Raw genomic sequence first — 288,358 nt, forward strand, 5'->3', positions numbered from 1 at the left:
AAAAGCTCATAGACAGGGACAACAGTGTGGGGATTGCAGGGAGGTGGAGAAGGGTATAGGGGGGATAAATGGAAGGAGACCTGACTTGGGGTGTTGAACATGCAACACAGTGTACAGATGATGTGTTGTGGAATTGTGCTGAATACACCTGAAACCTGTGTGATTTTGTTAACCAGGGTCACCACAATACATTCAATAAATAGGAAAAATAAAACCAAACCAAACCTAATACTATTCCAATGGACTGAAGCTTCTTAACATCCCGATGGCATTTGTCATTTTATAAGGACTTATCTTCAAGTGAGACTACTGCGTGGCCTCCCCCATTTCTCTACAAGTGATGAACATCCTTAATTTCATCCACGCCATATACTTGCTGCTCATGCTTAATACCAGCAAGGTTTTTTTTTTATAGGCATATTTAGAGCTAACAGAAATCACCATGCTTTTAAAAGGTGTACTTTCAGAAGCCCAGAATATAAACACCAGGTCGTCTTTCTTAGACTCTTTTGTTTTGTATATTGCACTTTACAAAGCAAATCGGCAGTCATTCAGAAGCAGTAACTTCCCAAGAAACATGTAAGGATCCTCTACAGTGTCACCCACCAAGATCTACTTGGCTTCCTCTACAATTATTTGTCTTTTGTCACTTTGGTCACCACTTAAACAAAAGAGAACTGCTTTCTTCTTTTTTCTTCTTTCTGCTTCTCCTTCTCTTTCTTCTTCTTCTTATCTCCTCTTACTTAGAAGGATTTCCTTACTTTCATTTCCGTACTTTCAAGGGGGACCTTGAGAAAGAAGATGTCTACAGAGAAGGACTCTCAGAGGCTTAATTGGGCTCAAATTTAAAAAACAGAGCCTACAGCCATTTATTTCTCCTTTGGGGCCTCCCACACAAACCTGCACTTCTGGGACAATCCTGCACTAAGGTGCCTGCCTCCTGCACTGAACTGCCTGTCTGCACTGTGTTCCTGTCATCTGAGCCAGCCTTTATAAAGGAGTTCCTGGAATGGTATTTCAACCAATAGGACTCCGGCTTTCCCTGTCCAACTGGAGCTGCTGACTATATCCCCGTGTGCAGCCTCATCAATCACTGAGAGAGGCTCCATTCTGACTAATCAGAACATTGTTTTTGGGGCCAAACTGAGGATTTGGAGTCCTCATTTATGTGAGAACAAATCAATCAGGAACCAGGTTCTACGTAAGTCAGCTCCCCTGTGGCACTTTCTCTATCCAAGAAAGGCTAGAGACAGTGCTCCCTCACCCCGCAGGCCAGCACAATGCAGAGCACTGCAGACCAGAGCAGAGTGGAGCTGTCTAGCAGAAAAGGGGTCTGGTCCCAGGGCCACCTTGCAGCAGCATTGTTCCACAGGCCGTGCTGCTTCATAATTGAGCTGTAACACTAGTGAGCAGTTTCACAGCTGTGCTGTATCACAACTGAGCTGTTTGCATCAGTGAAGTTTCCTTCTTCACCACATCCCAAATTGGGAATTCCTGTTGGTGTTGAACCGACACCAAAGACCATCAGTTGACAATACTATTAAAAACTTTGGTGACTCCATAATCCATAGTGCACTGCCTATGGTTGTAGTGGCAGCTCAGGCTCTGGCTCTGTGGCACTGGGATGGGCTGAAACCTTGTCTCTCTTGTTCACGTCTGAATCTACAGAGCTTAGAGAAGTTTTTGGAAAATAGTAAGTGCTCAGTAAATATTTGTAGAATGAATGAATGAAGACTAGATTAGAATGGGAGTTCCTCTAAATGTAGTAAGCTCCTGCTTTAAGAAACTATAATATAAATTTAGAATTCCCAGGAACCTGGGAAGTTATTATACATGAGGAAACTGGTGTAGGACTCATAAGCCACACGGGTCCCTTCTCACGTCAATTATTGGCCAGGATCTCTACATGAGGCATGAGTTCTACGCCAGTGCTGCCTCTACTGTGTGCACTATTTGGCGGCTGAGCACGTGTGCAGGATGCTATAGATACGAGTGGTCAGTGTCCTGATGTTTGTATAGGATCTACTACTGCCCTTCCCCCCCCGGAAGTGTATGAACCTCGAAAACAGATTTTTCAATACTTTCAGACCCCATACAGCTTATTAAATCCAGTAATTGAAAGCAGCGAGGTCATAAGCCGAGGCAGCCTTAGCTATTCATTACCTGGCACTCTAGGGAATGGGCCAGGATAAACGTCCAGGCTCTTCCCTGGCAACCATCTTCCTCTACCAGCTCCCAACAAAAACATTTAATCCCTTTCTTCCACTGCCCTTAGTTCTACTTGGCCGGACTTGCAGAGGCCAGAGGCTGTAGAACAACGTGACCCTAGTCACCAACAGCGCGCAGGTACCCAAACACTCCCTCCCCAGCCGACTGACGTGCTGAGTGCGGAGGCAGGCGCGTCCCCGAGTAGCGTTCTCACACCTTCCGCTCCCCGCGCAGCGCGCGACTCAGCGGGGCGGCGCGCGCCTCTGCCGTGGCTGGTTTGAGGGAGCGCGCACGCTCCGCCTCTCCCCGCCCCTGGTGCGCGCCCCGCCCCCTCGAACTGCGATACGCCGAGGGCTCAACATCCGAGGACTTCGGCCTAGAGTAACCCCGCTGGCGTGACCTTTCCCCTTCATTCCCCACCTCCAGCGCCCCGCCCCGTAAGCCCGCTGTGGTTGGGCGAGCGCGGTCGTCCCTCCTACCCACCTCCCTCCCCAACTTGGGCTCAGCCCGTCGGGTCCCCTCCTCACGGCTCCTCGTCATGGCGGCTCTCAGCAAGTCCATCCCTCATAACTGCTACGAGATCGGCCACACTTGGCACCCTTCCTGCGGGGTTTCCTTCGTGCAGATCACTGGGGGCGCCCTGGAGGAGTCCCTGAAGATTTATATCCCCCTGTACTTGGTGAGACCCGTCAGCCCCTCACCCGGGGCGAGTTCAGTGTGGAGGATTGGCGGGGGTGCAGTCCTCCTCCTAGAGGCCCGGGGGGCTCGACCTGTGTCTGTATCTCATTTGGAGGCGTCAGATTGTTTTTGTTTTTGTTTTTTTTTTTCGGTGCGGAGGGCGGTGGGATGGGGGAGGTTGCAAGGGGTGGATATCCCAAAACCTGCCCTGGACAGGATAAGGGGGAGGGGAATTAGAGGTTGAGCTGTCATCTAAATGCCTATAGTTGGGAAGAGGATGGGCTCCCAACACTGGGATTAAGTTTAGAACGCTTAAAATTGTGTCTACAGGGACCTGCGTTATTTTTGCTCTCTTCTGCCTGGAAATGGAGAGATCAGCGAAATGGCCCGCAATCTTCATATAAATCCCTCTGTACCTCCACCCCCATTTTTTTGAAGGGCAGATTTGACAGCAAGTCCTGGTGACCCCAGATCTTGTTTCATTTTGGAATGACGGGATTGTGGCTTGAAGATTTTGCAGGGGTTTTTTGCAAGTTCAGAGTAGACACCTGGTTGAGATTTTGCGTGGCAATTTAAAGGGTGGTTCCAGTCCTTGAGTAGTGAAGGTGATTAGGAGATCTTACTTTGTGTCATCTAGATCCTTTATTACACAGCTTTTTATGTAGGGTAATCTAAGTTTGGAGTTTTTATTTTATTTTATATTTTTAAAAAAGATTTATTTATTTTTTGAGATAGAAAGGGAGGGAGAAAGAGTGAAAGTAACATCGATGTGTGAGAGGAAACATCCATGGGTTGCCCCTCGCGCCCCCCAACTGGGGACCTACCCCCAGCCCAGGCATGTGCCCTGACCAGGAATCCAACCAGCAACCCCTCTGTAGGCGGGCACTCAATCCACTGAGCCACACCAGCCAGGGCTAAGTTTGGAGTTTTTAATAGGGACTATTTGGAAATATGTATATGTGTCACTGAGAACTGGTAGGAAGTTTGTACTTAAATACTCCCACCAGCATCTCCCTCCCACCCCCAATAACCTTGTCCTTGATATTAAAGATTTATTACTTTGGTTATTGAAATTCAGTCTCTTATTTTCTTGCCTGATAGAGTCTGTGTCCTAAGAAGGTAGAGATCATATTTTTTTTGTATGTTTCCTAAAAGTGTCATTCAGTATTCAGTGCATGGTCACTTCTTACTTCTCATTGAGTAATAGTTTGGATTTATACCTTATTATGCCTAGAAGTGTGTCATACCCGCAATTATAGTACTTTAATGGTTTTTATTATAGAGATAACACAGGAGAAGATGGTAACTTTCTCTGAGATTGTAGAAGCCAGTTTTGTTTGATCATATAGAGTGATGCTTTTCAAACTTTAATATCTTAGGAATCCCCTGGGGGATCATGCTAAAATGAGGGTTCTGATTCATTACGTCTGGGTGGGGCCTGAGGTTCTGCATGCCTGACACACTGCTGGGTAATATTGATGCTGCTGGACTAAGAGCCTCACTTTGAATAGTAAGGTTTGAGAGTGGGGGTTGATAATAAACTTATTATTGGAGCTGGAAATTTCTCCCTTGATCTCCAAAGGCAAAGATCCACATTTATCTGCTTTCCCACATGAATTGTGGCCAGTCTATAGCTCAGTACTTTTGTTCTTAATAGAACATCTACAAGTATTTTTTTAGCTCTTGATATGTTCAGTAATACAAAAGGAATTTTTCTGCCCTTACAGGGTTATGATGTAGGTGGGGAGAGAGCTTATGCTATGTAATTTCTTCTTTGAAACTCCATAGTACTTTTATGGTGCCCTATTCATTCATTCAGCAACTGTTAAGTCCCGGACAGTTATCATATCTACAACCTAGCCAATTTATTGATCTCTTCCAGGACAGGGAAGATCAGAGAAGCGACAGGCACATCTGTCCTTCTATTCCAACAGTTGAGGTTGGGGCAGGGGTATCAGGAAAGGTTTGCTTCCCAAACCCACGTCCTAGGTATATGCCCTGACTGGGGATCAAACTCAACATTTTGATGTATGGACGGTGCCCCAACCAACTGAGCAACCCGGCTAGGGCAGAAGTGGGCTTTTAAAAGGGATTAGGGACTTGTGCATTTGAATCTTGGTTTGATCGATTACTAGCTGTTTGACTTTTTGCATGTTACTTTTTCTTTGTACGAATTGAGTGAAATAATGCATTGAAGATGTATCGTATTTTCTAACTCATAATAGGTCTTGAATAATTAGGCATTTTTTGCAGGTGATTATTATACCCATATTTTAGGGCTGTTCTGAGGACATAAATGGGATAATAGTTGGTAGGAATAGCAGCTTTCACATAGTAGGGCCCTAGTAAAGTGTTGCAATTATTAAAATAGTGCATTCATTATAATCAATTGTTTTGTCTCCTGTTAGAATGGTGTTTGTCTTCAGCACTAGCACAGTGCTTCAGTAAGTCCTTAATAAGTGTCTGCATGATTATAGGTATGAATGAATGAACTCATGAATAGCTCAGGAATATGGAGATATTTGGCAGGTCTAAGGTAGCGCCAGAGAGAATGGAAGGACAGTTTTAGAGGAGGCATTTGACAAGAGGCATTTCACAGAAAGGACGAAAATGACTTAGAGACCAACAATATTAGGGTCAGTGCGATGATCTGTTTATGCTTCTAGGATTTCAAGTCATTGATGCTGTTGCCATCATTGATACAAAAGGCGAAGTTTTGAAGAAAAGCTAATTTGGGGGAAAATTTTAATCAAGTGTTTTCTGGACCCTATAAAATGGGCCTTGCATATTTGCTTTTCATTTGAAATATTACTTTATGTTTTGAGCTAAACCAATTGCCTTTGTTTCTTTCACATTTTTTCTCTTGTTCAATACATCTGCTCTCATGCTTCTTTTTCATTTGGGTGTCTACAACTGTTCTTAGTATTCACTTTATAATGCTTAAACCATGTTGAAATGTAGATGCACGAATCCTTTTAATAGTGAATCTTTGTGTTTTCACAATTTGTAAAAGGACATCAATACTCATCATCAAGTCAGTTCATGTATTTTTTAAAAAGAATCCTACATATGTTGTACTATATGCTGACATTTTATGCATGGACCAGAAATGTGTTTCAGGAAGTTTCTTGAATGTTAATTATTGCCACACACTTACAATAAGTGGTACCCCTCACCATACACATACATATGAAAACGTTGTTAAAGTGCTTAAATTCTAGGCTGTCGCTAAAATTCATGAAAGCATGGTGCCCTCGGTAATTTGTGGCACATTTAGAGTACCTAATTGCCCATTTAGGGGGATTCTGTGCTGTTCAAGTTCTTAGGTGTCTTCTCTAAGAAGGAGAACTTGTTCGCTTATCTCAGGTTGTTGTAAGACCTTTCTTAACTTTGCTATTTTTAGATGACTTTCTTCAGGATCACCAGATTAGGGTATTGGCATTTACCTTTAGTTAACTCCAAAGGAGAACCTTTTGCACTTTTGGGAAGGAATGAATTAAAAACCTGCTTTTTTTTATTGACCTTGAAATGTTTGTTTGCACCCTTCTTTAAAGTATGAAAATGTTTACTTGATATTTACTCCCTTTAAACCTTGTAATCTAACAAATTCGTTAGAATATAGAGGGTCAGCTAATCACTTCTAGACTGTGAGTAAGATTTAAACAAGAGCTGGAATTTTTAGGTATAAAAAAACAATTTATGGACAGTTTTTAGTTGCTAAAGGCTTGATGACCATTGTGAAGAAATCAGTTCAGTGATATGAAATGAATTTATTTTTTTAATGTTCTCATACAATTGTATTTTATGGGAAAAATGGTAATTATACAAAATGTCTAGAACTTAACTACACTTACAAGAGGCTGTTCAGATTTCTGCGCTTCAGTATGGCTTAGGTGGCAGGATCCTGGATTATGGAATCGGACTGCCTATGTTAGAATCTAACTTACTGCTCACTAGCTGGGTAACCTCAGACAAATTACCTACAGGTAATTGTTGTAAGCTTCAATTTCGGTGTCTGTAGTATTGGAGGAATGGTAAATTTTCACTCCAGAGGTCCTGGTGAGGATTAAATGAGATGTAATATGTAAAGTGCTTCTGGCTTATAGTATGGACTCAGTTTTTAAGGGTTAGCTGATTTTCTAGAGAAAATGAGACCAGCAATGAGACTTTTAAAAGTTTTTGGTAATAGGCCATTTATTTTTTTGTGAGAGAGAGGAGAGGAGAGGAGAGGAGAGGAGAAGCGAGGGGAGGGGAGGAGTTATTAAGGAATACCAACTGCTGAGAATATCTGTCTGGATTACTTGACCTTTGGAGTTCGTGGAATTTTTGAATATGTGGACTAATCTTCTGGTGATTTTTGCCTGAAGCCTACTTTAGTGGGCAGAGTTGAGGGACTCTTTTTATCTTTCTTTTCAATGGGTAAATGATGATTTTTATACTATTTGTTATTGCTTTTGGAGATGTAACAGTCATTTGGTCTTTTTCTTTTAAATGAGTCATTAAATGATGAATTTTCCTCCTCATTAACATCACCTTCTGAGTTTGTTAAACTTGTTTTCATATGTGACTTCTTGTTGGTTATTATTAACCTGAGGAATGCTCATTTTTGGAGTAGAGGGAAAAACAAAGAAAGAAGCAGTTAGAGAAACAGGAGGAGATTGAGAAGATAGTGTTGCAGAGGTCTTGAGCAGGAAGTGTTGGGAGGCATTATCAGTTTAAGAGGTGGGAAGAGCGTGGACTTGAATCTCCATGCTGCCACCATTAACTTTCTAATCTTGAGCAAGGTTCTCAACATATGGGAACCTCAGTATCCTCATCTGTAACGTGGGGTAAAACACCTATCTCATACCTTTTAAAATGTAGATCAGCTCTTGTTATTCTTCCGCTCAGAACTCTCCGTGTCTTTCCATCTCAGTAAAATGGGAAACTCTTTACCATATTCCTCGGAGCCTTGTGTGATCGGGCTCTTGCTTGTTGGGTTGTATTTCATACCATTTTCACTTTTGCTTATTCACTTCCAATAGATATAATCGCACTATTTATGTATTTTTGTAATCTAAATTTTGTTACTTAAAACAGAGCTCTTGATTTCTGGGAAATATCGTAAGTTGGACAACAAATTGTCAAAGAAACATACATTTCTAAGGAGTGAATGACTAGAGAAAAAAATCTTGCTTTATATTTGTGCATAAACAATATACATATAAGTGATTGCTTTTATTGATTGTGAAAGAAAACCTGGACTGAGGGTCTGGAGCAGAAACTTATGTCCCATAAGTCTGTCTGTGTAAGCTTCACTACTGATAAAATATGATAAGACTTTGATAATTCATTTGTAATTTGTTCATCAAATATTTATTGACTATCTACCAGGCATTTGTGTTCGGTGATAATTGCGACAGGAGAGTTAATTGAAGTGATTGCTTAAAAAAGAACTAAATAAAAAATTTTGGAAAGCCTTCCAAATATGTTGGTACAATTTCTTGCATTACTTATATAGTATAGTGAAAGTAAAATATGTTTACATCCCAAGGGACTATTTCTAGGCACATAGTAATTCATAATATTAGTTGATTCTTTGATAATTGAGTCTTTTAAAAAATTTACTTATTTATTTAATATATATTTTAATTGCATTTATTTGGATGACATTGGATAATTGTCTTAAAATATTTTATCATAACATAGTATTTGTATTAAAGATTTCTTTGAATCTCTGTAGGTCAAACTTTTAAATTGTCTTTTGACTAATTACCAGTTTTAGCTTTCTTTCTACTAATTGGTCTCTTCTAAAAGAGTGTTGTGATTCAAGATATTTTTGTGTATTTTTTCCTTCATGCTTAATATGAGATGAATCTGTTTCATCTTGGGAAACTAGGAATATAGTTAATGAGTATTTATTAATTAACCTTATTGGTTATTCAAATTAGTATTATAAATTGATATTACAAATCATATATGAGGCTCTCATAATTATATTCAAGGAGAATCAATAATTGAAGTGAATGAATACAGATTTTAAGTAATTTTGCTTTCAACAGCATTGAAAAATATTCAGTAAAATGAATTTATGTGTGAAAAAAAGGTATGAAAAGAAGGAAGAATGCTGATGGGCACTTAGGTTGCTTCCAGTACTTGGCTATTGTAAATTGTGCTGCTATGAACATTGGGGTGCATAGGTTCTTTTGGATGGGTGTTTCAGGGTTCTTAGGGTATAATCCCAGCAGCAGAATTGCTGGATCAAAGGGCAGTTCCATTTTTAGTTTTCTGAGGAAATTCCATACTGTTTTCCACAGTGGCATGGATGGAACTGGAGAGCATTATGTTAAGTGAAATAAGCCAGGTGGTGAGGGACAAATACCATATGATCTCACCTTTAACTGGAACATAATCAACAAAAGAAAAAAGCAAACAAAATATAACCAGACACATTGAAATTAAGAACATTGTAACAATAGCCACAGGGGAGTGGGGAGGGGATAGTGGGGAGAGGGGTCTATAGGAGCTACTATAAAGGACACAAGGACAAAATCAAGGGGGAGGGTAGAGATGGGGGAGGGAGGTGGGACTGGTTGGGGTGGGGTGGAGGGAAGGGGAGAAAATGCAGACAATTGTAACTGAATAAAAACAAATAAATAAATTAAAAAAACACAAAGTTTATAAACTTTTTCACGAAAAAAAAAAGAAAAGAAAAGAAGGAAGAATGCTAGATCAAGTGTCGTCAGATTAGAGCAGTTTCCTTTGTAAGAATGCCAAGTTTACAGTGTTTTTCAGCCTATTACCATTTATCTTGAATAGTCTATTGACTCATTACATGTCAGGTTGCTTTGGTTTCTTGATTCCAACTAGATCTTTGGGGTTTGGATTGTGATTAGTCCAGTTTGGGAATTGTTTTGAATGATTCTGTGTCTGTTGGCAGTGACAGAGGGAGCCTTGTTCTGATCATTCTTGATTTCTAAACCTTGAAGTAAGTAGACCTGTATTTCAGAAACTGTCCAGCCCAGAAGATATTAAATTAGTCAGGATCAGGCTGAATTTTGGATTGTGCCCACAGCTCCATTTTGGAGCACATGGAGTGTTACTGTAATTGTTTACTCTGAATCTTCATTGCCTGTCATTCTCTCTTTTCTACCCTCATTTCATTCTCTAAAAATTACAGACTGCCTATAATGTGTCAGAACTACGGGGGCAGAGAATGAGATGTATGTGGATGTTATATAGTTAAGGGGTAAGATAAACTTAAAGGAAATAGATAAAAAATTTCAACTGTGATAAGTGCTATTAAAAAGTACAGGGTGTTATATGAGAGAGTGGTACAAGAGGACGCATCTAGTGGGGTGGGTTTGGGAAGGCTTTCCCAAAGAAGTGACACAGTTAGTATATGAATATATATCAGGTGAATATGTATTAGGACATTAGTTTAGAGAAAGAGGTGATTAGATGATTTCTTAAATCTAATACCTTGGCCAAGAATTTGATTTCTTCCCTTTAGACTTTGGGCTCTGCTTGAACTTGAAGCCAATGGTGGTAATTAAACATCTCAGACCATACAAATACTTTGATTAAGAGATTCTCTGAAATTGAACCTGTATTCTAATACAGTCTGTATTTTCAATGAAGATAGTCAGAAAATTTTGGTAAAAATGTTAGAAAAACTGTTTTAACAACCTCTTTTTGTTTTCAAACTTGAAGGTAAGGTTGTTTTAGACAAAATTGTGAGGTCTGAGTAGATAAGCATCTTTATAAAGTTTTCTTTTTCTCATGGTTAATTTTGTTTTTTAATTATTCTGGTTTAGTTCGATGGTAAGGGTTATCCCCATCAAAAATGTATTTATCAAATAGCTGATGGGCTAATTTTCAGACTTCAGGATGAGTCAGTTTCAGCAAATGTGTGAGTACAAGTGCAGTTTAAACCATTGGAGAACGGCTTATCTTCTGTTAATGGAATTTTATATATGAACAAATGATGAGGCAGTTTGGTATCTTTTAGTCAGCACAGTTCCCTGATTTCTGTGATTTCTTCTCTTGCTCAAATTGTCTCTACTTCTCTGGCTTGAATTCTTAGTTTGCTTGAATTGTTTTGAGGATTCATTTCAGTACACCCAGTGTTGTTATTGGAGAGACTGGAATTTTTATTTGTGTATACCTTCCATCTTTCATATGAATGAAGTTCTTCATTAAGAAGTGTATTAGTATTTTTCTTCATTAACTAAGTTATTTCATATTAGTGCTCATGATGTGTAAGTATGCAGAAGATGGCAGGGTATAAAAATGTTTTGATTTAAGATTGTTGTATTTAATGGTGAGTTATATCAATAAGTTGAAATAACAGTTGCATGTTTTCAAGTCTGTCCCTGTATTTACAAAAATATTAATATTACTTAGTTTAGAACATGGCTATAATATACACAGGGCTCAATCTGAGTCGTTCTTGATCATATTTTGTCTCAATATTGTACATAAAGTATATTTCCAGGTCTATCTTTAAAGCCTATGTCAACTTCCATATAAATTTGAAAGTGGCCCTTTTAGAGAGTAAGACTTGATTCGACGGTCATCACTAAAACTTAATTGTATGATTTTTCTAATAGGGAGGCCTTATCGTAAGTAACTAAGGAAAACTTTTGAAGATTTGCTTGTATTTACTTGTATATATTATTAACACAGTTGCCCTAGGTTTTTTTGGGTTTTTTTTGGTTTTTTGTCTTGTTTTGTTTTTTTAATAAGCTGATTGTATACCTGCTTACCATGAGGCAGCATGGTGGACGTGCATTGGATCTAAGTTATAACATCTGAATTCTTGTTTTGTTCTAAAATTTATACTGTGACCCTCAGTGTTCTCATCTATAAATTGATGCAAATCCTGCTTTAAGTACTTCATTACTGAAGAGGCAATACTTTCTAACTCAGTTTATGAAGCCAACATTACCCTCATACCAAAACCTGGCAAGGACAGGGCACACACACGTATGCAAATCAGTATCTCCGATGAAAATAGATGCAAAAATCCCGAACAAAAATACAGCAAATTGAATACAATCCATTGAAATGATAACACATCACGATCAAGTGGGTTGTATTCCAGGGGTGCAAGGATGGTTCATCATACACAACTCCATCAGTGTGGTACACTGCATTAACAAAATATAGCATAAAAATTATATGATGTATGATCATATTAGTATGTAATAGATGCAGCAAAGCAATTGACAAGTTACAGCATCCTTTTATGATTAAAACACTCAGTAAAATGGGTATAGAAGGAAAGTACCTCAACACAATAAAGGCCAGATATGACAAATGCTCAGCTAATACACTCAAGGGTGAAAACTGAAAGTTTTTCCTCTGAGATCTGAAATAAGACAAGGGTGCCCACTCTCACCACTAGTATTTAACACAGTACTAGAAGTCCTACCCAGAGCAGTCAGGCAAGAGAAAGAAATAAAAGGCATCCAGATTGATAAGGAAGAAAAATCACCACTTTTTCCAGATGACATGATTCTTTATATAGAAAACCCTAAAGACTCCACCAAAAATCCATTAGAAACAGTAAGCAAATACAGTAAGTTTGCAGGATACAAAATCTATGTACAAAAATCTGTTGCATTCCTATATACTAGAAATGAAATTTCAGAAAAAAATGAAAAAAAAAACCCAATTCCATTTGCAATTGCAACAAAAAGAATAAAATACCTAGGAATAAACTTAACAAAGGATGGGAAGAACCTATATACTGAAAACTACAAGAATTATTGAGTGAAATTTAAGAAGACACAAAGAAATCGAAAGACATTCTGTGTTCATGGATTGAAAGAGTCAACATAGTTAAAAATGATTATGTTACCCAAAGCAATATACAGATTTAATGCAATCCCTATCAAAATCTCAATGATATTTTTCAAAGAAATAGAACAAAAAAAAATCATCAACTTTGTAGAGAACCACAAAAGACCCCCAAAAGTCAAAGCAATGTTGAGAAAGAAGAACAAAGTCAGAGGTATCAAACTCCCTAACTTCAAGTTATACTACAAAGCTACAATAATCAAAACAGTGTGGTATTGGCAGAAAAACAGACACGTGGCCCAATGGAACAGAATTGAGAGGCCAAAAGTTACCCATGTGTATGGGTAACTACTTTTTGACAAAGGAATCAAGAACATAAAATGAGAAAAGAAATCCTCTTCAATAAACGGTGCTGGGAAAATTGGAAAGCCATATGCAAAAGAAAGCAACTAGACTGCTGTTTGACACCACAAACAAAAATTAACTCAAAATGGATCAAAGACCTAATATATAAGACCTGAAACAAAATAAATAGAAAGAAACATAAGTGCTAAACTTATGGACCTTGTTCTGAGAGGATTTTGTATATTTTGTGTATCCAGTGGCAAGGATAATAAAAGAAAAAAATAAATAAATGGGACTATATCAAACTAAAAAGCTTTTGTGCAGCAAAAGAAACCATCAACAAAACAGAAAGGCAGTCAACCAAATGGGAGAAGATATTCGCAAACAATACTTCTGATAAAGGGCTAATATCTAGAATATATTAAGAACTCATACAACTCAACAATAGAAAAACAAACAATCCAATTAAAAAATGAGCAGAGGACCTGAACAGGCACTTCTCCCAAGAAGACATATGGACAGATATATGAAAAGATGCTCAATATCACTAGCTATAAGGGAAATGCAAATCAAAACCACAATGAGAGACTACCTCACACCTGCCGTTATCAACAAGATGAGAAGTAACAAGACAAGAAATAACAAGTGTTGGAGATGATGTGGAGAAAAAGGAATCCTTATACACTGCTGGTGGAAATGTAAATTGGTACAGCCACCTTGGAAAACAGTATGGAGCTTCCAAAAAACTAAGAACAGGGTTACATATGACCCAGTAATTTCTCTTCTGGATGTCTGCTTGAATAACTTGAAAACAGTTATTTTTAAAGATGTATGTACCCCTATGTCCACTGCACTGTAATTCATGCTGGCTAAGATGTGGAAACAGTTGGATGATTGGATAATGAAGATGGGGTACATATATACAATGGAATACTACTCAGCCATAAGAAAAGATGAAATACTGCCCTTTACAACCTCATGGGTGGATCTTGAGAGTATCATGCTAAATAAGTCAGGCCTGGCTGGTGTGGCTCAGTGGATTGAGCACTGGCCTGTGAACCAAAGGGTCGCCTATTGGATTCCCAGTCAGGGCACAGGCCTGGGTTGTGGGGTCAGGTCCGCAGTGGGGGTGTGCGAGAGGCAACCGCACATTGATGTTTCTCTCCTTCTTCTCCCTCCTTTCCCCTTTCTCTAAAAATAGATAAATAGAATCTTAAAAAAAAATAAGTGAGAGAGAACAGGAAAAGAACCATATGATTTCACTCATATGAGGGACATAAAACAGAAAGCAACAAATGAACAAACAAATTAAAAAAACCTCCTAGACACACAACAGTACGGTGGTCACCAGATGGGAAAAGGGGGGTGGGGAGAGGTTGAAGAGGGTGAAGGGAGCCCAATTGTATGGTGACAGAAGGAGACATGACTTTGGGTGTGAGCACACAATGCAATATACAGATGATGTGTTGCAAAATTGTACACTTGGAACATACAGTGTCACCCCAATAAATTTAATTAAAACAGAACCACTTCATGACTTGCTGTGGAAATGATATGAGATAGTGCATATGTAAAAGATTTGAAAACTGTACACAAATATGTAAATACTAGTCTGTGCTACTTGGTTTCTTGTCCTTTTGTTTTAGATATTTAAATTTGGCTTCTGGAGATCACAGTTTTAACCTTAAAAGTAAAAATATTAGAAGCGATATAAATGCAGTGTATTAATCAGAGTTCTCCAGAGACACACTACCACAAGGAAGGATGTGTGTATGTGTCTGTGCGTCACACACACCGTATGTGTAGATGGCGATGGGACTAGGAGAGGCAAGCTTATCATAAGGAATTGATTGGCTCACGCAGTTATGGAGGGTGAGAAGTCCCAAGGTCTGCAGTTGGCACACTGGAGACCCAGAAGATCTGATGTGCAGTTCCAGTCCTAATCTGAATGCCTAAGAACCAGGAGAGCCAATGGTGTACGTTCTAGTTTGAAAGTCTTTGGGTTTGAGACCCAAGAGAAGCAGATGCTTCATTCTGAGTCTGATGGTGCAAAAAGACCAGTGTCCCAGCTTGAGGGCAGGCAGGGAGGAGGGGTTCTCGTGTACTCAGCAGTTTTGTTCCCATCTTCAATTTGTTGGATGAGGAAGGGCAATCTGCATCACTCAGTCTACTGAACATTTTAATCTTATCCAGAAACGCTCTCACAGACACACCCATAGTAATGTTTGGCCAAATAAATGTCTGGGCACCCTACGGCCCAGTGAAGTTGACATGTAAAATTAACCAATACATACAGTATACGTTTATTTGTGACAACAAAGTAATTCTGCCTTCTTCATTATGCTATTTTTAATTAATTTAAAAATCCTCTTATTTTTTAAAAAGGATTTTGAAATTTATTTGAGAACGAGTAAAGGGAGTCTTCTTGCTATAGATGAGTATCCTACTTTAGTTCTGTTTATTGAAATTGTATTTTATTTTGAATTTGTTGGTGCTATAAAAATACGGTTTAGTTTTGATTCTCACGAGGACCACTTATCTTCTCCGAGTAACGCAGTACAGCTCCTTCCCGACCATGTAACAGATTACAGTGAACACTCCTTGTGTCTGTAGATCCATTATGAGAGAAGGCGGGAAAAGGACATGAAGTATAATTGAATTCTTTATAGTTATTTTAATTGCTATTTATTTTTTCAAACATCTTGTTTTACACAGAATCTCTTGAAAACACTTAAAACAAATTGGCACAACATGAAAGAAACTGAGGACTGAAGTAAACTAACATTTTTAACGTGCCTATTATATGCTAATTACTCTGCTGAATATATTAATCATCTCATTTATTTAAAAAATACTGAGTCTTGGAACAAGAAAGAAAACAGAGGAAAGTTAGCTGCACAGCTGGTTGGGTCCGCTTTCTACTTTTGGGGTCAGTGCTTTTTATTTGCTGATCTAGTGGTGTGAATTCTGCCTTTCATCTTCAGCTGTTGTAGACGGGGCCTGTGAATTCTAGCCCTGGAGTCACATTGGTGCCTTAGTCTCCCTGGACCAGGTTAGCTTTCTGGCATATGTATATACCAAATTTATGAATATTCTTTTAGGGTTTTTTAAATATATACCTCAGGTTGTATTTTCCCTATATTTTTTTTCTTTCAGAACGGGTAGCCTGAATTCCTATAGGGGCTAGTAAATCACACATTTTTCTTTGTAACATGTGCTGTGGATAAGTGATATTCCTCTTCATCTAGAACATGTCAGACTTCAAGTTCAGGTATTTATGGTGGTTAAGAGCATGGACTGTGGAGCCACTTACTTATGTTGAGTCCCTGTTCTGCTACTTACCGGTTGTGTGACTTGAGGCAACATAGTCTCTCTTGCTCATGTTTTCTTATCTCTGAAGTGGGGATGATGATTACCCATCTTGTAGACTGTTATGAATACTAAGTGAATTAACATTGGCATGGTGTTTGGAGCAGTACCTGGGGCATAATGTGTTACAAGTTTTTGTTAGATAAATAAAATAAATATTCTGTTAATAAAATACTAAAAATGTAAATACATTACGTTGTTTTCTTTAAAGCAGTTGTTCTCGAGAAGGGGTGATTTTGCCTTCTAGGAGACATTTGGCAGTACGTGGAGGCACTTTTGGTTTTCACAGCTCAGGGTATACTGCTGGCATTTACAGAGTAGAATTCAGGGCGGCTGCTGGCGAACATCCTGTTCTGCATGGGATAGTCCGTCCTCCACAGCAGCAAATTGTCTGGTCCAAAATGCCAATAGTGTCGAGGTTGAGAGACCCTTCTTTAAAGAGATCATTATTTGTTAGTGATTATGTTAAGATTAATTAAATGAAACAAAATCAATTCTTTCTCATTGCAAACTGTTTTATATTCCAAAGTAACAAGATTTGTCAGGCCTTCTAGATGCAGTTTTCTGGGAGAGTTAACGATCAGGCTCCGGGGCTAACAAGGACTGCTACATTGAAGTTTGGTGCTAGTAAGGCATGGTGGGGCCAGCCCCTTTGAGGGCCGTTAGCTTTGTTCTCCTTCATGGTCATAGACTGCAACCCTAATACTGGTCCACCATCTCTATGGCAGATGTGCCGCGTTAGCCACGTGGGGAAAGACAATGAAATGAGTAAGATAAAGTATATATGGGCCTGACAGGTGTTGATTAGTGATATTTTTGTAAAGAAATTACTAAACTGGGCCTGTTACAGTTATGTGTCACTTTTCAGGCTGTAGCCTTTGGGTTAGTCACGTTGGTCTCCGTATTTGCCCTTCATGAACTGCTTTCAAATGCTGCCTGTGTTTTTTGACTTATACCTGGATGTTCATGAAGATATTGCCTGTATTTTGTTCTAGATACTTTATTGTCTATACTTTTCAAATTTAAATATATGATACATGTCAAATTAATTTTTGTGTATGGTATGAGGCAGGATTAATTTTTGTTCTACACAGATAACCATTCCTCTAGAACCATGTATTTAAAAAGTGATATAATTTTAGAAGAGGGGAAAAAAGAACTTTTTGTGTCATTTTTCCCATTATTGACCTTTTATTTTTAATTTTTAACATGATTTGATCTACATATTTTTCAACAGGATGATTTGATATACACGCGTAGTGAAGTAATTGCTATAGTCAAACCGATTGACCTGTCGTCTCCTCACAGAGTGAGGTTTTCTTTGTGATGAGAGCACCTCTATATTCCTAGCATATTTCCAGTATTCAGTAGTCTTATTAACTGTAGTCATTATGCTGTACATTAGATCTATAGAATTATTTATCCTACGTAACTGGGATTTTGTACCTTTTGACCTGTATCTTCCTGTTTTCCCACTACCCCAGCCATTGGGAACCACCATTCTACTTTGGCTTTGACATTTTTAGATTCCACATTCAAGTGAGATGGTACAGTATTTGTCCTTCCGTGCCTGACTTCTTCGCCTAGCATAAATGTCCTCCAAGTTCATCCATATTGTCACAAATGACAGGATTTCCTTTTTTTTTTTTAATTTTTATTTGTATTCAATTACAGTTGTATGCCTTTTCTCCCCATCCCTCCACCCCACCCCAGCTGAACCCACCTCCCTCCCCCACCTCCATCCTCCCCCTTGATTTTGTCCATGTGTCCTTTATAGTAGTTCCTGCAATCCCTTCTCCTCACTGTCCCCTCCCCACTCCCCTGTGGCTATTGTTACAATGTTCTTAATTTCAATGTCTCTGGTTATATTTTGTTTGCTTTTTTCTTCTGTTGATTATGTTCTAGTTAAAGGTGAGACCATATGGTATTTGTCCCTTACTGCCTGGCTTATTTCACTTAGCATAATGCTCTCCAGTTCCATCCACGCCATTGCAAAGGGTATAAGCTCCTTCTTTCTCTCTGCTGCATAGAATTCCATTGTGTAAATATACCATAGTTTTTGGATCCACTCGTTTGCTGATGGGCACTTAGGTTGCTTCCAGTACTTGGCTATTGTAAATTGTGCTGCTATGAACATTGGGGTGCACAGGTTCTTTTGGATTGGGTTTCAGGGTTCTTAGGGTATAATCCCAGCAGCGGAATTGCTGGGTCAAAGGGCAGTTCCATTTTTAGTTTTCTGAGGAAATTCCATACTGTTTTCCACAGTGGTCTCACCAGTCTGCATTCCCACCAACAGTGCACTAGGATTCCCTTTTCTCCGTATCCTCTCCAACATTTGTTTGTTGATTTGTTTATGTTGGCCACTCTGACTGGTATGAGATGGTACCTCATTGTGGTTTTAATTTGCATCTCCCTGATGGCTAGTGATGCTGAGCATCTTTTCATATGTCTCTGGGCCCTCTGTATGTCTTCCTTGGAGAAGTGTCTGTTTAAGTCCTTTGCCCATTTTTTAATTGGGTTGTTTGTCTTCCTGGAGTGCAGTCATGTGAGTTCTTTATATATTTTGGAGATCAGGCCCTTGTCTGGGGTATCATTGGCAAATATGTTTTCCCATACTCTTGGTTCTCTTTGTATTTTAATGCTGTTTTCTTTAGCCATGCAGAAGCTTTTTATTTTGATGAGGTCCCATTTATTTATTCTTTCCTTTATGTCCCTTGCTTTAGGGGACGTGAGGATTTCCTTTTTTTAAAGGCTGAATAATATTCCATTGTATATATATGCCACATTTTCTTTATCCATTTATCTGTCAATGGATACTTAGTTCGATTCTGTATTTTATCTTATCAAAAAAAAAAACCTTTTAGTTTTATTGACCTTTTGTACTTTTTTGGTCTCTCATTTATTTCTGCTCTGATCTTTATTATTTTCTTCCTTCTGTTCTCTTTTCTTTAAATTTGTTCTTTTTGTAATTTCTTGAGGTGTAAGTTAGGTTATTCGAGATCTTTCTGTTTTCTAAATGTAGACATTTATTGCTATATACTTTCCTCTTAGAACTGCTTTTGTTGCCTTCCAAAGTTTTAATATATTGTTTCCTTTTTCATTTCTCAAGATATTTTTTGCTTTCCTTTTGATTTTTCTTTGCTTTTCCCACAAGTGTGTTAATTTCCACATATTTATGAATTGTCCAATTTTGCTCATTATTGATTTCTAGTTTTATACCTTTGTGGTTGGAAAAGATACTTGATTTCAATCTTCTTAAATTTTTTAAGACTTGTCATGTGGTCTAACCTATAATCTATCCTTGAGAATAGTTCTGTGTGACTTAAATGTGTATTCTGTTGTTGGATGGAATGTTCTGCGTTGTCTGTTAAGTCAATTTAATATACAGTGTGTTCAAGTCCGTATCTTCTTTATTGATTTTCTGTCTGGCAATCTACCCAGTGTGGTATTAATGTCCCCCAGTATAATTGTATTGCTGTCCCTCTTCAATAGGCTTTCCTGTTGCCTGGGGACAGGCCTAGAGCCTTGGCCTACTGGGCTGGCTCTTGTTCTTGGGTCCATGTGGGCAGGCCTGGTAAATGGGACTTCAGTATTTGGCCTGAAGCCTGGGTGTGTGAGGCCAGCCTGGAGCCTGTTTCTTGGGGGCTGGCCTGGTGCTGAGATGGTCCAGTAGCCTGAGTCTACGAGGGTGCTCCTGAATCTTGGGTTCGTGTGGTGCCTGGTTTCACTTGATAGGCTTGGCACTGGGGTTTGTGGTGCGGTTGGGTGCTCACTTTAGTCTTCTTCCTCCATTGCGTGGGTATCTCTTTCCACACTGAGTCGTCTGTGGTTGGGGTTGGGTCATGTGGCAAATGTGAGATTGTCTTTCCTACCTTCTTCAGTGCTTCTTTTCTTCTTTCTGTGCTCAACCCAGGTGCTGTAATCCCTCACCTGAAACCTTAGTTCTTGTGAAAGTAGTTTTGCACATGGATGGTTGTTCAAATTGATATTTCTGTGAGGGGATGAGTGTTGGAAACTGCTGTTCTTCCATCTTGCTAATGTCACTGCTCTGTCATTTAATTCTACCTCTTTATTTAATAAATGAAGAAAATGAAATCTAATGAGCACCTAAACAAGGAGCCTTCATAGGAAATCGTTATACACCTAAGATTAAAAGTTATACCTCCTGATTACTTAGTATTCATGCTGATTATTTTTGCTTCTTATTCTGATTTTTCTATAATAATATTAATGATTAACAATAATAAAATATTAATAATTAATGTGCACATGTGCTCTTATAATTACTACATGGCTAGAACAATTACTGCTTTGCTATTTGGTTAGATCATTGCTTCCTAGCCTTTTTTCACACTGTAACATGCTGTGGTGTACACGGAAGATGATAATAATTGCGTGGCATGCTAGGGAAAACTGAGATATGGCTCTCACCCTGCTCTGTTGTCCCTGGCCTGGCTCCCCACACTGCTGAGGGGATTGGTATTTCAGCCCCCTTGTAAGCCCTGGTTGGAAGCTCAGGGATGGAGAACAGTGATGGTAAGGTCTTAGGATATTTCCCATGTTTCATGTCAGATTTTTTCTGTTTCTCACAGTAGACTGATCAGTTTGGTGTACCAATATTGCAAATATCTACAATTTACCCAGTCTATTGTTAATGGATATGTAGGTGTTTTATAGTACTTGTAATTATAGATAGTGCTGCGGATATAACTTTTGGTGGAAATAAGCACTTTTCTTGAGTATGTTTGTAGAGGTGGATTGCTGGATCATAGATTCAGTATACTCTTAGTTTCATTAGATGATGTCAGTTTCCCAAAGTAACTGTGCAGTTTCACATTCCCTCCAACAATGTGTGAGGTACGAGTTACTTTATTTCAGACAGTACTTTACATTAGCAGTTCTTTTTATTGTAGTGATTCTGGCATGTGTGCAGTGATATTTCATTGTGCAGTTCCCTGATGACTAATGATGCTGAGCACATGTCATATGCCTGTTGGCCATGTGAATGAGTGCTTTTTTTATTGTAAGTTTTATTTTGAAGTAATTGTGATTTCTTATGCAGTTGTCAGATATAATAGAGAAATACTTACAGAATTGGGTTTCTCTCTGTGGTAACATTTTGCAAAAATGATAGTAAGATTTGCCACTGAAATACTGCCATTGATATAGTCAAGATACAGAACTTGTCCATCACTGCAGGGAGTCCTTATGTTGCCTTTTATAGCAACACCCACTGCCCTTCCACTTCCCCACCATGTCTTTTCCTTGGCGACCATTAATTTATTCTTCATTTCTGGAATGTTGTCATTTCAAAATGCTATATAAATGGAATCATTTTGTGATTGTCTGTTTTCATTCAGAATAATACTCTGGAAATTCATCCAGATTGTTTCATGTATCACTAGCTTGTTTCTTTTCATTGTTAAGTGATATTCTCTGGTGTTTTATTTTATTTTTTTAAGATTTTATTTATTTATTTTTAGAAAGAGGAGAAGGGAAGGAGAAAGAGAGGGAGAGAAACATCCGTGTGTGGCTGCCTTTTGCACGCCCCCGACTGGGGACCTGGCCTGCAACCCAGACACGTGCCCTGACTGGAAATTGAACTGGTGACCCTTCGGTCCGCAGGCCAACGCTCTATCCACTGAGCCACACCAGCCAGGGCAGGATACACCACAGCTTTTAAACTGTTCACCTCTTGAGCGACATTTGGGTTGTTTCCGATTTTTGACTATTACAAACAAAGCTGCCATAAACACATTTGTGCATAATTTTTGTGTGAGTGTGCATTTTCATTTCTCTAGGATAAACACCCAGGACTGCGGTTTTTGGGTTATATGATAGTTACTTCTTGAGATTTTTAAGGAAATGTCAAACTGTTTTCCAGAATGGCTGTGCCATTTTCTTCACATCCCCACTGCCCTCTCCACCAGAGGCATGCATTTCTCTGCATCCTTGCCATATTTGGTATTTTCAGTATTTTTAAATTTTAGCTGTTATGATAGTTGTATAGTGATAGCACATTATGGTTTTGATTTGCATTTCCTTAATGGCTGGTGTTCTTATCTTCCATTTGCATATCCTCTTTGGTGAAATGTCTGTATCTTTTGCCATTTTTAATTGTATTGTTTATTTTTTTTTTTTACTGTTGAGGTTTTAGATTTCCTTATATATTCTAGATATTAGTCCTTTCTGGGATATGTAGTTTACAAGTATTTTTCCCCATTCTATAGCGAGTCTTTTAATCTTCTTTTTTCCCTTTTCACAGTTTTTTTTTTTTTTTCATTGTTGTTCAAGTATCTTTTAATATTCTTAACAGGTTTTTCACAGTTAATTTTGAAAGACAAAATGGTACTTAATATTGAAGTATAATTTACAGTTTTTCCTTTTATGAACTGGCTTTTGGTGTGAAGTCTAAGAACTCTTTGCCTGGCCTTAGATTCCTAAGATTTGCTTCAATTTTTTTCTTCTAAATTTCTGTAGTTGTATGTTTTACATTTATGTCTATGATTGATTTTGAATTAATTTTTGTATAAAGCATTAAGACTTAGGTTGAGGTTAATTATTTTCTCTTTTTTTGCCTATAGATGTCCACTTGCTCCAGCACCGTTTGTTGAAAGGCTACCTTTCTCCATGGAATTGCCTTTGCACCTTGTCAGAAATCAGTTGGATGTATTTGTGTGGGTCTACTTCTAGGTTCTCTGTTTTGTTTCATGAATCTATTTGTCTGTCTTTCTGCCAATATCAGAAAGCCTGATTGCTGTAGCTATAAGTCTTGAAATTGGGTAGACAGATTTCTCCGAGTTCATTGGACTTTTCAAAGTTGTTTTAGCTGTTAGAGTTCCTTTGCTTTTCTATGTAAATTTCAGGATAATTTTGTCTATATCTGCAAAAATCTTTCTGAGATTGTGTTAGAATTTTTGTTAAACCTATATATCACTTTGGGAAAAAATGACTTCTTTACCATGTAGTCTTTCAATCCATGAACATTTATTTACATCTTTAATTTCTTTTATCATAATTTTGCAATTTTTAGCATACAGTTCCTTTATAAATGTTGTAGAGCTTTCCTTAAGTATTTGAGTTTTTGAGGAGCTCTAAATGCTAGTATATTTTTAATTTTAGTGTCCATTGCTCTTATATAGTAATGTGAGTAATATTTATATGCTATCTTGTGTCCTTTGGTTTTGCTGTACTATCTTAGGAGTTCTAGGAGGGTTTTTTTTTTATTACTTGGGATTTTCTATGTAGAAAATCATGTTATCTGCAAATGGGGACAGTTTCTTTTCAGGAAGAGAAGGGATTTTCTTTTTCTTTCTGAAACTACTTGACTGTATAATAGAGCACCGGATTCTGCCCATTGTTAAGTCTAAAATGAAGGAAAGATTACATTCCAAAACCTGAAGGTGCTAAGTGAACAACCATTAAAACTGATGAGATGGTTGAAGATCAGTGAGTAATTGAAAATGAAACCAACATTTTGTTCCTAAGTAATTGGGTGGATGTAATGCTATTATTGGAGGTAGGAAACACAGAAATAAAAGCATTTATGGGAAATATAAAGAGTTCTACTTTGGACATGCTGATTTTTTTTGATGTGCATGGTGCATCTTTATTGACATGTCCAATAGACATTTGAAGTGTTGTTTAAGAATTTAGGGAAGAGGTTGGAGTTAAAATGGGAATTCCTGCTTTGAGATAATAGATGATGTTGTGGGAGAGAGCACCTGTAGAATGAGTAGAGATCTGAGGAAGAAATGTTAACAAAGAGGTAGCATTTAGGGATATAACGGGAGAATGAAAAAAGTGCACTGTCAGAGAAACCATAGAAACTTTTGTCTTGTCAATGTTCTACCTATTTGTCAGGATCTACCTTGGAAGGTGAAATCTTCCAGACATCATCATCTGCCCAGTCCCATTTCTTCTCTTTTTAGTCATTCCCTGAATGTTTCTATAGCATTTTCTTCTTCCTATAGTTTAGCTTTTATCACGTTGCCGCAGTAGAGCTTATTGTGTACGATTTTATATTCTTTGAAGGCAAGGGTTAGATCTTATTCATCATTATTTTTCCTGTGTATGGCATAATTCTCTGTTTAATTGAATGCAATTGTAGGTGGCCAGTTTCAGAGGCTTCGAGGGGATAGAGTGAGAAAAGAACTGAGGTCGCCATTAGATTTGTTGGTCACTGACCTTAGGGAAAGTGTTATTTCTAGACTGGTGGAGAGTTAGTGGAGAGTTCTGTAGTCTTCCTTTTCCCCAGTCACTGACTTTTCTCAAGTTGGTGTTGCCTTTTCTATACTCTCTTCCCCCCAGCCCCCAGTTATGCTTTTCTAACTATTATTCCTTTGATGCTTCTGTTTCATCATGATGGGAAAGCATTCTTTTCCGGTGACCTGTGAGAATTCTACTATTCTTCCCTTCTCAATGCAACTGCTGCCTACACTCCCTCTTTGGAGACTTCTAAGGCTCTTTGTATTATGTTGTTAACATTTAATCATTCTTCAAATTCTCTATCCATTTCTTATCATAAATTATGTTTCACAAGATTTTTATTTCCTGTAATATGAAATTGTTTAATAAATACTGAATTTCATATCTTGATTTTTACTAAACAATCTCAGGGCTTTTTGTTTTGTTTTAATCTTGAAACCTTTCTTTGAAATTCAAAGTTCACACACAAAAACACTCTAAACACAATATGTTTTCAATCTAAATTTAAGAGATAAGTTATGGCGACTCAAGGGTTGATGGTCTTTATAAAATACCTCGGTGTTTGGTGTCACAGGGCACCTGCCTGTATTATGTCAGACACCTCTCAGTCCAGGGGTGAGCAAAAGTAGGTGTAGTCACATTGCGACTTTTTTTGTTAATAAAGCTATCATGATAATCATAACCTACATGTCATTTTCCACATGAACAATTGTAAATCTTCTTTTGCCAACCCCAGTATTTGTTTTTCAGGTCTTTTTTATTTTTTTAAAGCATTTATTTATTTATTTTTTAGAGGGAGGGGGAGGGAGGGACAAAGAGGGGTAGAGAAACAATAATGTGCGAGAGACCTTTGGTTCGCAGGCTGGCACTCAATCCACTGAGCCACACCAGCCAGGGCTTTCAGGTCTTTAAAAATTTTTTTTTTGTTATTTATTGATTTGAGAGAGAGAGAGAGAGAAGAAGGTGAGGGTGATGGGGGATAGAGAGAGAGAGAGAGAGAGGCAAACATTGAATTGTTGTTCCTCTTATTTGTGCATTCATTGGTTGATTCTTGTATCAGCCCTGACCAGGGATCAAACCTGCAACCTTGGTCTATTGGGAGGATGCTCTAATCAACTGAGCTACTTGGCTAAAGCTCAGGACATTTTTTTTTTAATGGGCTCTAGTAGGGCAGAAATCCTTAATTCTATTTTTTGCTTTTTGTATTTCTAGCATGGTTTTTGTCATATAGTAGTCATGTTTGAGTAACTGAATGAATTTCTCTGGTTTCTCTCCTTGAATTTCTCTAAAATTTAGGCTGATAAGATCCATAATGTAATTTTGTTTTAGCATTCAATTTCTATTTGGATTACACTTTATTTTTTTCATTTAAAAATATAGTTGATTTTTTTTGTTTAAAAGTGTTATTAAAGGCATTATAAATATTTACCTCAATATTTGGTGGTTACTCATTATGTGACCCGTGTCGTAGTTTCTTGCTGTGTATTTTACCCATTATACTTTAAATAAATTAAAATATCTTCTTTTCTGTTCCAGAAATTATGTTTTTATAGAGGAGCCAGTAAAACACCAATGTTTTTACTTTAATTTAAAAATGTATGCTGTTCTTCACTAGCTTTCATGTAAGGGCTAATTTGAATGGGAACATTTGGTTGGATTAAACAAAAAAGACTTTCTCTTTTCAGATTGCAGCAATTCTCCGGAAACGAAAAATAGACTATTATTTACACAAACTACTCCCTGAGATCCTACAATCTGCTTCATTTCTGACTGCTAATGGGGCCTTGTATATGGCCTTCTTTTGCATTTTAAGGTTGGTACTCATAATCACTACTGGAAGTTAATACAAATTCCTTTGTCGAAACGGAAACAAAGAGATGTTTATGAAAATGTTGTGAGGGTCCCAAGCTCGTATATGTTTTTCTCTCTGTGAAATGACATTTATTTATCCCAGGGAAAGCTTGTAAAAGCAGGAGTTATAGGCCTCTTGGCCTCAAGATGTAATATAAACTTCAAATTATGGTTGTGATTATATAGCAAAAATGCTTTAATCTATCATACATTTTTTGAGGGCTACTATGTTTGCCAAGTCATTGACGAGGATTTCTTAACTTTTCAATTTCATAGATCATGAATTCAAAACAGTTGTCTATGATATAGGTTAAGTTCATATGCAGTGAACAGACTTCAAAAGGACTATAAAATGCTTGTGTCTATATATAAAACAGTAAGTTAACTTCTGGCATATCCTCCTCGTGAAAGTTTTGGTCCAAGTAAGTCTATATATTACTAGTGTAACATGCTTCATATAATATAGATTTAGTTAGCATTTAGGTTTTATTTCCTCCCTTGCTTCTTTCCTTCCTCCCTTCCTTCCTATTGTTGTTCAGTTACAGTTGTCCCAATTTTCCCCCATTGCTCTCCCCTGCCCCCCCCCCCAGTCAATCCCACCCTGTTGTCCATGTCCATGAGTCATTTATATAGAACTCAGGTTTTAGTCCTATGATGCACCTAACATAATTGTTAAATATTTACTTTTTATCTTTTTCCCCACTGATTGTTGAAAATCCAAACTAGTATTTTTTTTAATCTGTCAAATTTAATATACTAACTACATTATCCTCATATCAGTGTTATACAATTAGTGTTGTCTGAAGTTCTGCAGGGATATTTTAACTGCAATTAAAAATATTTCAAATGTCTTTTAGAGATATTTCCCTCGGAACATTAATATTTATGTGTTCATATTATGTAGAAAATAATTGATAAAGTTTATGCTATTGAATAAGTCATGTTTTCAAATTGATCTGAAAATTTGTGTAAGAAATTTTTTATTATGGGGTCTCTGGAAAGTTTCTAACACTTGTTAAAACTCTAAAAATAAAGTTCTAAGATAATTAGATTTTTAAAAAGTGGCAGTAATAATAAACTACTGTTGTAGCATATTTCTTTATATTCTGTGAACCTGTTTGGTTAAGTTGTAGAAACATAAACTACTTAAAGTAAGGCAACATCTCTGTTTCTTGTGTAACTGAGTCATTGAGTTACTTTCCTTTAATTTTTACATTCAGTAACTCATTAAGTTCTTTGTGGATTTTATATTGGAGGGAGAACTACTTCCAGTTTTCTTAGGCAGAAGGATTCTGTTGTCTGTTTCAGAAATACTGATGTTATACCTGCTTAGTAGGTTTCCTAATTCTTTAAAGCTAAGCTTCAATTAAAAAGATCATTTCATCTTTGATTCTTGATCCTTATCTGTATGTATATATATGTATGTTTTCCTATAATGTATCATTTAGCAATTGACCAACTTTGTTCAGACATCTCATAATTATGTGCTTCTCCCTTTCGTAGGAACATATTGTCTTTGAAAGGGGAAAAAAATGTCTTTCTAACATCTCCAGTTTCTTTTCTCTTTAAAAATCCAAGCAGTGAATGGCTTTATATAATGTGTGTGACACTGTAATGTGTGAGATAGAGTCTTACATTCAAGGGACATATTGTAGTAGTGAAAAATTATACAAACGTATAACTAAAAACATGAAATACTTTAGCAGGGGTTGTAAGAAGGAATTATCACGGGTTGTAGAAGCAAAGAGGAAAACACACTTCAGTTAAATATTTATTATGTGTTAAAAGTTATAGTAATTGTAATAACAGTTAACATTTTCTGAGTACTTTTTAACATGCTGTGCCTGGTACTAGGAAATAGCTCATGTAGTCTTTATCACAACTATATGAGACAGGTAATCTAATTATTCCCATTTGATAGAGAAGGGAATTGAGAATACAGAGGGTTTGCGTAGTGAGCAATGTTGGATCCAGGACATGTCTGAACGAGTGACTGAATAAATCAGCAATTTTCAACCATTTCCATCTCATGACATACATAACTAATTGCTAAAATTTGCAGCACACCAAAAAATAAATTACATTTTTTGCTGATCTAACAAAAGAATTGATATAACTTTGGTTCACTCACACCAGATGCCTGTTGTTGTGTTGGCTGTTGTCATTTTTAACTTGACAATCTAAGGGGAAGGAGGTTAGTGCCTCTGACTAAAGAGTCAAGTATTGCATGTTTTAAAAATCCTTGCGGCACATCCGTGTGCCTCTTGCAGCACACCAATTGAAAATTGCTGGCCTAAACCACTGGAGGGAAGGATGACTGTTAGTTTGCAGTTGTGGTAGCCTGAGTGAGAGGTGGTGAGGTTCTTACCTAAGTGTGGGGGCAGTAGGTTGGAGAGGAATTTGGGAGATTAACTGCATGTGGAAAAATTTAAGGGAGAAGGAAAAGCCCCTATCACGTACGGGTGGAGAGGTGGTGTTGATGCCAGTAACCTCGGAAAATAGAGGAGAGAGGATAAGTTCCTGAGGATGGGAGAGAGGTAGGGAGTTTGGTTTTGGACATGTTGAGTCCAACGTGAGAACATGTTGGCCATGTTGAGGTGCTGTGGGACATTTAGTGGAGTGTGCACTACGAAGGGGAACTTCTGTTTGTAATAACTGAAATGACTAAATAGAAATTTCATACAAACATTCCAAATTTGAATTTCAGGAGGATACTTGGAAAATTCTACTCATGGAGTCCTGGCTTTGGTGCCGCTTTGCCAGCTTCTTATGTGGCCATTCTAATAGAAAGAAAAAGCAGGTAAATTTTTACGTATCTACACATTTAATCGAACTGATTAAATGTTCCCAATGAGAACTAGAAAATTTTTTTGTTTGTTGTTTATTATAGTCCAGGTATAATAAATATTTCCACATCTATTTTTTAGTCTTGCGGAGATATATGGAAAATTTAATTTTATACTAATATTATTATTTAGGTTTATTAAGCCTAAAAATGTGAAGATGGACATTATAGAACATTAATATCCATTAATGTTTGTTTACTAAAAATTAGAGAGTTCTTTGGTGTGCCTAACTAACACATGGCATCTACAAATTCTGATTAAAGATCTGCTCCAGAATCACAGTATCATTATCACACCTAATAAAATTAACAGTTTTTTTATTATTTACATTTGTAATTTGCTTCAGGCTCATTGTTAAATCTATTATTTTTAAGGCATCTTCCTATTTAAAAAAGTATTTTTATTTTTATTTAAACTGAAAATGTTCCATGAAAAATAATGAGGTTTCTATAAAATGCTACAAACTGTTATGTAAGTTGTCCTGTCAGGTAAACAGTTGAGTTAAAGCTTTCGTATAAAATAATTTTTACCTTCTCATGAATAATTATTGCTGACAGCTGTTTTGATTCCATCTTTATCCCAGAGAATTAAAATGGGATCATATATAAATCAAGGGGTCATATATTAATCAAGATGGGGTCATCTTTTCTTTCTTTTTTATTAAATCTATTGGGGTGACACTGGTTAACAAAATTATGCAGGTTTCAGGTGCACAGTTCCATAACTCATCATCTGGACATGGTATTGTGTGCTCACCACCCCAAGTCAGGTCTCCTTCCATCACCATTTATTCCCCCTTTACCCTCCTCTGCCTCCCTCCATTTCCCCCTTCCCCGGGCACCCACCAAACTATTGTACATGTCCATGAGTTTTTTGCTTTTTGCCCAGTCTCTTCACACCTGCCCCTACCATGTCAGCTGTCAGCCTGCTGTCTGTCTATGAATCTGTCTCTGTTTTGCTTGTTAGTCCATTTTGTTCTTTAGATTCCACATTATGAGTGAAATCATATGGTGCTTGTCTTTCTCTGACTGGCATGCTTTACTTAGCTTAATGTTCTCCGGGTCTGTCCATGGTTGCAAAGAGTAAGATTTCCTTGTTTATTTATGGCCAAGTAATATTCCATTGTCTAAATGTACCACAGCTTTTTTAGCCACTCATACGCTGGTGGACACTTGGGTTGCTTCCAAGTCTGGGCGACTGTAAACAATGCTGCAGTGAACATAGGGGTGCATATATTCTTTTGAATTAATGCTTTGGGCTTCTTCAGATATATTCCCAGAAGTGGAATCACTAGGTCATAAGGCAATTCCATTTTCAATATTTTTACAGAACTCCATACTGCTTTCCCTCATGGCCGCACCAACCTGAATTCTCACTAACGGGGTTCCCTTTTTACCACATCCTTACCAACACTTGTTTGTTGACTTTCTGATTGCAGCAGTTTTTGCAGGTGTGAGGTGATATCTATCTCATTGTGGTTTTCATTTGCATTTCCCTGATGCTTAGTGATGCCGAACATCTTTTCATATGTCTATAGGCCATCTGTATGCCCTCTTTGAATGTCTATTCAGGTCGTTTGCCCATTTTTTAAAATTGGATTATTCGTTTGTGGGGTTTTTTTTGGTGTTAAGTTCTTTATAAATATTGGATAGTAACCCCTTATCAAATTTTGGATAGTTACCCCTTATCAGATGTATCTTTGGTGAATGTGTTTCCCACTCAGTGGGTATCTTTCCATTTTGTTGAAGGTTTCCTTTGCTGTGCAGAAACATTTTAGTTTGATGTAGTCCCGTTTGTTTTGTTTTTCTTTGGTTTCTCTTGCCTGGGGAGATATGTCAGAAAAAATATTGCTACAAGAAATCTTTGAGACTTTATTGCCTGTTTTCTTCTGGGATTTTTATGCTTTTGAGTCTAACTCCTAAGTCTTTAATCTATTTTGAGTTTATTCTTGTGTATGGTATAAGAAGGTTTAGTGTCATATTTTTGCACATATTTTGCACTTATTTTTCAACATCATTTATTAAATAGACTGTCTTTATCCCATTGAATGTTTTTGCCTCCTTTGTCAAATATTAATTGACTATAAAGATGTGGGTTTATTTCTGGGCTGTCTGTTCTGTTGATCTAAATGTTTATGTTTATGCTCGTGCCATGCTTTTTCAATTACTATGGCCTTTTAGTATATATAGTTTGATATCAGGTGGTGTGATTTCTCCCACCTTGTTCTTTTTCAGGATTGTTATTGCTATTGGTGCTCTTTTGTGGTTCCATATAAATTTTTGGAATATTTGTTCTAGTTCTGTGAAATACGCCATTGTTATCTTGATAGGAATTGTGTTGAATCTATAGATTGCTATGGATAGTGGTTTTCCTATCCATGAATATGGTTTATGCTTCCATTTATTTGTATCTTCATTTTTTCAGTTTTTTATAATTTTCAGAGTGCAGGTCTTTTAGGTCCTTGGTTAAATTTATTCCTATGTATTCTTTTTGAAGCAATTATGTATGGGATTGTTTTCTTAGTTTCTCTTTCTGAGACTTCATTATTGGTGTATAAAAATGCAACTGATATCTGGATATTTATTTTGTTCCTTGCTACTTTACTGAATTCACTTATCACTTCTAGTAGTTTTTTTGTGGAATCTTTAGGGTTCTCTATATACGGTATCATGTCATATGCAATTAATGACGGTTTTAATTCTTCCTTTCCAATTTAAATGCCTTTTATTTCTTCTTCTTATCTGGTTGCTGTGGCTAGGACTTTCACTACTGTTGTGAATAAGAGCGGTGAAAGCGGACATACCTCTCTTGTTCCCTATCTTAAAGCACTTGTAGTTTTTGCCCACTGAGTATGATGTTGGCTGTGGGTTTGTCATGTATGGCCTTTATTACACTGAGGTATGCTTCCTCTCTTTTTACTTTGCTGAGAGTTTTTATCATAAATGGGTGCTGGTTTTATTAAATGCTTTTTCTACATCTATTGAAATTCTCTTGTGGTTTTTATCCTTCATTTTGTATATGTGGTGTGTTACATTTATTGATTTGAAGATATTGTACCAACCTTGCATCCTCAGAATAAATCCTGTTTGGTCATGGCGTATGATCTTTTTAATATATTGCTATATCCAGTTTGCTAATATTTTGTTGAGGATTTTAGCATCTATGTTTATGAGGGATATTGGCCCGTAATTTTCTTTCTTTGTAAGTGTCTTTTATCTGGTTTTATAAAATGAGCTTGGGAGTCTTCCTTTCTCTTGAAATTTTTGGAATAGTTTGAGAAGGATAGGTATTAGTTCTTTCTTAATGTTGGTTAAGATTCACCTGTGAAGCCATCCCATCCAGGACTTTTATATGTGGGGGGTTTTTGATTACTGCTTCTATTTCACTGGTTTGAATCTGTCTATTCAGGTTCTCTGATTCAGTTTTGCAAAACTGTGTGTTTCTAGGAATTTATCCATTTCTTCCAGCTTGTCTAATTTGTCAGTTTGTGATATTTTCTTACCATTCCTCGTATTTCTTTAGTGTCAGCTGTTACTTCTCTTTTGTTTCTGGTATTAATTATTTGGATCCTATTTATTTTTTTCTTGATGAGTCTGGTTAAAGATTTGTCATTCTTGTTTATTTTTTCATATAAAAGCTCTTAGTTTCATTGATCTTTTGTATTTTTGTCAGGCTGTATTTTGTTTATTTCTGCTCTGATCTTTATTATTGTCTTCTACTTTGGGTTTTGGCTATATTGTTATTTTTTATGTTCCTTTAAGTGTATATAGTTTGATTGTTTATTTGAGATTTTTCTTGTTTTTTTGGAGGTAGTCCTATATTGCTATGTACAGTATTTCCCTCTTAGGGCTGCTCTCTCTGTGTCCCATAGATTTTGGGTTGTTGTGTTTTCATTTTCATTGATTCAAAGTATCTTTTAATTTCTTTTTTCATCTCATTGTTAACCCTTTCATTGTGCAGTAACATGTTTTTTAGCCTCCAAAGCCATGTCTTTGGTGTTTTTCAGTGTTCTTGTGATTGATTTCTAGTTTCATGCCATTATGGTCAGAGAAGATACTTGATATGATTTCAGTCTTCTTAAATTTATTGAGTCTTGTTTTGTGCCCTATCATGTCATTTATCCTAGAAAATGTTTTATGTGCACATGAAAAGAACGTATATTCTGCTGCTTTGGGATGAAATGCCCTGAAATACCAATAAAATCCATCTGATACAGCGTGTGATTTAAAACTTCCATTTCCTTGTTGATTTTCTGATTGGAAAATGTAATCATTGATGCCAGTGAGGTGTTAAAATCCCTGACTGTGACTTTATTATTGTCTGTCTCTCACGTTTAGTCCGTGAAGATTTGCTTTACATATTTAGGTGCTCTGATATTGGGTGGACAAATGTTTATAAGGGTTATATCTTTTTGGTGGATTGCTCCCTTTATTATTATGTACTGTCTTTCTTTGTCTCTAATTGTAACCTTTGTTTTAAAGTCTATTTTTTCAGATATAAGTATTGCTACCCCAGGTTTTAAAAAAATTTCCATTTGCGTGAAATATATTTCTCCATCCTTTTACTTTCAGTCTGTGCGTATCTTTTGTTCTGAGGTGGGTCTCTTGTAGACAAGCAAATATATAGGTTTTATTTTCTTATCCATTCAGTTACCCTATGTCTTTTGATTGGAGCATTTAAATGATTTACATTTAAGTATTTCAAAAAGTTGATTTTAAAGTATATTTTATTGATTATGCTATTACAGTTATCCCATTATTTTTCTCACCTTCACCCTGTGCCCCCATCCCACCAGCATTCCCCCCTCTTAGTTCATGTCCATGGGTCATATGTGTCAGTTCTTTGGCTTCTCCATTTCCCACACTATTCTTAACCTCCCCCTGTCTATTTTGTACCTATCACTTATGCTTCATATTCCCTGTACCTTTTCCCCCATTCCCCCCCACCCCCTCCCCAGGGATAACCCTCTATGTGATCTCCATTTCTGTGATTATGTTCCTGTTCTAGTTGTTTGCTTAGCTTGTTTTTTTTTTAGGTTCAGTTGTTGATAATTGTGAATTTGTTGTCATTTTACTGTTCATATTTTGACCATCTTCTTTTTCTTAGATAAGTCCCTTTAACATTTCATATAGTAAGGGCTTAGTGATGATGAACTCCTTTAACTTCACTTATCCGGGAAGCACTTTATCTGCTCTACCATTCTAAATAATACCTTTGCTAGATGGAGTAATTTTGGATGTAGGTCCTTGCCTTTAATGACTCTGAATACTTCTTTCCAGCCCATTCTTGCCTGCAAGGTTTCTTTGGAGAAATCAGCTCATAGTCTTATGGGAACTCCCCTGTAAGTAACTGTCGTAACTCTCCTTTTCTTTTGCTGCTTTTAAGATTCTCTCCTTATCTTTAATTTTGGGTAATGTCATTATGATGTGCCTTGGTGTGTGCTTCCTTTGGTCCAACTTCTTTGGGACTATCTGAGCTTCCTGGACTTTCTGGAAGTCTATTTCCTTGGCCATATTGGCAGAGTTCTCTTACATTATGTTTTCAAATAAGTTTTCCATTTCTTGCTCTTCCTCTTCTCCTTCTGGTACCCCTATGATTCAGATGTTGGAATGTTTAAAGTTGTTCTGGAGGTTCCTAAGCTTCTCCTCATTTTTTTGAATTCTTATTTCTTCATTCTGTTCTGCTTGAGAGTTTATTTGTTCCTTCTTCTCTAAATCGTTAATTTGAGTCCTGGTTTCCTTTCCTTCACTCTTGGTTCCCTGTGTATTTTTCTTTATTTCACTTTGTATAGCCTTCACTTAAAATTTTTTTTTTTTTATTTTGTGACCATACTCAGTTATTTCTGTGAGCATCCTGATTACTGGTGTTTTGAACTGTGCATCTGATAGGTTAGCTATCTCTTCATCATTTAGTTCTATTTTTGGAGTTTTGATCTGCTCTTTCATTTGGGCCATATTTATTTGCCTTGGCGCAGCTGTTACAGTATAAGGGGTGGAGCCTCAGGTATATACCAGGGTGGGGCAACTCACTATTGTTGCGTTGTGATGCTGTATGTAGGGGAGGGGCCAGAGAGGGAACAATCCTGCTTGCTTGGCTCTTGACCAGCTTCCATCCACTTCCTCTGCTATCCACAAGCAAATTGGGTCCTTCTGGTGCTGATTCCTGGGTGGGTGCACTTGTGTACATTCTAGGACCCTGTGGTCTCTCCAAGGAACTCTCCTGTGAGGCTAGGAGTTTCTCCCGCCACCTCAACCCCCACAGGTTTTTTCAGTCAGAGGTTTTGAGGCTTTATTTCTCCCCACTGGAACCCTGGGTTGTGCGGTCTGTCTTGTTCCCCAGTTGTTTCTACCAGTTTATCTGCATGCAAATATGGGACTGCCCACTCTGCCAGCCACCTCCTTGCCCATCCTGTTCCTCCAGCAGCTGCCTTGCCATTTGTCCTCTCTGCCCCAGCTGGTCTTCGCCCCTCCTACTGGTCTTCGCCCCTCCTACTGGTCTGAATGAATGATGTTTTTTTTTTTAACTCCTTGGTTGTTGGACTTCCATATAGTTCAATTTTCTAGTTATGGTTACTTTTTCCTTTTAAATTTGTTGTCCTTCTTTTGGTTGTGGGAGGAGGTAAAGTGTATTTACCTATGCCTCCATCTTGCCCGGAAGTCCTCTATATTTAAATTGATTTTTGATAGTTACATATTTATTGCCATTTTATTCTTTCAACTATGCTCTTCTGTTGTTGTTGTCATCTTCTTCTCCTGCTTCTCCATCTCTTCCTTCTCCTTCTCCTTTTACTTCTCCATTTTCTTCTCCCCCTCCTCGTCCTCTTCCTCCTCTTCTCTTATGGTTTCCCTGTGATGTGGATGTTGGTACCCTTCATGTTTTCCCAAAGGTTCCTTAAACTATGCTGATGTTTTAAAACTCTTCCTTTTTTCTGCTCTGATTGGGTCGGTTTTTTTCTACCTTGTTTTCTAAATTGCTGATTCAGTCTTCTGCTTAATTTAATCTACTGTTTATTCCTTCCAGTGTATCTTCATTTCAGATATTGTATTTTTCATTTCTGATTGGTTTTTATGGCTTCTGTGCCCTCTTTCATGCTGTTTGAACATCCTTCTAACTATTACTTTGATTTCTATATCTGATAAATTGGTTGCTTTATTTCATTTAGCTCTTTTTCTAGAGATTTCTTTTGTTCTTTCATTTGGAGCCTGTTTCTTTGTCTCCCTATTTTGGCTGTCTCTTTGTGTCTATGTATGATACAGATCTGCTATTACTCCCAGTCTTTGTGGGGTGGCCTTATATAGTAGGTGTTCTGTGGGGTCCAGTGGTGCAGTCTCCAGGAATGTCTCTCGTGTGGGTTATTGGGCTCTCCTGTTGTAATTGAACGTGGATTGTTATTGGCCCATTTGTGTGTAGGATTGACCAGTAGGCTGCCTGACAGTGAGGCTCAACCCCGACCATGGCATGCGGCTGCTGTGCAGGTGGTGACCACACGAAGTGGAATTTGCCTCAGCAGGTTTTGGTGCCTGCCGAAGTCTCCCTTTGGATATGCCGCTTGTGAAGCCTTTTTGATCTTTCTTCGATGTAGTCTGAAGCTTGCCACTGGTTGTGTTGTTTCTGGGCCTCTTGGGAGGGATTCTGGTTTGGACCAATGTCAGATGCTACCTGTGACTGGCCCTGGGCGACCTGTTTGGAGCAGTCTCAATGTTTCTTCCTCTGTCATCCCTGGTTATGAGATTTCTCTTCAGCTTGTCTTCAGTCAGTCATTCAGGTCCTGGCAGTAGATGACTGCAGGTCACCTGCTCCTCTGCCGTCTTGGATTCTATTTAGATTTACTTGAATAAATACTTTTTTCATTTTTATATGCAGTTAGGACAATTTCTAAGGTTGTACATGGTTGCTTTTATATAACTTTCACCAATTATAGTTGTTTCCTGTGGATCGAGTTCACAGAGCTCCACATGCTGCCATTCCTAAAACAGGGAGGTTTGGAATTCCAGGGAAAACTCACCGAAGTCCACCCAATACAAAGCGAGAAGACAGTGGGGTGCGGTGGGCCCCTGCTGGTACCTGCATGGGTCCATGTCTGCAGGCAGACCCTGTGTAGACTGCTCTGGAATCGTGCTGCACTGGGCCATGCTGAGACAATCTGAGTCCCGGCAAGGCAGTCCGAGTCTTCGCACCATAATGTTGGTGGCGAGAACAGTAGGAAGGAATTCAGAGTCAAGACTCCAACTCTAAGAGAAAGTTTTTTTAGAAAGTCACAAGGTAGAAGAAGTCAGCAGTAGAAGAACTGGGCTCAGGAAACAAGTTACAGAAGCAAAAGAAGGTACTTGGAGCTCAGAAGAGAGAAGAATGTAGTGAACCTTTTTTAAACAGCTTTGGGTGGAAGCAGGCAAAGAGGAAAAATGGGAATATCTTTATTAGTGTCAACAGTAAAATAAAGGAAAAAAATAAAAATAGAAATGTGAAAGAAAGCTTTCGGGTATTATTTTCTCTGAGTGATTGCACTAGTGTTTTGTTTGTAGACACTAGGCAAAAAGTTTGTAGCTGTCACAGATCATGACCTTTTCCAAATATTAATTGTTGTGGTTTTACTGTTAGAGAGAGAGAGAAAGAGAGGTAGAGAGAGGTTGAGAGAGAGAGAGACAGAGAGAGGGAGGTTGAGAGAGAGAGAGAGACAGAGAGAGAGGTTGGGGGAGAGAGAGAGAGAGAGGTTGAGAGAGAGGTTGAGAGAGGGAGGTTGAGAGAGAGAGAGACAGAGAGAGACAAAGGTTGGGAGAGAGAGAGAGAGAGAGAGAGAGAGAGAGAAAAGGAGAGGCTGAGAGAGAGGCTCAGAGAGGGAGGTTGAAGGAGACAGAGAGAGGTTGGGAGAGAGCAGGAGGACGGTAAATGTGAGAGAGGCGCTGCCTCTCATTTTGGTGAACAGCATGACACTCCAACCAAATGAACCACCTGGCCAGGGCAGTAGTCTCTTTTTGCTTTGAAAAAGTATTTGTTTCTACCACAAGTTTTAAATATTTAATAAATTAAGCATCAATATCTTTTAATAGATTGTAAATAATTTATAAAGGTTGATGTTATTTATATTTTAAAGTTACTGCATCTAGTACCTAAAATGAAGCATATTAGTATTATAGTTTCTACTTAAGGGAAAAGGAGTTTATAATTATGCCTTTAATTCACAAAGAAAATAAATGATATGTTGGTGGAGATAGCCAGTAGACACCTTGAAATATGAATCCAGATTCAGGAGATGCATGGTAGTTATAAAAAGAAAATTTGAAGGTATTTTCTTATGAGTGGTCATGGAAGCTGTGGGAGAAGATCAGCGTGTGAAAGCCCAGAATACGAGGTCTGAGGCTAGAGGTTGGGAAACAACAGCATTTAGGGAGTTAGTGGTCAGTTAAAATGTGTATAGAGTCCATTCTTTAAAAATTAAATATTAGTAATATATTAGAAAAAGTGGAAGAAACAATGTAGAGTTTAGTATTTTTTTTCAATTAGCAAATAGTGATAGTCGTAATTTTTAAATCTCTTAAGATTTACATAATAGTGAAATCTTTACTCTGAAATTATACATTTTGGACTCAATTGTATAATCAGTTTTTCAAAAAACATTTAATGAAGTAAGAACATACAGTGATTATGCATACACATACACACATACATATATATGATACATATATATAGAATGAAGATCTATAATCATAAATATATCTTCATCTCAATGGTTTAACTTTATTTGCTCCATTTTTTTCTCTTTCCAACTGATCCAAGCATTTATCCATCATCCCTTTATCTGTCCATCTGTCCGTCCATCCATCCATCCATCCATCCATCCATCTTTCCCAGTCTCCCTTACTCCCTTTATAGAATTAAACATGCTTTGCCAGCCAGTTCCTGACACCTTGTAAGAGGGCAGTTTGCTTAAATCTTAATCGCATCACTGTGGGGTTCTGCAAAAGCTTTGAAGTTGTTTCCAGGGCTGCTTAAAAAATGTGTGCCACGGTGAACTGAGATCCTAGTAACTAAGCAGGCAGCTTTGATGACATCTAGTTTATCTCTAGGTGGGCTGGTAAGATCTCGTCTTCTCTTTCTTTTTCTAGGAAGTGCTCTGTTTGTGGTGCAGAAAGTTGTTCTAATGGGTTTTGTTGAGTAGAATTGCTATGGAATTTGCTTTGATTTTTAGTATTAGTTTACATAAATTAAAACTGGGGTGTCAAAAAATGGACATGGATTAAAATATCAGAAGCTGCATATTTATTTTAAGAATACATATGGGTTGAATTGTTAAATTGCGCTGTTATAGTTTTGAAATTCCTAAGCCAGTTATGACCAAAATGAATACATTTTGTATTTTATATATAGTACGTGAGTAGATAGGAATATTATATATATATATATATGTGAGTAAAAGAATACCGTGTGTTTTGTCTATAATTCTTGGCATCTCCATGTTCAGTGTCATGTTACCTTCACAGGATGAGAATTAATTTACTTCGCAGCCTTCTGAAAAATTTACTCTGTGTTAAACACTGTATGTAGGAGGTTATGATCATCGACTCTTCCTGTAGACTAGAAGTTTATCTCATTCATTTTTATACATTAAGGAAGTAATTTTATACTCTTATTAAACATTCTGACAGATGGAGATCTATTTTACCTTGAAAGACTTTTGAGATGATCAGATAGCATCTCCTAGTCAATGGTTTCAATGTTTAGGAATTGTCACTACGGGGTTTTTTTTTTTTTTTTGGTTAGGATTTTAGGCACCACCAGAGAATGATGCTATAGTATATAAAACTGTTCTCATTTCCAACTCCAATCAGTGTATTATTAGCTAGTTTAGTTTCATTTTTGCATATGTGAAGCCTTTGTCACATCAGATTAGATATACTAGGGTCATTATATTTTTCTTTAATCTCTAATTTCTACTCATTTTTAGAAGAAATAAATACTTTTATAAGTATATCTAGAATATATATTTATAATTTAGAACTTACACTATTTCTACTGTACTCTCTAGTAACCTTAGTTATGAAATGTGTTACATACATTGTCATTCAAACGTTTGAGAAGGTTAGCTAAAAGAATATATACATTAGAGTTTCCAAAATAAAAAGCATTATTGCTCATCTAATGAGATACCATAATCTCATTAGATGAAATTAATACCTGAACTTTCTGCATAATGTGAGGATTCCTTTTAATCTACTAAGATGTTAAGAAAGTGTAACTATTTTAATATTTTCCCATAGGAATAGTGATACTCTGATTACACAAAGTTTTGATAGCAGTGGCTCTTAATGCTTTTTTAGGTAGTACCCCGTGATGTGCACGCCCACTGAAATATATGCAACTCTAAGAGAGTCACCTCTTTCCCTTATCAAAAAAAAGACAAAAAATTTTATGGTTTAAAGAAATACTTGACTAATTGAGGTTTACCAATCTTTTAATCTAGTTATTCTCAGCAGAATAGGAGTATTTGTGTATCAAAATCTTCTGTGAAATTTAAGTTATTGTCCTTCTTGACCCTATCCCGTCCTCTTTAGGCCTTTGCCACCTTTTGTTCTAACTGGCCCTTCCCCCTTCCCCATCACGCTTGTAGCAGTGTTTTAGTATATAACTCAGTTTCCGGAAAGAAACTACTTACTACAAAGGGAGTGACCGGTTTGTCTTCAGTCTTAGGCTAGATATAGTCGAGTGTTAAATAATAAAATAGTACTTACTTAACTTGTCGGTTTCTTAAGATTCTGAGCATCTCTGGAGAAGTGATGGGACACATTACTGTTCTCTTGCCCTGCCCCTGTCATTGACACTGGAAAGGAGATTGAAGATTGCGCCCCAGGGAAACCTACCAAAAAGAGCCTGGCCACATGATCCAACATGTCATGCCCTTCACAGGACATGTCCTCTCATTCTTCTGATGGCAGGAACTGGGTTAGAATTTAGGTAAATCTGGGAAGGAGATAATTTTCATTATTTGGGAATGATAAATTGAAAATTGTGACCAGAATAGGACATAATCTAGGGACACTATATCCTCTGCTTTTTTCCTCAATAGTAAGAATATGTCAAGGATTTATTCATTCTCAAAGCATAGAAGCCTGTTAGGATACCTTATTAAAAAGTGAACAGATTGCAGAATTTAAAGGTAATTGAGTAAGACTTTCTGTTGTAGAAGCAGTGCATTAGGAAGAACACGAAACTGTGGAGTCAGAGTAACTGACTTTTAATTCCAGTTTGTCTTTGTGCGACTTTTATATATTTTTAAAGATTTATTTATTTATTTATTTATTTTTAGAGAGAGGGGAAGGGAGGGGTAAAGAGAGGGAGAGAAACATAAATGTGTGGTTGCCTCTTGTGTGCCCCCTACTGGGGACCTGGCCTGCAACCCAGGCGTGTGCCCTGACTGGGAATCGAGCCAGTGACCCTTTGGTTTGAAGGCCGGTGCTCAATCCACTGAGCCACACCAGTCAGGGCGACTTTTATATTTTGAAGGAAACCACTTCTCTGATTCTTGGTTTTTAGTAGAGTGAGGATAATAGTATCTGCATTACACTTCATAGGACTATTTGGGTTTTTTTGCTTAAAAATTTTGTTTTCGACTACAGTTTACATTCAGTATTATTTTGCATTAGTTTGAGGTGTACAGCATAGTTGTTAGACAACCATATACTACAGGACTATTGAAAGGGTAACATCTGATTTCAAAATACTGATTATACCTTATAAATTGTTCAACTTCATGCAAATATAAGATAATCTGGTCACATCTTTGCTTGTTAATACATTGGTATCTTTAATTGACCATCCCTCTGTTTAGTGGCTCTCTTTTGTGATTATATTTCTATAATATGTGTCTATAATGTGTTCCTCTTTATAAGCCTGGGTTCTAGGAACACCTTGTTTAGTCATTTCACTCTTTGTTTCGTGCCCATTAGGGGCCAGGTACTGTTGACCATTGTGAAAATGTAGAGGTAAACAAGATAATCTGCCCTTGGTAGTTAAAGATGAACATTTGTATCATCAGAGAGGTGGAAGCTAGTGATTGAAACTGTATCTGCATTGAGTATTAGAGACAGAATTAGATTAGTGGAACACAGGTTTTTAAAGATGGCATTATACAGTGGCTCACTTCATACTGACATGAATTAGCAGGCACCACCACTGAAATTACAGAAATATTTTCATTTTGGTTTTATAATTAAGAATATTATTTTGTTCTTTATATATAATTAGCTTTTAGTAAGAGTCGGTTTCACTTGAGAAGGATTTATCTTTTCTGTATATGTGTTACTCCTGGGTATTGATGTTACCTAATTTTTCTTTCTATAATTTATTTGAAATAAGTATTGTTAGAACATCTTTGACTTAGAATTTGATACATTGAAAGACTGGTAAAGATTAGTAGAAACAATTTCAATTCATATATAGAAATCATAGAAAAGAAAAGCTAACAGGGATCTTACAGATCATCTTATCAGTGATTTTAAAATTCTTTTTAGAAGAACAATGGAATTCTTCTGTTCTGCTGAGGTGCATTAGAGCCTGCTGAAGAGGGCTTTGTGGGGGTGGGGCGGAGGGCATGGTGTGCTCAGTGGGTGTGCCCAGGTTGCCTTCCCCTTTCAACTAGAGTAGATCCAGTATGATGTTTATATTGTATATTGGTGATAAATGAAAGATTTTTAAGATAATTTTTATGTTTAAAAATGTAAGTTAGAAAACTGGTCTCGTTCCCTATTTTAATGACATAGAGTACCAGAGAATTAAAGTTAACTGGAACCCTGATTTCCTAACTTCACTTCACCGTTATTCAGGTAAATCATACTGCCTCTATGTGACTTTGATAATATTAGAAATCTTATTAATCCATTTTAAATAATGAACAGTCCGGACTAGGTGTGACTGGATCTGACATCAAGAATATTTCATTGGCAATGTTGCTATCCATACCTGGAAAATTGGTACTTGTTTTATATACGAACTATTTGTTTTCTTTGAATACTAAAAATGTTTATAATTGAAACTCAAGTAAGTTTTTATCATTTTCAGAATTTATTATTTTTACTTTTCCCTTAAACTGTTTTGTTTCTTCTTAAACTCATAAAACATTAAACACCCCTTTCCTAGAGAATAAGATGTGCTTCATTCATGATCTGTGCAGGATAAGTTAAATAAAGAGGTTAAAGGCATGAAATTGTCCCTATTTTTGAGTTTCGAGCTGAAATCTCATTAAACAGACTTGGTAAATATACAGTTTTCCTGTAAATTGTTTATAGAACTTCTGTGTGTTTTGGCATTACATGGTTCACTTAGGCCTGACCTCTCACTTAACAAGGAAGGTAAAAGCCAAGGTGATTTAGTACGAGCTGTAATCACATCTAAGGAACAATTGTATTGTGTGTGAAACAAATCAAAGACCCGATTTTTTGGAAAAAATTAGTGTTTAGTTAGAATTGTTCTGGCTTTGACTTTGTGGTAAGATGAATTCCTTAGGATCTTTATTAAGTTTAGAATTCTCTGCCATAAATATAGATTAGCAGTTTTCATCTCATGATACACATAAACTAATTACTAAAATTTTGCAGCACACCAGAAAATGTATTATATATTTTGCCAATCTGACAGAAAAAATAGATATAATTTTGATTCATTCACACCAACAGCTGTTGCTGTGTTGCCTGTTGTCATTTTTTATTTGACAATCTAAGGGAAAAGAGACCAGTGCCCCTGACTAAGTAGTCAGGTATTGCATGTTTTAAAAATTCTTGGGGCATACCAGTTGCAAATCTCTGATACATACTAATAGCAAATTGTAATATTCTTCCTAGTAATAACTAATAACAAGGCAATAACAATTTTTAAAATTGAGATATAATTGACCTATAAGATATGATAGTTTAAGGGGTACAACATAATGATTTGATATTACTAAATACTGTGAAATGATTCCCACAAGTCTGGTTAACAATTACTAGGCACTTTGTTGGCCCTGGCTGGTGTGACTCAATGGATTGAGTGCTGGCCTGCAAACCAAAGGGTTGCCAGTTCAATTCCCAGTCAGGGCACATGCCTGGGTTGCAGGCCAGGTCCCCGGTAGGGGTTGCATGAGAGGCAACCACATGGTGATGTTTCCCTCTCTTTCTCCCTCCCTTCTCTTCTCTAAAAATAAATAAAATCTTTAAAAAATAAAAAACAAAAACCAAATTAGTAGGCAATTGTAATTTTAAAGAGTTTAAATTAATGAAAGCTAAGCAAAATGACTTGTAGAATCTATTTAGATTCAACTATTGGGGTACTGAAAACTTAGCTCAGAATAATCTACCCCTTTTTCTCAACTCCTGATCATTATTTTGATAGATTTTTCAAAACTGATAAAGTGATTATTAAGTCAAGTTAATGCTTAATCTCATCTCTTTCTTTTTAAAAATTATTTTCAGGAGAGGGCTGCTCACAATTTATATGGCTAACTTGGTAAGTAATTTTTTTCTTTTTGCTTTTGAGGATTTTCCATGTGCTTTTTAATATTTTCTTTTTTTAAATCAAGTTCCCTTAAAAAAGAGAAAAGAAAGGGCATCTGCTTAAGTTTGAGGATATTTTGTGTTTCCATTTTAAAGGGTAAACTTGGATGTCTGAGAGAGCCTCCATGCCGTCGGCTTTATTCCTCTCATACATGACTGAAGTCCACCTATTTCAGGTGCAAAGTGATCCACAGCCCTGTGCCCTTTGTGACTTTTTTAAAAGCATAGATCTTATTTATTTATTTATCTATTTATTTTTATTGTACTTTCTCCATTGCCATTTATCCCTCTTATGCCCTCTTCCACCTTCCTCCCCTCTCCTACAGTCACCACTCTGTCGTTCCTATCCATGAGTGCTTTTCCTTTTTTGCTCCATCCCTCTATCCCCCCAAAGCTATAGGTCTTCATCTTTGATAGGATCTATGTTTGTGTATCTCTATACATCCTTAAATGGACACATTATGTTTCTGTTGTCATTTCTTATGGGAAAAACGATGTGAGGATGAGCTGTCACGAGGCACATTTTTCTTGTCCATCAGGACAGCAGTGGTTCTGTCATCAAACACTGAGTCTGTGTGAGAAAATAGTTAGCCAGGCTCAAATTTCTAAGTTTACAGAAGTGAAATCAGTGTTAACGAGTCTGATATTCTTTATGGTAAATGTATACTCAAAATTACATAATTTTCATTGTCAAGTTCATATTTGAATACATATTTATATTAATGTGAAATAAGCCAGTTGGTGAAAGATAAATACCATATGACCTCACCTGTAAGAGGAATCTAACAAACAAAATAAACTAATGAGCAAAATAGAATCAGAGTTATGGAACCATGGAACAGTCTGACAGCGAGCAGAGGGGTGTGGGGAGGGGGATAATGGTGGAAGACTTTGAATGAATGGTGGTCATTCATACAAAGAACATGTATGAGTGACCCATGGGCATGGACAACAGTGGGGATTGACTGTGGGAATGGGGGTGGGGTGGGCTGGGCAGAGGAGGACAAAGGGAAAAATTGGGACAACTGTAATAGAATAAAAATAAAAAATTAAAAAATATATTTTAAGGTTCAGAATTAAAAGGCAGCATTGACAAATTTAACTAAAAGATATATAATTATTTATTTAGCTAGTGATAAATCCTTGAATTCTGTAACAAGAGAATATAATTCAGAGTTATATTTACCAACTCAGTTCAGTTACAAACAAAATGTAATTTCTGCTGTGAACTTACCACGTGTCAGTGACTGTGTAATATGCCAGTAGGCAACATCGAGACAGTCTTTGTACTTACGGAGTTTGCTGTCTAATGGAGAAGTCACAATAGAAATAATGTTTGGAATGGATTAAAAGATGAATAATACGGTGCTGTGGGAACCATATCAGCATCAAATTATTCTGGTGCTAGTTTCAGCCCTTATTTTTTTAAAATCTTAAAAATATGCCTGCATACTAGAATGAATTTGAATTTTAATGTTTCTTTTTTCTTTTAACCATGCACATGCTTTTTTATACTACTGCATGGTATATACTTTAATAACCAAATACTGTGTATATTTTACATACTTATCTCTGAAGTCTAAGTAAACTTTCACAAACTTTCTTTGTGTGTTCTGGTTTAGATTGTAAATTCCTGAAGAGAAGGTCTTTGACTTTGATACAATCAATTTGGAGAGTGCCCTTAAAATGTTGTAATATTTTCAGATTGAACTTTTTATTTTGAAATAATCATGGATTAATATGCAGTTGTAAGAAATAATAGAGAAATCTGATGTAGCCTCTACTCAGTTTCTCTCAGTAGTAATGTCTTTCAAAACTGCAGTAGTATCAAAATTAGGATATTTACATTGGTATGTACTGTAGTTAAGGTGGAGAACATTTCCTTCCCCACAAGGATCCCTCATGTTGCCCTTTTGTAACTAATCTCCTTCTCTCTTACTCTTACCACCCCTCCTCCCAGTTAACCTCTGGCCTCTAATCTCTTCTTTATTCCTCTGATTCTGTAATTTCTATAGTCCTTTTAAGAATGGTATGTAAATAGAGCCATACAGTATATACTATTTGTGATTAGCTGTTCACTCAGCATAATTTTCTAGAGATTTATTTAAGTCATTGGCACATGTCTCTAGTTCATTCCTCTTTATTGCTGAATAGTGTTCCATGGTATGGCTATATTAATTTGTTTAACTATTCACCCATTGGGGAACATCTGGCTTGTTTCCGGTTTTTGGCTATTGCATATAAAGCTGCTATAAATATTCACATGCAGCTTTTTGTGTGAATGTTTTTATTTTTCTAGGATAATTGCCCAGGAGTGTGATTGCCAGGTCATATGGTAGTTGCTGTTGGTTTTTAAAGAAATTTTTAAACTGTTTTCCCGAGTGGCTATACTATGTTGTTTTGATAGGGTGTCCAATCTAGAATAAACCTTTGGATACCTAGTTCTTTATAAATGGAAAACTTCTTTGGGGGAGGAGCATTTGTCTGTTGAGTAGATTTTTTACTCTCCGTGCAGATTAATAAAATTCAGCATTAGAATATTAGAAAAGTTTTCCAGAAAATGCAGAATATGAATTGGTCTTTTATCCTTTGTCAGTCAGTCATAAAGGGTCTGTAATTCAAAAATTTAATGAGATCAAAGGCTTTATGCATGGATTTTTGAGTATTTCTAAAGAAAAGTAAATCTGTACATGATATATTCTGGATACTAATGATAATCTAATAAGCTTCATCTTCCCTTTATCTCAATAGAACTTTTTATATATACTGCTACTATTTAACTATTGTTATAGTAACAGGGTGATTGGTTCAGAATAGGTAAGAATTTAAATATTTTCAGAGATACCAAATTTAGCCTTAAGAAATAACTTTGTTTTATAACTTTGTTGTGTTGCTTATTAAATTAAGTTAACATTGTTGGTTTATACCATTAACAACAAAACTCCTAAATGCTGGAGGCTTTTACTTTAAAAAGTTATGTATTGTAACTAGGTATGTGTTTCTGATCTGGAAAGTACAGGAAGGCATAAATAAGAAAGTAAAAGTCTATAATTCTACCATATAGCAATTACTAACATTTTAGTGTTTATATTTTCTTTTCCTCCAGTTTATGTACATAAATACACATAGATGTACATTCACATTTCACATTGTATACCAATTTTTGTGAAATGAGGGCATATTGTATTGTGACATTTTTATTACTGTACCATATAGTTATTAAATTTTTTTATTTTTATTCATTTTTATTTTATTTATTGGGGTGACATTGTTTAGTAAAACCATCTAGGTTTCTTTTTTTTTTTAAGATTTTATTTATTTATTTTTAGAGAGGGGGGAAGGGAAAGATAAAAAGGGAGAGAATCAGTGAGTGGTTGCCTCTCATGTGCCCCCTGCTGGGGACCTGGCCTGCAACCCAGGCATGTGCCCTGACTAGGAATTGAACCAGTGATCCTTTGGTTCACAGTCCGCACTCAGTCCACTGAGGTACACCAGCCAGGGCACCATCTAGGTTTCAAGTGTGCAACTCTGTAACCCATCATCTGCATTGCTTATAATAATCGGTTTTGAAGGGAGCCTTTTCGCTTCTTGATTGTGTCTTCATTATGAGTTGATTTTATACGTCCACACATACACACAGCCCCACTCAAAATGTTGGGAGACAGTGAAATAATAACTGTTTGTTAGTAATAATATAATTTTGTCGGTTTTGGCTGTGGCAGTTATTTATTCTTTAATTACACTGCTGTAATGAATACATGATAGAAGAATACACAGAACTGGCTCCATGTTATCTTTATTGTCGTTGTCTTTATTTTTATTAAATGAACATTTATTTACTGAGTGCAAAGCACTTTGGTAGGTGTTGGGCACAAATATAAGCCATTATTCTGTCCTTAAAATTAATTTTGATGGGAGAACAATATATAACTAGGTCAGGATTTTAAGTGAATAAGTAATTAATAGTCCAAGGTAGTGTATTCATGTCAAATATGTGGTTAGACAACACAGTTGTTAGAATTTTAAAAAAAGGGAGTTAGCTTTTGACTGGGGCAACCAGAGAAGGTTTTATGAATTATGTGGGACTTTAACCTTAAGGAAAGGAAAGGACTTGGAGGAAGCTCCATCTTAGAGATGTATCTTTGGTGACCACCGGACAAAACTCATGCCTTCCCAAGGACTGCCAGGTTGGGCCAAGGTTTAGGAAAAATGACATTAACAACAAAAGGGTAACAAGCATTTATTGAGCATCTACTGTGTTAGGCACCATAGGTGAAACTGGAGTTACCAAAATAATAGTCTCTGCTTCCACGGACCTTAACTTTACTGGGGGAGAGAAATTTGTAAACCAATGGGAGTAAGTCACATCTCTGTTGTTTTTTTTTTAGTATTGATAGTTGTCTCAAAACAGAAAACAGTACAGTGTACTATGTAATGATGAATATAAATTTTGCTAGCTGTGTTTGTGTTGGTGTTATAAGCAGGTAAAGAAGTATATACTCTAAATAAGGGACATCTCTATTAATGATTTGTTATTATAAAAAGATCTTCCCTTGGGCTACCTTATAGATACTCTTACTACTCATGATCATTTGTCAGGAGGCCCTGGTAAGTCTTAGTTATTAGACCAGTAGTTTATAGCCTTAGTGACTAACTAACACTTCTAAAAAATTACAAACTTAAGGCTGTTGAATTCGTACCTATTTGAAAATGTTGTTTCTTGCTATATGTTGGTAAGCATATTTTGGAAGGAAACGAGTACAATTTTTAAACTAGTACAGTGTTTTGGATTTTTAGAATTGATAGAGAATTAGTTGTTAAGGGGAACAATGTATAAAAGTTATATGGAAAAGGTATAAAATAAAGAATTAAATATTTTATCTGGCTTGTGCCCAGGAGATGGCTATAAAATGATGGAAACATTTTCCTGGGGCTAATGTGCCAGAACCAATCACCCACAGGAACACCAGCTGCTGGGACTCAGCTTTGCCACAGCGTGATGTAGAAGAGAACATGTGAAAGTCTGTGTTCACTGACTTCCCTTCATTATGTTAGTTGTGACAGTGACTGAGGATTCCAGTCTCTCAAAACTCATCGTGTGCTGCCTGTACTTGCTTGAAACGTGATGTCTTTAATTATAGTTTATGACGTTTAAAAGTCTTTCTATTTAAGTCCTTTTGAAAACTTCTCTCTGCAATTTCATTGAATGCCACCATGCATTCAACAGTGTATGCATTTTAAAATTGTAAACATGTATATCTAGTAGGTATTTGCTGGGATTTGTTTTTTAATTTTAAACATGCACTGTCTTTGATTAAAACATCTGTATTTGATTTTTCAGACATAAGGTTTGAAAATGTTGATTCAAATGTGTTCTTATAAGGCTACTTCAGTTTAATTAGAGTCAGCAGGCATTTATTAAATCAGTGCTGTGCTGCGAGGCACGTGAGAATACAAAAGAAATACAAAATGGATTGTAAACTAGTTGGAGAAATTTGACAGATGAAATAGAAAGAAATAAAGTGAAACTATTAAATTCAAAAACAGTTACAAACACCGTCTCTCAAAATGCCCCTTTAAGCCTTCCCTGTGCAGCAAATGGTATCAACCAGCCAGGCTCAGGCTAGAAACTTAGGAGCTTTAATTCTTTTCTTCTGCTTACACTCCTAGTCCAATCTATTAGGAAATCTTATTCTACTTCTAAAATATATTCTGGATCTTACAGTGACTGACCACCTCCACAGTTATAACCATAGTCTGAGCCCTAACGTCTCTTGTCTGAGATATCTTTTTTTTTTTTTTTTTTTTTTTTTTTAAATTTATTTATTGTTATTTAATTACAGTTGTATGCCTTTTCCCCCATCCCTTCACCCCACCCCAGGTGAACCCACTTCCCTCCCCCCTCTCCACCCTCCCCCTTGGATTTGTTCATGTGTCCTTTATAGTAGTTCCTGTAATCCCCTCTACCCACTGTCCCCGCCCCCACCCCCCACCCCCGCCCTTGCTATTGTTACATTGTTCTTAACTTCAATGTCTCTGGTTATATTTTGTTTGCTTTTTCCTTCTATTGCTTATGTTCCAGTTAAAGGTGAGATCATATGGTATTTGTCCCTCACTTCCTGGCTTATTTCACTTAGCATAATGCTCTCCAGTTTCATCCATGCTGTTGCAAAGGGTATAAGCTCCTTCTTTCTCTCTGCTGCGTAGAATTCCATTGTGTAAATATACCATAGTTTTTGGATCCACTCGTTTGCTGATGGGCACTTCGGTTGCTTCCAGTATTTGGCTATTGTAAATTGTGCTGCTATGAACATTGGGGTGCACAGATTCTTTTGGATTGGTGTTTCAGTGTTCTTAGGGTATAATCCCAGCAGTGGAATTACTGGGTCAAAGGGCAGTTCCATTTTTAGTTTTCTGAGGAAATTCCATATTGTTTTCCACAGTGGCCTCACCAGTCTGCATTCCCACCAACAGTGCACTAGGGTTCCCTTTTCTCCGCATCCTCTCCAACATTTGTTTGTGGATTTGTTTATGTTGGCCATTCTGACTGGTGTGAGATGATACCTCATTGTGGTTTTAATTTGCATCTCTCTGATGGCTAGTGATGCTGAGCATCTTTTCATATGTCTCTGGGCCTTCTGTATGTCTTCCTTGGAGAAGTGTCTGTTCAAGTCCTTTGCCCATTTTTTAATTGGGTTGTTTGTCTTCCTGGAGTGGAGTCGTGTGAGTTCTTTATATATTTTGGAGATCAGGCCCTTGTCTGAGGTATCATTGGCAAATATGCTTTCCTATATTGTTGGTTCTCTTTGTAATTTGGTGCTGTTTTCTTTAGCCATGCAGAAGCTTTTTATTTTGATGAGGTCCCATTTGTTTATTCTTTCCTTTATGTCCCTTGCTTTAGGGGATGTGTCTGTGAGGATGTTGCTGCGTGGAATGTCTGAGATTTTCCTGCCAATGTTTTCCTCAAGGACTTTTATGGTGTTACGGCTTATATTTAAGTCTTTTATCCATCTTGAGTTTATTTTCGTGTATGGCGTAAGTTGGTGATCGAGTTTCATTTTTTTGCACGTAGCTGTCCAGATCTCCCAACACCATCTGTTGAAGAGACTGTTTTTGCTCCATTTTATGCTCCTGCCTCCTTTGTCAAATATTAATTGATCGTATAGATTTGAGTTTATTTCTGGGCTCTCTATTCTGTTCCATTGGTCTATGAGCCTGTTTTTATGCCAGTACCAGGCTGTTTTGATTACCGTTGCCTTGTAATACAGTTTGATATCAGGTATTGTGATACCTCCTGCTTTGTCCTTCTTTCTCAAAATTGCTGCTGCTATTCGAGGTCGTTTATGGTTCCATATGAATTTCTGCAATGTTTGTTCTATATCTGTGAAATATGTCATGGGTACTCTAATAGGGATTGCATTGAATCTATAAATTGCTTTGGGTAGTATGGCCATTTTGATGATGTTAATTCTTCCAATCCATGAACATGGTACATGCTTCCATTTGTTTGTATCTTCCTTAATTTCTTTCTTCAGTGTTGTGTAGTTTTCTGAGTACAGGTCTTTTACCTCCTTGGTTAGGTTTATTCCTAGGTACTTTATTTTTCTTGTTGCTATATCGAATGGGATTTTTTTCCTGATTTGTGTTTCTGCAGTTTCGTTGTTGGTGTACAGGAATGCCTTTGATTTCTGGGTATTGACTCTGTATCCAGCTATTTTGCCAAATTCATTTATTAGGTCGAGTAGTTTTTGAGTGGAGTCTATAGGGTTTTCCATGTACACTATCATGTCGTCTGCAAACAGTGACAGTTTCATTTCCTCCTTTCCAATTTGGATGCCTTTTATTGCTTTTTCTTGTCTGATTGCTGTGGCTAGGACTTCCAATACTATGTTGAATAGGAGTGGTGAGAGAGGGCATCCTTGTCTTGTTCCTGATCTTAGTGGGAAAGCTCTAAGTTTTTGTCCATTGAATGTGATGCTGGCTGTAGGTCTCTCATATATGGCCTTAATTATGTTGAGGACTGCTCCCTTTATTCCCACTTGGCTGAGTGTTTTTATCAGAAATGGGTGCTGTATCTTATCGAATGCTTTTTCCGCATCTATTGATATGATCATGTGATTTTTGTCTTTGCTGTTGTTGATGTGATGTATTATGTTTATTGATTTGCGAATATTGTACCATCCTTGCATCCCTGGGATGAATCCCACTTGGTCATGGTGGATGATCTTTTTAATATATTGCTGGATGCGGTTTGCTAATATTTTGTTAAGAATTTTAGCGTCTATGTTCATCAGCGATATTGGCCTGAAGTTTTCTTTCTTCGTTGTGTCTTTATCTGGTTTTGGGATTAGGATGATGTTGGCTTCATAAAAAGAGTTTGGGAGTCTTCCATCAGTTTGGATTTTTTCGAATAGTCTGTGAAGGATAGGGGTTAGTTCTTCCTTAAATGCTTTGTAGAAATCTCCTGTGAAACCATCTGGTCCAGGGCTTTTGTGTGATGGGAGTTTCTTGATGACTGCTTCAATTTCCTTTGCTGATATTGGTCTGTTCAGGTTTTCTGCTTCTTCTTCAGTCAGTTTTGGAAGATTATATTTTTCTAGAAATGTGTCCATTTCATCTAGGTTTTCAAATTTCTTAGCATATAGGTCTTCATAGTAATTTCTTACGATCCTTTGTATTTCTGTGGTATCAGTTGTAATCTCTCCTCTTTCATTTCTAATTCTGTTTATTTGGATCCTCTCTCTTTTCTTCTTGATAAGCCTACTTAAAGGCTTGTCGATTTTGTTTATCTTTTCAAAGAACCAGCTTCTGGATTCATTGATCCTTACAATTGTGCTTTTAGTCTCTATGTCATTTAGTTCTGCTCTGATCTTGGTTATTTCCTTCCTTCTGCTTGCTCTGGGCTGTCTTTGTTGTTGTTCCTCCAGTTCTTGTAGGCGTAGGGTTAGGTTGTTTGTGTGAACTGTTTCTAACTTCTTAAGGTAGGCCTGTATTGCTATGAACTTCCCTCTCAGGACTGCCTTAGCTGTGTCCCATAGGTTTTGGGTTGTTGTGAGTTCGTTTTCATTTGTTTCCAGGAAGTTTTTGATTTCTTCCCTAATCTCGTTCTTGACCCATTCATTGTTTAATAGCATGCTATTCAGTCTCCATGATTTTGAGTGTTTTGGGTTTTTACCCTTGGGGTTGGTTTCTAGTTTCAGACCCTTGTGGTCAGAGAAGATGCTTGATATGATTTCAATTTTCTTGAATTTGTTGAGGCTTGTTTTGTGTCCTATCATGTGGTCTATCTTTGAAAAAGATCCATGGACACTTGAAAAGAATGTGTATTTTGCTTCTTTGGGATGAAAAGCTCTGTATATATCAGTTAAGTCCATTTCCTCTAGGGTATTGTTAAGTGACACAATATCTTTGTTAATCTTTTGTTTGGAAGACCTGTCCATTTTTGATAGTGGGGTGTTAAAATCCCCTACTATAATTGTGTTGCTGTCAATATCTTTCTTGAAATCCTCCAAGATTTTCTTTATGTATTTGGGTGCTCCTATGTTGGGTGCATATATATTTATAATGTTTATGTCTTCTTGGTGGATTCTTCCTTTGAGTATTATGAAGTGACCTTCTGGGTCTCTCTTTATGGCCCTTCTTTGGAAGTCTATTTTGTCTGATATGAGTATTGCTACCCCTGCTTTTTTTTCCTGTCCGTTTGCTTGGAAAATTTGTTTCCAGCCCTTCACTTTCAGTCTGTGTAAGTCTTTTGTCCTGAGATGGGTTTCTTGTAGGCAGCATATGTGTGGGTCATGTTTTCTTATCCATTCAGCTGTTCTATGTCTTTTGATTGGAGCATTTAATCCATTTACATTTAAGGTTATTATCGATAGGTAGTTATTCATTGCCATTATTTCCTACCTGTGTTCCTCTGTCTTTCTCTTTTCCTTCCTTTCCTTAAAGCAGTCCCTTTAGCATCTCTTGCAGAGCTGGTTTGGTGGAGCTGTATTCTTTTAGACTTCTTTTGTCTGGGAAGCTCTTTATTTGGTCTTCTATCTTGATTGAGAGCCTTGCTGGGTAAAGTAGTCTTGGTTGGAGGCCTCTGGTTCTCATTACTTGGAATATTTTTTGCCATTCTCTTCTGGCTTGGAGCGTTTCCATTGAGAAGTCAGTTGCTAACCTTATTGGGGCTCCCTTGTATGTTACTTCCTTTTTCTCCCTTGCTGCCTTTAAGATCCTCTCTTTGTCTTGGAAATTTGCCATTTTAATTATGATGTGTCTTGCAGTGGGTCTCTTTGGGTTCCTCTTGTTTGGGACTCTCTGTGATTCCTGGATTTGGGTGACTTTTTCTCTCCTCAGATTAGGGAAATTTTCCATCATTACTTTTTCAAACAGGTTTTCTATCCCTTGCTCTTCTTCTTCTCCTTCTGGTATTCCTATTATACGGATATTGTTACGTTTCATGTTGTCCTGCATTTCCCTTATTGCCTCTTCATTCTTTCTGAGCCTCTTTTCCTTTTCTTGCTCCTTCTGGGTGTTTTTTTCTACTTTATCCTCCAGCTCGCTGATCCGATCCTCTGCTTCATCAAGTCTGCTTTTAATTCCTTCTACTGTGTTCTTCAATTCAGAAATTGTATTCTTCATTTCCTCTTGGCTCTTGTTGATATTTTCTATTTCCTTTTTCATGTTGATATAGTTTGCAGTGAGTTCATTGTAGTTTCCTTGTAGTTTCTGGTAGTTCTCTTTGAGCTCAGAGAGCTCAGTGAGCTTCCTGATGACCATTGCTTTGAACTCAGTATCTGATAGTTGACTTGCCTCTTTTTCGGTTAGCATTCTTTCTGAGACTTCCTCCTTTCCTTTCATTTGGGAATTGTTTCTTTGTCTTCCCATTGTTTGTGAGGCTCTTCTTGTTGGCCTCTGCTTCTTAAATTGCTTTGTTCTGAATCCCTGGGTTTATGATATGAACTTCTATGGTAGAATGCCAATGGGATTCGGTGGTGCTGTCTCCTTACTCTCCTGTGCTCACTGGTCTTGAGCTGACGTTTATGTGTTTAACACGGTCTAACTCTAGTCTTTTCAGCACTCCAGGTTTTGTTGTCGCACCGTCAGATCTTTCAATGTCCTCTATCTTTGGTCTCTAATCTTCGTATATGCTGGAGTACTGTTGGCTGTTCGCTCTGCTCCTCAGATCAGCTAGGTATTTCCCTGGCGCTGAGTGGAAGTGGATTCCGCTCCCACCTATGTTGCCGCCATCTTCCAAAAAGTTGTCTGAGATATCTTAATAACCTAACTGGTTTACCTCTCCCTGTTCTTGTCTTCTCATATTCTCTCTCACATAGCAGTCAGAGTCATCGCGAATACAAGTTAGAGCATGTCTGTCGCTTGGTAGAAGGTGAGATATTTGCTGGCCGAGGAGAATAGGTTCCTTAAAGTTGCCACAGTTCATTTGATCACAAAAGCAGACACAGAGAGGGATTTTTCCAGAAACTACAGCCAAGCTGATGAGCGTAAAAGGGGAATTATTAGAGAATCCCTTTTATTTTCCTTTACTAGATAATTTAATACTATGTTTTAAAGATATTCTCATATTGTTGTATTTACTTTGAACCATGTTTTCAAGACCTGTGCTTCCAGTGCCTCTGATTACTGCATAGTGTGCCCGAATATTCATCCCCTCTCTATGCTTTGTAATAGCTTCATTGAGATGTAAGAAACAAACCACAGAGTTACCCCTCACAGATTACAGTCCAGTGGTCTTAGCATACACGGTTGTGTGCCCACCGCGGCTGTCGAATTTTAGAATATTTCATCGACTACATTGTACTTGTTCATTCCGCCAGCAGTGGATATCCAGATTGCTTCAAACTCTCCATCACAAACACCGTGATGATGAATGCATTATACACAGCCATTCGGGAGTTTTCCTAGGTGTTCACGGACACAGACTAAGACGGTGAATTTTTGATCATGTGCTTTCTGGTTAAAGGACAGAATGGCTTGGAATGTGAGAAAGTATCATTATTCTAGTAGTTCATTTGGAGGTAGATTTATTGTTACTTTAGAAGACAATTTTGTCTTGTGCTTCCCTGGCTTAATATTTCTGTTTGAATACTTTGACTGTTCATCCTAGGGACTTTAAGGTTGGATGTTGAATGAACTTTGAAACTAATGGGGACTCTGATATAAATAACTTGAAGAACCACTACAGGGTCAATAAGACCAAAGGAAAAAAGGGTGTAGTGCTTTTTTGGGCATGGATAATTATTCATTATTATCAATTAGTCTTTATGTATCTTTGCTTTCTGTTTGCCTTGTAAAGGTAATATAAAGTATATATTAAAAATTGAAAGAGACAAATGTAAAAGAAAATGATGGAGACGACTTTTACAAAGGAGTTTAAATAAAAGAGACAAAGGGAAGCAGGATATAAAAAAGGAAATTGCACAATACAAGAATGACCTGTGGTGCTGTGTTCACAGCCTTGTGAAGGGGGGGTCTAGGCTGTGCACTTGGCCATCGCTGGTGGGGGTTGGGTCACAGTTTTTCTTCTGTGGCATTTGGCCAGAGTGTAGTGGGCAATGTGTAAAAGTTTCTGTTTTGATAAGCTGCCTTTTACTGGTCTTTCAGCAAGAGAGAGCAGGTTTTTGTCCATGCTTACTAGCATTTCCAGTCTGTGGGCTGCTTCAGCTCCAAAATCTCTAGATGGTCTGCCTTCTTCTTTCTGCCTTCTAGACTTTTAATGTTTGTTTTTTGTATAATGTCTAGGATTTTTAGTTGTAATTAGTTGGTGGAGTAGGGAAAATCTGTGTACCTCATCTTCCTGGAAGCGGAAGTCCTTCTTCACATAACATTTTTACAAGGTAGTCAGAAATAGTCAATTATACAAGGAAACAAAATCTGGCAAAACAACAAACAACAAAAACAGACCTGCAGAGATTACATATATTGGAATTATCTGAAAATATTATGAAATGAGTGTGTTAATCATGTTTAAAATAAAAGACAACTTCTGATTTAGGCCAAATTGGAGTAACAGGGAATAGATTTACCTTTCTGCCTGAAACAACAAAAAACCAGGCAAAATAAATGAAACAGCAGTTTTCAAGAGATTGTACATTAAGTAACAAAGGCTGATGATCCCTGAAAGATTGGAAAGGAGTGAGATGAGACCTTTCATTTCCTTGGCTTACTATCCACAAAGCATTTCTAGGCCATGGAGCAGGAACGTAGAACAGAGGCAGACCTGGGCTGTATCCTAGAATTAATGAGACATAGCTAGGAGTCCAAGGAGACAAGATGGCTAGAGGTTGCAGGGAGCAGAGGAGAGAGGAAGAAAGCTCCAGAGATGTGCAGGGTGTCCCGACATGTATTCAGCTGAGTTTTCATCAGCGTGCACGAGTGAGGAAACTAGCTGAGGCTGGGAAAAGAACCAGCCAAATGCCTCAGAGGGAAAAAGACCTCTGAACTCATGCAGGGTTAGGGATAGTTGCTGTTTCCATCAGTGAGAGTAGAAAATCGAATAATTCGTGGGGTATTGGGAAGAGAGTACTTAAAAAGATTTTAATTCCGGGTTGAGCAAAACTGCTCTGGCCTCAACTAAAAAACAAAATAAACAACAACAAAAAAAACCAACAACAAAGGAAAACATGAAAGGCTCTATGTGGCTCTACCTGTTTGCAAATAATTGCCTTCCAAAACAAATCTAAAAATTTAGGGCAATACAAAAATATACAGCACTCAACAAGGGAAAATTCACAATGTCTGGCATACAAGAAAAAGTTACCAGTAATGAAGAGAATCAGGAAAATATGACTCATACTGAAAAGAAAAATCAATCATTTCTAACTAACTCAGAATTAATACCTGTGATAGAATTAGTAGACAAGGACATCAAAATAGTAATTATTATTGTGTTTCATATTCTCAAGAAGCTAGGGGAAATAGTGAGTGTGGTAAGCAGAGACATGGAAGATGTAAAAAAGACCACAGTTAAATTTCTAGAGATGAAAGCTTTTATGTCTTAAGTGAAAAATATACAGAAGAGGATTAATGGCATATCAAACCTTGCAGAAAAAAACATTAGTCAACCTGAACCATAGCAATAGAAATTGTCCACAATGAAACACCAAGAGAAATTAAAAAAATATGAACAGAATATTAGTGATCTAATAGGACAACTTGAGTTGCTCAATATGACTCACTTGGAGTCTCTGAAAGAAAGATCAAGGGAGGGTCAGAAAAAGTGTTTGGAGAAATAATGGCTGAAAATGTCCCATATTTGATGAAAACTAAACTCTCATAAGCAAGAAGTGTAATGAACCTCAAGCACAATGAACGGGAAGGAAACTAATCATGTCATAGTCAATTAAACCAGTAACCAAGAGACTACCTTAAAAAGAGGCAGAGAAAAGAGAAACATTTTATACAGAGGAACAAAGATTATGATGACAGGAAATTTCTTTTGGGGAGTAATACAAACTAGAAGACAGTTAAGCAGTACATTTAAAATACTGAAGAAAAAGAATTGTCAACTTAGAATTGTATACCCAGCAAATATCTATAAAAATCAAAGGCAAAACAAAGACTTTTTCATAACTTCCCCACCAAGAATGCTTTACCCAGCCAAGTTGTCCTCCAGATGTGAAGGAGAAAATACAGATTATCCAAAACAAATAAGCCTTGGGAGTTCATCAGTACTGGACCTGCCTTACAAGATGTAGAAGTGAGTTCTTTAAGCTGAAAAGAAAGGACACCAAGTATTAATGTGAAAACATATAAAGTATACAGCACGGTGGTAAAAGTAAGTAGTCGAGTTCAGAATACCATCATATGGTAACACGGTGTTGTGTCAACAACTTTAGTATCAAGGCTAAAGGACAGAGGTACTAAAAATAGCCACAGCTACAAATATTTGTTAGTGGACAGACAATATAAAAAAGATGTAAATTGTGACATCAAACATAACATGTGTGGAAGGGAGAAAAAGGGTAGAGTGTTCGTAAGCAATAGAAGTTAAGTTTTTATCAGTACAAAGTAGACTGTTCCACAAACAAAGTGTTTTATGTAAGTCTCACGGTAAACACAAAGAAAAAACCTAACGTTGATACAGAAAAGATAAAAAGAAGGAAATCAAGGCAAAACAGCTGGGGAAAGTCATTAATTCAAAAACAAAGACAGCAAGAGAGGAAGACAGGAACAAGGAAACTAAAAGACAGCCAGAGAACAATAAGATGGCATTAGTTAAGTCTGTACCTATCAACAGTTACACTAAATGTAGTAAGTTCTCCAAACAAGGGACATCGATGGGCTGAATAGACAAAAAATCAAGACCCAACTATATGCTGCCTACAAGAGACTCACTTAAGCTTTAAAGATATATACAGGGGTAGGCAAAAGTAGGCTTACAGTTGTGAGTATAGGAAACAGAGTTAATAAAGCTATAGTAGTAATGGTAACCTGCGTGTCTTTTTCCATACGAACAACTGTAAACCTTCTTTTGCGTACCCTTGTATTTGCTCAAAGTGAATGGAAGGAAAAAAGATACGCTATACAAATGGTTATCGTAAGAGAGCAGGAGTAGCTTTACTTATATTGGGCAAAGTAGACTTTAGTCAAAAGCTGTTAACAAGAGACAAAGAAGGTCATTTTCTAATGATAAAGGAGCCAATTCATCATGAGATAAAAATAATAATTAATATTAGTGCACCCAGCATTGTCACATATAAATATATTAAGCAAATACTAAAAGACTGAAGGGAGAAATAGACAACAATACAATAATAGTAGGAAAGTTCGGTATTTACTTCAGCAATGGGTAGATAATCTAGACAGTAAATCAATAATGTTGGACTATAGAGAAAGTGGACACACCGCTATAGACAAAATGAGACTTGACAGACATCTTTAGAACATTTCATTCAACAGCAGAAGGATACACTTTCTTCTCAAGCACACATGGAACATTCTCCAAGACAGACCATATGTTAACTCATAAAACAAGTCTTAACAAATTTAAGAAGATTGAAATCACATGAAATACATTTGCTGCCCAGAGTGGTATGAAACTAGTAATCAATAACAGGAGGAAATCTGGAAAATGCACAAATATGTGGAAATTAAATAACACACTCCTGAAAAACCAGTGGGTCAAAGAACATGTCAAAAGGAAATTAAAAAATATCTTAAGATGAACAAAAATAGAAGCACAACATGAGATGCCAAAACATATGAGATGCAGCAAAAGGAGTTCTAAGAGGGAAGTTTATAGCAATAAGCACCTGCATAAAAAAGAAAAAGAAAGATATCAAATAAACAACCCAACTTTACAATGCAAACTAGAAAATGAAAAAATTAAGACCAAAGTTAGAAGAGTGAAGGAAATAACAAAGATAGAGTGGAAATAAATGCAGTAGAGAACAGAAAAAGAATAGAAAATATGAATGAAAGAAGAGTTGGGTTTTGAAAGAAAACAAAATTGACAAACCTTTAGTAGGCTAACTAAGAAGAAATAGAGAAGACTCAAATAAATAAAATCAGTAACAAATTGGATAATATAGAAGAAATGGATAAATTCCTAGAAACATACAACTTACTAATACTAAATCATGGAAATAGAAAACCTGAATGCACCAATAAGTGAGGAGATTGAAGCAATAATCACAAAGCCCAGAAATAGTTGGTGTCACACATTAGTGAATTCTACTAAACATTTAAAGAAGATTTAATGCCCATCTTTCTTAAACTCTTTCAAAATATTTAAGAGGAGAGAACACTCCCAAACTTATTTTACAAGGCCAGCATTACCCTGAGACCAAAGGCAGATAATGACCCTACAAGAAAAGAAAACCACAGGCCAATATCCCTCATGAATACAGATGCAAAACTTTTCAGCAAAATACTAGCAAATTCAGCAGCACAGTAAAAGAATTACACACTATGACCAAGTGGGATGCAGAGATGGTTCAACGTTATGCAAATTAACAAATACGATATACTGCATTAATAGAATGGAAGATAAAAACCTTATGATTATCTCAATAGATATAGAAAAATTACTCGACAAAATTTGACATCTTTTCATGATAAAAACTATTGACATATTGGGCGTTGAAGGAATGTACCTCACCATAATAAAGGGCACATAATGAGAAGCCCCCACAGCTAATATACTCAGTTGTGAAAAGCTGAAAGCTTTTGCTTTGAGATCAGGACAAGACAAAGTTGTTCACTGTCCCCACTACTATTCAGTGTAGTCGTGGTAGTCCTAGCTGCAGTAATTAGGCAAGATGGAAAAATAAGACATCTGTGCCGTAAAGGAGAAGTGGTAACATTGTCCCTATTTGCAGATGATATAATCTTATTTAGAGAAAACTAAAGACTGCATCAAAAAACTGTTAAAACTAACAAATTCAATAAAGTTACAGATACAAAATCAATATACAAAAATCAATGGCATTTCTATAGACTAACAACAAAGTATTTGAAAAAGAAATTAAAAAAACAGTTCTATTTACAGTAGCATCAAAAACAAATTGAAAACTAAGAAATAAATTTAATCAAAGTGGTGAAAGATTTGTACACTGAAAATCTAATACTTTGATGAAAGAAATTGAAGAAGATACAAATAGACGGAAATGTACCTGATATCTATGCATTGGAATAATTAATATTGTTAAAATGTCTGTATTACCCAATACCATTTATAGATTCAGTGCAATCCCTATTAAATTCCAATGGCATTTTTCACAGAAAGAGAGAAGCAACCTTAAAATTAGTATGGAACCACAGAAGACCTCTTATAGCCATGGCAATCCTGAGAAGTAATAACAAGGCCAGAAGCATCACATTTTCTTATTTCAGACTTTATTACAAAGCTCTAGTAATCAAAACAATATAATACTGGCATAAAAATAGAGATAGACCAATGAAACAGAATCAAGAGCCTAGAAGTAAGCCCTCACGTAAACAGTGAACTAATATTCGACACGAAGTCAAGAATGATCGGTGGGGAAAGGATAGTCTCTTCAGTAAACGCTGTTGGGAAAACTGAATAATCACATCCAAAAGAATGACACTAGACTCCTATCTTATACCACTCACAAAAATTAACTCCAAATGAATGAAAGTCTTAAACATAACACCTGAAACTATAAAACTCAAGAAGAAAGCAGGGAAGAGGCTCCTTGACATGGGTCTTGGCAGTGACTTTTGGATGTGACACCCAAAACACAAGCAACAAAACCAAAAATAAACAAGTGGGACTACATTAAACTAAAGTGCTTTCACACAGTCAAAGATAAATAAAATGAAAAGGCAGCGAAGGAGTGGGAGAAAATATTTGCAAACATACATCTGATGATAAGGGGTTTATATCCAAAATGCATAAGGAACTCATACAACTCAATAGCAGGAAAATATTCTGATTGAGAAATAGGCAGATTTTTCCAAGGAAGACATACATGTACATGAAATGACGCTCAACACCTCTAATCATCAGAGAAATGCAAATCAAAACCACAGTTAGATACTACCCCATACCTCTTACAATAGCCATTATGAAAAAATGAGTAAATGTTGATGATGATACATTGAAAAGGGAACAATTTTATACTCTCAGTAAGAGTGAAAATTGGTGCAAGCACTGTGAGAAATGGTATGGATGCTCCTCAAAACATTAAAAACAGAACTACAACATTATTTGGCCATTGCTCTTTTGAGTATATGTATCTGAAGAAAATGATATCATCATCTCAGAGATACCTGCATTCCCATGCTCAGTGTATCCTCATTCACAATAGCCAAGAGCCAAGACATTTAAAGAAGGTATCTGTCTCTTGATGTATGAATGAATAAAGGAAATGGGAGACCCATACACAAACACACATGAATGTTAGTCACCTGTAAAAGTGAAGGAAATTCTGCCATTTGGAACTACTAGGCCAGATATTGAGAACATTATGCTAATTGAAATGAGATAAGGAAAGGTGAATACTGTGTGATCTCACTTAATCTGTAGAGTCTAGAAAACACAGAATTCTAGAACCAGACTAGAATAGTGGTTGCAGTGGACTGTGGTGTGGGGGAAATGGGGACGTGCTGCTGGATATAATGTACAAATACAGTTACAAGATGAGTAAGTTCTGGGGATTTAATGCGTAGTATTGTAACTACAGTGAACGATACTGTACTATATACTTGAAAGTGGAGAAGGTAGTAGATACTAAATATTTTTATCATAAAAAAGGTTATGTTAGGTTATGGAGGTGTTCACTAACCTTACTGTGGTAATCATTTTGCACTGTATACATTCATGAAGTCATCACATTGTATATCTTAAATTTATATAATATATTTAAATAAAACTGGACAAAAAATGAATGCATATGGTGATAACTCCACTGAATACCTAAAATCCTAAATAGCTGAAGTAAATTTTGAGTTGCCAGTTGAACTAGGACTAGAAAGATTCACTTATTTTTTTTACTGTCTCTCTGACTTTGTCTGTTTTTTCCCTCTTTTTTATTTTTTTAATTTTTATCCAGGTGTGGTTATGGGTTGGTAGTTCTTAATATTAAGATCACTGCTATTAGGATGTATAGAATGCCCGAAATTAGTATAACACAAAATATTCACTAATTCTCTCCAACATCTTTCTGCGGTTAACGCTGTCATTGTCCTTGTCAGTGTTAGGTGATGTCTGGTGTCCCGGAAGTTTGACAGTTCAGTGCAAGTTCAATCCAGGTCATTGAAAAATGAAATGGTAGGTCTTCTGAAAGATAGGGCATTTCATGTGGCCTCTAAAAGTTCATATTTATTAACAAATGAAATCACAGAGAAATACGGACTTGGCAGTTCATGGCTGAAGGAACTTTTTGAAATTTAGCTTTATTTTTCAAATTAAGGTCTCAGACCATTTCCTCACTATTTATGCTGTAATGTTAATCCTTGTTTAAATGTTAAACTTCTCTTGGTGGGTTTTTTATTTTGTTTTAATTATTCTTAGATAATGTGGACCTTCTAAAGTCTTTTATAAAAAAATTAAATTAAGGGGAGAAAGTACTTAGATTATGGCTTAGGAGCCCAAGGGTAGAAAAGAAATTCATTATTCCACCAGTCAGCATATTAGATTTAATTCATAGGGCTGAGATTTCTTTTTGAATAGTTTCTTCCAAGTGTTAAAGAGCTGGAGTTTATACTGATGAGATAAAATGAAGTGCATCGTATGGGTGGTGATGCAGAGCTTTCTATGAGCTGCTCAGTGAGAGTTGTGTATGTTGGAATGGACTGCAGTATAGCCCTTAAGCTATTTTTACATGTGTTACAAACCACTGTGAATCAGAAGGGCAGAAGAAACAGTCCTGATGCTGACGGCGGACTGAGGGACAGAACTGTGCAGACCTTGGAAGCAGTTGGGCAGCTTCGTCAGCCTAGAGTGCAGTACTTGTAATGGCATGTCACTTCCACCACAGCGGCTTTGACAAACCAGCTAATCTGCAGACAGCTGGAAAAACAGAGGTCTTTACGACTGCAGAACCACACCCCAATATATTCGCACATAGTCACCTTTATTTGTTATCTTTGAACCCAAACAAAAGTAGCATATACGAAGAATTTTGGAGTAACCTTGAATATGCAGCTCTGTAAGAGAAGCCCTGGTAATTAATTTGTCAAAGATGAGGACTAATTTAGTACTTAATGATATAATTTATATTGTAGTTTAAAAATGTGTTAAAGAAATTTGTTTTATTTAAAAACTTTTAAAAGGCTTTATTTATTTATTTTTAGAGAGAGGGGAAGGGAGGGAGGAGGGTGGGGAGAAACATCGATCAGTTGTCTCGTGCACCCCCAACTAGGAACCTGGCTCCTAACTCAGGCACGTGCCCCCGACCAGGAATCGAACTGGCAACCTTTCCGGTTTGCAGGATGATGCCCAACCTACTGAGCTACCTCAGTCAGGGCTAAAAAAATTTTTGTAAGCCAGATCTTAAGGAACATTTGTATACTATCTATATTTTATTAATCGAGTAGTAATAATGATCAAGACCTATGATCATTAGGTCTTGTTAATACCTTCTTAGTAGTTAAACCTAAATTCTATATCATTTTAATTTATAGTTTTTTTTCTGTATGTTGGAAATGACTTTAGTGACTTTATTTTCAAAGATTTCTGTCTCTGTATTTCAAGTGGAACATTTTTAAAGGTAAAATAAAGTGATTTTTGTTGTGAGAGTAATGGTCTATTTCTGTCCTGCCTCATAACAGCCCCTCTTTATTCCAGTAAACGTTAACAGTCACCTGCACAGCTCTACTCATGCAGCCAAACTGTATTTACATTAACCCGCTGCCTTTGAGGCCTACAAACTGTGTAATTTAGTGGCGTGGCTTTTCTGTTAATTTCTTACGAAGAGCCAATATTAGGTAGATAGTTAAACTTAGAAATATTCACTCTTGATTCAGCTTCTTTGGCTCTTAAGACGGAAGTTTTCTTATAATTTTAAAATTTTTCTTTTGAAAACAAAAGAAAGTTTTATGTATAGCAGTTTGAGTTTAATATCGCAAATGAAGAAAGAGTGGAGTGCTATTGACATTCATTTTGGGGCTAGTCATTTTTGAATCTCAGTCTAAGAAGCTTGTAGCATAATCTTAGAAATTTATTAAACTGATTTATATAGAATTTGGTTTATTTAACACATCAGCAAAATAAATAAAACATCAATATAGATAACTTTTTATTTATTTAAGAATGTAGATGAAAGATAATTTTAGTTTAGCAAGTCTAAAGATTAAAAATAGGTTTGTAAAATCACTTTTCATTTTCTACTCTTGAAGAAAATCAAGTAAGATTATTTCTGTTATTTTATAGTTTTTACCTCCTTCTGGCCATTGATACGTGATAAACATGCATATTAGCAGCTGTTAGTTGCTGTGCTACAACTGCATGTACTGACGTAGTTTACAGTGAAAAATGCCATGTTTTCTCGATCGAGGGCTGACGGAATTCCTCTGGATAATTGTCAGTCTTTATAAACATACTCTTATTGTGCTTAAAGTCAGAAAACAGTGAAATTTGAAAACCTCTGCTTTTCTACCATATGGCTTCAATTTGCATTCTAATCAGAATATGGAAGTCATTACTCTGACATCTGAAACTGAGGTAGCAATAAAAAATTATCACTAACAGGACAGCAGACACAATTTATTTTGTGTTTATTACTGGGTGGCCTTCTTGAAACTTTCCTGAACTTAATTGATTCCAGATATTAAAAAATTGCAATTAAATTATGACATTTATTTTGGATGCATTTAAATTGAATTGTCTTAATAGGATTTGTATAAATTAATGATTAATATCTATTAAGATTTGTAGCACATGTGTACAAACCCACATAAATATGTATGTATATTCATATGGGTATATTTAAATGTATAGATGAAGGACCAAAAAATTGCTTTGAAAATGTTGGACTTAACTGTAGTTAATATCGCTGAAATGGGAATATTGATGAAAAAAGAAGAATTTCAGGTTTTATTCTAAATATTATTTTGAATCTTGTTGTGGGGATATACTCTATAATAAAATAATTTACAACATGAGATGAAATTTTATTTCTAAATTTTATTTGAACTAAAATATATAATTACTTTTTAAAAGCATCATTCAATGAACTATTAAAACAAATTAACCTTCTAATGAAGAAACTAAATGTACATTGTGCTACTATCTAGAATGTTGTCTTAAAATTTCAAGATAATTTTAATTTATGCATTCAGCAAATATATTTTGACTCCTCACATGTTTCATACATTGGGCTAAGTGTTGGGGAAAATGATGAATAAAATATGGTTCTCACCCTTGAGAAACTCAGGGGTTAATGAAGTAGTAAGTGCCAGCAAGTACAGATAACATTACAGTTTGATATGGTAAGTAGTATTTGAGTGATGTACCGGAAGGACAGAACAATTTGCTAGGTAATATAAGGAAGGTGTAATGAGGAGGCTGTATTATTTTGAAGGATGAGTAAGGATTTTCCAGGTAGGTAAGCCAGGCAAAAGGAATTCTCATCAGAGGGAGGGGGCATTGTATGCAAAAAAGCTGGAGTCCTGAGTTGCGCTGGCATATTTAGTCATCCTTTGTTCATTTAATCTTTCTTTATTCCCTTATGTTTATTATGCACCTGTGTACCAGGCACTGTGTTGTGTGCTGTGGATGTCACAGTGAACCTGACAGACATGTGCCATAAAATTCAGTTTAGTGTGGAAGAATAAACAAGTATGTAAATCGTAATGGGTGTTACAAAGGGGAAGCAGAGAGTGTTATAAGGTGTATGTGTAACTACAAATATAGGAGAAACTTCTGGAATATTGAGAAGTGGTAGAAAATGGAACTGGATAGGGGTTGGGGCCTAACTGTGAAGGGCAATACACTGAGCATAGGAGTTTAAATGGTATTTCATTAAAAAATTAACTATGGAACTTGCGTAGCATGATCAGATTTTCCAATTTAGGACAACCATTCCAGAAGTCCTAGGATGGACTAGAGTAGGAATAGATTTGTTAACACAGCCCATTGGGAGGTTTTTAAACTGTGTAGTCAGTAAAAAGTTTTAATTGCTTAGAAGTGACATTTAGCCTTGGAGAGAGATTAGGGAGTATGAAGCTGTGTCTGAAATTTTAAATTATGTTTTCAATTCCATTAGATACTATTTTCGGAGACTTGTACTGGATATTTTCTGTTGTACTTAAGTGATATGCAATAAAGCAAATTAATCCTTCTTCTGTACACAGCTTCTCCATAATGACTAATGTCATCTAACTCACAAAATAAGACATAGCAGACTATTCTTGATTAGCATCTTTGCGTTTTGCTGGTCTTTTGCCAAATTTTGATTTACATCAAAAATTTAAACCATTTTGTCATGATAAAAATCCCTAGTTTTTGTTTGTTTGTTTAGATTTTCAAATTACTGCAAACTGCAGGCATAAGACAACCGAAATAGATTTCCACACAGTTCTGGAGGTAGAAACCTGAAAATCAGGGGTAGGCAGGGCCATGCACCCTCTGAAATCTCTAGAAAAGAGTCCTTCCTTACCTCTTCCAGCTTCAGATGGCTCCTGGTAACCTGGCATTCCTTGGCTTTAAGATGCATCATTCCAATCTCTGCCTTCGTTGTCACGTGTCCTTCTTCCTTGTGTGCTTCTGTATCCAAATCTCCCTTTCCTTTCTCTTGTGGACACTGTCATTGGGCTCAGGGCTCACCCTAATCCGGTATGGCTTCAACTTGCCTTCGACCGCAAAACTTCTTGCTAACAGTGGATAGATTTAGAAGTGCTATAGCTTTTTTTTTTTTTTTTTAAATCATATAGCACACTATACACACACCCACACACACAACCTTGTGGGAGAAAGGGACTCATTGATTATACGTACCACTAAGAACCTGATATTTTTAAAAAGACATGTTTTCCATTTTTGGTGTTAGAAATTGCCAATGAAATAAAGTCCCTAATAGACTATGCGTATTTGGAAGTACTAGAAAGGAAACGTTGCATTTAAAGAAGGCTGGTTTTAATTACTGAGTAGGCGTGTATACTGTATGTGTTTATAAAATTTATGTTAGGATTCTGAATTCTTATTGGCCTAATTTATGATGGAAATAAAAGTCAACAGCAGAGGCAAACTAGTACAGGAAATGGTGAGAAATTGTGGAATTAAGGGGAATGGTTAAGAATTGGAATCTATTAAATTCTTTTTAAGAACACACATATAAATGTAGATTTAAAAAGGCTTAAGTTCATTTGCGATGTATTTATTAACATCCTAAACCTGGTAGAAAGCAATATTCAGGAGTTTTGGATTTTTTCCAATTTCTGTTTACTTTGTTCGAACCATAGCAAGGTAATCTGGTTGCTTTCCACTTAAGACAAAGACGTCAATATTGAGGCACTGTTTTAGGTTGTTAAATACTTTAGTTTGCTGTCTGAGGGTAATGTCTAGCATTGTATTCAATTAGTGTGAACTAACCAGTTGAAGTGCCAGAATTTTAAATGTCTTACTGCAATCAATACAAAATTCTAAAGGCTCCATTCATTCCAAGTTATTTGCTCTGTGGGTGCCAGCCACACAGTCTCCATAGCAGACTTTTCTGGGGAATGATCAAGGCTCATGACCTCCAGGTTTGTGGAACTGGCATTTCAGTACCTGACATGTCACTTTTTGCTCTTATGAGCTTCTCTGTTTTCATTCCTAGTTCCTTCTCCCATTTTAAGTTATGTGTGGAATTGAACTTGTATGATACTCTGATATAGTTAGAAATGAGTGTAACCTGCCAGAGCACACTGGAAAGGGATAACAATAAATAAACAAATATAAATAAAGGTTTATGTGGTTTAGGGTATTGGTCTTCAGTAGAAGAAATTTTCAGTCCATTAAAGATACCAGTGATGTTTCTTCCTACTGGTGTTAGGGCCAGATGTCTGTAAAATGATGAAGCAGGCAGAGTTTTTGTTTGATGTTCTCCAACTTTATTTTCAGTATCTCTGTTCCTTTGTCTGTTTTTCCTCAGGTGCCTATCCTTGTCAGCTAATTTTTCATAAGTTTCCTGTGTCCAGAGATGTTTGCAATTTAATGCAAATGTTTGTTAACGAATGAAAAATCCTTAATGTCCAACAGAATACTATAATGCAAATGCGGTTTTAGGCACAGTGAGAGGAAATGAAGATCTGTTGTGGAGGTGAGAGGGGCTTTCAACATCTTCCTCATCCAAATAGGCAAGCAAGTGCTCTGTCTGATTGTGCTGGATCCAAAGTTTACTGGAACATTATTATGTCCAGTCCCAGTTATTCTCTGAATTTGTTACACAGAGAAGTTGCTATAGATGTAGTTGTGCGGTCTAGTAAAACTCTTGGCTTTTAACCTTTTCTAATTTCCTCTTAAGAATATTAGAGCCTGAAAAGAACCCTATAGCCCCTCTCCACTTTGGCGCACCTTTTATCCTGGTACTAATCGCATGCGTGTCCATGCATGCTAGCATGCGTGATTGCATATGTGTATATGCATGTGCAGATGCTTCCTTCCAACCTTCTACTCCTCTGACTAGGTCTTTGCTCCAGTTGTTTCACCTCTCCGAATACTCCTTTTTCTTAATTCTTGAAAGCTTCTTTTACTTGTAATATGAGAATATTTAGCAGAAAGTGTCTGTGGCTTTCTTGCTATGAAGAGAAGGTTAAGAAAATGCTTTTCTTTTGATTACTGAGTTAGTACCATACCATGTATAGTATTATCATTAGGTAGGCAGTCAAAATATATTTATTGAAGAAATGAATAATTTTTATTAGAAGTTTCTTGGATACTTTCAGGATACTTTATGAACTTTTGTTAATCCTGACAAACATATTACTAGGAAATAATGAGAACTGTTACCAGTTGCTGGTAGGAGTACAAATTAGTACAAAGAATTGGGAAAACACTTTGGTACTTTTTAATAAAATGGAACATACACACATTTTACAACTCATCAACCTATTCTTTAAATATGTATTAGAGAAATTTTTGCTCATGTGTACCAGGAGAAACCAACAAGGATGTTTAGAGCAGCATGTTCGTAATTATAAAACTTCATCTCAAGGATCTGTCAGCATTGAATAGATAAGAAAATTACATATTCTCTTTTTGTAAAGGTTTTATTTATTTATTTTTAGAGAGAGGGGGAGGGAGAAAGAGAGGGAGAGAAACATAGATGTGTGTTTGCCTCTCGTGCACCCCCTACTGGGGACCTGGCTCATAACCCATGCATATATTCTGACTGGGAATTGAACTTGGCAACCTTTTGGGTCTCAGGCCGGCATTCAGTCCACTGAGCCACATTAGTCAGGTAAAATATATATTGGTATACTAGAATACTATATGGCATAGAAGCTTTGGTTGGTTCTAAGAAAGTACAGTTATTTCTTCCAAATGCCTATGCTGTTCCCTCTTTGAAAATTAAACAGCTTTAAGTTTTTTTTCTTAGGGTCATAGCTTAACACTATGAATATCAGGCGCTTTTGAATTTTCTTAGTTTCTCATTTTCTAATTTATAACCTCTGCTTTCCTTTAAAAAACTTATTAGTGCTATGGCTATAGTTGAAAGAAATAGCAAGGTTTGCATGATCAGCAGAGGGTTTTGGTTTTTTTTTTTGTAATGATATGTGTTCCTTACTCTTTTTGTCAAATAATCTAAAACTGTTTATATTCCTTTTTTTGGACAGAATGAGCCCCAAATTAGTAAAATATAAATATTTAGGAAACTATTTTATAATTCTCCATACATCTAGAACCCAGAATATTTAAGGAATGATAAATAATGTGGAATTCTATACCATGATAAAGATTTTATTTTAACAAAATCTGAGCCAGGTTCTTCGCTGGGCTTTTAGATTCATTTGGATGCAAGTAGCTAGATAACCAACGACTAGTGACAAAGTGTCAGTACGTTTACTTTTTAAAGTTAGGTTACAAGGAGTCTTAGGAGTAGCAGTTTTAGGGTTCAGTTAGGTCATCAAAAATCTCAGGCTTTTCACATCCTCCTGCTCTGCCGACTTTGGTTCATTGACCTTTTTGCTTTCATGCTTGTCAGTAAGTGCTGTGGTAATGATGTTAGTGATGGTGGTGAAGGACGTACATTTACTGTCTCTGTTTTTTTCTGGGAGGACCTGGATGATTAGAATTTAGGATGTAACTCCTTGAAAGTAATGTTCTGTCGATATCTTGGAAATCATATTACTGAAATCCTGACATCATAGAAAAGGAATGGCCTCCAGTATTCCCAGTTCCTCCTTCTGTTTTGCCCGTTTTCCTTAGGGTCCTTTTCATGGACTGCAGAGATTAGATTGGACTGTGCTGCTGGGAATTGCAGTCATTATTAGTGTACTCTTGGTGCCCTAGTATGAAATGCACAGCTGTCGCATGTTTTAAATTAGTGGAAGTCATATTGTTCGAGTCATCTGACCTCACCCACTTTTTGTATTTGTTAAAAGAATTTGGTTGATTAATAGGTACTACTTCTAATTTACCGGTATGTGTTTTGTTGGAGTTTTTTTCTTTTATTTTTTACCTTTGTGTATGACCTTCCATTTTCATTTTTTTTTAGGTTGTATGTACAGGGGTGGACAAAAGTAGGTTTACAGTTGTTCATATGGAGAATAATAAATAATAATATAAGAGTAAATGCTGTTTCGTGTACTCATGACTGTAAACCTACTTTTGCCCACCCAGTGTATATACTTTTGAAAAGCAGACTTAGTTCTCAGAGCAGTTGCAGCTTTATAGAAAAATTGAGGCCCTGGCCTGGAGCATCATCCTTTACACCAAGATGCTGTGGCTTGATTCTCTGTCAGGGCTCATCCCTAGGTTTCGGGTTTGGTCCCTGGTCAGGGTGTGTACAGAAGGCAACCAGTCGATGTTTCTGTATCACGTATATGTCTCTCTCTTCCTCTCTCTCTAAAAATCAATAACCACATCCTTGGGTGAGGATTAAAAATATTGAGCAAAAAAATAGATAATTCCCATATTTCTCATTCCCTTTTCTCCTACTATTCACATCTTCCATTAGTGTGGGACGTTTATTACAATAGTTAATGTTACTTGATGAACCTATATCGATACATTATTATTAACAAAAACTCATAGTTTCCATTAGGCTGCACTCTTTGCGCTGTACGGTTGTGTGGATTTTGACAGATGCTTCCTGTCGTGCAGTATCGTACGGAATGGTTTCATTGCACTAAAAATCCCATGTCTAACTATTCCTCAGTCCCTCGAAACCACTGTTCTGTGTTCACTGTCTTATTGTTTGACCTTTCCTAGAATGGAAAAGTTGTTTATTGATATTTGTAGCCGTTATTACAATGTCATCTGGAAAAAAGAGAACATTTTATGTCTTTCTTTGTAATCTGAATGCCTTTATTTCTTTTCCTTGCATTTTTGCATTTGCTTGGACTTTCACTATAATACTGAATATAAGTTGAGCCAACATCTTGCCTTGTTCCTGAATTTAGGGGAATATATTCAGAGTTTTCACCCTTAAATATGTTAACCATAGATGTTTTGTAGATGCCTTTTTTTCCATTGAGGAAGTTCCCCTCTATTCCTAGCTTTTATGAAAGTTTTTATTTTCAGGAATAGATGTTAGGTTATGTCAAATGTTTTTTCCATATTTATAGAAATGATCATGTGGTTTTCTTTTTTAGTTTATTAGGGTGAATTACATTGTTTGAGGTTTGAATTTAAATCAACATTGCATCCTAGAATAAATTCCACTTGATATATTATTTGTTTTATATGTTGTTGCATTTAATCTACTTGGATTTTAAGCACATTTATATCTGTGTTCATGGGGGTTATTGGTCTATGGTTTTCTTGTTATGTTTTCGGCTGGTTTTGCTGTCAGAGTAACACTGCCCTCTTAGACTAGGTCAGGAAACATTCCTTCCTTTTCAGATTTCTGGAAGAGTTTGTGTAGAGTTGGAATTATTTCTTTAAATGTTTGTAAGAATTTATCAGTCAAGCCATCTGGACTGGGGATTTTTAAGTTTTTTTTGTGCGAAGGTGCTTAACTACCATTTCATTTTTGAAGATAGATATGGGGGTACCTGGCTGGGCGGCCCAGTGGGTCAGAGCGTTGTCCCCATGCGCCAGGTTGCAGGTTCATTCCCTGGTCAGGGCACACGCAGGACTCAGGAAGTAAATGCATGAATCAGTGGAACAGCAAATCAATGTTTCTCTCTCGCTTAATAAAAATAATAGATATAGACTTAGATTTAGACTTTATTTGATTTTTAAAATTCAATTTATTGGGTAACATTTGTTAATAACATAAATTTCGGGTGTACAATTTTATATTACGACATCTCTATATTCCACTGTGTGCTCACCACCTGATGTCTTTCTTTTGTATAAGCTTTGATAATTTGTATCTTTCAAATAACTTGGCCATTTCGTTTAAGCTGTGAAATTAATTAGCATAAAATTGTTCATATATTCCCTGATTTTTTTATGTTCTGAAAAAATTTTTAGTGATTATTACCTTATTGGTGATAATGGTGATTTGTACCTTCTCTCTGTTTTTTTCCAGATTATAGTCTGTCTTGAGAAATGTTTTGTATGGATCTGAAAAAAGTGTGTATTCTGCTTTTGTTTAGTGTAGTGCTCTGTAAGCATCAGTTAGGTTAAGTTGGTTGGTAAGTTCTTCCATGCTCGTATCTTTATTTTCTCTCTACTATTTCATCAGTTATTGTAGAGGGGGTATTAAAATCTCTGGCTATAGTTATGAATTTGTCTTATTTGCCCATGTAGTTGTATCAGTTTTTGACTCATGTGTTTTGAATCTCTATTTTTGGATCATAAACATTTAAGTTTATGTCCTCTTGATGAATTGGCCCTTTTATTGTTATGGAATGGCCTTCTTTATTTTTGGTTTCATAATCTCGCATCTGAAAAAATCACTGACAAAAGGAATAGCATTAACATTACTGATTTAGTTAAGCCAATAGCCTTGTAAAAGAAGGTTGATTACCTAAGAAAATGAGCATCGTGTTAGACTAGAGAAAGGAAGTGAAGGAAGGGGCAGGGATGTTGTGTAGTGGTCTAAGAATCATTTCTTACATATACTGATTAAATGAAAGGTAAGATGTATTTTTATTGTGTTTTTTTCTATTTTTATTGAATTTCCTGGGGTGACATTGGTTAATAAAATTATATAGGTTTCAAGTATACAATTCTGTAACACATCATCTGTGTATTGTACTGTGTGTTGACCACCCCAAGTCAAGTCTTCTTTTATCACCATTTATCACTCCTTTACCCTCTTCTACCTCCCTCACCCCTTCCCCGTGGGTAATGACTGTACTGTTGTGTGTGTCTGAGAGTTTTGTTCTTTTTATTTGCTTTATCCCTTCACCTTTTTCACCCAGGCCAAATTTAGGTATAATTCTTTATTTCCCTCATTTGGAATTGAAATTAAGCAGACTCTGAATTACTATATTTGATATTATCCTCATTTAATGGTTGAGAAAATTCATTTGAAAGAGTGACTGAACTCTATTATTTTGTTTTGAAAGAGAATTGAAGCCTAATTCTAAATCTCAACATTTGTGTTTTTGTTTGTTTGTTGTTTTCTTAGTTTATGTTGAGTCTAAGTCCAAAAAGGTCACATTGTGGGGGAAAACCCATGCTTTTAAGTTCAGAGAGGAAAAGTGGAACATAACCCAGTGTGCCGTTTCACCTGGACACATGGGGAGAACATGACAGATGCATGTTCACAAAAGTGCGCTTTTTTAGAGCCAGATGATTGCTGTCAATTTGGAAGCAAACCATCTGCTTATTGTTTAAATTCCTGGATGACTTAACAACCCGCATCTATAAACAGAAGTAACATTCTTCATAACCTTAAAACCATTGCTAAGGTCTGTTGTCTCCGTATGCAATGCATACTTGTTGTGTACTGAATGAAAACAGATTTTGACATTTATGATGTCTAAATAAATCAAGTTGATTTTATTAACGTAAAAGGCTAATGGATTTTACCTTCAGCATTTGAAATTGCTATAATAAGGTTTGGGATATAATTTATTCACACCTTGATAAGCACATACCCCCAAACTCTCAATAAATAAGTGCTTAGTTGACATATTCCAAACAATTACTTATTCATTAGCTCTTAATTCTTGCATTTATTTAGCATTTATTTTTCTCTCAGATGTTAAGTGCTAGGGGTATAAAGTGAGTGAAATATACCTTATAGACTAGTGAGAATTTTAGGTGTGTAAGAAATTACCATAATATTATATTATAACAAGTATAATGCTATAATAAGTATTATATGTGGTTGAGAAACAAAGACAGATTGAGGGATGACAAGTATTTGCTTGGGCAAATGGGTGGATGGAAACACAGGTACAAGAACTGTGTGTAAGAACTGTTGGTCAGTTTTTATTTATACTTATTTTTCTTAATTATCAAGTATATACAAAAGCAGTGGTGCTTAGGTGGTGATATGTGTAGAATTTTGGATGGAATGAAGAATTTTCTTAACTGCAGTTTACTCTTTTTGTTAAACTTTTATTTTTTGTATTTAATAATTTTTATAGTATTTTTTCATTATCATTTATTCCTCTTATAACTCCCTACACCCCCCTACCCATGTCTATGAATCCTTTTTTCTTTTTTGCTCAGTCCCTCCACCATCTCCTACCACCTTAGCTGTCATCCTGCTATCTATGAGTCTGTCTCTCTTTTGCTTGTTAGTTCAATTTGTTCATTAGATAGACTCCACATGAGTGAAATCGTATGGTATTTGTCTTTCTCTGCCTGGCTTATTTCACTTAACATAATGTTCTCCAGGTCCATCCATGCTGTCACAAAGAGTAAACTTTTATTCTTTTTTTTACAGCCTAGTAGTATTCCATTGTGTAAATGTCCCATAGTTGTTTTATCTGCTCATCTACTGATGGACACTTGGGCTGCTTCCATAGCTCAGGAATTCTAAATAATGCTGCAGTGAACATAAGGTGCTTATATTCCTTCTAATTAGCGTTTGGGTTCCTTTGGATATATTCCCAAAAATGGGATCACCGGGTCAAAAGGCAGGTCTATTTTCATTTTTTTGAGGTATCTCCATACTGCTTTCACGGGGGCTGCACCAGTTTGCATTCCCACCAACAGTGCAGAAGGGTTCCCCTTTCTGTACGTTTTATCTAGCACTTGTTTGTTGATTTATTGATAATAGCCATTCTGACAGGTGTGAGATGGTATCTCATTGTGGTTTTAATTTGCATTTCTCTGATGATTAGTAATGTTGAGCATCTTTTTATAGGTAAATAAAAAGCATCTATTGGCTATCCATATGTCCTCTTTGGAGAAGTGCCTGTTCAGGTCCTTTGACCATTTTTTAACTGGGTTGTTTGTTTTTTGATGTTGAGTTTTGTAAGTTCTTTATAAATTTTGGATATTAACCCCTTGTCAGATGTATCAGCAAATATGTTCTCCCATTCTGTGGGTTGTCTTTTTATTTTGTTGATGGTTTCCTTTCCTGTACAAAAACTTTTTAGTTTGATGTAGTCCCATTTGTTTATGAACTATGTCTGAGATTTTGCTCCCTATGTTTTCTTCTATGATATTTATAATTTCAGGTCTAACAATTAAGTCTTTAATCCATTTTGAATTTATTCCTGTTTATGGTGTAAGAAAGTGGTCTAGTTTCATTTTTCTGCTTGTATCTGTCCAATTTTCCCAAAACCATTTATTGAATAAACTATCTTTAGCCCATTGTATGTGCTTGCTTCCTCTGTCAAATATTAGTAGACTATAAAGGTGTGGGTTAATTTCTAGGCTCTCTATTGTGTTCCATTCAGCTAAGTCTGTGTTTTTATGCCCGTACATGCTATTTCAATTACTATGGCCTTATAGTATAGTTTGATATTAGGTAGCGTGATTCCTCCAACTTGGTTCTTCTTTCTCAGGATCACTGTTGCTATGTGGGGCCTTTTGTGGTTCCATATAAATTTTTGAAATACTTGTTCTAGTTCTGTGAGATACATCTTTGGAATCTTGATAGGAATTACATTGTATCTATAAATTGCTTTGGGTAGTATGGACATTTTAATGAGGTTAATTCATCCTATCCATTAACATAGTATGTGCTTAAATTACTTGTATCTTCTTCAGTTTCTTCCTTCAGTGTCTTATAATTTTCTGAGTATAGGTCTTTTACATCCTTGGTTAGGTTTATTCCTAGGTATTTTATTCTTTTGGAAGCATTGTGAATTGGATTGTATTCTTAATTCCCCTTTCTGTTAGTTTGTTATTGGCATATAAAAATGCGATGATTTCTGGGTATTAATATTGTATTCTGCTACTTTGCTTTATTCACTTATCAGTTCTAATATTTTTTTGGTGGAAGAATATTTGAGGTTCTCTATACAGTATCATGTCATTTGCAAATAAAGACAGTTTTACTACTTCCTTTCCAGTTTTGATGCCTTTTATTTCTTCTTCTTGTCATTGATTGCTATGGCTAGGACTTCCAGTACTATGTTGAATAAGAGAGATGAAAGCAGACATCCCTGTCTTGTTTCCGATCTTAAGGGGAATGCTTGTTATTTTTCCCATTGAGTGTGATGCTGGCATTGGGTTTGTCATATATGGCCTTTATTATGTTTAGGTATGCCCCCTCTGTTCCTACTTTGCTGAGAGTTTTTATCATAAATCAATGCTGGATATGACCTAATGCTTTTTCTGCATCTATTGATGTGATTACATATTTGTTATTCTTCATTTTGTTTATGTGGTGAATCACCTTTATTGATTTGTGAATGTTGTATCAACCTTGCATTCCCAGAATAAATCCCACTTGATCACGGTATATGATCTTTTTGATGCATTGCTGTATTTGGTTTGCTAATGTTTTGTTGAGGATTTTAGAGTCTATGTTTATCAGGGATATGGCGTATAATTTTCTTTTTTTTGTAGTGTCGTTTTTTAAAAGATTTTATTTATTTATTTTTAGAGAGCGGGGAAGGGAGGGAGAAAGAGAGGGAGAGAAACATTAGTGTGTGGTTGCCTCTTACATGCCCCCTAGTGGGGACCTGATCTGGCCCACAATCCAGGCATGTACCCTGACTGGGAACTTGAACTGGCAACCCTTTGGTTTGCAGGGTGGTGCTCAATCCACTGAGCCACACCAGCCAGGGCTTTGTAGTGTCTTTATCTGGTTTTGGAAGTAGGATAATTCTGGCCTCATAAAATGAGCTTGGCAGCCTTCCCTGCTCTTGAGTTTTTTGAAAGAGTTCAAGAAGAGATGTTAGTTCATGGAATGTTTGGTAAAATTCACCTGTGAAGCCATCTAGTCCAGGGCTTTTGTTTTTTGGGAGGTTTTTGATTACTACTTCAATTTCACTAGGTGTAGTATGTCTATTCAGAGTCTCTGATTCTTCCTGATGTAGTTTGGAAGATTGTATGTTTCTAGGAATTTATCCATTTCGTCCAGGTTGTTTAGTTTGTTCCATATAGTTGTTAATACTACTTTCTTACAATCCTTTGTATTTCTTTGGTGTCAGTTGTTATTTCTCCTCTTTCATTTCTGATTTTATTTATTTGGGTCCTTTCTCTGTTTGTCTTGATGAGTCTGGTTAAAGGTTTGTCAATCTAGCTTATCTTTCAAAGAACCAACTTTTGGATTCATTGATCTTTTTACCATTTTTTAGAATTCTGTTTCATTTATTTCTGCTGTGATCTTTATTATTTTATTCCTTCTACTCACTTTGGGTTTTGTTGTTGTTCTTTTTCAAGTTTCTTTAACTGTAAAGTTAGATTAATTTTTGAGCTTTTTCTTGTTTTTTTCTTTTTTTGAGGTAGGTTTGTCACGCTGTGAATTTCCCTTTTATGATTACTTTCCCAGTGTCCCACAGATTTTGGATTATGTTCTCATTTTCATTTGTTTCAAGATACCTTTTGATTTCTTCCTGTATCTTGTTGTTGACCCATTCATTATAGAATAACATGTTATTTAGCTTCCATGTCTTTTTGTGTCTTTCATTGTTCTTGTGATTGATTTCTCGTTTCATTGGATTGTGGTCAGAGAATATGCTTGATATGATTTTAATCTTAGTTTTTAATTTTTTTGTTACATATTCATTGGTTGATTCTTTTTTAAAATTATATTTTATTGATTATGTTATTACAGTTGTCCCAATATTTCCCCCTTTCCCTCTTCCACCCAATGCCCCCCACTCCATCAGGCAATCCTCACACCATTGTTCATGTTCATGAGTCATGCATTTAAGTTCTTTGGTACACCATTTCCTATACTGTACCTTTCATCCCTCTGGCTATTCTGTAACTACCTATGTGTATTTCTTAATCCCCTCACCTCTTCATCCTCTCCTGTATACCTCCCACCCAAATGGCAACCATCAAAAGCCTCTTTGTATCCATGAGTCTGTCTCTGTTCTTCTTTGCTTACTCTATGTTTTAGATTCAAATGTTGATAGGTAATATATTTATTGTTGATAGTTTTGATATTTTTCTTAAATAAGTCCCTTTAACATTTCATATAATAATGGTTTGGTGATGATGAACTTTAGTTTTTCCTTGTCTGGGAATCTCTTTATGTGCTCTCTGATTCTAAGTGATATCTCTGCTGGGTAGAGCATCTTGGCTGTAGGAACCTGCTTTTCATGACTTTGAGTGTTTCTTGCCAATCCCTTCTGGCCTATAAAGTTTCTTTTCAGAAATCAGCTAATAGTCTTATGGGAACTCCCTTCTAATTAACTAACTGATTTTCTCCTGCTGCTTTTAAGATTCTCTCTTTGTCTTTAACCTTTGGCATTTTAATTATGATGTGTCTTGGAGTGGGCCTCTTTGCATCCATGTTTTTTGGGACTCTGTGCTTCTTGGACTTGCATGTCTATTTCCTTCACCAAATTAGGGAAGTTTTCTTTCATTATTTTTTCAAATAGATTTCCAATTTCTTGCTCTTTCTCTTTTCCTTGTGGTACCACTATATTACGTGAATGTTGGAATGCTTGAAGTTGTCCCAGAGGCTGCTTACACTGTCCTTGTTTTTTTGTATTCTTTTTTTCTTCTTGTTATTCTGTTTGGTTGTTTTTTTCTTCCTTATGTTCCAAATCATTGATTTGAGTCTCAGCTTTATTCATTCTACTCTTGTTTCCCTGACAATTGTTCTTTATTTCAATTAGCATATCCTTCATTTCTGACTGGATCTTTTTTATGCTGCTGAGGTCCTCACTAAGTTCCTTGAGCTTCCTTATAACTAGTGTTTTGAACTCCATATCTGACATATTGCTCATCTCCATTTTGTTTAGTTCTTGTTCTGGAGTTTTAATCTCTTCTTTCATTTGGGCCATGTTTCTTTGTCTCCTTATTTTGGTAGCCCTGTGTTTGTTTCTATTTATTAGGTAGAGATGCTATGACTCCCTGTCTTGGTAATGTGGCCTAATGTAGTAAATGTCCTGTAAGTTCCAGTGGCATAGCATCCCCTGTCAGCCATACTGGATATCCAAGCTGTGTTGTTTGTGTTGGCGGAGTATACCCTCCTCTTGTAGTTCAGACTTGATTGCTGTTGGTAGGTCAATGGGAAGGATTTACCCAGGTCAGTCAGCTGCAAGGACTGGCTATGACCACTGACCACTAACCTCTTCCCTTTGTGGAGGATCAGCTGTGCAGGGGCCAGGTGGTGGTGCTCTGATGTGGTCTGTAGCTGTCAAGTGAGTGCACAGTCTCTGCAGTTGCTGGATGGTGCAGGCCAAGGTCAGCCTCCACCTGTGTCTTGTCTGGGGCTTCCCTGCCTGGGCTATATAGCAACCAGAGATGGTTATTACTTGTGCTGGGCTTGGAGATTCCAGGCGAATCCAAGCTGTGAATCTAGGCTGACTGCTGCTAGTGCCAGACCTGGGGGCCCTTAGTGAGGTTGGCTCTCTCTTGTTGGAGAGGATTTAGGAAGTTGTGAAGCATGAGCCAAGATCAGCCATTCATATGGAAAAGTCTCTGTTAACAGCTTCGGTGGGTCTGTAAGCTGGGTGGGACTGGCTCTCAGGGTCTCTCCAGGGTGGGGCAGACAGTGTTAGCCAGGTTGATAGAGTTTCAGTATGGCACCTGCCTGCTGGCTCTGTGGCACTGTGGCTCTGTGGGTGGAGGGTGCAGAAAAGGGACAGTGGACTTTCTGTCTGGGAGAAAGCTGTCCCCCAGCTCTCACCTTCGTGCCAGACCTTTCACTTCCTCCCTGTGTGCCACTGATGCCTTTCAAACTGCTATCCCAGTGCTGGAGCTCAGAGGGAGTGAGTCTGAGTATGTGAGTCTATGTGTGGCTTCTTTAAGAGCAAGTGCTTGGGACTCCAGACATTTTTTCAGCCAAATCAATCTTCACTGATTTTTTGAGCCAGAAGTTATGGAGACTGACATTCTTGTCACTGGATCCCTGGGCTGGGGGGCCTGGTGTGGGGCTGGGACTCCTCGCTCCTGAGATATCCCACCTGAGATTTTATCCAGCACATGTGGGTGTGTGACCAGCACAGCACGTTCTGTTTCTCCATCCCTCCTACCAGTCTGGATGGATGTAGTCACTAAATTCCATAATTGTCAGACTTCCATTTGAGTCGACTTATGACAGTTCTGAGTGATTGTTGTTCTATAATTTAGTTGTAATTTTGATGTGGTTGTGTGAAGAGGTGAGCTGTGTTTACCTATGCCACCATCTTGACTAGAAGTCCTGGGGTCCTTTTCTTCAATCTTTATTTTATTGAGTCTTGATTTGTGTCTTAACATATGGTCTATCATAGAAAATGTTCCATGTGCACTTGAAAAGTATGAATATACTGCTGCTTTGGAATAAAATGCTCTGAAGATATTAGTTAAATCCATTTGATATAGTGTATTGTTTAAGGCCTTGTTGATTTTCTGTCTGGAAGATCTATCTATTGAAGTCAAGGCTGTGTTAAAATTCCAGACTACGACTGTATTCTGTCAATCTCTCCCTTTATGTCTATCAAGATTTGCTTTATATATTTAGATGCTCCTACATTGGTTGCGTACATGTTTACTAGGGTTATATCCTCTTGTTGGATTGTTCCCTTTATCGTTATGTAATGTCCTTCTTTGTCTTTTACTGTAGCCTTGGTTTTAAAGTCTATTTTGTTGAATGTAACTATTGCTACCCCATCTTTTTTTCATTTCTGTTTGCATGAAATATCTTTTTTCCATCCTTTTACTTTTAGTCTGAGTGTATCTTCCGATGTGCAGTGGGTCTCTTGGAGGAAGCATATATATGGGTCTTGTTTTCTTATCCATTCAGCTACCCTCTGTCTTTTAGTTGGAGCATTTAAGCCATTTACATTGAAGGTGATTGTTAACAGATACGTATTTAGTACCCTTTTATTGTTAGACTATTTTCATGTTTGGTTTTTTTTCTTTCTCTTTTTCTTCTTCTTAAAGCAAGCCCTTTAACATTTGTTGCAGTACTGATTTGGTGTTAACAACCCCCTTTAGCTTTTTCTTGTCTGGTAAGCTCCTTATTTCTCCTTCAATTTTAAATGATAGCCTTGCTGAGTAAAGTAGCCTTCATTGTAATTCCTTGCTTTTCATCACCTTGAATGTTTCATGCCACTCCCTTCTGTCCTGAAATATTTCTTTTGAGAATCAGATGACAGTCTAATGGGTGCTCCCTGGTATTTAATTACCTACTTTTCTCTTGCAGCTTTTAGGATTCTCTCCTTGTCTTTAAAGCTTGACATTTTAATTATGATGTGCCTTGGTGTAGGCCTCTTTGTGTCCAGCTTGTTTGGGACTCTCTGAGCTTCCTGGACTTGTATGTCTTTTTCCTTCAACATATTAGGGAAGTTTTCAGTCATTATGTCTTCAAATAGTTGCTCATGCTCTTCTCCTTCTCGTATTCCTATGATGTGAATGTTGTTATGCTTCATGTTGTCCAAAATGTTTCTTAAGCTCTCCTCATTTTTTAAAATTCTTTTTTCTTTTTGCTGCCCTGTCTGGGTGTTTTTTTCTACCTTGTCTTCAAAATCACTGATTCGATCCTCTGCTTCATCTATCCTACTGTTTATTCCTTCCAGTGTATTATTTATTTCAGATATTGCATTTTTTAGTTCTGACTGGACCTTTTTAATGGTTTCTGTGCCTTTTTTAATGCTGATGAGTATCCTTATAATCATTACCCTAAACTCTCTGAAAAATTGCTTGCCTCCATTTCATCTAGACCTTCTTTTGGAGAACTCCCTTCTTTTATTTTGGGTCTGTTTCTTTTTCCTCCCATTTTGGGTGCTTCTTCTTATTTGTTTCTATGTCTTAGGTAGATCTGCACAGACTCTAGTGCACACCTAAGTCAAACCCTGCCTGTGACTTGCTCTGGGATACCTCTTTGGAACTATCAGGATTCACAGCATGTGGCTCCCTCTGCTAGGCCTGGGAAAGAACGAGGCTGTGCACCAAAGCCAGCTAGTACCAGCACCAGGCCTGGGGGCAGGTCACCTGAAGCCTCAGAGCTTCCAGCAATCAACCTCTGCCTGCAGGCTTTCTGTGGGCTCAATCAGTGAATGCCTTCCAGCTGTACTCCTCAGCAGCCCGGTTTAAGCACCACAGGGTGGGGCAGAGTAATTCCTGAGGGCAGGGCTATTGCTTCCCCTCAGGCTGATGCCACTTGGAGAGGAGTGCTTGTCTGAGAAACATGGCTTCTGCAATATGCGGGATGACTCAGCATAGGTATCCTGGTGTCCGTTCTTTCAGCTCTGGGGAGTCACCAGCCCCAGGCTCTCTTTAGGCATCTCTAGTCCACTCTGCCCTTCCTTTGCCAGAGTCTTGGGTAAGTGGCTGCAAATAGAATTTTGTGCGTTGGCCCTTCAAGAGGCTCTCTGAGTCTCCAGCTGTCTCTCCCTGGCCCTGCTGCTTTTCACAGCCATGTTATTTCTGTTTCTTTCCTGGTTCTGTGTGTTCTAGGCTGTGAAGCCTTGCTTGGGGTTTAGTCCCCATACTTCTCAGGGGGAACCCCCAGCCACTGAAATACCCCTTCAGGACTTCAGCTGCCACCCATGGGAGCCCAGCCAGCCCTCTTGCACTTCCTCTGCAATCCCTTCCATTCTGGTACATGTTTAGTGATATCTCATTGTGTTTTAATTTGCATTTCCCTAAAGATGAATGATGTTGAACATTTTCATTGACTTTTGTCCATATATATATGAATAGGTGTGTGTATTTATATACAAGGTTTGTCCAGAAAAAGTCCAGCCATTATTAATTATAATGAGAATGGTTTGAGTGACATTGATGTAACCTGGCAGCCAAGGAGAGTGTACTGGAGTATACATGCAAGAACAATGATAACCTCACTGTACTAGTCAGTGGGGGCGGTAGATATCCTTGGGTGAGCACATGTACTGTGTGCATCACATTCAAAATGACTGAACGAGTAGAGCGATGAAACTGCATTGAATTTTGCATTAAGCTTGAACATTCCTCTGTGGAAACTATTCACATGATTCAGAAGGCTACAGCTACGGGCAGCTGATGATTGGCAGCTTCATCATGACAACGTGCTTACTTGTGCATCATGTCTCATGCAGAGTTTTTTGGCAAAACATCAAATCATCCAGATGACTCAGCCCTGCTACAGCCCAGATTTCGTGCCCTTTGACTTCTGGCTTTTCCCCAAACTATAATCACCTTTGAATGGGAAGAGATTTCAGACCATCGATGAAATTCAGGAAAATACGATAGGACAGCTGATGGTGATAGGGAGAACTGTGTGAGGTCCCAAGGTGTCTACTTTGAAGGGGACTGAGGCGCCATTGTCCTATGTACACTGTTTCTTGAATTTTGTATCTTCTTTGATAAATGTCTCTATTTTTCATATTACATGGCTGGATACCTTCTGGACAGACCTCGGTATGTACATGCACATATTTGAAAAGATTGAAATCTTTTACTCATTTTAACTTATGTAGTTTATGTCTTATTTTGAATTGGAAGAGTTATATATTCTAAATGCTATTGCTTTGTCAGATATATATTTGCAGATATTTTCTGTGAGTCTGTGGCTTGCTTTTTTATTTTTCTCTTTTGAGTCTTTCAGAGAGCAAAAGGCATTTAATTTTGATGAAGCACATTTTATCAACAGATACTTATCTGATGCTGCATAAGAAAACATTCAACATATAGTGGCTGAAAATAGCAATACTATTTACTTTGCATGGATCCGCAGTCTGGGAAGGGCTTGCTTAGAATAGACCATTGCTATTCTACTTGACACTGGCTTGTGAGGCCTGTAAGCTAAGGGCTGGAATGATTTGAAGACTCAATCGCATGGACAGCGTCTGGGTTTGGAGTACTTGAATTGATGTCTGGGGCGCTTCTCCATATTTCTTTGTAGTTTCTCTAGCACAGCCATTTTTAACCTTTTTCATCTCACAGCACACATGAACTAATTACTAAAATTCTGTAGCACACCAAAAAATATATTTTTTGCTGATCTGACAAAAAATAGATATAATTTTGATTGATTTACACGGGATGTCTATTGTTGTGTTGGCTGTTGTCATTTTTTAATTTGATAGTCTAAGGGAAAAAAGGCCAGTACTCCTGACTAAATAGTCAGGTATTGCATGTTTTAAAAAAATTCTTGCGACACACCAGTTGAAAATCGTTGATCTAGCATGTTGGCTTCAAGGTGGATTTGTTACATGGTGGTTCAGGCCTCCGAAGGCAAAGGTCCTAAGAAAGTGAAAACGCCCGTCAGAAGTCATTTTGCCTTTTATGACTTAGCCTTACAATCAGCATCACTTCTGTCTTATCATGTTTAAGTTACAGTGACAAGGGGAGGGGAACATATGACATATGAAGGAGAGACAATGTTACATTTTAAGAAATACGTGGATAAAGATATTGGTATGGCCATCTTTGGACTGTATAGTCTGCCATAATTAGATTTTTCTTTAATGTTTTACTCTTTTTCCTCCCTATATATTTGCCTAAATCAGTATTACAAAGTGGTTTTTTTCAGTGATTTCTTCCAGCAGTTTTATGGTGTGAACTTCAACATTTAAACCTATGCTCCATTTTGAGTTAGTTTTTGTGTATAGAGTGAAGTATGGGCTGAGGTTCATCTATATATATATATATTTGTTTTGTTTTGTTTTGAAATTTAGTTGTTTCAGCTCTGTTGGTTGAAAAGACTATTCTTTCTCCAGTACCTTGGTTTCTTTGTAGGAAACCACTGAACATATAGTGTGGGTCTGTTTCTGGATTGTAACCTTATGCTAATACCGCACTATATTGATTGCTGAAGCCTTACATTAAGTCTCTAAATTATGTAGAATAGGTCTGCCAACATTGTTCTTTTTCAACATTGTTTTGGCTGTGTTGTACTTTTTTTTTTTGTATTTCTATATAAATTTTATAGTCAGATTGTCAGTTTTTACAAAAATGCCAGGATTTGGCCCATAGGCCATACTTTGATGATCCCTGGTGTAAAGAACTCTATTCCTTTTATGATGAATGTTTGGCAGTGTAAACTGCTATTTCTTAGCATGTGGGATTAATCTAAATGTCATTTTTTTTCATGAGGAGGAAATTGTTACCTTCAACTTTCTAGTTTGAAATAAACACTGGAATTCAGTCTATCTCAGCCTGTCTTTGAGTCACACATTTTACCAGGTGTCCTTCTGTTGCCACTGTAATAGTCAGATGATACTGTTGTAGTTTGAAAATTAATGTATAAACATAACCTAGATGGAGGGGCATTAAATTTATTATGTATTTTTGAGTTTTCTGTTAGGTTATGAATTTATGTTGGGGACAGTGGGACTCCATCTGTTCTAGACAGTAGACCCAAAATGTGCTCATTCACTATAAAGTGAGGTGCAGTACGTACAGGGTCTGGCACAAATAATGCCCCTTTTTATTACATAAAAATCCTTATGACAAAATCATAAGCATGTAATTCTGTGACATAACAATATCACACTCAAGCACCATATGACATTTTAGGCAAAGTGTTCCAATTGCTGCCCGTCTTGTGGGGACATTCACGTGCCCTACCAGCCGCACTCAATGGCGTTACTTCTGCCGGACCCTGTGTATACTTTACTATGAGGAAAAGGTAGATTATTATAAACCAAGTGAATATTTTAAAATGCATTTTAATAAATATTTCAGGGTAGTTTTTAGAGAGTTAATATGCATTTTTCTTTTAATTTAATTTTCACCTTGCATGATTGGCACACTGCAGAGTGGTATTTCATATCACCTGCTGTCTAATAGTCAAAGTATTCCGTGAGATTGCTGGGATATGAGTGCAAATAACACCTTTTCTCTGTTTCCAAAGTAAATGTGGTACAGAAGACAATAGTACATTCTAATGGATGCTATTGTAGAAATATTTACATTTAGTAGGGACATTCTTTACCTTGAAGGGAGAGGGAAGGCTCAGTAGAAGAATAATGAATGGAATCTTAGAAGTTATACTTTTTAATATAATCTGACAGTCTTTGACTTTTAATTGAGATTTTTAGATGAGGGACCAGCAAACTGTAGCCTGCTGTAATTTTTTGGTCTACCTTTATTCAAAATATGTGAATAATATAAAATGTACGAGTACTCGATAGTGAAAGACTTCATCTTAGCCTTTTCAACCATGTCTCAAATGTTTGCATTTCTGAATTTTCCGCTTCAGTCAGCCAGGTTGACTAGAGGATATTTGTCTTCCTTTCAGGTTTGTCTCCTTTGGGCATGTACGTATGTTTGTGTCGGATGCTCTTGTTGGGTGAGGGAGGACAGGACCCACCTCTCCACCCCCCGCTTTCACTCCCCCCCTGTAACTGGCCAAAGGAGCCATCACTGGCAAGTCATGGGTAGTGCTTGTAATGAAATTGCTCCCCTGTTTCTCTGCAGAGGCATTTTCTTTTTTTCTACTCTCAAAGCATCCTGTGAATGTTTATCTCTGCTGACTGTTTTTGTAAATAAAGTTTTATTGGAGCCATGCCCATTCATTGATATATTGTCTATGGTTGTTTTCCTGCTGCAGTGGCAGAAGTGAAGAGTTGTAAGACGCTATATTGGCTGAAAAACCTAAAATATTTATTATTTAGCCTTTTGTAGTAAAGTTTGCTTGCTGTCGGTTTAGGTCATTTATATTTAATGGGATTATATTGTTTGAAATAGGTGGACTGTGTTATTTATTTTCTGTTTGTCCCTTCTTTTTTGGATCTTTGCTCCTCTTGTGTTCCTTGGATTAATGTTTTTTCCTGTCTCATTTAAATTTATCTATTGACTTTTTGGCTGTATATCTATGCATCACATTCTACTTAAAATTAATATTTTATCACATATAGTCAAGTGTAGAAGGCTTACAACCATATAGCCTCCTTGGTGTCCCCCTATGTTATAGTTCTCTACCTACATTGAAAAACGCCATCAGATTATGTTATAATATTTTTTTAGGGGAATCATACATATTTTAAAGATTTTAAAAGAAAAAATACAATCTTTACATTTACTCAAAATTTTACCACATCTGTTGCTTTCTTTCCATCCTGAAATTTCAGATTTTCCTCTAGGATTCTCTTCAGTCTACAGAAGTTTATCGTTTTCTTTAGAGCAGTTCTGCTGGTGACAGATTTTCTTACGTCTTTCACATGAGAATGCCTTCATTTTGCCTTCATTCCTGAAGGCTATTGTTGCTGGATATAGATTCAGGGCTTACAGTTTTTTTGTTTCAAAAGTAAAGATGTTCTCTCTTGTTTCCATGGTTTTTGTTGCAAATACATAATAAAATGCTTGTTACACTGTGTGTAATATGTGTGGGTTTGTTTTATGGGTACTTTCAAGGTTTTTTTCTTTATATTTGAATTTCAGCATTGTGTTTGTGATGTATCCAGTTACGGTTTTCTTTTAGCATATCTTACTTGGGCTTCATTGAGCTTGAATCTAAAAATGTATGTGTTTCACCAGATTTGGGATGTTTCTAGTCATTATTTTGTAAAATATTTTTTCTGTCTCAATCTGGTTTTCCCTCTTTCTGGGTCTCTAATAATACAATGGTAGGTCTTTTGCTAGTCTCCCACAAGCTGTAGGGCTCTGTTCAAGTTTACAGATCTTTTTTCTCTCTATTCTAGAATTGATAATCTCTATTATTTATCTTCAAGTTTACTGATTCTTTCCTCTTTTATGTTTATTTTGCTTTTGAGCTCCTATTCATTGAATTTTCTTATTTCAGGTATTGTATTTTCAGGTCCAAAATTTCCATTTTTATTTTTCTGCTAGGAATGTCTCTTTCCATTTTAATGGTAAGTGTGTTTAACTGTACCTTATGGAACACAGTTGTAATACTTATAGGATTTTGTCTGGTAGTCTGATAGTACATCTGATAGTCTTTTGAGAGGTGGTCAGTTGTTTTGTTCTTTGGAGGTTGAGTAATTTTGATTTGACCCTGGATCTTTTAATATGTTTTGAGACTCTGGGTCTTGTTAACATCTTTTGACTAGTATTGATTTTGTTTTCAGTAGTTGTAGTAAGTAGTCACCTTGTTAGGTTCAGACTGCAAGTTCTGTCTCTTCTTCAGTGGTCAGTAGTTCCAATATCAGTTCTGTTGCTACTTTGGGTCTGTCCCATTTATGTGCCACTCATGGGTTATTCGAGGACTTGGGGGGCAGTTTTAACTATGGCTTTGTTCCCAAAGCCTTTGCTTTGTTGCTTGGGTCTGTTCTGTGCCTGTGCTCATGACAGGTGAGCCCTTGTGCTTGGGCCAGTTCGAACACAGATTTGGGGTATCTCTGTTTCCAGCTTGTCCTTCGTGGGATTACCCCTAGATTCTCTGACGCATTGGCTCTCCTTTTCCTGTTCGCGGGACAAAGTGGCTAGAGAAAAGAGAGTGAAAAAAGACTGAGGATTTCTCCTTTCTTCTTTCGACTACTGAAGACACCTTTCCGTGTATGTGTGACCAGAAAAACAGAATTTCTTTTCAAGTTTTAGCTACCGGCACTGCTGCTGCTTCATCTCATAAATGGAGCCTGTTCTTGGGGCAGAAATAAGAGGGAAAGAAAGACAGAAAACCATCCCCAACAACCAAGGATTAATTCCTTACACATTCTCTGGCCCCCTTGGGCCCTTTCCCCCCTTTTTTTTTTTTTTTTTGCTTAGTAAGATAAGAGTTTCTCTGAGAGGTTTGATCCCTGTGCCACAGCTGCTGCAGTGCATGGGCCCTGAAGTTATGAAGTGGAATTACCGAGCTGGAAAAGGGCGGGGCTGTAGGCAGCTGTTTGGAGAAAAGAGAATGGTAATGGTTTGGGGACATCACGAAGGTCTTCGTTGCTATGATAATGCGTTTGTACATTTTGAAGGCATACTTTTAGATTTGTATCATACACTGCTGCTTTTGCAAGAAGCAGATAGCCAATGCTGTTTTCCTGTTTTTTATTTTGTATTTTTATCATTATAAGGAAGGAAAGTAGCTGGTGCTTAAAAGTCTCAGTATTTAAATCTTTCTTCTTTGGTTGAGATAAAAAGCTGGGGAATGAAATTTGCATATGAATTTTGAAGAGCTTTGCTAAGTTAATCTTCTTGAAATAATGTTTTCTATTTTTCCTGATTGACTTGTCAAGAACGTTAGCATAAATAAATGGCCATATAGCCTAATGTGCTAATTGTAGTTGACTGTTGTATATAGTACCTCTGAAATTGCCATCTGATGCAATTTTTAATTGCAATCTGATGACTAACTTTTAAAGTAGAATTGGAATTCTGCATATTCTTTGAGATATTAATAGTAATTAAATTATTAGTTTTTGAGCACTTGCACTTTGAGTTATGTACTGTTATTATCCTTATTTTGCTAATGATGAATTTGAACTTAAAGAAGTGAAGCTGCTTGGCTGAGGTCACACGCATCGTACAGAAGGCGAAGCTAGAATTTGAACCCAACAGCCTGTTTATAAAACCTGCCTTCTTAATCTTTATGCTGTGTTATATATTTTGCAAGGGGCTGGGAATATGTCAATAAAAGATGTAATTCATGCCCTCCAGAACCTCACTGTTTAGCTGGAGAACCAGAGCAATAAAGAGGTAGTCATAGAACAGTGGTGCTGTGACTCTTTGGCATGTATTTTTGGTTTTTATATTCATAGGTGTGATTCAGGCTCATTCAGTTTTGATCTTTCATTAGTCCATCCCTTCACTTTACATTTGAAAAATCAAAATTAGTATTTCTCAAACATCTTTGCACATACAAGAAAGTGCTGCCCTAAACTAAACCTTGGGTTCATTATTTCACATTTACCTAGCTCTGAACGGAGCTTTTCCTATGTCTTGACACGAGCCCCACTGCTGCAGGAGGGCGGGCCATGTAGGCCAGGGATCAGAGAGTTTGAGTGAGCTGCATGAGGTGGCCCAGGGAATGAATGGTGGAAGTAAGACAGCTAGAAATGTATTGCTTAACTAATAAATAAATATTTGTGAACTACAACAACTTTTGTATTTATTTTTGTAAACTTCACGTTAAATTAACCCACTGAAGTCTCTCTGTAATATGACACTTTAAGGTTATTATAATCGTACTGCCTTTCAAGGTCAAAGTATATCAAGTATATATTTTTCTTGTTAATTTTACTTATTTTGTGTTGGTTTAATGAATTCAAAAGCACTATACTAGAAGAGTGTGAGTCTATTGAGTTTGGATTATTTTCACTTTAGGATCTATTCAAAGCAGTGCTGCTTGTATTATAACATTTTACATTGTTCCAAAATTCTGTTTTAAATCTGTTTTACTTTTTAGTGTAACAAAAATTGATACTTCTAATTTTTTACTTTTTATTTCTTACCAAACAGTATACGTGCATGGTAGAACATTAGACAAAAAAATTACCCAGAGATTAGTACTCTTACCAACTTGGAAGTTTTTCCGGATCTCTTTCGGTTTGCATGCACACCCAAACACAAGGATCCAGTCCGCAGCTTTGCTTGTCACAGCTGGACTTCATGCCGCCCAAGTCTTTTATCTCACATTCTTCTTAAAAGCAGTCTCTCTTGATAAGCTATTTTTAAACGAGGACCTATAGGTGTTTTATTCCTCCTCCCACTCCCCCCCTCCCCGTCACTGACAGAACATGTTTAGTGAACGTTTTTAGTATTTTAGTATTTATGATTTTAGTTGTAACCAAAATTCAAGGGAAATTTTAATCAAGAATTTGCTGGTGGTAAATTTACAAATGCCGGGAAGTAGCCCTGTGTCTCACTGTTTTTGACACTTGTTAGTCATTGTTTGGGTACAAGTAAATTAAAAGCCATCTTTTTAGTGGAGGTCAAAGGAATGTTGAATACTCCAGTGCTTCGCTATAGAATCAAAGGAAGCTGAGCTGAATTGACCGACTGCTATTAGAATGAGACATCCTTAAAAATGTTGGTGGTAATAGCTGATGAAATAAACCAATTTAGTTGGAAACAAAAGATTGAATTTAGTATTCTTCGATTGGAGAAAGTGCAGAAAAAGAATTAGATCTTCAAAATGCCTGAGTTTTGGGCACACAAAAAAGTAAGTAGTTTGATCTGGCTTAGTTGTCCCCGGTGCTTGGCTGCCTCTAGCCTTTGCCTCTCAGATACACACATTAACTAACTTGACTGAGACGAGTACTGTTGACAATCAGATCACTAGATCAAATAAGGTTTAAAAAGAAGCAGGAAAATGGAAGATAATTTAATAGTCATATCATCAAGAATAGGGAAAATGCATCATTGGTGAGAATTTTTTTCTTTAATAAAAATTTCCATAAATAGTTTTTTCAACACCTAGTTTTATATGCTTTGGTAAAAATGTGTTATAGCAAAGTCATTCATTTATAATTTGATTTTTGCTTGGGTATATGAATAACCCCTCTCTCTTCCCATTAATGTCCTGCTTAACTCTTAGTAAATTATGGATTGGAATTATATTCATATTGTGCTACAATGACAAAATGTAGTATAGTGTTTGCCCAAAAAGTTTTTTTTTTTATTTTCTAACTTACCATTTAGATACTAACTCCCCACCATCTTTGTGTGTGTGTGTGTGAGTGTTTTAAAGATTGCTACCCCTCATTTAAAAAATGTTAGAGAAATTTCACTTTTATTTCTATGTTCCATGCTGTATTTTACCAATAAAGTCGAATTAAAGGGAGTTACCTTTTAATTGATATCCTCTCTAGTCTTGCTCATTTTCTTGACAGTTCTTAAACCATGAATTTTGCAAACCATGACTTGAAGTAACAAAGATTTATGATTTTCAACCTTAGCTGGGCTTTTAGTATTGCTTGGCAGTTCTGTGTTCCATTCCCTGTGTTTTGATTTTACACACGTTACCTACCCTCACCCCTGACCTTACATTAGTACCTTTGCCATTCTCAGAAGATTATCCCGTCTTCTAATGCTGAGAGAGGGAGAGAGGTGGTGCAGTAAGAGGAGTGAGGATAAAGACCAGTACAGGGAGAGAATTTACCTATATATTTGCCCCCTTTCCCTTCTAGGGTAGGTAACAGATTGCTACGCATGCCCTTGATTTTATCTTCTATAGGACTCTCCTTCAGTCACTGTCCATTTTCCTCACTGTGCCTGTAACTTCTCCCACCTTATGGACTATTACTGTTTCAACATTGAGAACTTGTTTAAACCTCTTGTATCCTAAAAAAAATACCCTGTTGTCAATTTTCTCTGCTCTTTCTAGCAACAACTACATCTTATTCCTTACCTTTACGGCTCAACTTTTTGAATTTACTTACATGGTTTGCCTTTATATCCTCCTGTTCAGTCCTCAGCTACATTCCTTTAAAATTATTTTTTTTGAATTTATAGGGGTGATATTGGTTAATAAAATTATATAGGTTTCAGATATACAATTCTATAACACATCATCTATATATTGTATTATGTGTCTACTACCCCAAGTGAGATTTCCTTCCATCACCATTTATTCCCCCTTTATCTTTTCCTACTTCCCCCACCCCCTTTTCCTTTTATGGTCACTGTATCGACACAAGTCTGTGTCTATGAGGTATTTTTTTTTTTGCTTAATCCCTTCACCTTTTTCACCCGACCGTATCCTTATATGCATGCACCAGTCTGCTAAAATTGTCAAGTATGTGACCTGTTTGCAAAATTAAACGCTATTGATTTCTTATTCTTTTAACAGTTAAAAAACCTTTTGATTAAGAATGTACATATAGTTTTAACAGTCACATTGTATGCTGCAGAGGTATTAGAAAAAGAGAAGTACTCTTTTTGCCTGTTCTAATGCCCGATTTCCACAACCCAGCGGCAACCACTTGCAACACCTTTTATTATTTCCTCTGTTATTTACTTCCTTGTGTCTGACTGATTTTGTCACATACATCAGTTTCCTTACAATTTCCTCCAGGTTTTCTTCTCTCCTACTCTTTGGATTTCTTTAGATGTGCATTCAGTTTTTAAGTTTAAAATTCTATTTTTTTATAGATTTTATTTATTTATTTTTAGAGAGAGGGGAAGGGAAGGAGAAAGAGAGGGAGAGAAACACCAATGTATGGTTGCCTCTCACGTGGTCCCCCCTGGGGGTCTGGGCTGCAACCCAGGCATGAGGCCTGACTAGGAATCGAACAGGTGACCCTTTGGTTCGCAGCCTGTGCTCAATCTGCTGAGCTGCAACAGCCAGGGCTAAAAAATCTATTTTTTTGGTTCTTATGCTAATTCTTAAAACTTCAGTAGAGCATTCTTTGAATTTTATTTTCAATTACTGAAGGTTGGTAATGCATTTTTCTTATGTTAGATTAAAAAATAATAGCACATATTGAACAAATGAACTTTTACTCTCTCTATTCCAATAATGCTCTCGTGCAGTCTTTTTATTTCACCCTCACTAGTCATCTTACTCATTCTTGAACACGCCAAGCATGATTCAACCTAGTGGCCTTTGTACCTGCCCCTTCTGAATGGAATATTCCTGTTATGAACTAAGTATTTGTGTTTCCCCAAAATTCATTTAGAAACTTACCCCCAATGAAATGGTATTAGGAGTGGGGTCTTTGGAGGTGAGTAGGACTAGATTAGGTCACAAGGGCTTGTCCTCAGGAACGGGATTTAATATCCTTGTAAAAGGACAGAGAGAGCTTGCTTCTGTTTGCTCTCTGCCAGGTGAGGATGCAAGAAGATAGCCACCCAGGAAGCAGGAAGCACATCTTTACCAGACACTCAACCAAGAAACTTTTCCCTTATTTTTTCTCCAAGAGTTTTACAGCTTTAGCTCTTACATTTAGATTTTTCATCCCTTTTCAGTTAATTTTTTTATATGGTATAAGGTAAGGATTCATCTTCACTCTTTTGCACGTAGATAATCCCATTTTCTCAGCATCATTGTTAAAAACACTGTCCTTTTCCCGTTTGAATGGTCTCGGTAGCCTTTGTTCATATTATTGGATTACGTGTACAAGGTTTTATTTTTTGGCTCTCTATTCTATTTCACTGGCCTATATGTCTGTCTTATCATAGTACCACACTGATTACTGTAACTTTGTATAGTAAGTTTTGAAATTAGGAAGTGTGACTCCTCCAAAGTTCCTCTTTTTCAAGATTGTTTTGGCTATTTGGGGTTCTTTAGGTTCCATGTATCGAATACATTTTAGGATGGATATTTGTATTTCTGCAAGGAAGTTATTGGTATTTTGGTAGGAATCACATTGAATTTTTAGATCACTTGGATGGTATTGACATCTTAGCAATAAGTCTTTAATTCGTAAACATGGGATGTTTTGCCATTTGTTTACGTGTTCGTTAATCTCTCTGAACTGTGTTTTATGGTTTCCAGTGAACAAGTCTTTTGCTTTTTTGGTTAAGTTTATTCCTAAGATATTTTTTATGCTGTTGTAAATAGAATTCTTAATTTCTTTTTAGTTATTTATTATTAGTGTATAGAAAGCAGTAAGTCCTTTTGTGTGTTGTTTAATATATTACTGAATTACTTCATCTTTTGTCAGTATTTCACTGGCAGTCAAATGATTTGAACTGAACTCAAATGGAAACTAAAAATCAGAATGAATGATAATTTCTGATTTGAGTCCAGTATTAAAGTTTTATTTAATCTTTGAGCTTATCTAAGTGCACTAATTTGGTACTATAGATCTGGAAAATCCCAGCGAATCAAAATAACCTTTGATAAAAATTTAGTTTGAACTCTTGATATTATTAAAATGTTCTGGAAATGATGTTTTTAAAGCTTAATTTAGAGCTTGTAGCTCTTAATTGTGCCATCTTATTGATGCTTCTCTAGAAGTTGCTGGAAATGTTTTTTACATTTGGGAGTGGGATATGCAGTTGAATATACTTTATAGATAATTTTTTTGCCTTTTTTTATTCGCAGGCCACAGAAACACTATTTAGAATGGGTGTAGCAAGAGGAGCCATCACAACATTAAGAAATGGAGAAGTAAGATGAGAATTTTGATATAATCATTAGTCTTTAGTTCATAGAATGCCATTTTAAAATGGGGTGAATTCTGTGATGCTTTATGTAACAAATGGAGAAATATCTGTTGTACATAATAGTAATTAAATCTGACCTACAAATCTATTTTAAATAATTCAGTGATACTGAAACTTGATTTGGGGCTGAAAATGAATTGCTGAGCCTTTAATCTTTCATTATCAGTGGTTTTTATGCTGAAAAGAAAATGACATTTAATAGCAACTTCTGCAAATATATATTTTTTAATGAAAATAATCTCATACCTTTCTCATTTTTCCCATTTTATGTTCTACAAATCTTGTTCTTCTTATGTAGGGTAAAATAATTGAAAATGTTGACATTTATCACAGAAAAAGAGAGAAGGAGAGGGTTGGGGAGAAAAGGGAGGGGAGAGACATTGGATTTAGTCTGCTCTTCCTTGTAGTTGAGGCTCAACCAGGATACAGATTCTAAGTTTTGACTTTCGTAAATGTTTCTACCAATTCTTAAAAAACAATTCTACCACCTAAAATAAATTTCCATTCAAAATTATTACCAGCCTAATTACCACCCTGCTTTATAAAATTTATGGGTCAATATATCTGCTTGTTAGGTGAAAATGTATAATCATTTGGAAATCATATACTCTTAAATGGCAAATCACTTTGGTATTAATTTGTAACATATTTTTTGGATGAAAATACTTAAGTGACCCCTTTATATTCTTAACACACCGCAGTATGTGGTGCTATTTTCAGTAAAGAAAATATTCCCACTCATAAAGTCAGACATATTTGTCTGTGTAGGTTGTATCAAAATGAATTTCAGATTTTAGTATTTGCTATGTAGTTTCTCATGGGGGGAATGAAGCATTGTACTTTATCTTCTGGAATAAGAAGGTTGAAAACACGTATGCAAGGCAGTTTTATAATTAATCTTGTGAGCACACCAGCACATACTGGAGATGTACGTATTGTGTCTAATGGTGGGGAAGGAGTTAGAGCAGCCGGCTTTTGCTTCGTTTCTCCCCCAGACTGCTCAGGTGACTACCCTAGTGGACAGGCCTGTCAGACAAGTTTTTAAGCGCTCTGTGACCTTCCGTTTCTAAAGTGAGCCTGTAACTGTAAGATGCACGTTTGCCCCTTACATTTTAAGATCCCTAAAAATAGAATGTGTCTTCTAATCAGTGGCACCTCATAGTCATCGTTTACTATTTTTCACATGTTAATACCTCTAAAATTATGAGGTTTCTTATGTCCATGATACCTTGCAGTTGATAATATATGATATTTTGTAGTTAAAAAAAGAGTGACATGTAGTAAATATTCAGTAAATGGTAGCTAGGATAGGCCACTAATTAGTTTTAATTAGTTGACTTTCAGAAGTAGAGAATTAAAACAAAATGAAACAAATACAATGTATTCTTGGATACGCGTATGCAAGTGCCACACAGCTGTGGGGGGTTGCGGCGGTCTGGGCGCTGTATGATACGGTTCCTGCCTTCCGAGGAGCTTCCTCTCTGCTGGAGGAAGCAGTTGTACTATAGCACTACTTACAAAGTCTGGGCAGTGTAGAAATGCTCAGTTTAGGTGGAGTCTGGAAGTAATTGGAATCCAGATTCCACTTGGAATGTGCTAAATTTTAGTATCAAGGCAATGATAGTTTGTTTGGGAGTATGAAATAGACTAAAAGGTTAAGAGTATAATGGATTATTTAAAACAGAAGCTGAAATCACCATACTTATCATAATGGAAAAGTTTTGATAATGCTCAGGGAGGAGAGGGACAGGGAATTTACTTGTTCCACAGCATTAAAAAACCTGCAAAATTATCCGTTACGCAGTGATTAATACGTGACCCCATGATAGTTATATTGGGTAGGAGAAATAGAGGTTGGTATATCCCAATTCCAAAAATATCAGTCATTGAGTAAGTTTGTTATCTGGGTGCACGACGACACTGAACTCGGCTTGTCTGCCCTTCCTTGTCTGTCACTAAGCCTATGTTCATCTACCTGATTGGACACTACTGCTTGGATGTTGTGAGAAATATTGAAACCAGAAAATATGGTTCTTCTCTCTAAAAGTAGGAAGGTAGTTTTTGAAAAGTTTGAAACTTACTATGTAAATTATAATGAATCATTGGAGGGCTTAAGTCTCCAGGGGTGTCCACCCTTTTGGTGTCTCTGGACCACACTGGAAGAAGAAGAGTTGTCTTGGGCCACGCATTAAATACATTGTGACACGTAAGCACAAAGAATATCTCCTAATGTTTGAAGTAAATTTATGATTTTGTGTTGGGCCACATTCATAGCCATCCTGAGCTGCATGCGGGCCTGTGGGCCTCAGGTTGGACACCCCTGGAGCAAAGAAGTGATATATTATCTTTTATAATCTTCATCATAAATCTGCAAGGGAGTAATTATTATGCCCATTTTATAGGTAAATCGAGGCTCAGAGAAGTTAAACATTTCACCTATGATCAAACAGCCAGGAAATGGGAGAGCTGGGATTTGAACCCTAGTGTGACTCCAAAGCCCACTCATTCCACTATACAATGTAATCTACCGCAGTGTAATTCACTTAGAGTTTTCTAATCATTCAATTGTCCTATAGTTGACAATAGAAAAATAGGATAGTAGCTCAGACTCTGAGGTTATGTGATAAGCCAGATTTTAATGCATTCTAATTATCACTATTATCTTTTCAAATGTTTAATGTATGACTAAAAATGAAGGAAATAAAACACTGACCTTATTATATTTTGTGACTAAGTGCTTAACCATGTTGATGTGTTCTTTGTACAGTCCTGTATATAGGCTAGCTGAATTTTTATATCTCTATTAAGGTACATAAGCTAGAAAATAGATAATTTTCTGTGTAGAAGCTTTTTAAATGTGTTTGGTTGGGGGGACTAACTTATAAAATTATCACTATCAATAAATAGTTATTGAATGTGCTTGTCTCAAAAATTATACTTTTATAATTTCTTCAGGAAAGGTATTCTGTCTTTAGCTATTCAAGTATTTATGTACAGGGTGAAACAAGTACTTTGTTAAAAGATAAAGTTACTCTCTTAAATTTTTGTATTTTAAAAATTACTGGGTTATTATTATTTTTTTTGGTATAACTTGAGACCCAATTAAGCCAGACATTGGTGTTTTTTTAATTAAATTATTCTTAATTAAAAGTTTTGAAAGAGAACAAAGCTTAATAATTCTTTCCCACAGGAAGGTAGGATTTCAAACTCTAGTCTTAATTAAATCCTTTGCCTTCTGTTTATCGGCTAACACTATCCAGTTCTGAGAGAAACAGCAAGGAATCAATGAATGTAATGAAGAAGCTAAATGACTTTCTATGACAGTAAATTGATTCATCTATTGTAACTTTATAATTTTTTAATTTTATGAATTTTAAAAATATCAGGCATATCTGTTTTTTTTTTCCAAAATGTTTAGTTTTCACACCTATGTCTGTAGCATTACATTTGAAATTTCGGAGAAATTCATGAATGGGAGGAGAAATAATCATTGTCTGTTTATTCAGCAAGTATTTTTTGAGTAATTCCTATGTTTCTGACATTGTTTTATGTGCCTGTGATCCATCAATAAGCAAAACAGAAAATACTTTGGGGAGCTTATATTCTAGCCCATTAATAATTTCATTTCTAATTATGAAAGACAATAGATACATGCATAGCAACTAGATTGTAATTACCATGATAAAGCTTCAGAAGATGGTATGAGCAAGTATATGGTTTAAAAGTAGAAGTAATATAAATGATGAAGGAAGAAATAAGTTTAGAGTAGGGTTAAGTTAGTTCAGCAGATTTCATAGGAGGCACACCTTAAATGGGGCCTTGAAGAAATTTGTGAGCATAGTTGAAGGAGAGATGTCAAAAGGCATTGCCAGCCCTGGCTAGGTAGCTCAGTTGGTTAGAGCATCATCCCAATAGGTTGTGGGTTTGATCCCTGGACAGGGCACATACAATAATCAACTAATGAATGTATCAACAAGTGGAACAACAAAACAACAAGTCAGTGTTTTTCTTTCCCCTCCCCTCCCCTCTTCTTTCCTATCTCTCTAAAATCAATCAATTAAAAAAAAAAAAGACATTGCCAGTTAGGAAAAACAATATAAAAGGGAGCATAGTTGAGAGATAAGGAGACGTATCTTTTTTTAATGAAAGATTTTATTTATTTATTTTTAGAGGGAGGGGGAGGGAGGTAGAAAGAGAGGAGAGAAACATCAATGTGTGGTTGCCTCTCATGCACCCCTCACTGGGGATCTGGCCCACAACCCAGGCATGTGCCCTGACTGGGAAATCGAACTAGGGACCTTTTGCTTTGTAGGTTGGTGCTCAATCCACTGAACCACACCAGCCAGGGCAGGAGACTTATGTTGATGTAGAATGAAAAAGGAAAGGGGAAGATGTGGTGATGTTGAAGGGAAGTAACATTTGCTGAGTACCTTTCCCAGGTACTTCATAATTGGTTCCTTTTTACATCAAACAACTTTCCATTTTAGATACTTTTATCACCGTTTTTCACAAACATGATATTTGAGGTTCAAGAAAGAGTATTTTTTTTCAATATCATAATTCCCTGAAAATGTGCTATTTCAATCCTCATGATACTGATTAAACTTGTGGTAGAATCAAGAATTAATACTTGATCTTCCTCCCAGGCGGAGTAGCCAGCCTGGTGTGGTGGAAAGGGCACTCACAGGTCTGCATGCCAGATGACCTGGGTTCTCTTCAGGCTTTGCTAGCTGTGTGATCACGGACAATTAACTTCTCACAACTTAAGATTCATACTTTAGAAAATCAGTTGACCAGATGATCCTTAAGGTCTTGTATAGCTTTAACATTTTCTACTCATAGGCAGCTTTGTATGCCCTTTCTTTTTCTGTGCTTCTCAGCTTTGACTGTGCATGAGAACTGCACGTGGAGCTCTGTGTACCTATAGGTGCGCGGGCTCCATCCCCGAAGACTGCATCCATGAGGTTTAGTCTAGGGCTCTAGTATCTGTCTTTGGTAAAACATCCACTGATATTAATGCTTAGCCACTTTTGTGAAGTACTGTCTTAGAGAAGTATCTTTCAATCTTACGTCTTTTTCTGAACTCAAGGAATGTACAATTTGAGTAAGACAAACACATAAAGAAATAGCAAAGAAATTTGAAGTGTATTTGGAGATTTTGTATATAAAGTAGAACTCAGTAGCATGGATTGTTGCTGTTTGGGAAAGGTGGATGTGGGGTGTGACCCACTATCTCACTTCTTTTTGTTTTATGTTACTGCATGGTGTTAGGTATTTTGCATGTTTTGTTAGAATAGAAACCTTTTTTGCCTTTCTGGAGCATGCTTTAAATAAGTATTGAATAGTTATAGACTATTTGGTTTTAATATAATTACTAAAATGAGGGTAGTAGAATCTCTTTGGATTTCTGTTTCTTCAGGTTTAGCATATAGTAAGTTGTACCTGCTTAGCATATAATAAAGATTTCAGTGAATATATGTTAGGTGAACAGGTAACATTTATTTAGAAAGAACTTACTTGGCAAATACTACTTTCATTTAATGAACTGTAAGTTTAAGATAAATATAATCATAACTATCTATAGATTTGTATGTATACATATAAATGTTAGGGCTAGTTTATTTCAAAATCATGAAGTTTATAAAATGATATATTTTTTGACATCAGATTTTTTAATTAAGGAATATGTGGAGACTGAAATTTATGTATTTGATACTTTTATTCATGAAGTTAATATTTTTCCATTAGCAATTAATTTTTATTATTATCTTTTAAATTTTTCTTGAATTTGGGTGGCATTTGTTAATAAAATTAGATAGGTTTCAAGTGTACCATTCTGTAATACATCATCTGTGTATTGTGTTATGTTGACCATCCAAAGTCAAGTCTCTTTCTGTTATCACTTACTACCCCTTCCCCTCTTATATCTCTCCCACCCCCCTTTCCTTGTAATCATTGTACTGTTGTTTGTGTCTATCATGAAGTTAATTGATTATCCAGATATTGAGATACATTTCCAACATTGTTGAAATCATATTAAGGTCATATTGAGTTTAATATAATATTTAAAGGATTTTCTTCTTCTTGAATGCAAATTCTTTATATAAGGAAACCTAGAAATAACTGTAATACATTTATATTTTTAAATATAATCTGTTTTTTCTTAGTTATAATAATTATTATTTTTTACCATTTCTCTTTTAATATCATCTCAGGAAATACATGTCTTTAACTGGTAAAGCATTAGCATTTTATACAGTGAAGTCTCTGAAGCCTGGTGGCTAGTAGAATGCCAGTAACTAGTAGCTTGGAAAATCTAATTAAATGAGCAAATACTTACTGAGAGGCAGATGTGACACATGGTACTGGAATCAGATTCAGAGTCCCTTTGCTTTTCTTTCTTCCTTCAATATTAATTGAGCACTAGGCTTTACACTAGGTGTGGAGCTTTTAACTGTATATAAAACTAAAATGTTTCTGCTCTTAGGAAGCTTTGTAGTCTAGTGGCTGAGTCCATAACCTGCTGCTTGGACCTTGCCTCTCAGTATCTTCTCCTGTAAATGGGATGAAAGCATCCACTTCATGTGAGAAATAAATTAGACGGTATGTATGAAGCAGCTAGCACAATGTCTGGCACAAAGTCAATCTTTTTGAGTTTAGCTTATACCAAGTAATACCTGTCTTTTATTTAATTAAATATGGAGGGTTTTTTGTTGTTTAAGTTAGAGTGACTGCCGGGAGATCCGGGGACTGTGATTACCTACAACGGTGTGTGGACTGAGACTTGGTGAAAAACAGACTTCGGATATTTTGAGGGCCAATGGCTGCGTTAATAGCAGTGTTATTGGTACTTTTGAATTATCATTTCCTTCCCATGTGACTGAAGATATTTAGGTCACCATATACGGTCAGTGCCCTCTGCTGCCCAGTGCCAGTAGCTCAGTGACATACAGAGTATATGTTTAGTCACATACTTGGAGTATCCTACTCAACCAAATTCTGCTGATCATGATTTTGTTTCTACGTATAGAATAAACATAGCAGGGAGAAGTGCAATGTTATAGGAAGACTGACATGTACAAACAAACACAAGAATCCTATTTAAAACAGGTAGCCCTGGCTGGTGTGGCTCAATGGATTGAGCACTGGAAGCAAAGGGTCGCCAGTTCGATTCCCAGTCAGGGCACACGCCTGGGTTGCAGTCCAGGTCCCCAGTGGGGGGTGTGCAAAAGGCAGCTACACATTGATGTTTCTCTCCTTTCTTTCTCCCTCCCTTCCCCTCTCTCTAAAAATAAATAAATAAAATCTTTAAAAAAATAGGCCAAGTCATTACATAATGAAAACTAAGCTCTGATCATTGCAAGATTTAGTTGGGCAGAAGTCCCGCTGAGAATGGTGAGACTCTGACCTTTCAGAAATGCAGGCTGAAGCTCCGGTGATTCTGTCAAGAAAAGCTGGGCTATCTCTTCTGCAATAAAACCTCTGATTTATGTATTGTATTTTAACAAGAAGAAAATATTAAGGTGCTTTACACATGTCTGTTACCATTGATATATGCTAATTTGATTGTCTTCCTCCCATATCCTCATATCATCTGAGGAAAAATAAAAAAGAATTCTCACCGTTCTGGTTGTTCCCAAATAGTTTGTCTATTATTTTTTTCTTCTGGGAGTGATTTCTAAATTGTATGTTTATTGATAAGCTATACAAATAATCTATTAGAATTTAGCCCAGAAAAGTTATTAAAATGTTTTTGTCTTCTCAAGCAGAAGGTAGAATATAGCTGTTTTTAAAAAAGCTATATATAAAAAATGGATAGTATCCAGACAAGGAAAGATTAAGGCCTAGGGAATATTTGTAACAAGCAAGGTATATACAAGGAAGTTGCAAACCTATTTCTAATGAAATGGGAAGTTATCTCTGTTTGAGATACCTGGCGCTGCTGGTCATTATTTTCAGGTGATGAAACATTAAAAGAGGCTTCAAAGTAGTTGTGGAATTGCTACCTTGCTCATTAAAACAAGTTGTTTTTCTTAATAGCCATCAATCTGCATGGCATAGCTATTGAACTGCCAGAGGCAGAAAACTAGTCTAAGTAACATCTTGATGTATTTTTTTCAGTTTTCCAATTCTGTGAATCAAAACAACATGTTACGTTTTGGCAGGTGCTTAGAAAATTTAGGATCCATGCCAGAATTACATTATAAAACACTGAGCTTAAGAACTTGTATTTTATTTTTGCTGAAATATTTTATCTTTGTCACTAAATCTGCTTTCAGTGACTCATCATGTTATATGCTGTGGGATTTCATACTCCTGGTGAACAAATTGAGTTTATTTGGAAATTTCTGGTACAGACAAAGAAGGCCAAGGGCCAAAGCGAGGTTTTAAAAATACCATACCACAACGTTGAAGCTTGGTGGTCTTGTCTATACCAACTCTGCATGTGCCTTTATGCATGAGATAATTATCTTTTGAAATGCCCTTATTTCCTTCATAGTAGTAACTCTTTTGATTTAAATAAAAAAAATAAGTGTGCCACAATTTTGTCCTTAACCAAAATAAACAATATCTGGACAATTTCTGGCTAACTATGGAACACTTAGGTTTTATTTTTCAAAAATTGGAAGGGGTCTTAAGATAAACATCAATTTTTATTTTGATCCTAATAAGAAGAGCATTAGGCCAGGAAAGCAATTATTTCCACATGGGTAAGGCCAGTCTCAACTACTCCTCGTCCATCAACTGCTCACCGAACTTAAACTTGCTTACCTTGGTTTATATAGCTAAATGTGGTTGAATGCATTAGAAAATGCAGGCTCAAATTAAAAATAAAGTATTCAGATATAAGCACATAGAAAATACTTCTTTGTATAAAGCATACTAAAGGAATTTTATGCATAATATTCAGCAGTAATTTAAACTTTTTGAATTACCAAAGAAATTATTTTATATACACACGTATGTATAATTACTACCATTTTGTACATCTTTTTTTTTGTTGACTCTTGACTGTGTTCTTAATAGGTGAGTTTGCTGTGTAGAGACAAGTATTGCTGGTGGTTGTGGTAGAGCAAAAAAGAGAGGATTTGTATGGTGATATGGCTGATTATTCTAGTGATCAGCCCTGTTCCTAAAGCTATCACATGAATTACTTCACTCTTGTCACTCAGGAAATTTTAAGTATTTTTGAAGCTGTGTGTCAGGCACTGAGAACAAAGACCAGATATATTTTTTATTATAGTACAATCTAAGATGTACTTTATATGAAAATTTTCTACATATAGAATCATATAATATGTAGCCTTTCGTGTCTGACTTCTTTCATTTAACATGTTTTTAAGGTTCATCCATATCAGTTTTCTTTTTCACGACTGAATAGTATTCCCCTGTGTGCATATTTTGTTTGGTATTTATTAAATATAATTTGAAAATACCTTTTTCCAGGTCCATAGTCAGTCTTTCTGTTTTCTAAGTCATACTTTTTTGAAAAGAAAAAGCTCTAAATCTTGATAAACTTCCATACATTAATTTTTTTTGTATCATATCTAAGAATTTTTTTCTAACCCTGGGTCACAAAGATTTTCTTTTATATTTTGTTGAGAAATTTTATGACTTTTGGTTTTATATTTAGGTATGTGATCCATTTTGAGTTGATTTCTGCATGTGAGGTGAGACACAGGTTCACCTATTTACTTTGCACATGTAGAGCCAACTGTCCTAGCAGCATTTTTTGAAAAAAATTCTTCTTTGCCTATTGAATTAACTTTGTCAAAAATCAATTGACCATAAGTGTTAGAGTTCATTTCTGGAAATTTTGTGATTCTGGTTCTGCTAACATGAGGAAGCACAGTCTCTCTCCCACTGGTTAAAACTAAAAACCCCAAACAGAATACATAAAGCAACCATCTGAGATCTCTAAAGAGTGAATAATAGCATGAGGTTTGGGGAAGGCCAAAATGTGTGACTGACACCAGTGGTTTCCTGTTCCCTCCCACCCCCATCCTTTATCTCCTCACTTGGATTCCAGGGAATCCCCTATTCTTGCTCTACACAATGGATTCAGACAGAAAAATCTCTAAGAGAAACCCCCTCTCCCTCTGCATATGGTCAGAGAACTGGAAAGGAGTAGACTGTGCCGAAAACTACCATTTTCTTTTTATGTTCTGTATTTAGGTTTTATTCTTCTGGTTGCGACTGCAGGCCGGCTCCCATCAGGAGGCTTCCCTCAGCTGCAGTGGCAGCTCTGCAGCCATTTACCATTGAATGGTAATCTGTCTCTTTGACCAGAGAAACTGAAGAGGGGGCTCCTGTAGTCCCGAGAAGTGTGGGGAGAGTATCTGCTGGTCTTTCCTCCTTTCTTTCTCACCACTTCACCCCTGAGACAGATGTAGTTGCAGGAAATGTATGATGGTATGAGAGTCGAAAACCCTACATAGGCAGAGGATCAGGGAAAGGGGCCTGGGAGACAGAGTGTGGGAAAACTCGTGGAGAGGCAGGAGGCAGAGAAGAAGATGACCCAGATCTGTGTGGGAAGTCTGAAACTCACCCCTGAGCTGAACACGTGTGAAACTCCTTTGCAGAACCATGATAAAGGTTTGAGAACTGAACTACATCACGGTCCTCTGCCCTGGGGTGGCACGTGTGGGGGTATGGTGAATATCACTGAAAAGCCCGGGGAGACGGAAAGTGATATTGAAACCACAGCCCACAGCAGGTGGGTCTGGACTTGTGTTTGGAACCTCACTGGGTTGATTGCCTACAACAACAACAAAAATAGCAACAAAAACAACAACAACAATTCAATTTTCCAGAGGACAAAAAGTCTTTAATATGACCAAGTGTGTCATAATACAAGTCCGTAGGGTACGATCTAAAAATATTTGACATACCAAGAACCAGGGAAATTATAACAAATTGTAGGAAAAACAACAATCAACAGATACCAATCCCGAGATTATCTCTATTTTAGAATTATAATAAAAAGTGTGAACACTTCTGACATGAATGGGAAGACAAGATCTCAGCAAAGAAAAAGAAACCATAAGAGGAGCCAAACTCAAAGTTTCAGACAGAAAATTAAAACAACAAATGTTAATATTAAATACTAAAAAAGCTAAAAATTCACTAGCTGACTTCAGTAGCAGAATGGAGAAGACAGAGGAAAAATCGTGCAGTTGAAGAAAGCCCAATAGTAATTGTGAGAAAAAGACTGAAAAAAAAAAAAAAAGAACAAAGATCAAGAACCTGAAGGACAATAGCAAAGGTTTAACATTTGCGTTGTGTTTTACAAGGGAAGACAGGTTCGTGGAGAAAAAGAAAATATTTAAAAAATGGCTGAAAACTTTCAAATTTGGTGAAAGACAAACATTTACACATCCATAAAGCTCAGTGAACCTTCTCCCCCCCCCCACCCCCACAAGGCTCAGTATTGTATGATTCAATTTATATGACATTCTACAAAAGCCAGAACTATAGGGACGGGAGATTGCATTGGTGGTTGGCAGGGGCTGGAGGGTTTGATTATAGAAGGTGAAATGAGGGAGTATATTTGGTGATGGAACTGTTCCGTATAATGGTATTGGTGTTGGGTACCCAAACCTGAATTTTTCAAAACCCATAGAACTGTACACCATAAAGAGTAAATTTTACTGTATGTAGATTACAAGACAAAAAAAGTAATGATTAAAAAAATGTGTATTGAAAGGCAGTACTGCTCAGAACACTCTTACTCTTTAATTTCTCCTGGACTGTTGAAGATTAAGGAGGTTAGTTCTAAAGATCGTTTTTTTCCTTAGGCTTCTTTCAGGATTTTTTCCTTTATTTTTAATTTTCTCCAGTTTGAAATTGGTATGCCTAGGTGTGGTTTATTTGGTATTTATCTTGTGTAATGTTCTCTGAGCTTGCTGAAACTGTTCGGTGTCTGACATTAATTTGGGGAAATTCTCAGTCATTGTTTCAAATATTTCTTCTGTTCCTTTATTCCCATTACACATATGTTATACCTTTTGTAATTGTTCATAGTCCTTGGATATTCTGTTCTTTTCCATTGTTGTTCTCTTTGCTTTTCAGTTTTGGAGGTTTCTACTGATGTGCCCTTAAGCTTGGAGATTCTTTCCTCAGCCATGTCATCTACTAATAAGCCCATTAAGGGCATTCTTTATGTCTGTTACAGTACTTTTCACCTCTAGCATTTCTTTTTTGTTATTTCTTAATATTTCCATTTCTCTGCTTACATTGCCCATCTGTTTTTTGCATGTTGTCTGCTGTGTCCACCAGAGCCCTTAGAATATTAAACATAGTTGTTTTAAATTCCTGGTCTGATAATTGCAATGTCTGTGCCATATCTGGTTCTGATGGTTGTTTCCTTTCTTCATACTGTGTTTTTTGCCACTGAGTATGTTTTGTAATTTTTTTCTTGATAGCTGGACGTGACATACTGGATGAAAGGAACTGCTGTAAATAGGACTAGTGATGGTGCAGTGTAGGGGAGGGGAAGCAGTAGTAGTCCTCTGATTCCGTCTCCATCTCTTAGTGAGCCTGTGCTTCTGGACTGTGAACCTCACAGGTGTTTCTGTTCTTTATTTTTTCTTTTCAATCTGCTTAGGTGCCACAGGATGGCTCGAGGGGGCTGGAGTTGGGTATTTCCCTTCACCCAGGACAGCTCTGATAATATCTGATAAACCCTCTGATAGAAGGTTTAGGTTCTGGTTAACTAGCGTCTCCTGAGGGCAGGTCTTGTTAAGAACCGAGTGCTCTGGCTTATTTCAGCATTGTTCCTTTTCCTTTCCCTATGCCTGGAAGCACAGGGGGATTTTTTTCTCTGAAATTTATGGTGAGAACGTAGTCAACTTCTGGGGGGTAAAACTCACAAAAGTGTGAGGGCCCCCCTATGACTCGGTTTCCCTGGAGTTTGTAGCTCTCAGACTTGTCCACACAGAACTGCCAGCAATTCATTCAATTACAGTTGAGGTTTTCCTACACCGGCCCTGGTTTCTGTGGCTTCCTGCTTAGGTAAGCAAGCCATGGCCCCCTGTATTTGCCAGTCTGTCTCTTCCGTCGTGGGGCCAGGGTTCGCCCTGTATCCTCGCGTCTCTTACAGATCCAGGAAGAGTTGTTGGTTTTTTAGTTCGTTCAGCTTTTTACTTGTTAGGGTGGACTGGCATGTGAAACTGGAACTCCCCCGGATCCTTTTAGGAGGATCAAATCCTTGTGCTCAGTATTTCTGTGTGATGTTGAAGTCTTTTAGTTCATTTTGCATGAAGGTTCCATTTTTTTAAAAAGGAGTATTGATAACATGGAGTATATTTGAAATGGGTGTAATAAGCCTTGAAATCCTTAATAAAACCCAAGACAGAACTTGAAAAGAATTTGCCAAAAATAAAGATTTAGAATAGAATTTTGAATATTGCTATTTAATATTCAAAATTTCATGTAATTCGTGTAATTACATGAAATTCAATGTAATTTCATGTAATTCAATTTCAATTCATGTAATGCTATTTAGCAGCATTAAAATGAAGTCTTTGTTGTCTTTCCATGAAAACTTTGTAAATTTGCATGCCCAAATGAAATATGTATATATATTTTGTATTTCCTATTAATAGTAGGTATATACAATGTGCATTTTCTGACTTATATGCTATTTTTAAGAAATCTGTATTCAGATTAGGAGGAGGAGTAGAAACCAAAGTGCTCCATTGTATGTGTGTTTAAATTAAACTTGCAGTTTCTTGTCCATTGCTCAGACTTGTGATATTGGATAGAAAGTTGTGTTTTATGAAATTGAAAACAAGGTGGATTAGGCAGAGGACTACAGACTCAAATAGATCTTATGACTCCGACAGCTATTTTAAAATGTTGTTTATCTCATGTTTGAAAAATACCAATTTTGCTTTGTGAAGAGCCGTCCTTAGCTTTGGTTTGCACGGGTTTTGTCAAGGCTGCTTTGTCAGTTACAGTTAGTATTTTTTTAAAAAAGTTTTGCGTTATATTTTCACTCAAATGGTAAGTAGAAGAAAACCCTTGAAAAGATAGTCAACTTATATACTAGATACAGTCTTTTCTATAATTTTCTTAAGTATGGTTTGTTATTAAGGCACAAATATAAATTAACATTTTAAATCAAATTTACCACGTCACTAGTTCTAACATGGTAAGAACTAGTTGCTTCCAAAGAATTATGGTAAAACCGTGTGAAGGAGATTGCCTTTTCCTGTGCTGTCTGGGCTGAGCAACAGCATGGGGAGGCAGAAACCTGGACTGTGCAGCCTGAGACAACCTCTTTTTTTTTTTTTTTTAATATATTTATTGATTATGCTATTACAGTTGTCCCATTCCCCCCCCCTCACTCCACTCCATCCTGCCCACCCCCGCCCCTCCCACATTCCCTCCCTATAGTTCATGTCCATGGGTCATACTTATAAGTTGTTTGGCTTCTACATTTCCTACACTATTCTTACCCTCCCCCTATCTATTTTCCACCTATCATTTATGCTACTTATTCTCTGTACCTTTCCCCCCACTCTCCCCCTCTCACTCCCCTATTGATAACCCTCCATGTGATCTCCATTTCTGTGGTTCTGATCCTGTTCTAGTTGTTTGCTTAGTTTGCTTTTGTTTTTGTTTTAGGTATGGTTGTTAATAACTGTGAGTTTGCTGTCATTTTTACTGTTCATATTTTTTATCTTCTTTTTCTTAGATAAGTCCCTTTAACATTTCATATAATAAGGGCTTGGTGATGATGAACTTCTTTAACTTGACCTTATCTGAGAAGCACTTTATCTTCCCTTGCATTCTAAATGATAGCTTTGCTGGATACAGTAATCTTGGATGTAGGTCCTTGCCTTTCATGACTTGGAATACTTCTGTCACCACCGCTGACAAAGAAAAGGATCAAGATGTTCGCTTACCTCACAGAACGCTAAAAAGCACATGGTAATGGCTGGCTGTACCATGCCAAAAAGATAATGAAAGATTCAAAAGCAAGTGGATATTTGTTGAAGACAAACTGTGCTCTTTTCCATTTCTTCCCCTTTTCTTATTCAAATCCTATTCATTGCTCCTGGGAGACCCCTCTCAGTTGTTGCCTCTGCTGGGGAGTGCTCATTCCCCCAGCTGGAAGTCATTTTTCCTTTCTCTGAAACATCACGGCACAGTATTTTTATGCTCTAACATCCTTCAGTATTTCCTGCATTTACATTTGTTGTTTAGTTTCTTGCCTTAATGTTTCCAGCTAGATTTTAAGCTCTCCAAGGACACTTTAATGTCTGATTTTCCTTTGCATTCTGGATAGCACTGTGTACAGAATCCCAATTTATATTCCGTGAGTTAATGGGAGACAAATTGACACTAAATTAAGAGGAAAAATAAACATATGTTTGTTTTAAGTTATAGTTTCTTGTTCCTGATTAGTCGTAATGGGTGGGAGGCTGTTCAGTCCAGGCAGACCTTAGAGGTATTGTGGGTTTAGTTCCAAAAAGCTGCAATCATGTGAGTATTGCAATAAAGTGAGTCATAATCTTTTTACTGGTGGAGGGTGTTGCCTTCAATTTGCTTAAAAAAGGGTAACATTTAAAGTGCAGTAAAGTGAAGTGCAGTAAAACAAAGGTAAGCCCAGGAAGCCTGTAATAATTGCATATACCTGTCATGATAAAATGATTAAAACGGTAGCACCTTAATTGGGGTGCTGTGAATGGTAGGTGAGGAAAATTTTTGTCACTGGGCAGGAATTTGCATCTCCTTAAATCTCCAACACCAGCCCTACGGCAGATGTAATTTCTTCTTGCTTTTCTATTATTGTGGTGTTTGATTATTAAAACAATTGATTTTAATGTTAATGTGATAGGAATAGCTGAAGGCACTTTGCATAACTTGCTATACTTATTGATTATTTTACTTGATGAAGATTAGATATGCTTTAGGAAATAACATTTTGTTTAGAATATGTTGGTTTTGAACTGTGTTCTAGACGTAGGGGAATGTAACGATAAATCAGACACAGTCCCTGCTACCATGAATCTCATTTTTGAAACTATTGGGTTGGCCAAGAAGTCTGTTTAGTTTTTTGTGTCAAATAAAAGGCACATTTTTCATTTTCACCAATAACTTTATTGATTTGGGTATTTTTTGAGTATGTCAGCTATCTCCCGCTATTGACTTCTAGTGGGGAGAGGCCAGGGTGCTGCTAAACATACTACAATGCACAAGACAGCCCCGGAGTGAAGAATTATTTGGCCAAAATGTCAGTGGTACCAAGAAACTTCCCCAAGCACTTCTGACACGCTCCATCCGTCAGAGCACCTTCTCCACACACTGCACACGTCGTTTTTGCGTTGCAGTTGTGTTTTTACCTTTCTTGAAACAATAAAGCGTAATATGCTGAAAATGTCGTGTATTTCCTTCCATCTTCAGTGTTAAAATAGCTGCACAAAAATTCACCGATTTCGATAAATTTTTTAAGAAATGCACGCTGATATGACAGTTGTCACAGTACAGTCTAACAAAATTGTTCCATATGAAGTTAAAGACGACTAAATGCTACCAGAGCTATCATGCGGAAAAAACTAAATGAACTTTTTGGCCAACTCAGTATTATTTCATTTGGGTTTCTTTTATTTTTTCTCTTGAATATTTAGTGTAAAATATTTTAAATGTAATGTTTTGTTAAGTAGTTTTCATTTAGAATGTAAGTAAAATTAATATTTTTGTCTCATTATGGTGTTTGATGGAAATTTTCTCTGTCACATGCATATGATCTACTAGGGTTTAATTACTTTTAATCCCAATAGAACATAGGCCTGTAGAGCTGAGGTTAAGGAAGGGCATGGAAAAAAAGCTATTGTTTGAAGCTAAAAGCTTTTTTGTATCTGAATTGTAGCTGTCTAAATGGCTGATTTTTTTTCAGTTGGCATGGTTTCGTAATCATTAAAATTTTTTGTTTCCTCTGTAGTAAAGGTAAAGCAATGAAAAATTCCCTATTAATGTTTTTAATAACAGAGCACTTTTTAAAAAGGTCATTACACTTAAATCATCTGATAAATGTAAACTCTTTCACAGATTGATTTCTTATGAAATTGAGATGTAAGATTTATACAGAAACTTGCGCATTACATATTTTCTATATGCTAATTCTGTATTAACACTATTGTTTAAAAGTCCCAACAGAGTTTGATTAATCTTAATCTGCTGTACTAAGACACGTTTAGTGAACATTCTCTAAATAGAAATATTTTGCAGTATATCTTTCAGATATTTTGGAATCTTTTAAATTCAAAAAGCACTTTGTGTCAGATTATTTGCTCTTTGGAAATTTATTTAAGAGAAATTGAAACATTTTTTTTTACATACTTCCTTGTGAATTATCAGTAATCCCCAAAACTCTTCAAAAATACATCAGGGAACAGTGTGTGAATATTGTATATGTGTTATATAAGGACAGTTTAAGTTCAGATTATTTTTTAATTCAAGAGAGTTTTTAATCCTCAATGGTAATAGAGTATGCTTTTAAATATTATTCTTTGAAAAATGCATACTGAGGAATTAATCTATAGTTTTGCCTGACAGAATAGCTTTTAGGTAAGAATTTCAGAAGTATCTGATTACTTTGGGTTTTTAAAACCAGCAGCAATAGAGTAGTTTTTAGTGAGTTACTGTTTAATCATATAGTAAATGAAGGCGTTTCTAATGCTAAGCATGTTTTAGAAACGGTAGTCTTGACAAATTGTGTGTACGTAACAGTAGTTAGATGCTTGCTTTTTTTCCCTTGAGTGTTTTGTGTTATATAAGGGGCTCTACACAGAATGAAGTTATGTATATTCTGTATATTGAATGCCTGTAGCTGCAGCCCAGTGGCTGGAATGTGATACATGCTCAATAAAATGTAGATATTATTAATGCTCTCGTGAATAAACATTGATTTATAAGATTTACAAATACCTGGGATAGAAGTGTTAGTACATATTGGTTTACCTCTCTTTATGAAAACCCAGAAGACAAATCCTCTTAACTAAATAAAACATTTGGGGTGCCATATATTACATTATAAAATGATTTTTTCTGACAAAACTTTCTTTTTATTATGGAAAATTTCAAACTTATATGAAGAAGAGTAGCCATCTTCCAGCTTTAATAATTATACACTGATTGCCAATGTCTTTTACCCATATCCATACCCACTTTCCTTAACCCCCAATAATTTTGAAGCCAATTTCAGACATGATGTAATTCAATCTGTAAGTATTTTAGTCACTGAAACATGGACTTACATTTTAAAAGTATGAACATAATATCATTTATCTCACTTAAAAGGTTTTCCTATTCAGATCATTTATTTAATCAGGGCCTATATTTTCCCATCACCTCATTCTCTCACTTGTTAAAGTGAGAATGGAAATAACATTCCCATTGGTTAATAAATCTTAAATTTGTTTTAATTGGTTGGTTCTGCCTTCTTCCATTTCTCTCCAGTTTCCTAGAAACCAGTTCCATAAATGAATAATGAGGGTTTTAAAATTATAATGTCATCGATTTAAACATATTTTATGTGTTTGCCTCCTTTGTAGTTACCCTTCTTAATGGTCAGATTGCTCCGCAAGCTTGACAGTAGAAGCCTCCAGAGGTAGCTCCTGAATTCTTTTGATAGAACCCTAGTAGTGTTCCGGTAAAATAAGATTTTCATCTTACACATTTGTTGGCCCCAGCCAGAATTACCATTTCTCCCAGGAGCCATGGCTAATTTACGAAAGGATTTTAATTTACAAAATGATTCTATCCTTAAAAATTCCATAAATTAAAATTTTGATGTAACTTAGGCAGTTTTGATTGTATAGGACACATGCGTGGACCATTTCTTAAGATCGGTCCACTACTGAAGCTGGCGGTTCGGGAGTTGTTCCCTAGGAATTTCTGTTATTTACAATAAAGTTCATCTTTAAAGACAATAAATTTTTGTGATGGGAGATTTGAATGAGGGGCATTATAATATTTATTTACATATATTTATTAGTAATTATCTCTATAAGTAAGAAAACATTTATAAAATTCTGATTTGACTGTAAAAAATTGTGAAACTTAGTAATTTGAGTCACCCAATTTATGGTCTGCCGTTCTAGTGGTATGTGCTACTGTTAGATTTAAAATTGGTGTGGGAATGAACATAAAGTTAGTTTATAACACAAGAGAGGGAAATTTAAAAATTCAAAAACCCAACCTTTAAAGATAAGTTACTAGAAAGTGTGGTTATTATTGCGTAGTTAGTATTATATTTACTTTGTTCTCATGGCTTATAATTAGGTCAGTCTTAGCCCAAATAATAGTTTGACCAAATGCATATATGATTAATTAAGAATATTTTATCCTATTGGGTTCTCAAACATTTTCTGACTTTGAAACTTTAAATGTTTAGAAATGCCAATGCTTAGTTTGTACCTTATATGTGTCAAACCAAGTAGAGTCATTAATAACACTCTTACAATTTATTTTCCCACAGAGATTTAGCTTTAATTTCTATGTCAGAGGTTATGTTGAAGTACTTCACAGAAAATCTCAGAGGTAAAGACAATAGGTTAGAGGGGCCAGGCAGGGAAAGCATGTGTACCAAGTTGACTAAGTGGAGTACCTGAGGCCAGATTCTGATTAATGTGTCCACGTGAAATGAAAACAGGGAATGGAGAAATACTTACGGCCTATGATAAAGTACTGTAGTTGAGTTGGAAGTGCCAAATCTAAGAGATCCTGTTGAACTCGATATAACCCTCCCATGAGCTTTGGGGATCTTTCAGTTGGTGACCTTGCCTGCCATGGATTCTCAAACCACCTTCTCTCCGAACCCATTCAGAATGTGGCCTGTTGTAATGATTGCAGTCAGATGCCCTAAACATGCTGTGTGTGTGTGTGTGCACATGCTTGTGCATGCAGTACCATTTAATTAACTTTATGTTGATAGTACTTTGGCTATTGAGAATCTTTAGCTGTTGAGGTCTTTTACTACTTTAGTTTTCAAAGATGGGAGCATTTTTTAACCAAAGTGTGCAACTGTAAAGAAAATGTCTAGTCACCATGCAGTTTCAGTAGCTTCTTATTGTTTGTGTTAATGTCAACAAAGTCAGATTCCTTTACCATTCATTCATCCAGCTCGAAATGTTATTTATGCCTCGCTAGAGGCTGTTTATTTGCCTGTCTTTCAAAATCAAACCTTCTTAGACTATATTGTACTTTGAGACTCAGTTAATGTCTGTATCTGACTTTGTTTAGAAAGAGTGCTTTGTGTTTATGCTACAGGATGTTTTGCCAAATAAGGTTATTTATTCAGAATTCCCAGCTACAAATTCAGAGATGAACAATGAGAGAGAGCATCGTCACAAACTCCTCTTTGTTGTGATGGTGAAATACAGCGGGCGGCTAGGTGGTGTGCAGATGCCAGTTGTTCAAAGTGTAGAAAGTGAGGCAGTGCGGTTGGCACAGGCATCTTTTTGTTCCCGCCCCACTCCCAATCCAGAAGCCTCTATTTAAAAAAATAGAGGCTTTTAAATTGATTGATTAGAGCAAATTTGAATTAAATCTGAAAAAAGTTATAGGCCAGCATTTTGTGTTTTTTTAAGCACTGTTTCTCCTTATCACATCTTTTAAAGGTATAAAAGTTATAATATGCTATTTGAAAATACACTTTAAAGTATGTAGAAATACATAAAGTAAAAAATGACTGTCTCCTCTTTTTTTTAGTCTTCTTCATTCTCACCCTCTGGATTAACCACTGTTAACAGTTTAACCGTTTTGTGTTTATCTACCTACCTACCTACCTACCTACCTACCTACCTACCTATCTACCTACCTATCTATCGTATTTATCCACATATTGTTGACTGTTTTGTATTTATCCACATTACATAAGCATACATCTGTATGGGCATAGAAAAAGACTATATTATGTTTCTATTTTAGTAATAAAAATGGGATCATACACAGTCTGCATATTACCTTTTTTTACATATGTCAGTCCAACTCACTCTTTATAACTGATGGATCATTACTGTGTAGTGCAGACGCACCATCATCTATTTACACCTCCTTTTAGTGTTGCCCGTGTGGGTTGTTTTCAGTATTTTAGTTCTCTAATGAACATCCTTGAGCATATGCTCCAAGGCACTTTTGGTTATTCTTCTGTTGGGTAGATTTCTGGAGGAATTGCTCAAGGGTGTGCGCCTTTAAAATGTTGATCAATAATGCCAAGTTGCCTTCCCCAAAGTTGGGACTAGTTTATGCTGTAGCACACTTTACGATTAAGTTCCTTTCCTCACACCTTTGCCTACCCTGGCACTTTAATCTTCAGTCTTTTTAACAAGCTCAGAAAACTCATTACTTTTAGCTTTTTTTTTTTTTTAAATGTTAAACTGATTCATAGGTTTCCTGAATTATTTCTCTGATTTGTGACTTTTTTTTTGGCAGCTTACAAAGAATACAGGCTATATATATTCAGGGATTTCACTGAATAAATGAGAAAAGGTACAATGGTCAAATTCCTTGCCATTCTGGAAAACTTCTCTTTGTTACTTCAGTATTTATTTTTTCTGTTCAAATGTGAATCAAGCTTGCTATGTTCTGCAGGAGGATCTAAATGATATCAGTTTTGTTAGCATTCATATTTTTATAATTTATACCATGTTTGAGGTTTTAGAAGATGAATGATAAAAATGAGATAGCACATTTTCAAAACTTGTAAGTTGATGAAATTTAATAGATTTTAATTTTTTTTTAGTCTTATTATTATTCCTTTTGTAAAACTAGGAGATAGTAGACCCTGTAGGTAAGGATCTGTAGATTCTTCTGTTTTTTTTCTCCACAGAATTTTCCATACTCCTTAGTAAGGATTTGTTGGTTTATATTGACTTACCGTTCAGTAATTGAAATTCATGAAGGGAATGTATGTATTGGAAAAGTTTTAAAATTTCAAATTTGAAGAAGTATTAATGTGATTTTTTTCCAAACATGGTTAGCTCACCTGTTTGAGAAGATGAATTATTAATTGTGTGAAACATTTTCATGGCCAGTTTTGAGTCTTGGTTAACCGGAGCTCTCTGCTACTCCCCATCTTTAAAGTGTTTTCCTTCGGTATTTCCTGATGGCTCCCGCAGCATGCCCGGTGAATTCAGACTGTCGCAACCGACGAGGACTGCGCTCTGAGTGCAAATCTGCTGCAGAACGTATTTTATGTGGCTGCCACAACATGAAACGAATTCTAATGCAGATGTAAACTCTATGTTTAAAATTAGACACACATACATCTTATATGCCTTTAGTTTAAGTTGTAACATTTTTATATACGTTTCTCCCAAAGGATTCTATTCCATAGTAGTCTTTTCTCCTTGAGTTTGTATTGTTCTTTAATTGCTTTTTGTATATTATCTCAATGCTTCATAAATTCCCAAGAGCAGAGACTGGCTTTGTCATTTTTTAATTATATAAAAATTAACATTTTTCCAATGCAATATATTCTTTCCATGATTGTATAAAGTAGAGCAATGTTTTTTTAAAAGTCTTATTATTGTATGATGTCATAGGTTTTGAAGGCTTACCTTATCCCATGCCTGAGATTATTATCTATAATACATGTCTGTAATCATGACCTTTTCCACATTTCCCTTCTAGGAATCCCATGCATTCTCAAATGATTATTAATTAATTCTCAAATTAATAATCATTTAATCTCAAATGATTAAATAGTAAATTTAATCATTTACTATTTAAATGATTAAATAGTAATCATTTAAAACTTGTTAAGAGTTTGAGCATAGCCAGTAGAACATCTGAGTGGACAGCATCCTTCTGGTAACATTTGTTTACAGAAATATTTATAGAACTGGGAAGTGTGCATCCTGAAACTGCTATTAAAATAGGATTAAAAAAATCTTTTTGAAAGGGGAAGATCTAGCAGGTCCAGATATTCTTTTTAACTAAATCATACAGAACAAAGAACTGCTACTTTAATACTTTCGAATCTACTGACTCCTAAGACAGTGGTTTTATGGAAATCTTATTTAATTTATTTCATAACCTTGTTAGATATGGCTGAAGTTGATCTACCCTCAAATTCTTTCTTGCTTGTCTACAGATATTCTCTACACTTCAAAGCTCTTCTCCCTGATAAATGTAATCACTATCTTTGTGAAGTATTGTCACTGCCTAAATCCATTTTATCTTTGTCTGCTGTTTTTCAGGATTATTATAGAGAATGCCATGGAAAACAGAAAACCATTTGGTTAAAAAAGAAGTCGTGGAGATAGTACTGGGTGAAAGAGAGTGGGGTTGGGGTGGGGAAAGAAGGATTTTTAATAAGAATTAAGCAATCTTTTACTTAGCTCTTTCTTTTTGGTGGTATTTTAATCATTGGAAAACTTGAAACTGACTCTTAGATAATCACATCCAAATACTGACAAATCTTTTGGAATTTCAAAGACCTCCCAAAAATGGTACCCTAAGAATCTCCAGAGTGTGTTTCAAGAGGAAGCAAGGAGGAAGCCACAATGTTTTTTATGTCCCAGTTTCTTAAGTCACACACCATCACTTTGGCCATGTTCTGCTCATTAGAAGTGAGTTACTAAATTCAGCCAACACTTAGGAGGGAAAATAGGTTAATAGGTTCTACTCTTTGAAGGGAGGCACATAAGGAATTTGTGAAATATATTTTAAAACCACCACGGTCATGATATATGAGTTTAAAAATTTTGCTGTTAGAGCATATTATATGGGATTTTTTTTTTTTTTGCAGTAATGTTAATAAATGACATATGCTGTAGGGGTTTTTTTTTGATGAAGTTGTTTTTAGGTTTTGCAATCAGTGTTATACTCTTTACAGAAATAACTTGGAAGTTTTCCTTACGTTTTTGGAGCAGTTTCAAGTATCAAGTGTTTGCAGTTCTTAAAAGTATGCTAGAATTCTGAGAAACCATCTGGGCCTGGGGCTTTTTTGTTGGGAGCTGTGTAACAATTTTTTCTATTTCCTTTATAATATTTGATTTATGTAGGCTTTCTGTCTCTATTAAAGTCATTTCTGGTACCAATTTCAGTATTTTTTAAGATGAATTTTGAAAGCAAATTTATACTCAGAAGACCATTATCTTTGTTTTTGTACTAAAGCCAATGAGAATAAAAATAAAATTACATACATACTTTATGTATAGGCAACCATCAGAAATATATCATTTCTTTAAAGAGAAATATACCTTTTTTATTTATACTTTCTTTAACCTAAAGATGAAGGCATTGTTAATTAGGTAAATAGGAGTGAATGTAAGCATTTTTTAAAAAACATACTTTTTTGTAGTGTGTGCACTATTCAAAGACATTGGTCATTGTATTAGTTATAAATGAGAGAGATAAACTTTAACTTATGTAATTTGATACAGTGATTTGAATTTGTTGTTTTTAGGTCTATTCTCATTTAAACAATCTTGGTTGAGTTTATTTCTTTATAAAATCAGTTTACATATTGAATAGAATGATTATATCTGTGAATGAGCCATGTGATACTGTTTTTCATACATATTTTGGTTACCTGGTTTCCATTGTTTGTTTGCTCATTCCTTTTCCATCGAATATTGTAGTACACCGTTAAGTTAGGATTGGATGTCATGCAACAGTGGAGGCGATGTGGTGCCTGCTCTTGAGGAGGTTGGATCTAATAGATTCTAAACAAGGGCAGTGGTAGTAAGATCTGATTCGAGAAGTATTTCAGATGTCTGAAAATTGTAAGATAAATTTATAAAACCACCTTATCTATGATTTTTCTTGAGGTTAAGTAAGATATGTATCATTAAAAAAATTAGCCTCTGTTAATTTTTATTATTTTTTTCTCATATTTTGTACAAATTTTTCAGGTTTTTCCATTTTGTTTTTGCATTTGTTTTTCTAAAGTGCTAAATATTAATGAAACCAGATACCAAAATTGTTTTATTTTATTCTTTAAAATATATTCTATTGATTATGCTATTACAGTTGTCCTATGTTCTCTTCCCCTTTATACCCCTCTGCCCTGTTCCACCCCCACCATCATTCCCCCACCTTAGTTCATGTCCATGGGTCATACATGTAAGTTCTTTGGCTGCTCCATTTCTCATACTATTCTTAACCTCCCCCTGTCTATATTGTACCTACCATTTATGTTTCTTATTCCCTGTACCTTTTCCCCCATTCTCCCCTCTTCCCCTCCTCCCTGATAACCCTCCATGTGATCTCCATTTATGTGAGTCTGTTTCTGTTCTAGTTGTTTGCTTAATTTGTTTTCATTTTTGTTTTTTTAGGTTCGGTTGTTGATAGTTGGAAGTTTGTTGTCATTTTACTGTTCGTAGTTTTGATCTTCTTTTTCTTAGATTAAGTCCCTTTAAAATTTCATATAATAAGGGCTGGTGATGATGAACTGTAACTTGACCTTATCTGGGAAGCACTTTATCTGCCCTTCCATTCTAAATGATAGCTTTGCTGGATAGAGTAATCTTGGATATAGGTCCTTGCCTTTCATGACTTGGAATACTTCTTTCCAGTCCCTTCTGGCCTGCAATATTTCTTTTGAGAAATTAGCTGGTAGTCTTATGGGAACTCCCCTGTAGGTAACTGTCTCTTTTTCTCTTGATGCTTTTAAGATTCTCTCCTTATCTTTAATCTTGGGTTATGTAATTATGATGTGCCTTGGTGTGTTCTTCCTTGGGTCCAACTTCTTTGGGACTCTCTGAGCTTCCTGCATTTCCTGGAAGTCTTTGTCCTTTGCCAGATTAGGGGAGTTCTCCTTTGTTATATTTTCAAGTAAGTTTTCAATATCTTGCTATTCCTCTTCTCCTTCTGGTACCCCTATGATTCAGATGTTGGAATGTTTAAAGTTGTCCTGGAGGTTCCTAAGCCTCTCATCATTTTTTTAAATTCTCTTTTCTTCATTCTGTTCCAGTTGAATGTTTATTTCCTCCTTCTACTCCAAATTGTTGATTTGAGTCCAAGTTTCCTTCCCTTCATGTTGGTTCCCTGTACATTGTCCTTTATTTCACTTTGCATAGCCTTCACTTTTTCCTCTATTTTGTGACCATACTCAACCATTTCTGTGAGCATCCTGATTACCAGTGTTTTGAACTCTGTATCTGATAGCTTGGCTATCTCTTCATTGCTTAGTTGTATTTTTTCTGGGGCATTGATCTGTTCTTTCATTTGGGCCATATTTCTTTGTCTCGGTGCACATGTTACATAGTAAGGGGCGGAGCCTTAGGTATTCGCCAGGGCAGGGCAACTCACCGTTGTGATGCTGTATGTGGGGGAGGGTTCTGAGAGGGAACAGTTCCACTTGCTCAGCTCTCCCTTGGCTTTCAGTCACTTCCTCCACTACCCACAAGCAAATTGGGCTCTTCCGGTGCTGATTCCCAGGTGGGTGGGTTTGTGTACATTCTAGGATCGGGTGGGTTTCTCCACTAAGCTCTCCTGGGAGGCTGGGAGTTTCTCTCGCCACCTCAACCCCACAGGTGTTTTTCAGTGGGCAGTTTTGAGACTTTATTTCTCTACTCTGGAACCCTGGGTTGCCATGGTCTGTCTCGCTTCCCAATTGTTCCTCCTGGTTTATCTACACTCAAATGTGGGACTGCCTGCTCTGCCAGCTGCCCCATCACTGCCACCTCACTCTCCTGGTCCTCCAGCCACTGCCTTGCCACACTGTTCCCTCCGCCCAGCTGCCCATCTCCACCCCTCCTACCGGTCTGGATGAATGTTTCTTCTTTAGCTCCTTGGTTGTCAGACTTCCATGCAGTTCATTTTTCTGACAGTTCTGGTGGTTTTTTGTTTTTAAATTTGTTCTTGTCCTTCTTTTGGTTGTGCGAGGATGCAGAGTGTATCTACTCACACCTCCATCTTGCCTGGAAGTTTCAAAATTGTTTTAGTTTGCTACTAATAATTGGAGATGAGCCCTTTTTTGAGGGGGGTAAATATTATTAATTGTTACTAGGTACCCAAGGAATAACCATTACACTTTTGAATTTTTGGTTATGGCATTAAGATTATCTAAATTCTTTTTTCACTGTATAATTAGAAAAAAAGAATGAACTTAATTAGGTTTTTTTTCATTTTTCTTTAGTTGGTTCATATTCATGTCTTACATGTTCATAAGTTAAAAGAATGATATATTATGCTTACTTTGAATTTTTACTGGGCCTAGGTCATGCTAGGATGTAGTAGATGCCCAATAAATTTCTATTAACTTGTGTATATTGAAGCGGTGCTGTGGAAAATTATGAAATATTTTTGTGGTAAGACATAATCTTGTTATTTTTGTGTTTTTCCACTTACTGGCAGGGAAATTTAATGTAGTAATTTTCTAATTATGATATTCATGCTTATTCTTTAAAATCTTCATAATGTGTCTATTTTGAGTCAATGAAACATGTTTAAGAGTACATTTGTGTGAATTTTAAGTCCTTTTAATGGTTTTTATTTTCATTGCATTTAATGAAAAAGTAACTTTTTTTGGCTTCACACAGAAGGCAACATTCCCTCTGCTGAAGTTTTAGGAAAAAAAGGTTAATGAATGGAGATCTTTCAATGAAATTCTGGGAAAGCTTCTATTTCTTGCACATATTCTTAAAATCAATAAAACATCACAATAAGAGAGCTTAGTAGCCACTGTTGGACTTACAAAGCTCTTATACACCATGGCTAAAGTGTGCAGTGTATTAGTCCAGCTAACTATATGCTGTTCTAAAAATTTAAAAAAATGTCACTCAAATTATTTAGTAGAAAAAGATTTTAAAAATTCTCTCCTATTATGTCATATCGGTTCTTTCTTGGAAATATTTACTTTCTATTTTAGTTTTCTCTGTATTATAGCTTTACTTTTGTGGAGAATACTGATACCAATACCAATAATGATACCAATATATTTAGGTAGAGTAGAAAATTTGATTATCATAAAATATACAAATTAAAGCAACCTTAAAACTCTGGTTAAAATGATTGCCTTTTATTCCTAATCTACCACGTTGAGCAAGATTCCTGTTGCCCTTTACATCCTCTGTCAGCCCTCCGGAATTCTCTTTGAAGTCACTGGTTTCCACAAGTGTGGAAGTAAAGAGAGAAAGGAAAACCTAATCAGTGTACCTGGCACTCTCAGAGAAGTTGGTGACAGTTGGCTGTGAACAGTGTGTTTCTCTTTCAGCATTGACGTGCTATGCAATATATATAACAAGTCAGATGTGATGTATTATTTTTTAGAAGATCATTAGGTATCTTGCTAATTTCCTGATGCTGTCATAATTTTAGCTTTTCATAACATCATAAATAGATGAATACATCATCTTACTAAAGGTGTGAATGCATATCCCATTTAATGAATGTTATATGCTATTTTTCTAACCTTTAAAGCCATTAGTATTATGTTTAATTTTTAAAAACTATGCCTTTTAATGTATGTGAATCATACATTAAAAATTAAGTCTTAAACATGTGTTACTTGAAGGAAGCCTATTAAAATCTGAATATTTTTTACAAGCGACCAAATGCAAGTTTAACTAGCCAAACAGGTAATTTGTTTACTGTGAAGTGTTTCCTTACTCCTTCTCTCTCTCTTCTTTCTTCTCTTCTTTTCCTGCAAATTATGCTGTCAAGAATAAATTTTATTTTGTATGATTAAAACGTCATATCATTACTGCACAGAAGTGAAAATTATTTTTGCATGTCTTCTATTAGCAGCATGCAGTATGTCTGCCTCCTGGTGTTAATGTTCCATGTTAGTGACAATGAGTAAAACATTATTTTTATTCATTGTTATTAACAATGGTATTTGCTTGATATTATGGTAGCATTTTAAAACAATTTTCAATATCTGGGCAAGACTGTTTTACAGCAGTTGTGATCCTGTATAGAATGATAGCATTCTGTTGACTAGAACTACTGAAGATTTCAACTAGTTTTTAAAAACTGATTTCATTATTTTGGGGGAATAAAATCATGTAAAATAATATTTGTGACAGTTTTGTTGGGAAACATTTCAGGATTATGCACTAAAACAGTGTATAACATTCATCGTCCTCTGGAATGCTGACATATTCAAAAATTAAGTTAAATATTGCAGGTAGATTTGTTATAATTTTTGTATACTCAAAATCAAAATGAAGATTATTAAAATAAGATTGACTATTATTTCACAGCCTTTTTTTCACTATAGTTAACTTGGCACAAGTACTGAGAAAATAAAATTAAAAAGAATGATATCATAAAAATCTATATGTTTAATTAATTTAGGATATGCCAGTCTTTCCAGATTAAAACGGTTGTAATTTGACTACCTCAGATTTAGATGCCTGGCTATTGGAACGTTCTCTTTTTCTTTGGTGCACAGTTGGGATCATTATTTTTATGGAAAATGGTGCAAAGAACCTGAAGTTGAGGCTTTGTTTTACAGGAAGGTCTTTTCAGAGTTGTCAGGAAGTGGATTCCAAATACAATTGTTCACAATATGGCCACTATTCAGTATTTCCTGATTCCTGATCAGACAAACCCAGATTGAGTGAAATTTTCGGTGAAACCTGAACTTTTAGAAATGCATAATCCTACAAGTGAGATAATATATACTTTTAGTGGGCTTTAAAAAATGCCAAAAATTCTTTTTGAAAATTGCTATCTAAAAAGGAATTAAAATTACTCTATGAATAGATATATATTTTTGGAACACATGTTATCTAATATCTAATATTGGTGTTTATAAATTAAAGATTTGGAACATTGAGGGGATATTGATGAACACATGAGCTGCACTTATTTATGATATAACAAAAAAGGAAATAAAGTATTTTCTGGCTTAGGATAGTTTTATTTTCAGACAAACAAAATTAAATATTTTACCCTTTTTAGAAATATCGATATAAGCAGAAGGTATGATAGCTGCTAATTGTGTATTCTTTCAGTTTAATGCAAGAAATTGCCATTCAGCATAAATGGTAAAACATACCCAAGTCTCACACAGAGTATTATTAAGTAGTATAAAAGGAAAAATAACACTGAATTATTTTGTGTTGTCACATAAAAGAGAAAACACTTTATTCTTACATCAGAATCAAGAAATGAGATGGTAACCTGTAACTTTGATACAGATGTCTTTCTGAGTTACCAAGTGAAATTTGCTACATTTGTGCTCTCAATGGGATAGATGTCTTTATGATGGTAATGAACAATTTTATCAAAATTCGTAGTTTTTCATAACTCAGTGATTTACTTGTAGCCACTGTGGTTTTGCCTGTGGCTTGACACCTCCGCCCCCAAAATGTCACTTATGCCTTGGCTGGGTGGCTCTATTGGAGTGTTGTCCAGTACACCAAAAAGTTGTGGGTTCAATCCCCAGTTGGGGCTTGTATGAGAGACGATGGATGTTTTTCTCTCTCCCCCTCCCCTTTCCTCCCTCTCTAAAATCAATAAAAAAAACATATCCTTGGGTGAGGATTAAAAAATAGGTTGTTACGATTTTAAGCTTAAATTTTATTTTATTTATTTTTACAAAGATTTTATTTACTCATTGTTAGAGAGAGGGGCAGGGAGGGAGAAAGAGAGGGAGAGAAACATTGATGTGAGAGAGAAACATCAATTGGTTGCCTCTTGTATGTGCCCCGTTCAGGATCGAACCCACAACCTAGGCATGTGCCCTGACCGGGAATTGAACCAGCGACTCCTCCCCTTGAGGGAAGATTCCCAGACAACTGAGCCACACCAGTCAGGGCTCAAATTTTATTTTTATATTTAATTATTTAAGGTATTCCTGGCAAATTCATTTATCAGGTGTGTCATATACTATTATAATGAAAAAGTTACAGGTTTTTTAAAAAAAAATTTTAAGCAGAGAAGAAAGTTGACATTTTATTTATTTGGAAAATAGTTAACAAAGCACATATTAATTCCATCTCAGAATCCATTTTTTGTTTCATTGTACATTTTTTTGTACATTATACATTGTACAAAAGGTAGCATTGTACTTTATACATGCCACCTTTTTTTGATCTACATTTATTTAGGAGGTGGTATATTAGTAGAATAGTAGCCTTGGAAACCCTTGAAAAACCATTAGAGTGAGTATTGTAGGGAAAAACAGAGTGAAACAAAAACAACAAAACAAGTTAATGTGGTTACTTTTCAAGTTCAAATCATCTAACGCCTGAGTTTAGTTATTGGCCTATTCTTCATTTCATTTCTTTCCTTCCTTTATCCCTTCCTGCCTTTTTTCCCTTCTTCTCTCTCCTTTCCTCTCTCTCCCCTCCCTACCTCCCTTCCCTCTTCCTTCCTTACGTCTCCCATGTCTTTCTTCCTTTTGTAAATGAATGAACAAATAATGATTGAACACCTACCATATTAGGACATTATTCCAGGTGGTGGAGACTAGTAAAACTAATGGAAACAAGTTTTAAAATGTGCTTAGAAATGAAGAACCCTTGACTGAGTGCCTAGTTTTGTAAATTTATTTTAAAAAATTGAGTCCCTTTTCACTTTGCTAGGCACTGGGGATTTTCTCACTCACAAGAGGCTCATGCATATATTTGGTGCTATAATGGAAGTTATATATAAGATGCCATGAGAGTAGAGAGAAAGGAGCATCTTAGTCACTTTTGAAGAAGATTCTTTATTTTCTGGTTTGGAAGCCTGGTTCAGAAACCTTATGAGTCATTAATATTTATGTAGCCAATACAAGATTTTATGAATTTCAAGCCTGCATTTTTGCAGACCCAGCCTTAATGCTACCACAGCATCTTTAGAGTCATGGGTGGGTGGCAGTGGGAGAACATACTTAACTGTTACTAGGGATGGGAAAGATACGATTCATTCAGAAAGCATGTTTGATTTTTAATGCACGCATACACCAAACAACTGAGGTAGCTGTGCTAAGAGCGTGCGTGTTCTTGGAACTGCTCTCACACTGACTTCCTGCTGGGTCTCTCTGCTTACAATCGTGTGCTCCCAGTTCATTGCCTTTTGCCACAATACCTTTACCCTATTAAAACTGTTCTGAAAGTTTTTAGATTGTAAGGCTTGTTCTGAAACTCATGGAAGGGTTCTTAGAATGGATTGCAGTGTGTATTCTGGAGTTTTGATCAACATCTGATTATTTCTGGCCTAACTGATGTGTAAAAAATTCTTTATACTACCAGCAGGATATACGTCATCAAAATAACTCTGAAGATGATCAACCACTTAACATTTTTATGCTTTTCCAACATGTGTATAATTGTCAGAGCAAAATCAAAGACGGTAGTCCAAAGATGGGTTTTGAAATGGAAATTATTTAAATATTTAAAAACCAAAATACATTTGGACTCTTATCTGGTCCTCCTAGTTTTTACATTTGCTAATGCACCAATAATTCTGTAATAAATTCTGTGCACACTAATGAAATGACATGGTTTCTGTCTTCGAGATATTTACTGAACTGACCTCTGGGGTACCTACAATCTGAAATAACTTACATTACTGTTATATAATGTAACCTCATTCTCACAAACCAAGCGACTTCTCTCCCTTTCTCCTCCTCCTTTCCTCCCTTTGAGAGTGAACAGGGGGGTTGAAAACAGCCAGTTTCAGCTAGCAGGCAATTTTGACTGTTGATATGATTACAGACATAATTATCTTAGAGACCTCAGTATAATAGGAAAGTTATTTGTTAGTATGCTCCATAATGTGGTATTTTAATATCAAGTATTAGATTACTCTTTTATGTAGAAAAATACTGATTAAAATTTATAGGACATACAAAATTAGTCATTGTCCCTGTGCCCCTAGGGCCTCAGTTGTAGTTTGAAAACCAGCAAGTGTTTTAAGAAATTCTAATAGGAGGTCAAACTTAATTAGTGTAATAATAGAATGATGTCTAGCTTTTGAGATAGAGTGATAAATTTAATTCTAAACTTCATGCTTTCCCCAGTATTTTGGAGGAATTTGGAATAGAAAAAGAACAAAAGACATTTGTGAACTTTAGTAACTTTGTTTTAATGAAGTGCAATAGAAAGTAAGCTTTAAAGATTAAGACCAGAATATGGAAAAGTCTTAAATTGTTCTAGAATGTACAAGCTTAAATTGTCAGTAATTTCTTGTAGACTTGCAAATTTACTTCCGGAGATTCCCCTTTTCAGTGCCTTGTGAGAGGTTTTTCCCTCTAGTGTCAACCATGAGAATATTTAAAAATATGATATTAATGCTCAATACTGAGAAAATAGGAAAGCTCTTCAATTAAGTTACTGGGAAGGGAGATAGAAATAAATCTAGATAAACATTAAGATTTGCATTCAGTGTAAGTCATGCTGATTGTTTCACAACAGAATCACATCTTCAAAAACATTTTACTTTTTAAACTTTTGTCTTTCCCCTTTTCCTTGACAAGAGAGTTACAATTTGGGCAGAAAATTCAAGTGAAGATTTTTAACTTCTTTTTGTGGGGGAAACAGTGAACATGCATTCTGTTTTTAGAAATTCCACCTTCTATAGGTATACTTAATTTGTTTTCTGCTATCTTTGTGAATTTATAGTGCTTGAGGACAGGAAATACAAAAGATTTAAGTGGTGGCATTAATTAATAATGTTAGAAGAAAGGTTCAGGTATGCTAAGCTCTTTGCTTATTTTGTAACAAATTAGGAGTGGCTTACTTTGTATATACAGGGTTGAAAAAATATAATAAACTCTTAGGATTGCCCTGTGAATTATAATTCCTAGTGTTATCTTATAGGAATGTTTTGAACGATGCTATTATAATTGTAACTGTAGAGGTTAAAATAATCATAAAAGGCCCAAGAGTTCAGCCAGAGTTAAACTTGATGTGTTCTATACCACGTTAGATCAGTGTGTCTCATTAGTTTAAATTAGATTCTACTCATTGATTGCAAATTGAAATTGTTCAACAGATTTTCAGGACATAAGTAAATGTCTCTCTTGAGATTCTCAGTAATTGTTTTGGCATTTCAAAAGCAATTTATTTCATTGGCTAGAGTTTGAGCAGTAACTATTTGTATCTTCTAAACAAATTCTCTTATGGTAGTAATTTTTTAAACCCATATCCCTACATCCCAGAAGCTTATCACAGTGTTAGAACTCCTTGTAACTACGTCAGTTTGCTAGTCAAGAGTGTTAGTTAACGGTTGTTAAATTCTGTCAAGTCTGTGGTAGAGTTTCTCTCCGGGCTGACTGAGTGTCCACTGATGGACGTGGGTGGCAGTTTTGTACAGATGCTGAACTAAGACACGCGGCAAGGACGCTGCAGACCGATAAAGATCACGTGAAGCCGTGCATATTTGACAATAAAGATGGTGACTCAGCCGTGAAGTTATTATTTACTTTGTAAAAGTAAAGTTGTAATTTTTTCCATTAGCTGTTTTTTAACTGTGGAAGTGTTTTCAAGCCATTGCTTCTTAATCACAGAAACAAGCTTTTCTCTGCATTTAGGCATATTTCACCTACCAGTGTGCAGTTGTGCCATTTTACAAACAGGTTACTATTATGAGAGAGGACTATACTACAAAATGTATTTTTTCTCTTTGTGTGTTTGCCTTGGTGTATATGTGTGTGTATAGCTTTACCTATATACATATGTATATAGCTATACCTCTATGTGTGCATAGAACTTGTTCATATTTTCCCATTTTAACTGTTCTCTGTAGTGTGATACTTCTCTGTCAACATTTTTGTTGGATAAAAACATCGGTTTATGCTAGTATGGTAAAAAATATATGTGTGTGTATATACGTGTGTGTGAGTGTATGTGTATATATATTTACTTGAACTGTATTTTTTCTATATTTGGAAAAAGTTATAAAATATTATAGGAACTACCTTTTGGGAAAATTAATTCATATTCAGTACTTGAATGACTTTCATATTCATGTATCATTTTTCTTATATTCATCTGTGCCTTTGTTGTATTAACAAAATTGTTGGTATGAATGTAACCTTTTTCATTATTTCTATTTTAATGAAGACAAAATACTAATTTATATTTTGAAGGAGAAGAATTTAACCTTAAATCCTAGGTTTGTGACCGTTATTTTTATTTTTTAAGTTCTGTTTTTGCTGAAGTGGCATGATGTCATCATTGGAAATTTGGGCTGTTGCTTGATGATAAACTTGTGTTTTTTCAAAAAGCTATTCATGGAAGGGGACATGTTCAGACTACCTTTTGCAGTCTAAAGAATGCAGCGCCGACGATGGAGCACTTTCTTAGCGTCTAGACACTGGGAACTTGGGCGGTGCTATTACAAGTGGTTTAATGTTTCTGAATAGCATAGGTTAGCAGGAGTGTCAAGAGGATGGAAACCTCCTTGTATTGACCTCTGTGAGACAGTGTATTCATGTCAAAAACTAATCAAGTGCAGCTGCAAGATTAATTGTGTGGGGAAGCTATAAACATAGAAAGCTGTGACCTCTACTCCGAGCTCTGTTTTATGTACAAGCATTCACTTTGGAACTACTGACTATGAACTTGAATGAGCAATAATTTACTCAATTGAGCATACAGTAGTAGCATTTAATCATTCCTGAGCTTGGAGCATGAGATGGACACTCAACAGATTTCTAGTTGAGGCAGTTGAGGATATTTTAGTAGGGCTGAATAACAGAGAAGAGGGCAAAAAAAGAACTCGGGTTTCTAAATCCATAAGAGAAATTTGTCAGCATCGATCTTTGAATTTTTTTCTTGAACATGTTTACTTACAATGGAATTTCATTTTAATCCTCAATATAATGAGGAATTATTAAAAACTTCTCATGAAAATATGTAATTATTAATGATTTTTGGCTTGATACTTATCTTGCAGAATTGAAATAGTATTTTAAAATTATGAGATAATAGTAAATTTTTACTTTTAATAGGCAGTAGTATATCCACCTAAATATTTATAAGTAATATGGACATTCACAGGGCATTAGGCTTTGTCTACAAACATCCCAAAATTTTATTATTTGGGAAGTAACCTAATTGGATATTTGAGTTATCTTATTAGGATTTTGGTAATTGTAAAATTAAAGATTGTCAAACTTACACAATGACTTACCTTTGTAATGTATAGTTATTTTAGTATTTTTTTTACATTAATAGACTAGTTTTTAGATAGTTTTAGGTTAAGCAGAAAATATGGAGAGTTCCTGTTTTATCTCCTCCCTCCCTCTTGCAGCCTCCCTCATTACCAACACCCCCCACCAGAGTGGTACATTGTTACAGCTGAAAAACCTACAGGGACACATCGTTACCAGCAGAGTCCACAGTGTACTTACCTTAGGGGTCACTCTTGCTTTCCTTCTGTGGGTTGTGACAAACATATAATGACATGGATCAGTCATTATAGTATCATACAAAGTCACTTCAGTGCCCTAAAAATCCCCTGTGTTCTTCCTGTCCATCACTTTCCACACTCCGCTGCTACCACCAGTCGTTACAGTCGCTTTGCCTTTTCCAGAGTTTCATACACGTGGGATCGTTTGGTGTGTAACCTTTTTCTCATTAGTTTCCTTCACTTAGTAATATTCATTTAATATTTCACCATGTCTTTTTGAGGCTCGATAGCTTTTTTTAGCGCTGAATAATATTTCATTGCAGGTGGAATAAATATTCCATTATTTATTTATTTTTTTAGGTTTTAGGAAGAGAAAAAAGCTTACATATGTTCATGTTGTTAGCTTAAAATATTTTCGTTCTTGCTAAGTGAGGTACAGTTATCCCTATTTTCCACATGAAGAAACTGAGGTATGAAGAAGTTACGTAACTTTCCCACAATCACATTGCTAGGAATTATTTATAAATGTAGCAATCGAACCCTGCAAGACTTTGTGCCTGCTGCGTGATCCTGTCTTGGAGAAGAAACATGTAGCATACAAAATCTTATTTGTTGTAATTTTAAGTGCAACTTAATTTTTGTTAAAATAGTGTGATTTCATATCTTTCATGCTCCAGTAACATTGTGCGTGTGTGTGTGTGTGTGTGTGTAGAAAGTAAATAAATTGCTTTTGGAAAAGAAAACGTAACGGGCTTGTTTGGTGTACATTGCTGTTTTACTGAGACCTTAACGAGGGTCTGAGTAGCTGCAGTTTGACTTTCACTAACTTTGAAGATTTCATGAAGTACAAAATGTGTCTTGGCTTTCATCCTCGTGTAGTCTTAGGAATTATATATCTTTCTCGATGCAGTCAGTGACTGTAACATGGGAATTGTTAAGGTCTTTGTTCAGATGCCTGCTACTTGGAAGAGTTAATTTTATCATCTGGTGACAGCTGATGTCAGCCGTACTTTATGGAGGGTCCCACTTTGGGAAATGTGAGAAGTGATTTAGGTTCATAGTTAACATGCCTTTTTCCCCTCCTATTTTCAGAAAACTGATACTTAAAAAAATCACACCTACAATTAGCACATTGAAAAATTGTACTTAGTTTGCCAAAATGTGTTAACACTGAGTTTGTATTAGTCCATCCAGGACTTTATTTTAATGGCCATTAGAGAGGTGTTACGCAGTCAGTGTGCTGTAATGGAATCGGTCATATGATTACATTTTCTTAGACGTAGCAGGAGATTAAAAACGTACCCACCCAGACACACACACACGCACGATTCTGATTTTTATTTCAAAGAAAATTCTGTAAAAGTGTTTCTGTCATGACCACTTCCGTAGTTGGGAGTTTTGTTAGCCCGTGTACCTGTGGAGGGACCGGTGGCAAACCACACGTGCACGCACATGGAATGCACTTTCATGTATGCGCACGTGTAATGATGTGTCACATGTGCGTGATAATGGTAGACATTTGTGGTCAGGCACTGTGCTGATTTATTTATGCTTTTATCCTATGGAGTGGATGCTATCGTTATTTCCCTTTTACAGAAAACTGCGGCTTGAAATTAAATGCCGCATCATCATGCTCTTGAAAAATGAGATATTACTAAGAATTGTACAAAGATTTTACCCTACTTGAAGGCTAACAAGTTATTCTGCCATAGGGTCATGGGTGCGGGCAGACGGTGAGGTTCCTGGTCAGAGACAGAGACTTGTATAGCAGTAGCGCTGGACTGAATATTATCGTTTTCTCGTCGTGGTTCCTTGAGCCCCAGTTCTCTTAGGGTGAAGTGAAGAGGGCCAGGTGACACCTGCACACCTAGTAGATTGCATGACAGGAGAAGAACTCAGCGTTGGGGAACTCAAATCTTTTATAATGGCCAGTAAGCCTGCCTTTTTGCTCCAGAAGAAAACGATGTTCCACAGTTGTTCACCGTATACAGATATCCTTGAAAGATAGCCCGGAACAGAAGACGGGCGTCTGCCTTGTGAGACACGCAAAAACATGAACGGCTGATGCAGCGTCCTCCCTGCCCCCCAGGCACATCCTGGGAGAGTGACTGCAGAGCGCATCTCTTAACTACTTCGTGTTACACTGTCTCCCTGGGTACGATATGTTGTTTTTATTCCTTTTCTTTTCTCTGTAGGTAGTCTTTTCTAGATGTTTCTTAATCATTCAAAAGAGCTTTTTTAGAACTATCCTTTTCTCTCCAGCTTCAACACCATTACCCATTGCTGGACCCTTGTCCTGTTTTGATGCTTTTGGGGCAGGTAATCTGGGAGGTCTTTATTCCTTGCTTTTTCTTTTTTTCCTCTCACTCATTTTTTGGCTGAAATGCCTCTTTCTGAATGTCTGTAATGAATCTATAATACGTTTATTTAGCTAATCTTTGTTCAATGAATGAGTCAATTAACTATTCATACAAATGGTCCATAAACTCCAGGTCCTTCGATCTAGTATTTAAGGCCATTTATAATTTGTTCCTTTCTTGTCTATTCAACTTTTCTTCCTGTTGCTTTCCCACAGAATCCAACAGACTACTTATTTGTAGTTTCTTCTGTCTGAAGTGCCCTTTGTAGTTCTTGTCTGAATCCTACCTGTTAGGCTCCACCTTCTCCATGAAACTCTTTCTGACAATACTCAATGTATATCCTGTAAGGTCTTATCGTGTTACTGATAGGTATTTACTGTTTCATTATCACTGAGCTAAAATCATTTTTGTTCTGTCTCTGGCAAAAGTCAGAGACCATGTCCTCCACGTTCTTTGTGTAGCTGCTGCTGAACAAAGTGATGGCTGTGAGCTTCAAAAGAAGAGATGAGAAGAAACAGGGGGAAGAAAAAGAGAGCGTGGAGACAGGTGTAAGGAAGACATGGGAGCACAGTTGAAACACAGGGTTGTTTTCAGGAGTAACGTGAGGTGTGGTGGGATAGATGCAGGTTGTTGGATGGAGTTGTGGCTGTGGAATTGCAGCAGGCACTGAAGTCCTACTGTAGGTGTTTGTGAGTAAGAATAGCATGATGAAAATGATACCTTAGGGAGACATTTCTGTCAGTTTACTAGAGATTGGGAGAATTAAATACAAAGAAACCAGCTAGAACACGTAATAGTTACCCAGGTATTAATGGATGGCGTAGATACTGTAGTTGGTCACACTAATACTTGGAGGGATGAGAGAGGCTGGAGGAGGGTGGGGGCGTTGCCATTTCTGTAGAGCGACATAATTAAACTCTAAGCTTATGTGGAACTTTGATATTCTGTGAGAGTTTGATACAGCAAGCTATGTGATAGCCAGATTTTTAAAAAATATCAGTTTAAAATTTATGATGCTAATATTGTAGGCCCTAGAGATACACAGATAAATAAGACACAATTTCCCTTTTTCAAACCTAAGATAAAAATTGGCTGAACATAGTAATGTCAGTCAGATTATGTTCTTCTTCGGAGTCCATAGCACACGCTCTGCCCCTCGCTGTTTCTCAGCGTGCTGGTGGTGGAAGGTGGGGAATTGGGCAATGAGGAGAAACAGTGAGCGCCTTGGTGAATCTTCTTCCTCCCCAAGGTCACACAAGGTAGTTTCTTTGGCAGGTGGACTTCATAGGATGAGCATGGGGATTCACTTTCTTACTAATTATAATAAATCTTCATTTTCCTTTTATTATTCGTTTTAGCTGGTCACTTATGTTTGCACAGGTGGTTGTGAACTACTTACTGTTCTATTCATTTAAAATGTGATTCATTTTGTAATACTTTTATTGAAACATAGTAGTAACATTTCATAAGGTGAGGAAATGATGTGCATCTGGTTTGAAAAGTCCATGCTCTGTTCCAGATTGTTGGCAAAACTTCCGATACTGCATCTGCGAGTAATATGTAGTAACTCGTGAACTGCTGTGATTGAGTGTTCAGTAAGGCTAATGGTCCTTGTCTGTGTACAGTGGATAAGAACTGAGAATTGTGCAAACTTGTTATAATTACTAATCTCAAGTTACTTGAACTACAGAAGGGCTAAATGATAGTACATTTAATTCAGGAATCTTTAACTGTTAGGCTCTTTTTTCTTATCTCATGGTACTTCCATAATTGTTCAGAGATAAAGATTTATTAAATAAAACAGTATAAAAACAAATCTCACAGTGAAGGCACATTTTTCTAAAGTATCCATAGTGTAACCTGTGATAGTGTTACTAAGAGGCTAATTAGAAACATCTGTTAGGAATATTCATATTTAATGTTATTTTAAGAATTTATTACATATAGTATATTACGTAGAATAAAAAGATTGGTCTACACAAATGTAATATTTCAAGGTACTTTGGCAGGGTACTAATAGTTTTAAAAACTTTATAGTAGGTACCATTATTTTGGCTTTAGTGTTGTTCGGAGTCTTAACTTTTTAATTCCATTTGAAAGTACTACCCTGGCTGGTGTGGCTCAGTGGATGGAGCACTGGCCTGCAAACCAAAGGATCGCTGGTTCAACTTCCAGTCAGGACACGTGCCTGGCTTGTGGGCCAGGTTCCCCAGTGCAGGGAGCATGAGAGGCAACCACATGTTGATGTTTCTCTCCCTCTTTTTCTCCCTCCCTTCCCCTCTGTCTATAAATAAGTAAAATCTTTAAAAAAAAAAAAAAGAAAGAAAGAAAGAAAGTGCCCTGGGAAGTGTTTGAGACCCTCTATTCTAGACTGCTGGTGACCCTCAGTGCAGTAGAGTCCCATTAGGGGTTTGTGGGGCCACCAGGGGGTCTTCTCCATGTGCTTCACTGGTGAAAACCAGTCTGTTTTCAGACTTCCATGCACTTAGTAGGATTGGTGGTAGGTATGCTGAAGTCTTATTCACAGAAGACCTGTATTAGGAAGTTACTTTGTTTTAGGCTATGCTATAGATCATCAAGTAAAGGAGAACTTTCTTTAAGGAAAACACACTCCCTGTATAGATCAGACCATGTAATACTTCTTTGTATTTGCTTTTGGTTACAGCACCAGGCTGTGAGGTAAAAAAAAAGTATATATGTGCTAGTAACTATGGTGTTTGCTTAATTAAATGGTTTTATTTTAAGTATTTAAAACATTTTCCCCTATATTACATCACTATGGAATGTTATAGGGAGGAAAGACTGAAGCTATGATTCACTTAATGCAGAGTTTCAGCTGTTATAACAACCAATTAATTATATTTTTCAGCCAACGTTTTGAATAAGGTTTTGGATAAAGATGTGTTAGCAGCCAAAATATGTATCTTTATTAAGTCATTAAAAAAGTTGTTCCAGGTTTTAAATACCCATAAGTGACTTCCTATTTAACACTGATGGAATATTTAAGGAAATATTGATGCTAAAGAATTTTATTCTATTATTATAATTTTGATTGTATATCTAAGACCAATTGAATTTATTGTTATTTAGTAATGCAAAACCCCATATTTTCTATGTGTTTTGGATTCATTAAAATATTTTAAATCATCTTAGATTAAATTGTTTCTAAAAGATACCATCTATTTCTCTCTGAATTAGAAAATATGAAATTATATTGCTCATTATTAATGTCAATATGAAGTATTTTTTAAAGTTCTTTTTCCAAATTAAAAAATATGTGTATTGATTTGAGAGAGTAAGGGAAAGGGAGAGAAACATCGATTGTTTGCCTCCCATACATGCCCCGACCAGACACCAGGGATTGAACCTGCAACCTAGGTATGTGCCCTGACTGGGAATTGAACACCCAGCCCTTTGGTGCTTGGGACAGTGCTCCAACCAATTGAGCCAAAACGGCCGGGGCTGAATTTTTAATATTACTTGTATATAATATTTGATATTATTAGTATATAGTGTTACTTTTTAATATTATAATGTTTATACATGTAGAACCCATCAAATTGGGTAACACTCTTTATTCTGCACTAAATGGTCTCTAGATGACTATTAATTTTGAGTTTAGCTTATTTATTATCTATTGCTGTGTAATGAACCACTCCCAAACTTAGCGGCTTTAAAGCAGCAGCAGTTTTATTTGCTTGTGTTTCTGTGTATCAGCAGTATATTCTGGCCTTAGCCAGACAGTCCTTCTGCTGGTCTCTTGGGATCACTCGCACAGCTACTCTGTTTTTGGTTCCTTGATTGGGGCTTCAAGGTGTTAGATGATGTTGAGCTAGTTGTTCACTTCTGTCTCTACCTGCTTTTTCATCCTCAAGGTGGTTAGCTTGGGCTTCTTTACATAGTGGTCTCAAGGTTCTGAGAGGTGAGAGTGTAGCCTAGGCTTAGGAGCCACTTAGTGTCACTTTTGCCACATTCTATTGGTCAAAGCAAATCATAGGGTGTTACCCAGGAAGGGCAGGGAACTGGTGTCTATCTCTAGTGCTGATGAGCAGAGCAGAAAAGTCATTGCAAGGGGGTAGGCATACAGGGATGGAAGAAATTGTGCCCAACTTTGCAAGCACTACATCATTCTTACCAAGTTTTTTCTTTTACTTTCAACTTTTCGCTATTATTTTTATGCCTCCTTCTATCATCCCCTCTATTCTTTCCTTCCTGTGCTGGATTTTCTTTGTTTTTGAACACCACCTAGCCTACATTGCTAGAATGACAGGTAAACTGAGAGACTTATTTCAGAGAGGACCTGGGGTATTGTACTACAAATCAGGTGTATGGTTGTGGTGGCATCTCTCTTTTAGTCTCCGATTTAAAAAAAAAAAGATTTTATTTATTTATTTTTTAGAGAGGGGCAGGGAAGGAGAAAGAGAGGGAAAGAAACATCAATGTGTGGTTGCCTCTCGAGTGCCCCCTACTGGGACTTGGCCTGCAACCCAGGCATGTGCCCTGACTGGGAATTGAACCAGCAACCCTTTGGTTCACAGGCTGGTGCTCAATCCACTGAGCCACACCAGCCAGGGCTCAGTTTCTGATTTTTTTTTTTTAATGTAGGGTGCAGGAGGAAGGATACAGTGACTTTACTTTCCCCCCTCCCTCGCCCCTCCTTTTTCACTGTGTACTAAGATCATGTTTTCTAAGGTGTTCTTCACATATTTCACAGAGTTTTGCAGAGCCTCCCAAGAACACTGTGAAGTGTGGTATGGGAGGCAAAGCAATACCTCAGGCAGAACATTTCTGCATTCATTTATTTTACTTATAGTTTTCTTAAGTTTGATTTTATTTGAACAAAACGTTCCTTTGCTTAAAGAACAAAACCACCATTTAGGTAATTAGACTTGTTGGCTAGCTGAGTTTTGGATATGTGAGGTTAATTATATAGTTAAAACACAAATGATTTAAAGTCTTACAAAATATTTGTGCCTTAGGCTATTTCTAAAATATATTTTCTAAATGGGGAATTTATATGTTTTGATTTTATCAGATGCTTTAAAAACATATTCTAGAATTTAGAGTATCAGTTACACACATAAAAAATTATAAGATTAAGGGCTAACTTATATCTAAAAAAGCAATGAATATGGTAACAGCAAAATGAAAAGTCTTTCAGTGTATTGAAGGAGGTATATCATTTAGTCCACCAATGAAGGGGTAGATCCTTTTTAGAAAAAATTAAAAATTTTATTAGAAATTGACTGCCTATTTCAATATAAAGGAAACCATTAGAAAAAAGTTATTCCACAAATTATAGGTATATTTTGAGGATAAAAGTTTAAATGAAAAAAATACCCAACGGGGTTTACAGATGTTGTAATTGCAGATATGGTCCAGGGTTGACCTGTGTGGAGCTAGGAGATAGTCGAGTTTCTCTCTATCCCTGCGGGATGGTTTGGGTAGCTCCCTGACCATTGAATGCGTAAAGGATGATCGAAATTGTTTAGTGTTTCTTGCAGATCTGACGTACCAAGGGGTCAAGGGGTGGGTAGAAGTTATCTTGTATTTGAAGGACTGTTTTTATGGATGAAAGATTTGTTTTTGATGAAACTAGGCATTGCAAGTATAATTTAGAGAAAGACAGATTTCACTGCAATAATGAGAAAGAATTTTCAAGTAGAACTGTCCAAAAAATGGTTGCCTGGTAAAGTTGAGAGTTTCCCATTATAGAAAATTTTTAAGCAAAAGCTATTGGTAATCTTTCATGGTCGTTACAGAAGGGATTCTTGTAGCAGAGAAGTGGTTAGATTAGAGTGTTCTTGGGGTTTTATCAATGCCTGAGATTATATGAGTGGTCCCAGTAAAGAATCTCTAGGTTTCCTCTAGATCAGTGGTGCCAGCTGGGAACAATCTTGTACATTCTTCAAGAGACACACAGCAGTTTTGGAGACATTTTTTGTTGTCCTCACTGGCGATGAGGGGTGCTATTGTCATTTAGTGTGTAAAGGCCATAGATGCTGTGAAGCATCTACAATGCATGGGACAGCCTCCACCTCCTCACCCGCAAAGAAGAATTATCTACCCCCAAATGTCGCCTGTGAGGAGGGTGAGAAACTCTGGGATTTGGCTCTAGGGATTTGGCTGAGTGAGTGGCTTAGCTGGTGGTCCATTTGATCTTCCAGACTAGTCTGGGCCTGCAGTGATTAGGCTTGCTAATGCTGGCTTTAGGCAAAGGGGTGAAGTGGGATACACTTTCAACAGCTCCTTGCCATGCCAATCACACCATCAGTTCCATTGCCTTTGAACTCTAGAAGGTCTGTCTCTGTATCCTTCTAGGCCTGTCCTCTCTCATGACATCCCATCAGATTGAGCTCCCTTGTCCCTGTGTCTTCCACATCTGTTCTCTGCTATCTAGATAATCAGAAAAATGTATATATCTACTGATATTAATACTCTTTCCTTAGTTGGTGATAATGCCTCAATCTCTCTTTCTCCCCCAGTGACCCATGGTGATTCTGCTGGAGCCTTCCAAGGTGGCCAGTTGTCTACTCACAGGCCTATAAAATTGTAAAATTTGCAAGTTGTCATTCACACAGATTATACATGAATACTTTATTAAAGCAAGGTAATGTAATTCTTGTCTAACATCTATTCAAAATTATTTAGATAAAAATTCAAATGACACATTGAAAATACTGACTTGCATTTTTAATGAAGATAATTAGACCTAACAACCCAGTGGTAGATTAAATGTCATTAGAAGCAATTTGAATACTGGAAATTATTAATACTAAGAATGGTCTGCAGTTCCTTGGATAGAGATCACTTAACTTGTGCAGGTTAACTAACCATCAATGTTATGTACATATGTATGCAGAAATGAAATAATCAGGTAGTAGTTTTGTACTGAAATTTAGTTTATATAAATAAACTGCTCTGATTTGTGTTTTGGTGGCATAAAAATCCAAAATGAAATTCAGATGTCACCGGTGTTATGGATAATGGGAAGTTTTCTTCTACTCATTCATACTATACCCACTACTAAGTACTGGGAATATTTAATTGGAGAATTTATTTTTTGCTCAAGTAGGTCTGAAGATAGGTCAAAATCTAGTTATAATGAAATTTTTGAGGCACAGTAATTGCCAGTATTTTAATGTTTAGTTTTCATTAAAAACTGGTAATTTTACCCTCTTTCCTTCTTATAAAAATGAAATCACGTGTCCACAATTGCCAGTTTCTACTTGGGCTCCCAGCTTGATTGAGGCGAAGGAATGTGTACTTAGGATAGCTCAGACTCTGAGACTCTGTGCCGGGAGCCACCTGCTTTCCTCAGGGGCCTTTCCATTAAAATATTAATCAGACGATTTGTTGTTGTAGACTGAACTTCCATGTGAAAGTTTTGGCTGGCGTACACACATACCTCATTTTTGCCATGCCCCATATTTAATACTCTAAGAAAATTACATTTAGAAATGCTCTTTAGAACTTTGCAGCTTCCCCTCCCAATTAGTCTGGTTTATTGTTACTAATTAAATTTTGAGGAAAGGGAAGGCCAAGTCATATCAATTTCAAAGTTCTTTGGGGGTTGTGAAGGCTTGTTTTTGAGGGTATCACTCCATTTTATTCCTAAATCACCCTCTCAGCATGACAATGCTGAGTTGTTCTGCTTTGCTGGTGCACTGCTTGCTGCTCGGTCTACCTTTGTGGGGGGACAGCACTGGTGTTTAAACGCGGTGTTTTAGAAGCATCCCTGGGAGGTCTTTGTGTGTGCTATGAGTTGTAGAAATTTGTTTTGAGAAGGTCTAACTTTCTGAACTGTAAGAAATAAAATAGCCACTTGAAAAAAAATCTGAGTCAGATGAGAGAAATAACTAAGTCTATAATTTAAATGAATGAACAAAATGAATGTTTCTTTTGTTCTTTACCATGAAATCATGTCCCAAATGTCTCTATGTCCAATAACCTGCATTTTCATAGTACTGCTTTGGAATATAACCTAGAGTAAGTACATATGTATGTTATTGGCATTTAAAAATAAATCAATATGGATGTATTCATGAAATAATACTGGAGAAGGTAAAGCTCTGCAGTTATGCTAATTGCTACTGAAAAAGACTGTGGGAACGTTAAGGATGCTGTTGTGAAAAAGCTTAAGAAAATCCTTGTTCAGTTCTCCCCATGTCTTTTAATGACATGGAGAAAAAAATGAGAAGAAAAACAAAACTTATTTTTCCTTTTGTGACAATTTTATAATCGAGGGACTAAAAGACCATGTAAGGATCACATTCTTCATTCGGAAACTTCCGAGTTCCCTTAGATGCAGGCATAATAAAAAAGCAGGTAAGATGGAGAGAACAAGCCGGAAGTTTCTTTAGGCACAGACTCTACTCAGATTTGCAGGTACATTATTTTGAGTTTATTTAGAAAGTTGAGGGACTACTATCTTTTGGTAAGAAGATTCTGAATAGGTGTTGTGCATATAAACCTGTCTGTCTGCCTGTCTATCTATCTCGATACCTATCTACCTATCCATCTACGCACGCGTACATACTATACATATTATTGCCATTAACAATGGAAGAGTAATACGAGTTTAAAGGATACAGAGTTTGTACAAACAACTTCCAAACATCAGTGCCTAAAATTCTGATTTTGAAATATATGTATATTATCAATAGTAATTTTTTATTTTGTATCACTTTCTTATCTATAAGCTATTAAAATACTTTTGTATGTATTTTGAAAAACTATATATGTCAATGTCATTATGCTTCTTAGTGATAAACTTGATACTGAACCCATTTGGCTGTTTGGGGAGGGAAAACAAAGCACAGAGAAAAGTTTGCCCAGCACAGCTAAGAGGCCTTGATCTATAGTGTTTCCTTGATGTAATAAGCATGGGGAGCTCAAAAGGAATATTCTTGTGTGTGTATAGAGTTTAGAAGAGGTGGTTGAACAATCTTTCACAGTTTATTTAACTCAGAATTTAAGCACATGTTACCCTGCTACCCCAGCTGCCCCGTTTTTGGTAGAGGTAATGATTAATTGTGCTTTAAAACTTTTAAAATGTTCATTAGCAAAAGAAAACGCCTTAGTCCTGGACCCTTCCTTTCTGAAGAGCTGGTAGTCAGTGGGAACTGAGTATGCAGAGGGGAACCGGCAGCTGGATGGACATAGTGAGAAGCAAGACACATCTGAGCAATGCCACGCCTGATCAAGCAAGGATTTTCTCAGATGAGTTCTGGAATGAGCATGTGCCCGCAGCACTGGCAGATGGCTTGACTGTGGGCACTGGGTGCTCCATTTGGGAGAACTGAGTGGCATTCCATTACACCAGTGCATGGGTAAAGTGCCCATATGCTGTGTTTGAAAAAATAGTAAAGATGTTACATATTTTTCTGTCTGTTGTTGATGGGCATTTTTAGGGGGGTTATGTATTGGGATCGAGTTGGTTCTCAGTGGACAGTTAAAAATGTAACCTCAGTTGGCGGGCAGCAGTTGGCCAGTTCTCCTCAGTACAGAGTGGTTTGGTGAGAGAGTAAATGCCTGCTGTCTTACTGGCCACCTAGTCAGAATTCAAATAACCCTCTTTCTAATGGTCTTTCTTACTTTTACCAAATGATGGAGATTTGATTTTCATACTGCCACGTGCTGTTTTTGGCCCTGCTGTGATCAGTCCTAAGTAATCTGGAAGCTCTTATTTATTTATTTTTGTAATGTCCTTAAGGGAAAAACATAATATCACCCTAAGCCTGGTTCTTATTTGAGGTTAATGGGAATCCTAACCTTTGGATGAAAATAACTAACTTACTACAAATTGTTTGCTTATAATAATAAGGTTGCATTTAGGTGACCCCATCTCCTTTGCCCTGCCGAAAGCACAATATTTTTTCAGCTTTAACTTTGCTCTGAATTCATATAAAACCCTTCTCTTCCTCCTTCTCCATGTACTGAATGACATGTGAGGTTTTTTGTTTTGTCCTGTGTTTTGAATTGAAAAAGTAACTTTTGGGCAGTGTTAAGTAAAGAATGGTAGTCCCTCCCATATATAGTTATGGACACATATTGGCAGCTGGCTCATGTGTTTTTTTTTGTCATCTTTATATGTAAACATGTGAAGTTTTTAGTTTTTGATTGTAGTATTTACGTTACTTATTTGGAAATTTAAAAATATATTGCTTAGGTTTGTTTTTCTTTACTGTAATGGAATAAATATTTTATAGATGTGAGGAATATGGAATTTTCTTGTCACCTTTGCTTTTCTTAAAGCTGGTTTATTTAACAGTGAGCTCTTTGACACGGAGGCTGTATCTTAACCTACTGTTTTATCTGCTGTGCATGAAAATAAGAGATGTTTTATAACTAAGTTGAATCAAATTTGTAGAAGGTATAATTCTTTCGTGGGAGTTTTTAAAGGAATCTTTGAGAGAAACCCATGACAGCTCATGGACCTTGTTGTCATACCTGGTTCCCCTAATTGGCTCACTTCCATAACTATTTTTCTGTAAACCTCTTCTCTGAAGTGGTAGAATAGTATCTGTATTGCAGGAGCATTTTGAGCATTATATACGGTGATATACGTCAAAAATTTAATATAGCCTGTGACATACAGGAGCATTCAGTAACACCAGCAGTTGATATTGTTGTTACACTATTATTTTAAGTATTATGATGTAACTGAATAAAAAATGGAGGTTTGGCCGCCTGTTGCCACAAAGGCCAAACTCATGAGGCCCATGGTGATGTAAAAGGAAAGAGGTTTTAATCAGGTGGTGTGCAGCCTGGGAGAATGGTGGACTCCTGTCTCAAAGCCCATTTCTTCTTTCTGCCATGGAAAAAGCCCAACTGTCTACAGCAAGGCCAAGACAAAAGCCAGTGTCCACAGTTCCTGCTCCATTTTAGAGTACTGTGCTTTGGAGCCAGCGGCAGCAGCTGAGCATTCTTAGACCCCACCCAGGTAGGTTAGCTTGTTCTTGGCGGATGTCCTTTTAAGGCTCTCTCCTGCAGCCTGTGTGTAGAATCCACATGGCTGTGGACCAGCCATGCAGCTGCCAGGGCCACATTGTTGCGTGCTCCTTGCAAGAGAGCGCTGGAACACATGGGCGCAATGCATCACCAGTTGCGGGGGGGTGGGGAGGGTGGGGGGAGAGAGAGATAAAAAAAAAGCAGACTCCCTCCTAGAGGTGGTGGGAGAACAAGCGAGTGCAGTGTGTGAGTGCAGGTCAAGAGTAAGCCAGCTTCTTTTTTCCCCTGGGATGGTATTAGCTTGGGTGTGGGGCAGACTAGGTGCTTTCTCAAAACAACCAATCAACCTCCCAAACTTTCCCGTACTTTGGGTCCACCTCTCAACCAATTCCTTCTTTCCCTAGGCTAGACAGGCCTCTTTGGTCCCACACCTCCCCCTTCACCATTTTTACCTCTTTGTACCTGTGCTTGCCTTCCCCTGGTCGTACCCCCAGTTTGGTACGAAAGTGGGGGAAGGGCTTTTTAAATCCAATTTTCTTGCTTGCTTTTTGTGCGTTCAGTCTAAAAACCTCCCTCTGTTGCAATCTTGGCCCATGGGGGAGGCTTCCCAGAGACCCGATTGTCTGTTTTAGGGTAACAGTAATACTAAACTTTGAAAGATTCTCCCCCTCCTTTTAGATTTTAAATGACAGACACTGGTTTAAAAAAACATGGAATCATTATGGGGATTATTGCTACCTTGGAAGCACAGTAGCACTAAATCAACATTAATAACAGTACACTTTTTCCTACAGGCACAAGGATATAATTGAAAGCCTCAAATTTGAAATCAAATAGTCCTAGCTTTGAGTCTTAATTTAGCTACTTAAACATTCTATGATTTTAGGTGAGTAGCTTTTGAATCCAATTGCCTCATCTTTGAAGTGGGAGTGATTAAAAAAAACCCCTACTTGAAGAGCTGTTGTTAAGATTAGAGATAATATTTTTAAAATATCTTATATCATGCTGGGCACCATTAGTCAATAGTAGTTTATTATTTATTTTATTCATCTGCTTTCCTCTTTCTCGATGTTCTCTGGTCCTTTTTTATTTTCTTGATTTACCTTTACTAACTTTCCATCTTTAAACTCCCATGGTTTCTCTTGGCTCCTTCCTCTTTCTTTTCATATTTATTTCCTTTCCTGTTTATTTTGAATTGCACTTTTAATGACAAATTAATTGAGCATTGAGAAATTGGTATGGGAAAGAAAAGCGCTGGCTATATTCATAATTTTTAAATATAAGTCATTGCCACCTTTTACTTCCAATAAACTGTACTTACATGATAAAATAGAGCTGTGCATAAAGTGTGGCAGGTATTTGGTGATGATGTCTAATTGGTTTTTATAGCTTCAGTTCTAAGAATATACTTTCAGTGAGTGTTTTTTTCAGTGAATAGATTTATGTATTTGTTTTCAAATCTTTAATAAAGATGGAATATTTCCACATATGATCTTTTATCTGTCAAATTTTAAATAGCCAGTTATTTTAAAGCTGTTTATTTTATTAAAATCTACCAGCAGAATTAGAATTTTGATGTAATGAAGAATGTAACTTCCAGGTTGTATTATTCACTATGTTTTGAAATTTGCTAGAATTACATACTTTAAATTTTTTTATTTTTATGGAAGACAAGATACAGCTTCCTTACTTACTGTAAAAGGGCAGGTTATCACGTATTCTGCACTTGCCAGCCACTGTCTGACAGCGTTTCCACTGCTGGAAAATTTCAAGGTTAATACGTTGTCGGACTTGGTTTGCTGACCTTGAGGTATAAATCAAGAATGGTAAGCAGTGCAAGGAAGAGACTAGGCCCAAGTTTTTGGCACATTTAATGTAATTTCTCTTAATTACATTCAGTTCAGTCAGATAAAATACGTCATCTGCTGTATATATATTTTTTTTTTTTTCTGAGATTTGTCTCATATATTAGTGACATTTTGCTTTAAAACAATTTGGTTGTATACTGAAAAAATTGACTCATGGACTCAGAATTTTGGAGTTTGAAAGGGTCATACAGATTAATCTGACACATTAAAGATAAAAAAGGTAAGGATTGGAGATGACTTGATCAAGTTTATAGTCTTAAATTGGAGAATCCAAGACTTCTTTCTTAATCCTGTTCTGGCATATGTGGCCCTAAATTTCCCATAAAATGTTTTGTACTTTTCCTGTATTTATTTTGTCAAAGAAGGGAAACTTCAAAAGAAATCAGTAAATAATCCTGCTAATCTGAAACAAAGGGACAGTTTAAAAAGATGGACTGTAATCTGGCTGGTGTGGCTCACTTGGTTGGTGCGTTGTCTTGTAGACCCAAAGGTCAGAGGTTTGATTCCCAATCACGGCATTTACCCAGGTTGTGGGTTCAATCCCCAGTTGGGACAGGTACAAGAAGGCAACCAATTGATGCCTCTCTCTCTCTCTCTCTCTCTAAAAGCAATAAAAAAATGTCCTTGGTTGAGGCACAAAAAAAAAAAAAAAGATGGGCTTTTTATTATGTGATTTGAATTATGTAAGGATTTTTAAAAATTATAAAACAATACATAGCTATTTAACTTGAGTATAGTATGCTTAAAATTGTGTTAGCTGAAGCAAATTGATATTATGATAATATGTTTTATGTTCAGGCTCAAAATATCTACCTTGCAAATTGTGATACATTTATTTATCCAACAAAAGTGGTTTCCTTAAGAGGCCATGCAATAGTCTGTGTTTTCAGAAAAGCTGAAAATGTTCAGTGGAGTTTAAACTATAGTCTTTTGAAAGTGTATGAATCGGAGTACTATTAGGCTTATGAAAGATGGTTGCTATAAATGGAAACTAACATTATTCTCAAAAGCCTTATATATCAGGAATCTGTCCACATACGGAGTTGGGTAAAGACTCTGCCCTTTGGGACTTTATGTTCTAAGTTGTGGTGGACACATAAAGAAAGGTATTCAGACAATTAAAAAAAAGCATTGCCTAAATATACTGAATAATTTAAATAACATAATCAGATGTTTTGATGAGTACCTTTTGTAGTATGAAGTATAAATATTCTCTCTTAGCATTTCGTATTGGAATGACTTGTTAATATGCCTATATTTCCACTAGACTTGGAGGCAAAATGGCACCTGGTCCAGTGAAGTCAGACCCAACCTGGGTTCAGCAATCTCAGGGCTTGAGTTTGCTAAGAAATAGTTTGGAGCCAAGACTCAAACTATAAGAGAAGGCTTATTTAGAGAGTCACAGAGGTAGAGGAAGTGGCTCTGGAAACAAGTTACAGAGGCAAAAGAAGGGCCCTTGGAGCTTAGGAGAAAGAGAAAGACAAGGAAATGTGCCTAAGGGAAGGGGGTGGGGAAAGGCCCAGAGGCCTCCACCGTGAGAACCAGGCTGGGCCCTCTGTCCGGAGGCTTCTACGAGTTGGAATTTCAGGAGAGGTCCCTGGGGAGGATTTCAATAGAATATTCATCAGCTTTCCAGGTGTGCCCTGTTAGGGGTGGTGGTCTCCACTGATTGGTTGGCCTCAGCCAGTCATCACAGCTGGTCCTGATGCCAGCCGTGGAATTGCTTTGTCTGGTTTTTGCTGCTTTTCTGGGCCTGGAGGTGAGATGCAGCTGAGGCATAGATGTTATCTCTAGGGCTCAATGCTTAAAGGAGTGGTCGTGTAAGGGCCCACTGGGGCCCCTGGTTTCTTCTCCAAGGGGGTCTACTGCATAAATAAGGACCTACCGGGGAGGAAAGATCAGGGGAGGGTCTGAGCTGCATGACCATCGGTATAGAAGGTCAGGGGCTCTAAACTGCATGGCCAGCAATATGTTGGGAGAGGAAAGGTTACCTTGGGGCGAGGTCCTTATCTTCCCAGTTTTGCCCATTGCTAGACATCTGGAGCTTTCTGCCCTGGTGGCCTTCTGTACCTAGCCCATCGTTCTTGCTTTGCTCGTGTCTAACTTCCTACCAGGAGTGAACTCTTAAGGGCAATAGGAATCAAGTGTTATGCGGATTTATTTCCTTAGTATGCTGGCAACATGACAAGTACTGATAAAATACAGAAACGATGGTGAGAACTTATGGTTCCTTATCTATTCTGTTCCCTCAGAGATTGTGCGGGCTCGTGAGTGACTGGAGCCTGCCTCTGCATCTTTCTCCCTTTGACTTGCTGAGTCACAAAGTGTTACTAGAAACACAGAGACACCAAGTCAGTGTTTGTGAATGGGTGGGCGGATACATTGCTAAAATAGGATAAGTACAAACAGCGCAAAGGGAGATTTATTGCTTCTCTCCCAGAAAACAGAGATAAGATTTCAGTATTTGAGTAATAGAAGGAAGAGGGCTCAATAAATATGGGGGATTAAATTAGATAACATATATAAGGCCTTATAAAGTGATTAGTACATTGTAAATGCTCAATAACTGAAAGCTATTAACAAGAAATAATTTCTCTGTGCTTCCCTTCCATTTCACAACCACTGAACAAAATACTTCCATAGGATAAGTAATTTAGAAATTGCTGGATATGTGATGAAGGCCAGGAAGCAAAGGGCATCATTGTCTTTGGACCTTTGGACACACTCGAGGAGTGGTTGAAGGCACTGTGATCAGGGACAAAGAACATTTAATTAATGATGTTAAAAAAAAAGAAGAGTTCTGTGGTAGGAAGTAGTTAAATGCACCATTTGCTTAGGTCTCTAGTAGACTTTAAAATGCTTTCAGGGTGCTTTAACCATTTTGGGGCTTAAATGGTAAAAACAGCTTTCTGTTTCTATCTTCACATTGCTCCATATTCACATTTATTACATTTATGGTTATTTTTAGGATTTTAAAGTGTTTATTGTTTAGGATTTTAAAGTGTTTATGTATTGTTTCTTAGAACCTTGAAAAGGGATAGTTTTCATATAATTCTACAGATCATAGTGAAGACAGCAATAGTACAGGTTTTTTTTTTCTTTCTGAAAGTTGTGTAAGTTCTGTAACAGGAAACCATGTATGTAAATCTGTCACTTCCTGAAAACTCATTACAGAGAAAACAGTGTTTCACAGCTGAATGAACTTTACTTTCACATTGTTATACTTTCTTTACACTGTTGGTTTAAAATATTCCTTTGGCTTAATACTTTTATGAGATTTCCTTTACATGATTACTTTTATTTAACCATCCATATCTTTAGTACAAATAGCTAGTAATGAAATTATTTTTAGGGTTTCATATAAGTATATTCAGTTTCATAAATAAAAGTAGTTTCTAAAAGATCAATCATAAGATAGGCAAATGACATTAAAAAGCAGTTAAACCAACTGATCAAAAAACAAACAAAAAGGTTTATAAACCTGCTAGGCTCTGTTTCACTCATAAGAAGAATAAAACCATAGTATATCATTTATTTTAGACATAAGTGTGGTAAAGATAAGACAGTTTGATAAATCACCGTTTTTGCGGGTATGGGGCAATAGCTAGTCTAATGAAATAGCTGCTTTCGTATATGTTAACAGGAGTGAGTCACAATTAAAAACGCTCCCATCTCTCCATGCAGTAAATCCAGTTCTAAGAATGTACCTCCTGAGATTCAAGTGCACATTTTTACAAAGTATACTTTGGTATTCAATATTTATTATATCCCCTCTAAATATCTACTCATAAAGTGTTAAGCAAACCAGTGTTTGTGCATGTGTAAAATTAAAAAGCATAACACAGTACTTATTAAATGTGCCTTTGTGTACACACCAACAGAAAATTCTATGCAGACAAGACACGAGAGATCTGGAATAGAAGCTGACTTTCTTTTCATTGTATTTTTTTCAGTTTGAATTTAGTGTTTATAATGTACATGCCTTTGTTAAAAATAACTTTAATAACATTTTTGAGATGTAATTCACATGCTACAAAGTTTACCAATTTGAAGTGTCAGTTCTGTGGGTGTTTAGTATATTTACAGAGTTGTGCACCTATCCATGTAATCTAACTTTAGAACCACTGGCCCCAGAGGAAACTTTGTGCCATTAGTAACCACATCGTATCACCCCTCACTTCCCTGGCTTTGGACATTCCTTATTCTACTTTCTGTAAATGGATTTGTATATTCTGGAATCTCATACAAATGGTATCATCCAGCATGTAGTCATTTGTAACCGGGTTCTTGCACTTAAGTAACGTTTTTGAGGTTCATCTCTGTTGTAGCAGGCCTTACATAACTTTTGATTTAAAAAATGTTAAAAATTAAAGTGAAATAGCAATTTGAAAATTACTTATCCTGTTGAAGTGTATTATACAGCGGTTGTGAAAAGGGAGGGAAACACAGAGAAATTATGTCTTGTTTATAGCTTTCAGTTATTGAGCATTTATGATGTACTTTCCACTTTATAAGGATTTATGTATGTTATCTCATTTAACCCTTGCAAGATATGTAATAGATGTTATTATGTTATTTCCATAAATGTGTAAATTAAATGAAGTGAGTGTTAATTTTAGGTGTTAATTTAAACATAAAAGTGTAAAGTATAAAAATAGGTATGTGCAGATTTATGCTTTATACCAAAGCTTGAATATTTTAAATGCTGTAGCAATACTGCAATGTTCAGTAAAAGTGTAGTCGCTCGTCAGACAGGTCTAATGTAACTCTTTGCAGTGGCGGATGTGTTCTATATCTGTCCGCACATGACAGTGTCTACTACCTCACGTGACTCTTCATTACCTGAAATGTGGCTAGTGTGAATGAGAAACTGAATTTTAATATTATGTAATTTAAATTAATTTAAGTTTAAATAACCACACTCTGCTTCTGCCAATGTCCTAATAACAGCTATAGGGTAATCAAGGCAATCCTTACCCTTGCAATGGAAATAATCTAAATGTGGGCAAAACGTCAGGAACAGTGGGTATTAGACACTGAAGGGCAGAGACCCCGGAGAGTTGGGAAACAAGTGAGACGAGCCCCATGATTATGCTCGCCATGCCTTGGGCGAGTTTCTGGGCATGGATTAAAGGGGAGGCATTCAAAGTCTAGAGGACTTTCTGTATTGAGGAAACAGCGTAGAGAGTAAGAGGAGACCATGATGGATAGAGTTCACAGAACAAAGACTAGAAAGGAAAGTAGTTAGCTACTTACTGATTAGGACATGTAAGTGAGGAAAATGCCACAGTCCAAGGAAAGAAAAAACCTGAAAGGACTGCAGGTCTTTACCTAAGTGCTTGGCACTCAAATAGCAGCCGGGCTGGAGAACAGTCTTTTCCTACTAGCCGGACTAGAAAATCTCAAGATCCATGAGGCAGAAGGGTCTTACCTCATTAGTGGGGAATAATTAGCCCTAAGTTGAGCAATACTTCCTCCTAAAATATTTTCAAAGCAATCCATTAAAGGATTAAACCGTTTCCAGTAACTTAATTGTGTCCCAGAACAAAGCTCAGGAATATTTATCCAGCACCCACCAAGGTAAAATTCAGAATGTCTAATATCCAATCAGAAGTATCAGGCATGCAATGAGAAACAAGAACGTGTGACCCATAATGAAGAGATAAATCAGCCAATTAATACCAAACCAAAATTGACAAAGCTGTTAGAGTTAGCAGGCAAGAACATTAAAAAAGCATTACTGTAACTGAATTCCAAGTCACAAAAAGTTAGGGACATGGAAAATAGGGGGAAAAATCCAAATCAAACTTCTAGAGTTGCTAATCACAGTGTGTAAGGTGGAAAATTTCCTGGATGCATGAATGGCCTATTTTATATTGCAGAAGACAGTACTAGTAAACTTGAAGACATAACTATAGAAGCAATCCAAAATGAAACACAAAGAGTAGAAGATTTTTTTTTTCCGAAATAAAGAGAACATTAGTTGAGTTGTGGAACTGCTTCAGGTGACTTATTGTTCATTAATTGGATATCCTAAGAAGGGGGAGAATACAAAATATTTGTTTTAATAATGTTAAAAAACGTTCAAATTTGATGCAGACTATAAACCCAGAGATCCAAGAAACTTCATGAACCATTAGTACAAGAAACATGAGGAGGACTACTCCAAGGCACATTATAATCAAACTGTAAGAAGATGTTGGAGTGATATTCACTGAGCAAACTAGACTGAAATACAATGATCTATTAACCTGGAAATTTCTACCCAACAAAAATGTCTTTCAAGACAAACATGAAATATTTTTAGACATACATTTTTTAAATTTAAATAACCACACTTTGCTTTTGATCATGACCGAATAACAGTTATAGGGTAATCAGGATAATCATTACACTTGTAACTGAAACAACCAAGATGTGGGCAAAACATCTAAAGCAATGGTTTTAAGGTCCTGGACACAGGCATTGAAAAGTGATTGCTGTATAGTGGGTTTATAATATAGCTAAAAGTATCACATGGGTGATAGCAATTGCACAAAGTTTGGGAGGGGGCAAGTGGAATTATATTCATTGCAAGTTTCTATATTGCATGTTAAGTGGTATAATATCACTTGAATGGAGACTATCAATTTAAAGATATAAACTATCAATCCTAAAACAAACACTAACAAACCAACAAAGGAAAGAAAATGGAGCCATAAAAAAATATTTAGTTAAAAAAGAAGGCAGAAAAGAGAAAAAAGAAACAAATAAGAGACAATAAAAAAATTAATAGCAAGATATTAGATTTAATTCTAGGCTTACCAATAATCACAGTAAATGTAAGCGATTTAAATACTGTAATGAAGAGGTGGAGATTTTCGGTTAGAATGAAAAGTAGGAAACAACAATGTGATGTCGGTAAGCGATGAACTTCAAATATAAAGACCACATCCATTAAAAGAATGGAAAACTAACAGTAATTAAAAGAAAGCTGGAGTTGCTATCAGGTAAAACATTTCAGAACAAAGATTATTATCAGAGCTGAAGACGGCAATTTCATCACAATAAAGTGGATGGAATTCTAAATGCTTATGTCTCTAATAACAGAGCTTCAAAATACACCAAAGAAAAACTGAAAGAACTGTAAGTAGAGATTGTGGGGAAAGTTTCACAATCACAGCAGGATATTTTGATACCTCATATCAATAATTGATTGAACAACTGGACAAAAAATAAGGGTATAAAAGAGCTGAACCAGCCATGTCAACCAACTTGACATAACTGACACTTAGAGATCCCTCCACCCAGCAACAGTAGAATGCACATTCTTTTTAAATACACATGGAACATTTTCCAAAAATATGCAACATATTCTAGGATATAAAATAAGTTTTGATAAATTTAGAAAAAATAAAGCCATATAAAGTATATTCTGACCATAACAGAATCAAATAAGTCAGTAACAAAAGATCACTGAAAATTCCTAAATATTTGGCAACTAAATAGCATACTTTTAATTTTAAGTAAGTCATGGATTACAGAAGTAAGGAAGAACAAAATTAGAAAGTATTTTGAATGGAATAAAGGTGAATACCCAACTTGTCAAAATCAGTAGGATATACGTACAGCAGATCTTAGGAGGGAATTTATAGCGTTACACATCTATATTTAAAAAGAAAATACCTTAAATCAACGGCCCATATGTGTACCTTTAAGAAACTAGGAAAACAAAAGCAAATAAATCTCGAGCAAAACAGACAAAGGAATTAAGATAGATCAAATTGAAATCAGTGAAGTAGACCGATTCCAGTAACCTTCAGACCTAAGAGTAGAAACAATCTAAAATGAAACATGGCAAGTAAAGAGAGGAACGTTGTTAGCATAAGAGTATAACCCAGCTTTTGTTTAAGATAGGGGTTCTGGATTCTTTCCATGTACATTTTAGTAGGTTGTGTTTCGTTTGGTGTGTTTGAGGGGAGCTTCAATCCAGATTTATTGTGTTCTGATACATGTATTTAGGGGAATTTTAAATAGCTAGTTTATATCCCACAAAGGATTAAAATTTTAGTAGCCATTCTTATTGATTAGAATTGGTTGACAACTGGACTGTATTTTACATTTTTAAAATAATGTAGTCACCTTAATATGATGGTTAATAAATATTATGATCTAATTGTTGATTTTATTATAAAAGCAACTGTCTTTTTTCTTAATTTGCTTCAGGTATTTTTAAATTTTTAATTATAGTGACGTACAATATTATATCAGTTTCAGGTGTACAACATAGTGATTATACATTAATATAACTTACAAAGTGATCAGCCCAGTAAGTCGAACACCATAAATAGTTGTTACAATATTATTGACTATTCCCTAAGCTGTACTTTATTTCCCCATGACTATTTTTATAACTGACAATTTATGCTTCTTAATTCCTTTGCTTTCTCACCCAGTTTTCCAACCCCTCTCCTATCTGGCAACCATCAGTCTATTCTCTGTGTCTGTGAGTTTGTTTCTGTTTTTTAAGTTACATTTTTTAGATTCCACATTTAAGTGAAATCATATGGCATTTATTTTTGTCTGACTTATTTCACTTAGCGTAACACCCCCATTCAGGGGTGTCCAACCCATGGCCTACGGGCCGCATGCAGCCCAGGATGGCTATGAATATGGCTCAACACAAAATCAAAAATTTACTTAAAACCTTTTTTTTTTGCTCACCAGTTTTTGTTAGTGTTTGTGTATTTAATGTGTGGCCCAAGACAACTCTTCTTCCGGTGTGGCCCGGAGACGCCGACAGGTTGGCCACCCCTGCTTGTTGCAGGTGGCAGGATTTCATTCGCTTTTGAGTGGCATTCTTAGAGAGAATCTTTTAAAATCAGCTGTTCTTTTTTGAACTTTGTTATCCTTCTACTCAGTCTATATACATATATACATGTTGTAATTATATATACATATTGTGTAATGTATGTAACTTTATGATATATGTGTGTATAGAGACTGTTTATTGACTCGATGTGGCTTATTTGGAAGATAGAGAATGAAAGATGTGTGGCTACTTTTGCACATCTTTACATTTTTCAGGTACAAGATTCAGTGGTAGGTATTTTGCTTTTATAGGACACACCAATGATGATGACAGTGTTCTTTTGCAAGTAATGTATTTTCTCCTTGTTATAGGTCCTTTTGTTCTGCATCACAGCTGCCATGTACATGTTCTTTTTCAGGTATGTTCTGTTAAACCTACTTATTTTAATAGAAAAAATAGTGTTCCTTTGTAATTTTTTATCAACCATGTAACTAAAGCGTTCCCCAAATCATTATCCCCTGTGAGTGGCATGAGTTTTGTTTTGTTTTGTTTTGTTCTCAGTGATTAGAGATAAATCACTACTCCTTAGTAAATAGAGAAAGAGAGCAAATGGATATTTGCTTTTTCACATGCTACTTACAGGTTTATATGGAAAGTTGAATATATAAATAAATAGTCCTCAAATTCTGATAGGTGTTTTTTGTGCCTGATTTTATATATTCTTCAGTCTTCTTCTAAGACAGTTAGCATTTTAAGTATAAATGAGAACACATGATGGTAGGATTTAACCTAAGTCTTCTGTGCAGGTGACCTAGCACACTAATCGTAGTTTTTAAAGTGTTAAATTAGTGCATGATGTCTGTCGTTGTTACGTAACCGTAGCAGTGTGAGAATAGCATTTTTGTTTAGCAGGAGTCCACTTCTTTTCGTCTTTCTTTGCAGTACAACTAATTTCCATTTTTTCACTCTGATTGCACTCATCTGAATAGACTCTTTCTTAATATTTCTGGATATAGGCAGAATTGAGTCACAGTAGGAAGGGCCAAGCTTTTAAAATTAAAATTTGTGTTTAATTGACAAAGGCAAACATTGATTTCAATAAATTTGATAGACCTTTCTTTTTTAACCTAAATGAGATAATTTAACCATACCAGAATTTTCAAATAATTAATTTCCTAACAGAACATCCTAAATAAGTATTTGATAAGCACAATGATACAATTTTAATTTATTTTGATTTTATCAAAAATGTCACATGCACACATAAAATGATGATATTGCTGTTATTATTTTTGTAAAGGGATAGCCAGGCTGTTAGAAGAAGTAAAAAAATAGATGAAGTTTCAACTTGATCTGCAAAGGAATGGTAATGGGATATGTAGTATTTTATGGCAGTTATTAGTGACTGGAAAATTATTGCAGCTCTCTGGTGGTCTTCGTGAAATTGTTTGACCTACCGTTTTTGTATAGCTTCATATATACCTTATGATTTCTGCAGTCTCTTATATTTTAATAACTTAGGGGTGGGATAGAGGAGTTAAGAACAATGACTGTTTCATTTTGTGTCCATTTTCCAAAACTTCATAATTGAATAGAGACACATTATTAGGATAATATTATAAAAAGTTTCTGTGATTTATCTTTATGTTCTATCTAGTCTGAAGATAAAGCACCTAGTGGGAAAAGTATAAAAAAGATAAAAAGTTAGAAATATACCTTTTATTGATATGCACAGAAGGAAAGTATAATATCAAGTAAATTTTCTTTTTGTTAAAATTCCTAACAGAACAGGTAGTTAAATGAAACAGTCCTTCCCAATGTGACACCTAAAGTACATATTTGATCGACATTTAGCATTTTTTAATCATCAGAAGTTTCTGAGGTTTAAAAAGTAAATTTTGTGTTGAATATGGTGAAAACGCTCAATTTTCAGCATGGCTCTCTGGCAACTGCTGCCATCAACCTAGTATTTTTGGTGTAGAAAGAAAATCAACCCTATAAATATGTATTTTGGTGCAGAGCTACGGAACCTTTTCCTGTTCCAGTCACAAAGTCTAGGTTAAAAACAACAATTTAAAATACTTTCCAGAAGGCTCAATATAAGGTTTTAGTGCCAAGATAAACATTTTCAATTTTCTGAGGAAAGGGGTTGTTTTTCTCCTAAAAGAAGCACTATCACCAAATTCCTAGTGTTCTTGGCAGAAGTTAGTCTGAATAACTCAACAAAAGAAGTTTGGTAAATGGTAAAGTAGAGCTATTTATAAAGAACTACAACCAAACAAAACACTGCTACATGTTTGTTTCAGCTGTCGCATGTATTTGGAATGAACCAAATATGCTGTACATAGCAGTGGGCGAGTCCAGTTGAATCAGAATGTTTTATTCTCAAGAGTCAATTTTATTATAAATATAGGTATTTGAGGACACGTTCATTCCATTTACTAACAATTATTTTAGTTCCAATTGTATAAAATTTGACAAGGAAATATCAAATGATATTGTTCCCAGGATTCCATATGGTAATGGCTTTTGAGAAGAACGTAAGGGAAACATTTTATGTTAGAAATGATTGAAATTGTGTTTTTATCCAAACCCATAAATGCAGAAAAGGGAAATGAGATCCCCTTTTAATGGAGAGATAATGTGCCAATATTTTTTAAAAGAAAAACTTGAGGAAGTAGTTCCATAAGTATTTATTGTATGAATTTACTTAAGTAACACAGTGTTTTTAGTATTGAAATTGTGGTTATTAAAATGTGTAGTGAAAATGTCATACTTTTGCACAGCTATTAAATAGTTTATTTTTTTTACAGATACAGTTTTTTTCATATACATTATCTCATACATAGTTATCTTGATTTTCAGTCTCTACACCAGAAATAAGGGTTACTTACATACAAATGGGATCCTGGGAGCACTGTAGAGGCTTGGGTTGAATAAGGGTAATATGTGAAAAGAGAGTTCTAGTTTGCTTCTAGCTCGTAAGTAGCTGGCCCTCCAGCCATCACCTGTTTATGGATACAACACATTATATGGATTCTGTTAGGAATCGGGCTACAATATTTTGAGGATGTTTTGAAGGAAAAAGACTCTCGGTACCTTTGCAGTGAGCATACTGCATATAATTCCTCTGTCTGCTTTGTTCAGTCACTTCATTGTTAGGCATGTTACTATGAAAGCTTCGCTGTAGAGCATTGTATGTCACTCTCAATTCAGGCCAACGGAAGTCTTGGTTGAAAACTCGATAGAATGTTTTGTGTCTTGCATCCCTTTAAAACATTTCTTTATTTCCAAATGCGTATTTATGCGTAAAGAGCATACATTTTCTCCAGCTGAAGAATTCATCGTGTTGTTGACTCAGGCTTCAGGAGGATCCTCTCGACAGTCTTGTGGAGAAAAGAAGTTAGTTTCTTTTGAACCACTAGTTCTTTTCTGTTTTCACTGAGAAGCAAAGAGTCAACAGCAACACAAATGCCATGCAAAACGATGATGCTTAATGTTGCACACACAAAATAATGAAACATTCAACACTTTTAAACATTGTGAGTTTTATTTTCAACATTGTTTCTGTGTCTGAGGAATACTATTATTTTAAAAACTGAAATAATTTAGCTTCATTTTTCTTTAAATAAGTTAATTTAAAGTAGACGGTATCATAAAGCATATCATGACAACTTTGATCCCATCCTAGTGAATACTTAGCTAGACATTCTTTCTACCCGCCTTTGCAAAGGCAGCCGCAAAGGCAAGTGTTTGTTTAAACATGTAGAACAAAAGGCTCAGGCTTGCTTTCATAGCACAGAATCTGCAGACTGTGGCCGATTCACAATAGACACATCTCAATCTGATATGAACATGGAAAAGCCTTGCATTTTTAGTTAGAAACCAGTGCAAATTACAGTGTGTTTTGTTTTAAACAGACTTAGAAACAGGGTTGATGAATTCTTGTCAGGTCTGGTCTCAAGATAAAGATGTAGTGTTTGTATTTAAGAAACTGTATATTTTTATTAACCAGTGTCATCCCAATAGATTAAAAAATAATAAAGGGATTTGAGTAAAAAGGAAAAAGAAAACAACACTATTGGCTGAAGAACCTACAATTCTTGAGTGAAAGACATTTGTGATTGTCCTGGAGTCTCTTTACATAAACTTAACTTAGTATCTTTGAAATAACTTTAAAAGCAAGTAAAGAACTTTTGATGTGGGATAACCATTTTCTGATTTTAATGAAAGTCCTTTAAATATTAATTAGGTTCTATTTCTTAAAGGATTGCATAGACATACACAAAAATTTAGTCTAGAAAATTATATAAGGCATTCAGAGTTTAAAAGCTTTACTTGTGGGTTAGGAGAGTTTGCCCTAAATAATTAGATTGTTGTTTTGAAGAGATTACTTTTAGCAATGCAGAGAGTGAGTCGAGGTCTCAAAAGGGGGCATCATGACCAGCAGTGGTGGAGGGGACTGTGTTGGTTACCCAGGAGAGAGCGGTGAGGACGGGGCGGGCGTTTTGGTGCTCACACGGTGACGAGGGGGTGGATCTGAGATATGAGGATGGCAGCGTGGGTGCGGGAGAGCAAAATACTGGAAGCTGAGCAAATTAGAAAATGTGTGGAAATTGAGTGCAGGTTTTTGCAAATACTGAGGTTGAGGTGTTTTTGGACATTTATATTCAGATGTGTAGATATCAGTCGGGTATTTGGAATTCAGGAGATAAAATAGCAACTTTTCTTGGCTGTCACACCAGCTGCTTGACTGTGAACAAATCATATAGCTTCTGATGCGTCAGTTTCTTCATTATTGAAATAATGCAAGTTTTTATGTGGACCTAATACATGAGTTTGGGGGACTGAATAACACACAGTGTCTTTCAAGCTTTTTTTGGATGTGACATAAAATAAGAATTGTGCATATAAATATACATACACATTTCCTAGAGTAACACCTCATCTTGCTACATGAAAGACATTAGGATATTTTCTTTTCTAATTTATTTTATTTATTTAAAAAAGCTGCTTTGACCCACTATTGGGTAACAGCCAGCAGTGTGAGAAAATACTGAAGTAATATGTGTGAGCACCTGGCCCAGTGATTGTTACCTTAGAAAAAATAGAGATAGAAGTAGTGATTGTGGCTTTTAAACTAGGAAATAAACTTAATTGAAATAGAGAATTTCATGAGTAAGGACATTATCTTTAGTGGTAATGCTATAGAAATACCCAGTAAGGTGTTAAAAAGTATTCATTTGCTTTAACAATCTGGTGATCAGCTGTAACCGGCTAGAGAAATTTCTGTAGTTGGTTTGGGATAGTAGATTAAAAAATAAATGTGAGATGTTGTGCACTTTAAATATGTTCAGTTATATTTGTTAATTATTTGTTAAAGTTAGGAAAAATGTAAGACAATAAATGTGCGATCAGGAAGTAAAATGAATATGGTAAACTCAAGAAGTTTGAGAGGAGAAAGGGCAAGTTGTTACAGGACTAATGGTTTTTCTTTTGTATTTTTCTTAAGTAATTAATTTATTTGACAAACTGTGGGAAAGTTTAAGCAGATATAAAGTGGTTGCACAAATAGGAAAGACTGACAAGTTGGGGGATGGGAAAGACAAGAGAAATAGTTTCAAATGTGGTCCAAAATGTCCGAGTATACGGGTAGATTGTTGAATTTGTCTGGGAGAGGTCGTGATAAATGATTAGGAGGAATTGAAACTCTGTTTGAAAGCCTTGGACACATGGTTTAAATGAAAGAGGACTGATGTGTAGAGGAGGTAGGAAATGGAAAAATAGAATGTTTTTGGCTTCCTAAATTCACTGTCATTCTTAAAAGGTAACCACTGTGAAACCATATACCCCGAGAAGACGCGTGCCGAGGGAACTAGACAGTTCCCCGATTGGCAGCTCAGCTGGTGAGCTTACCAAAGAAGGCAAAATCTGCCCTGTGGGAAGAAGAAGTGTAAGATTGTTAAGACTGTTGCTTTTCCCAAAGCAAATGGAAAGGGTGAGAAAACATAGGCCCATAAATGCTGTAAATCACTTTCTCTGAGGATATAATGTTTATTATCATGGTATACGACTAATCTGACATTTGGCGAGGGGCAGCAAAAAATTAGTCTGTCTGTTTGGTGATTGTACTCTTATCTATGGTAGAAAGTTGTGGCAAATCTGTTTTCACTTTTTGCTCGTCAGCCTTTGAGAAACTTGTGCCTAGATAAAAAAATTGCTCAGCCCTGGCCCGGTAGCTCAGTTGGTTAGAGCAACGTCCCATACACCAAAAGATTTCGGGTTTGATCCCAGGTCAGGGCACATACATAGGTTGTGGGTTCGATCCCCAGTTGGGATGTGTAGGGGAGGTGACCGATGTTTCTCTCTCTCTTCTCTCTCTCCCCCACCCCTTCTCTCTAAAATCAATAAACATATCCTTGGGTGAGGATTAAAAAAAAGAAATTGCTCAAACATTTTATAAGTAATATAAATGTTTACTGTTTTTTAGTAGAAGACAAAGAGAAATACTGTGTGGAGAAAACGATAAACTTAAAGTGTAACTCCTAAAGTAGGGACTTAATAGGACGTAATCATAACAGAAGTGGCCAGTTGCCTTTCAGAAATCTGCTGCAGTTTTATTTTAATAAAAATAGATGGCATTTTTAGGTCGTTTTTAAAATGTGAAAATTGTGTTTATTTTCACTGATGTCGAAGTTCAAGAAGTGGATGACATCCATATGTTACTAACTCAGTGAAAAGTTTATACCACTAACATGCTATTGCCATTCATTGCCAATAAGCTGGTTCTAGTCCCATAGCAGTTCTGCGTTTCCATTGCATGTAGGAACCCTTGTGAATCAAGATGGTAGTTTGCAGTTAAAATAAAGGAAGAGCGGTGGTTATATTTATCTTTTTTTATACTAACATCCTGGTATACACGTCAACCCATTGTAATTTTAACCTCAGTTAGCATTGTTAAGCTAAATCAAGTTGGCACTATACAGTCTTATATTTGTATTTAATCTTGTAAGCTATAATTTAGCTATAATTTAGTAGTAACAATAGTTGTATCTTGAAAAAGAAAGTAATTGTTCCAAGTTCTACAAATTGTATTTATATTACTGACAGAAGAATAATTCTTATAAATTCAGTTTACTTTTTAGTCACTATGAGACATGAAAATAATTTCATTTTAAAAATGACAACTCACAGATATTTTGACAGAGCATTTTTCAATAAGGCATTTCCATTTTGAAAGACAAGAAAATTCCCCTTGTGTATAAAAATCCATTGCCTTTGCAGAAGTCTGAGCAAATCAAATCTTCACAGGCAAGAGGAGTTAAGAAGTCATGATAAAGTTTAATAAGTGGCAAGTCCCTTAATTATACTTTTTCTCCTGATGATGTCAGTGATAGTTTTTAGCATTGGTGATTATTACTAGAGGGAATTTGGGGTAAATGAGTCCCCAGTAAATGATTGAATGAATGATGTTGAGTTCAAAACATGTAATGATTAGAAATGAAAGTTTTAACTTCTCAGAATTTTCATGGACTTAATGAAAAACATCCATGGGCTTTAAGAGTTTCCATGGTGTAATAGGAGTTGCACAGTCTTTGATGCCTCACAGATCAGATCTCTCTTTAGGTTTTGGCTCTATCAGTTACTAATTCTGTGGTCATCAGCAAGTTACTTGGCTTCTGTCATCTTCAATTTTTCATCCATAAAATTATCCCTGTGGTTCTGAGAACTTAGAATAGATACTCCTACAAGAAAATAATTTTTAAAAAATTGTGTTTATGTTTCCAAGTCAGTCATTAAGTCTTACTTAACCTGTAAATGAATCCATAAAATGTACTGGGAGTATAGCGCCAGTGGTACTACAGAAACAAATACTACTTATGATAACATAGCTTTGGGAACATATGTTGATGTTGAGTATGTTGGAGCTAAAGCAGAAGGATGGGGAGTTACCCAGTTCTTGAGCCACTCACCAGAGCCCCGTGTTTGAAGCACGAGTTTGGAGCATAGGGAGTGGGAAGTGAGGAGATAGAAGAACAGAATTGGAAAGAACGATTAAAAATAAAATAAAACTTAGGGAGAGAATTGTGAAAAAGAAAATTCAACAGTACAGGCTAATGCTGCAAATCTAAGAGCTGAGGGATTAGAATTATGGTTTAAACTGGGGCTTTCCTTTCACTCCTCTCTCCTCCTCCTCCATCGCTTCCTCACTCTGATGCTGTTCTGTCTAAAAGGGTAGAGGGGAAGCATAGTAAGTGGTGCTGGAACAGAGGGGGTCTTGAGGATACTGGGTGGATGGGCATTGTGGGGGGCTTAGGTGTGGTGCTCAGGTGGGTGGGGAGGAGATCGGAAAGAAGAGAGAAGAAATCTATTGGCCTCAAATTCCCAAAGCAGTAAGATTTGGCCATCGTACTGCTTTGGGAATTGTCAGCCTTATTCTCAACTAGTCGCTAGCTCATCCATTGAAAACTGGATTTAAAAAATTCTAAAACAGTTAAAATGGTTAAAGAATGGAACCAAACAGGTACCCTTTCCCTCCATGTTGCAGATCTCTCTAGGCATGATATTGCAAAGTAGTCCATCGTAACTCAACTGAATAAAGCCACAGGTGATTCTTAAAAGGTATCTCTTTTGTCATCTTTTCATAGCCAATAGCTGCCTTGCACTTGGCCCTACTTACATGCAGTTGACTCTGTTTTACCTCTTGCCTGTAGGGGAGGGGACAATGGTAAAGAAGAGGGATAAGAAAAAGGAAACAATTGCTAGAAGTGGGGTAATTGGAGGCCTTAGTTATTAAGTTTGGATAGAGTGGCTATTTGTATTTAAAGGATTTACATTTATTCTTGTGTATTGCAGTGCAGTTATAGGGCAGTATTTTCCCAGAATTTGCTGGTATATCATCTGCTTGGTAAATTAAAAAACTTGTGCTATGGTTTGAAAGTTTGTGTCCCCCAAAATTCATAAATTGAAATCCTATCTTCCAAGATGATATTAGTAGATGGTGGGTCTTTGGGAGGTGAGTAGATCATGAGGCAGAGCCCTAATGAATGGCGTCAGTGCCCTTATAAAAGAGGCCTGAGAGAGCACCCTTGCCCCTTCTGCCACATGAGATTGCAGTGAGGAGGTGGCCATCCATGAAGAAGTGGGTACTCACCAGACACCCAAATCTGCTGGTGCCTTGATCTTGGACTTCCAGCCTCCAGAACTGTGAGAAGTGAATTTCCATTGTTTATAAGCCACCCAGTCTCTGGTATTTTGTTGTAATAGCTTGAATGGACCATGACAGCTTTTCAACTCTCTAATGAAATTCATTAATATCTCAGGTGTTTATTACAAAAATTAACTTGAAAACCTGCTTGCTACCCCAAGCTGTAGGCCAACCACTGTCTCCATATGAGCTTCCTTTTTCTTAAAGGAAAGTCATATATCAGTGTAAGCTGGCAGAAAAGGAGAGTGGACTGGAATGCACACACGTGAACAATGACGACTTCACTGTACTAGTCATTGGGGTGGTAAATGCAATTGATTGAGCATGTGCACTGTGTGGGTGTCACATTCAAAATGACTGAACAAGTAGAGCAATGAAACTGTATCAAATTCTGCATTAAGCTTGAACATTCTAGAAACTATTCAGGTGATTCAAAAGGCTGCAGCTATGGGCAACCGGTGATTGGCAGCTTCACCTTGACAATGCGCCTGCTCATGCATCACATCTTGTGTAGAATTTTTTTGCAAAACATGAAATCACCCAGGTGACTCAGTCCCCCTGTAGCCCAGATTTGGCATCCTGCAACTTCTGGCTTTTCCCAAAACTGAAATCACTTTTGAAAGGGAAGAGATTTCACAATGTCAAATGTGACTCAGGAAAATACAACAGGGCAGCTGATGGCAATTGGGGGAACTGTGTGAGGTCCCAAGGTGCCTGCTTTGAAGGGGACTGAGGCATCATTGCCCTACATACAATATTTTTTGTATCTTGTATCTTCTTCAATAAATGCCTCTATTTTTAACAGCACACGGCTGGATACTTTCCGGACGAGCCTCCCTCCCTCCCTCCGTGTGTGTGTATTATAATCTGTCAAAATGTGGTTGACACAAAGCAAAAAAAAAAAAATTAAGTAAAATACAAACATATTTTTATCTAAAAACTTAAACCCCCAGGTTAAGCATTCTAAGGTCCATTTGTCAGCTCCATGGTGATTAGAGATATAGGATCCCTACCATCTTATACCATACCTTCCCAAAGAAGTGTTTTAGTAGGGGTCTTTTAAATGAAGCCTGACATTATAAACTTTTTTGAATTAAATTTTTTGTTCATTCTTAACCCTCTTTATGGCTAAATACCCCTTTATGGCTAAATATTAATATTAATATTAAAATTAAATATTTTGGAATCCAAATCTAGCATTCCAACTATACAGACTTACACACCCAGTATCAGTCATGATTTTTAACTTATTCCATCTCATTCAGTTGTCATATAAATATACCCTGTGTTAGAAAGTATGGGATTTAAATTATTTGGAATTGAGTATACTTTATAAATAATAAATATAGAAATTAGAAGGTGCTTGCCTATGAAAAGATCATGAAATGGTTGCAGATACTGTCAAGAATTACCTTTTGGCTTTACTTAGTTATGACACAATGCCTAGAGAGATTTTTAAATTTGAAAATTTATGATGAATATAAAAGAATGATAAAACTTACTTTATGATGAGACATGGTGTCTTGTAAATTAGAAAAACAGCCAGAGTTTGTGCTCACTGTGGAAAAATACTAAACAAAATCATCATCATCATCCACACTCTCTTCTTTTAGAGATGAACAGCTACCGCCTTAGTTTACAGGCAACCCAACACAGCCTGAAACATAGCATCTCTTATATTGTAAAATTTACACACACTCACACTTGCACCCATATCCATTTGCACACACAGCACATTTTTAGAAGCCATAGTCTTCACTAAGAAACCGGCGATAACTTTTTAACAGTGGGGGTGTGACTAAAACAGCGTTTCCAAGCATCTATTCTTTCACATTCTGGGAATCCTCTTCTGTGTGCTAAAATGTCTGCTGCTTGTTTAGGGAGCATTATTACTAATCACAGAAAATTCTTAGACTAGACTTTGCTGATACAGATGTTCAAATTTGAAGCAGTTAAGTTTAATTACTTGCTTTACCAGCGAGGAGGAGTGCCATAATTCACTATGGGTTTTTTTCAAGCCTTTCTCTTTGTTTACTTTCTACTGCTTGAGTTCTCTTAGAGGTAATCAAGGGAGGCTATTGTGTAGCAGAGTTCATTAGGAGCATGAACTTTGGAACCAGCCTGTGTAGGTCCCAATCCTCAATCCATCTAACTTGTTTTGTGATTTGGGGTAAGTTCTGTAGCCTCTCTGTGCCTTGGGTTTCTCATCTTAAAGTGGGGATGGTGATGGTACATACCTCATGGGATTGCTGTGTGTTTTTAATGACAACCACCTTGGAAACAATGAGTAAGGGCTGTTTTTTATTTAAAAATGAGCTGTGGAGATTACATATTGTATGATTCCCTTTATATGAAATGTCCAGATTAGTAGACAAATCCATAGAATTAGAAAGGAGATTGATGTTGCCCATGGCAAGGGGCTTGCAGGGGTTGGGGAGTGACTACTAATGGATATGGGTTGTTTTTTTAACGTTGATGAAAATGTCCTAAAAGTAATCATGATGGTGGCTATGAAAGGCAGTGTATATGCTAAAAACCACTTTAATAGTGAGTTCTGTAGTACGTGGATTCTATCTGTTAAAGCTCTTACAGACGAATCCGATAGGGAAGCACCTTTGTTGCACAGTGCACGGCGTTTCTTATGTTACCACCATTACACCTCTTGTTGCCACATCTCAGCGACGCTGCTGTTTTGTGGGCACCTCATTGAAAGGGAATGGGAACATCAGGAAACCTCTCTTTTTCTCAGGTGAATTTGAAGGAGGAGTGTTCCCTCCGAGAATGACAGAATGGAGAATATTCAAGTGCCCTGCAAGGCTTGTCAGCTCTCTCTCCACATTGTCAGAACTGCAGTTTATAATATGCGTGCTCCCAGTTCTGAGATACTACATTCTAGAATTTGAAGGGAAATAATAGAAGAAGCCACAAGTATATATGAGATTGTTAACACAAAGTTGTCTCAATAAGAACGAACATTTCTTTGGTACTTATGAGCTAAGGATTTTTTTTACTTGGTACTGACATTTGAAAAGTACAGTTAAAAAAGTTGATAGGATTGCCAAAGAAGAGTAATGTCAGAAATCTGTGTAGATATCAAAGGTACAATATCAAATGTATTTATTAATTTGAGAAAAACAAGATTGAAGAATTGAAATAAATTATTTATATGAAAATGTAGGCTTTTAGTGAATATGTTCTCAAATGTAAGTCTGATACATTCTTGTCGAAAATGAAAAGTCATAGATTACTATTAGAATGCACTTTATCTGCAAAGTCCATTGCTAGTACCTTCCAATTTACTTTGAGTACAAATTAAATTTGCAGTCTTTGGAAATACAAATTATCATTTCATAACTTGATTGTATTTCCAGTGTATATTTCATAAATTATATTTTATTAGATAGTGATATTGATTGTATTTTGAAGAAAAACTACTGTGTTTTCCTTTTATTTTAGGGAAGTCTTAAAATCCCTTTCCTTGCACACACAAGCGTTGAAATGAGTAGCAAGGTGTAGAAGGAAAGTATGTTGTTATCTTATGATATATCGTATTACATACTTGCATGATCTATTCTATGTACTTTTAAAAAGCCATAGATAGCAACAATTGGAAATATTTGGATTTATTCCAGTTTGTATCCTTAAAACTTCAAATAAAATGTCCATGTATGTAGGCGTATTTTTCATGCTGTGTAGGTTTAGAGACAGGGCTTACTAGAAGAACTGCATCACTTACAGCTTGCTGAGCTGAAATTCACAGTAAAATAATATTTTTTCCACTATTATCAATTTTCAGTATGTATTCTGTTTCTATATAATGTGTGACTGAGTCATTGAACCAAGAAGGTGTTTACCTGCAAGGTGAGCTGACCGAAATAGGAGAAGCTTTTAAGTTCTAAAATTTCAGCCAGAGTCTTCCCTAGAGGATGGAAAAAGTGGGTCTCCTCCCTTTTTTATATTCTCTTGTCAATCACAAAGACTCTTTGTACTGGTGGGACCTTGATGGTCACTGAGTGCTGGCTGTTCATCATGTTCCTGTCATCCTGAAATGGAAAATAAGAGGGGGTGCAGAACACAGGGATCTCAGACCGTAGAGAATAAGTTGCTTGTGGCAGCCCAGGACCTCTGAATCCACGCTGCTCTGGAGTGCTTTCTTCAGTGACTTGTTCACTGAAATGAACCATATAATTCTTACGGTTTTGAGTTCTTTAGGTGTATTCAGAACAAGAATGATATTTAAAATCAGATGACAGAAAGCACTTGAGCTTATGAGATTTGACTTCTTCTATCACAGAAACATCAAACTATAATATGGGAAGCACAATTGCTATCTTAACTCTGTTTCTTGCTTGAATGTTAAAAACTGGTTTTTGAATTGGATAATTCAAAATTCTAATATTGGGTTGGCTAAAAACTCTGTTTTTCCATAAAATAAAAGACACACTTTTCATTTTCACCAATAACTTTATTGATTTGGATATTTTGAGTACGTCAGCTCTCTCCCATATGGTATAACGTTGATTGTTCTCAATTAATGTCTCGATTTGGTCACGATCAACTTCAACTGGTCTACATAACTGGGGTGCATCATCCAGCGAGAAATCTCCAGCATGAAACTTCGCAAACCACTTTTGACACATTTGATCAGTCACAGCACCTTCTCCATACACTGCACAAATCTATTTTTGCATTTCAGTTAGGTTTTTTACCTTTCTTGAAATAATAAAGCATAATATGCTGAAAATGTTGCATATTTTCTTCCACATTCAATATTAAAATGGCTACACAAAAATTCACCAATTTTGATACGTTTTTTTAAATGCACGCTGATGTGACAGCTGTCACCATAACAGAATAACAGAATTGTCATCATAGCAGAATTGTTTTGAATGAAGTTAAAGGTAAGTGCTACCAGAGCCATCCTACAGAAGAAAAACAAATGAATCTTTTGGCCAATCCAGTATTTTGGAAACCTCCCTCGTAGCATGTTATTCTAAGATATTTTCAGGGACTGTTATGAAAGATAAAGACTCTCCTCACCTTTTAAAATCACCAGCAACTTCTACTGGTTTGAAACATATAGGGTGATTTACTATGGTTAGCTAACCTTGTTGAAATTACTTGAGTCCTAAGGAATTTTATAATTATTACTGATTAGCCATTTGATTTCATGTCTTTTACCCGTTGCTAATTGTTTAATTTACTATGCTAATTTGTAGGAGCCTTTTAATACTTTTAATATTTATTCTTTCCTGTTACACTGTGGTATCAGTCAGTTATTGTGTAAACAACAACCACAAACTCTTAGTGGCACATAACAAGCAGGTCGGCTGGCCCAGCTCTGTGTCGTACTGCAGGTCTGTGGGGCACTTAGGGCAGGTCTGCTCCCCTGTATGCGTTCTGAGGCCTAAGCTGAGGGGACAGAAGCTATGCAGGGAGACCTGTCCTCATGGCCGTGGCATGAGATTTGTCTTCATTAACATCGTCTCCAAAGTATCAATACATGTATATATACTTTATTTGTACTCTGCATACGTAAATATCTGCTCATTTACCAAAGCATCTTCTTTGAGTGTAAGTTCCCTAGCTGTAGTCTGGAGTCATTTTGCTGTATAAACCATACTTACTAGGTATTGCCTTCCAAGCATTCAACTCAGTTTTCATGGAAAAAACCTTTTTTCCTTTTTTGGTTTAGGTAATATGTAGGTCAGTTAGTAATAACATTAACGAATACAAATGACGTAAACACAGAGAGAAAGAGCTGACTCTTGGCAGGCATGTAACTCAACTGGTATGAATAGACGTGTGTGGTCATATTGGGTGTGGTTTTTATCTTTGAGCAATCAATGTAAATATTTAAATGTTTTACAGACAGAAAATGGAGAAGCTAAGATAAATTTGTCCTATATATGTAGTCTCTTGCATGGAGATTAAAGAATTTTTACTGCAAAGAGTACATTTAAAAGTATTTACTAACTTTTGATTCTACCTCTTTGGTCTCTGTAATGTCATCACTGTCCTCCTTTCCTCTCTTTTAGACTCCTTCCATTGTGTTGTTGTTTTTTATTATAGTAAGGCCAAACTTCAAAGTCATCCTTTTACTGTAGGAATCACTTTATATATTTGACATATGACAAAGTCTGTCCAAAAGGTATCCAGCCATGTAATATGAAAAATAGAGACATTTATTGAAGAAGATACAAGATACAAGAAACATTGTACATAGGGCAGTGATGCCTCAGTCCCCTTCAAAGTAGGCACCTTGGGACCTCACAGTTCTCCCAATATCAGCTGCTACCTTGTCATATCTTCCTGAATCTCATCAATAGTCTGAATGAAATCTCTTCCCTTTCAAAGATGATTTTAGTTTTGGGAAAAGCCAGAAGTTGCAGGATGCCACATCTGGGCTGTTGTGGGGCTGAGTGACCTGAGTGACTTGATGTTTCACCAAAACTCTGCACAAGATGTAATGTATGAGCAGGGTGCTTTGTCATGATGAAGCTGCCAATCACCAGTTGCCCATAGCTGTGGTCTTCTGAACATCCGAATAGTTTCCACGGAGGAATGTTCAGGCTTAACACAAAATTGATGCAGATTCATTGCTCTACTCACTCAAGTCATTTTGAATGTGACGGCCACATAGTACACATACTTACTCAATTGTGTCTACTGCCCCCACTGACTAGTATAGTGAAGACGTTATTGTTCATGCATGCCCATTCCAGTCCACTCTCCTTGGCTGCCTGGTTACATCAATGTTGCACAAATCATTCTTGTTAAATTGGCTGGACTTTTCTGGACAGACCTTGTATATCTTGATGCTTATTTCTTCTAGCCTAAAAATAACTGAAGTTAAAGAATTCATGAACTCCATGCTAATTGTGTTAAGTTAATTTGATATGTTGCAAAATTCCAAAAAAAAAAAAAAGTACCTCATTTAAACTGCATATTACTATCCTGGCTGGTGTGTCTCAGTGGATTGAGTACCTGCCTTCTAACCAAAGGGTTGAGGGTTCAATTCCCAGTCGGGGCACATGCCTGGGTTGCAGGCCAGGTCCATAGTAGGGGGCACATGAGAGGCAACCACACATTCATGTTTCTCTCCCTCTTTTCTCCCTCCCTTCCCCTCTCTCTAATAAATAAATAAATAAATAAATAAATAAAATCTTTTAAAAAAGTACATATTACCAATACTTAGTGTTTCATAGGATCATAGAATTTTAGAGTAGGAAGGAAAATAGAGATTATGCAATAGAGCATTGTTGCTTTTCTGGTGAGGAAATGGAGTTTCCGAGGAATTTGGTGACTTGTCATAGCTCATACAGTAGTTAGAGGCAGAGGTAGAAGTAATTTTGAGTAATTTACTTTAAAATACAATAGAGAACTGGCTGGTGTGGCTCAGTGGATTGAGTGCCTGCCTGCAAACCAAAGGGTCGCCTGTTCTATTCCCTGTCAGGGCACACGCCTTATTTGCAGGCCAGGTCCCCAGTAGGGGGCGAGGGAGAGGCAACCACACACTGATGTTTCTCTCCTTCTCTTTCTCCTCCCCTTATCCTTTCTCTAAAAATAAATAAATAAAATCTTTTAAAAAATACAATAGAAGTTATTTGCATAACAGTTGAATATTTTGAAATGTAAGTGAAGAACATGACAAAAGATTTAGTATTTTCGTACTCTTAAATGGTACAATTTGATGGAAAGCATTTTTGAGAGGAAAGGTGAAATTAAATAGAAAGATCTAGAAATTAAGGAAGATGAAAGTTTGGTCAAAATAGTATTAAAATACAGGGCCCAGCAGCAGTAAGGCCTGCTGGAGTGTGGTTGGCAGGGTAATAATATGGGTGTGATAATTTATAGTTTTAATTTGAACAGTTCACCTAAAATGTCATCTGATATACTTGAGTGTGATATTGTTATGTTACAGAATTACATGCTTATGGTTTTGTAATAAAAGATTTTGTAATAAAAAGGGGTGTTATTTGTGCCCGACCCTGTATATTTTGGATTTCATATATGAAATAGTTGTAACTATGTCAGAAATACCATCAGATGGGGTTATTAATCTTTCTATTTGACACAATAAATATTTCTGATTATTGCCATTAGAAATCTTTGGAATTTCTCTCTTGTGACTAGGTTTTAAGCCGGAAGGGAGAATAAAAGCTGCCCTGCAGTGTGATGGCTCTGCTTCTGTCCCGCGTTTCAGTCTCTTCTTTCTTCCTTGCCTCTCTTCTCTACTCTGTTCCTTTTCTGGTCTTTTGTTTGTTGGTGTTTTCTGCTTTTTTGCTTAAATACATAACGTGAAGGAAGGAACAAGTAGTGCACCAAGTCATTTAATACTAAATATCCATTATGCCATTTTAAATGTGACAAATGTGGGGCATTTAGAATTAAATTTATGTTACTACTTCCTAATGCATTATTGATAAGTTCTTTAGAGGAAAAAACTTTACATTAGCGTATATTTATAATCATTTCTGATCTTTTATCATGAATTGATCATTTTCTTTATGAAATGTAAACAGGTAGATATTGAAGATTTATTTGAACAGCAGTGTGTACGTATTAAGGACTTTAGTTGTTTTAATTTAGGCAATGCATTTCCAAGCCTTAAGCCCACTGGATATAGTCAATTATCATTTCAATGTCATCTCCCAAATTTAAGATACAAGAAGTTATTCTAGGAAATCAGAAACGTCTTAAACATTATTTTACATGTATTACCTTTAAGGACATTATTTTATTTCTACTATTAATGTTCGTTTTGTTGAAAAATAACTGACTAGATTTCCAAAGGGATTTATAAAAACAGATTATTCTTTAAAGCTATGAACTACTTGAAATTTTATGAGTCTGAAACTTTGTTGTAGAATATAGGATTTACTTATTTTTTTCTGATCAAATTTGCCACACTAAGAATATGCTATAATTGAAATATGAAACTTGGACATAAAGCAGAAATTGTAATGTTACTAACAGCTGTTGTATAAAAGAGATTGACTAGAATTTTATTGTGTTTCTCAAACATTATCTTCTCACAAGTCTCCTTTTTTTAGCTTACTGAACTTAAGTTCTGATTCCGCTCTGCTTAACCTCGCTTCAGCAGTCAAGTATTGTTTCTTTCTGTTCCAAACATGAACTAAATAGATATTAGGCTGTTCACATCTACCTTGTGTAAGGCTCTGTTTTGTCCAAAAGTATTCTTTTCGAAACATAATCCCTCCGGATTTAACTGTTTTTCCTGGTTAATAACATCCAGACCTGCTCCAGATCTTGATCTCCTGCCCTGCATCTAACCCTACAGTCTAACTAGGTTCCCTCTTCTTGGCTGTCGGACTTTTTGTTTAGCTTCAGCATGTTTCTTCTTTTCAGCATTCTCCCTCTCTCTCTCTCTTATCTGTCAGTTATGTTTTCTCTGTAAGTGGTCATCTACAAGATGGGAATAATTATAGAGACCACATTTTGGGCACAACATACTTTCTTTCAGTGCCCAGTTTTATTTAGAGCATAATTTTAAAAATGCTAATAAACCCTGGGTAGAGCCTGTTTATAATTCTCACATATTTGTAACACTTTTCTGTAGGAAACTCTGCCGGAGTTGCAGAGCCAGTTTGCCCCTTCTTCCAGCTGGAAAGGGGTATGGATGTTAAGGCTTTGATGAAAAATGAAGTAGTTATAGCTAGGTAATATTGAGTGCTTACTTTGCACTTACTAAGGCACTGTGCTAAGGGCCTTATAAACAGTATTGACTTAGTCCTTACCTCTACCTGCCACCCACTATGGTAAGTACTGATATTTTCTCCATTTTACATGTGACGAAACTGAGGCTTTAAGAGGATGAGCAATTTGCCATGGATTGTATAACTGGAAATAAAAAACTTTGATTTGAGTTTGGGACTGTCTAACCTCAGAGTCTGTTTTCATTTCTCAGTGTACCCAACTATACCAGTACCTCCCAGTCTTTTCCACATTGTGCTGTACTTAGAAAGTGTTAGTGTGCGTTTTTACAGCACAGTGGGGAAAATGGAGGCAGCTGACCTCAAGGTTCTGGGCAGCCTGGAGGTCTCTCCTTGCACCCTCACCAAGTCAAGTCCAAGTAAGGAGGGATTAGCACCTAGCCATATTGTTCAGTCATTCTTGGCAGACACACCTATTGGGAAACTGTTCCGCACTACGGTGTCTGTCTAGAAAATGGGAGGTGAAGGGTAAGAGCATTTTTCATAATATCACAATGCTTCCGGCTTCCCTTATCACCCCGGGCCAGTGCTGGTGACGGGGTGTCAGTTCTGTTATGTTCGTCTCTCTGTTTTTTTCCTGCTATAGTAATAACAACATAAATGGTGGTTGAGTTTCGTTCATTCAGGAAATATTTGAGTATTTACTACGTGCAGGCTGCTAGAGGAAATGGTATTTGTTGCTGTGGTCTGGGTATTTGTGGGTCTCCCCCGCTCCCATTCTGCCTCCAGTTCATATAGTGAAATCCTAACCTCCAGGACGATGGCATTAGGAGGTGTAGCCTTTGGGGCATGATTAGGTTGTGAGTGTTTTTGGGGTAGAGGTGGGCAGTCTTGACTGGGATGGTGTCCTTGTAAAAGAGACTCAGGAAAGATCCTTTGTTCCTTCTGTTATGTGAAGACACAGCCAGAAGGCTCCGTCTGTGGACCAGGAAGTAGGCCCTCACCAGACATCAGATCTGCTGGTACCTTTGTCTTAACTTTAAGAAGTAAATTTTTGTTGTTTATAAGCTACCCACTGGATGGCACTTTGTTGAAGCAGCTCAGATGGACTAAGATATTTGTCTATGAATTAGTTTAATAAGGAATGTGAAATATCATAACATAGTGGTAAGAAAAAAGTAAAACTAATGGGAAGGGTGCTGTGATTAGTTTAGGAAGTATAGTGAACATTTCACTAACAAGAAACGTCTTAGTCCAAACCTTGAAAGAATAGTAGAGTTAAAACATAAGAGGTTGGGCCCTGGCTCGTGTGGTTCAGTCGGTTGGGGTGTCATCCTGTGTACTGAATGTTGAAAGTTCACTTCCCAGCCAGGGCACACACCCAGGTTGTGGGTCAGAGCCCCAGTTGGGGTGCGTACAAGAAGGCAACCAATTCATGTGTCTCTCCCTTTCCCTTTTTCCCTTTCCCTTTCCGTCTCTGGCTCCTCCGCTTCCTCCTTCCCTCCTTTCTCTCTCTTTCTCTCTGAAAGCAATGAAAAAAAAATGTCCTCTGGTGAAGATAAAAAAAAACACGTCGGAGTTCAAGAGTTTGGTGATGAGGACAATAATGCGGATTCAGTTGATAGCATCAGGAGACACATGTTCGAGCGCTTGTAACTATGTTTACTTGTTAAAAAGAAAGGAGGAAAGAGGGGAAGAGGGGGTTGAATAAAAGAACCCTGTCTTGCCCTATAATTCCTTTCAATCACTACTTATTTCTTCCCTCCTCTTTACAACCAGATTTCTCAAACCAGGTGTCCACATTTGCTCTTTCACTTTCTAATGTGTCACTATAATCTGATTTCTGCAGCATTGTGCCTGTGAAATTGATCTCTCTGATATCATTGAAGATACCCTGTAACTAAATCTACTGGACACTTATATGTTCTTAACTTAAAAGGTCTCTCAACTACTTATGGTGCGCTGTTGCCTTCTTCTCATTTCTTAAAACATTATTTCCTTGGTTTCCCTTAGATCATGCTCTCTTGATACTTTTTTGTCTAGTCATTCCTCCTCTTTTTAGTTCTTCTGTTACTTGTACCAACCCTTAAATTTTCCTGTATTCAATATTCTTTTCTAGGAGCTCAGCTTTTCTTACTCCTTATATTCTGTGCGGGTTGTCTATCACTTCAATTTACCATTTACATGCCGATCACCCTCTAATCTATATCTGTAGCTCAGCTCTCTCCTGAACTTCAGATCAATATATTAAACTGCTTACTTAGTTGTTTCATCATCCCTCAACATAAATTTGCGCCAAATTGAACTCATTGCCCTGGCTGGTGTGGCTGAGTTGGTTGGAGCGTCATCCTATAAACCACAAGGTCGTGGGTTTGCATACTGGTCAGGGCACATGCCTGGGTTCTAGGTTTGGTCTTAGGTTGGGGCATGTGCAACAGGCAACCAATCATCATTTTTCTCTCACATTAATGTTTCCCTCCCTCCCTTTCCCTCATTAAAAAAAAAAAAAAAAGAACCTATGTTTCTGCCTCAACATTTCTCCTAACCTCTTCTCCCTCAAACTATTTTCTTCAACTATTCATTTTAGTGAATAGACTTGCCTCTTACCCAGTTGGTCCCAGATGAAAATTTGGCCATCATCCAAACTTCTCCTTTCCGATTACTTGAATATTCAGTCATCAAGAATTATCTATTTTACCTCCTTACTATATCTTGAGTCCCTGGGACTCTCTTCATGCCCACTACTGGTGCTCTACTCTGTAATGAGAGGCCACTGCTGTTCCCTGGTTCCCATGGGTCTCCAGGCATCTACTCTCTCTTCTATCCAGCTCATTTTCCAACTGTAACCAGGGAGCACTCCAATTATGTGCTTCTGGTTTAAAGCCATTCAATGGTAAACTTTTTCACGTAGTTTATAAGGCCTTTAAAAAGGTCTGGTGTCATCTGAGGGGCTAAAAATACAGGAATTGGAGTCTATTGCTTGGACTTAAATAGCACTTACTAACTTGTGTGATCTTGGGTAAGTTACTTATCTTCCCTTTGCCTCAATTCTTTGCTGTTTTAAAAATAGGGCTAATAATAAGTTAGAACTGAATGATTTGTTAGAACAGTGCCTGGTGCTGTCGCTGGGAAGGGGTCAGGACCGAGGCAGGTCTGCCCCGGCACGGTCTGGAATGCGTGGGTTCTTGACTTCACGCAGGAAAGATTTCATGCTATGAGTCCAGGTGGTTTTCAGAATATGTTTATTAAAGCTGGGGACAGTGAAACAAAGAAAGGGCTTAAGATGGGAGAGACACGATTGTAACAGCAAGAAGGAGCTTAGGCGGAGCTGCCTGGGTCTTTTGGAAGCATAAGGAAAAGAGGTAAGCCTAGGCAAGGCTGCCATGGCCCTTTAGAAAGAAAGTCACAGAGGCAGAAGAAGTGAGTTAGATGGGCTGCATGGACTCAGGAAACAAGTTACAGAGGCAAAAGGGGGGCCTTTGGAGACAGTTCAGGGGGTTAGCTGTGAAGGGCTGCTCCCCTGGTTGCAAGTCCCCTGGGAACCTTTAGAACTTAGGAGAAAGAAAGCAAAGATGCACAGCTGAGGAAAGAAGGGGAGGTGAGCTCATGAGAGAGTGCACAGCAGGGTCCTTTGTCTTAAGGTTTTTATCTGTTTTCTAAAGCTGGGAACTTCAGGGGTAGTCTGAGGGGAAGAACTCAGTGCAGTATCCATCAGCTTTCCAGGCATGTCCTCTAGCATGCTGATTCGTCAAAAGGAGCGTGTCAGGGTCAAGCTCTGGTCAGTGTCACCTTTAAAGTATGTCCCCTAAGAGGGACCCAGACTGAATGTGAAACCATTTGCTCCTGAGTGTCCTTGGTTAGGAAAGATGAGACCTTTAAATTTATTCTCTGGATGTAAAGTATTTGGCCATTTAACTATCTGTCTCACTTTTCCCATTCCACTTGCCCAGGAATTTTCCTAGTTCTTTCTATTCTGCCTCAGTACATAGTCGTTAGTCAATAGTTGTTAACTCTTACTATTGTAATTGTTACTTTACCAAATGCATTAGTTAGAAGAATCCAGTCTTATGGCACTCGTATGGTCATTCAGTGGTTAAAGTACAAGAATTTCTGTGATTTCAGCAAATATGAGGGGCATGTGGCAATCTGTTCCTTGTAGACGCACACTAGCAGGATGTAAATCTACGTGTGCGGGGACCAAATGAGAGACTGAGTAGCTGAACACCGTAGGGGTTCAAAAGAGGAAGGAGATGCTTTGTGAAAATTTGGTCTGTGTAAAAGGACAATCCGGGCAGTGGCAGCTACACCGGCTAATATTCATTGAGCCCTTACTGCGTGCTGGGCACTGTGTCCAGCACTTAATGTGCATTATTTTTCTTGAAAGAACTTTCACAAATATTATTTGTAGTTCTATTGTACAGATGAGGAAACTGAGGCTGAAAAGATGAGGCATCCCTATCTAAAATTCAAGCCCAGAAGATGGCAAAGGAGTTCTCCCATTATTCATACTTCAAAATGTTTCCCCTCCTCTGTCGCATGTCTCTTGAGGCACACACACACATCTCTCTGTCTGGTGGTTTATAAAAACAAGTTAGTGTTATTTTAAGTGTTTGTAAAATATAGTATATATATTTGAATCTTCTCACACATAAAATATATTCTGCAAGTTAACTATAGTCTCAGTGTAGGAAGAAAAAAAATATCAAGCTTCAGCCTTGTAACATGAAGGATTTTGGAAAAATATGCTAGTCAAGTTTTAGTAGGCAAAAAAAAGGAAAAGAAAATGATATTACAGGTTGTGTTACCTCAGGCTTTTTAAGTGAGACATTCTGAATTCTGTTTAGTGGTGCTTGTGTTAAATATATGCATCTCTTTGATCGTGTTTGGTAATTCTGCAAATGTAGAAAAGAACTAATAGCCTATTGACAATTCAGAAGTTCTGTTCAGGCTTGATTTAATCTGACGCTATAGGCTTAGTGCATTTCATTGAAAGCAGAGCACTTGGAATAGAACTTTTGTTTGAAGATTTGGAGTGTTTATACTGGGTTTTTATTTTATTTGTGACAGACCTTAAATGGTGTTACATCAAGTACTGTATTTTCAAACACCAAACAGGCTAGAGTTTCTTGTGAGGATAGATTGGCTTTGGTTGCCACCTATGTGGTAATACCCTTTTTCTTTCATATATTTGGAAAAGATTATCTAGCAATTATTGTCACTCATCCCAAATTTAATTTGGTATCATGCATACCTATTGCACAGTTTTCTTTTTGTTCTTTCTTTTGAAAAATCTTTAAAAGTTAATCTTAATGTGTTGGGGTTTTTTTGTATAGCTTGCCCTAGCAGGCTGAAACTATGAAAAATTTTTAGTTTTGTATAGTTTTCTTTTGTTGTATAGGGTTTTTTAATAGTGTTTTTTGTATAGACTGTAGAATGTACAGAAGAACATAGTGTTTTGTAGAATGTACAGTCTTCTGTTCTTTTATTTTTTTGATAGAGAGATTATAAACTATGTTCTTAACTGTCGAGATGAAGACAACACAGTTCACAAGTTAATTGAGCCCGTATAAAGGGAATATGACTTACTGCTTCTCACTAATACCAGGTGAGAAGGCTTTTTCTTTGAGGATTTTCCTACAGACATATTAATTTGCATTAGTTGGTATTCCATTTGTATTCCAGGGGACTTGTGATTTTTTCTCCCTTTCAATAACATCTTGGAAATGAAGTGTTAGTGTTGCATATCGGTAACTTTTCCACTGTGTGAGTCTGCATCATAATTTCAGATTGTCCATCCTGACCTTTTAGTGTGAACAAGGAGTGGGGGGAAATGTAACTTTAAACTCCTTTTTTTTCTTGAAAACACAGGTTATACTTTACTTTAAAAACTGAAATGAATTTTAATATAGAAAACAAAGACAGTATTTTACAAACTTATTGCTCAGAAGTGATATCTCTTTGAGAAAATGAGCATGTACCCTTTGAGAGATGAAATACTACAGTTTGTACAACAAAATTAAATAATGAAATTAAATTAAAGAAATGAAATGGTTATCAAGGTAATGCGGGTCATGGAATCAAAGGTGAAAGGTCACACACTATTAACAAATAATCCAAAAGGATGGCTGCATCGTGACTTCTCATTGGTGTTCCAACAGTGCCTCTCTTTGGGTAATTTGAACACTTAGGCAGACATTCAAGCAGCTTTTTCAATAAAAAGGTTTTATGTGGCTACTAATGTTCCCATGATTGTCCTACAGAGGTAGCACTGTGTAGAGTACAAAGTAGGTGCTACTTTGGCAGAACACACTTTGGGAAGCGCTATTCCAGTGTGTTCCCTCCGCAGCCACATCCTGTCCTCCTCCGGACTGGGGTCCTGAGCATGGGCCTCCTGCTGCCGCCGTGAGCCCTGCTCCCCCTGCCTTTGAACGACTAATTTTAATACTGCATGTTCAGCATGGTAGTAGAATGAGCACAGGATTTAGAATTAGACTAATCTACTGAAATCCCACGTTCGCCACTTGGGTCACAGGGTGGGAGTGTACTTGACTGAACCTCGAAGTTGACCTTGTGACTGTATTTGGTCAAAGGAATGTGAGTCAGTGTGATGTGTGTCACCTGCTGGCAAAAGCTTTAGGAGCCCACGTCCAGTCGCCACATCCCCTAAACTGGCCTTGACGATTGAGGAAATAAGGAGCATCCACCGGGCTCTGAGTGACTGTAATGAACAGAGCCCTCCCGCTGAACTTAAATTGTGAGCAAAAAATAAACATACTGTATTTCACTGAGATTTCGGGGTTGTTCCTTCCTGCTGTGAAACCATGTCCTTAATAATACAGAACTACTGAAAAATAGTTGCAATATCGATGTGAATAAAGCAAAGTCTTTACCTTTGTAAATGAAGGTAAACCTTTACAACCTTTACAACCTTTACCTCTGTAAAGGTTGTCAATGAAGATACAACCTTTAGCAAACACAAAATGCTTATGGTGGTTCTTTGCCTTAAAATTAATCTTGAGCAACCTGGTTTTTGAAAATGGGGAACATACATTGTGAAGATGTGGTGTTTACAAGGCACATTGGAGCCTAGAAGTTAAATGCCTATCCAGTATGCTTATGGGGAAACACGGGGTGTGGGGGATTGGCAGGCAGTAAAGCCTCTGGGTTTCGTTTAGTGTACGGCGCCCCAGGCCTGATAATAGCAAGAGCAGCTGTTTAACACCACTGAACACCACAGGTGCTAAGAGAAAGGTGAAAGAAGATTAGGAGCTGTAGATAAAGGTTATCAGCTGGTTGTTGCCATTTATATTGCAGCTCTCCAAGCATCTGCTTTGGATGCTTTGGGGGCTGGGATAGAAAGCAGCTCAGCTGATGGGAACAGTTTGCCTACAGTTGTGAAAATGTGCACCATTTGCTAGCTGCTTAATCTTGAGCAGGTTCTTTATTCCTCCCTCCCCCCCCCTCCATGAAATGGGCAGGATAATGTCTACTGATAATGTAAAGATATGAGATGAGGTATTGGGATAACATTAGATGCTTCTCGCTGTGACTGCAGTTTAGAAGGTGCTAAAAACATCAGAGTTCCCATCCCCTTTTGTTAACTGCATTTGTTGAGAAAGGTGGCACTGATGCTTTATCAAGACCTTGTCCCACATGATACTAGAAGGAACTAACACTATTCCTTTTCTTGTGAACAGTATCTTTGTAAAGTCCCTTTATTTTCCTTCACAGCACATAGCACTCACGGGACTCTGAGTGTAGCACAGCATGAGCTCTTCTTTACTCCAAAGGCTTGTCAGAGTACCTTATCAAAGTAGGTCCTCGTTCCCTTCTCTAGCATACCCCTAATTAGACAGAGGGGACTTGATTTCCTCTTTAATTGTTCAGCAGTATAATTATCATGTTCATATTTATGCACATACATTCTACATAATTTTATAGAAATGTTATTTCTTGCACATAGGGACATGCACATGAGTAGGTATTGGACTAGAAATCTTTTAGTGAAATAAGTCATCAAGATGCTGTTTGCCTCACGCTCATCTACTAACAAAAAGTTGATGAAGCAGATTTCTCATATCAAATCCTATTTCGTCCATTGTCTGACATTTGAAAACTCTTGGTTCCTTGTGTAGAGCCCCCTGACTCTTGCTGCCACGTGGGACAAGAGGCAGCATGCAGCCGAAATTGCAGCATAGATTAAAAACTCCCACTATTGCAAGTTTATCCTAATCTAGGTAAGGACACTTTGTATACATTACTGATTCTGTAGAGGAGACAAAACTTATAGATTTAGTGATACATAGTTGAAACCTCTTTTGTAACAAATGTTAATGTAAAAAAGGTTTAAAACAAACACTCGCTCAGTCTTAGAAACAGTCTTGCTTTGTGTTGGAGTAGCCTTATGTTCTTCTCTGTTTTATGCGCTGTAAGAAGTGGGGTTCACATTGTCAATGAGACAGACAGTCGTATAATCAGAAGGTTGAATTCTTGGGTAATTACTGCTACTCTTGATTAATATATACATTGACAGTGAATTATGTAGAATTTGGACCCATTTAAATGACATTATAATAGCATTTTAATTGCCGTGTTTTGTTTCAATGGTATAGTTTGTAACCCAGGAGTTTGTATAACAATAAGCAGAATAAAGAGCACAAATGACCTAAGTATTAAAGAGTGCCAACTTTTACGAATAGAAAGCTTATGCTCTTTCAGAATGGACAGGTCCAAGGGCTGATGAGATACTTGTTTTATAAAAAATTACGAACGCCTAAATAGTAACTTTAAAGTCTGCTGCATGTACGTAAAAGGTTTCTGTATTGCAGACTCATGGCTGCTGTTAATAATATAAAATAGGGAAGAAAAGAAAATGTTTTGTTTTTTATATTTGCACTAGAATCCTTTAAAGATAGCGTGTGTTGTTTATTTTTTGTTATTGTCTTTAAATAATGTATTTTTCTTAAAGTGTGCATTTTTTTGCCTTTAACATATTAAATTTCTATTTATTTAGGCTTAATTTAATGTATTTAGTCATAGCAGCATAATTTCTGGATTCCAATTCAGGCTCAATTTTATATTTCTCCATATTAGTAATGTGTAACTTTCCCTACCCATTTTATCCCAATTAAATATTTTTGCAGTTACAAGATGGCTATCATGTTCGTGACAAATTTTCAGTTACGAGAAAAAAGTATTACTTCAGAATCTAAGGTAAAAGTTCCTAGCGTTTAGGCAATAAAATGAAAAGTATTATGTTAATAGTATAGGGAGAGAAGGCATTGTTGGTATTCAGCCACTAAAGTTCTGAGAGTCGAATTGTGTAGGAGTCGAGTGAACATCTGAGGCCATATGCAGCCTCTGGAAAACAGCCAGCCGCAGCTAAAACGCTTCCTCATGATGTTCATTAGCCTTCCAAAGAGAAAGTGTTTCACACTTAGATCAGCTCTTTTCGAATGAGAAAATTTAGAGCTTGAACAAATAATATTTAATGCTCAGTTTATAGACCAGCCAGGAGCCAAGATTTTTAGTTCTGCACATCTGGTCGTGATGACTTTGGAATCTTTACACTCCGATGACATGTCTTTGTTATGACTTTAGAAACTTTCTGGCCAACTCATTAAGCAGGTATGGAAACATACCCTAAGTCAGACCAAGTTCCTATCATGCATGAAGGATACTGGACTCTTTTCATCCAGAAAGAGAAAAGCGGTGCTTTGCATGGTTTCATGGAGCCCTTTCGCCATATTGTACATAAGTGGAGTGTATTACTCCCTAATGTTTTCTCCTTCTCGTCTTTCAGAGAAAGGAAATCTGTTGCCTTTCACTTGAGTAGTACTTTCCCTCATACTTAGACCAAATTTTGATAAGGATCTGAGGCTTCTTGAAAATAATTGTCATGTATCATTTATAAAATATACTCTTAAGGACACATCCAACCTAATTAGCTCTCATTTTGATAAAATATTTAAAGAAAATAAAAGGCATGCTCACCTTTCTTCAGGTGGCTCGTACAGTGTGCCAATAGTAACACCTTATCTCTGAGATTACAACAGGAGCATAGGGTATTTTGTAGTTTATTTCATCCCGTGGACATAGCTTCTTATTGAACGCTGCAAAAAATGTAAGTGGTTATATTGTATGCCTAGAGAGGGTTTACTTCTCAGTAAGCATGTTTCCAGTTTACTCCGAGCATTCCTTGACATACTAAGAAAGTCATTTAAGATCTTTTTATATGCATTTAATGAGGAGTAGTATCCTGATACAGACTTAGAGCTAAAAGGTTTTTTGAAAACCTTTCTGTTTCTGAACAAAGGTTGAATCTTTTCCATGTCTCAGAGTAATGAAAAAGGAAATATTTTGTTTGAGGGTAAGCCAATTTCTGTACTATTGGACACAGCGCAGACCACCCAGGCCCGAAGCCTACTGTTTACAGTTTAGGGCCCCAAGTCTACATATGCTCTTGATGAGCAAGACTTATCTTTGTTCCAACTAGAAAGTTTTATGTCCACAAAGGGTAATAATTTCATGTTTCTCCCCCTACCCTTGGCTAGTAAAATTCTGTCAAGTAGATTATTTTATTTACACAGGGGAAAAGATTTCTTTGGGCCTCAGTAATAATAACATTGCTAAATTTCATCTATCAAAGGACTGATGTTTAATATTGTTGGAAAACACGGGAGTTATATTTGCCTTCCAAACCAGTTTCTTGTATAAATATATATGTGTTTGTGTGTATGTACATAAATGTGAATTTATACACACACATAAAATGTAGCTGAAATGTGTGAATATATACCCATAATGTAACTGACTTGTTTTTAGTGCAAAATTTATAGTTTGACTTGATGCTTCATTCTCCTCTACTCAACCATGAAATTTTAGAATTCTTCAAAGATTGCTTCTAGGTTCTCTTCTTACCCTCTCTTTATTCTCGTTGTAAACAACTTATCCTAAGTTCATAGCTTTAACTGCTGTCTCATGTAATTGGAGGGAAGAAAGGGAAGATGGTGCCAAGAAGAAGGTATCAGGCATGAATCTTCTTAACTTCCCACTGGAAAGTTGTGTCTGATAGTGTTTGCTTTTCAGTGAAGTAGAAAGTAGGCTCTTTGATGAAGCCAAGGGTAGAGAATCAAAGGCCTGAACAGAATTCAGAGGATTTGCAGTAATTTCTTTTGTGTAGATCAGAGTAAAATGGTGGTCTGCTGAGCTGTGTTGAGGACCCATTTGAGCACGGTGGTCAGATTTCGTTGCGGAGTTCTTCTCCCTCGCAGCGCACACTTACCCTGTTACAGACAGAGAGAAAGTAGTTTCACACAGGGCTGCGGTTTTGCCAGTGGAGGTGGTGCAAGGACTAAATGAGAAAGCAGTTTAGGGACAGAGTGTTTTCTAGGGTTATGGAATTTAAGCTGGATACGGAGGATATCCTGTGAAGAAAGAAAGCATCGACAGATGGGAAGAAATATGACGCTAACGAATTGGAAGTCTCTAAAGAGGCCTGAGAACCTTCCTGCTGTGAGTAGTTCATCAAGCGAATTAGAAATAAAGGAGGATTTGGCTGTAAGGTGAACTGCTTCAATCAATGATTCAAGAACAGTGAGGATGACGAGAGGACGGTAGTAACTATGGAAGTAGATGGTTGAAGTGAAGTGGAGTTATTCAGTGAAGTTGGGAAGGCTGGAGTACTACACGGGTCACATGTGGCTGTTGAAGTCGCCCAAAACAATGGAACGATTTGGAATTGAAAGACTGAATTAAATTCCAAAGCCTTTGACAAATAAGGGAGACTGACACCAGTGATGAGGAGGCAAAGAGGTGGCATGACAATGGCATGAGCTCAAATGATCGGGGTCATTACTAAGGAACTGGAGATAATGGTAGAAGTCTAGAAATGGCGAGCAGGGAAAAATGTGGTACGGACAACCTTAGTCTGAGATGGTGCAGGGCATGTGTCTTTGGTTCGAAGCTGGCGCTCCGTCCACTGAGCCGCACCAGGCAGGGCCGCAGGGCATGTGTCTTTAAGGGACGGCTAGTTTTCACTGGTTACAAAGAGGCAAAAACCAAAAAAACCTTTTCCAGATAGGGTTGAGTTTAGGGAACAAGGTGAAACGGATGATACATGCTCATCACAATAAATGTGATTTATTTCTGGAGCAACAATTAAAAGTTGATTGGAACACTGCTCTGTCCACACATGTTTTGTTTTCACATGTATTGGTGTTTGGGATGGAGTCTACTGATTACAGATGGATTTCAGTAATCTCAGCATCAATAGGGAATGAAGTCAGTGGTACTAAGGTGGGTGGGAGAAATAATCAATTTTATGGGTGTAATCAGTGCAAAATTCGTGAATCATATGAAACATTTACTGTCTAAGGACTATAGAATTCTGTTTATAAATGTGATAGATTGATTATGTTCATGATGGAATTAAGTTTTGGTAAATGTCAGGTTCTGCCTAAAATCCTTAAAAGTTTTATATTCCTTGAGTTAATGATCATATTATCATATTTATAAATTACCAAGGTAATATAAAATTGCTTTCTATTTAAAAATAATGATTCACTTAATCTATAAAGAGATAAAATAAAATAAAAATTATTTTCCTATTGAATAATGTCGTTAACCTTTCTTGCAAATATTTTCTAAAATTTCCTAATTGAGTAAATTGCCTCTTAATAAACAGGTATATTTGGCTGCACCTGTATTCATTCCAGTGTCCTGCCTGTGTTTGACAGCAGCTCCTTGTGTTGAGCAAATTTCTCAAATCCATTTAGTTTGAAATATGAATATATAATGAAGGCTATTATTATAAGTATCCGTTGTAATCACAACAGCTAACAGATATATAATAACACTTAAATTGTGCCAAGTACTATTTAAGCAATTTACATATGTTAATTAACTAATCATCAAAACAACCCTGTGAGGGTAGTTAGATACCATTATTACTGTCCCGTTTTTGTAGATGGGTAAACTTAGGTACAGAGGGGTTTATTGGTGAGTGGGAAGGGGGTAGATGAAACAATTTCCATCTGTGTGTTTCATTTCTTTAGGATTATAGGAAGAATTGATTATTGAACTTAAGAATTGATTATTATAAGTCTTGAATGATCAGAAAGGAGTCCCTTCCTAATCCTCTGTCTCTCACAGGAGATAAGCACTGTGTGTGTGTGTGTCCCGTTTAAAGAGTGAACCCATGCTGTATCTGATTTCACATGGTTGTGGGAGTTTTATTATATAGGAAAAGAAAAAAGTATTTTGAAGAAAAATGTTTCTTTGGAAAGGTATTTCTCACTGAAGAAAACAGCTTCAAATAGTTACTTAAGCTTATTTGTTGTTTTATTCACAGCTTGGATTTCAAGATTGGTTTTGGTAATGCATGAAAACTTTTCATGAAATTAGAGAATTTCATGCATTGTATACATTTCAAAAATAATACATGGAACTAAGGTCGTGATCAGTATTGTTACTTCCCTGTAAGACAGTGTGTTTACTTTCAGGGAAGATTAAATTAAGTACCTGTTCTTTTTAAAAGATGACCTGTTCACTGTAGCACTCTGTCAACCATCCTACTTAGATGACTTAAGTTTCCAGTAGGTGACTTCACGGATTTGAACTAGAGTGGGAAAACCTTCTGTATCTTATTACAAGAGTGTATTAGGAACAAAATTCTGACCATAAGGGTCAAAGATACTGAATGGATCATCATAGATTTCACAAAGAAATCTTCCTTGCTATTGTATTTTTACTCTTGCTGCACAATTAGTAAACCCAGTTTACTAGTGTTGTTAATGTTCTTTATTTTGTTTTGTTGCTTGTGGAAACCTGATTAGAGCTTTTGCAAGTGGATTTCAGTCAGCAGTGATTTATTTTGTGTATCTAAGCTGGATTCCAGCTGTTTGAGGTTTTCTCTTAGAAGGCTAGGTTTCCGATAGCATCTAGACTGAAAAGGCAATTCTGGATAAGATGCCTAAACAGTTTCAATTCTTTTTTTTTCCTAAGAATTTTACTTAGACTTTCACATTAAAAATCAGTATTCTAAAATAAATTTGTCATAGTGATAGGATTATAGATCCAAAAATTTGCTTTTTCAAAAATGGTTAGTTTTAAGGAAGTGCTTAAAAGTTACTTGTATTTTTCTAATTAGCCAAATCTATAGAATTCAGTAGGCTGTTTCTAAGAAAAGTCCTGAAGTATATAACTAAAGAACATTTCCTTAAAGCTTCTAATTCAGAAGTTACAACCCCTATTAATGTGAAGAGAAGACTCCTATTCATATTTACCATATGATTTGCCATATCTTATATCTTTCCATGAATCCTTGCTTTTTTATTTTATTCACCAAAATGTAATCAGTTTCACATCTAGTTCTGACTTACATGACTCGTCAAGCTCCTGTTTTCTACTAAAAATAAGTCTGATATCCTTCTTCATAATGTTATAAATTTAAAACATTCTATGAAATAACATTGTCTGTGAGGGTATTAGCCATCATTATTCTTAGACTACAGATTTCTGTTGACTTTCTCACAGGTTTTTTTTTTTTTAATTAGAGAAACTCACTTTTTCTCAGATTCAATTCACTTATACCTGAAGAAACATCTGTAAAAATCTCAATTCCATTTCTTTTAGGTGAACTCTCAGTAATAAAATACTTTTCACGAAACTTGCTGTCTCGGGTTACCTATCAGTTTTCTTTTAGAAAGGTCATTTGTGATTGCTTCCTTCTTGATGATAATCCTTAGAAGAAAAGCCCCCTTGAAAATTATACACCGGCAGGCACTAAAAAAAAAAAAAGCCTGCCATCACAGTTATTTCACTCAGTCCATCCCTAGCAGTTCCCTAGAGCTACAGTACGGTCACAGTAACTGCCTCTGCATTTGTACGAGGTTTCCATGGTTCTAATATAAATGAAAAAAAGAAAGTTTTATCATGCATTCTTTCACTGCCCCATGATTTTTGATCTTTAGGAAATGACTTAGCCTATGCAGGCTGTGATTGCTGTTGTGGTTGTCTAGAGTTGTGCTGTCCCTTACGGTGGCTAGCCCCTGGTCCCATACAGCTACTGAGCAAGGGAGGTGTGGCTAGTCTGCATTTAGTGTGCCGCCAGGATAGCGCGCAGCGCAGTCTGAAGACTTAGTGTAGAAGAAGGTGTAAAATTATCTTATTAACAGTTCTTTTATGTCGATTGTCTGTTGACACGATAATATCTTTGATATATTGGGGTAAGAATTATTAAAATTAATTTTGTATCTTTCTTTTTACTTTTTAAAATGGCGACAAGCAAATTTAAAATTATAATATTATATAGTTTGCATTATGTTTCTGTTGGACAGAGCTGCTCTAGCAGATACAAGGCTACAAATGATCTCCGTGGGTCCTTCTGGTCCAGCATTTAATGATTCTGGCCGATGCTCTGATCGATTCTGGAACCATTATTTTGTACTTGATTGTTTTGCTGTAGTCTCTATTGTGGGTTTTGCAGTGTGTTCTTTTGGAATGTAGGACGCCTAGATAATCCTTTCTATTCATCAGGGCATGAACCAAACTACCTTTGCTTAGGAAAAAAATTAGCTTTTAAAATTTTTCATTATGCTTAGGTCTGATGTTGGACCTTTCTACCTGGTATAGCTATTACCCCGCCTTTATCCTTTTAGTATTAAAAACCTCAAGTTCATTAATTTTATCTCAGTGATTCCATTTTATTCTACCCAAAGCTTTTGACCTTTTATTGTTCTGTCTTTACTAGGTCTCAAATGGTGCAGTAGAAAGAATATAGGCTTCAGAGTCCAAAGTCCTAGATTCTAACTCTGCTTCCTCCTCTAATAATTTAGCTCAGCAATCCTGGGCAAGACATTATTTTCCTAAATTTCAGTCTTTTTTTATCTGTAAAATGGATGTTGTAAGGATCAAATAAAACACCATATAAACATTGTTATTACCTACCCATGTTCTTCTTCAGAGGTATCTTCAACCTTCTTAGTAGCATGTGATTTCAACTGTACTGCCCTTTCCTAGGATCCCTTGTTCCTTAATGTTTATTTTTATTATCATTTTAGGTCTCCTTTTTCTCTTATTCATTGATATTTGTGGGTCTATCTTTCGTGCTTCTAACAGACTAGGGTTATAAAAAATAGAAAAGATATAAATAATCTTACATAATATTGCTCACAAAATGGAAATCATAACTTGGAATTTGTATGTAGATTTCTAAAAGCTGAGATCATAGATAGAGAAAAAAGTTCCACACACCAAGGTGGGAGGAGAGAAAATACCATAAGCTGTAGAAAGCAAGACATGAGAGAAAGGGAGAGAGGAGTGAACCTGTGTTGAATAATTGTCACATTCCAGGCACTGCTCTTGAAAGGTGATTTTGTGTTACCTCATTTTATGTTCACAGATTTTAAGGGTGAGTTTTGTTTTTCCCCCTTATCTTAGAGGGAGAAACTTAAGACCAGGCATATTAAGTAACTTGCTTTTAGATTATTCAGGCCCCTCCTCATTGTTTATCTTCATTTCCAGCCCCTCCCCTCCCCCCTGCCCAGCAGACCATTATTTGGTAAGTGCTGATTATTTGGGGCATTTTAGTTCTGTGTTAAGATGTAGATGGAGTTGGTCTCAAGTGTACTAGCAAAAGTAAATGAAACTTGCTCTGGCTGGTGGCTCAGTTGATTGAAGCATCTTCCTATGCACCAAAAGTTTCCGGGTTCGATTCCCCTATAGGGCACATGCCTAGGTTGTATGTTTGATCCCCAGTTGGGGCACATACAATCTGTGTTTCTCTTTACATCAATGTCTGTCTGTCTCTCTGTCTGTTTCTTTGTCTGTCTGTCTGTCTCTCTTCCTTTTTCTCTAAAATCAGTGAGCTTATCCTCAGTGAGGATTTAAAAAAAGTAAATGAAACTTGAATGTTTTAAACAAGGATATCAGATATGAAATTTATGAAATGTATTTGGTACTGTTTTGGGAAACATAATCTCCAGAACAGTCTTCAGAGTGGGTGGAAGGGGAGGTAGCACTCATTCAGGAAGCCTTCCCTTCCCAAGCTAGAAATGTCAACAGGATTTTCAGGTCTGAAAGCTGCTGAACACTACAAATGAAACCATTCTCAGTGTCTGATTTTCTCTCCCACATTTCCTTGGGCCCAACTCCGGCTATTCTGCCGGCCACTCCCTTTTCTGGTAGGCAAAGCTAAAATGTTGTCTGTAAATTTGTGAACTATGCTGTGACTTTTCGGGCTAAGTCCAGACTTATTCGAAATATCTTCACAAATGTGACATAACAGTGTCTGCCTTCTTCCCTTGAAGCTTTCCTCCCTGTCTGCATTTTTCTGCCAGTTAGCTCCCTAATGCTCTGTCCCTTACATGTCTTTTTCAGGTTCCATCAGGCATTCCTACCTTCTGACTTTCTAGCTTGCTTTCTTAGAAAGGCCAAAATATGCTCGATATCTTGTACTTTAGAGGTTTGTGGCAAGTATTCTACACTGACTCTATTTCCAGAATAAAAATAACTTTTAACCTCTTCATTTTTTGTTTTATTTAAGTGAATGAATATTTGAGAAACCATTGTTTCCAACTTCAGATCCCTACAAATTTTTTTTAAAGTATGTGAAGTGTTACTACTACATTGGGTAATTTTATTTCAAATGAGATATAAGAATGTTATTTTCTTCTACCCTAATGTATGGTTGTCTTTTGTGTTTTCACTTGACTCCCCCTCCTATTTTAGAGCCTAAAGCTTGAATTTTCTTCCTAGTTTTCTACAAAAATGAGATGCAGAACAAGGCATGGCTTAAAGTCAGAAGTGAATTCCTGTATTTAAATGCTAGCAACCACTGAAGGCTCCTTGAAGCCAAAGCTGCCTGCCTGTCAGCCGCTTGGCTGTCGGGCGACCGCATGCTCTAGGAAAGGGCACCGGACTAACTCTAAGGATGTTGAGTTTTAATACACTGTTGCCAGAAATAAAAACAAAACCAAACATCACTCTGTGTATTAAGTATTTGTTTCACAGGATACTGCAAACCTAAAATACAGCCTACACATATGAACTTGTTGGAAGGCAAAATACATTTTTCACCAAGTTAGGCTCAGAGTGAGAAAAGCCAAGCCAGTTTGGATCTTAAAGTTCCGCTCACTTTTCCCTGCTGCCAACCTCCACAGGGACTGAAAAGAAAATTAGTTTTTGTATTTCTAAGTAATAATAATGCTTTTGACTCAGCATCATTTTAAGTTACGTATTCAAAGGAAAATGTGAAATTACAAGGAAGGATACCAGCTAGGATGGTACTCAAGGAGGGAATCAAATGTAAGTAGGACTACTTCGATGGCTCCTATACATTAGTGTTGCCTATCTTTAAAAAAGAACATGTATAATCCTAAAAGAAATATGAGTGCGTGTGTATTGTGTGTGTGTCTGTGCATGTGTGTACATGTATATTTGTCTTGTTAGATTCTTTTATATATTTTTAAACATTTCTTAATATAGGCTTGTTAAATGTCCTAAGATATTTCCTTGTTAAATATTAGAACATATATACAGTTAATATCTGAGACATTTTTCTGTAGAGTACTACATGTGTATGTTCCACCTTTCCAAGCTGATAAAGCAAGATCATGTGGCAGCAAGTCAGCTTACAACAAATATAGTTGGTGCTGTAAACATGCTTTGTAAGTGTACCCTGGTTATTTTTTATACTTGTCCAACAGAACTTGGGTAGTTCCCACATAATGGACTAGTAGATGTAGATGAGCTCCCTTGAAGGTAAAATATAATTTTGAGCCTTTGAGTATTCAGGTTGTTCACATATATTAGAAGTTCTCTTACTTTGGGTAGAACGTTAATTGTACAGGATTTTTTTTCCTGCTTAGTACATATGAGGAGATATTTTCAGTTGTCCCTAGAGTTGAATGTTCCAGTTCATCTCATACAAAATTAGTATTGATTCAATTATAGTATTTTAATTTGAGACCCAGAATCTGATTGGGACTGTACCAAGTTTGAGCAAATCATAAAAGTTTTGGGTAATATTTTGTATTAGAGTATTTAAGTTGTAAGGAATATTAAAGACCATTCAGTTCAGTTCTCTCATTTTATATTTAGAGAAACTAAGTTCTTTTTGTCTTTAACTATTTAATGAAAGAGGCAGAATAGAGAACGAGACTCTCAGACTCTGTTACTTACCACAATCAATAGGGGGTCTGATATGGGTGAAGAATGCTCACCAGAGGGGAGAGCGTTACCCTTTCAGTGTGTTAGGCTGTGTATAGCTATTGATGAAATTCGTAATGATCTTGAGATTGTAATAAGTCATTAAATGTTGTCGGCTCTGATAAAGTAAATGACACAGAGCTCAAGGAGGAGCAGCTATCTTTTGCCTTACATTTTGAAATGATCAGTGCCACTTAATTGATACCTAAAAATACCTTCCAGATAGCTTTACTTTTGTTTACTGAACTCTCTATTTGCAACTCTAATGGCTTTGAAAGAATATGGGTGTTACAGTTTTGGATGACCGTTAATTCCTCCCTGTTCCTCATTTAGGCTGGTCAGACAGGGTTTTCTTTGTTACTGTTTTTAAGATAATAGACATGACCATTTGCATATAAGCCCATTGTCTCGTTTTAGGTATATATTCAAAAACTTAGTTTTCCCAAGTAGTCTGATGAATTACCATATTTTGCTGTTTATAACGCGCTTCCATGCACAATGCACATGACACCCATGTTTTTGGCCCAAACTTTCAGGAAAAAAATCTTTTGTTTAAATTTTTTAGTTCATTTTTAAATTTGTTTATATTTAGAAACAAAATCGGTTATCCTATTCCAGGGTGATGCTTTCTAGAATTATACTCTTAGTGCATAAGGATAAATAAAAAAATTCAAAACATTTATACAGATGTGGACTTGTATACTGCACATTATTTTTCCCTCAAAAATTTGGGCAAAAAGTGCATATTATACACAGCAAAACATGGTAAAATCTTTTTATTCTAGTTTTCTACCTGTTGTAGAATTTCACTTTTAATATAGCTTGAGAGAAAAATAAGATACTTTTCTAAAGTTTCTCAAACAATATCAGGGTATTCCTGTAGCTGGCCCCTATTCTCTCCTCTCCTACCCAACTGTCTGAAAAGAAAGACGCACAGAAGCTGAGCTGTAAGGTGTTTAAGGGCCATCAGATTGAAGATTTCCCAGGAGAGCCGCACAGAAAGGACAAGGACTTAGGAACTCACTCTCCTCCCCACCAGCCCCTTGCTGAATCTCTGCTGGTGTTCTTTTCTGTCTTTATCACTTATTCCCTCCTTGGGGCTGATTGACTAATTTTTTCATCTTAAAATTATAATATCAAAGCATTATAAATGTAATGTTCAGTGAGTTGCTTTGAGATTTTCATAACTCTCTCATTACAGACCTTTAATCATGTGATTAGCCCGCTAAGTGGCAGGACGATCAAACCCTCCCTACACTTGCTCCCTTCTTCTCAACAGAAAACCAACAAAACCATAAGGCAATCACAACGTACTGAGTGCCTTCTCTGTTTCAGATGATAATTTTCCTAAGTCTTCTTGTGGCAAGTACCGTAATATAACTTGATTTCACATTTGAGGAAACCCAAGCTCTATGAGGTCAAGTAACTTAACCGTCACTCCTGAAAGCTGTCTTGTGTTCTTTCGCGATCAGTCCCTTCCCCTAACCCATCCTTGGCACCAGAGCAACACTTATCTGCTTTCTGTCACTCTAGATTAGATTTCTTTTTCCTTGAATTTTATATAAGTGGGATCACCCAGTATGCACTTTTGTGCCTGGCTTCTCAGCATTTTGGGATATTCATCCATTTTGTTGAGTATGTTAGCAGTTTGTTCTTTTTTGTTGCCGAGTAGGATTCCTCATGTGCTACAATATTTTTGTATTCACATGTCAATATACTCATTTCCAGTTCAGGTCAACTTTTCATTTGACAACTCATGTTACAAGTACTGTTGTCCTTGATTTGTAAATAACGATGTGCTAATATGAGCATGTGTGTTCGTATCTTTGGAGGGAGGGCTGTGATGTTGGACCTTTTTAGATAATGGTTTTAATTTCATGGCAGATGCTATCGATACTTTTTCTTGCTGTTCATGGCTCACTGTTTCACCTCAGGGATTAAGCCTATGAATTTGATATGGGTAGAAACTATTCCATTTTCTTTAAAGTCCCAGCAATGAAGACAGTAACTGCCATACCTCTATCTTTGTGGTTTTTGTTCGTTGTAGTAAGAGCAGCAGCAGTAGTAATAGATGACATTTATTGAGCACTTAGTATAACATTCATATGAAGTTGGATTTTATTTTGCATTTTACAGATGGAGAAACACACAGAATTTAAATGACTTGCTTGTCTGAATGGATAGCCCTTCATTTTAACTCTGCTGTCTCAATGCTTGATAATGATTTATGGAACAAATGAATGCATGTGTAAATGAATAACAACCATTGCTTCATAGTTCTCCAGAGATAGTGTTATTTACACAGAAGTGTATAACTATTGCATTCAATATGACTTATTGGTAGTATTGGTTTTCATCATCATTCCCTATTCTTACAATAAGTAAATCATGTGAATTTATTAATTGTATACACATAGGGAAATATGTAGAATTTATTAGGGTGGCGGAAATGACTTCCCTCTCTGTAACAGAGATGGCCAAATTGAATGACAAGCAAGAAATAGGTTTTTATTATACTAAAGCACAGATTTTTTTGGATTGTTTATTGCAGTAGCTAGTATTACTTACCTGACTTTATTTTTTTTAAGGTTTTATTTGTTTATTTGTAGAGAAGGGGGAGGAAGAGAAACATCAGTGTGTGGTTGCCTGTCGTGCACCCTCTGCGGGGACCTGGCCCACAACCCAGGCGTGTGCCCTGACTGGGGATCGAACTGGGAGCCCTTTGGTTCACAGGTGGGCACTCAGTACATTGAGCCACACCAGCCAGGGCTAGTTACCTGAATTTAATAATATCATTTAGTTGTAGTTTTGAAAAGAGTTATTATTTTAAACTAATTTGTTACTGTATCAAAAGGTATTAAAATCTATCTTAAAGTTGATGTGTATTTAATTCATTATCTTAAAATAAAGAAAAATACAATTTTTAGGTGACTTTTATGTTACTTGCACAGAATTCAGTTAGTTGACATTTAAAAAGTTTAAACAAAACTGCTAAGTGAGATTATAGTTTAAAAATAAACAGTGAGATGGGATTCAGCGGTAGGTCATGAAGCCTCTACTTGGAGTATCTTTCTTGTACACAAATCTAGTCATGTCGTTCTGGGGCTCGGGGCTTTTGCCTTAACAGGTAAAGTTCAGACTCACTTTTGGCACAGTCTGGCCTGTGCTGGTCTCTCTCCGCTCTGCTTCCTCGTCTCCATGCTCCAGTCACAGCTCCCAGAATACTCCATGCCCTCTTTTGTCTACATCTCATCTATACTGTCTCTCCCTGCCTTCTTCCTCCACTTCCTTTATGTGTGACCTTAAATATTTGCTTTGTTGGGGGGGGCCTTCCATGACCAAGCCAGGGTTGGACACCCTCCTTTGTGCTCCTGTAGCACTGTGTACTTCATGTGAAAGCATACTTTTCACTTATATATATCCCACTGGATTGTAAACTCCCTGAGAACATGCTCAGTGGCTGTCCTCAGCACTGGGCAACCTGCCTGGTACATTGTTGACTCCTAGTAAATATTTGAGGATTATTTAACTGTGTGAATGAGTGAATGAATGATGAATGAATGAATGATGAATGAGTGTGAATAATACTCCAGCCTACAAACTTTATGGTCTCAACTTGTTCACTCAGTTACAATACTTACTGCAGTGACGAACATGCCTGTAATAGCATCCCCAATATCCTGTCTTTTGGATTTGATAGTTTTATATTACAGTCATTGTTTTGTTTCATTTGGGGTATTAAAAAACAGCTCCTCATTAAGAAAAGAAACTCCTATTTAGACCCCAGTTAATGCATATTTATGTGGAAGGGTAAACTCATACTAAATTATCAATGTAAAAAAATCAACAAATTTACATTAGGGATCCTCACTGGGAGTTGTTAATAAGTATTGGGATAGCTGATTAAAAAATAAATTGCTTTAGAAACTAAGTATAAAGAACCTCCTAGAATTGCTGTTAAAAAATGAATCCAAGAAACTTGGCACCCAAATGGAGATATAATTACTATAAAACACAATGTTTTTAGTTCTGCACAGATAAAAGTTTCTTACTGCGTGACTTATGTGCTGTGTACTGATATAGGCACTCGGGATACATAATTGAATATTGTGAAATTTCTGAATGCTTTAGTAATTAGAACAAAACTTAGAATACACACATGTTTATGCATACATATAAAAGTAATATGTTATAGGAGAAGCCTACTTTTGAAACAACAGATATTTTAAGATTATCATACTTAAAATGACATATTGAAGTTATTTTGAAAAAGACTAAATGATGTTAGGTTTTGGGAGGAAAAAGGAAATTGTGCTTTGAATTACCTTAAATGTGACAAACAAATACAATTGATCTTTAACAATAACATGCTTGGCCTGAATGGTAGACTGTGCTATTGTTCAAAAACCTCTGCTTCCCCTCCCTGGGGAAGCATTGCACTTCCCTGCCCTATTGACATCATGCCTGGCCTCAGATTTGCTCTGGCTAATTAAATATGAATGGAAATGATTTATGTTTACTTTTGAGCAGAAGATTTGAGTCAGAACCTAGTGTCCTATATTCTCCTTTTTTTTCTCTGTTCTAACAATCAACAGATCTAAGTAGATGCTTCTCCATAATCCTAAAGTTCAAAATAAATATGACATGTAGTTGAGCCATGGCCAACCCTTGTTTGACAGCGTGAGCAAGAAATCAAGCAAGTTGTGTTATCGAAAGCCATTGAAATTGGCTGCTGCAAGTTAAGTTACTGCTGCATCCTAACATAGCCCAGGCTTCTCAGACTTGAGCACACTTTGGAACCACGTGGAGATTTTGTTAAATCATATAGGTTGTATGGATTGTTGGACGCCACTCTTAGTTTTTGAATTTAGTAGGCTTGGTGGGGGGGACTAAGAATTTGTATTTTTGACAAGTCACCATCTGATGGTGATGCTGTTCCAGGAACCACACTTTGAGAATCTCTGGTCTAGCCTTTCCTGACTGATACAGCCTTTCAAATTATATCCGTGGATGCCTTAATTACTCAGTTAATGCTATACCAACAAAATTCAGAATAATTCCCAGCCTCATTATTAAAGAAGTAGACCCTATAAACTGCTCCTTTGGTTTCTGGAGCATGGGCACACAAAATGCCATTAGAAAGCCTACACTGGGTAGAGTGGATTAGATACCTATAGATATCACCATGATACCAGCCAGAGTCAAATAAAAGTCCCCCTCCCAGCCCCCATACAAAGAACAAAGGGAGTTTCAGAAAGAGACCGTCACATGTAGTTGTGGGGGAATTTCCCTTCCTGATGGACTTGGTGGGAATTCTCATCAAAAAGGGGGGTGGTTGAAGAGGGCATTGCACGAGGAAAGCCCAGGGTGACCGAGGACCAGGTGAGGACATGTGAAATGTATCGTACAGTAATGATACAGTTTGCTACAGAGAGACAGATAAGGGAAAAGTGATCTCCTGAATTTCTTTCAGAAGTTCACTTTCTTTCTTGGTGTATAATATGAAACAGTGAAGTTTCAATTCGGTGCTGTTTTTTGTGTTCATGTCTGGGATTGAGGTGCTTTTGGACTTCAGGCTTGTACAGGTGGTAAAGTAACACCAAGCATAGGCCTCGTGATTGTCCAGGCAATTCTGGGGAGACTGATGTGAAAAATAGCCATTGTGAAGAGAAGGTGGATGAGGGAAGCCAGAGTGGATTCCTGACCAGGGTGTACTTTCAGGCAAATCATGTTTAGATAGGAGGACCTGTGGAATGAGAAATTGGACATTGGTTCCTTTAACACTCTCCATGCCCTTATGTCCCTGGTAAAGTCTTTGAATAATGTCAGTTGGAAGAGCATTGCTCCCTCTTCATCCAGGTGACTTGTGGTTTCTCCTCTACAGCTCCAGATGCCCCTGTACTCTGTAGTGTCTCCTCCCCTCAGTGGGACCTCAGCAGGCACAGTTAGATGATTGGGGTGTAGGATGGCTTTACTGTGGTGTCAGGATGCCTGGGGCCAAACTCTGTTTTCTGGCAGATCACTTACCTTCCTTGGTTCTTGGATTCTTAATCTGTAAAATGTAAGTCTTTCAGGTTACTTAGTTCCAATTCCACTTTCCTAATAACGTCTGTAGGCCAGAAAGATTCCAATATGTGTTAACTTGCCCAGTTTCTATTATACAAAACACAGCTTATGTTCGTCATCTTTCAGATGAATGAAGTAAATATTTGAAACAGATGCTTTTCTTTTAGATTTGGGTTACTCTCTAGTCCTCAGTTAATCAGAAAATAGTGGTTTTCCAAAAGTTTCCAAAATGTTGTTTTTGCTCTGTTACATTTTATTTATTTTGGATTTCAACTTTGATATTAAATAAGGATCAGTTTATGAACAAGTGTAGCCTCATGTTATAGTTTTGAATAGCTGCCATTTTGTTCAATAAGAAAGTCAGTTGCCTTAGTATTATTTTTTATGATCACAAAGCAGCTACATTTTTTAATTAACAACTCAATCACTATATATGTTCAGTATTACACAAATTATAAGTGGGGTGAAAATTATATTAATACAAACTCATGAGCATAAAGCTACTGTGCTAGGTTTTGGTGTATTTTTTGACAGGTACTTTAGTAAATATGACAAACACCAATGAACTCAGCTACTTTATTCATAGGAATCGAATCGGCTTTTTAAAAAAGCATATGTACACTTAACATGTCAAACCCAGGAAAATCAATACTTTTTTGGGGGGGGAGAAACAACAACGTGTGAGAGAAACATCCATCGGTTGCCTCTCACACGCCCTCAACTGGGAACCTGGCCCGCGTCCCAGGCATGTGTCCTGACTGGGAGCCGAACCTGTGACCTTTTGGTTTACAGGATGGCACTCAATCCACTGAGTCACACCAGCCAGGACAAGGAAAATCAATACTTAAATGATGAAAGGAACACTGTCATAGAGAAAAACTGGTGATAAAGTGTTAGGTTAAAATATTAGATTTAAAAGTTTTAATACTTGGACTTAGGATCCAGTGAAAAGACCCCTGTGTCTGCGTTACGATTACCGCTGCATCCCGGAAGGTTACTTCTGGTTCGCTGCAGTGTCCTCCCTGCTGGTATAAACCACGCCTTCATAGTTTAAAAGGAACAACTTGGTGATTTACATAAAGGGACTTTAAAATAAGATTCTTCTTACTTAAAATAAAAATATGATGCCCATCAAATTACATAGAAATCTTAACAAATGTCAGTCAAATAGAAAAGCCAGACCGACCATTTACCTTTCTGGCAGCATCCGAGCACCAGGCTGGCGACGGGCAAGGGGAGGTGTGAGCTCTGCTTCCTGGGGGTGTTCCCTCAGACACAGAATTGAGGGGGTGGGCTAGATGGCTTATAAGAGACCTTTCAAATAAAAGGATCTAAGTCAGCTTGAGATCCCGCCTTGAGCAGGCATTTAGGGTGGTACAAGGAATGGATGAAAAATGGTGGGTTAAGTATTTCTTACCTTTTGATGCCATCACTCAAAACCGATCTGCACTGCAGTTCAAGGAAATCTTTGATACTTTGATCTGCTGGCTGATGCTGCTAAAGGGTGAGCACAGGAGGCATCTAACAATGAAATTGTGGGTAAAAATGGCAGAAAGGCTGTGCCAAGCTTGTGTAGAAAAACAGTACATCACCGTGTCAGGCCCGACAGTCAGGACTGTCTCTGAATTTTAAGAACCACCAGTCAGGTCTGCAGATACACATTCAAGCCATTCAACAGATAGCTTGAATGAGATCTGTAGTGTGCACACCTCTTCAGAGTTTGTCTCCCGGAATCCTCCCAGGCAGGCGCTTTCCATGAAACTGGTCCTAACAAAGAATGCAAGACAATTAAGTGCAGAATAGAATTTTTTTTTTCTTTAGAGATCAGAAAAATGACCCAAAGAGAGTGATGGTTTCTCACATTCTGTCCCCTAAAAAGAGTACAAATATCACTTCTGAAATCTAACACACCAGCATCATTTTCAAAAGGTACCGCTTTATTTGCCTCACAAGGCAGCCCTGCGTTATGAACCTCAAGCACGTGGCAGTCACGCGATTTCTTCAGTGAGCGCGGGGCTTCCACACGCTGTCCTGCCCCTTACAGCCGGAGTAGCCCCGGGAGTCAAATATCAGAGCTTTCTCCACAGCCACAAGCTCCTTGGATGTTGGGGTTATTGAATGCAGACTCAGCGGATAATTTGTCTTCAACACAGTCCATTCTGTTCCTAGAAGTGTCAGCGGTGCTTTCTTTTCCATGAACACTGACCCCATCTCGAACGACTTCTTCAAAATCCCCTCTCGTCTTCGTATTTTCTAGAGTATAAGAAAGGCTGTTGCAGCCCCTGGTTCAGACACCGACTTTCACACCTACGTGATCGGGCTTATCTTTAAGAAGTTGTTGTTGAAGGTGTCAGGGTGAGGGCGGCCCAGGTGGGCTGCACCTTCTTCTTGCTTATGGCCTGGACAGTGGCCAGACGAAGGAAGCAACATCCTCATCGTCCGGGCGGCCCAGAGCCTCCGGCTGGAGCTGCACAGACTCAGCCTCTCCACGGACACAGCAGGCGCATCGACACCACCGTATTATTTTAAAGACACAGACACCAACATGCATCTGAAAATAAAGTTATGTAGATTCAAAGATTCTATATAATTGAAAACATTTGTTTTAGTCTTTTTCACCACCATTATGGGAGGGGGAAAATTGAAAATACTTGCCAGTCTTGAGGTCTTTAAAAATAGATTAGTTCAGTATTGTGGTTATAATTTTGTTTAATGTAAACAGTTTTTGCCCATAGCAATGCCATGATCTTAAAAACTTGCCAAGTTTTTTCTTGGGTTTATATGAAACACCATTTTGATCTTAAATTTGGTTTTTGCTGATAGCTAATTTGTCAAGTCTAAACACATGACTTTTCAAGTTTGACTAGTATCGCTATTACCAGTTCATTTTGAGAGGAAATTTCACCCTAATTACCATTTCTGTACACAGTCTGAAGGTGACTCTAGGTTCCTTAGCAGTTGAAGACATCTTGGAGCGTGACCTTCCCTAGTTTGGGTTTTAAAACAAAACAGTTCCAGTCTTTTCAAGTTTAGGGAGAAATCTGATTCTATTGGAGTTGTTACTGTAAGTTTGAATCCAAATGTTTCCAATTTCTATTTAGGACAAATCAGAAAAAAGTACCCAATATTCATCTGGGAATTACAATCACACTTGATTACCCATAACTGCTGCCTGCTTCGGCCACTTTCCTTAGGTTCTTGAGAACCAAGTGTTGCATTTTGTGTGAAATAAATGTACTGTAAAATATTTACAAGAATCAAAAGTAATATTTTTAATGGCCAGGAGAATTTATTATTTAAAGGAATCCAATCAAATTATTTTGTAGATACATAACGTGTTCCTGAAACTAACAAGAATGATCCTCCCCAAATTTCTTAATTTGCTGCTATTCCAACTTTAGATTTTTGTGAGTTTTCTTAAAATAGAAACAGCATTAATTATCTTGTTTTCTCATATTAAATGCCATATGCAGACTGAAATTGAACTCTCAGTCTATTTGATTATTCAAACCATAATGGACGTAAGAGGAAAAACCTGTTGTGTGTAGGCAAGCGATGTAATTTATTTTTAATTGCATGCCACAGGTTCTGAGTGGTAAACTGAAATGATTGGTTTAACCTGTTGGAGCATACATATGTGATTAGAACACTGAAGATTTAAAAAAAAACAAAAACAATTAACTATGCGACATTTACAAAATGGAATACTACTCAACAGTAAAAAAGAAGAAAGTTTTACCCTTTGTGACAGCATGGATGGACCTGGAGAACATTATGCTAAGTGAAGTAAGCCAGTCAGAGAAAGACAGATATCATATGATTTCACTCACATGTGGAATCTAAGGAATAATCTGAACTAACAAGCAAAACAAAGACAGACTCATAGATAGCAGATGATAAGGGGTGTGGAAGGATTGAGCAAAAGGGAAAAGGACTCATGGACATGGACAACAGTGTGGTGATTACTGGGGGGAGGGAGTAAAAGGGAACTAAAAGGTAATGGAAAAAATACAATAAAGATTAAATAAAAAACAAAAAGAAAACAATAATTAAATTAATTCCATGTCACTCTTTTTCTGATATTCTTATGATAAAGGAGATGTCAATCAAAATCTATAGTTGTTGACCAATTTTAATTACTAAATTATAACTGAGTATTAAGGTGAACTTTGACATTTGAAAATGAATTCGGAAAACCAATTAAAAAATGTGGTTCATTCTTTCATTTGGTTTTTTTAAAAACAAAATAAGAAAAATTTAACTTAAAAGGGAATGATATAGCCCCAGCTGGGTGGCTCAGTTGTTTGGAGCATCAGCTCATGCATTGAAAAGGTTGCAGGTTTGATTCCCAGGGAGGACACTTAACCTAGGTTGTGGGTTCGATTCCAGTTGGGTGAGTGTGGGAGGCAGCTCATCTATGTTTCTCTTTCCCTCCTCTTCTCTTTCTAAAGTCAACAAAAACATATTCTCGAATGAGGATAAAAAAAGAACAAAATACAATTTCATGAGTTTTTCTTTAAAATGAAGATAACTGTGGGTAACAAATTAAGGCATTTAAATAAACATTTTTTAAAACTTTCCAATTAAACTTTCCAGTTGTATTTATTCCAAATGTATTTATGTTTTTAGTACCAATGGTAATTCAATAATTAGACGAATCAAAATTTTGAATATCCAGCTATTGTCTGTAACTATAATTCATATTTAAGCTTTTATGTCATCCTTTTCAAACCACCCATTACTTGAATTTTTAAAAATAATTCTGTTCACATATAAGAATGTAACTTTTATTTTTGATACTGAGTGATATAATCAATGTATTAGATATGATATAATGAGTATATTAAGTGGAATATATTCAGATATTTTAAGAATTATCGATGTACATGACTATTTTATAATTCAACTTGTCTTTATTTTTTTGCCAATCTTTTAGCACCTCTAGTTGTGATTTTGCACATCCTACTTTTTGCAAATCATTTAAAGAGATAGATGATGGAAAATTCTGGAGTAAGGAAATTTGAAGCTGAATTAAAGTACAAATACAGTAATTAAGCCCCTAGAAAGAAGTACTGACAAAGGAAATTGTGTGGTAGAATTTTTAGTCAAGATTATTTTCACTTACTTGACAAACATACAGATAGCTTTATAGATGCCTTTTATTATTGTGGTCAGATAGGGTATAAAAGTGACCTTTGCAGTGGTCAGCTGACTGGCAGGCAGCACGGCGTCGCCTTTGTATTAGGTGCTCAATAAATGATCGTCCAGTGAAGAAAGATAGATGACGTAGTATATACCCAATATTTGAGTTTTCTTCTAACCAATTCAGTGAGTAAAATGGGACAAAAGAACTCTGAAACTGATACTTAATGTTTTTTCCATTGTAATCATGTAATTATCCATGTTCATTAGGATCATAGTTTCAGAAAATTCTAGTCTGAACCATTTATTTTAATTAGTGATATTTTATGCCTTCTAGCATAACTTTTACATCAGTATTAATTAGTAAAGTTGACTAGTTTCTGATTTACATTCTCTATCATTGTGTTGGTGAAATAGAGATGAATACCTTTTATATTGTTAAATCTGTTCCTATGTGTTCAAGTACTGATGTTTTGAATTAAATTGCACAAATAAGATATAAATGTATACTTGTAAAGGAATTCAAAATGATATATAAATTCAGAGAGTAAAAAGTTATATTTTTCTTGATGCCTATTAACTCACCCTATTTTTTAATAGCTAGCCTACTAAAAACTGAGTTATATCCTTTTGACTACTCTCCACAACTGTGTGCTTGCACTCACGTGTGGAATATAAAACAAGAAAGAGAGGGAGAAACACAACAAAACAACATGCATGGAGACAACAGAATGGTGTTTACTGGAGTGAAAGGGAGTTGCGGGCAGGGCAGGGTGACCTGGGCAGAAGGGGTCAAATGTATGGTGAGGGAAGGAAACTAGACTTTTGGTGGTGAGCGCACAATAGAGTGTACAGATATTGAGTAATAAGGTCGTATTGTACACATGAAGTTCATATAACATTATTAACCAATTTTACCTCAATTTAAAAGATAGTCAATATGCCAAAAAGGCATGTTTTGATGTAGCAATTTCTCCCCTATAGAAGAGGAATCACCTATCATTTAAGGTTTAATATTAAAATATTTAGTTAGGAGAACTTAATGCAATTTAACTAAGATTAGCAAGATTTTTCAGGACTTATAAATATATGTTTTTAAAGGAAAACATGTAGCATAATGTTGGATATAAAAAAAATCATATCAAAGAGCTACAAATTCTTCTCAAATGGTTTACTAGCGACATCTGCTGGTACAATGTTATTGTAAAGATGAAAGTACCTCATAGAAGTAATTTCATGGAAATTAAGCATGAGAAAAGAATGTTTGGGGACAAAATTGTTTCTTTACTAGCATTTACAACACTTCTTCAATTTATTTATTTATTTATTTATTGTTTTAAAATTTTTATTGTTATTCAATTACAGTTGTCTGCCTTTTCTCCCCATCCCTCCACCCCACCCCAGCCGAGCCCACCTCCCTCCCCGCATTTACAACACTTCCAATTGAACAAATTATTTTGCCTTTGTGAGTTTTCCCCACAACACTGGCAGTTCACCAAGAATATTCTAATAACAATAATAATAAACTTTCTACTTTCTTGTACATAGTCATTAGTTGTATATCAGCTAAGTTGTTTGATGTAATGCTTCACATTATTTTTCTTCCTTGTCTTCCCTGGCTTTGTTTTTATGTCATACATAGAAGAGAACCTGGCAAATATGGAGCGACTCAGTGACAGGGGATTCAGTCATACTGTTTATTTGTCCTTTGTATAGTCTAACTCTAAGAGAAACATCCATGTGTACATGAATTAAATGCCTTATCTCTATGTACACTCAAAACTGAACATGAGACAGTATGAGAGTGATTAAATTGGGAGAAGAAATTAATTTTTTTCTCCCATAGAAGAGAGTTTCTGTACTGTAAGTTATAGAGGAATAAAATATACTCAGTTCTTGCGTATTCTCTCTGTCAACACTCATTGCCTAGATAATTGTATCTCATCCCATGGAAAAAGTATAACTTATACATGAATCGTTTCATTTTTGAACCCAAACCTATATAACCAGCTGTTTGCTTCCTTAAATTCCCATTTATAGCTGATATGCCCCCCAAACTTAGCATGTACAAAACAAAACTTTGATTTTTCTCCTGAAACCTGTTTCTCCCATGGTCTTTCTCACTTCAGTAAGAGGATGTTTTATCATTCCACTTGCTCACACTGAAAATATTTCAATACTTTGTAAATTCTCTTCTGTCTTACCCCACATTGAAACCATCAAGAAATCTCACCAATTCTGCTTTTGAAATACATTCAGAATCTTACCACTTTTCCCCACCTCTGCCACCGTGACCTAGTGAAGCCACAGTTGTGTTTCTCCTGGGGATTGGCCTCCTTGCTTCTGGCCGTGCCCTCCTGTAGTCTGTTTCCCAACAAGCAGCCAAAGTGATTGTCTTCAAATTTAAAACAGATCTTGTCACTCTTCAGCGGAGAACCTTCCAAATTTCTCAACGTGCCAAAAGGGCTCTGTAAGAATTGCAGACCACTCTCTCCCTCCACGGCTATTACTATGACCTCATCTGCTACCAGTTTCCCTGCCCTGTCCTGCTCCAGCCACATGATCTACTTCTTGTTCTCCTTACGTCCCCGGCAGAGCCTCGGTCAGGGCCTGAGCACTTGCTCTTCCTTCAAACTGAAACGTTCCTCCCTCAGTTCAGTAAGGTTTCAGACCAAATTCCCAAATTTCGCCTCAGAGGGGCCCTTCCTGACCACACTGTGTGAAAAGATACGGTCTGGCTCCTTCGCTGTTTCTCGCCTTACTCTACTTTTCTTTTTGTCGTAGCAATTTTCCTCGCGTGGCATACGCAGTCCTGCAGAAGTAAGGCCTGCTTGAGTGGGGTTGGGAGGGTGATAGTATGAGCGTAATAATTTATAGTTTTAATTTGAAAATTCGCCTAAAATGTCATATGGTGTGCTTGAGTGTGATATTGTTATGTTACAGAATTACATGCTTATGATTTTGCAATAAAAGAAGGGCGTTATTTGTGCCAGACCCTGTATTGAGTTTTTAAATTCCATCTCTCCCCAACCTAGAAAGTCAGCCTTTTGAAAGCAGGGGATTCTGTTGCTCACTGTCATATCCTTACAACCTAGTGCTAACACATAGTAGGCACTCAGTCAGTATTTGTTGAATAAATCAGTGAGCCTCAGTACATGAACGGGGAATGTGGTTTAATTTACATTATAATAACCAAATCCATGGAATAGTGAGGAACCGTTTGATGGGGTCTGCTTTGCATACATCTTTGTGTTTGTGTCGTACTTCTTACATTTAACACAGAGTACAATAGGGTTTCATAGTTAGGTTAAGGCTCCAACAATACTGTTGGTGTCGAAATGCAGGGCACTAGTACTATTTTAAAGATTCTTTTTGTGGGAATAATTACTTTTTTGTTCTTTTGACATAGGCATCTGACCCCCAATTACACTAACAGACCTTATACACATGAATGGAAAGAAGAATAGCCCCTTTTGAGTCCGGGCTAAGACTTTATCAATATAAAGTGCTTCCCACAGGGTTCTGCTGAAAGAACCAAACTTCCATCATAATGAAATTGCAAATTCATTTGTATATGCCCTTTTTTATTTGAAAGCTACTTTTTGATGTTTGGTCTGCAATTAGATTTATTGTTGAAGGTCACAATATGCAATCCTGACTACTCCGAGTTGTCAGAATCCTTTATCTATTCAGCATTGCACAAAGATAAATGGGGATCTTTGAACAATAACATACTAAAGCCAAAATGTGTTCCCAGTTGTATATAATCTTTTAATCAATCCGCTGCTTTCTGGTTTCCAGGCCTACCCCCTCACCAGCACACCTCGCTGGAAATTACCCAATTATGGGTTTTAAATTACTGAGAAACACTTTCTTCAGATAGAAAAAGATACTTGAAGATTTTTAATGCTGTAGTTTTCCCATGCACATTTTTAGGTTAACATGGGAATTCTTTCGTCTTTACCTTCATTCTGTAGGTAGTTGTGTAGTATGTTAGCTAAATTCGGTGGTTACAGTTCTCACTGTTAAGATGACCACAAAGTGGATCATGTTGCTTAAGTGATATGAATTCTTGAGTGTTTTAAAAATCTCTGTGCACATGGATTAAATTCTTTTCTGAGATTTTATATACCCCAGTAAAATGTTCATATCTAAAATTGTAAGGCAGATTTCTTATGTCTTTGTGCATTTTCTTTGTGACTTGTTATAAAAAGGTATACAGAGAATTGCCCGATTAGACTTAGGTTGTATTCCACTTTTTACCCAAGAATAGCCAGGGTCATAGTAACATATATTAGAATATCATTATATCACCAGTCTTTATAGTTCTCCAAGGGATTTTGATACTATACCCAAAGGTCCTTTAGTAACTTGATTATACCTACAAAGTGGACCATTAAGACCAGTATAGTAAGTATAGTAATGTTGGCACTTTAAAATTTTGTTAAAATATTTTTTGCATTTCTGACTTTTTTTCTTGATTGTCATATAGTTTGAGTCTTCTCTGATTAAAAGGAACATACTTTTTCAGGAGGATGCATAAGAGAAAAAAACATGACTTTTAAGTTGATGAACATTGTTTTCCCTGAATTCTGACTACTGTTTATTTTGACATCTGGGAAGTTGCTGCACTTTGGGAGGCCTCTGCACCGCTATGGAGTAAGAGAAACAGCTATTTGTAGAGTTGTGATGCAGTTAAATTAGACAACACATATGAAGGGCCCAAAACTGTGCCCAGCAAGGGGAAGCACTCATTAAATGTTATTTGGAATCCTCTCTCTGTGCACTCCCCTCACCCCCTCCCTGTTCCCCATGCTATGTTATCTGATTGGGCCTACTCAGAAGTTCAAACTGTTGAACTAAACTTGAAGCTTTCTGTGTGCCTGCCAACTCTACATAGCTCTGCATTCATTGAATTAGTAAGTAGGGAGAAGTCAGGACCTTGAACTGACCTATACATAATACCCAGCAGGTGTATGTGCCCTTTTACATCAAAACAAATTGCTCCCCCATAGATTGGGTAGAATGAAGAATGCTCCACCCCCAACCTTCCTTTCAAGTCCACATGGAGCCCTTAGAAGATTTACTTTGCCTTAAGTTATATTAATATGACATAGGAAAACATTATCATTTTAATCACTTTGTGTAGGATGGCTTGCTTCATTGTTGTTTGTTTGAAGATTGGTACTGCTCTGATTATTGCCCTAAAAGAGTTTTACCTTTAAAGAAGTAATCATTTTTCAGAAAAATGTTAATAGCTATTTAATGTACAGGTTTATATCTCAAGACATGTTATTTAATCATTGTAAATTTTATTGTTTTAGGTGCAAAGATGGTTTGAAAGGATTTACATTCTCTGCACTTAGGTAAGTAGCATATTTTATTTACCTTTATGTTAAGTAAATTTGCAAGTTAACATTTTTTAAAAAGTAAAATTATTATATATTTTTTAATATTTATTGAATCAGTTTTTAAGTTGAAAGTAATTTTAGAAGTCACCAAAAGTAACTGCTAATATTTCATTAAAGAGAAATTTATTAGATATTTTCCCTCTAAATCACTAATCCGCATCTGCTTTGGGACCTACTGTGTGCCTTGTATCAAGGGGTATTAGAAAGTAATTGCCAGAACTCCCTCCTCAGGTGGCCTGGAAAGACAGAGCTACACACGAACGGTGATTGGAGATTAAGCACTGAATGGTGTGGCACCAGATTTTGAGCTTCTTTAGGGCAGGACTCACGCGTTGTCAGACACCTCTCACCACAGCGGTGGGCACGTGGCAGCTACGATGGAGATGTTGGTTAACATTAGCATTGTATTTTACACGTATAGTTTACAAATACTTTCTCATAGAGTAGAAGACTAATTTTCACAATTCTCAGAGGTGGTATTTTCATGCCCATGTGACATGATGAAAAATTAGGCTTAGAATGTTTGACTAATTTAATTTGACATCCCACAGTGACTGTCTATACTGTACTTACTCCACACTCGCTACTCCTTCAGTTTATGTCATAAGTACTGCCGGTTTTCTTCTCCAAAGTGCGTGCAGTAAATGCTTAGTGAAGATTAGTTGTGTGGTGTTTACTGCAAATACAGAAGGAAATAATCAGGGTGGGTGGGCTTAAATATTAGGAGACGCTTTTATATGATTATCTTATAAGATTATTTTGAGGGTCAAATGAGTTAATGTATGCTTAAAAATTTTGACTATTATTTAAAATTTGTATTTATCAATTACAGTTGACATATGTTAGTTTCAGATGCACACCATAGTGATTAGACATTTGTATAACTTATGAATCGATCATCTAGATAAGTCTAGTGTCCGTCTGACACTATACATCGTTATTACAATAGTATTGTCTATAGTCTCTCCGCTGTACTCTACCTTCCAGTGACTGTTTTTATAACTAGCAGTTTGTACACACTAATTCCTGCACCTTTTCGCCCGTCCCCCTATTTCCACCCCATCTGGCAGCCATCAGTTTGTTCTCAGCATCTATGAGTTTATTATATTCATTTACTTTGTTTGTTAGATTTGACATGTAAATGAAAACATATAGTATTTGTCCTTCTCTGTCTCAATTCACTTAGCATAATACCCTGTAGGTCTATCCATGTTGTTGCAAATTGCAAGATTTCATTCCTTTTTTATGGTTGAGTAATATTTCATTATATATATATACACCCCATCTTTAACCATTTGTCTACTGATGGACACTTTGCTTGCTTTCATATCTTGGCTATTGTAAATAATGCTGCAATAAACATAAGGGTGCATATACTTTATAAATTAGTGTTTTGGATTTCTTCAGATAAATACCTAGAAGTGGAATTGCTGAGTCATGTGGTAGTTCTGCGTTTGATATTTGAGGAACCCCCATAGTCTTTTCCACAGTAGCTACACCAGTTTGCAGTTCTGATGCATGCATTGCATCAACAACAGATGCATGAGGGTTCCCTTTTCTCCACATCCTCTCCAACACTTGTTGTTTGTTGATAATAGCCATTCTGACAGGTGTGAGGTTATATCTCATTGTGGTTTTAATTTGCATTTCTCTGATAATTAGTGATGTTGACCATCTTTTTATATATTTATTGACCATCTATATGTCCTCTGGAGAAATTCAGATCCTCTGCTCATTTTTAAATCACATTGGTTATTTATTAATTTTTTTTGATGTTAAGTTGTATGAATACCTTATATGTTTTGGATATTAACCTCTTGTGGGGTGTATCATTGGTGAATATATTCTTCCATTCATTAGGTTGTCCTTTCATTTTGTTGATGATTTTCTTCCTTGTACAAAAACTTATTAGTTTGATGTAGTCTCATTTGTTTATTTTTCTTTTGTTTCCCTTGCTTGAGGAGACGTATCCAAAAAAATACTAAGATCAATGTCAAAGAGTTTACTGCCTATGTGTTCTTCTGGGAGATTCATGGTTTGGGATCTTCAGTTGAAGTCTTTAATCCATTTTGAGTTTATTCTTGTATACAATGTAAGAAAGTGATCCAGTTTCTTTTTGTTTTTTGCATATTTCTGTTTAGTAATCCCAACACCATTTATTGAAAATATTGTCTTTACTCATTCTATATTCTTGCTTCTTTTGCCATAGATTAATTGACTGTATAAACATGGGTTTATTCGGGGTTCTCTATTGTGTCTCATTGATCCGCATGTCTGTGTTTGTGCTGGTTTTGATCACTGTAGCCTTTTAGTAGAGTTTGATTTCAGGTAGCAACCTCCAAGTTTGTTCTTTCTCAAGATTGCTTTGACTTTTGGGCTTTTGTGATTCTATATAAATTTTAGGAAAATTTGTTTTACTCTTATAAAAAATGCTATTGGTATTTTGATAGGGGTTGAATTGAATCTGAAGATTGCTTTATGTACTGATGGGCATTTTAACAATATTAATTTTTCCTATCCATGGACGTGGCATATACTTCTATTTATTTGTATCTTCTTCAGTTTCTTTCTTCAGTATCTTAGAGTTTTCTGAGTACAGGCCTTTTACCTCCTTGGTTAAATTTATTTTTTTTTAAGATATTATTTATATTTGGAGAGAGGAGAAGGGAGAGAGAAAGAGAGGGAGAGAAACATCATTGTGTGGTTGCCTCTCTTGCGCCCCCTCCTGGGGACATGGCCCCAAACCCAGGCATGTGCCCTGACTGGGAATCACACTGGCGACCCTTTGCTTCACAGTCCAGTGCACACTCCACTGAGCCACACCAGCCAGGGCCTCCTTGGTTAAATTTATTCCTAGGTGTTTTTAATGCAATTTTAAATGGGATTAATTTTATAATTTCTCCTTATGAATGCTCATTACTAGAGTATAAAAGTATGACCAAGTTCTGTATATTAAATTTGCATATTACTATTTGCTACTTTCCTGAATTTGTTTATTCTATTAATTTTTTGGTGGATTTTTAGGGTTCGTCATGTTTCTTATTCTTTTGCCTTTATATGTTGTCGACTTTCTCTAGTGTCATATTTGTATTCCTTTCTCTCTATTTCTTGTAGGTTTTTGGTGTGTGGTTACCCTGTGCTTCGGGTATAGCGCGCTGTTTATAGCAGCCTACTTTAAGTTGGCGACACTAAAGTTCGAACACATTCTAAAACTACTACAATTTTTACTCACCCCTTCCATGTTTGTGTTTTTGTCATTGTTTTTTACTTACCGTGTGTGTTTGTATCCCTTTATTGTAGTAATTGCACATCTACTTTTTACTTTTACCTTTTAACCTTTGTACTAGCTTTGTAGTTAGTTGATCCGCTGCTTTCACTTTTGCCTTTGAGAGAATTTTCATTCTTATATTTTCTCACTCATATTTTTGACCTTTTATTTTCTACTTAGAGAACTCCCTTTAAAATGTCTTGTACTGCTGTTTTAGTGGTGATGAACTCCATTAGCTTTTTCTTGTCTGGGAAGCTCTATATCTCTCCTTTGATTGTAAACGATAGCCTTGCTGAGTATAGTAATCTCGGTTGTAGGTCCTTGATTTTCATCACTGAATATTTTGTGCCAGTCTCTTCTGGCCTACAGAGTTTCTGTTGAAAAATTAGTTTACAGTCCTATAGGAGCTATCGTAGACATAACCGATTGCTTTTGTCTCGCTACTTTTATGATTCTCTCTTTATATTTCACCTTTGGCATTTTAATTATGATGTGCCTTGGTGTGGGCCTCTGGGTTCATCATGCTTGTGACTCTCTGTGCTTTGTGGACTTGTGCGCCCATTTCCATTGCTAGATTGAGGAAGATTTCAGGCATTATTTCTTCTAAAAGTGTTTCAGTTCCTTGCTCTCTTCTCCTTCTGGTGCCACTATGATGTGAATGTTGATACACTTGATGTTGTCCCAGTGCTCCCTTAAACTACCCTAACTTTATTTTTAGTTCTTTTTTCTTGTTTCTGATGGGGTGTTTTCTTCAGGTTTGTCTTCCAGATTGCAGATTTGATCATCTACTTCATCTAATCTGATCTTGATTGTCTCTAATATATTCTTCAATTCATTGTATTTGTTATTTCTGACTTATTCTTTTTTATGTTTCCTATCTTTTTGTGGATGTTCTCACTGAGTTCATTTATTTTTCCTCTAAGTTCCTTGAACATCCTTACAACCAGTGTTTTGAGCTTTGCATCTGGCAAATCAATTGCCTCCATTTTGTTTAGTTCTTTTTCTAAAGTTTTCTCCTGCTCTTCATTTGGGACATGTTTCTTTGTCTCCACATTTTGACTGACTCTTTGTGTTTGTTTCTACGTATTAGGTAAATTTTCTACGCCTCCCAGTCTTGGCAGAGTGGCCTTCTGTGTAGTAGGTGTTCTGTGAGGCTTGGTAGTGCCATCTCTCTGTTCAGTTCAGCCAGGTGCTTCAGATGTGTCTCGTGTGTGTTGTGTGTGCCCTTCTGTTGTAGTTGAGCTTTCATTGCTATTGGGATGTCAGTGGGTAGGATTGTCTCTCAGGCTGATTTGCTGTGAGGGCTGCCTGTGACTATAGAAGACTCCCCTCCCCCCCAACACCCACAGCCCACAGAGTAGCAGTTGCTTTAGTGGGCTCTGGTGACAGCAGACTCTGCCCTTTGAGTGTGTTGTTTGTGGAGCTGGTTGGGTGCTGCTGTGGTGTAATTTGAAGCTGGCCACCAGGTTTGTTGATTCTGGAAGCCCTTGGGAGGGGCCCTGATACAGGCCAAGGTCAGCTAGTTGAAACTTGCAGTGGAAGGTAATGAAGACCTAAAGACTGATATATCTTTCCCTTTTTTTGCGTTCCCTCCACTCCTCAATACCAGCCCTTGAAACTTAAGTGCTTGGAAAAAGGTGGTATTAACAAAATCAGAATACATGCAAAGAAATTGGTTTGGAGGGAACAAACTGAGTCCACTGTGTGATTAAGAATATCTTTGGTTGTGGAAATTCTATGCTAACAATAACTAAGTCATAATACACAGCAGTAATTTCTTCATATTATAGTTTTCATTAAAAGACTATGAAACTTTTTAGAAAATAACTTTTTGTTGTTGCATTGGATATAAATAATTTTGTGTTAAATTGAAATTTGGTAACAGCCAAAAGTTGGTTTTCCTAAAGAGAAAACTTTGTCTTTGTTCCTGCCTCTCTTCTTAGACTCCCAGCATCCTTGCAAAAACTCAAAATGCATCAGATATTTTTGTGTCTCTTATTCAAATCCTTATATAATAAAGGGTTGATTTGGTCTATTTGCACTTAAGTTGTTCTCCGTGTTATAGAATATTATCCTGGAAAATGCTGGTTATTAATTCCAGATAGAGTCAAAGACAGAGCCATGGTGGAAGAAGAGCCGCTGTGGGGGTCTGAATGTATTCTCAGCCTTCCTCATCGTAGTTTAAACATCTGAGTATATATAGCTTGGTCATTAAGGACCCATGCCTTAGAGCCAGGTGGTTCTGGGTTGAAATAAATATTGATGCTGTTGGCTGCAGACATGATGCTTTTTGCTGCTAACTCTCATGGAAATCATGGCGCCTACTTCATAGTGTTGCTATGAGGATTTAATGATTTTAATATTTGTAAAAGGCTCAGTGCTCTTCCTGTCATGTAGTAAATGCTCAGAAAGTGCTAGTTGTTACTGTATTTATTCATTCAATGCGTATTAACTAAATATTTACTATATGCCAGGTAATATGTTGTGCACCAGGATATAATAGCAAAGAAGATAGGCTTAGTCTCAAAGACCTTACGGTTTGGTGGGATGTAGACTACTGCAAAGTGCTTCAGAACTGGGCTTCATTGGGCTCTTAGAACACAAAGGAAGGATTGTTAACTCACTCCAACTTGGAGTAGGAGCAGCCTCTTCAAGGAAGTGATTTCTAATCCAAGATGGTCAGTCCTGGCCAAAATACCAGCAGTCTTATGAAATGTGTGGGAGATACTATTGCATCTGTTCTAGTCTAGTTCGTCTTGCTCCTGAAGATCAGCAGGACAGATCTTAAACTCCCTACGCGCACCCACAGTTACGAACCCAATTCTGGTGGACGAACAGTTGCAAAGGATGCACAGCTGCCCCGTGGCAACACACAGCCTCACCGCATGCCCCTTACAATCTGATAAGCCAGATTTTTTTGCCAAGTCTGTCTGAACGGGATGGATTGCACTTGTTTATTTCTGTCTTTTCTGAGTGTTTAAATTTTCTTATTCAATTTGTCATAGGTCCCATGTTCCAGAATTATAGTGTAGTATTATTGATCCCATTTTATCTATATTTTATGATATTTTCTGAAAATTCATCAGGTAGAAACTGTTTCCTTAGTAAAGCTTGGTTATTCTTTAAAAGAGCAATGGCTCTTAAAAATGAAGGCGCAAACGGCACAAATGAAAACTTCACTAAAGGAGGCTGATTGAGTGATATCTAAAGGTGGTAACATTGTTTTTGCATCATCTTTAGAAAAATATTGTCCAGTTTTAATGAACAGGAATGTTGTCTTCTCTTGGGTGTTAGGTTTTTCCAAAAATAAATCAGTAGATAGGAATAACATGGAATTTAAGATTTTCTCATGGAATAATGTGAGGATACATGGAATTTTAATCATTTTCTCACTCTCGTATTTTAGTTTCCTGTTTCCTCATGTGGATATAGATGGCTTCATACCGCACTGCAGCTGTTTAAAGTGACATTAGATATAAGTTTAGACTGAAAAATGAGACACACATTCAATTGTAACTATTAGGTTTTAAAGAAAAATGAATTTTTGTCATAAACTAATAGATCCGAGTTAATAGTTCATCTGCTTCTTTGTTTGAAAACTTTAAGTGTCTAATACCTTTAAAAAGGAGTGACTTAAGGTAAAAGGGTTACAAAAGTACTATGCTATTTTTTACTTGGTTAATTTCATTTTAAAATACCTGCACTGTCAAACAAGTGACTATTAACATTTTTGAGTGTTCAGATTTCAAAAGCCTATTTTTTTACATGGTGATTAGATTTTATATAAATTGTGAAAAAATATTATTTCAAATGATAAGGGACTTTCCAAAGTTTATTAATATAAAAACAAAATCAGTTTATTTTCTCACTGGTTTTTTTAAAGGAGAAGAATGCCTCACAGTGTGCTTTCTTCTTCAGGTTCATTGTAGGGAAGGAAGAAATCCCCACACATTCTTACTCACCAGAGACGGCACATGCAAAAGTGGAACAAAAGACCAGAAGACAGGAGGAAAAGTCAAGAGGGATGAACGTAATTGCCCTAGTCAGGAGGCTTGTGGATTCAGTGTGAGTCCTTTATCTGGATATTTTAGCACACTTCATCTTTCTTTATATATTTGTACCATGCCAAGGTATTCTTGTTTTTTTTTTTTTAGGTGACAATAATTTTTTTTTACCAGAAATTGTGCAGAATTTTATAAAAGGCACACGATGGCAAGTGAATATTGTTTATTATTTCTTCCAGGACTGTAGACCATACTATGCCTTTAAAATAGGTTTATATGAAATTGAAATACTTTTCTCTTGCAAACCAGGCGGACTCGCAGGAGGCTAGACTGGGGAACTTTAAGAACAATTAATACATGCTAATCCAATGTGTCAAGTGTGGAAAGGAGAAAGAAAAGGCCTGAGAGATTCAAGAAGATGCAGGAATAATAAGGAGCAAACTTGAAGTAAAGGATATTTTGCAAGAGTGGACATTTTTAGGACTTTGGAAATAAAATAAACATTTCTTTATGATACAAAGAAGTCTATATTTCATATAAATAAGCCTTCATTTGTATTTCAAGTGTAGATTTTTAAGAAAATAAATTTAGTGGTTTAAAATTAAGTCAACCAATTAAAATAATTTTGGTGGCAATGTTTTGGAGAATATGACATAGTAGACAGTATAGAAAGTTAGGGGATCAGTTATGAGACTCTGAAACCCTTTAAGAAATCAGAAGACCTATGTTTGACTCTCATTCTGCCCCCGCTGGCTTTGTGGCTTTGATTTAACCACGTGTATTCCAAAGCCCTCAGCGGTTACCTAGGGTTAATAATCTCTGTCAAGGAGTACTGTGTGCATTAAATGAAGTAACATATGACTTGCCTCACATACATGAGCAAGAGTAAGTGCTCAGATTTTTTACGGGATTTAAAGACTTTCTCTTCATTTCAGCGTACACTGCACACAGAAGCTAAGAGGAAAGAAAGGAATAATAGATGGTAGGAATAATTTTGATAGTGACCTTATTAAGCAAGTTCAAAATAGTTAGGAGTTACTTCAGTGGAAAGAAGGGAAGGGGATTCCTCTTATGGGCATGGTGTCAACAAGAATCACAGGGCAATGCAGAGAATGTGTTCTGTGGGTGAATGGTGCCCTGGTATCAGAACTGATCGGGTCTTGGCAGAACTTGTCCACCGGTATCAAAGCAGTCGCAGGATAACACAGAAGCAAAGCAGGGAATACAGGAGGAGAAGGGCAGTTCAGGACTTAGGAAGCCGTTTTAATAAAAGCGTAAGGAAAGGGTAAATGATAGTATAGTTGATACCAGAATTTAACTTCACCAGCAAAGAGAGTTTAATAATTCGTGTAGTTCTGGTAGTAATAGCTGAGAAATGTCTTTGAAGAGGACACTTAGGTATATGAAGAGTGATGGTTCACATAAGGCAGTTCTTCTCTGATTCACGTCTTTCATCACTCAACAGCCTCACGTGGCCAGATCTGTTACATCATTCTAACGGTACAGGGCTCTGTTCGATGTGAACTACTGCCGTCACCCTTGAGTAGAAAAGGCTGCCTGTGTACTCCAGCCACAGTGGAGAATTGGATTTCGGAAGAGGTCTTGCTAATCAATTTGCAAATGGAATTAGAGAGATGTGGAGCCGGAATATCACTCTATGAGTAATTGTTATAAGTAGGAAAGAATTAATATGTTCCAACCATGAAGCTAATTAATGAACTACAGTGTGAAGGAGTTACAAAGACTACTCTTCAAAGACAAAGGGGACAGCTAAACCCATGTTAGATGTTTTAGTTACTTTTTTATGCCTGTAGCAAATAAATGGTGCTGGAGTCAACATGCCAAATCATTACAGTGAGTGTGTCTTGAACGGTAGTCCTCCCAGCAGAAATGTTTATTAAACACTAGAGGACTAAGTGCTTTACAGTGAAATCACAAATAACCTACTTTTGAATTCCCCCACGATTTATATCTATCTTTATTTTAAAAACAGAATTTTGAATCCTAATACTGTATCATGTTTCTTTTCCAGATGTTTTCTCTCAAATATAATTAAGTATAAATTCCTGTAACCTGAACACATTCTCACTATGATTTTTGCTCAAGTACTGACTTCATGGGTGATTTATGAGCATTATACTCTACAATAAGTGATTTAAAGCTTCTAAAAGATTTGGCAGAGTAAAGAGAGATGTATACATATTTCTAATATTTAGTCACAGGTATTTACCAATATGGCTTTTCTGTTCCACATTCAAATGTTTTGACTACAGTCATGTAGTTTATACAATGTATCAAATGGTGGGCAGCAAAGAAAAACTCTATTTTATTTTTGCTTCTGTATGTCCTAAGAAACCAAAAGATGTACACATTTAGAAACAAGTAGGTAATGTTTTCTGCTTTTTGGTTAGAGACGTTTGAGCAAATCGGCACACATGCCCACATTTTCATTATAATTGGGTGTTCGCTTTAATTGCAGATGTAAGCACGGACCAAGGCATAGATGTTGCAAACACTATGAAGATAATTGCATTTCTTATTGCATTAAAGTAAGTATATAAAAGTATCTTCTGTATTAACCACGGGGGATATGTATAGAAAGAACTTATTTATTAAAACATAATTTCAAAGGAAAAGAAAAAGTTGACAATAATTGCTATCATTCTTTGACTTGAGGAATAAGAAATTTGTGAGATGTAGATAACAATTTAGTTTAATATTCACTTACTGGATCTTTATTAAATAATTTTAAATCTTGCTTACTTAAAAATTAGCGTGAAACTTAAAAAGTAGAAGAGTGGGTGAAGCAACAACAACAAAAAAGACAGAGAAAGGAGGTCACTAAATTTTGCACTTTGCAAGGTGTCCTCATTAGAGTACGTGCTAGAACGAGGCGCCTGGACTGCGCTGTGTGCTGTCGGACCAGCAGTCACCCGCACACACGCTGCACAATCGGGTATGGTAGCGTTTGGGTTTGGACTTGAAAGGCTGTTACCTTTTTTAAGGCATGGAGAATAGCTGGAGCACGTACACAGTGCTCTATATTAAGAGAGTTAGCTATGCCCACTGGCATAAATTCCTCACTCCCTAATATATTAGTGTACTGGCATGTCTGTCCCTACCCATCTCCACCCCATGCCTGCCGTCTTCCACCCCCTTTACTTCCAGCTCTGGGAAGGAAGTTATTTTCATTGCAGTTAGTCTGGCACAGATGGCACCACCTGCTATGGGTTCTTTTTGGATGGTACTGTAACGATTCTGATGATTTAAAAAGTCTATGTTCTTTCTTACAATGTCTGATCCCTCCTCAGTTGATGGTAAGAGCAGAGTTGTACAATACCCCAAAAGACAGCCTCTGGACCATCTCTCGAGGAAAGAGGGACTGGAGCACGTTAGTGTTTCCGAGCGTGAGTGCCTGTGGCCTAGTGCTGATGGCGTGTGCCTAAGCCAACACTTTACCCTTGGGGTCCCCAAAGATATGACTAGGGGTAAAAGCAGTAGGGTATTTTTTCAGTTGTGCAATGGTTTCTGATGACACTCCTTCCAAATCTGATTTCCTGCCCCACTTTTAAAATGGCAAAAAAGAAGAAAAGCATCATTGCTGGCAGCCTCAGAGTCCGCCAGTCTGATGGTTCCCGGAGAGCTGTTCCCTCCAACTGGACATAATCCTGCTTCAGGCGGGGGGCTAAGAGAAGTGTCTGATTAAGTCAGAAGTACTTGAGATATTTTGAGAAGATGGGATATGACATTTAAAAAAAAATTATATGAGAAAGCTCATGAGAATTACTAAGCAATGAAAAAAGGGTGGTCTTTCTTTCAGGTGTGTACCACTGCTGTAAACTTGGTAATTTGTGTATAAGTTGGAGTATAAATTTGGAGATGTGTGGGTAAGGAATTTACACCACAAATATAGTCAAATATTTTGACAGTGTACCTCATTATTCCATGGACTCAGTCACAGCCCATGGTAAATCATATCCCTGAGTAAATAACCATATGAATTACATTCCTCTCAGCTCACTGTATTCCATTTACACTAACTTTTTATTACTTCCTCATATCTGCCAATCTCATTTTTGGCTTTGTGCCTTCTGTCCAAGCTCCCTGAAATGTTTTTCTCATGTTAGCTCCTTCGCTTTTGTGTCTGTTGGAATGTCACATGCTCGGTAGTTTCTCTTACCACTCAATGAAGTTGCCCTGTTCTTTCTCTCCTAGTGCCCTATTTCCTTTAGCACACTTGTGGTAACTGTAATTATTTTTGTTTATGTGCTTACTTATTTCCTCTTCCTCTAATGAGCATGAACGCCTCAGTGAAGGCAAGAACTTTGTATCTTCCTTGCTACTCTTCCCCAGCATCTAAGGGTAATGCTTGGCACACAATAGGCATCCAGTGGGTATTCCCTGATTACATAAAACGGTGACTGAGTGGAGGAATGAATGGCCTCTTAAAAACCACATGAAAACACTGAACATGAGTATGATCCTCAAATCTTTAGGTTAATATTATATGATTGTCAATGGAAAGATTTAAGCATGAACACTTCATGCATTAAACTGAGACACATAGTTTCAGTTAAGCAAATGCATAGTAATTTGTACTAATGATTGGACGATTTAATTTTTTTTTCATTAGTTATTAAATAGTTTCAGGTAGATTAATGAGTATTTCTTCATAGTAATTTAGTCTTTTTTCTTTAAAAAAAAAACAACAGTGCTGCTACCTGGAAGATAAAAACCTGACCTTTGGACCTTAGCGGGCAAGCCCCACTCCGAGTGTAGACGTTCGGCCATTCCAGCAGGGGTGCCAGGGGAACCGGTGGGGGGGGCAGTGGCGCAATGTATCACGTGCACATCACGTGCACGATGAATCACGTGTACAATGCTGCTCTTTTTGATAGCGTTTGTGGTATGTTTATTGGCATTCTTCAGTCTCTCAGTATGAACTGACGGCGAAACCTCATTTTCCTAAACACTGAGATGAAACTGACCAACACTAGTCACCCGCTCTCTGTTCCGTTTTGCACTGTACACATAGTTGCGGGCAATACGGAGAAATGTTGGAAGCAAACATGGATTTGTCGCCGGTTCGCTTTTTCAAGTTTTGTTGAGTGAACCTTAAAGCTGCCATTCCCTAGAGATGTTTTAGCCTGACACATTTGAGCCAGAAATAAAAACCTAGATATAGTTATTTCTTTTCCTGGGAAAGTCTTTCAACCTGATCATTTAAAATGTTGATACCAAAGGTCTAAACAATAATGAAATTATCTTTCTACCAAAAGAGTCTCTACTCATATTGATGAGTAAGAGGAGTTTCCAAAGGATTAGGTTTTGTTAACTGTATTTGTGTTAATTTCAGTGCTTTTGTTTCTAAAATTCAGATGTAGTTTAGGAATTAACAAATCCTGGTTATTGTCAACAAAATGCCAAGCAGTGGAAGTTAGGTGCATAGACACGCCTGGCCAGTGCTTGTGAAGCTTTTTAAGTTTTTGTAAATCAAAGAAACTGTGTTTACTGCCGGATTCCCCCTTGTTTTTAAGGTAATTATTTTAAAATTGAGGTTTTAAGATTTAATTCTGAAAGTGGCTGGTATATGTACTTGTGTTAATTTTTTTAATCCTGTTTTGATTCTGAGACAGTAAAATTCAACTATCAAACTTCAAAATTTGGTTGTAAATCAGGATCTCCCCCCAATTCTCTCTAGGGTTTCATCAGAATGTTCAGCGTGGGCTACTTGATCCAGTGCTGCCTCCGAATCCCCTCTGCGTTCAGGCATCTGTTCACAAAGCCGTCCCGGCTACTTTCCCTCTTCTACAATAAAGAAAATTTTCAGCTCGGAGCTTTTCTGGGCTCTTTTGTTAGTATATACAAGGTACGGCTTTCAGAAGAGGGAAGAAAAATGGGAAATAAATAACATGGCTGATGTTAGAATGTGATTTAGCCTTCACTCATCTATCATTTTTTTTAATGCTTCTTTCTGTAGTATTGATATCATATATAATGTATTGGGAATTAAGGCTGGGTAAATTTCCTCTTTTAAATGTTATTTAATATGCTTGAAAGTACATACACACTTGCATTTATACATAATTTTAAAGATTTTTAGACTCATTTTATTTTTTCAATAACATATACACTGAGAAAATATAAACTTTCACATTTCTAACATCAAAAGTAATATTACTATACTTGGTCTATTTATTTTTGTTAATCATATTTAGTGCCTGGTTTTAATTTAAACATATTTCAAGCCCTCCTAGCTGATGATAACACTTGATAGAATAGTGTAATTTTCTGTTGTAGGTTATATATAAGCAGTGACTTATTTTCCCTCTTCACTCACTATTCATATGATGCCTTCTCAGATAACCAGAGTGAACATTCTTCCACCCCCCTCTGCATGTTTCTGTAAACGTACCCATACGTATATAAGCACATACCAAACACATACTTAGATATCATTCACCACACAGTACTTTGCAACTTTAAATAACGGCCTTTTGTTTAATGGGAATTACTAATATGTAAATAATATTACCGACACATTAAACATCTGAAATTTAGATTCTAAATTTAAATATAGATCCTGCCCTGGCTAGTGTGGCTCACTGGATTAAATGCCAACCAGCGAACCAAAGGGTGGCCGGTTGGATTCCCAGTCAGGGCACATGCCTGGGTTGCAGGCCAGGTTCCCAGTAGGGGGCACGTGAGAGGCAACCACACACTGATATTTCTCTCCCTCCCTTCCCATCTCTAAAAATAAAATAAATAAAATTTTACAAAAGTGAATGAATGAATGAATGAATGAAGATGGATTCTAAGTGAATGTGTTAACTAAGGTTGACCTGTCTGCATATACACATAGATGCACATTAAACTCGAAATTAATGCTGGAAAAATTGAGCTCTGGCATTATTTTGGTTAAGATGGTTAGGTATCATTTTATGTACATTTACTTACCAAAGGTAGTGATTCACATTCTTTGTCATTTCTAATTTTATAGTGTTTGTATTATTCTTAACATAAACTCTTACGTGTTTACATGTAGACTGTCTCCAACATCTTGCTCAGGTTGGTTATTTTCTACCATCTAGCATATCTCAGAGCCTGTTTTTATTTTGTTTGTTTTTATTTCTCTTACTATTTCTTTGCCTAAGTAATTCAAAGTAATGGTATTACACTAAGGAAAATACAGCTGGGTCAGAAAAATCTCTTAAAGAAATATTCCTATAGTGTATTCCAAAGCTGTAAGTAATTTTTAAAAAAATTATCAATGCCTTTAGCATCTTTATAAGAATGTAATCAAGAGAAGGACAAATAAACCTTGTTTATTCTGTGTCTTCTTGGAGAACCGACCCTTTTTTCATTTCCTAATGTTCCTCTTTCCTGGTAATAGTCTGTTTTGAAGTCTACTATATCTGATGCTAATACAGCTACTCCAACTCTCTTTTGATTATATTCGACAGTACATTTTTTTCTGTCCTTTCATTTGAATTTTTCTGGGTCTTTGGTTTAAAGGTTGGTGTCTTTCAGACTGCATATAGTGGGTTCTTTTTTTAAAATACAATTTGATAATCTGTATCTTTTAATTGGTTTGTTTAGACTGTTTATTTATTTGTTATGGCTGAATTTAAATTTACCTTCCTGCTAGTTGTTTTGAATTTATTCCATTTTTTATTCTGTTCCTCTTTCTCTTTTTCTTCTTCTAATGGATTTTGAAAACTGTATTTTAATTTTTCAGATTAAGTTTTTTGTATTTTGTAGCCCGTCTTCACCGTAGTGTTATTATTTATACCTCTTTTTAAAATGTAGTGATTGCCTTGCACTTATAACAAATGTTTTTAATATTGTACCACTTCATTGTAGAGTAAGACTCTTACAACACTGTAGTTTTGATTTCTCCTCTCCATTTTTCATGCTATCCATTTATCTTTTTATAAGTAATAAACCCCACAATATAATGTTACTGTTTTTATTTTGGATCAGGAGTCAGAAAACTGTTTCTGTAAAGGGCCAGATAGTACATATTTTAAACTTTGTGGACTATATGGCCTCTGTCACCACCCCTCAACTGTCTGTGGTGTGACAGCAGCCACAGACAACAGACAGTGCCTAAGTGAATGAACATGGTGGTATTCTAGTAAAACTTTATCACACTGTAATTAGAATTCCATATAATTTTTACCTGTCACAATTTCTGTTTATTTCTGTCCATCTAGAAGTGTAAAAAATGTCCTTAGCTCATGAGCCCTGTAAAAACAGATGGCGAGGCAGATTTGGCTAGTGGGCCGTAGTTTTCTGACCACTGCCTTAGGCAGTTAATTCAGTGTTATAGCAGTGAAACATAAGAAAAACATGTCGTCTTAATTTTTACCATTTCCAGAGCTTTTCATTTCTTTCTATGGATCTAATTTTTTATCTGGTATCATATTCCTTCTGCACGCAGAACTACCTTTAACATTCCTGGTAGTGCAGGTTTGCAGGAATTTTCTCAGCTTTTGTCTGTCTGAGAGAGTCTGTCTTTCACCTTCAAACTGAAAAACATTATCTCTGGGTGTAGAATTCTGGCCTGACAGATTTGTAGTTTATCCAGCTTCTTCTCCTTGTTAGAGTGGAAGGGATACTTTTTCCCAGCGTTCTACTTGTAGGCGAAAGTAGGATCTGCAGATTCAGTTTGAAGAATCATTACAATAAAAATATTATGTATAATTTCTTAATAGAGCCTATCCAACCAGTAACGTTATAACAAGTTATCGTTTATAATTATCCCAATCGTGTATTCAGTTAGATTTGGAGAAGATCACCAATTTGCCTCCAAGGTCAGAATAGCGACTCACTCATTACAGATGTTACATGCATTTTTTCTAGAATGAAACAGCTGAAGTCGTTGTATTTTCTTCTCGATGCAGGGTACCAGTTGCTTCCTGCGCTGGGTCAGAAACCTGGATGATGAACTGCATGCTATCATAGCCGGTAAAGCAATGATTTAAAAAGGATTATTATCGCATCAATCAGTGGTAGAAGCAAATCAGAAATAGTTTCCAAATTCATCTGATTTCTTTTGTATCTTCTTTTCTCTGCAATCGAATCCCTATTGAGGCACTAGTCCACACATTTTATACTTGTGAAGTTTAACATATCAAGGTCCTCTTGCCATCTGGCATTTTCAGTTGGCAATAGAATCACTTGGATATCTGCCCTCCTACAGGCCAGAAAGCCTAAGGAATGTGTCCCCCCAAAAATGAAGTTTTAAAATATTGTAGAGGTGACTGTGGTACTATTTTAAGTACAATTAGATTTCTTAAAATATTCTCTTTTCACCAGTGGTAAGTGGAATATATTTTAATAATTTTTATTATATTTTTAAGAATGTAAATAATTTTATAAAAACTAAATAAATTTTTCTACAGTTGCATATATGGACTAAAGTTGAATAGATAATTTTTCAGATATTTACTGGTAACTTTCCTACTAGTAGAATTCCAGGCCTCCTCCCACCTTGGTTTTCCATTTATAGAACGAAGACAGTAATAGGGAAAGAAGTGTAATGATAGCACTAAAAATAATTTGAGCTGTTAGGAGAATAGATGAATAATTATTTTCACTTAAAATTAGAAATGATACCAATAGTCTTTAAAAATTATTTTTGAAAATCATTATGTTTAGCAAAACCAGCACTGTTTTTAAAGTTAAATTTAGAATATGAAATTTCTTATGTGTATCATCAGAACTGTTTGTTCCTAACTCTGAAGGTCAGTTTTCTTAATTTAAAAATGTGCGATAATAAGAACTCACCCATTTCAATGTCAGCAAGTATATTACTACCCCTGATTTTGCTGTAACAAAAGGCAGTGCTATAAATCAGTTCTTTCTTATTTAAGCGAATTGACATTTCCAAATGACTTAATAACAAAGGAAATACTTCCAGGTCTGATGAGTTTTGCCTTATCTGTTTCAGGATTTTTGGCAGGAGTATCAATGATGTTTTATAAAAGCACAACAATTTCCATGTATTTAGCTTCCAAATTGGTGGAGGTAAGCAAACATTTTTATCCATGTACAGTTCCAAAGGGTTTATAGCTTTTAAGCTGCTTTAGCAACAAATACATATCCTAATTGAAAAAGCAAATTCTAATCTTATAAAAATACTTACAAAGTTTTACAAAAATAGTTCCCCTATTTTGTCGTCTTTCTTTGTGTTATTTTTAAATAGACACAGATACAGAAACATGACACAATTAACCCTCACACACCCATTACACAGCTTCAACGGTTACAGCATCTGGCCAGTCTCACTTCATCTATACTGCCTCAGCTGCTCAAGTGCTGATGTATTTTAAAGCAAATCCCAGACATAGTGTAACCTCATCCATGAGCAACTCAGGGTAAAGACCCCTTAAAGAATAAGGCTAATGGATACAGACTCCTTAAAAATAAATCAACAGTACTAACCAAAATATACCACGTGCAATTATCATACATTAAGAAAAACCTAGTAATTCTTTAATGTTATCACATACCCAGTTAGAACGCACACACGCACTGATTGTCTCACAAAAGTCTTTTTGCCGTGCCTTTGTTGTAGTCAGGATCCATAGTCTTTTAGTGTGTGATATTATAGTTACCCAGCCCTTCTTTTTACCCTCGCCAGTTATTTGTTGAAGATCTATGTAATTAGCTCTATGGAATTTTCCACATTCTGGGTTTTGCTGATGGCACTCTCCCTGGTAGTGTTAACATGTTTCTGTAACTCTGTAAATTCCTATAAACTATTAGATTTGGAGGCTTAAGCAAATTAAGTTTCAATTATTTTGAGGGGGAGGAGTGTTGTGTTGCAGAAATACTTCATAGTTTGCTATGTGTGAATTCCTATTGCATCACTTTAAGAGGCACAAAAATGTCTGGTTTTTTCTTTTTGTGGTGCTAAGGTTGATCAGTGGACTCAGTGCCGATAGACCCGACATAAAGTTCCACATTAGCCTTTTTTTTTTAGATTTTATTTATTTATTTTTAGAGAGGGGACGGGAGGGAGAAAGAAAGGAAGAGAAACATCAATGTGTGGTTGCCTCTCACACGCCCCCTGTTGGGGACCTGGCCTGCAATCCAGGCATGTGCCCTGACTAAGAATCGAACTGGCGACCCTCTGGTTCGCAAACTGACACTCAATCCACTGAGCCACACCAGCCGGGGCAGGTTTCCATTAGTCTTTTTCCTAATTATTTTATCAGCCATTTATGATCATTACCAGAAATTATTTCATTGAGGGTTAATATGACAATGGTCATAATCTAATATTAAGGTTTTTTGCACTTTATTAGTGGGAATTTTTCTGAAAAGCACTTTCCCTTTTCAACTGTTTGGTTATACTAAAATAGTCTGTTTGCCAAGTCATAGTAAAATGCTTGATTACCTCCCTTTATTTACCAGCGTTCAGAATAAGTTAGTCCCTAGCGTCCAGCAAAGTTGACCTATGGGTTTTATTTTCAAGTGTCGTATGAAGTCATGATCTTAACATACTTGCTTTGTTTCAAGCAGTTGTAGTCATTGTGCTAAATGCCCCGTCTTTGGCTGTGAGAACCTCTTAAAGTTGATTTCTGTTTCTTTTTCACATAACACCAGTATCTTTGAGAGCTTTTTTGCTTTGTGTTAAAACAAGAAGATATTCCAGGTTCATCTGGGACATTTTCCACCCCCGATGCAGAATCAATCATCCTTTTCTCCACAGCTTCTAGCTTCTTTTGGTAGAAAATGGCATTTAAAGACTTGTGTTGGGTGCTAGAGGTTTTTTTGCTGCCAGGCTAGTCATTGTTTCTGGGCCCTTCCAGTGATCAGTCAGAGCTAGAGATTTTTGTTCTCTCGTTCTTTTTAGAGAAAGAGAAAATAATCAAGTGCATATTGGTATTTCCAATTCAAAGTAAGATTATACATTTTATTTGACTCATTTGATTTTTAAAAATTTTATCTTACTGAAAATTTGTGTCCCTTTTAGAGACATTTAGAGAATTGCACATTTGCCTTGTCCCACTGTGTGTGTGAGAGAGAGGGAGGGGGGCGGGAAATTTTTTTCTCAGTGCAGTCACTGCAATTGGAAGCCATTGGAGTGTTTTAAGAATGGAAATGATGTGATTTGATTCACATTTTAAGAAGAACGTTCTGGCTACTTCATAGAGAATGTATTAGAGGCCAGATTGGAAGCTGGGAACACAGTCTCAGGCTAGAGGTGGTGGCTTGTGTCAGGACAGGTGCAGAAAAAATGAGAAGTACACAGATTTAGCATGTTTAGGAAGAAGACTTGCTAATGGAGAGGAAAAGTGGAATGAGAGAAAGAAAAATAACCCCTAGGTAGCAAAAATATGTTTTTGACACTAAGAGAATCCATTATTGAGATCTAGTTTATAAAAGGTGTGTTTTACAGCTGCTTCCCTAAATGGCTAGAGGTTATTTAAAATTTTTTTTATCCTTACCCAAGGGCATTTTTTCCATTGCTTTTCTTGAGATCGAGAGAGAGACAGAGAGAGAGAGAGAGAGGGGAGAGAAACATAGATGTGAAGGAGAAACATCGGTTGGTTGCCTTCTTGTAAGCCCCCCCGCCGGCTGGTGATCAGACTTCACACCTGAGTACATGCCCTGACCAAGAACCTAATTCACGAGCTTCTGGTCTATGGGACAACACGCCAGCCGACTGAGCCACACCAGCCAGGGCTAAATGGTGAGAGCTTTTAAAGCCTAGAGTTTAAAACAATGGTATTGCTCTGTTTTCTTGAATCAATAGGCCATATCTGATCTTGCCAAAGGAACATATATAAAATATGCTTATGAGAACATTTTTAAATACAGGAAATCAACAGTTTAAACTTACCATGGCCTTTGTGGGATTAATTACTATGTTATAAAAGGCAATCATTTCCCCATGATTGAAGTTAATTTTATATTAAAATGCTGTATTGCTATATAATGAATATAAAATAAAAATCAGCTGTACAGGGAACTTTGTTCTTTGAAAAAAGTATTTCCCAGATATATTTATTGGGTATCTATTACGTTCCCATTGCTGTGCTAGGTGCTGGTAAGCATATAGAAATGTAGAATATAGTTCCCTCCCTTCATCAGTATAGAAGGTAGTTATGGTTTATTATAGGAAACAATTAGTAACACATTTATTCCATACATCAAAAGATGCCTATTTCATACAGTGTTCCTATTATGCCGTTCTAACGTGCTTGAATTGCATTTTCACCACCGTGAGCGTGCTGCAGTGTGTCTGTACCTTGTCATGTACAGTCGTATCACTTTCCAAGTGACGGCCAATCTTTGCCTTGTTTCCTAAGCAGATCGTAATTCTTTGCACATACCTTACAGATTGAAGTTAATTGTACATTAAAATGCTATATTATCATATAATGAATATTAATTAAAAGTCAGCTGTACAGACCATCTTTTTCATGGAAAAAATTATTTTATGCTCTTTATGAACCACTTCTTGAATCTCCCATCACCCTATTGTAATACCATGCTCCAGAAAACCAATTTCTGTGAATTACGTTCTGTCCATATAAACGAGGTGGCTGTTCCCCATATGCATTGTGTGCTTGCACCCTGCTTGTTGTCCCTGCTTTTTCTCTCTTATCTAGTTGTTGATCCTATGCCTCTTAGAAGGCCACGCTATTAGAAGTGTGGTCAGTAGGCTAGTGCCAGTCCATGAACTGTTAACAGTTGATGACAAAGATAGGTAGAGATATTGAGAGTAAGCTTTTGGAAATTTTATAGCAATTTGACAGAGTAATTTGTCTTTTGACTATAACAGTGAAAATCAATCAGTTTAATTTTGTGTTTTTTAAATTTATCTTTCTAGTAATCCATTTGTATTATATTATAAAAGTAGCAAGTCATGACAACTGGACATTTTAAAAAGTGATTTTTGTTTGTTTGTTTGTTTTCACTGCAGATGGTTTGAGAAGCACTACTGAAACGTAGTCATTTCTGAAATTTCCCTGGTCCTAGACAGAGCAGTTGCTCTGTCCTCTGGGGAGCCAAAATATATTTATTAAATATAAGTTGATATATACATATACAGACACACATGTAATGAGGCTATTTTATATATATATGGTTATCATATACCCTCATCAGAGTGCATTAATTATTTATGTTGTGCACTAACCATTTTTACTCATTTTCAGATCCCTAGCTCCTAGCATAGTACTCAGCATACGGTTGAATTAACATTATTAAGTATGGAATGCATGAGTGAACAGGTGTAACAGGGAGTGGAGGACCTGAGCATTGTGGAGAAAGCACTGAAGAATAAATGACACAAAGGAGGTGGAAATAAAGTGCTGTTGAATCTTACGGACAAGTATTGTTACTGGGATCGGGGTCCAGGGTGAGGGAAGGAGCGAAAGGGAGGGGCTGGCACATAAGGCTGTTGTGGAAGATGCGACCTGGGATTTGAGCTCTGAAAGGGATTGTTACGGTTTTGAAGAGTTAGAAAAAAATAGTGGTAGATAGGGAGCGTACTGCTCAGCTGCATTGTAATGCTATTTAAAGTTGTTTTCTTTATACGTCTTGCATTATGCTTGATTTGCAGACACTGTATTTCAAAGGCATTGAAGCAGGAAAGGTTCCCTATTTTCCCCATGCAGATACTATCATCTATTCCATCTCTACAGCAATCTGCTTCCACGCAGTAAGTATAGCTTTTAGAAATGAGAAATAGAATTATTTGTTTCTAATGTACATTGAACCAATGAGGGGAAATAAAGACCTGGGGACATTTTTACTTATTACATTTCATGCGTTTTTATTTTTTATTTTTAGCAAGATAGTTTGCAAGTTTCAAATCATTAAAAATTTTATCTTAATGGGCCAATTCATGTTTTATGAGCACAACAATTTTTAGGTTTAAATAGAGTGCAATTTTTATAGGTAAACTATTACTTTAGTCTGTTGGCTGGAATGGCCCAATACAATTACACTTCTTTTAGAAAAAAGGTACCATAAGCATAAATAAGAATAATTGCATTTCCCCAATATTACTCAGGCAGTGAGGAGAGCTGTAAAATTCTCACTTAATAGAAGCATTGTTCAAGCTTCTTTAAATTCTGTAATCATCATTATTGATGCTAATGGCATTAGGGCTGTTGCAAAGTTTTGGGGACAGCTTTTATTTGCACTTCCTCACAGTAATGCTGCCAGCTGTCTAATGGGTATTCAGTAAATGCTTCCTGATAATGACTTAATTAACTCAATTATTATTTCATAGGCAGTATTCTTATTGAAGGCACATTTAGAAAGACTTAATGTTATCAAGTTAAACATAAATACATGTTTTTGTTATTATTGTCATCACTGTTGTTTCTAAAATACAGCAAGCAATAAAAATAGAGATAAAACTACTCTGTTGCCTGAGACTGCTGGTAATCTTTGCTGTTCACTAAAAGAAATCTAAAATTGAATACTCTAACCTTAGGCTGTCATGGAAGTTCAGACTTTGCGGCCATCGTACTGGAAGTTCCTTTTAAGGCTCACCAAGGGCAAGTAAGTGACTGAGATGTTCTAACAATCAGAGAAAAAAAGCAAGATTTTTTTTTCCATAAGAAAGGTTTTGAATCTGTTTGTCTCCGTAGGGGAATATTCTTTTCTTGGTAAAGTCAGATGTCTGGATATAAATCAAGTATGACCAATTTAAGACTAACACGGGGCATTCTTCTAATGAACATTATGTTGACTATTTTTCCCTATATTATTTTAGATATTTTAAGTGTTCTAGATTCATATCATGTTGATTTGCAAACAGCTACTTAGTTGCTACATAACATAATTGGGTCTCACTTTTAAAATCTTTGATCTCATGTTTTTGATTAAAAATATTAAACAGATTCATAAGAAATCATGCCTAAACAATGAACTGATTTACATTTTGGAAAGATACTTGTATTCTTTTGCCTGATATTGTAAGCATACTTTCCTTTGTCTTTATTATCATATTCTTTATTGTTGTTAGCATTTTTGATGTTCATCTAATTCTTCGGGAGGCAGCTTGATCTACTAGAAAGACCGTGGGCTTTGGAGTAGGACAGACCTGGGTGTGACTTCAGCTCTGACACCGTCAGCTGTGTCACTGGTGGGCGGGTTGTTACCCTCATGAACCTCAGTATTTTCTCTCTACCATGAAACAATAGTACATACTTTGTACGGTTACAGAGAAATTGAGATGTGTATAGTAGCACTTAGCACTTAATAAATACTCAGTGAAGTATAGCTATATTAATATTGCTGTTATTAATAATAATAGTAGCGGTGTGTAGTGCTTACTGTGTCCCAGATATGGTTTTAGGATACACACGTATGTACACATACACACACATATAAAATCTGTATCCATACGTATGCGTTTAATCCTTAAAATAACCACGAGATAGGCACTGTTAATGTACCAGTTTTACACGCAAGGCAAGACAGCGGCGATGCACAGAGAAGTTAAATAGCTTTCCGGCGTCACCCAGCTGGAAAGTGATGGGCCTGGGACACAAGCCAGGCAGTCTGGCTTTGGGATTCTTCCTAGCCACGACACCGTGTATTCTTTTTATTTTTATTATTATTTTTTAATCATTTATTTCCTTGACATTTAGTTTTTCACATTAATGAGTTTAACCAGTTGGAAGGAGGTTCACTTTGGAAAGGAACAAAAAAGGCTCTTAGAATAAATAACGCTGCTGGCTAATGACTCCCAGCTGATGTCACTCTGCTGCCTTCTCCAGAGAGGAGACGCTTATGGTTGGGCACAGAGACACGGAGGGTCTGCCCTGCACATTAGCTGAATATGTGTCTCTTAGGTTAGGTGATGGATAAAATGAGGGTGTGAACTCTGTTTTGTCTATTAGAAATTTGAAAACGTCTTTGTTGTTTGCCCTTTAATTATTAAATTTTTGCACATTTCGGTGTGTTTTCTGTTGGTCGTGAGACATTAAAATCACTTAATGAGAGAAATTATATTGACTACCTTTGCCTCATTGGTAAATGTTAGCTCGTTTGTTGTTTCTTAGTTTCTTGTTGAGTTCATCCACCAGAAAAATTGCCAGGAACATATTTTTCTATTTGACGTTATCTGTTAGGGTCTGGGATAATGACGGGAACCGCTGGGGTTTCCGGCCTGGGGATTAGATTAGTGTCTCTAAGAAAATGCGGGCAGTGATCTGCAGGAGGAGGGTCAGGGTGACTTTTGAATCTGCCAGTGAGGCTTTGCCATGTCTGCCTTTTCTGTCTTTCCATCTCACGGAAGATAAGCCAACCAGAGTGCGTCATCTCGTGTTATAAACTTCATTAAGTACTTGTTTACTGTGTCCTCTGTTTTGCAGATTTGCCGTCATGAACCGAAAAGTCCTTGATGTTTTTGGTACGGGTGCATCTAAACACTTTCAGGATTTCATCCCTAGGTTGGACCCGAGATACACGACTGTGCCACCAGAGCTGCCCATCGAGTTTTCCTGAAGATGACTGTAATTTATTAATGTGTCTTAATGTTCCATTATTTTATTCTGAAGAGTTAATTATGTTGAACACAAAGAAGGGGTACCGAGCTTGAACTTCAGTGTTATTTCAATGAGAGATGCTCATTTTGTTTGCTTTTCTTACCAATCAGAAATACAGAAGCTTGTTAGTAAGATGTTGCTTAATAATTAAGCTCCCTCTGTAGCCAGAATCTGATTCTAGATCACTGTAGTTGTTGACATGATGATATACTATTGATTAAATTATGTCCACAAGCAATATTAAATAATCTATGTAAAAAATAAGATATACTTAAAGTTTCTTTAAACAATGTTTTTAGTTCATTCCAGTATAATTTTGGTTAAAGCTAAGAATATTTCTCCACTTTACGATACAGAGGCTCACGGGTACATGGGTTCGCTCTGTATTTAACTTTTGAATTGGTAATTTTAGGAGTGAAATGTTATGGGTATGAATTAACTCTTCACAGACAGTACTGCTTTAGTGTGGAGAGAGTTAAGTGGCCATTCTCACTTCAGGGATTCGGAGACGGGTCTCTCACTGTTCGGAGGGACGCCGGGTATCCGTGCTCTTCTTCCTCGGACACCCTCGTCTCTCTCCGCGGTCGGCTGCTGCTGTGCAGCCCAGCAAACCTATGTACTGACGGCGGGTCGGGTGCAAATGGGAACTGACATAGCTGATAAAGTTGAAATGTATGTTTTAATCTTTTGCAGAAACATTACACTTGAACATTTAAACCTCCTGTAGTTTTATTATGTTTGTTTGCTTTTACAAGGACTAAATTTTTTATGGCTAGGTGTGTATGCCATTCATTGTTGACTTAGAAGGGATCAGCATTCTATGGAGCAAAAGTAGTTTTAACAGGTTTGTCAGTTTTGTTTCCTCTCGACTCTTGCACCTACACAGTGGATGTTTTACAACTAAAAAGGATGTAAAAATCCTGTAGTTGGATAAAAGTTTGTATACAAACCTTTTTTAGTGATGTGTACAAGCAGCATCACTAATTGCATTCATTCTCTAGCCTCTTTTCAAAAAGCCATTGTCACCACTTTCACTCCTGTTAGAATAAAGAAGTGACAAAATGTACTCCCTGCGGATTATGGGTTAGTTCAGGACACCTGTGACTGAGATATGGTCACTCTTGAGAGTTGTTCAGGGAAAACGTATACTTTTCTAGGTTAATCAAAGGCTCAAGTGGTTGTGATGTCTCCAGTTAATGTTACATCTAGGGGTGATGGTATATTTTTAAATATAATTTTGTTGCTGAAAAGTTTTAGGCCATTGTAAATTAATTATGCCGTGGAACTTGTGTTGCAAAAGAAGTACAACCCAGACGTTAAAAATGCTTAGCCCTGCACATTTGCCTTCGTCAAGCCTTGGACACTTCTGTTTACATGTCATCCTCTCCCAGGTTGTTACGGCAAACTGAAACCCATCAAAAAGACTCTGGTACCATGGGAACAGGGAGAGCCACTTGAATTTGTTCAAAATTTTGCATTGTGATTAAATTTTTAGAATTGACTTGTCTATTAGGCACTACTATTAAAGGATCATTTTGACTTCAAGACTTCAAAACCAATTAATAAATTAAGTTTTCAGTTTTTATTCACTGGAATCAAAATGATGGTTAGCACTGTGCTTCCTTTTAAAACTGGAGTGTGGCAGCAGGGAAGGCGGCCCCGCGCCGGGGCCTTGCTGTCCTGATGTAGACGTTTTGCGTGTAGGGTCTTCCTGGCAGGTTAAAAGAAAAAACACTTCAATTCATAAAATATTGTTTTCATTGACATTAAAAGGTTATGATATCAAAGACAAACCATACTAAAATTTGATGAGATTGGTAAAATTGTTCTAGTCAAAAGGTGCATTTCTGTGATTCACTTTTTTATTTTTATGTTTACAAACTACAGTCATTGTTTATTTTATATAAAGTATAAATACCCACCTCATGAAGCAGGATTCAGTAATGAATGGACAGCTTGAATGACCAGTGAACGACTTTGCACTGGCGAAGAGAGACGCAGTTCGATCGCGTGGGGACGGACTGCAAAGGGCAGCTGTTGGAGCGAACACAGAGTTTCGCGTTCCTGAAGACAATGCCAATGAGCATCCGTCTACCTCTAGCTGATCAGGTTTTGACTGACTCCTTGGCATCATAAATAAAGTCAAGTAGATGTCTCCATTCCAAAACATGTTTTTAGTCCATTCATGCGCTGAAGAAATTCTGACTGTGGTAAGTTTCCACCAGAACTGATTGTATTAAACACTAATAGGCCCCCTGGTATTTCTTACAGCGTTAGTAGAACTATGGTTGTTTCGTTGCCATCTCCTGTATTGATAGAATCCTAACATTCGTACCAACCAAGTAGAGACTAAAGTTACAAGATAACAAATTGTCTCAAATCTTTTGGATTCTTGCCAGTTAGTTTTTTATCAGAGTTTAAATTTGTTTTATTGCTCATTTCTGAAATAAAACCTTTGCTTCAGTTATCTTAAATCCCATGGTTACTTCTATAACTTTGTCCATGATCTCTAAATATTGTCACTCAGTTGACACTTAGTGTATTTTTTGCGTCAATTAGTTGTTATTAGTCAGTTAATTTAAAATTTTATCTTTTTATTCTTTGCTCTCAAATACTATAATTTACTTTTTCCTAGGATGAACATGTCTTTCATGATGAAACCCAAATTGGTCAATTGTCACACAGTATTTTTTGCTGAGCTTGAGTGTTCGTCCTTGTGGATTTTGTCCAGGCTAACATTTGATTTAGTTGTTGATGCTGGCAGCACTGCCTCTGCTTACATTTTACCACATCCCCGACTTTCTAAGTCCTCTGCCGGTGCGCAAAGAAACCTGACTTCCTTTCCCTTCCGGGAGCTTCGTCCACTTGCTTCTGTCACGTCCTCCTTACGGCGGGGCCCTCCGGGCAGGGCCAGAGGGCACGTGCTGGGAGCAGTGTCCCCTGTTCTCACTGCCTCTGGATCTGAGAAGCCACCAAGTTCCTAGTCCCTGAGCTCTCCTTGTGGTTTATTTTTTATTTGTGTGAGTAGAAAGTACTTTGACAGAGCAATGAAGGCATCCTTACACGGGTGGTGTTTTTACTCCACAAAGGCAAAAGGATTCATTTGAGTTATGACTTTGCTCAGATAAATGATAAACTTTATCTCCCCTAACACCTTGGTCTGGTGCTGATTATCTCCTCATACTCATTTTCAGATAGAGAATTTTGAATACTGAAAATGACTGACCAAGAAAAAACACCCAGTAAAAATGTAAGAAATGAATATTTTTTGTAGGACTGGGCAGAGCTTCATTGCAGATGCCCAGGAGACCACTCCTACAGTTGCCTCAGCCCTGTGCCTTTTCCTGCTGGTGTTGTGACTAGCTTGGCAAATCCTCCTTGTGCAATTAGTAAGGAAAGGAGGGTCAGGGACTGAGGTGACCCTGAGATCTGAGGGCGGGACTTGGCCTCGGGCTGTGGGGTACTTCCCTCAAGCTAGGATATGGGGACTTTGGGGTTGAAGCTGTGTTTGTTTCAAGTGGGACCCCCAGGTGACTTTGTAATAGTTTTGTAGTATGAAAAAAGTAAGTACAAAGAATTGAGACTGACAGTGATGGGTGACTTCTGGAGACAGAGGGCAGGAAGTTGGCTGTGATGTAACACGTGTCCTGGGACTATGGCTGTAGTGAATAAGAATGTGTGCTATTTTACATAGAGAGAGAGTCAGGTGACTTTTTAAAAATTATATTTTCTTGATTATGCTATTTCAGTTGTCCTGATTTTTCCCCCTTTGCCCGCCCCCCCCCCCCCCCGCCCCATGCAGCACCCTCCACTCCCTCAGGCAATCCTTACACCATTGTTCGTGTCCATGGGTCATGTGTATAAGTTCTTTAGCTACATCCCCGTGTCTCTTCAGTAACTACCTATTTGTACTTCTTAATCTCCTCTTCACCCATTCCCCCGCACCCCCTCCATCTGGCAGCCATCACAGGCTCTCCATAGCCTTGATTCTGTCTCTGTTCTTCTTATTTGCTTTGTTTGTTTTTTAGATTGAATTGTTGATAGATGTGTATTTATTGCCATTTTATTGTTCATAGTTTTGATCTTATTTTTCTTAAATAAATCTCTTTAATATTTCATATAATAATAATTTGGTGATGATGAACTCCTTTAGTTTTTTCTTGTCTGGGAAGCTCTTTATCTGCCCTTTGATTCTAAATGACATGTTTACTGGGTAGGGCAGTCTTGGCTGTAGGACCTGCTTTACATGACTTTGAGTGTTTCTTGCCAGTCCCTTCTAGCCTGCAAAGTTTCTTTTGAGAAATTAGCTGACAGTCTTATGGGAGCTCCCCTGTAGGTAACTTACTGCTTTTTCTCTTGCTGCTTTTTAGATTCTCTATCTCTAACCTTTGGCATTATAATTATGTGTATTGGAGTGGGCCTCTTTGTATCTCTGTTGTTTGGGACTCTGTGCTTCCTGGACTTGCACATCTATTTCCTTCACCAAATTAGGGAAGTTTTTTTTTTCATTATTTTTTTAAGTAGATTTCCAATTTTTTGCTCTTTTCCTTCTGGCACCCCTATGATGTGAATGTTGGATTGCTTGAAGTTGTCCCAGAGGCTTCTTATACTACCCTTGTTTTTTTTTTTGGATTCTTTTTTCTTTCTGTTGTTCTGATTGGTTGTTTTTTGCTTTGTTATGTTCCAAATCATTTTATTTGTTTATTTAATTAATTAATTTATTTGATTTATTTATTTAATTAATTTATTTTTTAGAGCAGGGAAGGGAGGGAGAAAGAAAGGGAGAGAAACATAAATGTGTGGTTGCTTCCTGCGCGCTCCCTCCTGGGGACCTGGCCCATATCCCAGGCATGTGCCCTAAACTGGGAATGAACCAGTGACCCTTTTAATTCGTAGGCCAGCACTCAACCACTGAGCCAGAATGATTTGGAACCAGCCAGGTTCTATATCATTGATTTGATTCTCAGCCTCATCCACTCGACTGTTGTTTCCCTGTAAATTGTTCTTTATTTCAATTAGTGCATTTTTCTTTTCTGACTGGGTCTTTTTTATGTTGTTGAGGTCCTCCCTAATTTCCTTGAGCATCCTTATAGCCAGTGTTTTGAACTCTGCATCTGGTAGATTGGTTATCTCCCCTTGATTTAGTTCTTCAGGAGTTTTGAGCTGTTGTTTCATTTGAACCAGGTTTGTTTGTCTTCTTATTTTGGCAGCCTCCCTGTGTTTGTTTCTATGTATTAGGTAGACTCCCTCTCTTGGTAACGTGGCCTGATGTAGTAGGTGTCCTGCAGGGGCCAATGGCACTTGAGGTGTGCCCTTCATGTGGGCTGAGTGTACCCTCCTCTTGTAGTTGAGCCTTGACCTGTTGGCAGGTCAATGGGAGGGATTTACCCAGGCCAGTCAGCTACAAGGACTGGCTGTGACCACTGACCACCAACCTCTGCCCTCTGTGGAGGACCAGCTGTGCAGGGGCAGGGTGGTGGTGCTCGATGTGGTCTGCTGCTGTCCACTGGGTGCGCAGGCTCTGGGGCTTCCCGGGGGCGGGGTGGTGTAGGTGACTTTTAATTGGAGGAAAGAATTAATATCTGGTAACTAGTTTCTTGCCTTTGATGCGGCCGCTTTGTTCCCTCCTTCAGCTCTGTGTCCCAGCTCTCTCCTTTCTCCTCCTTCCCAGCCTTAGAATCTTTATGTCTGACCACTCGTTGCCCTTCCCCACTCCTCATCCCTCCTCTTGCCTTTCTTCGCCTGGCTGCTGCACACTCTGCTGACTATGCTTCTTCAGTGAGGACTCTCCCTCTCCCCTTGGTGACAGCTGGTCAGGGGGAGCCCTGAAGGAAACATCTCCAGGCTCAGTGACTTTTGCTACAACTCTGCATTTCTTAGGCACGAATGTGTGGAGAAGAATTGCACAGATGTGGAAGGATGTTTCTCGGTGCGTAGGTCCTTTGAATCCAGGACAGCCAATCTCATCTCAACAACCCCCTAACATCACCTGACTCTTGCTGTGGCTCCAGGGAAGGGGTAGAATTCATTTCCCATTTCTTACTGCTCTCTCCATTTTGTCCCACCCCTCCCTCCTTCAAACATGCCCGAAGTGAAATCATGTATTGGGTTTTATCCCTTGCCCTTGCAAACCTGAAAATCCCAGTGATAACACATGCACGCACGCACGCACGCACGCACGCACGAGCTGGCCCACAGCCGAAGCATCAGGCCTGGTGCAATCTGCACGCCAGCTGCTGTGCTTGACTGGTTGTTGTTGTTGTTGTTGTTGTTGTTCACTTTGGTGCCCGCTCCTACCTTCCCCCTCCAGAGCGTCACATTCTAGTTTTGTCAGAAAACCCCAGGCTGTGGGCAGTAGGCAGCTCCCTGCACTCGTCACACCGTGCCACCTGAGCATCCCTCTGTGGCTGGGAGGCCCAGACTTCTACCAGGGGACCCATGGGCCTGTACTGGCCGAAGTCACCCAGCAGTATTACTTTTCTCTGTCCCTTAGTTTGGACCAGGCGTTTTCTGACATCTGTTTCGTCAGTGTCCGTTAACTTTGCTCAGTCGTCAGTCAACCCCCGAAATGAATTTTGTCCCAGATTACGTTGGTCTACAAGGGGGCCGTGTGACTACAAAGAGGTTTTCGTGCTAATGGTCTAAAAAGGTTTAAAGCAAGGAATCCTGTTGTTGGCCGTTACGGGGCGGGTGCCAGAAGGGGTGGGTGAGAGGCACTGTAAACACACTCTTCAAGTCTTACGCCCTTCCTCCGATTTCTTTCCTTACCTTCCCAAGCCCGTGCTTTCTACCACATCTTTGCCATCTATTTCTTCAGTTAGAGTTCTCTAGGGGGGGAAAAATGTACTTAGAGGGTGGGGCAAAAGTAGTTTTACAGTTGTGCATATGAAAAATAATACAATAATTAATAAGTAATAATACAAGAAAAAAACTGTTTTATGTACTCACAACTGTAAACCTACTTTTGCCCAAGCCTGTATTTTCTCATTTTTTTTTCAGGGAAAATTGAAGGTGAGACATAAGCATCAGTCTGACTCTTGATCAGATAAGAGCGTGAAGAAATGAACAACAAAATAGCTTCCTTTTTCTCCTCTGCTCTCATAAGTGAGCCAGAGGGACTCATTCGAAGTAGGAATATTTGGAGTCCGGCCCCGATGACGTGTGTGACAGGTGCATGCTCCCAGACTCGGCGTGGGGAAGGGACACAGTCTGTGACGGGGGAGAAGGGGAGAAGGGGGACTCTCCTCAGCACCGTTGAAGTAGGGCCACATCCGCAAGCCCGGCTGCAGATAGAGACCTGACAGGAGGCCTGTGGTGAAGACCAGGTGTCGCCTAATGCGGGGCTTTGCTTTGGCAGAGCATCCAGTGTTTGTGGTGTGAATGATGGCGTGGTCTTGGGAGGCTTAAGAAAAGACAGCAGTTATTTCCTCATTTAGTTAGAAATGTATTACATGTGTTACGAGAGGTCTTATATGAATAACGTTTTTAGCCACCCTGTTGAAATTTCATTTATGATGGAGGTAAAACCTGCAGAACGGCAGACATTCAGTCGTATCTAACTGTGACTCCGCAGCCTCTGCAAGTCTGTCCCTCAGCAGTACAGCGGGGTTCTCTAAGACCTAAGAGTAAATGAATCTGCAGAACTGGAAGCACAATGGAATCATTTGGGCATCTTTTTTTTTTTTTCTCACCAGAACTCTTTCTATAACTTGGGTTAAAGTTTAAAAATGGGGTTGGAGTCATGGTTAATTGCTCAAGTAATGGCTGTTTAATCCTCTTCCTTGCTGATAGAGTACTGGCTTGGCTTAAAGCGGCAATAGGCCCAGCCCCAGGGGACAGATTATATTTTTTCTAGGCCTTTCATGTCACTTCTCTCTTCTTGTCCAGATATTTTTCCAGTCTTTCCTCTGACACAGGTCACATGGCCCAGTTTGAACCAATGAGATAGAATGGAAAAATCTGGGAAACGCTTAGGAATTCTTTTCTTCCTAGATTTAAGGAAAGCTCCTCTTTTTTTTTTGGTCTCTTGTTCAGAACACTACTTAATGGGATCTGGATCTGGGGCAACAGTCTTGCAAATATGAGGTGAAAAGTACAAAGATGAAAAACCACCATGTTAAAGATGTCAGGTCAGAAAAGCGGAAAGAACCTGCCTCCCAGATGGCATTCTTGAACCACTGAACCAACGCCAGTAACCACACACTTCAGAGTGTTTTGAGAAAACAAACCTCCGTAGCTTAAGACTCTATTAGTAAAGGATTCTTTCAGCTGAAAACATCTCTAATTGACACATTCCAACCCTGTATAGATCAGGCCTCAGACGCATTTCCCATTGTGTGCCTCCCTTCTTGATTTGAAAGCTCTCTCTTCCTCCCCTCCTTTGTTTTGCACACATCCTGAAATATTCAGTCATCTCTCTTTGAAGGAGTTTGCTAATCCCTCCCAGAAAACACATTCCATTTGATTTTGATTAGCTGGGTGCTCACCTGTTGCTTCTTTAGACTGTAGTGTATATTTGAAGAGAAAGGCCACAGTTCATCCCCCATCTCTGGGCCCAAGTCAGGGCTTTCCGTCGTGGGGGGTGGGGCTAGGGTGGGAGGTGGTAGTCTCAGCATCTGCCTGTTGAATCCATGCTAGCTCTGTGGCATCTGCAGACTGGAAGTCTATCCTTAGCCGTCTCTATAAAAGTCTGGAAAATATTATCCTTACAAATGACTTTGTAAATACTCCAGAAAAATTGGCTTCTGCCACCATTCCAGCAGCTGAGCCAATTTGGCTTCAGGTCTCAGAGAAAAATGATTTCTCATCTGTTTCATTTGTTTGCTTTTCCCTGACAGAGCTGGAATTATGGATCATTCCCCACTTTAAGAACTGCCACATCCAAATCAGAAGTAGACAGGGTAGGACATAAGGCTTTTTCTTCCCATTTATTTTCACAGGGTAAAAATTCACAGGCAGTTTTCCTAGGATTACATTTTGTGTGTTTTTTAATAGCATGTTATGATTATTTTTTTCCTTTAACAGAGAGTATCTTAGGTATTCAAGAGGGAAAGAGGCTTGGAATCATTCTCAATAGAGGCAGACCCCTAACAAGTAACTTCTTCTCATATTTTTTTTTGGGGGGGGGACTACAATATATGAAGTGGCTTTGATAATATAGCAAATTGCTTACATCACATTCCGACCTCCCAGCCTCTGATGTGGGTGTTAGGAGTCTGTTGTGCCAGCGAGAGAACTGGGAATCAGAAAGGCTGGTGATTTGCCCAAGATGGCAGTACTGGAGTTTGAGCTCAGATCTCCAAGATTGGAAAGCCCGGTCTTTCCTCCCCTCAGAACTGAACAGTGCCTTTTGAGAAGTGGTATCGTCATTCCCCTTTCTTAAAAGTAATCCTATAACATTGTAATAAAAACTCTTGCCTTCAAAATGATTGCGACATTTACTTTCACCTCAGATGGAAGAACAGGAACTAGAATTACCTTCTCACTTGAAAAGACTTAAAAAATCCTGGTAATATTTATAAAACATCAGTTTTCAGACACTAGACATCAAGCAGTACAGGGCAGTGGGCCCTGAGAGAAGGAAGACAAATGAGTTGAGTCCTGTGGTTGCCCCAGCAGATGCCTGGAGAGAGATTCCAGATTGCAGCTCAGGGACAGAGCGCTGTCGCAGAGCCCAGAGGTTTCCCTGAGTTGGGGAAACAGACCTGGTAGTCGAGAGAGGCCACAGTGGGTGGAGCTCATAGGACAGAGTACAAGAGAGAGGTGTGAGCTGCACAGGAAGAAAGCGGAGATCTAAAGAGGGTCCCCTGTGAAGCTGAAGCTGAGTGCTCCCGTACGCATGTGGGAAACTACCGAGGCTGGAGAAAGAACCACCTGAAAGGAGCAGAGGGAGCAATCGCTGACGTTCACAGAGGCAGTGAATAGTTTGTGTTCCTGCTGGCCAGAGTAGGAAACTGTAATTCAAAGGGCTCTGGGTAGGAGAGTCTGAAACGCATTGCTTCCCTAGGAGAGCGAAAGGAACCGTGATCTAAAGGCTCAAAAGTATCCAACAGTTTCTAAGTAACTGTTTCCTAAAACGAAGTACAAGAGCATAGGTACAAGTATATAAAATATGTAACAAGATAAAATTCAGAATGTTTGGCATGATAAACAAAATTGCCAGGCATGCAAGAAGTCAGAAAATAAACCCTTAAGGGGATAAAAAAGAAAAGAAACACCTAGAAATGACACAAATAATACAATTATTTATACAAAAGGGCACTGTAGCCATATGGCATTTAGTCAAGAAGGTCGTGGTCAAGAAGTAGAGAAGACTGAGCACATTAAGTAGAGGCACAGAAGATATAAAAAGAATGAGAAAATAACATGAAAGAGATGGAAAATATGTTGGAGATTTTAAAAAAACACTGGGTGGGATTAACAGCGGGTTGGACAGCAAGAGAAAAGGCCATAGAACTTGAAAGCGTGGCAGTAAAACAGTTCCAGACTATTCAGAGTGAACCCTGACTGGAAAAGCAGTGGCCAGAGCTTCCGCAGACAGGGCCGCTTCAGGCATCCTGGTGCACACGGCACTGGGGTTCTCAGAGCATAGCGATCTAAAGGAGAGGAGGCTCTGAGAGGGGAAAAGCTAAGGAAAAATACTTTTGTGTTTTCACTGCCATTCAGGTCATTTGAAGACATAATGACCAACATTAAAAAAATCAATGAAAATTATAAATCCACAGATCCAAGAAGTTCAATGAATTCCAAGGACAAGAGACACGAAGAGCATCACACCAAGGCACATCTTAGTCAATTACTGTAAACCAGTGATTTAAAAAAAGTATAAGGATGGGGGTGATGCATATTACATACAGGAACTCAGAAAAAATAACAGGAAGCTTCTCATTGAAAATTGGGAACCAGAAGACAGTGGAGCAGCATCTTCAATATGATAAAAGGAGCAAAACTAAACAAAACCTGTCCACTTGATTTCTGTGTTCAGTGAGGATATCTTTCAAGCAAAAAGGCAAAATGCTTTTTCAAATATCCAAAAGCTGAATGAATATATCAATGGCAGACCTGCACTGTTTTTAAAAGTCTCAAATATGTAAAATAATGTTATGTGGAAATATGGTAAATATGTGTGGATAAATATAAAACTTTGTTATTATTAAATCTCTGTAAAAGGTAATTGACCACTGAAAGCAAAAATAGTAACAATTTGTTGTGGAGTTTATAACTCCTGCCAAGTAAAACATGATTGCAGAGAGTAGGAAGGGGAATTGGAGGCTCACGATGGTAATAGTCCTGTACTACACATAAAGGGGTGCAATGTTACTTGGAGGAAAACTGTGAAGTTAAAGATATATAATGTAACCCTAAAGTAATTCCCCTCCACCCCCAAAGAAGTGTTACAGCTAATAAGCCAACAAAACATATAATGCAATTAATAAGTATTCAGTTACTCTGAAAGAAGGAAGAAAAATGTGGGGGATAGGAACAAAGGTAAAGCATAAAACAAATAGCGAGATAATAGATTTAAGCCTGACTATATCAATAATCACATTGAGTATAAATGGTCTAAACACCCAGTAAAAAGGAAGAGATTGTCACATGGAGTAAAGGAAGGCAAGACTCAAGTATATGCTGTTCACACTCAAAATCCACTTAAGTATAAAGACACTAGGTTTAAAATAAAAGTATAGAGAAAAATATGGTAACAATAACTTAAAGAAAGCAAGTGAGCTATAATAACAGTAAACAAAGTTAATTTCAGAACTTGAAAATATTCTGGTTGTTTACAATGATAAGGGGTCAGTTTAACAAGAGGAAATTATAATCCTAAATGTTTATGTACATCTTCTAAATATATGAGGGAAAGAGTGGTAAGCTACATAACAAAAAATAACCAACCCACAAATATAGTTGGATATTTCAACGCCTTCAATAATCGAGGAAATATGTAGACAGAAGATCAGTAAGTATTTGGAAGACTTGAAAGCCATATCGGCCGCCCTGACTTAACTGACCTTGGTAGAGCTCTCCACCCAACAAGCGCACGATGCACATTCTTTTCACGCACGTTCATAATGTTTCCAGTAGGGACTGTATTCTGGGCTACAGAGCAAGTCCCGGTACATAAAGGGTTCGAGTCATACAAAGTATGTTTTCTGGTGAAAGACAAAGAAAAACTAGAAATCAATAACATCTGGAAACTCCCCAAATATTTGGAAACTAAGCAACATGCTTCTGATGAAGAAATAAAAATAAATTAGAAATATATTAACTTGAATGAAGATGAAAGCAATATATTGAAATTGATTAGATACAGATAAGGCAATACTTAGAGTAAAATTGTAACACTAGCTGCCCATGTTAAAATGGTAGAAAATTCTCAAATTATTGATTTCAATTTTCAACTTAAAAAAGAGCAATTTAAACCCAACATAAACAGAAAAAGAAAGTAATAAGGATAAGAACAGGAAGTAATGAAGCAAAAATGGAAAAGTGAGGACAGTTAATGGAAGCACAAGCTGTTCCTTTGATTAAAACCCATAAGATTGATAAACCTGTAGCCAAACTAATTGGCAGAAGCAAAAAGACAACACAGGCTGTCGGGAATAAAAGAGGTGACATCACCCCACGGTCTTCAGGAATTAAGAGTATGATCACTGACTATTATAAACAACTTTATGGCAAGAAATTTGACAATTTAAATGAAATGGACAAATTTCTTGAAAGATACAAATTAGTAAAGCCCTTGCAAGAAGAACTAGATAGTCTGAATCTATTAAAGAGATGAAATTTTTAGTTAAAAACTTCACAGACAAAGCTCTAGTACCAGCTGTGTTCACTGGTGAGTCCACCAAATACATAAGTAAGAAATAATCCCAATTCTATACTATACATACTTTCCAGAAAGTTAAAGAAGGAAACATTCTAACCCCATTCTATGAGGCCAGTGTTTTCCAGATACCAAAATCGGGAAGATTACAAGAAAAGAAAACTAAAGCCCAACATACGTCTTGAACATAGAGACAAAAATTTTAAACATTTTAGCAAAGTGAACACAACAAAAAGATAACCTATCATGACCAAGGAGTTTCTCCTAGGAATGCAAGGTTGGTTTAACAATGAAAAAAATCAACACATTTAGTTATATTAGCTCACTAAAAAGAGAAAAACTATATGATTGTCTCAAGAGAATCAGGAATAGCATTTGACAAAATCTAACCAAACATTTCTCATAACTCTCAGCAAACAGAAATAGGAAGGAATTTTCTAATAAAGGCATCTACAAAAAATAAAACCCCCTACAGCTAACAACATGCTTAATTGTGAATGACTTAATGCTTTTTAAGAGCAATAAGGCAAGAATGTCTGCTTTACCACCCACTTCTATTAGCATTGCACTGCAGGTTCCAGCCATTGCAATAAGACAAAAAGAAAAGCATCCAAATTGTAAAATGTGTCTTTACTGTCAGGCAATATATGAAATATACAAAAAAAAAAGTTAGAATTCAGAAGTAAGTCTACCAAGCAAAAAGGTATAAAATGGCCAAAACTACTTTTTTTGTGTGTGTGAAGATTTTATTAGAGAGAGAGGAAGGAGGGGAGAAAGAAAGGGAGAGAAACATCAATGTGTGGTTGCCTCTTGCAAACTCCCCCCACCCCCACTGGGGACCTGGCCCACAACCCAGGCATGTGCCCTGCCTGACTGGGAATCAAACCAGTAACCCTTTGGTTCCCAGGCCAGCACTCAATCCATTGAGCCACATCAGCCAGGGCTCCATAACTACTTTAAAAAAGAACAAAGTTAGAGAACATAAACTATTTGATTTCAAGAATTATGAGGCTACCATAAGCCTAGACATATTCAATTAACTGATTTTTGGCAAAGATGCTATGGTGCTTCAGTGGGGAAAGGGAAATTTTTTCAACAAATGTACTGAAACAATTGGCAAGTCATAGGCAAAAAAAAAAAAACAAAACAAAAACCCCACAAAAACAAAACAAAAAAGTTTGACCCTAATTTTTAAAAAATGAAGTCAGGCCATATAAAAAATTTAACTCAAAATGTATCATAGACCTAAATATGAAACCTAAAATTATAAAACTTCTGGAAGAAAAGTCAGACAAAAAGTCTTGTGACCTTTCATCAGGCATAATTTCTTAGATAACACCAGAAGTATAGTTCATGAAAGAAAAAAAATTGGTACATAGGAGTTCTATCAAAATATAAAACTTTGGCTCATCAAAAGATATTTTTAAGAGAATGAAAAGACAGCCCACATATTGGGAGGAAATATTTGCAAGTCAATATCCAATAACGGGCTGCATCCACACATGTGCAGAACTCCGGACACAGCAGAGATACTTACGGTTTGATAGCACCAGCAGTTCTGCTGGCTTGCTCTCCAGTGAAACTGGTGAAAATCATTTTTCACAAATTCAACCATTTAAAACGTCTAGAAATTTGTCCTAAGGACAAAGAGTAAATAAACATTTACTTAAGAATATCTATGAAAACTCAACAAAAAGGTGAATTTTGAGTAAGAAAAGTAAAATCTTAGTTTTAGAAAGAAGGTCTGTGGTATGTGAACCAAGGCTGTTCTCACCTTCTCCCCTCCTAGCTCAGCGAACTGGCGACCCTGCTCCAGGCTGCTGTAGCCAAGAACCCAAGGCCCCTCTTTCCAGCTCGCAGCAGGAAGGCATTTTTTTCCAGAAACAGCAGGATTTTGGCAATTGTCATCCTGCCTACAGCTGCCTGTTGATGAGATTAAGTCCCAGGCAATTTCACTTGAGATGTTGGAGCTCCCTTCTACCCAACCCCCACTTGTGAGATGAAGGCTCTACCTTGGGTGCAGCATGTTGAGAATAGGGGGCCCTGATAGTCTTTTCCCCATCTTAATGAGGTGGTGGTTCCCTGCTACTCAAGCCAAGAAGACCTCAGGCTACTGCTTATCCCACCCCCACTGTGCTCCTGGAGTGCAAGTGTCATTCCCAGGGAAGCTCGCTGTTGTCCCCACTCCCAGCTTCAGAGGCAGGGAAAGGTGGGAGGGAGCCCTATCAGTACTGCTGTCCCTGCAGGCTCACTGGGGGTACCTAAGCTGCACCTCCCTGAGGAGCATCATCTGAGGCTTAGCACTGTGTGGGAGAAGTAGCCTTCACCAAAGCAGTTCAGCCAGTCACTCAGCAAATAAGCAAGTAAAAAACAAGCCCTGGAGGCAGGGAGGGCTCCATTACCCAGAGTCGCTGCACTATATTATTTAAAATGTCCAGTTTCCAATAAAACTTTATCAGGCTTGCAAAGACACACGAAAGTATGACCCACATACTAGTGAAAACAAACAGGCAGCACAGACTGCATGTGAGAGTGGCTGATACTAGACAATAGGAAAATATTGCAAAGTAGACATTTAAAAAATGCTCACAATAAAGGAGGACAATTAAAAGAAGCAAAGGAATGTATGATCACAATGTTGCATCAAATAGAGAATGCCAACAAGAATTTTTTTTAAAAGAACCAAATGGAAGTTCTACAGTTGAAAAGGGACAACTGAAAATAAGAATTCATGGGAGAATCTCAACAGTATACAGTTGACACTTCAACAATGTGGGGGAGATGAAGGCCAACCCCCTCCACATACAACTGCAGTTGGCCCTCTGTTTGCACAGGTTTCCAACTGTGGAACTGACCCTTGAACAAGACAGGATTTGACTGGACAGGTCAACAAAACGGTGGTCAGTTGACCAACAAAAACCCTCATATAGGTGGGCCCATGGAGTTCAAACCTGTGCTGGTCAAGGGTTGCCATATTTGAAATGGCAGAAGGAAGAATTCCTGAACGTCAAGATAGATCAAAAGAAGTTATGCAAACCAAAGAATAGAAATAAAGAATGACAAGTGAAAAGAGCCTTAGAGAAAGGTGGGGCACCTTTAAGTGCATTGATGTATGCTTAATGGGAATTCCGGAGGAGGGGAGGAGGAGGAGAAAAATATTGGAAGAAATAGTGGCAAAACTGCTAAATGTATTTTAAAAATGTAACCTACACATAGGAAGCTCAATGAACTCCAAGTTGGATACACTCAAAGAGATCCAAAAATAGACCCATCATAGTAAAAAGGCTCCAAATCAAAGACAAGGAAAAAACTCTAAAAATCAGAGGAAAAAACAATGAGAAATCACAAGGGACCCCAATAAGATTAGCAAATTACTTACCAGCAGAAAAATGAAGGCTAGAAGACTGTGAGATGACTCAAAACTCAATATAAATAAACAAGAAAAATTTGGATACATGAATGACAAGTAAGCACATGAAAAGATGCTCAAAATCTTTGGAAAGTAAAACCGAAGTGAGACTTCTGGTCAAGATGGAGGCATAGGTAACATGGCTCACCTCCTTGCACAACCACATTAAAATTACAACTAAGCACTCAGAGCCATCAGAAACTGAGTTGAATGGAAGTCTGATGACTACAGAATTAAAGAAACCACAGCCATCCAGACTGGTAGGAGGGGTGGAGACAGGGAATGGACGGTCCCACATCCACATGTGGTTGATAAAAATTCGGGAGGGATATCTTGGGGGTGAGGAGTCCCAGCACCACACCAGGCCCCCAGGCTAGGATTCCAGTGTTAGGAAGATAAGTTCCCATAACTTCTGGCTGCAAAATCCAGCGGGGATTGAGGCAATGGAAGAAACTTCTGGAGTCCTAAGCAGTTCCTCTTAACTCACACATGGACTTACTCAGACTCACTCCCTTTGAGCTCCAGCACTAGGGTAGCACAAGTGGCACGCAGGGAGGAACTGAAGTGTTGGGCATCAAGGTGGGAGCTGGGGGAAGGCTTTCTTCCAGACAGAAAAGTAGGCGGACGCCATTGTCCCTTTTCTGAACCCTCCCCTGACAGAGCTGGGTGCCATATCTGAGACTCAATCAATCTGGCTGATATAGTTTGCCTCACCCTGGAGATTCCCTGAGGTTCCATCATACCCAAATTATGGGCCCACCCAAGCTGTTAACAGTGGTTTTTCCATATGAATGGCTGGTCTTGGCTCGTGCTTCACAACTTCCTAAATCCTCTGATACAAGCAACAACTGGCCTCAGTGAAACTCTAGCCACAGTACCTCTGGCTAAGTGGCCCCAGGCACAGCAGTAGCAGCAGGCAGCCTGGGTTCACAGCTTGTCTTTATCTGGGAACCTCCAAGCCCAGCACAAGTAGCAGCCATCTGCAGATTGCTTTATAGCTCAGGCAGGGGGGCCCTGGACAGATCACAGTGGGGTGGGGAGGCTCACCTTGGCCTGCACCACCTTGGAAACGCCAGAACCTGTGCACCCAGCGGACAGCTACAGACCATGTTGGAGCACCACTACTCTGCTCCTGCACAGCTGATCCTCTACGGAGGGTGGAAGTGGGTAGTCAGTGGTCACAGCCAGTCCTCACAACTGAGTGGCCTGGGCAAATCCCTCCCATTGATCTGCCAACAGCAACCAAGGCTCAACCACAAGAGGAGGGTGTACTCAGCCCACACAAAAGGCACACCTCGAGTACACTGCTTGGGTGATAGGGGAGGTTGTGCCACTGGACCCTACAGGACACCTACTACATTAGGCCACACTACCAAGACAGTCATAATATCTCTAACACATAGAAAAAAACACAGGGAGGCTGCCAAATGAGAAAACAAAGAAACATGGCTCAAATGAAACAACATATCAAAACACTAGAGAAAAAAACTAAACAAAACAGAGACAAACAATCTATCGATGCAGAGTTTAAAACGCTGGTTACAAAGATGCTCAAGAAACTTAGGACCTCAGCAGCATAAAAAAGATCCAGTCAGAAATGAAGGATACACCGATGGAAATAAAGAGCAATTTACAGTGAAACAACAGTAGAGTGGATGAAGCCAAGAATCAAATCAATGATTTGGAACATGAGGAAGAAAAACTAACCAATCAGAATGAGAAGAAAAAAGAATCCTAGACAACGAGGTTAGTGTAAGCAGCATCTAGGACAACTTCAAGAGATCCAACATTCTCATCACAGGGGTGCCAGAAGAAAAAGAGAAAGAGTAAGAAACTGGAAATCTATTTGAAAACATAATGAAGGAAAACTTCCCTGATTTGGTGAAGGAAATAGACATGCAAGTCCAAGAAGCACAGAGAGACCCAAACAAGATGGATGCAAAGACGCCCACTCCAAGACACATCATAATTAAAATGCCAAAGGTTAAAAATAAAGAGAGAATCTTAAAAGCTGCAAGAGAAAAAAGCAGTTAGTTACCTACAGGGGAGCTCCTCTAAGACTGTCAGCTGGGCCCTGGCTGGTGTGGCTCAGTGGATTGAGTGCTAGCCTGCGGACCAAAGGGTTGTTGGTTCGATTCCCAGTCAGGGACTCGCAAGAAGCAACCACACATTGATTTCTCTCCCTCTCTTTCCCTTCCCCTCTCTAAAAATAAATAAAATCTTAGAAAAGAGAACAGCTGAAAAGAGAACAGCTGATTTCTCAAAAGAAACTTTGCAGGCTAGAAGGGATTGGCAAGAAACATTCAAAGTCATGAAAAGCAGGGACCTACAGCCAAAATTGCTCTACCCAGCAAACCTATCCTTTAGAATCAAAGGGCAGATAAAGAGCTTCTCAGACAAGAAAAAACTAAAGGAGTTCTTTATCACCAAACCATTATATGAAATGTAATATGAAATGTTAAAGGGACTTATTTAAGAAAAAGAGGGTGATCAAAACTATGAAAGATAAATGACAATAAATACATATCTATGAACAGTTGAATCTAAAAAACAAACTAAGCAAATAAGAATAGAGACAGAATCATGGATACAAAGAGTGTTTTGATTGGTGCCAGGTGGGAACGGGCTGTGGGGGAATGGGCAAAGAGGCGAGGGGAGTAAGAAGTACAAATAGTAGTCAGAGAATAGCCGTGGGGATGTAAAGTACAGTGTAGGAAATGGAGTAGCCAAAGAACCTATGCATGACCCATGGACATGAACGATGGTGGGATTGCCTGAGGTGGGGGGTGGGTACTGGGTGGAGGGTGGCAAAGGGGGAAAAATTAGACAACTATAATAGCATAATCAATAAAATATCATTAAAAATAAAACCAGAACAAGATACCAGTACACACTCACTAAAATGACCACACAGATTGACCCTTGAACATGTGGGTGTGAAGGGCACCACCAATCCACTGCATAGTCAGAAACCCTTGTATAACTTGAGTCAGCCCTTCACAAATGCAGATTCCAGCTGCAGATTAAAACCACTTAAAAAGAGTGACTATACTGAGCGTGTATACCAAGTAAGAACAGCAAGGATATAGAGAAGCTTGAAGATTTATATACAGCTAGTGGGAATGTAAAAATGAAGCAACTCATTTGGAAAAGAATTTTGTAGTTTCTTAAAAAGTTAAACATATAGTCGCTTTGACTCAGATATTTCAACTAAAAGTATTTCCTTAAGAGCAATTGTATATGCAAATGATAAACTTGTACATGAATAGTAGCTTTATTTCCAATACCCAAAAAGTAGATACAAACTAAACGTCTTTCAATAGGTGGATAAACAAAATTTGATATATACATGTAATAAAATACTATGTGTCAATAAAAAGAATGAATGATACATGCAACAGCCTGTTAACAGTTTTTCTTTATCCTTTTCTTTGTAAAATATACATATATAAAATTGTACCTCCTGCACATTTTAGTTCAGTGATTTATTACGAAACAATTATGTAATCACCACCAGAATCAAGAAGTAGAATGCTGTTAGCACCCCAAAGCCTGTCTTGTACCCTCTTGCCATCAGAAAGCTTCCCTCCCCCAAAGGTAACCAACTTCCTTTCTATAGTAATCATTTGTGCCTTAACACGCATTCTCAAGCATTAGAGATTACACCGGCTAGTTAATTGGACTTTATGTAAATGAAATGGTGCACTCTGTATTTTTTGTACCTGGCTTCCACTGAGCTCTAGATCTATTACTGTGTTGCTGTGATTTGTTTATTTTCATTTCGTACAGTATTCCGAATATAGCATGGACATAAGTCGTTTCCTGTGCAGGGCTCTTATAAAATCGCGGCTGTTAGCATCCCCGAATGGGTCTCTGGGAGGCTTGCACACACTTTTCTATGAGTTACCGGCCTGGGAGTGGAGTTTCTGGGCCATAGGGTATGCTATATCTTCAAGTTTAGAGGTCAAACTTTTCCAAAGCAGTTGTTCCAGTTCTTATACTACCGCAGAGAGCTCTGCGGTTGTCAAAGCTTTGGCCAGCCTCAGAGTCTCTGCTAAAGTCACTCCAAACGCTGCCCGCCTCCCCGGGCCCGTCCTACTCACAGAGTACGGCTCTCTAATTTATTTTCTTGTTAGCGTTCTAATGACTTCAGGAAGCTGTGTCATTCACAGTTTGTCCATTTCTGATGACTGTCTCCATTGAGAGGGTTGTTCTGAATGACCTAGCCCACCACTATTGGAAGCAGACCAGCTAATGATGGAAACACTTATTGTGAGCCCACTGTCCACAGACACTCCTGGGTGCTAAGGGATCTTTCTCAATCTTCAAAGAGTAATTCTTATAGTTACTGGGGACAGTAGGCCTGAGGAAGTCGCAGTGATCCTGAATGGCTTTTCATTGAGACCACGTGAGATTTCTTAAGGCCACGTTTCTGAGCCCAAGGGAGTGGTTTCGTGAGCTAGAGAACAGTTGGGTGGACGTTTATTAAAACTTGCTGAGTCTTCCCTGGGTGCCGCATGGGCCCCTGGGAACGTCACACAGACAGATTTCTAATGAGCACCAAGGCCACGCCCACGTGATCTGAGACCCACAGACACACCAGCGGCACTGGCATCTCACAGGGCTGTGGTGTGGATTATACCGCTGCTTGTGCAAGTTCTGGGAGCAGAACCCGACATTTAAAGTGAGAGGAACTGCTGCTACTTCTTGGTGTGCGTGCACTCAGCAGGTTATTTTGGAGTAAAACTTTGTTCCGAGAAGCACGGCTTGAGACGTCCATCTTCGTGGTGTAAATGTAAGGCTTTGGACACCTGTGTCCTGGAGTACAGGTACAACTAGGATTTCTGTGGCTTTGCAAAGTCCCAAGTCACCTTCAGGACTTCGAAACATCACTCCCTTCAAGCTTTGCTTGAATGTCACATTCTCCAGGAGGCTCACCTCATCTTAGCACCTCCGACCCAAGTAACTGCCATGACTTTTCTTTTTTGTCCTTAGCAATGATGCCCTTTGACAGGTGGGGCCGTTTATTTACCTGTTTAATCTATTGTGTCAGTGCTTCCTGCAGTTACCTGCACTGAGAACAAGGCTTTGTTCACGCTAAGCACTCAGTAAATCTTCGCAATTATTATTTTCCATATGCTGGTTCAGCAAACATTTAATGAATCTGTTTACAGAGAGTTTTATTTGACACTTCGTACAATATTAACCTCTACTGGCAGAATTTTCTAGGAAACAGTCTGATTTCTCATGGGATGCAGGATGTGAAGTTTTTGCTTCGTGGCTTCCATTTTGCTCACATCCAACACAGACTCATTTCCTTCCCCTCAAACCTGCCCCTTTCCTCTGTTCCGCCCTGACTCTTCTCCCTGCCACCTAGGTCCCATCTTTCACTTCCTGCTCTTGCCCAGCCCCTGAACCATCACGTCCTGGAGACGCAAGCCCTGCTGTGCCCTGCATCTGCCTCCCTCTCTCTGTCCCTCCGACCCTCCGACCCTCTCGCTCATTGCGCCTCAGTAGTAAGTCCGAATGGAAAGCGCTGACAGTACGATCCGCACCTGGTGCACCTCAGGGCCTGCGATATCTGTCTGCTGAATGAACTGTCTCGTCACCGTAACGCTGCAACCATTTCCCCTAAACAGTCTCCCTGCACACTTGCCTCTTTCCAAGATCTTTAGAAAATCCAGCTAGTTATTCCCCCGCTTCAGACCTTTCAGTGGCCTCTCTGGGCCCGAAAAGCTCAAGCCCAGCACGGAGCTCACAAGGCGACCTTGATCCCATCCCAGGGGTCAAGGCCCAGTGTGTCCTGCACCAGCTCCTCCCACAAAACCCCACAGCCGCATTCGCTCTTCCCTGCACCTTCCGGGTGTTTTCACTGACTTTGGCTTTGCCTGACCAGTCCCTCTGCTTGGAATGTCCTTCCGCTTGTCACCTGCTGAAATCTCACCCTTCACAGCCTCAGTGGAAGCCTCATTTTGAAACTCCTTTTGTTGAGCAAGTTACCGCTTCCTCTGTGCCCCCACAGCTCACCGAAACTCTCCCGTCACTCTCTGTCTTGTATTTTGGTTAATTAACTAAATATCTGAGCCTGTGAGTCCCTTGAAGGAAGGGACTGCAACTTGGTAATTTTTAATCCCTAGCTTAGTGTGTGGCAGAAAGTGAGTGCCTGATGTATGGTGGGGATTCTTGCTGTTTTTGATGCAGATGTTTCCCTTACCCTTGTAATTAATACGGTTGTGAGGACAGAGGGACAAGAGAGGGCGGAGTACGGAATGGCTGGAAAGATGTGTGGTGGTGATAGGGTGTTGCCGGCGTTACAGACTCTGCGGAGGTTACCATCGTGATCGCTGCCGCACGTGCTGATTCCTTGGGCGCTGGTCACGCCAGTTCGGACCACTAGGTGGAGCCCGTGTTCCACGAGTGTTGAGCACAGCGCTAACATTGTGGCTGGGGCTCCGGTTCTCCTGGGTGGCGGGTGAGGAGCCCAGGGAAGCCCACAGTGGCGCAGGGGACGTCCTGCGACCGCCAGGCCAGGTGGAGGTCAGCCTTGCCCCACGCTGGCGCCCCGGGCCCCACAAACCCAGCGCTGGGCTCTCCCAGCCACAGTGGACAGCCGTCCCCACTCTGCATCCCCTCCTGTCTCCACGTTAGCCAGCTTCCCTGCTTCTCCAAGCCTCCGTAGGTGCTTATTCTGTTCTCTGAGACCGCGTGATGCCCCCTCTCCCGGCAGGTAGCCTATCTGGCCATCAGGAGGGCTGGCAGGAAGTGCTCGGGAAGGCCAAGCCTCATCCCGGTGGGACCCACACACCGGACTCTCAGCCCCTCGGTCGCGGAGTCCACCCTTCGATGTGGTTATACCCAGAGGCCCAGGTCTGCAAAAGCGTGGTCTCCAGGCAGCCGCCCCCTGTCCTGCCTGCCTGCACCCCACCCCACCTTCGGAAATGCCGCACCTGTGCCTGGGTCTGTTGTTTATGACCAGCCACTGCCTGGCTTTTCTTCTGAGTGACAGATGACTTGCAAGAGGAAGTGGGGCAGAGGGAGCCATTTAGTGCCTGGATCGCAGCCAGGAAATTACTCCACTCCCCCCAAATGTAAAAATACCTTCTCCCCCGTGAAAGACAGCTTGCAGGATGAGAGTACATCAGAGAGAGGACCCCTAGACCTAGAGCTGCCTTGGCTCCTAGGTTCTGGGCCTTGAGCCAGGAGGGCCCTCCAGGGGAGCTGACCTCCTTGAAGTTCAAGGACAAATAGCTGAGACACTTCCCAGGTGAACCCCAGGAACAAGCACAAGGACGGCATGATTTCTTATGTGAATCCCACCCAGCCTTTAGTGCTGAAGGCAGGAGAGCAGCCTGCCGCGAGAGAAGATGGTAGCAGAACAGGGGCCTTCTGAGAAGTGGGGACGATGTGGACCCCAGATGTGGACCCCAGATGTGGACCCCAGGCACAGTGTCTCGGATGCAAGAGGTGGGGGGGGGGCTCTCACCAGCCCTGGGAGCTGATATCAGAGCCCGCTGTTCACCAGGGACATTGAGCCAGTGACTTCTATGCCAAAACGCACCTTGGGAAACCACAAAAGCACTAGACACATAGTTTCTTTCTAAACTCCAAGCAGAAAACAACAGTTTTTAGAACTTCAGACAAATCAGTCCCTCCACACACCTGTGCTCTCTCCTGTGGCTGACTTGCCGGTTGCATAACTTCCACAGCCCAGCAAATGTCTGGGTCCCACTCCGGGTGACACTTGTAGGAGGGTCACCATCTCCCTGGGGCAGCCCCAGCCTGAAAGGGCCTGAAAAGGGGGCCTACCTTTGGCACCCATAAAATGAGCCTGCTGGAGGTGGTGAGAGGCAAGACAGCACTTGAGGAAACAGCGTTGTGCAAAGCAGGGAGCGTTGGCACTGCTGGTGCACAGGTCTGTCAGTTAGGTTAGGGGCCCGGCACCCTCGGTCACTTGTTTAATTCATCACTCAGCATGTGTCTGAATTCACCTGTCAGTCTGGGCTCTTCAAACTACAATTATTCCGTAGAAGTCCGAAGTTGTCCCAAAGATGTTTGCAAGTACCCAGGGAGTGAGGGTAGCTCATCTTCTCACAAATACTTCTGTCCCCACGGCAGTGATCCATCAGGAAACTGAGCTCCTTCTTCAGGCTCCAAAGAACGGGGGCAGGCTGATTCGGGGGTCTGATAGAGTTTGCTGAGTTTCGAGCCGGGGACACAGGAAGGCTTACACCACAGCCACTGCAGCAATGAACCACTTTCAGGTTGAGCAGCAGGTGCCCCTGTGCTGCTCTGGGCTCAGGGCCTGGACCGCAGCCTGTGCTTGGGCTGTTCTACTGTGCAGACCTGGGTTCGTCTCTCCTGCTCTCCCTCCTTCCCCTCTGCTTCCCTCTGTTTTACACCTCTCCCCCTCTAAGAGCAGAGCAAACCCCTCTCTTTCTCATATGTCCAGTTTAGCCGGTGGCTTTGTAGCTAAGTTCTGGTCAGTCTCACCTTTACCTCAAGGTGCTTGTCAAAGTATTTTCCCAAAACAAAATAGTTCCGTCCCTACAAGGAATCCTGGGACCAAGTGTTGAGATGATAACATTTTGACCTCCTAACATTTATCTTAACAGAATCCAAAAAGTATTTTCAACAGCTTGAATGTTGGAGACAGATTTGACCTGGGAAGAGTAAAATGAAATTATAATGAAAACTCATGAATGAGTGGGAGGGAAGGGGACAAAGTCCTCCCACAAATCCACACAGCCCTTTCCAGTAGCTCAGGCTACAAGGGAAGGGAGTGTGCACCTTCTCCCCTTAACACCCAACCCCCAAGTTCCCCAAGGCCCAGCGGTGTGGGGAGGCCTGGGTCCTGAGCCCCTGTAAGCAAAGGTTCCTGGAGGGGAGGGAGGACAGGGTTACCAGGGACGTTGCAGGGGATGGGGAAGCTGGAGAAGGATACCCACTGGGATGGACACTTTGGGTATCAGGGCTGGGCAGGGAGCTGTGGCTCACTCCTCCCCCGTGACATTCACTGGGCCTGCACAGGGTGATTCCCAGCAGACCCTCTTCTGCATCCCCACAGCTGGCTGGTTCCCCAGGCCTCATCCCGGGACTTGCCTCCCTCATGCTAGATTGCCCCTCCCTGCCAGCTGGCACCTGGTCCAGGTCACTGCTGTGTGCCTGGCACTCAGCAGGTGTGCAGTAACTATGGGAAGAAGTGGGGAGGAAGTGACTGGACCCTGGCTGGTGGTCCTGGGTCTGATCTGGCTTCACCACTGACCTACTCCGAGCTCTTTGGCAAGTCTAACCCCGCGAATCACTGTTCTCAGGCTGGCGCTGGAAGAGATGCCTGTCTTGGAGGGAAGATGGAGGGATCTAATGAAACAGACATGGAAGGGCTTGGAAAGTGAAGAGGACAAGGAACCTGGATATCAGGCCTGAGCTCACAGGCCCTCCCCTCGCTAGCAAAGTCCCCACGTTCAGTGCTGGCCACAGTGTCACATGTGTACTCGCACTTCCCCCCAAGTCCCCGAGAGCACAGCTTCGCTTCCTGCTAATTTAACTTGGGGTAAATGGAGACTCAGAGGGCGAGTCACCAGTCCCGAGCCACCCAGCTCTCTCCCCGCACAGCTGGGGTGGAACCAGGCCTGTGACTCCCTCCCGCGTCCTCCTGGCTGGGTGAGCGCTGGGGCGAAGTGGGCGGGCAGCCCCTGGGAGGCGCAGGCGCCGTGCTATTTTACTAAGAGGGGTGCTGCGGACCCCGCAGGTCTGTGCGTGATTTCAGAAGGCCTTCCGAACACGAACTCTCGGGTTCTGAAATTCAGTCAGTGGAGCCTGAATGTGAAGGAAAGGAAACTGGGGCTGTATTCACCATTTAATTACATTCCGCCCACTCTCTCCCCCTTAGTCCCCCTCCCTTCGCGCACTTCCCACTTGGGCCATTTTCATCCCATTTGTGCCACATGGGGTCACCCAGGCCTCTCGCAGGTCTCTCCCGCACACAGCACGCACAGCCAGGGTCAGCGGGCTTGCCGTGCAGGAGGGGCTGAACTCACATTGGAGACTGAGCGAAGGAACAAATGAATACGTGAATGAGTGAGTGAGTGGGTGACTGGGAGGCAAGAGCATCAGACAAATGGACACTAAACTCTTTCTTTTAAAGACTGTATGTATTTTTAGAGAGAGGGGAAGGGACGGAGAAAGGGAGGGGGAGAAACACCAACGTGTGAAAGAAACATTGATGGGTTGCCTCTCACACGCCCTCAACCGGGCTCCTGGCCAGCGGCCCAGGCACGTGGTGCCCTGATTGGGAATCGAACCTGCGACTTTTCAGTTGGCTGGAGGATGCCCAACCCACTGAGCCACACCAGGCAGGGGTAAGCTCTTAATACCTTAGGTGTTAACTCCCCTCCTTTGAGAGGACCGACATCCACACGACTCTCATCTGGAAAGCTTGGCATTGTGCCACCATCATGAAGGAAATTCTTTTTTTTTTTTTCAAAAATTCTTTTTTTTTTAATTTATTTTTTATTGTTATTCAATTACAGTTGTATGCCTTTTCTCCCCTTCCCTCCCCCGAAGGAAATTCTTCGTAAGAGATTCTGGCTCTCTGAGCCTGTCTCCTCACTTGGAAAATAGCAGCAATATTAATCTTTACGTCACAAGCTTCTGAGAGGCCCAAGTGGGCACGCAGGTCCTGGAGTGCTAGGTCAGTTGTAAGCTCTCACAACGTCCTGTGTTCTGTTACAGGAAAAGCAGCATTAGCCTCCTTCGCTATGCTCCTCACCGCCTCCCTCCGAACTCTGACCCTCCCCACGCAGAGCGGACACCTGCATAGACACGTGTGTGTACATGCATGTGCACACACTGCACAGACTCATGCGCATGCCTCCAGAGCACACAGATACCCTAACACACCTGTACACGTGCTGCACGTGTGCCCTCACTCAGGCCCCGCAAACCTGAAAACATGGCCATTTCCTGCTGCCACCCGTGTTACAGGATTAATAGTTTTTTCTAATATTTCCTTTAGGGTGTTTTCTTGATAAAATATTATTAGCCATTTTCAACAGTAATTACTGGCCAATACTTTTTCCTCTCTCGTAAAATCCACCTGGACCTCCTGAGAGCAGGCTGTCATTCCTGCCTCCCCTGCTTGTGATGAGCACTTACGCCCCTGGAGCCCCTTGGTCTGAAATAAGCGGAGCCTACGGTAGCTGCCAGTGGGTGTCAGCCCTGGAAGGGTCCTGGTGTGTGGCGGGGCTCCCTTCCTGCCAAAACTCTCGGGCAGCCCATAGCTCTTCCTGGTCCCAGTGCTCATCGTTCACATTGCCAGCTCTTCTGTTCCTCGTCCCCACACACCTCAAGCTGAGGAACAGACTCGCCAGGGGGAGGGGTGAGACACAGTGAGAATTCATTTGATTTTTAAAATGTTGAATTTGAGGCAGCTGGCACATCCAGCTACGAGGGAAGTTTTAGAGTTAATGGGCGAGATCTCAACTATATATAGATAAATAAATGTGGGTATTTTCTGTATATTTACAGTGTATTTGCTGGGAATTCATTTAGTTACTAGAATCAAAGACTGAAAGAAACAGTGACTTACATAAGAAAGAAGTTTATTGTGCTTAACATTAAAGGACGGGTGTGTTGGTTCCCTGGTATCTTTTAGGGACCATGGGCTCCCTCTATGTTTTGGCTTCATCATTTTAGTACATGGCTTCCATCTTGGAACAGCCTCTCAGTCCCAGGTGGCTGCTGGAGCACCAGCCATCATCTCTACATTCTAGGCAGGAAGCAGGAGGAAGGGAGGAAGGTTGAAAATAAAAGTGCTTATAACTAAGTTCCAAGTCTTACTCAACAACTTCTGTTTACACATTATTGGCTGAAACTTTGTCACATGGCTACATGGAAGTGCAAGGGAGGCTGAGAAATGTAATCTTTTAGCTAGTAACTTACACGTGGCCCCAGTGCATCATTTGACTATCCGAAAGCCCCTGTCCTTTCACAAAGAAAACACCTCCTTCCCAAGAGATTCAACTCTGAAGTGTGGACCGAGTTGAAAGCCAAGATCTCTGGACGACGGGCAGTGTGTGCCTTTGCATGTGAATGTTCTTGCTTTCTAGTGACTTAAACACAGAGGGCCAAGTCACCTCTGCACCTCCTGGCATACTCACTATGGAGTGGGAGTGGAGTGGGAGCAGGAGAACCCCCATACACACCGATGGATAAGGAGAGATGGGAAACGTGGCTGCGTCACTGGTCTGACGCGGCCATCAGTGCTGGGGGCAGGGTTTCTGAAGACTCCCTGCCTTCGTAGAGGAGTACATTCCCTGGCGTTCTTATCTGTCGTGCTGTCTGGAAGGGCTTCCCTTACTGATTGCCTCTTGTGTCCCCTCAGCCTCTGGTGGTCAGTGGTATAAATGAGAAAAGGGCGCCCCTCTGGCTCGTCACAGCCTTGCCTGTGTGTGGCTTTGGCCACAGACAGTGCTACTGAGGAAAGGGCGGTCGTTCTCCCAGGTGCATGCAGCCCTGTGCCAGAGGGAGTGGCTCGGAGAGTGGGTGTAGGCTGGGTTTCCACGGGGCATCGTTGTGCAGTGCCTGTCATGTCCATCTGCAGGTGGTGCCCCTGGTGCTCCCTGGCTCCCCCGTCAGGGGAGCTCTTTTTTGTTCCTAATTCTCCAGGGACGTATCCCAGGTCTGTTCAGAGAGCGTGCTCATCCTGGACTGCCTGGGCCACAGGTGGGGGTTAGCAGGCTCCGGGACCGTGTGGGGTTGACAGCCACAAGCTGTTGCAGGACTGGTAAGTGAATGACATGGCCCAAGGACAGTGTGTGGTCAAAAGGGAAGAGAATCTCAGATTCCTGAGAAACACTGAGATTTAAGAGGTTGGTGTGAGAGAACCAAGAATCACTAAAGAATACTGAGGAGGTGGGGGCCAGGAGCCAGGAGCCAGGAAGGAGAGAGTGGCAGCTTGGAAACCGAGAGGAGATACTCAGGGAGGACCAGCCGCAGGGAGAGAGTGGTATAAAGTCAAGTCGGATGAAAACAGAAATGCCCACGGATCTGGCCTCTGGCCTTAAGTTACACACTAGCCCCTCTTACGACAATTCCCAAACTGTCCCTTACGGCTCTGGGCCAGGCGTGTGGTGGTAATCCTCTTCACTTTCCTGTGCCCGTGGCCCTGATGAGCACCCCTCTTCCTCCTGCTTTCCTCCCCCGGCTGCTGGCTTCAGTGCCTTGTTTTCTTTCCACCTTCCCAGCCTGTCGCAGGGCGCCCCTCGCACCCAGCAGCCAGCCCACTGCTCTGACGCCTGTGCCCCACTGACAATGACCTTCACTCCTGAGGCTTTAACTCTCATGGTCGTATTTCCAAGTCTATTGCTGCCTCCTGACTTGTCTCTTGAACTGCAGACCCATTTTGGACACACCCATTTGGGTGGCGCAGATGTATCTCAGATTCACTGTATTAGGACAAAAAAGCAAGAACAAAAAAACACAAGACAGATTTTAAGCAAGAAAGCTAAATTATTGCTTCATATAGCTGGAAACTCTAAGGCATGTCAGTTCCAAATTTCAGCACGACTGGACCCAGGGTTTCAAGCCGTGTGCTCCGGGTGCTCTCTCGGTCTCTGTCCCTCCCTGTCTCTGACGGTGCTCACTTCACCTCCGCTTCTGTTGCTGACAAGCTTTCTCCACGTAGTGGGCAAGATGACCCTGGCAGCTCCCACTCACATGCTACCAATTTACCAACCCCCAATGAAAGAAGGCTTAAAAAATAGATCTGGAAGAAAATTTTCAAGGAAGATTATTGTTGGTTCACCTTGGGTCACATGCCTGCTAGTGACCCATTGACTTTGGTCGGGGTACAGTGGCCGGTAAAGCTGAGTTGCGGTGGCATCCTCCAGGCAGGGCTGAGTGGGACACGTTAGGACCCCTCAGGTACACTGTGTGGGTTCTTCCCCCGTCCCTCCAGCCAAACAATATCGTGTGTTGTTTCTCTGTGTCCTCAAAACCTCTTTAATGTCATTATTCCTTTGAATGGAATATTCCCTTAGCTTTAGTCCTGATTCTTTTCCTAGCCAATTCCCGCTCATCCTTTGTACTTGGGTTGGCCCACCTTCTCAGGAAAGGCCTCCTGCAGGGCCTCTGTTGGACGAGATGCTTGCAGTGGTTCTGCAAGAACTTGGGAGCTGCCCTCCCCTGGCACTTGTCATACAGTTCTGTGATTATTGGTTTTCTTGTCTGTCTGTCCCGTGTCCTGTGAGCTACTTTAGGGTCAGAACCACCTCTTCAACTGTGTATCCAGAGTGTCAAGTCCAAGTCCAAATGTGTGTTGAATTTGATTTGAATCAATGGTTGAATTTCAACCAAGCAGTAGAATACAACAGGAAGCAATCTATTGTTAACATCATACTTGTTAATGAAAACCTGTATTTTTGGCTCAAAGTTCATGAGGGCATTCTAAGGCAAATCCCGCCATTTTTGAACCATGTAATGGCTGAGATGGGAAGGGATATTAGAGTCAGACAGACCTGGGTACAGGTATGGCTCCACTCTTACTACCTCTTCAATCCTGGACAAGTGACTTAATTATCTGAGCCTTGGGTCTTTATTGGTGAAGTGGGAATAAGTAACATCTGCTTCACAAATTGTGAGGATCAAAATGAGAGCGCTCCTGTGAACAGCTAGGAAATCACACAGAGACACGGCGCTTTATTTTCCCCCTTCTGTCTGCTTTACGCACTGACTCTCCTCTGTGGGGCAGTCTGGGTTACAGCCGCTGTGTTGTCTCGTTGTCGTTACTAGTAGTTACTCTCACTCTAAACATGGTCCCGGGTGAGATGATAAATTATACAATCATCCTATTAATGGACCCTGACCTGGCATCCAACCTGCTGCCAACCCTGCAGACCTGACTTCTGCTAAAATGGCAACTGGGAGCCATGATTCCAAATTAGACAACTCGAGCTACCGGAAGCCACCGTCCTGGGGTGGGCGCATCCTGGACGCAGCCAGGTCTCTGCAGCCATCTTGGCGCTTTCGTGCACCTGCGGGCCAAGCCCAGCTGTCACCAGCCAGACCGTGGCATGCAGAGGCTTCATTTTCCTAAATGAGACAGGGAGCATTGTCATTTTTTGGCTTTAAAAGACAAACTCCATTTCCTTTTCCCTAAACCTCATCCCCCTCAACTGCCTGCCGGATATTCCCTCCCTGGGAGGAAAATTACAATACTTCCACTCAGCCCAACCTTTATTCTCTTTGTCTTCATTTTTACATTTTGTAACATCCCTTAATTGCGAACACTATTTGACTCTAAGTGAAGACCCTTCTATGATTGCAGTTTTTGCATTTGTTGCCACCCTAGATCTGGGTGCCCCCACCTCTCAGCTGTTAGGAACTGGGCTGCCAGCAAAAGCCTGAGCACCGCCTCCTGCCTCCTCACCACAGCAGGGCAAAGCTCACCTGAGCTTTTCCTCCTGTGTCCCCGTCTCCCCCTCCCTCTCTCACCCCCCCCATCTCCCATGAAACCCATCCATGGTGGCAAAAACGTTGAGGACCGCTGCTCCACACTATCTGAGTTCCTCACGGATGGGGCCACATTTTGCTGCCATCGTGCCTCTGTCACCCGCCACCAGTGCCTGGCGCATGGCAGATGTTTGACGCGCATGCATTGAATGGGGGGTATCGAATATGGACGAGGTGGGCCATCCCGTCCTTGGCCTGGAGCGGGCCTTGTGCCGTTCTTCCAGGGCCCCTGTGGATGTGGGGGCTGGATTTATCTGCAAACCATCTCATGAACTGGGCACCTGGGCTCAGGATGTCTCAGTGACCGGGTAAAGAGTCCCTTTGGCTTATTTCAGGAGTTGGCCACTACGGCCAGGAAGCCAAACTATTAATTGCCCACACGAGATCTTCCTAGGAAGAGTCAATGTTTATTAGCAGTTGTTTAAAAAAAGCCCATGACATCATTTTCTCATTTCTCTTGATGGTAAAAAGGCAGAGGCTTTAGAAGGGGGGGAAAACAAAACAAAACAAAAACTTGAATGAGTGAGGGAAAGATCAAAGGGAGCTTTGAGTGATGTAAGCAGGAGGGACCGTCACTCATTCCTGTACGTGTAACTCACATTCATTCATCCCTGTGCATGTAACTCACATCTGGCCGGTTCTTCTAGCGCAGACGGGATCCCCAAATTCAGACTTTGCCACCATTCCTAGAGCTTGTAGAATACCACAATCCATCCATCCTGCATTTTATCACCTGTATTAGTCATGGTTTGGTCAGAAAAGAAGTCACGAAGTGCAGAGGTCTCAGGGATGATGCCCCACTGACCTCAGCTGCTACTCCAAGGGGAACAATCCCCAGGTGGCTGTGCAGAGGGAGCTGTGGTTGGCAATTCAACAGCTTACAGAATCAGTAAGGGTGATTCTCAGAGTAGATGTTCCCTAAATATCTACCTCTGCCAAACGCCCCGGTGCCTGCAGACAGCTGCCTCTGGGACATAATGAATGACTTCTCTTTCTCCTCAGTCTTCTAGAACCTCTTCTTGGCACAGCTGACCCAGAACTGCACTGGAACGGGATTTCAGAAAAGGCAGTTTCAGGCCTTTCCCTGAGTAGTAGTCCTTTTTCCCTGTTAACTGACCTTAAACATGGTTAGCCTGCTATTTCCAATGGGAGAGGGTGAAGCGGGAAACATCATTGCTTATATGTATATACATAGTGTATAGGTATGCATGTGCATAGTGTGTATCTTAGAGTTACAAAGATATAACATGATACTTAAAGACAACTTGAAATTAACTAATTAAAATTTAAAAAATTGTTTTTAGTTTATCATTATTTACCAACATTTTTATTTTATTTGCCTTTTCAGTTATTTTTTATTTTAGTATTAATATATTATTACTTTATGTTTTCTCTTAATATTATATTAAAGGCTTTTTAATGTTATTATATTTGTAAAAACTTAAATTGCTGAGAAAAAGTCAGTTGAGTGAATGTATTATTACCTAAATCATTATGTTGGAAGTTTAGGTTGTTTCCAGTACCAGGTATTGTTTAAGCTTTTGTTTTCCTTTGGAAGCTGGTCGGTAGGTTGGGTCCTCTCTTTCCTCCCTCTCCCAGCCACTGATGTGACTGACCAGGGGGCTGGAGGGTGCTGTTGGCTCAGGGCTCTCAGTGCACAGTGTCAGCAAAACCCGGTTTGTTGGCCAGAACGGACATCTTTGCCCCCAGGGGTCCTTGCTTGAGTGCGGAGGAAGGAATCCGTGCCTGGATGGCAACGAGGAAAGCTGGCTTCCAGTCCTGGCTCCGAGAGTGCGCTGCTGTGTGGCCCTGGGCTTGCGTCCGCACCTCTCTGACCCCATCTGCCCTCCCTGGAGAGAATGGTCAGTTTGTCTGCGGGCCCTCTAACCTTGCTGCTCCTTAGACTGATCTCATCTCTAACTGCTTTGGTGAGAAGTCGCGCTGCTCTCCTCCCACTCTGATTTGTCAGGCCGGCCTCCCTTCTTGGGATGTTTTGTGGCTCAGCTCAGGGGATGGGATCCCCTCCCTCCTACCTGCCTTTGCCCAGGCCATTCCTTTCCTGTACTTGCAGTGGCTTTCATCCGCACTCAGAGAGGGCGTTGGTGCGGTGTGCAGCTCAGGGTGCCGGTTTGCTTTCCCCGCCCCCGCTCATTACCACTAAGCGGGGCCCAGGTGTGCCGTCCTTGGAGCGGTCTCCTCTCACTGTGTCTGTGCTGCTGCGGCTCCTGTCCCGGCCACGCGTGGCTGTCTATACCCCAGGGGACTGAGTTCCTTGAGGCACCCACCAAGCCTTGGCCCTAGGTAGCAGGGTGCCTGGCCCCCGAGTGCGTGTTCGTGACTGTGTTGAATAAAGGGATAAATGAGCTCCACCCCAGCAAGCCTGCTTTGGACAGACAAGTCTGGAGCTGGCAGAATCCAAATGCAAGCCACCCTCTCTCAACTGAAAAACAGGAAAGCAACTCGTGGAGGTTTCCTTTGTTTCTCTTGTGGGGCAGGATGCACATTTTAGGGCCCAGAGTTCCCAGCTGAAGATTTCTTTTTTTTTTTTTAACCTTATCAGTGATATCCATTTCCGGCATCTCTTTAAATGCTAATTTGAGTCTCTCCCCAGGGATAGCTGGCAGATTGACCATCGCTCTGAATAATTTTCATCCTCTTGGTGAAGAGTGGTGGGGGATGGAAGGAGGGTGTTCCCTGGATGTCCTTCTGATCTATACTCGAAGTTGCCTCATTTCTCCCCTTGTCGCCTTTGAGAAAAGGCCGCTCCTGGTACGCCTCCCTGTGAGGAAGCAGCGGTAGAAAAACAAGCAGGTAGCACTGACTCACTTAATCTCCATGCCTACCTTGCCAGGTAGGTTTTATCATCCCCACTATAACAGATGAGGAAGCAGAGACCCAGACAATTCACTAGCCGGCCCAAGCCGGCCCAAGCCACAGAGGCTAAGTAGCAGAGGTGGGATTCAAACGGGAACCTGCATCTGAATTCCACAGTACCCCCCACAGAACCAAATCAACGCTCCTCTTCACTGAGGGCTTCTTGGAGGCAGGTTCTGTGCTAAATAATGCTACATGCCGGCGATTTGCAACAGTTTTCATCTCATGGCACACATGAAGTAACTACTAAAATTCTACGGCACATCAGAAAATATGTTTTGTGCTGACCCAACAAAAGAATAGATATAATTTTGATTCATTCCTACTGGACAGCTGTTGTTTTGTGGGCTGTTGTCACATTTTTATTTGACAATCTGAGGGAAAAGAGGTCAGTGCCCCTGACTAAACAGTCAGGTATTTCATGTTTTAAAAATTCTTGCGGCGCACCAGTCAAAAACTGCGGCTGTATTAACTCATATACCTTATATGAGCCCTCACAAAACCCCATGAGGTAGCTGTGTTAGCCCCATCTGGCAATAAGATGAAGAAACCGGAGCAGCTGGTGCAAGGTCACAGGGCTACTAAATGGCTGTACCCTCGTTGTGCCTGACGCAGCACCCTGTGTCTGCCTGTGCCCGATCCTCTTCCGCCTGGTGTGTCTTCACTCACTCAAAGGCAAGCGCTACATTCTGGCCCCTGCCGTGCAGGGCAGCTCAGCAAGGATTTGTCCCAGTAGGGACTACGTGGCGCACTCGGCAGCCGGTCAGTCACCCAGGCCCTGCCAGGCCCTTTCTGTGGACCCTGGATCTTGCACTCCGGAAGTCTCTGTCAGTGAGCTGCCTGGCTCTCCGATGAACAGTGTACACCTCCTCCCGAGCCGCTGCAGACACTCCAGTCGAGCAGAATTTTCCTTGTGTGGGCCGCACCTCCAGCGTTCTCCCCTGGATTTACAAAGACCCCCGGAACTTCTCTTGCCTCCTTCTGGCCCATTCACCACACAGGAGCCAGAATGATCAGTAAAAGCCAATGATGTTGTTACAGAGCGGGGGGGTGGGGGGTGGTGGTTCACGATAAATTATTACAGAAAGGATCCCCCCTTTCTGTCTCTGGAGGTTCCTCCCCCCCACGCCCACCTGCTAGGTTTGAAATGCCCGCCGCCAGAGGGAAGACGTCTCTCAATGCCAGAGACTGCTGAAAAGGAAAGGAATTGTTTATTTAAAAGTTACACAGACTTAGAGTAATAACTTAATGTCTTCAATAAGATACTAAAGTCCTTTAGAATACCCACAGATGCACAGTCCTTCCCTCTCCCTGTGCCCAGTCCAGGGTACCGTGTCTCAGGAAAAGAAGTAGAAGTCTGTGATTCAGGCTCCCGGCACCATCAGCTGTGTGGCTGCTGCAATCTCCAGTTAATCCAAAGCCATGTGGCACCTTCTCATGGCCCACCAGCAAGAATCCTTTCTCCCCTTTTCTTCCCAGCAAAGTCTCTCCTGCTGCCTAAGCCGCATGGTCCTTCCTATTCACTCCAGAACCATGTGGTTCTCTCTATTTACTTCGCCAAAGCTGCATGATCCTCTCCTTTCTCCCCCAAAACCTTGTGGTCCTCCCTATTTACTTCAGAACCGCGTGGTCTACTCCTTCCTATGGCTGCTGCGCCTAGGTTTAAATCCCAGTGCCCATCTTCCTTTGCAGCCCCATTTCTGACTCCTCCTACAGTCAGTTACACCTGCCAGCATCCCTGTATTCTTCCAGCTTTACTGGGCTGCCATAGTAAGTCTGGGCAGGTGTGGCCCCATGGCATGGAGCCAATCATCTCCAAGCTCTCCCGCAGGCCCTGTAACCAGGGGGAGTTGCTTCCCAGTTGCATCTTGGGTGGAAGTCACTCCCATCTCCCTGGCTCAAATCAGGGCCACAGCTATTTAACATATCTATGAGACCAGTTAAAGGTTATAGATATGTTAAATGGCCGTGCCAGGGGTTGGCTGCAAAGCTGTTGCTACCCAAAACAGCTCTGAATGGCCCTGTTCCATGTGTCCCATGCCCCCGGGCTCAGGCTTGTGGGGGTGAGAACATCCTACATACATTTTTCTAATATTTCCTGGACACCTTGAGCTCTGGACCCCATTACAAATCCCTTCTTGGGGCCCTCCTCTTGGCTGCTGCCTGCTTCAATGTCACTCATTCACTGGAAACACTTTCATGGTTTCCCACTGCTCTTAAGATAATGGCCCAGATCTTCAACTTGACCACCGAGCGCAAGTACCTGTGTGTCCTCCCTGCCTTCAGCCATACTGACCTTTCAGTTGCCTGGTTTGCTCCTTTCCACCGTAGGACCTTTTGCTCTTGGTAGTCCCTTATTCTAAAACGGCCTGCATGCTGTGGCAGCCCACTTCTCACCTTTTATATCTTGGCTCAGATGTCCCTTTCTCAGAGAACCATCTCGAACTGCTGGGAAGCTGCACCAGGTCTTGTAGCTCCTTGCACTTCTCTGTCGTGCCGTTTATCATCATTCGGTGTCGCGTCTTCATCCGTCTGAGTGCCGGTTCAGTGCTGACACCTCATCAGCGTGCAAGCTCCTTCCAGGGCAGGGGTGCCTGGTCCTGTGCTCCCAGCTTCCAGTGTCACATGCTATGCACATAGTAGGCCTGATGGATATTAGATGGATATTAGAATTGGGCTGTTCATACTCTGAAAGCTATTTCCCGTGGATACCTGAATCTTCCAATCCTGATTTTGTAGACGCTCTTCTTGAAAACTTGTTCTCATCCACACGAAGCTGTCTTTATGCTCCGAACATCAACCACTCACGGAAACACACAACGGGAAAGAATTTCTGCTTTTAATTAAGTTGTAGCTGATGATAGTGGTGGCACGTTGATCTGTCTCACTGCTCACATATCTGGGACTGTGTGTCATGTAGTAAGTTCTGTTCTAACTCAATCAGAGTCATTGGGAAAAACCTCTTCCCCCCTGTAGAGCAGAAGTAAGAGAAGTGTTCAGAGAATTCCAGAAGACCACGGGCTTGAAGGGAGCCTGGGAGGGACGGAAGGGAGGGACCCCGCCGCCTCCCGTTGCCCTGCCCTCCCCGGCCCTGTTTGAAGGAGCGGCAGATGAGTGGGATCTGGCTTTTGAAACCTTCATCTGCTTGAATTGTAGAAACGCACCTTACAAGCCACTGTGAAGTTTCTTAGCCCTTAGGAGAGGAAGATGACAAGAACACCGTTCGACTGCAGGGTTTAGTTTAAAGGATCAGTGTCTCTGAGCTGTCCCATGGTTACTGCAGCCACAGCGCCACTTTCTTCTTCTCCAGCCACAGTAGCAGCTGGGGGGCCTGATGTTGATAACGAGGGCCGGGGGGCTCACGGTGCCCTCAGACACCCGGGAAGGGCTTCAGTGCGGGCCGCACACTCTTACTTACTAAGACAGGAGAGTAAAATCGACATCAAGGTCATGAAAATTTTACATGTGCTCTTGCTAATTGTTGTATCAGTCCTTCAGGAAATCAGTGTTCCGTGTATTCAAAGGGGGCCCAGGTGCAGTGTCTGTCCTTGAGGCCCGCGCCTGGTGACGGGAGTAGAAAGTGCTCTATATGGGGCATGACTGTGGGTTTGGAGGTGCTGTAATAAAGCCTGCCCCTCCCGCTGCTGTGTGTGTGTGTCTCTCCTGGGAGCCAGGATTACTGGGTTGTATCCTGATAGGATTAGCAACTCTAATCTGTAGGAAAAGGTCCTGTGTGTAGACTGAGAGCTTGCTGAAGGTATGTTCGCTGTCAATCAGGCAGGGAAAAGGCAGGGTTCTGAGGTGGGCAAGTGAACCTGGGAAAGCATTAGGCTGAGGGAGAGAGACTCACCCGCAGGTACTCGCCAGGCTCTGGGCAAAGTTTCTCTGTACTGTTCACGTCCTCTGACACTCCCAGCCCTAACATGAAAGAAGTCACCATATCCATTTTTACAGAAGGTAGACAGACTTTGAAAGATTAAGAGATTCCTAGCTGGGAAGGGCTAATTTTAGGATTCAAAACAAGGTCTGTTTAAACACATAGCCTACCCTGTTATCCACGAAGCTGTCATGCATTCTGGGCCGTGGGTTTAAAGCAATGATATGCTCGTAACTGTTTAACAGCCAGCACTCCAAAATCAGCAGATAACGCCCTGACTTTTGCGGATTTCTGCAGTGTGAATATTCTCACGATGGCCACATTCAAGCTACTCACACGGAGACACTTCTGAACAGGGAGTCGGGAAGAGGCGCGGTGGAGCGAGCCCCAGCACACGCTGGAGTGCAGCCACCCCTGCCACCGCAACAAGCTAGACGCTGCCGCGGGGGTGGGGTCTGCAAGCTCTGGGAATATAGCCCATTATGGAGCTGAACGAAACCTTGAGAGCTAGTTTATTTAGCTACATATAGCCGCCTTTCCTCTTTGTTTTCCAGAAGACTTTACTGAGGGCCTGAATGAATGGCTCCCCTTGCTCAGCTCTACCACGAGCACTGGGGGGAGGGGAAAAGCGCCCCTCACTGCCATCAGTCTGAAGTGGTGTGGCAGAGATGCTCAGTGGGACGTCTCCAAGCGGACGGAGGATCTTGTGGGAGTAGGGGCTGTGGCTGCCCCCCACCCCCACCATGAAAATTTCCTTCCGTTTGATTATTTAAGGGAGGTGGCAATTTTCCCCTAAAGAAGCTCTGAAAATGTTCTCTGAGATAACTGAGCTCGGCTCCCTTTTTTTCCCTCATTGTACAATAGGTGGCCATATCTTGTCCTTCAGCTCCAAGGTCATCATCCTCAACCTCATTTTTCCATTACTGTCGGCTTTCCCTTAAATGTGTGATTCTTGAACCACCTGTATTAGAATCACCTAGAATGCTTGATGGAAATGCAGATTTCCGGCCCAGAAATCTGCATGGAACCAGATCTCCATTTGATGATTTTGTTCAATGTTTGAGAGCCATTTCTCTAAACTGGAATTTCTGAAGTGTCTCCAGCAAAAGCAGAGATCATAGGATATTAATAAGCATTACGTTAAAAAAAAAAGCATGAAAGAGAACTCTATGGCAGGGACTGCAAAGAGCTAGAAACCAAGTGGTGGCCTGTTTCTGTATGGCTCTTGAGCCAAGAGTGGTTTGTTGTTGTTGTTTTTTTTCATTTTTAAAGTGAAAATAAAAAAAAAAAGTTGACTGCAAGAAGACTTGGCACCTTTAATATGCTAATGTGTACGGGCTCTTCAGAGGACATGCAGCATTTCTCGGTCTTGTTTGAATGCAGAATTCCTCCTGTATTTTATTGTATTTTATTTTTTATGAAGCCTATTGTGGAACAAGGTTCTGTGGAATAAGCCCTGGGAAGCACTGTTCTAAACAAATGACTTCTAGTCCAGATTTAGCAGTTAGGTTCCCTTGAATCTCTCACTTTCCCTTATCTTCTTCGTCAGGAATGCCATCCCTTCTCCAGGCTCCATGGATTCAGTCTGTTCTTCAGGCCTTCTGTTCAAGTCTTCTCTTTTTCATCATCTATCTGCCATCTCCTACATCAATCACAGTGTTTGCCTTTCAGCATTCTTAGACTACTTCGTATTTGTTCAGTAAAACCATGACTTTCTGAAGCTCTAAGGAAAGGAAGGGCTCCGGAAAACAGAATTTTCTGAGGAGTTACCATTTTTGGCAGGAAAATATTATTTAACCTAATTATTTAGGACAGAAAACTTTTGAATCATACTGAATAATTCCCTCACTAACTGAAAAAAGAACAATGAGCACAATTTAACTTTGTTTTTATGACATGGTGTAGAGAGAAGACCATTTGACGGAAAGGGAAGTTCCGTTTCCAGCTCAGTCCCCCCACTAACACGGTAGGAGGCCCGAGAACTCACTTCTCCACCCTGCCCTCCGATATAATGAGGCTATTGGCCTAGACGTTCTTCAAGGTTCTTCATAGCTCTCACATTCTGTAATATTCTGGGATCACAGAATTCCAGGAAGGGGGAATGGGATGAGGCAAGTACACTCAAGTTTGTATTACATTTATTTGTGATCGCTTCTTACTAGCCACACAAATCGGTTCGCCTCGCAAAGTTGTGCGTACAACACAGATTTAAAAACATTCTAATTGATATTTAATTTTATTTGGTGAACAAAACTAGATTTTTACACAGTAACAGAGTTAGGAATCAAAGATTTTCTTAATACTGCTAAGTGGATTTTCCTCTCCATGAGTAAGTCTTGCAAGCCTTTGATCGTGGGCTTGGATGGAATGTTGGTATTTTTGTGCTGTTCAGAAAGCCCCAGCTGTCTGAGACACTCTGTCCCTCAGGCCCCACAAATCTAACTTGATCACTCCTAAATTATTTCCCAGATAAAGCTATTGACTGTGGGAGAGTTGCTTTTTACTTTACAGGAAGGTCACAAACTTCAATTTTGTGGATTTCTATTTATTAGTTGATGCCATTGGTATGTAAACTTCAGCTGGGCTCTCACTGTGCTTCCAAATTCTTCCCTCATCTCTGACTTTCCATTGAATTCCCAGCAGAGACGATCCTGACAGTTCCATTTCCTCCCAAGCTTCAGCCCATCACCCTGTTCAGCCCAGCAAAAGGGCTGTACTTTTCTTCTTTGTCTCAAAGCCTCCAGAACACCCAGGGACATTTCCTTCCTTCCCTTCTTCCCTTCCCTTCCCTTCCCTTCCCTTCCCTTCCCTTCCCTTCCCTTTCCTCTCTTTCTCCCTCCCTCCCTGAATATATTTTAATTTATTTAAAACAAATCAGTCCTCTTTTCCCTGAACAATTCTGTAAAGTCAATGGCTCCTTTAATTTCAAGGCCACGGTGATGTCCATTTGATGTAAAGGCTGAAACAGGAAGCCATTTCGCTTCATTCTCAATCAGAGAAGAAATGTGCAGTAACAGGAAAGCAGACGAGAACGGGAGAGATGATCCAGACTGACCGGGGAAAATGCCGTAAGGCCTGTGTGCGCCGATCTGTGCAGTGGTCATTCTGTCGTGCCAGCGAATTCACACACATTTTGCAGGTGTTACTATGTGCCGTGCATTGGGGATACCAAGATGCAAGCTACATTTCCTGAACTCATGTGTTCCTAGTCTGGGGAGACAGATCAAAACGTCAGAGATTGCGATTTAGCCATTTCCTGGGGACAGGAGAGAGGAGTGCCGAGGAACACCCACTGAAAAAGAGCCAGTGAGGGAGCCCTGGGTGGCTGAGGTGTTTTACAGACCAAATAGAAACTGCTCGGGGCAGCTGAAGGACGAAGGTTGCTCTAGGCGAGGGAACAGGATGGCTAAACTCACAGAGACAAAGAAGAGCAGTTGGTCTCCTTGCTTGTGGTGGCTGCTACTTAGTGTAGAGAATGAGCGAGAGGCTGTATGAAGAAGGTCCACACACAAGAGGCTGATTCTGCCCTTCAACAACAGGAGCCCCTGAGGGATGTTAATGGGGGCAGAACAGTGACTAGAAGTGTTGTAACTGATCCCTGCAGGCCTCTTCCCCTGTCTTACCTTTGGTATTTCTCCCAGCCTTTATACTCAGATTCCTGCTCTTTGTTAAAACATAGTACCTTTGTCATTCTTCCTATTTCTCCCACCCCCACCCAAACTTACCATTCTTCTTGGTTCTCTTGTTTAATGACTAGGTTCTGCCATCCCTCCCTCTCTAGGCTGGAAAACTTCCCCTTTCCCCATCCTCTACTTCTAATTTTGTGATTCTAAATCTTTCATACTTTTCACATTCATTTCCTTCTCTCTAGCTCCCTGATAGATTTTCTGATTTTACTTAAGCTCTCCTCATTTCATTTCTTGGTTAATGCAACACCCACTGAGCTGATCTTTTGACCTTAGATATCCTTCATAATTCTGCCAGTGTGAGCCCTATGAAATGGAAATCGGATCATCTCAAATCTCTGGTTAAAATCACTGCTCTTCAGAAAGTAGACTCCCACAGCGCCTGCTGAATGGACTGACAGAGCTCATGGGTGCAGGGTTGGGGGCCATCAGAGCCCGTCTCCCAGGAGCTGGAAATGGACCTAGGAGCCATGAGCCAGTCTCTGCGGGTACCTGAACCGAGCCCCGAGGGAAACCAAATTCTAGGCAGCTGTGTTCCGCCTGTTTACAAGTAGAAAAAGAAAAACTGTTCTGCAGAGAGATGTGCAGAGGGGAGAGAGGTTGAGGGATCATGCGGCCCCAGAGCGAGGGGATGTCAGCCATGGCTGGGTCTGTGCCCTGGTTTGCAAGGTCTGTGGTCAGCTCCTGGCTCCAGGTCTTTTGGGGGCCTGTCTGTACTTCTTGACTTTGAGTTCATGTTGACATTTCTCTTCATCAAAACAAAGCAAAACCCACCTTTTGCTTAATGTTTCTTAAGTAAGTTCTGTTTCCTATAATCAAAAACTCTGAAGTAGAAGAAGACAGATGGAACCCAGTTCACACTTAGTCTCCTCTTCCCTAAAATCTGCCGTTTCTTCATGTCCATTGGTTTCTCCAAGATGTCCCCACAGATTCCAGCGCTACCTTGAATTGGAGCAGAATCTGTCACACTTTCCATTGTACTCCATTGTACCTCTCCATGTACTCCATTGTGGCCTAGGGCCGAATCTCATAATTTAGGACTGGCTTTTAATACTCCCAGTCATTATGATTTTTTAAAATCATAATGGATGGCTGTTACTGCCGTACAAAGCTGTTGATTATGTCTGGGGGTTTGGATATTTCTGTGGAAGTCACAGTTTTAGAGAACCTTGGATATATATTCATTCAAGATTAATCTAATGCCATCCATCTGACAACTATTTTGCATTGGAGATACAGAGAAATGAAATACAGTCCTTGACCTCAAAGGACTCTCAGGCTTCTAAAGGATAGATAAAAGTTAAAAAAAATAATGCTCGTATTACTGCCAATAAAACTGAGGCCTGGAATAGAAGATATGATTTAATCAAAGACTTGATGCTAATCTCTATTTTTTTTCCTTGCCAAATATATATCTTGTTTGGGCCCTAAATTATTCTAAATCTTTTGGCCCAATTGGCCTAGGCAGCAGTGGAAAATTAGAGGCTTGTATTATTGACTTCAAAGAGGATGTGGAATCCAGCGTGCTTGGCAATTACATAAGTGTTAAGAGTGCCAGCTGTTAGGCCCACCTTTGGGAATAATCAACTGATTTCTACGAGGTCACTCTACTTAGTAAAAATGAAATAAATGATGCAAAATACTTTCAAAATTGCCTAATCAGTTGCTTTCTGGTAAGAGTGAAATGCAATAATTAGGTCAACAACAGCATGGCATACTTGTTATTCTGGACTCACTGATTTTTGTAAAATCTGGACACAGTACATTATCATGACATGGAAGCGAAGCCTCAGCAGAAAGGGAGGGATACACAAAAGGGATGACGTGAAAGCCCTGGTACCTGCGAGGCTGAAAGATGAGATGGCCAGGGCTGGAAGAACAGACAGGACGGAGGCGTTTTAAAGTAGATCCTCTGTGCTGGGGGATTTCATGATGAAGCTTGCAGCAAGGCTGCCCAGGTCTTAGAATTGGAAGGGCTTTTCCAAGGAGCCCAGCCTAGTTGGAGAAATTAAATTGGTCCGGAGAGGAAACAAGGTCAAAGTGGAGAGAGTAGCGTGGTGGGTCAGACTTGAAGGAGACAGTGAGCAGATGTGTATTGTGGAAGAAAAGGGGCAACAAAGCTGGTGATGCCCAGAGCCACTCAGAGCATTATTCAGGGATGAGTCTGGGAATAAAGTTGGATCAGGAAGGCTGGACTTTTGTCGCTTTATTTCCCCACGCTGGAACCCTGGGTTGTGTGGTCTGTCTTGCTCCCCAGTTGTTCCTCCTGGTTTATCTGCATGCAAATGTGGGACTGCCCCGTCCACCAGCCACTGCATTGCCACGAGTCCTCTCTGCCCAGCTGCCTGTCTCTGCCCTGCCTACCAGTCTGGATGAACATTTCTTCTTTGACTCCTTGGTTGTCAGACTTCCATACAGTTCGATTTTCTGGCAGTTATGGTTGGTGTCTGTTTTTAAATTTGTTGTCCTTCTTTTGGTTGTGTGAGGAGGGACAGTGTATTTACCTATTCCTCCATCTTGGCTGGAAGTCCCCTTTCTCCTTTACTTGTAAGCTGAATACCTGTATAGAGAAGAATTTTTCTTCAACAACTATTTTATTGCTCTAAAGTTCAGTTTATATAGAAAAGGAAGAAAAAGTGCTTGATTATTTTCCTCTAATTAACAGCTTTTAGAATGATGAGTTAGTTCTTAGTATCCTCCAAAATGGACAATAATTGATGTATGTAATTATGAACTTAATGGATTTATATATATTTGATATATTCTAATACATCAGAGTTACTGTTATTGATGCTCAAATTATCTCATTTTTAGCCAACAGGATCCTCTTTAAATTGTCTCCTGAGTAACTTCAGAAAACTCAGTAGTCCGTTAGCTTCCTTATTTTGAAATGTAAAGATAGTTTAGAGTCATCTCACAGGTTTCTGGCCCGGACCTAAAACAATCCATTGATTCACTGAGGTCTGCTTCCTTTTAGTGAGAAATAATCTTTAGAGACCAAATTTTAGGTATTATGGTGATCAAAGCTACTGGGTTGTTTTTTGTTTCTGTATAGGTAGACATTTAAGTTATTTTCAGTTATATTTTTTTACTGCTTAAAATGGCAAATACAGGCTTTTTTGGATTTTTGCCGATGTATCCTTGCATATGCACTTAGGAATGAGATTGCTGTGTCAAAGAGTAAATGCACATGTGATTTGACACACATGCACACACAAATGCATATGTACAAATCACACAGCTACCAACTGTTGCCAGATGCCCTTACCTAGGGACTGCACTATTGTGTTCTCCCATAGCTTTGATCAAAGGGTCTTATCAAACTTTTGAATGCTTTCCATTCTTATAGGTGAGAAATGAAATCTCGGTTGCATTCTTCTTACCATATGAGTGAGGGTGAGTGTCTTTTCATGCATTTGAAGATAATTTTGCTCTTTTGTTGTTGCTGATTATATCTCTAGCACTGAGGGTTTATTTCCAGGGCACATAGGACAATTAGAAAGGCCACACAACCAGGACTCTGAAGACCTGGGACATGGTCACCACGTACAACACAGCTGCACCATCGCGGTCTAAGAGCTCCCAGCCCCAGGAAGAGTTTGGGAAGTCTTCTGAGCTTATGACACAGCAACTCCATTCTGTTTTTCTCCCAACCAACCATTTTCTCTTTCATCCCTGAACTCACTCTCCCTTTTCTTTTCCACCGTTTGGCTTTGAGCTTATTCGTGGCTTTGACTTACTCCTGAGTCATGGCACCACATGGCTTCTGCCTTTCATCTTCCCTTTACCTCTCCGCCTCTGTCCGTCCTACTCTCTGCTCGCTTGTTTTGCACATTAGAAATTAAAACTTTCCAAGAGTGGGCTTAATGGATTGGAGTAGCCAGCAACCATTGAGTATAAAGTATCTTTGTTAGGCAATGCTTTTGAACCAGGATGTGGGTCAATCTATACATAGTTACCTTTGGGTCAGGTACTCGCTCTTAGTTCCAGGGGTCATGGCTAGAGCCTGAGGTTGTATGATGCAAAGCTGGAAACCTAAGGGAAGGCAGTTCTGAGAAAAAAGGTGTGTGCAAAGCTTCTCCTGGTTTTGCTTGGATGTCCAACATAAACACTAAGAGGAAGAGTATTACAGAATTCATATATTCATTTTACAGGTGAGGAATTGAGCCTTAGAGACATTTAGTAACTTTTCTTAAGTCACATGGCTAACTGAAGTCAAGGTCATGTGTCTCAGAGCCAAGATTCAAGCCTAGGAGCTGAGTACAAGACATTTTGATCCTGTTGTACTGCATCTTTATTTAGACTCTGTGGGTATTTTGGTATGGCTATCTTGACCTTGAACATATTTAACCCCACATTAAAAAATAAATATCTAAATCAGGATTATGCCTTAGTGATGAATGTCTATTGAAAAAACATTGTGTTTTGGAGGACTGTGCACTAATTAATTTCCTTGATCATTTCTGAAAGATTTATTTATTTTCTAGAAAGAGGGAAGGGAGAGAAAGGGAGGGAGAGAAACATCATTGTGCAAGAGAAACATCCATCAGTTGCCTCTCGCACACCCCCAGTTGGGGACCTGGCCCATAACCCAGGTATGTGCCCTGACTAGGAATCGAACCAATGACCTTTCAATTTGCAGGCCAGCACTCAGCCCACTGAACCACACCAGCTGGGGCTTGATCATTTTTGATTCACTGCAATTAAACCAGTTCCATTTTTACTTTTATTTTACTAATGTTAATATGAATGAAATGTTTCTGTGTATATTTTATAATAAACTTTGATGTAGCCATTACTTTTTGTTATTGTCATTTGTTTTGCTATTGAAAAATATTATTGATTATAGTTTTTTTTTCATTTCTTGTCTTCTTTGGCCTTTATAGTTATTAAAGTCCATTTTCCCAGACAGAAAATTTTAAATGTAAATTTTGCAAGAAGATTGGACTCTTTTGCTATTTTATTGAGTGCGGTTTTAGCTTTTGACACTTTTATTTTTGTTGCTGTTGATTATTTCTTTGAAAAATATTTTCCTTGGATCAATTCTTTTTCACATAGTACAGTATGCTCAGTAATGCAGGGTTCCTCAGCTAGTTTTTGCTTGTAAACGTTTTTTGCCTGTACTTGAGTTTTCATTGTCATCAGTTTCATTGCTGCATTTTGTGGTAATTCTATCAGTAATGCTTATTATGAGTTGGAAAAAGTACTGAAAACTTGTATTACTTTCTTGGGACAAAGCAAAGAGGACACAGAGGGCAAGAGCCTAGGATTGAGTGTGCAGCGGGATACAGTATTGCATGCGGCCAGGAGTTCAGACTGTATAGGCAGTGATCTTTCCCCTCAACTTCAGATCCCTCAGGATACCAGGTATTTCTTCCTTTCTCCAAGAAGTGGTTTGGGGCTCTCAGGCTAAGGATCTGGCCCTTTGCCTTACAAGGCTGCTAATGGAGAAGGGGAGAGGTCACCCTGAATTTGTGGGTAAGGGTTGAAAACATACATGTAAACAAAACAGCTCCCCAGGCCCTACTTGCCTCTGTCAGGAGGTCGAGCTGATCCTGACCTTGGCTCCCAAGGTCCCCAGGCTGCTTTGGGGCTGCGGTTGGAGTTGGAAAGAAATGACCTTTCATCGTCCTCTGGATCCATCCAAGTTCCTCTAGGCTTGGAAAAGCTCCCAGACCTTTCTCAGTTCCCCTGCAGAGCAAAGGCTCCCTGTAGGCTTTGCTTGTCTGAATTCCAGGAGCTGTGTGTCAATTAAAGTGCTTGGAAGTCACAGTCCGTTGTCTGCCTAACACATCTAACTTCAGCTTTCCAAACTATTGCATTAGGTTCAATCCAGTCCATGGTTGTTAAGGCCATGGTGTCCAGTGGGATATTTATTATTAATAAGACCATAGAAACATGGCTAAGAACCAGACAAAACAAATAAAACTACCATATACTTGTAGTCAATTTTTATTTTGAACTGAGCACTGAATCCCATGATTCCAGCCTTGGCATTCTCTGGAGATAAGGTACTCCATGGCCTTGTCCTGAGGTGACCCTCCCTGTGTATACCAGTGGGTTATACTCTCAGCAAAGGCCAATGTGTAACACTGTTGCCGACACCCCACCTGGCCAGCCCGAGGGGCTCATGGATGGCAAATATTTGTTGTGAAGCCAAGCATCTTTCTTTTTCCCATTATCCATGGAAACTTGGTATGGTCAATATTTATTATAAAACAGAATATCTTTTTCCTTGCCTCTGTCCGTGAAAACATGGTATTTGACATGTTGATCATAAAAAAGTCAATGAAAATTTGTTGGTTCTGACTTTTCCACAGCCTGCTTTCTGAAACTTTTGATCTCCCTTTCCAACCTGTTTTCCAAGTTGCCCCTGGTCTCAGCTTAAAATCTCTTGCCCTGTTTATGAAATTAATCCTTCATAATGCTGATTATTATTATTATATATAATGATACTTGCTTTACCTGTAGCTACAGCTCAGATTATCCCACAGGGCCGTGGTCTTGGGATGGCCCCTGGGAAAGGCCACACACACTTCCGTCTGCCTCCTGGAATGTGTTGAACGCATGGCCACTGCTGGGCTTGCCCTGGGCTTTGAAGGGGAGCCAGAGAGAATGGGGAGGAAAGTTTGCTACTTACCCGTGTCCAGTGGTTCCACTAATGGTTCCCTGGGTAACTAGGGGAATAGCTCTCTGCACCCCACAGCCTAAGGAAATAGGGACAGTGGCTGTGACTGATGGTGAAGTCTAGTAGGGTCCTGCAGTCTTGGAATAAACTGCTCTCTGCTCTATACCCTGAGGGATCTGTCCAAAGTCACTCAGAAACCCTATTCACTCTCCTAAAGAAAGAGCTACAAGAGGCTGCCGGTGCATGATGTACATCTGAACTGAGGACTCAGGCTATGCTCGTCATGGCTGAGAAAATGTGCGAGGCTGATTGAAGCAAGAATGGAATGCCTTTCATCTCTCTGACCGCCACAGTGCCCGGCAGGTGCTCAGCCAGCGTCATTCGAACTTAACGGGACACGATGTGTAATTGTGAATCCATGCTCATGTGATCTCATGAATGAAAGCGGCAGTGCTTACGTACACTGTAGTGATACACATATAGCACTTGCATAGTAATATATGCCTTGGTAACCCTTTCAAATCTAATATTTATCTCACAGCTACTAATACTCCTGGTGTCATTTTTGGCAGGCCTCCTGGAAAGTCTGTGGCTTTGGGATCAGGAAGACATACGTCTGAGTCCCCGTCTACCACGTTCCAGCCGTGTGCTTACATTTCCGTGTGCCCGAGTGACGTGGAGGTGACGAAGCTATCCTGCTGGACACGATGAAGACTGAGGGTAATAATGTAGGGGGCATCTCTTCTCTCACCGGCAACTGGGAGACAGTGCCTGGTGGTATTTCAGCTGTCATCCCATTTATTCCTCACCTTGTTTTCCTTAAAGAAGTAAAAAATAAGCTTTTTTCCTCAAATGAAGCACGAGCATGAGTTTAATGACTTGCTACGTTCACTTAGCTTTTGAGGGGAGAGGCTAAGACTAGGACCCAGACCTACTGGCCTCTAATCACGTGCTTTCTAGCAGACACGGTTGGGGGCGGAGGGCTGGAGTCGGGCTTTCCCACCATCGCACTCACCCGTTGTGTGGTGGAGGGTCATCCCTTTGTGCTTCCGAGTCTTGTTTTCCTAATCCTTCAGACTCAGGTAACAATAACATACATCTTATGAGATTGTTTTGAGGACCAACTTCTATTACGTAAAGCAGTGTTCTTATCTAGGAACTACAGGAGAGTCATCTGAGAAACTAGCTTTCCCCGTAGCGACACCTCCGATAATCCCACAGGGCTGTGGTCTTGGCACAGCCCCGGGGAAAGGCCTGTCGTACTGCTGTCGGCCGCCTGGGCCCTTTGAGTGCCGGGGCTTCCCTGGAGGTTTGGAGGCCCCAGTAGGCATATATGTTCTGATAAAAACTGTCTCGGGTAACTCCAATGCACCCCAATCCACTCCAAACTCCTACCCGGAAAGAACTGCTTTTAACTATAAAATTCTACACAAATGGGAATGATTATTAGTATTCTTAACACGTCTACATTGTGTTGAGACCTTAAAATGCTCACAAAGCTGTTGTGTTGTGCAGGAAAGAACAACAGTCTCTTGAGCCAGCAGATATGGAACGTGTCCAGGCTGTGAATTTCCAGCTGTGTGGCCTGGGCTGGTTACATAACCTCTCTGAGCGTCATTCTCCCCACTGAGAAAACAGGGTGGACTGGTGCTCAGGGTGAAATAAGGAGAGTGATGTAATGACAGTCTTTAAACCAGGACTTCCTTGAGTTGAGGAGATGGAAGCACATGGAGCTGAAGACATGTGTCCAAGACCAGATAGCTTGTACGTGGCAGGACCGGAATTTAACCCAGGTCCAGCTGACTCCAGAGTCAGAGCCCTTGTATTCTACACTGTCCTTCACGTTTTCAGTAACTATTTATTGGGTACCTGCTCTGTGCTAGATACTATTCTAGGAGCCTGGGCCATATCAGGTGTAAAATGGGCCAAAAAAGCCCCTCCTGCCTTTATGGAGCTTTGACATTAAAAAGTGATGAGTGCTGGGGAAA

At 38.2% G+C, this 288,358-nt stretch overlaps 1 protein-coding gene and 1 pseudogene across 3 annotated transcripts; one reads left to right on the plus strand and one right to left on the minus strand.

Moving 5' to 3' along the window:
• Positions 1–2,576: 2,576 nt before the first annotated feature.
• Positions 2,577–240,162, plus strand: TMEM135 (transmembrane protein 135). Of its 3 annotated transcripts, XM_024572837.4 has the most exons (15): positions 2,580–2,887; positions 26,277–26,404; positions 29,150–29,242; positions 44,729–44,762; positions 97,699–97,764; positions 158,419–158,465; positions 212,674–212,715; positions 219,947–220,093; positions 222,512–222,581; positions 225,734–225,901; positions 228,939–229,002; positions 229,988–230,064; positions 234,617–234,715; positions 235,499–235,566; positions 237,387–240,158. In XM_024572837.4, the coding sequence occupies exons 1-15, from the start codon at positions 2,747–2,749 to the stop codon at positions 237,517–237,519; spliced, it is 1,377 nt and encodes a 458-aa protein (XP_024428605.1). In that variant the 5' UTR covers positions 2,580–2,746; the 3' UTR covers positions 237,520–240,158. The 3 variants fall into 3 exon arrangements, with proteins under 3 accessions (XP_045037741.1, XP_071077575.1, XP_024428605.1); XM_071221474.1 differs by lacking the exon at positions 97,699–97,764 and having other exon boundaries at positions 2,579–2,887; positions 237,387–240,159; XM_045181806.3 differs by lacking the exons at positions 26,277–26,404; positions 29,150–29,242; positions 44,729–44,762 and having other exon boundaries at positions 2,577–2,887; positions 237,387–240,162.
• Positions 204,068–205,370, minus strand: LOC112315866 (iron-sulfur cluster assembly 1 homolog, mitochondrial pseudogene; annotated as a pseudogene).
• Positions 240,163–288,358: the final 48,196 nt, after the last annotated feature.

This window comes from Desmodus rotundus, chromosome 5 (genome assembly GCF_022682495.2).
Source record: "Desmodus rotundus isolate HL8 chromosome 5, HLdesRot8A.1, whole genome shotgun sequence".
Taxonomy (NCBI): Eukaryota; Metazoa; Chordata; class Mammalia; order Chiroptera; family Phyllostomidae; genus Desmodus; species Desmodus rotundus.

Excerpts from the sequence above, each read along its gene's own strand:
- TMEM135 (XM_024572837.4), top strand. The coding sequence starts at position 2,747 with ATGGCGGCTCTCAGCAAGTCCATCCCTCATAACTGCTACGAGATCGGC. Across the intron at positions 225,902-228,938 it reads CTTTTGTTAGTATATACAAG|GGTACCAGTTGCTTCCTGCG; the intron begins GTACGGCTTTCA and ends TTCTCGATGCAG. Across the intron at positions 229,003-229,987 it reads ACTGCATGCTATCATAGCCG|GATTTTTGGCAGGAGTATCA; the intron begins GTAAAGCAATGA and ends TATCTGTTTCAG.